This window comes from Phodopus roborovskii, unplaced genomic scaffold (genome assembly GCF_943737965.1).
Source record: "Phodopus roborovskii unplaced genomic scaffold, PHOROB, whole genome shotgun sequence".
Lineage (NCBI taxonomy): Eukaryota > Metazoa > Chordata > Mammalia > Rodentia > Cricetidae > Phodopus > Phodopus roborovskii.
Genome location: NW_026126416.1, coordinates 33,637,192 through 33,925,549, shown reverse-complemented (window position 1 = coordinate 33,925,549; position 288,358 = coordinate 33,637,192). Strand labels below are relative to the sequence as shown.

General features: G+C 44.4%; 6 protein-coding genes and 1 pseudogene across 8 annotated transcripts; 4 read left to right on the top strand and 3 right to left on the bottom strand.

Annotated features, from left to right (window-relative positions):
- Nucleotides 1–14,691: 14,691 nt before the first annotated feature.
- Nucleotides 14,692–22,625, bottom strand: Rhov (ras homolog family member V). Its single transcript, XM_051183678.1, has 4 exons — nt 22,570–22,625; nt 15,833–16,157; nt 15,595–15,653; nt 14,692–15,400 (listed from the first exon to the last, which is right to left on the bottom strand). The coding sequence occupies exons 1-4, from the start codon at nt 22,585–22,587 to the stop codon at nt 14,957–14,959; spliced, it is 846 nt and encodes a 281-aa protein (XP_051039635.1). The 5' UTR covers nt 22,588–22,625; the 3' UTR covers nt 14,692–14,956.
- A 14,007-nt stretch (nt 22,626–36,632) lies between these two features.
- Nucleotides 36,633–47,559, top strand: Vps18 (VPS18 core subunit of CORVET and HOPS complexes). The gene is made up of 5 exons (XM_051183666.1): nt 36,633–37,031; nt 37,957–38,098; nt 41,470–41,561; nt 41,679–43,555; nt 46,138–47,559. The coding sequence occupies exons 1-5, from the start codon at nt 36,941–36,943 to the stop codon at nt 46,861–46,863; spliced, it is 2,928 nt and encodes a 975-aa protein (XP_051039623.1). The 5' UTR covers nt 36,633–36,940; the 3' UTR covers nt 46,864–47,559.
- A 26,608-nt stretch (nt 47,560–74,167) lies between these two features.
- On the top strand, nt 74,168–83,742 carry Dll4 (delta like canonical Notch ligand 4). Its single transcript, XM_051183667.1, has 11 exons — nt 74,168–74,702; nt 74,811–75,083; nt 75,558–75,615; nt 76,406–76,669; nt 77,029–77,089; nt 77,179–77,309; nt 78,799–78,968; nt 79,141–79,360; nt 80,441–81,143; nt 82,153–82,261; nt 82,738–83,742. Exons 1-11 carry the CDS (start codon nt 74,616–74,618, stop codon nt 82,741–82,743), a joined length of 2,082 nt encoding a protein of 693 aa, XP_051039624.1. The 5' UTR covers nt 74,168–74,615; the 3' UTR covers nt 82,744–83,742.
- A 14,044-nt stretch (nt 83,743–97,786) lies between these two features.
- Chac1 (ChaC glutathione specific gamma-glutamylcyclotransferase 1) lies at nt 97,787–101,104 on the top strand. Its single transcript, XM_051183671.1, has 3 exons — nt 97,787–98,132; nt 98,753–98,788; nt 100,075–101,104. Exons 1-3 carry the CDS (start codon nt 97,902–97,904, stop codon nt 100,474–100,476), a joined length of 669 nt encoding a protein of 222 aa, XP_051039628.1. The 5' UTR covers nt 97,787–97,901; the 3' UTR covers nt 100,477–101,104.
- Nucleotides 101,105–119,135: 18,031 nt separating this feature from the next.
- Ino80 (INO80 complex ATPase subunit) lies at nt 119,136–221,283 on the bottom strand. Of its 3 annotated transcripts, none has more exons than XM_051183661.1 (36): nt 221,144–221,283; nt 208,224–208,409; nt 207,538–207,707; nt 207,366–207,433; nt 205,329–205,487; nt 204,106–204,226; nt 202,778–202,992; nt 199,166–199,219; nt 197,427–197,630; nt 196,385–196,580; nt 195,390–195,457; nt 193,497–193,706; nt 192,582–192,662; nt 191,568–191,663; nt 184,542–184,601; nt 183,034–183,176; nt 181,765–181,849; nt 180,812–180,929; nt 179,011–179,096; nt 177,629–177,796; nt 177,329–177,462; nt 176,281–176,348; nt 174,723–174,816; nt 173,440–173,611; nt 170,220–170,360; nt 164,309–164,534; nt 159,459–159,586; nt 145,191–145,285; nt 137,913–137,985; nt 128,196–128,354; nt 127,520–127,622; nt 126,636–126,724; nt 125,380–125,535; nt 124,992–125,151; nt 123,116–123,331; nt 119,136–120,660 (listed from the first exon to the last, which is right to left on the bottom strand). In XM_051183661.1, exons 2-36 carry the CDS (start codon nt 208,364–208,366, stop codon nt 120,443–120,445), a joined length of 4,677 nt encoding a protein of 1,558 aa, XP_051039618.1. In that variant the 5' UTR covers nt 208,367–208,409; nt 221,144–221,283; the 3' UTR covers nt 119,136–120,442. The 3 variants fall into 3 exon arrangements, with proteins under 3 accessions (XP_051039618.1, XP_051039619.1, XP_051039620.1); XM_051183662.1 differs by having other exon boundaries at nt 125,380–125,532; XM_051183663.1 differs by lacking the exons at nt 207,366–207,433; nt 208,224–208,409; nt 221,144–221,283 and having other exon boundaries at nt 207,538–207,694.
- LOC127221618 (prefoldin subunit 4-like) lies at nt 189,507–189,949 on the top strand (annotated as a pseudogene).
- Nucleotides 221,284–262,819: 41,536 nt separating the features above from the next.
- On the bottom strand, nt 262,820–286,336 carry Exd1 (exonuclease 3'-5' domain containing 1). The gene is given in 12 exon segments (XM_051183676.1): nt 262,820–263,590; nt 266,160–266,351; nt 267,720–267,863; nt 273,091–273,171; nt 273,251–273,355; nt 276,213–276,299; nt 278,596–278,654; nt 283,702–283,829; nt 284,094–284,148; nt 284,380–284,448; nt 285,979–286,117; nt 286,119–286,336. Coding segments are annotated over 12 exon segments (1,740 nt in total). The 5' UTR covers nt 286,158–286,336; the 3' UTR covers nt 262,820–262,948.
- Nucleotides 286,337–288,358: the final 2,022 nt, after the last annotated feature.

The following is a 288,358-nucleotide window of genomic DNA, read 5'->3' as shown; positions in this document are numbered from 1 at the left end:
CAAAAAAAAAAAAAAAAAAAAAAAAAAAAAAAAAAAGTGAAAGGCAGGGGTGCGAGGAGATTGTCACCAAGTCTGACAATCTGAGTTCAATACCTAGGAGCCACACAGTAAAAGGTGAGAACCAATTCCTGCAAGTTTTTCTCTGACACCCACATGTGTCACGGGACTTGCACTCCCCCCTAAATTAATGGAATATAAAATTTTTAATTTAAAAAATGAGAGAGGTTGGAGAGATAGCTCAGGAGTTAAAAGTACCCATTGCTCTTACAGAAGACTAGAGTTTGATTTTTAGCACTGAGCAATACTGGGCAGCTCACAACCTTTCGGTTTGTAATTCCTGTTTCAGGGAATCTGACACATCTGATCTCCACAGGCTCTTGCATGCACATGAATAGACATTCACTGAGCTGTACACACACACACACACAAACACACACACACACACACACACACACACACACACGAGAGATGGGGTGTGTGTGTGAAGAGAATTTCATACTCTTTTAAAGATTAGCCTGGAAGCCAGGCATGGTGCACCCACCTTCAATCCTAGCATTCAGAAGGCAGAGGCAGGTGGATGTCTGTGAGTTCAAGGCCAGCCTGATCTACAGAGCAAGTTCCAGGACAGCCAGGGCTACACAGAGAAATCATGCCTCAACAACATTTTTAAATAAATAAAGATACACCTGGACAAAATAATAAGATTCTGTCTCCAAAAAGGGAAATTCAATCAAGGAGGTTTTATGGAATAGGCATTAAGTAGAAGAGCAAAGATTCTAAAGAGATGTTTGGGTTATTTTGTGTGCTTTGAGAGGATTTCATTCTTCAGGTGCTGTCCACTCTTTTGAAACTGGCTCTCTCACTGGTCTGGAGCTCACCAATGACGCCATGTTGGCAGGCCAGTGAGCCCCACACTCTGCCTGCCTGTCTCCCAAGCACTAGGAATATAAGTATACACCACCGTGCCGATGTTTTCACATGGGTTCTGGGATCAAGTTCAGTTCTTCCAGCTTGCATGGCAAGCTCTTTATAGACTGAGCTATTTCTCCAACCCTGTTTTGTTTTTTTCTTAAGGCAGGGCTCTCATTCTGAAGTACCAGCTGGGGCAGGATGAGGTGGCTCACGCCTTTAATCCCAGTACTAGGAAGGCTGAGGGCTGAGACAGGAGGATTTCTGTGAGTTTGAGACCAGACTGGTTTACAGAGTGAGTTCCAGGACAGCCAAGGTTATCTAACAGAGAAAGCCTGACTTAAAAAAAAATAAGAATAAAAAATAACATGAACGTAAAATGCACATAGAATAAATTAAAAAATAAAACAAAGGAGAAGAGACCAGTTTAGACTACAGAGGGAGTTCAACTCCAGCCTGAATACCTAAGTGAGATCCTATCTCAAAGTAAAAGGTGATAGATATTGCCCAGTGGAAAGGCACTTGCCTAGCAAGACCCTAGAATCATGCCAGGCAGTGGTCAAGACCCTAGAATCATGCCTTCAATCCCAGCACTTGGGAGGCAGAGGCAGGTGGATCTCTGTGAGTTCAAGACCAGCCTGGTCTACAAGAGCTAGTTCCAGGACAGCCTCCAAAACTACAGAGAAACCCCGTCTCGAAAAACAAAACAAAACAAAAAGATCCTAGAATCAATCCCCAGTTCCATAATAAATAAATAAATATTAAATTATGTGCTGTTCTGTTTTTGTCAACTTGCCACATATCAGTCACCCCTAGAGTGGGAGCCTCAGTTGAGGAACTTTCTCCATCAGCATGCCCCCCTCAGACATGTCTGTAAGAACATTTCCTTAATTAATGATTGATGGGGGAGGGCTCCATCTACTGTGGGCAGTAACATCCCTGAGCAGGTGCCTGGGACACGTAAGAAAAGCAGCCAATCAAGCCAGTAAGTGGCTCCCTCCATGGCTCCTGCCTCTGCTCCTGCTTGAGTTCCTGACATCAGTGACAGACTATGATTGAGATGTGTCAGGCATTTTTGGTCATGGTGTTAGATCAGCACAGCAGAAAGCAAAATAGGACAAATGGCAATTGTGATGTGCTACAACACAAGTGAACTTTGAGATTAGGATAAGTGGGGGAAAGACTATTTTTTAAGGCATAGTATATGATTCCAGTCATATGAGGCATCTTAAGAGTATTCAGAACCATAGAAATGCAGAGCACAGTTGTGGTTGTGGGGGAAGGAAGGGGGATTTCATGGGTATTCTATTTCAGTTTGGAGAGGTGAAAAGAATTCTAGGAATGGACAGTGTCATTGCATAATGGTATGATTGTATTTAATACTATCCAGCTAGACCCCCCCCCAACAAAAATTAAAGCCAGGTGTGAAGGTGCACTCCTAAATTCCAGCACTCAAGAGAGAAAAGCAGAAAGATTAAGCTGCACATTAAGATCCTGTCTCAAAAAACAAAGTCTTATGCCTTTGACTTTTACCATACTAAAAGTAACTGGGGGCCGGGCAGTGGTGGCACATGCTTTAATCCCAGCATTCAGGAGGCAGAGGCAGGCGGATCTCTGTGAGTTTGAGGCCAGCCTGGTCTACAGAGTGAGTTCCAGGACTATTTCACAGAGAAACACTGTTTCAAAAACAACAACAACAATAATACTAATTGGAAAGGTGAGCAGGTGGGTTTGAATGTGTGTGTCTGGCTCGGGAGTTCCAAGCTTAACAAAATCGCAGGAGACTGGCAGACAGGGGATCCACTGCTGAGCACATGGGGATTGAGTAGGGGAAGGAGTGAGCCTGACGTTAAGGAGTGGACTGAAGCCACCTGACCGGAGGACACATCACAAGGAGAGGGAAGAGGCAAAACCAAGTTGGTCAAGACAACCTGTGTGAAGAGCAAGGCATCTATGCTATGGGGTTAGCCAAAGGTGGCACACTGCCAGCCTGCTGGTACTCTGTCCCCAAACAGTGACATGCTGTAAATGTCACTGAACACATATGACACACACTGCTGACTTCTTGGGGGACCTGGAAATCTAGAGCTGAAGCATTCAGCTTTAGCTTCCATCCCAATCTTCCCTCTTCTAACCTGCCCTGCCTGCTCCATTCTGAGGACTGATTGACAGAAGTTATTGGTCCTAGAAGTTCAAATAAACAATAACAAAATGGCATTACTGTCTGGTGTGGCAGAGCTTTCCTGTAATGCCAGGACTGGAGAGGTGGAGGCAGAGGGGTCAGGAATTCAAGGTCAGCTTCAACTACATATCAAGTTGAGGTCAACCTGGGCTACATGTGATCCTATCTGGAAAAAAAATAATCAATTAAATCAATTAGTGCTAGGGGCCGAGGAGGAATCGCCATTACAAGATGGCGCCCACTTCCGTAGGGCAAGTGGTAAACAACTCCATTTAAGGCTTGGAGCCATCTGGGTTCACGCCTGCAAGAGTGCGCATGCGCGTGAACGCCCTCCGTCTCAGGCCAATCCCGAGGCTTGGTGGCTCTGCAGACCGGCCTGGACCTATCAGGACTTTACCGTATCCCTGGTCCCTTTATAAGCAGCTCGCTTGGCTTGCTCCGAGCCCTTCAGCTCCCGCTCTCCCTCAACCAATGTGCTCCAATAAAGTGTGACTCAAGAAGGATCCTTGAGTGGTGGTGGTTCTTCCTCGATGGGCGAGCCAAATTAGAATTGAAAATCTGTCATCCCCCTCCCCCCATACCAGCCCTACCACTGGAGCAAACAGCCCTGAGGAAGGACTGATTTTTGCCCTGTTGCACAAGACCCCATGTCTGTTCTCAACCAAGCACTGAGACTAAGGCTGAAAAGATGTACTTCCCCAGGAAGGGTTGTCAGGAACCACTCTGGGAAGCCTTGAACCCAGAAGGTGTGACTTGAACCCAGTGAGGTGTCTAATCATCCACAAGTTCTGAGAGCTGCAGCCTCCCAAATTGCAGGAGCCATGGAGGGTTGTATCAGTAGAGCCTAAACCAAAAAGAAAAAAAAGAAAAAGAGAGAGAGAGAGAGAGAGAGAGAGAGAGAGAGAGAGAGAGAGAGAGAGAGAGAGAGAGAGAGAGAGCCAGGAAAGAAAGCAGCTCCTTATTATGGAGTTTAAAAAAAGAAAAAGCAAAAAACAAGAAAACCTGAAAAACTACTCAAATGTCCACAAATAACCTCTTGCTGATAAGATGATAGACGTGTCTGTTCCGTTTGCATTTTGTTGTTTTCCTTTTTTTTTAATGGTGTGCCTGTGTGCCTGTGTGTGTGTGTGTGTGTGTGTGTGTGTGTGTGTATCTGTATACCTCATGTATGCCCTGTGATCTCTTAAGGCCAGAAGAGTGCTTTGAATCCCCTGGGATTGGAGTTACAGACAGTTGTGAGCTACCAAGTGGGTGCTGGGAATTGTCCTCTAAATGAGAATCCAGTGCTTTTAACCATTGAGCCATCTCTCCAGTCCCTGTTGTTGCCTGAGACAGGATTTCAGTATGGTTGGCCTAAACAGATCAAGCTGTCCTCAAACTGAACTCAGAGACACCTGCCTGCCTCTGACTTCTGTGAGTGCTGAGATTAAAGGCACTTAACACCATACCCAGCTATAACTTGTTATTAAAAATAGAGTCCCCCTGGCCTTGAATTCCTGCACTCAAGCAGTCTTCCTGCTTAGCCTTAGCCTTCTGAGTGACTGGTCCTATAACATAGGTGCACATCACTATACCTGGATTCGGTTGGCATTTTCAAAATTTTCTATAATAAATAGCTATTACTTTTGTGGGATGAGAGGCATGAGACAGCCTAACTGAGATAGCTCAAGCTGGCCTAAATCTTACTATGTAACTGAGTCTGGGCCTGAACTCCGGATCCTCCTGCCTCTATCTTCCAAGCGCTTGGATTATATATATAGACTTATACCACTACACCAGGCTAAAACCGATCACTTTTGTAATAAGCAAAAGTTTTCAGGTAGATAAGAAACAAATCTGGGCAGACGGAGTGTGGATGAAAAAGAACCTGGAGCTGAGTCTAATGACAGGAGCCTGTTTTCCCAGCCACTCGGGAGGCTGAGGTAGTAGAGTAGCCTGAGCAGCAGAAGGAAAAAGCTGAGCTGTGGGAGGCCGGGGAAGGGAGCCACTCCAAGACTTGATTCTGGGTTGGACAGAGGGACAGCATAAGCCCGAAGAGTCGTCAGAGCTGCAGTCCTGGGAGCTTGGCTGTGTGGGGGCCGCCAGCAGAAATGGATGAGTAGGGGGAGGGGGAGAACCAGACAGAATGCTCAGGCACACCGTCTGCAAACAGAGATCTGTTTCTTTGATTTTACCCTCAGTTATTTACCTGGCCTTACAGGGAGTGGATGACTCAAGGATGCTCAACTGGGTCTGAATTATGAGATAGCACGGCTACGGAGTAGAAACAAGACAAAAGCAAATAAACAAAAGCCAAGAAGGAATGCAAAGCAGGGTCAGGACTGAGGCAAAAGCACCCACGTTTTTGGGTCTATGGGCACTCGGAGAAGCTGAGGAGCTCTGCAGTGGTACTGGGCCCACTCTGGAGATGAGGGGTCTGGGCTTGGCAGAGGCAGTGGAGGCCTTGGGGTTAGGATGTTGTCAGAGTGAAACCTAGGAATAGGAGAGATGATTGTGAGAAAAATCAGAGAGATGGGTAGGAGGCTGAGGGGGGAGAAACAAAGAGGAGGGCAGCATCTTGGGAGGAGGGAGATGATGGAGGAGGAGGGCAAGGAGGTCAGAGGGCAACAGGAAGCATGATTGGCAGGAGCAATAGCCAAATACTAAGGAATCACGGACTTCAAACCCTGCCAGGCTGGGGACAAGGCAGTCACTGTCCATCACAGATGGTTGGAAGAGGGACGGGAAAGAGTCCTGGCTGGAGGCCTTCCAAGCACTTGGAATATATATATATATCACCACACCAGGCTAAAATCGATCACTTTTGTAATAAGCAAAAGTTTTCAGGTAGATAAGAAACAAATCTGGGCAGACGGTACAGTAAGGAGACCATTGGGAAGAGGCCTGGAAGGCTGTGAGAGTGAGCATCAGGCTGAGGGCAGCGGTTAGAGGTCCAGCAAGAGGCTGCAGGCAGAAGGAAGAAGCAAACACTAGCAGAGAAGGCAACATGGTGTCCAGACTCGAGTGGGTTCTGTTCCCTGAGACTTCTCTCTTATCCATACACCTTCTTCCACACAATGGGGTTGGCCATGTGGACCATGTGGTTTGCCTGGGGCCCCAACAGTTAAAGAAACACAGGAAATAAAGAAGGTAGGTTTAGATGACAACATTTTCCTATCCCACATCAGTGACATTAGCATTCAATTACAGGCTCTAGGGTCTCTCCTATCTCAGTCCAGAACCAGGAGGCTGTCATCAATGAGAAGCTAAAGCCCAGAGAGGGGCAGTGACAGGTCCAAGTTCACACAGCAGTGTTTGGGATTATTGCTAGGCTGAAGGCCCCAAAGTCTGCACTGTGATAGTCTCATCTTTACACTCCTGGGCTCAGCTTTGGTTTCTGTCCGTCCTCTGGAAGTGGGACAAAGAAACCAAGAGCCAAGAAGCTGTCAGGGCTGGTCCCAAGCCCCAGGAGGCTGGGAACCAAAGCTCCACACCCATGTAAACACAGACCAGCTCTGATACCTCTTACTTGGCACTGAATAGCTTCCTCCAAATCAGTTCTCGGCTATTATCTTCCTTATCCTCACTGGTCCCCTGGGAGCCAGGGAGGGGCAGAAAGTATTAGCCCCACTTCATAACTGCTAGAAACTCAGACAACAGCGAAGGCAGTAATTTGCTCAAAGTCACCCAGCAAGTAAGGATGGGGCTGGAACTAGAGACCAAATCTCCTAGGCTGTGTGTGTGTGTGTGTGTGTGTGTGTGTGTGTGTGTGTGTGTGTGTGTTATTGGTGAGGGTAATGATCATCAAAGAATTTAACCTATTGCTTGGCAAAGGGATGAATGGGTTGGGCACACAGTCTCCAGAATAAAGGGCCTCCTGTTGTACAAAGATAACAAACTCACCACTGCTGGAGGAACAGCTCCTGGGAAAACTGTGTTAGCTGATTCAGGCTGAAGAGAAAAAAAGCAGGCAGAAACAGTGGAGTCTCATCAGGGAACACAGGCATGAAGGAGGAAATGGTAACGGACAGGTTTCCCTGTGTGGGGTCTACTCACCTGCTTTCCAGTTCCAACAGGCTCCTGGGAATCCCTAAGCACACAGGACCCAAACACGTTCCTGATGCCCCTCGATGCTGGGGTCTGGGGTCGGGGAGAGACATCTAGACAGCTGGGAAGATGGGCATCCTGTTGCAGGTAAGGATCAAAGAGGCATGGAGATGAAGATGATGGGGTCCATCTTCCAGAGGGGTTACTAGTAGGTTACTGTACACCCAAGGCCCTATAGTCTGAAAGTGAGTCCCACAGCCACCCTAGTTGTCGGCCCATCCTTCAGCCTGTTTGAAAAGACACCCCCAAAATGTTCCAGCAGCAGAGTAGATAGCTCAGCGACAGCATCTGCGTTCTCACCCCTCCCCAGCTCTGTCTCCTCTCCGTTTACTCCCCAGCCTAGCACTACCCAGGCTCTTAGAGCCCTGACCTGCTCAGCTTTGCCCTCTAAGAGACCCGTTTCTTTTTTCCTTCTCCTCTCCTCTGCTCTCTTCTCCCCCCCCCCCCCCGTTCTTTTTGAGACAGGGTCTTTCTATGTAGGTTGTCCTGGAACTAGCTATAAAGACCAAACTGGCCTCAAACTCATAGAGATTATCCTGCTCCTTCCTCCCAAGTGCTGGGATTAAAGTGTGTTTCACTCGGCTCAGCTTGAGACCCATTCTTAGAGCAGAACCTTCAGTTCCCCATGCAGAACTCTAAGAAGAGGCTTATATTCAAGATCAGGAGACCCAGAACAGGCACTTGATAGACATAAGGTTGCCTAAGTATTGCTGCATACAGGGACAGAAAGCAACAGTGCTTCGACCCAGGAAGTCACTCCCTACTGTTCCCACTGACTCATGAGGCCCCTCTACTATATTCTGCTCACCTCACCAGGGATCTGGCCCAAGCCCAAGGAGGGCACTGCTGGCGCAGCCTTGCTAAGAGCTGGGTTTCCTGGCAGCCAGGCACAGTGGGCAGGTCTGACCTGTGCAATATGATCTGTGGTTACAGCCTGGGGCCAGGGCTGGTTGCAAAAGGGGCCGGTGCTCCTGACGCAGTCTGCTCTCGGTCTCACGGTCTCACTTGTGAGCTGGTTCCCAGGAGAATGGAGAGACCAGGGAGGGTGCGTCACCTCTGCTCTGGGCACCACTCTGCTCTTATGCAGCAGCAAGGGCACAGCTCCTTCAGGTGCACTCACATTCACACTGGTCCAAGGTGAGCAAGCATACCCAGCTCAAAGATGCTCACAGAAGTCAACAAATAGAACTGAGCTCTGGCTCAGGGATACGGGCCCCAGGAAAGCAGACTGCACCTATGCTTAGACGCGAGCACAAAGACCCTCACACTTTCCCAGCTACAGATGCAAATCTTGAGGACAGACCTAATGCAAACACAGACATATGCACACTTCAGGTAATGATGGCCACCTTCGGTTGGAGAAGTGGTTTAGCTGGTAAGACCACTGGCTGATTTTTCAGAGGGTCCCAGTACCACAAGACAGCTCACAGCCACTATTAACTCCAGTTCTTGGGAATCTGGTATCTTCTTCTGGCCTTGGAGGGCACCAGGCACATCAGATAAGCATGCAGACAAAATACCCACACATATAAAATAATTTTAAAAATTTAAAAAGATGGTCATCCACATTTACATAGAAGTTGATATATGCAATTACTCAGACTTTTGCCCTAAAAAAAGTCTGCGAAAAAAGACAGCGAACTCAGCCATACAGAGTAAGGTACATTTGTGAAACTGTATACACACTTATTGAATACTCATGATCCATTACTCAACCTCCAACAGAGATAACCTCCTTCCCCCAGTCACACATGTATAAACTCAGGCTTTCTCAGGATTCACTTCAGATACACAGGGGTCCTATCACCAATTCAAAGATGGAGGACATGTTTTTATTCTGGCAATGACCTTTCCTCGAAAATAGAAAAAACAAAACAAACAAACAGCATAGCTGTATTATCTCTTATAGTAGTTGAAGAAGACAACCTAAACGTCCATAGATGGGGATCTAGCCAAGTATGCTGAAGTCAGGGTCATGTGGAGGTCAGAAAACAACTTGCTGGCTACAGTTGGTTCTTGACTACCATGTGGGTCCTGGAGATTGAACAAGAACCTGTCCTAAAAATGCAAAGTGAGGAGAAAAGGGAGTGATGTGTGGGCCGATAGGTGGCTCAATGGTAGATCACTTGTGTAGCACACACAAGATCCCAGGTTCAGTCCCAAGTACAGTCAAGGAAGGAAGGAAAGGTGGAGCTAATTACTCATGCTTTGGAGGCAGAAGCAAGAGGCCCTTTGTTTCAGGGCAGCCTGGGCTATGTAATAAGAATAAACAGGTAAATAATAAGTAGACGAGTAGAAAAATAGATAAATGGATGGAATGTAGCTCAGTAGACAGAATGCTTCCTTGGCACACACCAGGCAGTGGGTTTGAACCCCACTACTACACAAACTGGATGTGGCATTGAATCCCTGTAATCTTAGCATTTGAGAGGTGGAAGTAGAAGTATCAGAAGTTCAAGGTCAACCTCATCATCTACTATAGCAAGTTCAAGGATAGCCTGGACTATACAAGAACCTGTCTCAAAAATAAAATAAAATAAAATAAAAAGTTGGGAGCACTCTAGGCTGGGACTTAGCTCAATCCTTGCCAGCCATCATCAGAGAACTTCTTGCAGTAGATGAGAACTAACACAGAGACCCATAACAGGACAATGAACATGAGTGAGTGACCTGAAATCGATGTCTCCATTAAACCTTAGCCTCAGGGCTCAGAGAGCTATGAGGAAGAGGAGGCAGAAAGCTTGTAAGAGCAGTGGGGATGGATGACACCAGGGAAGCAGTGTCTTCCAGACACAACAGGCTGACACATAAGAACTCACAGACTGTAGTAGAACTCACAGCACCTGCATAAGTCCAAGCCAAATGACGTTCCAGTGCTGAGAGGGAGAACTGGACAAGAGTTCCCATCTCTAACCAAGAAGCTATCTCCAACTGACAAAGGAAAAATTAGCTTTCTCCAATGAAGTCGCATTGGGTATATTAACCACACTTTAGGGCAGGCCCCAGGTCACAAAACAAACTCAATGGTGTTTTGTAGACTTATTGTCTCATATTGCTTTGTCTGGGCATTTTTTGTCTTGCCAGTGTTTTGCTTATATATTATAGTTACTGATTTTGTGCTTTCATGGGTTTTGTTTTTGTGTATATATGTGTATCTTTTTTTGTTATTGTTGTTTATCTGTTTTTTAAAGAGAGAGAGAAAGGGCATGGAGTTGGGTGGGTGGGAAAGATCTTGGAGGCATTGGGGGAGAGGAAAAAGTGGTCAGAATATATTGAATGAAAAAAATTTTAATAAACAATAAAGATGGTCTGCCTTTCAACAACTCAATACTAACATTGGAATGATATAGTACAGAGATTAGCATGGCCCCTGTGCAATGTGCAAATCTGTGAAATATTTCTTGTTTTTTTAAAAAAATAGGGAGGTCAAGAGGTAGTGGCACACCTTTAATCCCAGTAATACAGGGGCGCAGGAAGAGACAAGCGAATCTCTGTGAATTCCGGCCAGCCTGGTCTACAAAGTGAGTTCCAGGACACAGAGAAACCCTGTCTAAAACAAAACAACAACAATAAAGAAAAAACAGGGGCTGGCTCTGTTAAAGTACAGAGATGGCTCAGCTATTACAGTTCCATAGGAATCAAATGCCTCTGGCCTCCGAGGGCACCTGCACTCATGTGTACACACCCACCACACACACACACACACACACACACACACACACACACACAGTTAAAATAATGAAAAAAACTTTAAAATAAACAAATACGGCGAGACTTTCTTTTCTTTTACAGGGCAGGGGTGGGGGTGTGATTTTTTGAGACAGGGTTTTCCTGTGCAGCCCCTGGTTGTCCTGGGAATCACTCTGTAGACCAGGCTGGCCTCAAACTCAAGAGATCCACCTGCCTCTGCCTCCCAAGTACTGGGGTTAAAGGTGTGTACCATAACTGTTTCAGACATTTTCTTCAGTGGCGTCTCCACTGCTCTTGTGTATGTAGTACACACCCTTGAAGACAACCCTGATGAGTTCCTTGGGACACACACACTCAGAGAGAGAGAGAAAGAGAGAGAGGGAGGGAGAGAGAGAGAGAAGAGACCAGTGGGAGTAGAAGGAGGACAGAAAGGGTAACTGTGCGTGTGTTAAATACAGTAAAAATCCATTGTGTACATGTATGAAAATGTCATGAAGAACTGGGCCGTGGTGGCACATACCCTTAATCCCAGCACTCGGGAGGAAGAGGCAGGCTAATCTTGAATTCAAGGCCAGCCTGATCTACAAAATGAGTTCCAGGACAGCCAAGGTTACAGAGAAAGACCCTGTCTTGAAAAACAAACAAACAACAAATAAAAACAAGACAAAGTCATAATGACATAACCAATTATTACTGGTTAGTAATATGTATAGTTAATATACATATATATTAACATATAGTTAATACTGCTATTGAAAACATTAAAAATTAAAATAAATAAGCAAATACAATGAAAAATAAAAAACCAATCTGTGAGACTGTATCTCAGAAAATCTATATTGATATGGACATCTGTTTACATAAACATTTACAAACATATATGTACATGTTTGTATGTAGTACAAGGTTGTATGCAAGTAATAATACATATTCCTAGAAGTGTGGATCCCTGTTGAGTGAGTGCTTGCCTTGATTTTTATCCTCAGGACTGAAAATTAAAAACAAAACAAAACAGCAACAACAAAAAACTGTCCCAGGAAGTAGAGAAAGGCCGTCTATCTACATGGAGACAGGATGAGACAGAGCTAGACGGATTTGGCACTGGAAATCCTTCTCCTGCCCCAGTCCCCAGTTGCTGGGTCTCAGTGACACAAACCTGGAGCTGAACATGATTCTGAGGAGACTAAACAGCTAAGGGACAAGAGTTCAGGCTGCCTGAGCCCACAGGGTCTAAGTGTGGGTCTCCCTGGCGAATCTGAGTACACTAAGACACCCCAACACTTTCTGGAGGAGGGAGGTATTGGAAGATGGCTAGAAGAGAAACAGGATACCTGGGAGGGGGCAGGGGACATTTTCTAACTAGACCTTGCAAATTGCAAGCCAAACCTTGGAGTCAAAATCAGGAGCTAGCAGGGTATAGGTAGTACTCACCTTTAATCCCAGAACCCTGGTGGATCTCTGTGAGTCTGAGGGCAGCCTGGGTCTACAGAGCCAGTTCAAGGACAACCTCTAAAGCAAAAGTGAGACCCTGTCTCAAAAACAAAACAAAATAAACAAACAAAAAACCCCAGGAGATAATTGGGCATATGGAGACAAATTGGTCTGTTTCAGAGTACTGTTAGATTGGGTTTAAAGGCCCAAGAGAAGAACTGTGAGTTCACTGAAAACAGTAAGAACTGATTTCAGTGTTGGGCCGGGAGGGAGCCAGTGGGAGGCTGTAGGTAGAAAGTCGACAGAGATCCTGACCAGGTTCAGTGACTGTATGAGAAGCTTGAGGACAGAGGCCAAGGCTTCAGTGACTCAGGGATGCTAGTGCCATGAGAGAAACCAAAAACCGTGTGTGTGGTGGTGGAGCCAAGGTCACTTCATCAGGCTTCTTTGCCCCACAGTTCCAAGGCCCCTTGGGATGGTTTGAAGGTCAGTCAAGAGTTCCGAGTATCTCATTTTGCAAATAAGAAACTAAGGAACAAGAGGGGGGAAATGAGTTGGGTGATTTTAATTCCAACACATGAAAAACAGAGGCAGGGGGATCTATTTTAGTTCCAGGCCAACCAGAGCTATGAAGTTCGGTCCTGACTTTAAAAAATTATTTGCCTGTGGTGATGGGTATCAGGTCTTGAACTTCTGAAGTTGAACCTGGGTCTGTCTCTGTCCTAGAAAGGAGTATGCCAAGTTAGGTTAGGGTAACAGCTGGTTCTGGATGTATCTGTGGTGCTTCGGCTTACCACCTCCACCTAAGGAAACAAAGGGGGGGGGCTGGTGCTCTGAGGGATGCTGAACAGTCTTGGCTAAAGCTAAACTTGGGACCACCTGAGGTTTCACTTGGCTAGTATTTCTGTCCTTCAGCACACAAGTGTGTGCACATACACACAGACAGACAGACACACACACAGACACACAGCTGTAACTTCCTGGAAAGGGACCTGAGGCCCAGTACATTGGGATGTGTGCTCACCTGACCCAGCAGGTGCCTAGGAGGCATTGTAGGTATACCTCAGAAAGACTTCTATAGAATGTCAACCATACACCTGACTCCACGGTGCTCCTCTAACCACTTGGTAATATCTCACTTGACATACTGCCTTTTTGTCTCCAGACCATGATTTCCTTAAGACAAAATATGTTTTGTTTTCACCCAAAATGTTTCTTAAAGTTCCTCTTAGTTCCAATCCTTGGATTCGTATTCCCCTCCAAGCCTTCTGTCAATGAATGACCTCTCATGGACAAAGGATTCCTGGGACCAAACTTTTATTTACATTGTCCAAAGCCAGCACCCTGATCTGCAATAAATCTTTATGTATGAAGACTAGTCGAACCAACCCCAGGCTACACGCTTTGGCCAATGGTCGAGGTCGAGGTTCAAAGCTGGATAGGTTATCCTTGGTACTTAAGCTGGGGTGACATTCCCTAGCTACACCGTGGGGTCCTAAAGACTGTTCAGAGGATGGGAGGATGGGCTAGAGCCTGTCCTAGAGCTCCAGTGCTGAGGAGCATCATACTCTAGAAAGGAGGGGAAGAGGGGAGGGCCCCACCTACCTGGTGAGGTCATGGGAAAGCAGCTCTGGCGCTGACACCTGGGGAAACCCGTTTCCAGGCTGCTTCCCACGCTAGTTCTCCTGGGAACCAACTAAGCCAAGCCCCAAGCAGGGAGCCCCACACCTGTTCCCCATAGTCCAGTTCCCATCACTGTCCCATCAGATCCAGCCCCCACCCTTCGACCAAGAGTCAGCTCCCCATCCATCTACCCAGGCTGTTGAGCCTTGAGAAAGGTTATGAAGGGCATCGGGTTGAGCGATCCAGGAAACCACCACAGAGACAGCAGCTTCAGAAACAGAAGGTTTATTTGCTGATTGTATTGTTCACCTTCTAAGCTATGACCTTGGGGAAAGGGATGATGCCTACCCCTTCCTCCTTCAGGCTCTTATTTGCAGCTCCTCCCCCTCCCTATGCTGGGCCTGGACTCTCACTTCCTGCCCCTCTGCTGGCCCAGCCAGTTTGGGCAGTGCCTAGGGAGCCCTGAGACCCAGTTCTTCCCAGGGAGCAGTCCCATCCTCCCTGGCCTTGGGGCTTGAGGGCAGCCCAGGTGTCAGCCTTCTCCACAGCTGTCCACTCCTGTTCTTTCTCCTTCCAGGCAGTCCTCTAATCTCCTCCATCTCAAACCTCTCCAAATCAAACCTCTGAACCTCCAAGATGCCTCAGCTTTCCCTGCTTTGTCCCACCTGTGCTGGGGGAAGGTGAGGACATCCACAATGGGCCTGCATTCAAGCAAGCTGACCTGTGGCCCCACGGTAAGAAACTGGGAATTACACACATCCCGAGCAGCTCAGACACACCAACATTGATGTGATGAAAGCAAAGCGCTGGGATTTTCCTTTGAGTCTTGACAAAAGAAATCCAAGTCAGAGCCTCCTTGCAAAGCCTGAGCTCTCACCCTGTCTTACCAGAGTGTGCAGCTAGAGGCCCATATCCCCTGTGTTCAATAAAGGACTGAATCCCCAGGGGCTGGCCAAAGCCCTGCTAGTAGTACCAGATGTCCCAGGGTCCAGAAGTCTCGGGCCACCTGCCTACCTCTTGCACAGTCATAACTGCTCAAACAAAGCAGAAGAACTTCTTCCAGCGGCAGCGAGAGAGTGTACGCACACCCTTTGCGTTCAGTTTCTTCTCCAGGCGGGCTTTGTGCTCGATGGCACTGAGAATGGCCGAGTCGAACACCTCCTTCAAGTTCTTCTGTGTCAAAGCTGAGCACTCAAGGTAGCAGCAGGCCCGGATCTTCTCGGCCAGACCCTGGGCTTGGGGTTGGGGTACTGGGCCCTCCCGGCCTCCCTGGTCCAGTTGAATTAGTACATTGACATCATCCCTCAGGTCAGCCTGAGTGCCCACCAGCAACACAGGTGCTTGGGGGTTGTGCGTGCGGATCTCAGGCAGCCATTTTTCTGTGATGTTTTGGAAGGAGCTGGGCTGCACCACGCTGAAGCAAGCCAGAAACACATCAGTATCCGGGTAGCAGAGGGAGCGAAGACGTTCAAAATCTTCCTGGGGTGGCAAGACCAGTCGTTAGCAAGATCATTCCCTTCACAATGGAAGGGGAGTCTACTTCTCACTTGAGGGGTGGAGACCTAAGACTCCTAAAGCCCAAGGCCTGCTCCATTCTTACTCCATGCAGGAATCCTCCCAGCCTCCAACCCTCTCCAACCCCTTACCCAAGAAGGCTACACCCAGCTTCTTACCTGCCCTGCGGTATCCCAGAGCTCAATTCGCACAGGGGATCCATCTACCAGCACTTGCACTGCAGGGGTGGGGAGGGGAAAGCATGAGTTAGGCACAGCATCCTCGTCCCTCTAGGCAGGCCTCATCAGCGCCGCCTCCGGGCCTGCTCCCGGGGTCTTCAGTGGCCCCCCGCCAGCACGCCCGCCCTAATCCACAACCCCACCTCGGCCTCAGGAGTCCCGAGGCAGTAGAACATACCGGAGAAGGTGTCCAGAGCCGTGGGCCGGTAACGCGCGGGGTACCCATTACAGGTGTAGCTGACGATGAGGCTGCTCTTGCCCACCGCGCCATCGCCCACTAGTACGCATTTGATGCCCAGCTCCGGAGGTGCGCTGCGCCGCCGTGGAGGAGGGGTCGAAGCTAGGAGAGGCGGTGGCTCGGCCTCGCTCAGCTCCCGCGGCGGCATGACCCGCTCCTGGGGTAGCAGAGGGGCCAGCCCGGACCAGGCTCCGCAGCGCTCAGGGAAGCAGGTTGCGCAGGAGGAGGCAGACAGTCTGTCCAAGCTGGGCACGCCCGCTAGAGGCTAGCAGAGGGTATATATGTTGGGCCCGCCCACTTCATCTGCATGTCCCAAGTGGCCCGGACCCCGCCCATCGACCTGGACTTCTCTCTGCATAACACTCAGAAAAAGCAAAGCATCCAGGAAAGAAAGGTTTTTCATATGAAAACCTGGCACCACGAAAGTCCAAGGACAAAGACTGGCGTTTGATATCTGGTAGATCCATGATTTAGTGTTAGTAGGAAGACACAAACTACAGAATCCATAATACAGCATGTTCAAATTAAACGCATCACATTAACCCTTTTATACACATTTAATACTGTGCATTAAACATCAGCACATTAAACATCTTATTAATAAAGTATTCTTTCAATCTACTGGAAGTGAGGCTGAGATTATAGTTCAGAGTGTCTGCTTAGAATGTATAAAGCCCTGGGTCTGATCCCCAGTACCACTGACCTGGTGGTGCATTCCTCTAATCCAAGAATCCTGGCGGTGAAGGTAGAAGGATCACAAGTTCAAGACCATCCCCTGTTGCACAAAGACAGCTAGAGACCAGCCTGGGCTACAATGTGAGACCCTGTCTCAAACAAATAACTAGGCTGGTAGCTCCCCCATGCTTTTTTCCCCAGCAGTGGGGAGGCAGAAGCAGAAGCAGAGGCAGAGGTAGAAGGACCTCTGTATGTCTGAGGCCAGCTTGGTCTACACATAGTTAAGTTCTAGACCAGTCAGGACTACACAGTGAAACTCTCAAAACAAACAAACAAAAACATAATACACATATATTATAGGTGATGTCATCTGTGATAGAGTACTTGCCTAGCATACATGAGGCCCTCTGTTTAATGTCTAGCACGTAAAAAAATTCACAGGGCTGGAGAGATGAACTTCTACAGAGAATAGCCATTCAGAACAGACGTGTAGATTTTCACATTTAATTTTATACTTTCACTATCAAATGTATTTTAAATACTTTTTAAAGATTTAATGTGTGTAAGCGTTTTGTCTGCATGTATGTCTATGTACTATGTATTGGATGCATACAGAAGAGGATGTCAGATCCTCTGGAAATGGAGGTCACATGGTTATTAGCAGCCATAGGGTGCTTAGAACCAAACTCACATTCTCTACAGTGCAAAGAGTGCTCTTAACTGCTTGGGCATTTCTTCAGCACCCTCCATGTGCATCTGGATATGTGTAAAGTTCCCAAAGTATCTAGTGTTATCCTTTTTAAATAGAGTCTTTATTTTTTAATTAAGTGTGTGTCTGTACATGGGTATGGATACGTGCATGTGAACAATGCCTGAGGAGACCAAAGAGGGCCTTGGAACCCCTGAAACTGGAGTCACACAATTATGAGGCTGCCTAAGTAGTTGATAGGAACTGAACTCGGGTCCTCTAAAAGGCAGCACGTGCCTTTAACTACTGAGCCATCTCTCCTGCTCAGTACCTAATATGATCATTATCATGAAAGCACGTCATAATTACCTATTTGCAGATGCTGTTTCTGGGCCACCTACAGTCCTCGCCCTGTAAAGAACTTACAGACTCAGACAGGACTTCCTAGGTAGCCATAGGAAGGTCACCTAGAGAGCAAGTGAGAGAATAGCCTGAGCCACAGCAAGTGACACTAGGCCCAGAATCCATCCTCTGATTCCCCAGGCAGTTTTCATCTCAGTCTGCACAAAGATCACCGAGACACTTTCACACAGCAGGCAGATATCCCTGAGTCTGGGGAAAGGACACGACTGCAAAGGGGAGAGGAGATGAATACTAAGGAGACGTCCAGTATACTAGGGCAGAGTTCTCTAAGTCTGGCCTGATACGGTGGCACTCCTCTAATCCCAGCACTTGGGAGGTGGAAGGAGCAGGATTGCCATAAAACAAGGCATGTTTAGTTTACATGATGAGGGACAGGGCACCCTAAGGCTACTCAAGACCCTATCACAAAATACAAGCAAACAAGCAAAAGCCTGGGTGTGAAATGGCTAAAAAGTTGCTGACTTGACCGCTCTTGAAAAATTGTAGGCTTCCCAGCACCCACATTTATATTCCAGTGTCTACCTCCCCCATTACCTTTATCTAAATGTCTAGAGATGCTAATGATCCTAACTGTCGTCTCAAAGGCCCCATATTCTCAGACATATCACCATAAGCTTATTTATTGAGTTACTGAAAGGTGTCTTAAGTGTTGTCTTTCCCTTATCCTGCCCTAGAAAGTCCGAAGGCTGTGCACTTGGTCTTCCTGGAAAGGGAGGGGATTTTAGACTCAGTCTTCCCTCTTCTTCAGCTCTTAACCTGAGTGACTCCAACAGCCAATCACCTCACCACTGCCAAATGAAAATCAAAGGATATTTGTCTCTGAAAGCCCTTCTGTTATCTTGGGGATGCTGCAAAAGTGGTCAGGACAAAACTACTCAACACACACACACAGACACATACACTCATGCACTTGCGCATGCGCTTTCTCTCTCCCTTTGGAATACTCTTGTCCTTTAACCTGGATTTTAACAGTAACTTTACTGGGCTGGTGATATAGCTGAGGTGATACAGTAGTATCACAATGAGGTCCTGGGTTCAATTCCCAGCATGACATAAATCTGGAGTGATTATAGCACACTCCTGTCTCAAAATAATAAAGATGTAGTGTCAGGAACATCAGAAGCTCAAGGTCTCCTTGGCTACATGGCAGGTTAAAGGCCAGCTTGGGATATATGAGGACCATTCTCAAAGGAAAACATAAAGGCCTACTAAAGGTATACATTTGAGGGCAGTATTTTTTAATCCTCTCTGAAGACATACAAATAACACACTAATGGAACAAACATGGGAGATGTCTGCCTTGGTCTGAGACTGGCCATTCTTCACTGGTCTCATGGGTGGAGACACATTCTGACCAAGGTCCCTCTGTCTAAGCTGGTTTAGGTACAGTCTTGTCAGCAAGAGGGGGAGGGAGGAGACAACCTGGGAGCTGGTGAGTCACCTATTTCTCAGCTAAGGACTTGCTATTCTGGCTGCTACTTCTGGGAAAGTCCTCTTAAAGGTGCTGCAGCCGGGGTTGCAACTTCTTCCTGCCGACCTGCCATATGTGCCCCAACTTCCAGACATTATCTGCTAGGAATACTACTTAGCACCAACATTGTTCTAGGATAAATGGTATATTCTAGGATGGGGGCAAGAAACAGACAGGAGGAGCCTGGAACATCTGTGAATAGCAAGTGCTAAACAAACAAACAGGACAGAGAAAATGTAGGTAGTTCATATGGACAAAAAGTCAACTGGGCCGGGCGTCGGTGGCACACACCTTTAGTCCCAGCACTCGGGAGGCAGAGGCAGGTGGAGCTCTGTAAATTTGAGGCCAGCTTGATCCACAGAGCAAGTTCAAGTTCCAGGACAACCTCCAAAGCTACACAGGGAAACCCTGCCTCAAAACACCAAAAAAAAAAAAAAAAGGAAAAGTCAACTGGAAGAGTTTGTGATGGTCCAAACTGCACTGTGAACAAGGCAAAGCAATAATAATAAATTCATACCCACAAATCATGTATATATAAATAAGTTAGGGTAAGAATTTCAAATAGCTGGGCAGTTGTGGCACACCACTTCAATTCTCTCACTCAGGAGGCAAGGGCAGGTGGATCTCTTTGAGGTCAAAGCCAGCCTGGCCTACAGAGTGAGTTCCAAGACAGCCAGGGCTACATAGAGAATCTATCTTTTTAAAAGATTTATTTATCATGTATACAACATTCTGACTCCATGAATTCCTGCCTGCCAGAAGAGGACACCAGATCGTGAGCCACCATGTGGTTGCTGGGAATTGGACTCAGGACCTCTAGAAGAGCAGTCAGTGCTCTTAACCACTGAGCCATCTCTCCAGCCCGAGAATCCATCTTGAAAAAAACATAATTTTTTTATATCCATGGCCTTGAAGGAGATACAAAATTAAAAAAAAATATTGAGACCTGTCATGTAGCCAAGGTTGGCCTTGAATATTCTGTGTATCAGAGGGTAGCCTTGAACTCTTGATTTTCCTGCCTCTGTCTCCTGAGTGCTAGGATTACAAACGTACTATTATACCCCCATCTAAATACCCATTTTTAAAAAATGCATGTGTGTTTGTGTGTAAGCACACACACATATGTACATGTGTGTGGAGACTGAAAGACATCAGCTGTTTCCCCAGGAACACTGTCCACCTCCTTAGGAACACATCTCTCATAGGCTTAGAGCTTACCAATTAGCCTGACTGGACAGCGATTCCCAGAGATTAATCACTATCTTCTCAGAACTGGCACCCCAACTGATACTTTTACAATGTTCTGGGGTTGGAATTTAAATCCTTGTGTTTGTAAGGCAAGAGCTTTAACAACTGATCCAGGAGGCAGGGGCTGGAGGATTGTAAATTCAATTCAGCATAGACTGCACAGCAGAGAGATGGCTCAGTAGGTAAGTGCTTGCTCTGCAAGCCTGAGGATCTAAGTTCAATACCCATGTTCTACAGTGAAAGGAAAAAACTCCTAAAAGTTATCTTCTGATATTCCACATATACAGTGTTCTCTCCCTGCCCCCCCCCACAAGCAGTAAGAGGTAAAAACAACAACAAAAAAAATGATCAATAAACCATACTAATATAAACTAGTCATAATTAAGGTAGCCTGGGTATGAGACACAGGAAAACACTTTGCACTGTCTCAGTATTTCTGTTACTCTAAACTCTTCTAAAATAAACAGCTTCTTTTGGTTTTTGTTTTGTTTTGAGACAGGGTTTCTCTGTGTAACAGGTCTGGCTGTTCTGGAACTCATTTTGTAGACCATGCTGGCCTTGAACTCAGAGATCTGTCTGCCTCTACCAGCCCCCACCCCCTCCTCAGTGCTAGGACTAAAGTTGGGCACCATCAATGCCTGGCCAACAAACATCTTCTTAAACAAACAAATCCACTATAGTCCTGACTTTGAGTTATAGAAACAACATCTTGATTCCAGAATGTTCGGTATAGTTGTATAGGGCTCTAGATTTGTAAAAATGCTTCTGTTTGTCCTGACTGATAACAATCATAAGAAATGAAGTGGTGTGTGTGTGTGTGTGTCACTGAATATATTGAAGTCCAGAAGATGAGTTGTAGAATTAGGACACTTCAAACTGACAGTGTGTCCCTAGACAAACCATGGGTCCATGCTAAAGTGTATATATAATGTTATCAGGCATTTTCATTCATTCCTTATCATATTTAAATGTATTTATTCATGCTTTAGATTTATTTATGTGGACCCAGGTTCCACTCCCAGCGTCTACATGGCAGCTCATGAGTCTCACCATAACTTCAGTTCCAGAAGATTTGGCACCTTCTTCTGACCTCTGGGGTACCAAGCATGAATATGGTGCACATATGCGCATTAAGAAAAACACTTATGGTGGGCAGTGGTGGTGCACATCTTTAATCACAGCAGTCTAGAGGCAAAGACATGGGGATCTCTGCGAGTTTGAGGCTAGCCTGGTCTAATGAGTGAGTGCCGGGACAGGCTCCAAAGGTATAGAGAAGCCCTGTCTCAAAAAAACAAGAACCAACCAACCAACCAAACAAAAAGTTGCTTATCCAGAGCTGGGCATGGCAGCTCACACCTTTGATCCCAGCCCTGGGTAGGCAGAGGCAGATGGATCTGTGAGTTAGAGGCCAGGGTGAGTTCTAGGATGTAACACAGAGAAAAAGTGTCTCGAAAAACAAAAAACAAAAACAAAACAAACCAAAAAAAAAAAAAAACCACAAAACAACAAAACGTGAATTGCTTATCAAGCCAGGGCTGGCTGACCACTCACTCCTGTGAGGCTGAGGAATGCTTGCCAATAGTTCTGGGCCAGCCTGAACTACAGAATGGGGTCCTGCCTCAAAAAACAAACACAAGGTCTCTGCAAGCCTGAGGCTAGCCAGGTCTACAGAGTAAGAACGAGTTCCAATACAGCCAAGGCTGCACAGAGAGACTGTCTCAAAAAAAAAAAAAGGACAAAGCAAACACACACACACAAAAAAAAGCCAAACCAAACAAAAACGAAATAAATAAAACAAGCACAACCCATTTTTCCTGGCCACCCCCCTATCCTCCATCTTTCCTGGGCGGCTGCTGATGAGGCGAAGGGTGGGTTCCAGTACCCTAGCAACAAGGCCATCCTATAGTGGCCCAGTGGTCATGCGCAGAGAAGCATCAACATTTCCAGAACCTTCTACAGAGATGACTGAACACAAACCCTGGCCAAGCAAGGTCCCTACCATTCCTCGGCCAAGCTGCATCTCCCCGTGGCCTGTACTGGACCGGGCGCGGGCGCGCTGCCTGGATGTCCCTTGGGGTTCCTCCCTCCTCTGAAAAGGAAGAAAAACAAACAAAACAAAACCCAGGAGTGGTCCCTGTTATGAGGCTGAAGCCTACCAAAAACGCCGCTTACCTGAGGCGTCGAGCTCATGGCACCGGAAATGTCCGAACAGGTGATGACCACCAACGTGAAGCAAAGCGGAAGGAAGAGGCCGTGAACCGGAAGCATCCTTCGCTCTCCTGAGGCGAGCGCGGGAAGAAACCCGCTGGTTCACAGAGGTCCTCAAGACCAACCCTGTGAGCCCAATAGAGACTGCATGTGCCTAAAGACAGCCTCATCCAGAAGGACTCCCTTTGACGAGGCCCCCATTATCCTTATTTCTAGCGATTGATAAAGCTATTCTCTCAATGAAACCCAGAATGGTCTGGACTTAACTATGTAACCCACCCAGGTCAACAGCAAATTGATCACACAGCTTCAGCCTCCAGAATGCGGGGCTTATACACATGGGCCACACATGGGCCAGGCTCTTAGCCTGTTCTTTCCAAGTGTGACTTCCTTCCCTTCAGTATTCTCTATCAGAATACTCACCTCCTACCTACCTTCTGGTCTTGCTTTTGTTCGTCTCTAGTGCACCCAAGCTTCCTGAGAAAACAGATCTACCACCCTCCCACTCAAAAGCCTACAGCAAAGAGTGTGTGCTGGTCTTTGCTTGACATCACAAACCCTTGGGATAGGGAAATGAACTGACTGAGAGAGATTTTATTTATTTATTTATTTATTTATTTATTTATTTATGAGACAGGGTTTCTCTGTGTAGTCGTGGCTGTCCTGGAACTCACTCTGTAGACCAGGCTACCCTCAAACTCAGAGATCAGCCTGCCTCTGCCTCCCAAATGCTGGGATTAAAGATATGCATCACCATGGATTGAGAGGAATTGTTGTACATTCCAATAATCCCAGAAATGGGAATGTGGAGGCAGGAGATCAGGAGTTCAAGTCCAGCTCCAGTTGCATATGTACTTCAAGGCCAGTCTTAGTTATATAGTGAGTTCTAGGCCATTGTAAATTCCTGTCTCCAAATAAAATGAAAGAAGGGAAGAAAAAAAGAGAGAAAGGATTGAAGGAAAGAAGGAAGGAAGAAAAGAAAGAAATGAAGGAAAGAGGAAAAGGAAGGAGAGGGGCTGGGGGATAGTTCAGTGGTTAAGAACATTGGCTTCTTTTCCAGACTTGGCTGCAATTCCCAGCACCCACATGACAGCTCACAACTGCCTGTAACTCCAGTTCCAGGGGATCTGACACCTCACACAGACATACATGCAGGCAAAACACCAATCAATGCTCATAAAATAAAAATAAATTATAAAAAAAAGAAAGAGAAGAGGACAATGATATGTCTCAGTGGTTAAGAGCACTGACTACTCTCAGAGAGGTCTAGGGTTCAGTTCCCAGCACCCAGATGTGAAAGGAAAAGTATTGGTACAGGACCCCCAAGACCAAGTTCTTGGACCAAGTTCTCAGCACAAAGGAGATTTTCTTTTGTCTCACAGGGACAGGGCTAAGGGACAAAAACAGGAGATAGAGGAAGAGGGAGAAGGGGAAAGGGACAAGGGAAGTGGCCCAGAGGGACAAAGGACTGCCTCTGGACAGAGAGGAGGCAGACATGGCACACAGGAAAATGGCAGTTTATAGCCAGGTGGTGGCGGCTCACACCTTTAATCCCAGCACTTGGGAGGCAGAGGCAGGTGGATGTTCAAGACTTACCTGGTCTACAAGAGCTAGTTCCAGGACAGCCTCCAAAGCCACAGAGAGAAAAAACAAACAAACAAACAAACAAACAAAGGCAATTTTTAAAGGTACAAGGGGAAACTCAGGATGAAGTGCCCACTTTAACTGGGCATATTAATTAGGTGGGCCAAAGATGGCTTTTGATTGCTGGATTTCAGTACTTTAACAGCTGGGCCTTGGTAGTCAGCCTCTGCAGGAGGGATTGGCCAAATAAGGGAATGGGCCTTGGTGGCTGGCTTTAGGGATGTAATCTAACCTTTTTTAGCAAGGCAGAGGCAAGGGGGGGGAGGGGTGGTTCAAGGCCTGCCAGAGCCACATGCCCACGTGGGCTACCATCTTTAACTCCACTTCCAGGGAATCTAATGCCCCCTTCTGGCCTCACTGGCATGGGACATGCATGTGGTATACACACATATGTGCAGGTAAGCACTCATACATATAAATAATGAAAAATATTGTCAGGTGGTGGTGGTGCACGCCTTTAGTCCCAGCACTCAGGAGGCAGAGGCAGGGGGATCTCTGTGAGTTTGAGGCCAGCCTGGTCTACAGAGCAAGTTCCAGGACAGGCTCCAAAGCTAGAGAATCCCTGTCTTGAAAAACCAAAACCAAGCAAACAAAAACCAAAGAAAGGCAGGCTGGCTCAGCGTGTAAAGGCACTTGACACAGAGATCTGATAACCAGACTTTGATGCCTGGAACTCACATAAAGGTGGAAGGAAAAAACTAACTGCACAAAATTGTTCTCTGACATCTATTGTATTGTGTATTGTGTGTGGTACACCTGTACCTGCATCTACACACTACATGTATTGTTGTACACCAGTACCTACACCCACAAACAAATCATGCACACCACAATAATAAATAAAAGTTAAAACTAAAAAGAAATAAAAGTTGAAAGACAGAAAGACAGGGAATGAGAGGAAGGGGTTGTTCATTGATATGGCTCAGAGGGTAAAGGCACTCGATCCAAAGCCTGAAAACCTGTGTTTGGTCCTCAGGACAGACATGGTAGAAGGAGAGACTTGACTCCCACAAATTGTCTTTTGATCTCTGTTTAGATACCATGGCACCTGTATGCCTACACATATTCACACAAAAATAAGTAAATAAATATGTAATTAAAAAATTAAATAAAATGTGCCAGGTATAGTAGTGCACGCCTTTAATCTCAGCACTCCAGACACAGAAACAGATGGATCTCTGTGAACTTCAGGGTACTCTGTCTAAATGAAAAAAAAAAAGCTGGGATTAGGAGTTCAAGATTATCTGCTGCTATCTAGAAAATCTGAGACCAGCCTGGTTGGTGGCTGCACATGCCTTCACTCCTAGCACTCAGAAGGCAGAGGCAGGTTGATCTTTGTGAGTTCTAGGCCAGCGTTGTCTACAGATCGAGTTCCAGGACAGCCAAGGTTACACAGAGAAACCTTGTGTCAATAATAACAATAACAAAATAAAATGAAAACAAATGTGGAACGTATTGAACTACATGGAGTACTTGTTTGCCTGACATATACAAGGAACACTGACCACACCTTTATGGAGTGCTATAATTGCAGGGGTGTGTCACTATAGCTGTCTCTGAACATTTTACTTTCAAAATAATTACACACATAGTGCACAGTGGCACACCCCCTTACTCACAACACTCAGAAGACAGAAGCAAGTCGATCTCCATTTGAGGAGACCTTGTCTCAAAAATGTTGCATTGTGTGTGTGAGGGGTATATGTAAGTATGTCTGTGGGTGAGTGAGGGGTATATATGTGTCATGGTGCAATATGAAGGTCAGAGGACAAATAAAAAGAGTGGGTTAGCTCCGTCTACCATGTGGTGCCTGGGGATTAGACTCAGGTTATCAGTTAGGTGGCAAACACCTTTATCTACTGAGCCATCTCACCTGTCCATTATTTTTAAAGAATGCCTTAGTCTGTATGTTTAGTTTGTATATCTGTCTACGTCTGGTTCTTCAGAGGTAGAAGAGAAAATTGGGTTCCTTGGAACTGCAGTTACAGATGGTTTTGAACCACCATGTAGGTTCTGGGACTTAAACACTGATCCTCTGCAAGAGCAAGTGCTCTTAACCAATGAGCCCTCCCTCTGGCTCTCACTTCAAAAAAAAAAAAGTCCTTATTGTTGTTTACTTGGATTTATTCTTATTTATGTGTTTGTGTGGATCCCCCGGAAGCTGGAGTTACAATCATTTGTGAGCCACTCTACGATTTTTTGTGGGTGTTGGGAACCAAACTTGGATCTTCTGCAAGATCAGGATGCACTTTTAACCACTGATCTGTCTCTCCCGCTCCTGGACTTTTACTTTTGGAGATAAAAACAATGACCTGAAATTATACTATATCAAAAAAAACAAAGGAAATGCACCATGTCAACAATGTTGATTTTTAGCCAGGTGTTGGTGGCACATGCCTTTAATCCCAGCATTCAGAAGGCAGAGGCAGGTGGATTTCTGTGAGTTCCAGGCCTGTCTGATCTACAGAGTGAGTTCCAGGACAGGGTCCAAAACATAAAGAAACCCTGTCTTGAAAAACCAACCAACCAACCAACCAACCACCCACAAAAACAATGGTGATTTTTTTAAATTGCTGAATGGCAGGATTATGAACAGTTCTCTGAACTTACTGTCTATTCACTGGTTTGGAGGTCACTCCATGTTCCTGTGAGCCCACCTCATGCCTCTATTAACCTGGAAGCAACTCAAGAGCAGGGAAGTTCTAGAGCAATTCCTTCACAGACCAGCTGCATCCCACGTGATAGGAGTTTACTACCTATGATGTAATAAAGGAATGGTGATGGCTTGCCAAATGGTGATAAGAGAGTCACAACTTTGATGCCACAGGCATTTGGCCAAACAGCCATGCATGGCACCGCCAGATTTGTAATCGCTTCTCCCCTAAAGACTGGCTCCACTGGCCTAACCCTCTTCTGAACCATGGCCTGGTACCACTGGAGTCCATTCAAATCTCCGGGGTTTACAATGAAACGTGTTCTCATTTGACGGTGATGGCGAGGAGGAAGCTAAGCAGTGTGTGTGTAATGTACATGAATTTATGTGGGTGGGTGCAGACATGCATGCAGGTGTGTGTGCACCTGTGTGGGGGCCAGAGGCAACCTTGTGTGTCTTCTTCTATTACTCTCAACCTTGCTTTTTTTGAAAAACAGATTCTCACTGAAGCTGGGGCTCACTGATTGGTCTAGGACACCTGCACAGTGAGCTCCAAGGATTTGCCTGTCTCTATCCCCGCCAGTGACACGAGTTACAGATGCACACCATGGGGTCCAGCTTGAGCTGTATCTCCAGCCTGAAAATCAGCAATTTCATAAAAAAGAGGGCCCATGTTCTAGTTTCTTCTTTATTTTGCTATGGTAAAGCAACATGGCCAAAAGCAACTTGAAGAGGAAAGGATTTATTTGGTTTACACTTCCATGTCACAGTTCATCATCATGAGAATCCAGGGCAAAATCTCAAGGCAGGAACCTGGAGCAATGACCTGCTTATTGGCTTATCCCCATGGCTTGTCCAGCTTGCTCTTGTTTTCTTTCTTCCTCAGACAAAACATCACTGTGTAGCGCTGGCTGGCTGGCCTAGAACTTGCTTTGTAGCCTGGCTGTCCTCAAACTCTCTCTGTAGGCCAGGGTGGCCTACAACTCATAGAGATCTGCCTGCCTCTTCCTCTTGGGGCCATCACTATCCAGCTTCAGCTTGCTTCTACAACCCTGGACTACCTGGCTGGTCTCTCCTGTATCAATCATTAATCAATAAAATGCCCCCATAAACTTGCCTACAGGCTAGCTTTTTGTTGTTGAGACAAAGTCTTAGTGTGTATCTCTGGCTGTACTGGAACTCACTATGTAGACCAGGCCTTGAAATCACATAAATCTGCCTGCCTCTGCCTCCCAAGTGCTGGGATTAAAAGCGTGTGTAGATGTATTTTTCATTGATCACCAGCTCACAGCAAACAACATAGAGACTTATTAATTATTAAAGCTTGGACTTAGCTTAGGCTTGTTTCTAACTAGCTCTTATAACTTAAACTAACCCATTTCTATTAATCTGTGTGCTGCCATGTGGCTTGTGACTTTTATCTCTCCTCCTGCATGTCTTGCTTCCTCTGTATCTGGCTGGTGGCTCCTCCTTTCTTCTTCCCAGAGCTCTCTGTCACTAGAAGTCCTTCCTATATCTCCTGCCTAGTTATTGGCCACTTAGGTTTTTATTAAATCAATCACAGTGACATAGTCAAATACCTTGCAATATTTACCCCTTTTTCTCTAAACAAAAAGGAAAGGGTTTTAACTCTAACATAGTAAAATTATATACATTAAGAACTGTAAAGTAAAAATTCCATTTACAGTACCCAGTCCATTTGTATTTGGCAAATCTATCTTCTCTTTATGAATTCAAAGTTTTATACCTAAACCATTTTTTATCATAATTTGTATTACCAACACAAAACTATCTTTTTAGACCTCAAAACATTTCTTACATAAATAATTAAAGCTTTTATGTCTCTTAATCTCATACACTTTATACCCCTTTTGTGAACTTCTTTTTTTTTTTTTAATTTGTTAACAAGGAATATTGTAACTATAATTACATCTTCAGTTCTATCAAAGACCTGAGAAGGATATAATATTACATTATCTCACCTTCAACTCTATCAGAGACCCAAGAAGGACATAATATTACCTGAGTAAACAGGAAGTGTAGTGAACTTCTATAACTATACAAATGACAGGAACATCTGGCTGCTTGGCAGTCACCTAAGTTTCCTCTGTAATGCTGGGGCATCCATCTTCAGCCTACAGGCCTAGAATATCTGACAGGCATTTTTGTGAAATGGAAATTTTGAAGGACTGTCATGCCTTGTTTTGGCAAAGTTTGGCAGTCACTTTCTTTTGTGTCCTGCTTGTCCAGTTTATCTAGTATGCTGTCAGCAGCCAAGGCAAGAGCACCTTCTTTGCCCAGTGCCTAACTTTGCTACAATAAAAGAAAACTTCTATACGGAGGTTCTTCGATGACCATCATCCTGTTTTTGAAGTTCCTGCCAGGAACAGACATGTCTCACTGTCACAAAAAGCCTTATGTTATTAAAACATTTTAAATGCTGTATTCTGTAGGACTTTTAAGAGTTTAAAGATCACCTACCTAAAATATATCTCTGTTTGACCTTGAAAACATACCTAGCATGACTACAAGTTTATTACAGATGAATAACTACTAACCTTTATTTCTTTATGGTGCATTGGTACAATACCTTAAACAAGAGTAGAAACATATATAACAAAATAACCTTAAATTTGTATCAATATGCAAAAATCCATACAATGTAAACTATTTGAGGCTATTGGCTGTTCAAAAGTAGACTCAACAATCCACCCTTTTATCCCATCATTTTATTATACCCAAGAGATCCCTGAATCTAGTCTCCTTTATTAGCTTTTTTCCTGACTATGACAGATAAAACTTGTAACCAATCCCCATAAATGATGACAAAAATCATAACCCACCAATGACCAAAAACCACTTAGCCTAGCTCTTGGGAATGTGGGCTGTGTTCTCTAGACTGCTTCCTGTTGTCTGACAGAGATACCATCTTTAGGGGACCCTGAGAAAATTGAGGTAATGATCAAGTCCTGGGAGAGCTAGCAGTATCACTTGTTGCCCAGTCTATGTGTGATGGGAAAGTGCAGAGCTTATCTGAAGTCCCGGCATGGACATGAGGCTGGACCATCACACCGAACAGCTGTTCTGGATGCAGAATTTTGAGAAAACTGCAACAGAGGCATTCTGAGATTCTGAGAGGTTGGATCACCTGGATTACTTGTCTTTTGTAGTATCTGGTCCCTTTTTCTGAAAACACATAAACTTTTAAAGGATATATATATATATATATATATATATATATATATATATATATTCTGCATTAACACAAGTATGGAATGTAAAGTGTGCACAAGTCAGTTAAAGGTGATTTATGTTTTATTTTTTATGTTTGAGCAAATAAAAGGCATGATATATAACGATAAGTCATGAGCACTCTGTAGAAACAGGATTTATCATGACTCAACAAGTCTCAGAGTTTATACATCACCTGTCTCATAGTTTTTATTTTGTTCCATTTTTTTTTTTGTTTGTAGTCTGTGGTGATGTTTTTTAGGATCTCACAAATAAAGTTTGCCTGCAGATCAGAGTGCAAAGCTAGCCACACTAGTTAGCCATAGAGGTCAGGCAGTGGTGGCACATACCTTTAATCCCAGTACTTGGGATACAGAGAAGGAGGATCTCTGATAGTTCAAGGCTACCGTGGCTACACAAAACTGATCCAGTTTAAAAAGAGAAACAGGGTTCACACAAAGGTGATCTCAGTACCTTTAATTCCAGCACTAAGGAGGTGAAGACAGGAGTGATATGACTGGGCTGAGAGAGGAATTAAGGCTGGAGGAGACAAGAGATGCAGTCTGAGGAACAAAGCAGTCTAAACAGTCTGAGGACAGGATCACCCCTTTGGTCTGAGCATTGGCAGAGGTAAGAACTCTCTAGTGGCTGGCTGCTTTGCTTCTCTGATCTTCAGCATTAATCCCAATATCTGCCTCTAGTTTTATTATTAAGAACAATTAGGGGCTGGAAAGATGGCTCAGAGGTTAAGAGCACTGGCTGCTCTTCCAGAGGGCCTGAGTTCAATTCCCAGCACCCACATGGTGGCTCACAACCCTCTGTAATGACGTCTGGTGCCCTCTTCTGGCCTGCAGGGATACATGTAGGAGGAACGATGTATACATCATAAATAATAAATAAATCTTAAAAATAGAGAACAATTAGATTAACTTTGATGGAGTCCACAGGAAACAAAAGCACAACCTCTCACCCAGCACAACACATTTTCTTAACTTCCATTCTGAAGCCAAGACATCCCTAAAACATATAGACTGGTTTAATTCAGCAGTCCCTTCCATAAGCGGTTTCTCTCAGCAGCTGTCATTTCCTCATCAGCATTCAAAAACTTCAAAATCAACAAAGCACCATATAGGATCCAGGCACCCTGAGTATTTTCATGCTTATGTCGCTTATTCTTTTTATTGCTTTTCTCTTTAAGATTTCACTTTATTATTTTTAACTGTTGTGTTTGTTTGTTTGTTTGTTTGTTTTTCGAGACAGGGTTTCTCTGTGTAGCTTTGGAGCCTGTCCTGGAACTAGCTCTGTAGACCAGGCTGGCCTTGAACTCACAGAGATCCGCCTGCCTCTGCCTCCCAAATGCTGGGATCAAAGGTGTGTCACCAACGCCAGCTATTTTTAACCATTTTTATGACTGTCTATACCCATTTTCTTTCTTCTTCTTCTTTTTTTTTTAAGCTACACACATTTTTAAAACACACTATAACAGGTTTAGGTTTTCTTTCCATCTGGATCTGTCTGTACTAAGCACCTGCAATGTCCTCTGATCACACAAGAGACAAATCTTAAATTGCCATGTCAGCTGTCACACAGCTCAGCTTGTCGAATGGCGCTGATTAGGAAGCCGTGTGTGGCTCTGTGTTTGCATGTTTGGAACTTTAAAAGCCTTCTCAGGTCCTATGTGGAAGTATGTGCCCCCATGTTGGATGTTATATGGAGTCAGATTGTTCTTTGGCTACCAGCTCACAAAAAAAACAAAATGGAGACTTATTATTAATTATGAAAGCTCGGCCTTAGCTTAGGTTTGTTTCTAACTAGCTCTTATAACTTAAATTAACCCATTTCTGTTAATCTATGTGTTGCCACATGGCTTGTGGCTTTTACCTCTCTTTCTGTACCTCCTGCTTCCTCTGTATCAGGCTGATGACTTCCCCCTTTCCACTTCCCAGAGCTCTCTCTGTCAGGAAGTCTTGTCTATACCTTCTGCCTAGTTATTGGCCATTCAGCACTTTATTAAGCCAGCCACGGTAGCATATCTTTAGACAGTGTAATCAAATATCTCATAACAGGCATGCTGCACTGTGCCTGGTTCCACAGACCAATCCAATCAAAGCAATTCCTCAGCTGAGGTTCCCTCTCCCCACACAAACTTCATCTGTCTGACTGGACCTCTAGTGGGTGTGCACTAAGAAGATGAAGGCTTGGTAACAGCCTGAAGAATCAGCAGAAACTGAAATAAGGGGACCGGTGACCTCAAGGAGCAAGACTCTACCCAGACAAGCTTGTAGCTTGTGAAATGTATACACCTAAAAAGCAACAGCAGACTAAGCCTACTGGAAATGTGACCCAAGGGGGACTGGGTTCCCTCCAAAGCCAGAAGCAGAACATAGGAGCGTTGCTCACATGGTTCTGGATTTCGAGTCAAGAGGGATAAAGGATAAATATCCCTCCACAGCTAAGGAGAGAAGGAGATATGCTAGCCCTGAGAGGCCATTGTATGAAGCTGTAAAAAGAGGGCCTGGGTTATACTGGAGGCTCCAAGAAGTTGGACATTCCAGAGCTGTAGGGGGTCTGCTAGGGGGAGCTGTGTACAGGGATTGGAGTCAGCCCAGGAGCGAGCAGCAAGGCCAGAAGGGTGGAGCCATCTAAGCCCTTTGACACTGGACATTGAGCTACAAAATGTGGAGTTTGTCATGCTGGGTTTCAGTCTTGCTTTGGTCCAGTGTCCCTCTACTTTCCCCCATTTCCTCCCGGTTTTGAACGGTGGTGCATATTCTCTGCCATTGTATGTTCAAATTATCTGTAAAAGGATCTTGAGATCCTTCGCTAGATATGGTTCATGACTATAATGCCAGCAGTCTGCGGAAGAAGCTAGAAATCAGGAGTTCAAGGTCATCCTGCACTACACAGTCAGTTTAAGGACAGGCCCATTTGTATGAGACCCAAACCTCTCCCTCTAACAAGAAAATAAAACAGTGCCTAGTTCCTTATGCACATGCTCTGCAATCCTGGAGTCTTACAGAAGCATCTTCTTGGTCAGGGCTGGCTTTCTCAGATGAAGACTTTGCCTGAGAATGAACAAGCAGATTAGTCAGGTAAAGCAACTTTCTGAGTTTTATAGTCTGTGATCCAGATAAAAAGGAAACATGAGCCCAAAGGATGGTTCAGCAGGTAAAGGGTGGGGGTAGGCACTTGCTGCTAAGCCAGATGACCTGAGCTGGATTCCTGGAATCCACATGGGGGAAAGGAGAGAGCCTGCTCCCACAAGGGTCCTCTTGAGCACACAGTGGCACACTCCCTGACCCCTCTCCCATCCCCCCCACACAAAGTAAATAAATGGCATTAATTTATTTCGATTTGTTTAATTCTAGTGTGTAGGGATATTTTGCCCAGATAAATTATGTGCCGAGGGCATCAAATCCCCTGGAACTGAAGTTAAAGATGATTGTGAACCATCATGGGGGTGCTAGGGTCTGAATCCAATTTCTCTGTAAGAGCAACAAATGCTGTTCACTGCTTAGCCATCTCAACCTGCCAATTTACAATGAAAACAAAACAAAATAAGAAAAAAGAAAAATCAAGTGATGAAGAAGGAGAAAGAAAATAAATTTAAGAAAATAATAATAAGGCCTAAGGATTGGTTGGCCTTGTGGCTCAGGCCTCTAGGAGCTCAAAGGAGAATTGTCATGAGTTTGAGGCTTGCTTGAGCTACAGAGTGAGACACGGTCTCAAACAACAGCAAAAACAAATAAACTGGACATGGCACGAGCTCATATCACAGCTCTTAGCTAGAAGTGGCAGAAGTTCAAGGTCATCCTCACTAAGTTCCAGGCCATCCTGGGCTACGTAGTGAGTTCTAAGTCATCCTGAGACACATGAGACCCTGTTCTAAAAAACAAAACTTACAAACTGTATATATTTAAAGTAAAAAGGAATTTCAGACCACACAAAGGTAATCAATGCATTGTTTTGCTTTGTTTTTCCCCTACTTGCTCATTGACACTCTGACATTTGGTTAGCGTTTTGCTATTGTCAGTTTCTGTTTGTTTTCAGGGTTAGGGATTGGTGCAGGACTTCACACAGGTACGAGCTCTACACTTCCAGGGGACTTTTCATTTGTTTGTTCTTTGAAACAGGGTCTCACATGTAGCCCTGACTGGCCTGGAACTTGCTATGTAGAGCAGGCTGGCCTTGAACTCACAGAAATCTGCCTGCCTCTGCCTTTTTTTCCCTTTGTGGCTTTGGAGGCTGTCCTAGAACTAGCTCTTGTAGACCAAGCTGGCCTTGAACTCACAGAGATCTGCCTGCCTCTGCCTCCTGAGTGCTGGGATTAATGTGCCATAAACACCTGGCTTCTGCCTTATTTTTAAGCTGAGATTTCTCACTTATCCTGGAGCTCACTCATTGCCTGATTGGCTGGCCAGAGAGTTCTGGGGTGCCACGTGTCTGGTCTTGAAGTGCTGGGATTTCAGATTTCACAGTGCTTGTTGTTCTAATCACTCTGCCCATGGTTAGAGTTAAAGTTTCAGCAGGGGGCAAGGAGGCATCTCAGAAAATCTGGGGACTGCAAGGAGAAAGAAGCAGACAGCAATGAGGATTATAAACAAAACTGTACTGAGCACCACAAAAGCACTGGGTGGTGGTACATGCCTTTAATTCCAGCACTCAGGAGGCAGAGGCAGGTGGATCTCTGAGTTTGAGGTCAGCCTGGTCTACAGAGTGAGTTGCAGGACAGCCTCCAAAGCAATACAGAGAACCCCTGTCTCGAAAAAACAAACAAACAAAACATTTTCTCTCTTTCGAATTTTGATCTTGAGCTTCTAACTCCTGTCTCCACCTCCTGACTTCCAGGACTACCACCACACCTAGTTTCCTACTGTGCCAGCAGTCTAGTCCTATGAAGCTGGACAAACCCTCCACCAAGTTAAGGCACACCCCCAGCCTTCATTTAAAACCCAAACTGTTTCAAATGGAAACTCTGAGGCTGACAATGTAGCTCATGATGCAGCACTCACATGGTGTTTGTGTATTTATTTGTTCAATCTTTTTGATCAGGATCTGAATTTAGTCAACAATCTGATATCAGATACTAATAACACCTAAACACAAACTCAGCACACAGTGACTTAAATGATATCTGATTGTACATACCACATGATTAAGAGATTTTTCTCATTTTATAAATGTCGGAACTGAGAAATGACAGAGTTCGACTACGCAATTGTTAGTGGACATCCACTAGGGACTTACTGGTGACTGCCCCGGACCAGGTTACTGGTGGTGTTGGGGCTTCCCCAGTAAATTCCCTACAAGTATCCTGAGCACCACTTAAGCTTAGTCACATGATCTCCACCCCCCTCTGTCCCTTACACACGTGCCACTATCTGCCAGGTCTCCAGCTGCCCCTACACACTTCCTTCATCTGCTACATCTAACTAAATGTGAGGCTTTCCTGATGTTTTCCCATCTTCCCAGCCCACTCTCTTTCTCATGGATACTTAGGCTGCTATTCTGCCTCAGGTCTCACGTCCTGTTCAAACACCCCTGTCTTTCTGGCATCCACACAGATGACCTTATCCCCAACTACAATCTTCAGTGGTCCACACAATAGCTTCTACAATCTGCCCAAGGCCAGCCCCTTTCTCCACTGCTCTCCTCAGTGTTCTTCTCTTTACCCCCAAGCATCACATCCTTTATAAAGGATTTAGCTCTTGATTTTCCTGATGACTATATAAAATGTCTTTCTCTTTTTCTGATACTGGGGCTTGAACCTAAGGCTTTCCAACATGCTAGACAAGTGTAGGCAACATCGTTCAATTGATCGAGAGTCTGGAAGCAGCCTGGCACCCTACAGCTCTGTTTCGCTTTTCCTGATGACTCTTGCTCCTCCCGGTACACCGAGAAGACAGTGTGAGACACCTGGCACATGGCTTTCCCATGAGCTCTGCTACTTTGTCAGCTTCTTTCTTCCTGCTTTGTTTTCTGAGGGTCTCTCTTGTAGGCCAGGTTATCCTACTTAGAATCCCTCCTGCCTCGGCCTTCCTAGTGCTGGAAATTAAATTCCATATGGTTTTCTTTTTGTGGTGACAGTAAGTCAGACTTCTGACCCATCCAACTACTTTCTGGAAGGTGGTGGGCCCCTAGGAGTGGAGGAAGGGAAGCTAAGACTGTTCTGCTTGTGCTTGTGAAAGTGTACAGATACAGCAATTCAATTTAGTCAGTCCAGAAAATGCAGCACAGATGGTCTTTAAGTGATAATCTGAGGGAGCTAGGCTTCACGGAAGCCTGTTGCTTGACGCCGCAGGAAAAAAAAAAAAAATCTCGGGCTGCCCTCTAGCGCCAAGATACGGAACTGCAGCAGGGCCGGCCGCGAGGACTGGAGTTGCTCCCGGCCCAGCTCTGGCTCCGCCCTGCCAACCCCCAGTCTCCGACACGCCTTGCATTGAAGGCTCCAATGCACTCGGCTCCAGTTAATACTCGCGTCTGAGAATCCGGAAGCACGTCATAAGCACGCGTCACGGGGGCGGGAGTCAGCTGAGCAGCCTGGGTGAGGTTGTGATCACCTGGAATCGGCTAAGGGGAGCCTATAATCTCTTGGGACTAGAGCCGGGGTTCAAAACTGCAACAGATTCTAGTGGGGGCTCCTCGATCTCCTGGTCCTATGCAGCGAAAGCGAAAAGGGCCTCAGAATTTTTAAAAGGTTGTCAGGATCTGTCAGACGCTGGGGAGTCCGAGCTTGCAAATCCAGAACGACGGGGGTCCCACTTGTGACCCCCAGACCCTAGACCAGAGGCCCAGAGCTCGAATACTATGGCGTCCATCCTGGATGAGTATGAGGACTCATTGTCCCGCTCGGCTGTCTTGCAGACTGGTTGCCCTAGCGTGGGCATCCCCCATTCTGGTAAGTAAGAGGCCACCACAGCCCCTTTCAGTTCCGCTAGCATGTACAGGGAAAGTCAGCTCAAGAACTTGGAGCGTGTATACAGAATCTAAGCCCCAGGCCTCTCTTGTCACTCTTCAAAGTTTGAAAGAGCCACAGGAGCAGCCGCGTGATCTAGGCCCTACCACTAAGGTCCTTCAAAAGAGGGAACTGGGCTCAGATAAGGAAGTACTTGCCTACCAGGCTGCAGTTTGGCTTTTGCGAGAACTGAAAGTAGGTTCCAGGCTTCCCTGGGTGTCTGGTTCCGTGTTTTGTTTTTCCCACCACAGCAGAGAGATCGGGAATGAGCATAGGACTTGGTGGAATGTGAATGTTTTAGAAGGAGATTCGCTCCTGAATGGCCTTTTGTCGCCAGACAGGAACGATGGGTAAAGCTGGCTGCAGTTTAGAGTGTAGGTGTCAGTTTTAAGGAGCGTGGTGCAGAGTTGGCATTAGTGAGAAAACAGCCGCCATTGGCAGAACTCTCCCCATGTCAGGGAAACTCACTGAGCCATGTTACTGTGGACGGGGAGGAAGGGACAGCTTTGCTTCTCTTGAGGTTGATGGGCTAAGAATCAATAAGGGAGAATTCCCAAACCATCTCCCCCATACCAAACTACCTCCCCCCATTACCACTGGGAACAAACACATCACGATAACAACCTCCTCTCAAGGTTCAGGGAACTAATTCCTCACTACTGTCACAGTGTTGAGAGGAGCCCAGGGCCCACACCAAAAACACAACCAGAAAATTAGTGTTGAGCTCTTCATGAACCAAGATCAGGCAGGAATATACTTGGGAAGTAGAAGAGTGTTGGGTAGCACTGTTGTTTCTTAAGGTTTTCTGGGCTGCTGAACCCCCCTTTCTGTGGATGCCACAACCTTTTTCTTCACTCCAAACCTACAGGGTATGTAAATGCCCAGCTGGAGAAGGAAGTGCCGATCTTCACAAAGCAGAGGATTGACTTCACTCCGCCAGAGCGAATTACCAGTCTTGTTGTTTGCTGTAATCAGCTCTGCATGAGCCTGGGCAAGGATACACTGCTCCGGTAATGCATAAGGGGACTTGTAGCTGACTGGGGTCCTTCTCTACACTTGGCAAGTAAAACAATAGATGCTCAGGAGATACCCTGTTGCTTCCCGAAGAGAACCAAGCTAGTGGTCGAAGACAGAGAGACCTACATTCAGATTCCAGCTGAATGTTCGGATTATCAGCTAATCTTTCTGGTCTTTCCACAGTTAAAGGTGGTCTCAGCCTCCAGAGTTAGCCACACAGATCATTGGAACTGTCTGGAATCCTGAAATATATCCACTAGCTGACAAGTGTTGACAGAATTGTTTATCACGTGGCTAAGCCATCTGGAATAAAACACTTAGACCTCTATCTCACAAAGACAAATTGCAGAATGAGTGATAGAGTACCCGGCATTCCTGAGGCTCAGGGTTTGATTCCTGGCACTGCAAAGTAAAATGCTGTAAATATGGAGGCCGGGGCTGGAGCTCGGTTGGGAAAGTGCTTATGGAGCATGCCGAGTCCTTGGTTAGACAGACACTCAGCATAGCTGAGACGGGGTGTCCTGATGCATACCTGTAATCAAAAGACTTGGGAGGTGGAGGCAGGAGGATCTGAAGTTCAAGGACAACCTTGTCGGCATAGTGAATTTGAGGCCAGCCTGGGCTATGTGAGACAAATAGACTTCAGTGTGTAGCACGTGCCTGTAATCTCAGCACTAGGGAGGCTGACAAAGAAGGATATTAGGAGCTTGTTCTGGGTTGCAGAGTGAGACCCTATCTCAAAAAACCAGAGAATAAACACACAACAAACCCCTTATACACCTATGACGATTTAGAATAAAGGGGAGGGTAAACAATCACCACAAGCAGTGCTCCCACAAAGAACTTCAGGGATGACGTCAGACAGCAGCCAGTAAAGTGCTTGCTTTGTAAATATGGGAACCCATGTACAAAGCTGCGCTTGGCAGTGTGTGCAAGTAAGTAAACCCAGCTCTGAAGTAGACTAGAGAGGTGAATGATGGGAGCTTGCAGGGCAGCCAGTGTGGCCAGATTAGTGAGCTCCAGATTCCGTGAGAGACCCTGCCTCAGGAAACAAAGAGGACTGGACTTTGGCTCCCAGCACCCACATTGAGAATCTCACAATTGCCTATAACTCCAGGTTGAGGGGATCCAGTGCCCACTTCTGACCCTGTGAAGTCAGACCCCCCCCCCCCCACACACACACACGCACGCACACGATTACATAAAGTGAATTTTATTTATTGCACTCTATATATTTATTGTACACTATTCTAGGTGTGGTGGCACATGCCTTTTATCCCAGCATTGGAATTAAGGACAGTTGTGAATTGAACCTGGATCTTCTGTAAGGTTAAGTGCTCTTAACCAATGAGCCATCTCTGCAGCCCCTTTTAACACACACACACACACAGTTTTGTTTTTGGTTTTTCAAGATAGGGTTTCTCTGTGAAATAGTCCTGGCTGTCCTGGAACTCGCTCTGGAGACCAGGCTGGCCTCGAACTTGGAGATCCACCTACTCTACCCTCAAGTGCTGGGATTAAAGATGTGTGCCACCACTGCCTGACTTAACATATATTTTTAAAATTTTAAGTTATAGTCATTTGTTTCCTTCTTTTAACATGTGGGACTCAGGGATCAAACTCAGGCATCAGGCAAGCACCTTTACCTGCTGAATCATCTCACCAGCCTCTGAAATTTCAAATACATATGTATATTTCCATGACATTTACTTATTTATCTACTGTGTGGTGGGGGTAGGGTATGTATGTGCCATAGTGAACATGGGGAGGTCAAAGAACAGCCTTCCACCATGTTGGTCCTAGGGTTCAAACTCACATAATCAGAACTGGCAGCAAATGCCCTTACCCATTGGGCTGTCTCTCCCATCCTTGAAAATAATTTTAACCTCTGAGCAAAAGAAGTTAAAATAGGCCAGGGACAGTGGCATATGCCTTTAATTTACACACTTGGAAGCCAGAGGCAGGTAAACCCCCAGAGTTCAAGCCCAGCCTGGTCTACAGAGTGAGTTCTTAGGACGGCCAAAACTTCAATAGAGAAACTCTTAAAAATGCAAAAAAAAAAGTAAAATAAAAATAAGTTAAAATAGTAATAAGATGGTTTAGTCATTTATTTGAACCAAGATCTTTGCTCACGATAGGAAAGCCCCATGCAGCTGTGTCTCCATTACAGATCTTTGTGTGGTTTTTTCGTTTTGGAGACAGGGTCTCATGTAGTTGAAGGCTGTGGCTTTCTAATCATCCATATCTACCTCTCAGGTACAGAATTACAGGTGTGTGCCGCCATGCCCAGCACCAAGAGGGGTTACTAAAACCCATCAGATTGGTAAATTCAAATCTAGTAATAAACAGTGCTGGCTAAGCTGCAGGGAAATGGACAGCCGTGCCTGACACGTTTTCAGTCCTAGCCTTTATTTCCAGCATCGCAAGTTCTTTTAAAACAACCACAAACAACTGCCAGGTGTGGTGACACAGTTGTCCTCATCTTTTGAAAAGGTAAGCTGGCAGTGTCTTAAAAGTTTAAATATCTGGACTAGTAAACTGACTTAACTGGGTAAAGAGGCCTGGCTACCTTAGACTCCTCATGGGAGAAAGGAGAGCACTGGCTCCTGAAGTTTCCCTCTACCCTCAACTCATATACCATGGCACATGTATGTGCACTTGCATGTGCTCGCACACACACATGAATGCACATGTGCACAATTCAATTAGTTTTTAAAAGATTTATTTATTATATATACAGTATTTTATCTATATGTATCCCTGCAGACTAGAAGAGGGCACCAGATCTCATTACAGATGGTTGTCAGCCACCATGTGGTTGCTGGGAATTGAACTCAGGACTTCTGAAGAGCCTCTGAGCCATCTCTCCAGCCCCAATTCAATTATTTTTATTAAAAAGGAAAAAAAAAAACTAGCCAGGCATCGGGCCTTTAATCATAGTACTCAGGAAGCAGAGGCAGGCAGATCTTTGAGTTTGAGGCCAACGTGGTCTACAGAGCAAATTCCAGGCAGCCTGGGTACACAGAGAAACCCTGTCTCAAAAAGCAAAGAATCTTTTGTGTCTACTAGTAGCCTTAGACTTTCAAATCTGTGATCTGAAAAGGAACTTCCCAGGTACTGGAGGATGGTTCAGTGGTTAAGAGTACTTACTGCTCATGCAGAGGACCTGGGTTAGATTTCCAGCACCCACCTGGCAGCTCACAACTGTCTGTAACTCCAATTCTAGGGGATCTCCTGACTCCATGGGTTCTGGCATACACTTTTACATACATTCTTGCACAACACATACACATTAAATATTGTAAGTACTGTAAGAAGGGGGCTTCCCTTCTTGAGAGTGACCCTTTGTCTCTTGCCCTTATAGCATTGACTTAGGCAAGGCAAGTGATCCCAACCGTGTGGAGCTGGGCCGCAAGGATGATGCCAAAGTTCACAAGATGTTCCTGGACCACACTGGTAAGTGTGTGGGAGAGCTGAGGAGGGCTCCTGTGAGATTTCATGCCTGCATGTGTGGGATCTGAACAGACAGGAAAACACAGTATCCACTCAGGTGCCATTTTCCATCCACTCCAGGCTCTCACCTGCTGATTGCTCTGAGCAGCACCGAGGTCCTCTATATGAACCGTAATGGACAGAAGGTCCGGCCACTGGCGCGCTGGAAGGGACAGCTGGTGGAGAGTGTAGGTTGGAACAAAGCATTGGGCAACGAGAGTAGCACTGGCCCCATCCTGGTCGGCACAGCTCAAGGACAGATCTTTGAAGCAGAGCTCTCAGCTAGCGAAGGTGGCCTCTTCGGCCCTGCCCCAGATCTCTACTTCCGTCCCCTGTATGTGTTAAATGAAGAAGGGGGTCCTGCACCTGTCTGCTCCCTTGAGGCTGAGCGTGGTCCTGATGGAAGAGGCTTTGTCATCGCCACCACTCGACAGCGCCTCTTCCAGTTCATAGGCCGGGCAGTAGAAGATGCTGAAGCCCAGGGCTTCTCAGGGCTCTTTGCCGCCTACACAGACCACCCGCCCCCATTCCGTGAGTTTCCTAGCAATTTGGGGTATAGTGAGTTGGCTTTCTATACCCCCAAATTACGTTCTGCGCCTCGTGCCTTCGCCTGGATGATGGGAGATGGTGTGCTGTATGGCTCACTGGACTGCGGGCGTCCCGACTCCCTGCTTAGTGAAGAGCGAGTGTGGGAGTATCCTGCGGGTGTTGGTCCTGGTCCTGGGGCCAATCCACCCCTAGCCATCGTGTTGACCCAGTTTCATTTCCTGCTGCTGCTGGCAGACCGGGTGGAGGCTGTGTGTACACTGACGGGGCAGGTGGTGCTAAGGGATCACTTCCTGGAGAAGTTTGGACCACTGAGGCACATGGTGAAGGACTCCTCCACTGGTCACCTGTGGGCCTACACTGAGCGTGCAGTCTTCCGGTACCATGTGCAGCGTGAGGCTCGCGATGTCTGGCGCACGTACCTGGACATGAACCGCTTTGACCTGGCCAAAGAGTATTGTCGAGAGCGGCCTGACTGCCTGGACACAGTCCTGGCCCGGGAGGCTGATTTCTGCTTTCGCCAGCATCGCTATCTGGAGAGCGCCCGCTGCTATGCTCTGACCCAGAGCTACTTTGAGGAGATTGCCCTGAAGTTTTTGGAAGCCCGGCAAGAGGAGGCACTGGCCGAGTTTCTACAGCGCAAACTGGCTGGCTTGAAGCCAACTGAGCGTACCCAGGCCACACTGCTAACCACTTGGCTGACAGAGCTCTACCTGAGCCGGCTTGGTGCCCTGCAGGGTGACCCAGATGCTCTGAATCTCTACCGGGATACACGGGAGTGCTTCCGTACCTTTCTCAGTAGCCCTCGGCACAAGGAGTGGCTCTTTGCCAGCCGAGCCTCGATCCATGAGCTGCTTGCCAGTCATGGGGACACAGAGCATATGGTGTACTTTGCCGTGATCATGCAGGACTACGAACGGGTGGTGGCATACCACTGTCAGCATGAGGCCTATGAGGAGGCCCTAGCTGTGCTCGCCCGCCACCGTGACCCCCAGCTCTTCTACAAATTCTCACCCATCCTCATCCGACATATCCCTCGCCAGCTTGTAGATGCCTGGATTGAGATGGGCAGCCGACTGGATGCTCGGCAGCTAATCCCTGCCCTGGTGAACTACAGCCAGGGTGGCGAGGCTCAACAGGTGAGCCAGGCCATCCGCTATATGGAATTCTGCGTGAATGTGCTTGGTGAGACCGAGCAGGCCATTCACAACTACCTGCTATCACTGTATGCCCGTGGACAGCCAGACTCGCTGCTGGCATACCTGGAGCAAGCTGGGGCCAGCCCTCACCGTGTGCATTACGACCTCAAATATGCGCTTCGACTCTGTGCTGAGCACGGTCACCACCGAGCTTGTGTCCATGTCTATAAGGTACTGGAGCTGTATGAGGAAGCTGTGGACCTGGCCCTGCAGGTAAATCTTGACCTTATCCGGGAGAGGGACCCGGAGAGTAGTGACCTTGAAAGGAAGAGAGGTTGGGGTGGTGAGGTTAGCGCTTGCTGACTTCTCTGGCAGAGAAGTGCTGTACTGTTGAGGTTGAAAGCTGAGTTTGAGGTGTGCTTGTTAACCTGTAATCTTGGGAGGTTAAGGCGGAAGGATCTTGAGTTTGAGGCCAGTTTAGGCTACACAGTGAACACCTGTTTGTTTTTTAAAATTATTTTTTAATTTGTTGTTGGGTTTTTGTTTTTTGTTTTGGTTTTTTTTTTTTTTGGTTTTTGGTTTTGTTTTATTTTTCTGAGACAGTGTTTCTCTATATTGTTTTTGGAGGCTGTCCTGGAACTCGGCTCTGTAGACCAGGCTGGCCTGGAACTCACAGTGATCGGACTGCCTCTGCCTCCTTTGCGCTGGGGTTAAAGGTGTGTGCCATCAACACCCAGCTTGTTTTTTGTTGTTTTGAGATAGGATTTAACTGTGTAGTCCTGACTGTCCTAGAATTCAATCTGTAACCCAGGCTGGCCTCAAACTCACAGAGATCCATCTGCCTCTGCCTCCCAAGAGCTGGGATTAAAGTCGTGCACCACCACCACCCAGCACACATTTGTGTTTTGCCTGCGTGTATGTCTTAGTGAGGATACCATATGCCCTGGAATTGAAATTCCAGTCTTGTGGGTGCTGGGAATTGAACCTTGGTCCTCTGGAAGAGCAGCCAGTGCTCTTAACCACTCTAAGATAATAGGGCTTGAATTCTGACTTTGTCATCTTGCTGTGTTTTTGAGGCTGGTTTCTGAACCGTTCTGTGCCTTAGATTATCCATTAGATGGTGGTAATGAGCCAGCAAGATGGTTCCACAAGGTGCAAGCTCTTGCTGTACAAACCTGATCACCTGAGTTCTACCCACATGGTGGAAGGAGAGAACTAACTGCCGAAAGTTGTCCTGTGACCTGCACACATGCACTGTTGTACACCTACCCTCCCTCCATAATTATAATAAAAGAGAAAATGACATAAGAATTTGTGAAGGGATGTTAAGAGTATTTTTGTTCTCTTTTCTTTTGTAGACAAACCTGTATCTACAAATCTGTGTAGCCCTGGCTGTTCTGTAACTTGCTTTGGAGATCAGGCTGGCCTTGAACTCAGATCTGCCTGCCTCTGCCTCTCAGTGCTGCAACTAAAGATGTGGGCCACCATTGCCAGGGTAAAAGTATTTTTTAACCTCATAATATGAATTAGTATTGTGTAAATAATGCATACAACAGCTGATGACAGTGGCTACACAGTGAGTCCTAGGCCAGCCTGGGCTATATAGTAAGCCACTGCTGTCTCAAAAAAAAAAAAAAAAAAAAAAAAAAAAAAAAAAACGGGCTGGAGAGATGGGTCAGAGGTTAAGAGTGGTTGCTGCTCTTCCAGATGACCTGGGTTTAGTTCCCAGCACTCATAGGGTGGTTCAATACCTGCTGTAATTCCAGTTCAAGGCATCTCCTGGATGCCACAGGCACCAATAAATAAATAAACTAAAGTAAGCACTCCTACGCACGTGGTGCCCGATATACACATTATCAGAAGGAGAAGATGCTAAGTTGCAGCTCTCAGAAAGCTGGCAGTGAACCAATCTTTGTTGGTGTGTGTGCAGCACACATGCACAGGCTGGAGGAGGGCATCTGCTGGCCTCAGCCACCATTCTCTGCCTTATTCCTTTGAGGCAGGGTCTCACTCTGAACCTGGAGGTTCGGGGGTTCTTGTTTGTTTTTTAGATTTATTTATTGTATGTACAATGTTGTACCTGCATATGTGCTTACAGTCTAGAAGAGGGCACCAGCTCTCATTACAGATGGCTGTGAGCCACCATGTGGCTCCTGGGAATTGAACACAGGACCTCTGGAAGAGCAGCCAGTGATCTTAACCTCTGAGCCATCTCTCCAGCCCATGAGGTTCTGGGTTTTGGCTACACTGATAGCCCTCAAACCCTGTCAACCCTCCTGTCTCTATTCCCCACAACCCTGGGGTTACAGGTCTGTGCAAGACCACACCCACTTTGTTATGTGGTTGCTGGAATCTGAACAGCCACCTTCCCAGAGTCTCACTCTATAGGTGTCGTTATGCACCCCAAACTAATGGAAATCACTGTGTAGTCCAGGCTGGCCTCAACCTGAGCCTTGACTCAGGATTTAGAACATTGCAGCAAGAGCTCAGATAGTTCCCTATGTGACTTGTTTTGCTTTTTGAGACAGGGTCTCTCATAGCGCAGGCTGACTTCTAACTTGGCAGCATTCCTGTTTCTACCTCCTGAGTGCTGGGGTATGGGTGTCAACACCATGCTTTGGCCATTACCAGCTGCTCCTTAAATTCACTAAAATTGGAAGCCTGCCACCAAAAATAGCCTCTTCATAGCTATGATAGGACAGACCAATATAGATTTCTGTTGTGCCTCTTGTTGCCTGGGGTGCAGAGAATCCTGCCTATACCCTGTCCTCAGTTTTCTGTGACCATCTGTCTTTCCAGTAATCTGATCCTAGGTGGAGAGCAGCTTGACCCTAACACCCATGGTTTCTCCACAGGTGGATGTGGACCTGGCCAAGCAGTGTGCAGACTTGCCTGAGGATGATGAGGAACTGCGCAAGAAACTATGGCTCAAGATTGCCCGGCACGTGGTGCAGGAGGAGGAGGATGTGCAGACAGCTATGGCCTGCTTGGCCAGCTGCCCCTTGCTCAAGATTGAGGATGTGCTGCCTTTCTTTCCTGACTTTGTCACAATCGACCACTTCAAGGAAGCGATCTGTAGTTCACTGAAGGCCTACAACCACCACATCCAGGAGCTGCAGCGGGAGATGGAAGAAGCCACAGCCAGTGCCCAGCGTATCCGTCGAGACCTGCAGGAGCTTCGGGGACGCTATGGCACTGTGGAACCTCAGGACAAATGCTCTACCTGTGACTTCCCTCTGCTCAACCGACCCTTTTATCTGTTCCTCTGTGGCCACATGTTTCATGCTGACTGTCTCCTGCAGGCCGTGAGGCCTGGCCTTCCTGCCTACAAGCAGGCCAGGCTTGAGGAGCTGCAACGCAAGCTTGGGGCTGCGCCTCCTCCCACCAAAGGCTCTGGGAAGGCCAAAGAGGCGGAGGCTGGGGCTTCGGCTGGGGGCCCCAGCCGGGAACAGCTCAAGGCTGACCTAGATGAACTGGTGGCTGCTGAGTGTGTGTACTGTGGGGAGCTAATGATTCGCTCTATTGACAGGCCCTTCATTGACCCCCAGCACTATGAGGAGGAACGCCACAGCTGGCTGTAGGAGGGCGTCCCCTAGAGGATGGGCAGGTGGAGATACAGCTACCAGACCCTCCTGAGAAGGCCACACTGTGGTTGGTGTTCAGTTCTTAAGGTTGCTGAGCCTGTGATTGTGGGGGTGTGGGACCCAAGTTGCCTGCCTTAGAGCAGCTTGTCCCCCAGCCCATGAGCCTGGAGAGGTCACATGATCCTTCTAACCTGCATCCATTAGCTCCTTTGTTCTTGCCATGCCCTAACATGTTCACTCCGACTGAGCAATCTTCCCTCCTGTGTCCCTGTAGCCTCTTGGCCTCCAGCTCTCTCTCCCTCCTCTGTCTGAGCTAGGCATCCTGGGGCACTTTTGGAGAGGGTGGCACTAAGGGTAGGCATACTCATGTTGGCATGTGGAGATACTAATGACTCTGGGGCTCCGCTGTGGCGTGTCCTAAGGGCAAACCAAGGACAAGTGGACATGGTGACAAATGGAGGACATTAAATTGTCTGCACTACAATATTGACTCTGGACTTGATGGCTTCCTGTTGATACTGAACCTGGCGGGGCATGATGCCAAGAAGGGCTGGGATGCCACAAGATGGCCTCTTGCACTGAGTGTGGCAGCTCGAACCTTTAATCCCAGCATTCAGGAGGCAGAAGCAGGCATTCGAGACCAGGCTGGTGTACATCATGAGTTCTGGGCCAGCCAAGTCTACAATAGTATGACTCTGTCTCAAAATTTAAAAAAATAAAAATAAAAAAGACCTCCCTTGCAAGCCTTCACACATGGTCCCTCACCTTGGTGTGAGACAGGACAATCTTTACAGTTTTATTTGCTTGCTGGTTTCCCTCTATCCTCTGACTCTAAGGCTCAGTTAGGTATTATCCTAAATCATAGAGCTATTCTCCCCTCTGTCTGGCAGGTGGCGCTGCTGCATACAGAATTCACCCAATTCTGGCACCTTGGGGCACTGATTTCTTACATTAGACATAATTACACCTCATTTACTATTCCCTTCTTGTTGCAAGAATTTTCTAGAAGCCTCACCACCTGACCATGATTCTAAGCCCTTAATTATTTTCCCCAGTGTTTCTATTAGCATGTTGCATATAATTTGGGTCCCAGTCACCTCCTCTGTGCTTTATCCTCCCCCCACACTAATACCCTGCCTCTTCCTCACTAGTCTGGCATGCATACGTGGGGGTGTAGCCCTATGCCTCTGTCCCACTGGATCCCATTAAGGATGGATGCAGGAGCACAGTCACCTTACCAGAACACTAAGGAAAATAAGAAACTGCCTCTTCCTCCCCCCATCAACCCTCTTAGTTGTTTTCAAGACAGGGTTTCACTGCATAGCCCTGGTTGTCCTGGAACTTACTCTGCAAACCAGGGTGGTCTCAAACTCACCTAGATCCCACCTGACTCTGCCTCCTGGGATTAAAGGTATGCTGGAATTGAAGGTGTACCACCATCTCCCAGCCCCCCATCAGCTGAGCATAAATCCTTGGGAAGGGGTGGGACTCCATGAGCCTGCCCTCCGCCATGACAGTGATAATGGACTGGCGGATCCTGGGCAGATCTTGTGTGGGTGTGAGATCAGCAGCCACAGCTGCTGTGAGTGCCCAGAGGCAGGCTTCCACCTCCACCACTCTTGCTTTTTCTTCTGCCCTCTTCTGCAGTGTTTCCTGGACCGTGGAGTGGGTGTAGCCTGTAGATGTCTCCTGTATGGCTTTAAGTCCAGAATTCTCTCCAGTGGCTCTTATACATTGTATATTATGCTTACTCTGACAGGTTGGATCTCTGCCAGCCCAGGCGTGGCTTTGCTGCAGTGGCTCTCAGGCTCTGTGGCATCAGATCTGTGTTCTCCTTATCTGGCTCCTCTGACTTTGCCTTACTCACCCCCAGACAGCACTTTCTTAGCTGGGGCCCGAAGCTATACCCTGGGACATCCTGGAGTCAAGCCTTCTGGAGACAGCCTTTGCCCTCTGGACAGGTGTTCACAGTGCATTGTCTGGCTTGATGGATGGTAAGAAATGAGTGTTTCTGTCTGGTGCAGGCGGCCAGCTGATCTGGCTTACAAACATTCCTTCTCTCCTCCAACCTAATGCTGTCTTGGAAATCTTACCTAGTCCGTACTGGATCTGGCCCTGCCAAGTTCCCTAACCCCTAGAATAACAGGACGTCTATGGTCTCTGCCAGCCCAGTGACTCCCAAGGATCCTGTCTTCCAGAAGCGAGAGAGGAGAGGTACCTGTGTGTCTAGTGGGCATCCTAATCCTATTGTCTTCCTATCCAAGGAGGATCTGGGAGAATTGCTATCACTTCTCCTTGTGGCTTAACGCCCTTCACACTTAGATAAGTCAAGAGGCACCAAAAAGCCTCCCTGTCCCACGTGGTCAGTAGGCATTGAGTATGGAACCTTGCTTTCCCCACCCCCAAACTGATTGCTTGCTTGTGGCTTAGATGAGACAGCTTGGAACTGCTGTTTTTGTACATAATGGGCGCCTAATACATGTTAGTTAAACAAACACTGCCCTATTGCTCCCTTCTCCCAGAGGGTTTGGCTAAAGCAGCCTGGGACGCCTCTACCCCTTCTGTCTTATCCTAAAGAGGCCCATCTGGTCCTAGGCTGCTTCCTCTTTCCTGGGAAAAGGCCCCAGTCTTCCCTGGCACTGACAAACGTGGTTCCGGTGAGTCAGGGCAACGGGAAGCCACTGCTTTTAGATCCCTGGAAACCAAGCAAGGCTTGGAATGGAGAGTAGAGAGAAGGTCCTCGGAGCTCTGGCCCTAAGCCTGGGGAGGGACCAAAGGGGGAGGGGAGGGAGCAGTTGTGTGGGCAGGGGCCAAGATGAATGAGCTGCTTCTGGAGCCATCACTGGAAATAGGAGGAGTGGCCACAGGCAGTGACGCTCTGGCCAGGACAGGAGGCCTGTAAACAAGGAAGCCACCTGGGGGTGATGCGGGGCGGCCGCTGGTCCTGGGGAGCAGGTGCTTCCTGGGGCCCGCCCTTGACAGGGCCCTAGAGGCCGCCTCGTCCAGTTGTTCTCAGGCACTAGGGGGCGCTGTGGACTGGCATCTGGACCGCACTGCTGTCGACCAAAGCTCCTTAAGGAGTGCGGCTACTGGAGGGTGTGCCCACCCAGATCCCTAGGTCCCCTGTTCAGCTGCTCTCCCTCCTATGCTCAAAACACACTGGCCAAGGGCACTAGCCCAGACACTGAGTGCGCAGGGCTCAAACTAACCAGCCTGGGTGTGAGCTCATTCCTCCGCAACTACCAATTCTCTGGTTCCTGCCCCTCCCCAATAAGGCTCAGGTCTCTGGCCAGGACCTGGCACCAACTGCATTGGTTGGGAGGGGGCTCCGAGGCCACCAAACTCCTGGCTGCCCTTGACGCTGCTCCCTCCCCCCCATCCCCTGGCGCCAGGGAAACAAAAGGTTAGGGGCCCGGAGGGACTTATCTGGCCCCACCACCACTGGGTGGGGGGAGGGGGCGAGAGGGGGCACACCTCCTCTCCACTCCCCCACCACAACTGATTCTTAGAGACACTTTCACAGGCGGAAATTCCCAGAGGTCAGAGGAGGGAAACGGTTAATTCCTTTTATTCAATGGGCCCCCCCTCCACACCACCCCCTAACTTCCTCCCTCCACTTCCCGCCCCCCCCTGTGTGAACAGGAAGTGGAGAGGAAAAGGCTCTGAGCAGAGCAGCTGGGAGCTGGAGGCAGGGAGTGGGCAGCAGGCTTGGTGCCAGCCCTGGCCCTCATGGTTGCTTGCAGAAGAAACAGAACTACTGTGGCTGGGTATAGAACTTGCAGCCTCGCTGCAACATGGCAACTGAACTGGGGCAAAGCACAGCCTCTATGCCCTCTTTCTCCGACCATTTGTCAGGCCAGGGGCTGGCTTGAGAGTACCAGCCATTCTTTTCCCAAACCCCAGCTGCCCTGGCCACTGTGGCCTCACCCATGCTGCTGGGCTAGGCATCCCAAGGCTGGAGGGCAGCAAGCAATCCATGCAGCCTCCAGTACTGGTATTGGCTCCACCACTCAGCCCCTTGGCCCTGCCAGTCCTTTGAAGCTCAGTCCCAGCTTCCTGTTTGGGGCAGACGATGCCAAGGCCCCTCCCCCACCATTGTTTTGTAGAGACCATAGGTCCATCTGTTGCCCCCATGGTAGGGCCCCTAGGCAGTACCACACGGGAGCAGAACCACAAAAGACCCTGCTGGCAGCTTTGCTCCTTGGGAGCAAGGCTGTCCCTGCAGCAGGTTGAGGATAAACAACCATCAGAGGCAGGCCTGGAGGGCATTGAGATAGGGGCATGCTGCTGAGGAGCTTGGGCATCTCCCCCGGCCCTCTGCTTCCTCCCACACCTGAGTGTGGAGATGATATGTAAGCCACCAGGGGAGGGGCAGCATTCTCCCACTCAGATTCCAAAAGGGAAGACTGGCAGAGGGGCAGCCTTTTGACGGAGGAGATTCCACTTTGTAGATGCCCACGACTCAGTGACTTCCTTTCCCAAATAAGCCTGCCTTTGCTGGGTGTTTGCCTTGAACTGAGCAGCCAGTACCCATACTTCAATATAACAGGATGTTGAATGGCCCCAGATCAGTGGCCAGCAACTGATGCCCATGGAGAACAAGCCAGAAAATACCTTTAGGAATAGGGTGCTAGTGTGAGTCCCAGGAATATGGTTGCTGATCCGGGCTCCCAGGCTGATATGGTCAAAGGTCCGTTTGTGTTTCCCAGGCACATAGCAGATGCCATATTGTCTCTGCAGCTCACTCTTGCCCCTAACTCCCTACCATGGGCCAATCTCACATGTCCAGGTTGTTTTCCTCACCTCTCCACAGGGATTAAAACCCAGAAATGGTCTGGCCCATTTCTCTTACCATATCCCCAACCCAGCCCTCATCCTGCTCCTGGCTCTCAGAGGACTAGAACTCTGAAACCTTAACTAGAGGCCATACAGTGTTATGGAAACTTTGCAACCACACAACACCTGAAGTTGGGGTGCCCATGCCTCCCATTCATCTGGTCTGGTCTCTCCTTCCCAACTCGGGTCTGTTTGGGACGCTAAGCTGCCATTTCTATTTCCTGATTTACAAAAGCTGAATCTAAGAAGAGAAATTGGTGATTGAAAGGAGGCTGCATCCAGGATCCTCTCCTTTCTCCATGAAATTTCATGTTTGTTATGGATTAGCTGTTGTCCTCAGCCTTCTATAATGCTCCTTTTCTTTCTTTTTGTTTGTTTTTGAGACAGGGTTTCTCTGTGTAGCCCTTGGCTGTCCTGGAACTCACTGTGTGGACCAGGCTGGCCTCAGAGATCCACATGCCTCTGCCTCCCAAGTCCTGGGATTAAAGGTATGCACCGCCACTGCCTTTTCTTAAATCTTTTAAAAATTACATGTATTTATTTATTTATTGTGTGTGCGTGCATGTGCATGTGTGTGCATGTGTGTGTGCATGTGTGTGTGTATGTGTGTGCATGTGTGTGTGCATGCACCTTGAAGCATGTGTGAAGATCAGAGGAAAGTTTTTAGGAGTCAGTTCTCTTCTTCCACCATGTGGGTCCTGGGAATCAAACTCAGGTCCTTAGGCTTGGTGACAAGTATCTTTCCCCCACTGAGCCATCAAAGCGGCCCTCATACTCATTTTCCATCACCAGACAAAAAGGCTTGAGCTGAAAGATAGGGAGTGAGGTATCGGGATGTGATCTGGAAAGAATGAGGATACACCTCTCCCTGGGTTTGTCAGCTATTAGCCTAGCCACACCCCTGGAACAGTCTCTTCACCTGCAAGAATATAATAGACCTTCAAGAGCCTATAAGAAGCTTCTCTGAGTACAGTGAGGCACATCTGGATAGGGATACACCTCTCCCTGGGTTTGTCAGCTATTAGCCTAGCCACACCCCTGGAACAGTCTCTTCACCTGCAAGAATATAATAGACCTTCAAGAGCCTATAAGAAGCTTCTCTGAGTACAGTGAGGCACATCTGGATAGTTAGTTCAGAGCCTGGCACCTTAGCAGCCCAGGTACCCTTCTTTCCAAGCTCCACAGCAGCTCTTGCTTCACAACCACTCTTATCTCAAAAGAGGCTTGCTTGGGAAGGCTTTCAAGGCTTCTCGTAAAATGGTCTAAGACCAGAATGAGGATTCTCTCAGAAATGTGGAATGCAGCCCCGAAATGGCATAGGAATGCTCCCTAGGGCAACAGGTCTTGGGTTCCTAGAGGAACACAGGGCACAACTCCAGACTCAGGGGGCTGGGCAAGCATCACTCTGGCCACTGACCAGGCTCAGTCCCTCTGCCAGCCTGTCCTTGTGGTCCAGCCCAGAGCTTGCACAATAGTCTGGCTGGCAGGCACTCCCCTGAGAGCTTCAGGAAGTCCCCCTTGTCCCCCTTTGATCTTTGACTCTTGGGTCTGCTGTAAGCCAAATTCCAGACAGATGTCCTCTCTTCTGCCTTCTGTTCTTGGCCATGTCGTTAAAGGCTGGAACTTGAGTTGTCCCCAAATCCCAGCTTAGGGTGCATCTTTTCCTGTGCTTTCCTGCATAGTCCAGCTAGAACCTTCAATGGTGAAGTCCATAGCAGCCAATGAGGCCTTTTGTCATAGACAGTTGGCACGTAACTTTCACTTGCTCGACATGGGTTCTCCTGACAGCAAGCATCTTCCTAAGTGTTCTGCCCACTTCTATCCCTGTCCCAACAGACAACACAGGAACAGCAGACAGAGCCCCCTCTCTCCCTGTATTCTCTGAAGTCTCAAGGTCCCTTGATACGTTCCACGTTAAACTGTGCTGAGCCTCTCCGCACTTGGTTTCACAATCGTATAATTCCCTTTTGGTTTCCGAGTGGAATTTTTGCTTTTATTTTTTAGGGTTTCTTGGCTTTTTCCTAAAAGCAATCAGTCTAAATTTGTCATCACACATCCCCCATTTCCGTGCCTCAGGGCCTCCTTTCATCCCCAGGAATCTGGAAACCATATGTGTGGGCAGAAACCCCCCAGCATCCCCCAGCGCCCTGGCCCAGCAAGGCCCCCACAGAGCCAGCATGTTCGCTGGGTAAGAGCTTACACTCTGGGCTGGGACTAGAAAGGGAGTTTCTCCTTGGACCTTCCCATCTTAAGCGGTGGATAATTCGTGTGGTCTAGTGGTTAGGGCTAGAACACATGGGGTCTGCCCCCAACAACCTCATTGACTAACGCCAGATGTCTGGGAAAGTCCAGGTGTCACCTAGGGGACTCAGTTTCCCTACTCATTCGGGAACCTAGATATCTCTTCATTTTGGATCTTACCTACTGAGGAGGCTGAAGCAGAAAGATCACAAACCTAAGGTTCACTTGGGCATGGAGGGAATTCAAGAACAACCTTGACATCTTAGGGAGAACCTGTGTTAAGAACTGGAAGTCGGAGTGGGGACACAGGCAAACAGTAACACGAATACCACCATGTGTGACACCAGAGGTGCAATCCTCACTGCCTCAAGAATAAATAAAGGAAATAAATAGGATTTATTAGCTTGTGGTGTGACAAGCTGCCCGACCTGGGACAAGACTAAATTGCTTAAACTTTTTAAAAGGAGTTAATTTACTTTGTTTTACTTACTTATTTATTTATTTATTTTTGGTTTTTCTAGACAGGATGTCTCTGTACCTTTGGAGTCTATCCTGGAACTCACTTTGTAGACCAGGCTGGCCTCAAACTCACAGAGATTTACCTGTCTCCACCTGGGATTCAAGGCTCGGCCATCATGCCTTTAATTTACTTTCAATATCCTACCTCCCACTGTAGGGATTGAACCCAAGGCACTATACCTGTGAGGTGAGGTAGGCACTATACCACTGAGCCCCACCCACAGCCCCACTTAATCTTTCTGAACCTCGGTTTCCTTCTCTATAAACAAGAGACTGTCATTGATTCAATAAGAAAAAAGATATTCAAAAGGGCCTAGAGCTAAGCATACTGTAAAAGCCCAACAAGTAAGTGTTGTTGGTGTTAGTGACAAGTCCAAACTTGACAGGCAGGAGGGTGCTCTCAATGCTGCCCTGCCCTGTCCAGATCTTCCCTGGGCCTTCCCCAGCTTTAGGGCCACAAAGATGCAGCTCTCTTCCCTTGTGAATCAGAGCTGAGGCCTGGCTGCTCTGTCCAGTCTCCATGACGACTGGAGCTCCTCCCCTCCTTCCTTCCTCCTGAGCTTTCTGTTTACTGTAAACAGCTGGCCTAGCTCAACCCCAGCTGATCCAACCAGGACCAGACAGACCCTCTCTGAACCAGGGCCTGGTTTAACTGATGAAAATCTAATGCCCAGTGTCCTCAAGCTCCACAGGCCTTAAGCAGGCCACAGCTAGTGTGTGTGGGGGGGGGGGGATGGAGTGGGGACCTGTCACCTCAGACCAAGCCTCAGAGACAAGAAACAGATGGGGTGTAACTGAAGAGGACCACTCCATTAGAGCTTGCTGGGAAGTCTCTGGTTTGGCCTTAGGTTGACCTGGGTGCAAATTCTGTTTATTGACTTGAATATTGCAGATAATAATATCTTCCTTGAGGGGGATGGCTGGCACAAGGGCAGATCCGTAACGATGCCTGCAGTCCTTGGTCAGGGTTTGGTTCACTATGATAACGACTGCATTTGTTATGTCACTGTTCATATTTTCTTCTACACAGGGCCCTTGCACAAGTCCTGGCCATTCCTTGACCTGGTATGCCTCAGTGACACAAGCCTACACACACACACACACACACACACACACACATGCACGCACACACACGAAAGAGACAGAGACTTGTGTCCACAGCAAGCATGCATTACACACTAGGTATGAAAGAAAGTTCATGATTGCCCAGGCATGGAAGACCCAAAGGGTCTCGCTGTTTCCTAAACCCACAGCTAGGCCTGAGCATGCTGTTACTGCAGCTGAGTTATGTGTGTGCCATGAGCCTCAGGGCTTTCCTGATGTCTGGGGTACCCACCTCCTAGCCCAGTGCAATGCTATTAGGATAGGAATCCCCCTTTCTGCAAGGTATGTCTTCAGGGCATGGTGGTCTGGAATGTGAGGCTACTGGCTCCCAACTCTGAATAGGCGCATGCTGCCCCTCGATTCTCCTGTAGCCTTGGAAGTACTGGCCAGTTAGGAGAGACTCTTGGCCTTAGATTTAGACTTGCCCTTCCTCTAACCACCAGTTCCACCAGCAGTCCTGGGGCAGAAGCTGGGGTTAGGCAGGGGCATTCATTGATTTGACTCACTCCCCACAGACCCATGAGTAAATCCCGCTCTGGATTTTCAGACCCACCCTTCTCCTGGACCTGCTTGTTGGGGGTCTTCCAGGGTTGGGTCCCTGTGGTTCCCATGTGTAACCCTGGTGTTCCCTCCAGAGCAGGCTTTAGGGGCCAGAGGCTTGTGGGTCTAGCTGGCCCTGCTGCTCCCACAACCCCCTTACCCACAGCTCTGCCTAATTGGAGTTTTTGCCTTATACCAGCCTGGACTATTGAGAAAGAAGATGAACCCCCAGTACTGAAGTCAGTCCTGCGGACTGGCCTGGAAATCCCCCACTTCTTACCTTGGCCACTTAGGGAAATGGCCTCCCAGCAGAGGGCCGCTCCCGCCAGGGACTTTTCTCCTGGGGATGACACAGAATGCAGAGCAGCCTCAGGGACCCCAGCCTCGACAAGCAGAACTTTAGACAAGGTACTATGCCAGAAATACGCCATTACTCTCTCTCTTACAGGAAGCATTGTACGCACGGAGAAGGTAGGCCGATGGGTCGAGTAGGGTGCTGCACTCAGAGCTCCCCAGCCTCCCCCTTCCTGGTACTCAGTCTGATAGGACAGAGATGTCGTTAGCTTTCCAGATTATCATTTCAGATTATTAGGTTATTTTTAAAGACTTATTTTTACTTTGTGTGAGTGTTTATGTATATGTGTATGTATATGTGTGTGCACTGTGTGTACCTGGCGACAGTGAGGTTAGGATGTTGGATCCCTCGGAACTGGAGTTATAGACAGTTGTGAGCTGCCATGTGGGTGCTGGGAATCTAAACCAGGCCCTCTGCAAGAACACAAAGTCTCTTAACAGCAAGCAAGGCCATCTCTCCAGCATCGATTAACCCAAAGTTTCTTCCATTTTTTCTTTTTCCCTCCTTTCAGTATTGGAGACTAAACCATCCCCAGTTCTTGTTTCTCTCTGTCTCTGGGTCTCTCTATGCCTCTCTCCCCTTTCTGCTCTCTCCTCCTGCTCCTCCTCCCCATGAGATAATCTCACTAAATTTCTCAGACTGGCATTTCACTTTCTATCCTTCTACCTCACCCACTCCAGCAGCTAGGAGTACAGGCCTATGGTAACAGGGCCAGCAAAGCCTCTTAATTTTTCCTTGTTTTGATTACTATATTTGTATGCATGTGCACGCCTGTGTTTATGGTATATGTGTGTGTTGGATGTGGTGTATGTGTCTGTGCCTGCCAGTCACCCTCCATTTCCCTCCCTGAGTAAAAATTAATACAGGGTCTCTTAATAAATCTGGAGTTTTTCCATTCAACTGCTTCCCAGCAAGCCCAGTGAACTTGGCTTTCTTTCCTTTTCAAAACAAGACTTCTCTATGTATCCCTGTCTGTCCTGGAGCTGGAGCTTGCTCTATAGACCAGGCTGGCCTCAAGAGATCTACCTGCCTCTGCCTCCCAAGTTCTGGTATTAAATTCACACATCACTACTGTCTGTCTGTCTGTCTGTCTGTCTGTCTCTCTCTCTCTCTCTCTCTCTCTCTCTCTCTCTCTCTCTCTCTCTGTCCCTCCTTTTGTATGAATGCTGGAATCTGAACTCAGGTCTTTATGCTTGTTACATCAATTTCCAAACTTCTTCTGGAAAGATGCAACACACACACCAACTCATCCTAGACAGGGAACCCAAGACAGACCAAAGTACAGATACAGTCAAAGTCCAGCTTGTGTTTTATTGGGGTTACTTACATGAATATAGGTGAGAGGTTACTTACAGGAGCAAAAATGACTCAAAGACAGCTCCATCACCAAAGCCCTCAGCATGGGTGACAACCCACAAAGCTGGGGACCTGGAGCTCACAAGTCAGACAGTGTCCTTTCCAGGTGAATCAGCTGGTCTAACCTTTTCTGGGCAGCACTGCTGGTTTCTGCCTCTTCCAGGCAGCTGGTCTGGCATCCTCTGCAGCTTGACTCTGCTCCTCTAGAGGGCCACTCCACTTTTATAGCTAACTTTGGCAGGGTGAGGCCGACTGAGTCTGGTCAGTTTCAGGGACTTCCTGAAGTTATTTTGAGTTATTTTGAGACAGGCTTTCATTATGTCCCCAAGATTGGCTTTGAACTCCTGGGCCCAAGCTTACTTGTCACATCAGCCTTTTGAGTGAGAGGGTCTATAAATGCAAGCCACCATATATGTGAAAACAGCAACTTGTATTTACTTTTAGCTTTATTTATTTACCTAATTATTTATGTTTGTGGTACAGTGAGTGGAATCCAGGGCCTCAAGCACACTGTATGAATATTTATAAACACAAAGGTTGAACAATGGATATGGTGCCTTAGGCCTGTAGCATTCAAGAGCTGAAATCCTGAAGCTCAGAAGTTGAAGGTCATCAACTGTATAGAGAGGTCAAACACAGCCTGAGCTAGGTAGGAACTTATCTAAAATAAAAGTAAAAAATTTTAGAAGGGCTAGTTTGGGCATGATGATACATTCCTGTAATCCCTAGGAAGTAGAGGAAGGACCATCAAGATTTGGATAGTTTGGGCTGTATGAGACCTTAGCATATATGAAGCCCAGTACCGCAAACAAAAAGAGAAAGAAGGAAGGAAAGTCATATGTTAAATGTTACTAGAATTCAAGAGGCTGGAGAGATGGCCTGGTGGTTAAGAGTACTTGCTGTTAGCAAGGCAAGGTGGTGCACTCCTTTAATCCCAACACTCAGAAGACAGAGGCAGGTGGATCTCTGTGAGTTTGAGGCCAGGCCAGTCTGGTCTACAAAGCAAGTTCCAGGATTGCCAAAGCTACACAAAAATCCTGTCTCAAAAATCCCCGCAAAAGAGTCCTTGCTGTTCTTCCAGAGGAACTAGGTTCCATTTCTAGCACTTACTGCTGTAACTCCAGTTCCAAAGAATCAGATGTCCTCTTCTGACCTCCCTGGGCATCTGGCATATATGTGGTGTACATACATACATGAAACCCATACACATAAAATAAATTTAAATTTAAAAAAAAATGGTATTAGGGCTGGGCAGTGATAGTGTATACTTTTAATCCCAGCACTCAGGAGGCAAAGGCAGGTGGATCTCTGTGAGTTCAATGACAGCCTGGTCTACAGTGTGAACTCCAGGACAGCCAAGACTGTTATATAGAGAAAACCTGTCTTGGGAAAAAAAAAAAAAAAAGGTTATTAGGATTCAGTTTTTATTATTTTATTTCCCTTGACCCTCAACCTTCATAGCTGCTTGCCAGGCCTGGTTCACAGGTCACTGTGTGGTACCCACCATGCTTATGGAGGAGGAGAGGCCTTCTCCTTGAAGGAGATTACAAGGTGGGCCAATTATTTCCTTTGTGAGTTGCAAACTGGGGCTTAGAAAGTCACAGCTGAAGTCCTTCTGTTTTTTGTCAGAGTTTCTTTTATATCTGTTTCTTTATTTTGTGCATGTGTGGGTACACAGGCAAATGCACACATCATGGTCCACCTGTGGAGGTCAAAGGACAGCTTATAGGAGCTGGTTCTCTTCTTCCATGTGAGTTCTAGGGATCAAACTCAGGTCATCAGGTTTGGTGGCAAACCCCCTTGACCTCTGAGCCATCTCTGTTGTTGAAAGGAATTTAATCACAATATGCAAAGTCTTATTGCTAGAATGCTGCAGGCTTAGCACCCCACAGACCAAGGCATCCTTACCCAGACACCACAGTACCAGAGTGAGTGGGAGTTTATTGATTGGGGATATAGCTCAGTTGACAGAGGGCTTGCCTAGGATGCACAAAGCCCTGAGTTAGGTCTCTAGCACTCCATAAACTGGATCAGAAATTCATAGTCAGTCCTGGCTACAAAACGAGTTTGGGTCCAGTCTGGAATACATGAAACCCCATCTCCAAAAAAAAAAAAAAAAAAAAAAAAGTGAGTTTATCAAGGAAGAACATACACACAGAACCTGTTTGTTGATGGCTTCTGCTTCTTCTTTCTGGTCTGCTATCTGTGGGGCCTTCCTGAGGGCCACAGAAAACTGAGACATTTGCCATTAGCAGCTTTGCTCAGTGTGTGTGTGTGTGTGTGTGTGTGTGTGTGTGTGTGTGTGTATGCGCGCGCGCGCGTGCGCGCACACATACCTTAGCGTCCTGAGCTCTGGAATTACAAACTTGAACCATTCACCCAGCTCATGTCCAGTCAGGAGAATCTCCTGACACCAAATCAGATCATTTTAATCTGTGTCCTTACAACATAAGCATCTGGGTAAGTGAGGCAGGAAATCAATATGGCCATGTTGGAGATGCACAGCCTAAAACATAGCAGGGTGCACTGAATGGTCCAAAGCCACACGGTTGCAGGGCTGAGGCCCCTGCATGTGCTAGCTCTTCCTCACAAGGCTGCCTTGGTGGTTCGGAATTCTGACAGAGAAGATACAGTTCCTAAGGCACAGGGGAGTCCAACTCACAAGTCCAGGGATGGGGAGACTACCTTCCTGCCACTCTAGAGAGAAGGCCAACCCAGGAACATGCAGCCTAGCTATGGGCAATATTTCTAGAAGAAAGTTAAGCAGAGGGCATGGGCTTTTTCCAATCCCAAGCTAAGTCAAACCTGCCCCTGGTGTCCAGCTAGCCTGACTGGCTTGAGGGCCAGAACTTCCTCCTTTATCCAAAAGCTCAGAGGTGGGAGGGTGGCTGAGGGACAGTGAAGGGCAGCCTCAACTTCTAGTCCCCTCCCCCCTCCCCTGACAGCTGTAATCTGCTTGGGAAAATCTCCTCCCCCCCCCCCTGCACAGGAAAAAATATTAGTTGTCCCGATAACAAGGAAAACAAAATCCAGTGCAGGGCATGCGAGACTTCCTGAGGCGGAAAACAATGTCCATGGAGAGCTCTGTGGAGAAGGGCTAAGTTGGAAGGCTGAGTGGGAGCCCTAGGACACTGGTCCAGTCCTATCCGGCCAGCGGGGGGAGGGGAATGACAGATCGAGGAACTTGGAAAAAAGATTTCCACCCCCAAAACCTTGAAGTCTGGGCTGTTGACTACATCCGGGAAATGATTCAGGACAAGGTCACGTCACCACACAGAACTCCAGACCCTTGCTCAGGTGTGCTCAGCCCACCACCCTTCCCTCCTGGACCCAGCCTGCTTTCTCAGGGGCTAGCTGCAGACTCTGAGCAATTGTAAGGCAGGAGAGTTACTTCCCTTGACCGAAGCCACTGGGACCCTATAAGCACTCCTTTCCATGCCCACAGCCACTTTCCTGGGTAATTTTCCACAGGGGCAAAAAGAGTTGGACACTTGTGCATGCCTTGTTCCTTGTCCCTGGGTCAGAGGACCCATTGCTCATGTTGTCCTCTGGGGCACTGGCTCCTGGGCCCGGAGGGTGTGTGTGTCTTGTGAAGCCTATAGGCTTTGGGGGGAACATCCCTCCCCCACACTTATACCAGCACGAGAGTCTTTAGAAACACCTGCCCCCTAGACCTCATCTCAGACCAGGCCTATCAGAATCTCCAGGGAATGGCTCCAATGACTTCTCTGTGTGGCCAGCACGGAGGATTCTTGCTCCTGTAACCCTTTAGTCACTTTCTCTCTTCTCCCCACCACCACCATCAGAATTAGACCCTTGTCTCCACGTGGGAGCCCCTCAGAAGTGGCCACCTAGGGTGGTGGTCTCTGGAGTGTCTGCAGAATTCCCTGCCCCAGCTGCAGGCCAGCTGCCCAGCCCAATAGCAGGTTCTGGGTTACTGCAGCCCCTCCTGCTGCTTCTCCTTCCCCCTGGGCAATGAAGCCTGGGGCCTTTGTTCTCAACCAACAGGAGTGTGACCAGAAACCCACCCACAGTTTAATTACAGCCCCATTCAGTGGCCACAGGCTGGCCACCATCCTTACTCAACCTGCTCTGCTTTGGCCCCATGGGGCCTCCAACCCAGCCCAGCCCAGTGCAGCCTCCCCCATGTTCAGGGTCATGCCAGCTTTGTTCTGAGGAGGACCTAGGTCTCCCTTGTCCCAGTACCTTCAGCCCTTGTTCTGCACAAAGCATAAAGGCTGTGACCTCCCCAAGCATCAGTGACCCTGATATATCGTGCTACTACTGTGACATACTGCTGTGCCAAATTCTGCGCTCTCTTGAACCCACAGTCAGATGTGATTTCCTGCTCATTTTTCAAAAACTACTCTTTATTTTATTTTATGTGAGGCACAGTTTGCCTGCATGTATGTATGTATACCACATGCGTGCCTGGTACTTGTAGAGGTCAGAAGAAGGCAATGGGTTCCCTGGAACTGAAATTATGAATGGTTATAAGCCTCAAAATGGGTGTTGGGAACTGAACCCAGGTCCTCTGCATGAGTAAAGAGTAGCCTGCTGAGCCATACCTCCAGGCCCCAACTCACAATTATTGTTTATAATTATGTGCAGTCAGTCACCTGCCAAACCCTACGAGGAATATGTACTCAGAAAGTCACCGCCCCTGCTCTGAATGACCTTGTCAGACAGAAAGAAGCATCGCCACAAAGTAGTGCCATTTATCGTCCCTGACACCTTCCCAAGGGCTCCTACAAGCATGGTAGGTAGAACGTTGCAATTTCTCCTTCTGTATGTGCTCCATCAATGTATATTTGGTTGTTAGGTGACTTTGCAGCCTAAGGTAGACATCTCCGGGGCAGAGCCAGCGTGAGTTTCCCCTTATAGCAAACACAGAAGGAGAGGGAAGACAGAATGAGGCATCACCTGAATCCTGACCGGAAAAAAAAGAAGTCACTGAGGTCCTCTTTGGCTCCTGCCTAAGCATCTGGCTTGTAAGGGACTTCTGAGTGAGAGCCCATAGGTCGCCATACCCTTTGCTCAAGTTTACCTAGAAGGCAATCTGAGGGGCTGGACCTCAGAGAAGCTTTTGTGTTCCCCCCTGAGGTGACTTTCTCTGGTCTCCTGTTTCCCTCTGGAGGAGGCAGACACGACGTGGTGGTCCCAGTGCCGGGTTCCCATCACAGTATTTTCCAAACAGGTGAGAGATGTGGAGGACAACTGGCCACCTGGTTGTGGGTAAGGGGAAGCCCCAGTGCATATCCCTAGGGGTACATCACTGGTGAAGGCCTGCTTCTCTTTCAGCTTCAGTGCTGACCCTTGGCCTGGGTAGTAAGGAACGGGCCTCAGAAGCTTGGAGTGAGGGGGCCTGGAAGGGAGGGGTACAGTCCCAGCTGCCTAGCTATGGGTACTAAACAGGCCTCGCCAGGGGCAGCCGAGATGAGGGCACTCCACCACCTGCTTTTCCTTGTTTTGTTTCCAGGGCACTAATTACTGTGCTGAGCTTGGAGCTGCCTAATGAGGCCGTTTGGATTTCCTGTTGTTCTGGCTTCCCAAGACCCTTAAAGGGCCAGCATCACACTGGGCTCATGCCTTGGGTGGGACAGCGTGGTCTGACAGGGAGAACACAGAGAGGCTGTCTCTGGGCTCAGCTTGGGTAAAGGGCTCAGGAAGAACCTGTTCAGTTCACTGCTCCACTAGCCCCCAGGAGCGCCCACCCAGAAGTGCCCTCGCCTAAGAACCTGGTGGTTTGGCCAGGGCTCAGGGTGGGGTGAGCAAGGCAGGGAGGCCAGAGCTGTGGAGGAAAGGCCGGTGATGTCACCAGTGCCCAGACGGTGAGAAACACTGGAGCACCAGCAGGAGGGAAATGCTGTGACGTCCTGTCGTGTTCCCCCCTCCTCCCACTGGAAAATAAACACTTGTTGTCTGAGAAGCCTGAGCCACTTCTGAAGGGCAGGCTGTAGATCAGGCTACCCCTTACTTAAGTCAGCCCCTCTGTACCACACCAGCAAGGCCTGCAGAATGCATACAATCCCTTTGCACTTTGGGGTTCTCCTTGGCTAGCCCCTACGGAGCTGAGCACTGGGGATGTCTGCGAGCCCATTCACATGCCACATGCCACAGGCTGCAGCTGGGCTGATAGGCAGGTGAACAGACACCATCTGTCTGCTTGAATCCCCTTCAGATCTCAGGCACATCTTGGTCCCAGGACCTATCCTAAATGCCACTTGTGCTGTAAAAGTCCAGGCTGCAGATCCCCTGGGTCCCTAGGAGGCCTGGCCTGCAGCACCCTCCCCTACAGACAGGGTGACGACATTGTTGTTCTTATACTACAGGGCCTTCCGCCTGAAGTTCCGGCTCCTAAATGGTGGGAATGAGGGTCCCCGGGACAAAGCCAGCCTGGTTCCCGCAGCCACCTCAGAATGGACGGAATCCCCATTGTGTATGGGCGCCCCATGCCCGCCCTCTCTTACCCTCACCGGACATGCCAACAAACAGCTCATTGAGCCTGGGGAGGGGCCGAGAGACAACAATGTCCCCCAGTAGGCCTTGGTAGTGAGCTCAGCCGGGGGTGGAGGCTACCATGGAGGCTTGAGAGCGATGATCTCAGCCTGGGGAGGGTTGGCCAATGTGACAAACTGACCTGACCCTGGCCTCCCCAGCTAGGAGGCTAGGAAGGGCTGACCTGCAGCCTTACTTAGACTTCCCTACCCCCACGCTGGGAACAGACCAGCACTTCCCATATTTAAATTACCCCTGCCCTACCTGGCACCATCCAGGAGCATCAGGCAGGTCCTTGGAACCCACCAGAGCGATCCCGGACCCCAAATCCTTGTGGATACCTCCTCTGGCCCTCATGGAGGTCCAGACCAAACCGCTCTCCCAAACCCCCACCCCACACTGATCACAGTAGAACTTTCATAACTTTCTATGACCAAATCTTCAAAAGACACCAGGACAGTCTCGACCTATGTTGAAAGTCCTGTATAGGAGGTACTCAAGCCCTTCAATGGCACAGAACTGGTGGTGTAAGTGCCCTTGAGAGCTCCCCTGACCTTGAGTTTATGTGTAGAACTTTCCAGACATAGGGCCTCAGGTCACTCCAGGCTTGACTAAACCCTGTCTCCTCTGCTGGCCAGTTTTCATCAGTCAACAGAGCATTCTTTGAGGGAACCAGTAAGCCACAAGAAAATGTGGTCAAGCTGCCTCCACTCTGCAGACACTGGACCAGCCAGGTGCAGGTTTGCAGAGGTTGGTGGAAATGAGGTGGGGATGTCTTTGGGGTAAGAGGATGGAACAATGCCTGGATTCTGGCATTCTAGAACACCCACACGTCCACCCATGGCATGCAATCTGTCCACTCAGGAGCAGACCCAGGCATTTTGGTACATTTGGTCTCCAGCCTCAAATGCAGGGAGGCTTTGTGCCTCTGGCCTCTCTGCACCTCCCCCAACACACTTCCCACACTTGTCTGCCCACCACTGCCCAGCGGTGGCTGTACTGGTACCTCTGCTCAAGAGCCCACAGCTGAGGCTGAATTCATATGCCTGGCGAGTTTCCATACCCCAGCCAGTATGTTCACATCCAAACTCATAATTCAAGACTCTGTCCCCTACCTGGCCCTGCCAGCAATACCTACCCCTTTCTTCCCTTATCCTGGGCCCCTCTGTGCCTATCAGGAATGGTCTCCTTCCCTCTTTCCAGCTTTGGGCAGGACAGATGGCTCTGTGATGGCTGCTTCTTCCAAAGGATCCAAGTTATGTCCCAAGCATCCAGGTCAGGGGTCACACCACCTCCACCTTCAGTTCTAGGGCCTCTGGCACCCCACAGGTACCTGCACACATGTGGGATATACTCATACGTATATACAAACACTTAAGTCACATAAACAAACAACAAAGATCTGGATTTTTGTTTGCTTGCCTCCATGAATCTTCCTCTGAGCCATGGTTCCACAGGCTAGCCACATTCTTTTTTTTTTTGAGACAGGATTTCTGTGTGAACCTAGGTGTCCTGGAGCTTGCTGTGAGACCAGAATGGCTTCAAACTCAGACAGCTGCCTGCCTCTGCCTTCTGAGGGTAGGGATTATAAAGGCATGAGCCACCACTACCCGGCTTCTTTTCCTTTATAAAATATATTGATCAGTTAGTTGTGTGCATGTGTAGACACACACGTGCATGTAGGGGTCACAGGACAACCTCAGGTATTAGTCCTCACCTTTCAGATTATTTTTTTCAGACATGGTCTCTCGCTGTTGTAGAAACTTCCTTTTCTGCCTCCATCTCCCTGTAGGAGCACAGGGATGGCAGACACACACAACTGCACTTGGCTTTTATGTGGGTTCTGGGAATTGAAACTCAGGTCTCCCTGCTTGTACAACAAGTACTTTACCATCTCTCCAACCCCCCACATACTTTTTCCTATGTCTTCATCTTATCTCCACATCCCCTGAGTCAAATAAGTTATCCCCTTGTGACCTCACACGGTTGATCTCCTCCACAATGAGGTGGCTCTGGCATCCAATCTTTTCTTTTCTAAAAGACATTATTTATTTTCATTTTATGTGCATTGGTGTTTTGCCTGCATTTGTGTCTGTGTGAGGATGCCAGATTCCCTGGAACTGGAGTTTCTGACAGCTGTGAGCTGCAGTGGGTACTGGGAATAGACCTGCCTCCTCTGGAAGAGCATCCAGTGCTCCCAACTGCTGAGTGGTCTCTCCAGGCTCTTGTACCCAATCTTTGTACATATATGTTTCAGCCATTCCATGTGCATATGAACTCCGTGAGGCCTCCTTCAGGAAAATGAACCAGGAACCTATAGCACCATGCTGTGTGAGTGTGTGAGAGTGTGCTACTGTGGATTGAACCCAGGCCTTTGTGCATGCTAAGTACATGCCTTACCACTGAACTCCAAAACCAAACTCTTGGAGGCACTGTTGATGGATTTGTCTCTGCTTCCCATAGCTTCCTCTAACCAGAGAGTTGCAGTGCTAAAAGGAGGTATCAAGGCCCATGAGAGGAGAGGAAGTTGTGCACAAAGCATCTTGAGGTCTCAGATGCCAAGATGACTCTAAACACAAGGTTCTCCTGGGACCTAAGAAAGATCCTGGAGAAGGGTGAGTGGGCACAGGAGTGTTGAGGCCTCTCTATTGCCGAGCTGTATATAACTGAGCCCCTGGTATTGGCCACCCTGACTTTTCACCATTGTTCAGGAATTCCCCATGAGTACCCAAACACTGAATTTCTTACACCTACAGGGCTGCAGGAAGGCACTTACAATGGTCCAAACACCGTGGGGCTGAGAGGAAGCCCAGTTCCTATGGCCTCTAGGCCTCTCTGGATATTTTCCTAGATGTTGGACTGGAGGTTCTCTGTAACTACAGGCAGGTCGAGTTATTCATTAGCAAACATCAGTATGTGATTCTCATTAACTCCAGGGGAGAGTTCAACCTGGATTAGCAACTGGGATACATAGTGTAGACACTGTCACAGGAAGTTCTCCCATATGTCTAACCTAAATCCTTCCTGCCACCACTGAAGTCCATTTCCTTTTGTTCTGCCTGTGCTGGGAGCAAGGGATAGCTGGACACAGTTCCCTGCTTTAGACCACAGCAGCCAGAGGCCTGCTGGCTTAAGCAGCTGTTCAGCGCTGGCACCTGTCCCCAGTCTCTGTCTCTCTGTGTGAGAAATGTGCACCCTACTTCCTCGTTCAGGCCTAACCCTTCCTTCCAGGAGACTGGGCACTAGAGCTGAGTAAGCCCCCACTCCTAGGCTCCTGCTGGTAGACAAAGCCAGGGGTGTGGTTCCACCCCTCCTCTTACTTGTCCTGGGTGGCAGCTGCAGCTAGAGATCAGAGTTCATGTCAGGAAATGAGAGGGCAGAGTTGCTTCTAAGGGATGAGCTGTAGGTTTGTAGGGCACAAAAGTACTCTCTGGGGGTCAGGTAAGGATGGGCCTGTAAGTTAAGCGAAGCTTGGAGCATCAAGGAGGGCTGAGAGGCAGCTGGCAGCTTTACCCTGGGAAAGGCCACGAGCAAAAGTAGACCAGTGGAGAGGACCATAGAGGTCAGCCTGGCGAGGGTGGAGGTCAGCCTGGTGAGGGTGGAGGCCAGCCTGGGGAGGATGGAGGCCAGCCTGGGGAGGGTGGGGGTCAGCCTGGGGAGGATGGAGGTCAGCCTGGGGAGGATGGAGGCCAGCCTGGTGAGGGTGGAGGTCAGCCTGGTGAGGGTGGAGGTCAGCCTGGGGAGGATGGAGGCCAGCCTGGGGAGGATGGGGGTCAGCCTGGTGAGGGTGGAGGCCAGCCTGGGGAGGGTGGAGGTCAGCCTGGGGAGGATGGAGGCCAGCCTGGGGAGGGTGGAGCTCAGACTGGTGAGGATGGAGGCCAGCCTGGTGAGGGTGGGGGTCAGCCTGGGGAGGATGGGGGTCAGCCTGGGGAGGATGGGGGTCAGCCTGGCGAGGGTGGAGGTCAGCCTGGTGAGGGTGGGGGTCAGCCTGGGGAGGGTGGAGGTCAGCCTGGGGAGGATGGAGGCCAGCCTGGTGAGGGTGGAGGTCAGCCTGGTGAGGGTGGAGGTCAGCCTGGTGAGGGTGGAGGTCAGCCTGGTGAGGGTGGAGCTCAGCCTGGTGAGGGTGGAGGTCAGCCTGGTGAGGGTGGAGGTCAGCCTGGTGAGAGTGGAGGTCAGCCTGGTGAGAGTGGAGGTCAGCCTGGCGAGGGTGGAGGTCAGCCTGGGGAGGATGGAGGTCAGCCTGGTGAGGGTGGAGGTCAGCCTGGGGAGGATGGAGGTCAGCCTGGGGAGGATGGAGGTCAGCCTGGGGAGGATGGAGGTCAGCCTGGTGAGAGTGGAGGTCAGCCTGGGGAGGATGGAGGCCAGCCTGGCGAGAGTGGGGGTCAGCCTGGGGAGGATGGAGGCCAGCCTGGGGAGGATGGAGGCCAGCCTGGCGAGGGTGGAGGCCAGCCTGGGGAGGGTTCAGGATGAGTAGATGAAGTAGCTTCTTTGGAAAAGCCTAACCCCAGGATGAGGAAGCCAGGCTATAAGGGGGTAACTACCCTCGCCGCACCACTGCCATACTCTTCAGACCAAGTTATCTTTTGGTTCAGTGATTGCTTGGACACTGAGGAACACAAGTCAGGAGGTCTCCAGCCTGACCTGTGATTTGGTTTGAGATTTCTAGACTTTTTCTTACAGGCAGGGTCTCATTTCATACCCTATGTGGTCTGGAACTTGCTATGTGCTTAGAGCAAGCTGGCCTCAAACTCAGAAATCTGCCTGACTCCAGACTTTATTTTCATTTCTAAAGTGTGTCTGTATGAGTGTGTGCTGTGTGCGGTGCCTGAGGAAGTTAGAAGAGGGAGTCAGATGTCCTGGATCTGGAGTCACAGATGGTTGTGGGCTGCCTAACATGGGTGCTGGCAACCAAGCTGGGGTCCTGCAGAAGACTATATATACTGGTATAATTAAGGATGGCCTTGAACTCCTGGGGTCTGTCTTCAAGGTTGTCCTGAGTCTCCCCTTCCCTCTCTTGTGCCTCTCTGCTCATTGGTAGAGTATGGACAGGAAGGAACTGGGGAAGGGGAAACCAGGGCTCTGGGCAAGTCGCCATGGGGGCTGCCTTAAGCCTCAGCCTCCTCTATGACTGGAAATACCCGATGTGTGGTTCCTGGCCTTAGCTTTCCAGGCATCTTCTGGGTTTGGCAGATGTAGCTAAAGCAGCTGCCCGGTCATCATCAAGTTGGCCCTGGCCACCAGGCTTATCTCAACTCTGCAGCTGCCAATCTTTACCCTGCCTCCTCTCTTCTGTCTGTTTTTGTCTTTTGGTTTTTTTTTTTTTTTTTTTTTTTTTTTTTTTTTGAGGCAGGGTTTCTCTGTGTAGCCCTGGCTGTCCTGGAACTTGCTCTGTAGACCAGGCTGGCCTCAGAGATCTGCCTGTCTCTGCCTTCTAAGAATTAAACACACCTTTAAAAAGGAGCTCAGCGCATCCTTAGCTTCTCCTCTTGGGTCTGCTGTCCCTGCTCTTATTGAGAAAGCACCAGTCTCAGTCCCAGGCCCCACCTGCTTTGAGCAAGTGCTCTGGGAAGGCCAAGGAGACAACATGAAATTACTCCAGGCCCTAGGTGCCTGGGACCACAGAGGAGATGTGGCCTTACGGTTCATCTCAGCAAGAGGGCTGCCTCAGTGGGAAGCCTCTGGGAGCCCAAAGTGTGGACAGCTATTCTCGAGGTTGTTCAGTCAGGACCTTTATCACAGTCTTCTCACAAAAGGCCCTGAACTCTTGACTTCTCACACTTTGCTCTCCCCCAACTCCTGCTGCTCATGCCTCCTCCCTTTGGAGTGTGTCTCTTTTTCCTTTACGTAACTCAACTCTGACACTCACTTGTGCCCTGCCCCTGGGGTGGCCTCTGGTTGTCTTCGTGATGCCTAGAGGGAAGGAAAGGAACTAAATTACTGTTTGAGTCTTGCAAATGCGTAGTTGAACGCAGCCCTTCACTCTCCCAGGGTCACTATTATTATCACATCATCACATCGCACAGATGAAAAAACAGGTGTAGAGTCATGGTTAAGTTTCAAGCCCAGGACCACATGGCCAGGTCCCAGTTATACTCATTCATCAGACCTCAGGCCACCTCAGTACTTGGCCTTGCTCGGTGCTCTTCAAATCAGAACCCACTGTGAGTTAGAATAGCATGCCCATCTTGTCTCCCAAGCCCTCGGGTTTTATCATCAGTTCCTGCATCCTGTTCCTTCCTTGAAGTCCCCCCCAGCCACTTCTCGAGGCCAATGCTAAATCATCATCTTCCTCTCTCCTCCCTTAGCTTCAGGCCTATTCTCACGGGAATCCACTATGACCCTGGGCAAAAACTCCAAGTACGCAGTTTCGCAGTTTCTCAATGGAGCAGTAGGGGAAAGTGCGCCGCGCTGCGGGGCGCTGCCTGCTAAGCGGGAATCCAGATCCTAACCGCTGGCGCCCCTCGAGGGGAGGGGAAAGGGCGGAGGTGCTTCTGCGGCGGCATCTGTCCGAGGCGGGCGGGAAGCTGCTGCATTAAATTGTAAAATCGATTTATTGACCGGCAGGTGCGAGCAGCGGCAGATGGAGAGCAGCGCTGCCCGGGCGCATCTGCGGGGAGCGGCGGCATCGATCCTGGCCCCCCTCTGAAACCGTTCGTCCTGGGCCTTTCTGTCGCGGTTCACTCCTAAATGCAGGGCCAAGGTCCGAGAAACCGTGGCGCCTGAGTGACTAGTGTAGTTCAATTTCCTTCCCTATCCCCTCCTATCCTCAGGGCCTGAGCTGCGCCCCCACGGCTGCCAGGCTCTGCCAGCCCCACTGCCCCAGTTGGCACGCGGCGAGCCAGCCTGACGCGTGGCAGCGCCCTGCGGCAGATGAGGCACGCGCCGGCCTCATTTCAATGTGAATGGATCGAATGAAGCAGCCATGTGGCAGCAACAGTTTGCAAATCTCCCGGCCTTCTGTGCAGCTCCCCGGCCGCGGCTCCCAGCACGTGGCCCCTTCTCCGCAGCGACCACAGCAGGGTCTCTCAAGGCTTAAGTGTCCCGCCCCAGACAGGCTTGCTTCCCCGCCCCCAGCCTGTCCTGCGGGCGCAGTAGCCCAGACCCCACCTCGCCTCTACCCGGGTGCAGTGTGCCGGGTCCAGAACGCTGTCCCTTGGGAAGGGTAGTGACCAAGTGGAGGGCTAACACAGCGCTGGAGGTCTCCGAGCTGCGCTGGTGGCCCTGGGGAGCGCTCTTAGGCTTCCAGCGGGGAAGGAGGCCGAAACCAGTAACCTGTGGGCAGTTTGGAGACACAGCTGAAAGAAAACTTCGGCTTTTTTTCCCCCCACTTCGGTTCCTGGGATTGGTTGTGCATAATTGGAGAAACTGTCAAGTGGCATGCTCAGTGGCCAAGAGGGGAGAACAGTAGAAGCAGAAACCTAGGGAGAAAGGCTTTGGCTGGCTTCACAATATTCAGTCTTCAGAGCTGGGAAATGTTGAGGGTGTCATTGAGTTGAGAAGCTGTGGACCCAAGAAGGGGCTTCAGTTTATGGGGACTCACGTCGGCCTGGCTTAGGGACCTATGGAGTGTCTGCATCAGGGTCGGAGTCAGCTGGCCCTGCCTTGAGCCTAAGTCCACAGTGACCTGCTATCCTCTGGCCTCCTACTGGCAGCCCCACAATCTTTCATTCCTTTGAGTAACTAGGATGTGTCACAGTCGGATCTTTTGCTCATAACTAAGGAGTGGGGGAGAAGGGCTCCAGCTGTGCAATCTGGAGAAACACTCCCTACACATTCACACCTAGTGATTGGTTCTAGCAGAGGGAACTCTAGCAGGGACCGGAGACTAAAAGAGGTGCCCTGGCCAGGAAGGGCGGCAGGAATATTGTAAGTAGGTGCTTTTGGTGAAGAGGAAAATGTAACACTTTCCTGTCTGGGTCAAAGCTTTTCTAGGTTGGATGGCTCACATTGTCCGTTTCTGAGGAAAACGGTGATCCCAACTTTTGTTTGGACCTTGACTATCTGCAAAATATCTTGGCACATTTAATGTGTATGAGTGGGTAGAACACTTCCAAGAGTAATAGATACCCTGTGTGGAAGTAGATGTCTCCCTTGAGTGTTAGTCAAGTGACAGCCATAGAAAGAGCGCATGTCAATGAACACCCAGGCTAGGATTCTGGTATGAGAACTAATAGAACCTGGTGGGGTTTGTTGCATGCCAGCTCTAAGGAGAGAATGGGAGGGAGCATCCTCTGACAACCTAAGCAGGTCTAGGAATACACAGAGGATGCAGAGAGAGGGGATTTGGAAGCTCAAGTGCCAGGACCGCCGGGAGGTACCTCCTGAGCGCCCCCTCCCTCGGGCCTGGGACTTGCCCATAACCTATATTAACTCGCTAGTGCAGCCTGGGCCCATCTGCCGGCCCCCGCCCCACCTCGGTTCCCCACGCCAACCCGCTCGAGCCAGATGGTGGCTGGGAGGGGTGGCCGTGCGTGGGGGACCCCGGAGCCTGTCTCCTCACCTCACCCCACCCCCACCCCACGCTCAGAACCTCATGTTCCTCACCCCCCCCCATCAACACCAACCAAGTCAAAAAATCAGACCATATTCGTCATTGGCAGCTGTTGGGCTCCTCTTCCCCTACCACGGCCTCCCTGGGGCTGGAGCCGCGTCCCCGCTCACCCGCCTCCCCGCCCCGCACTGATCTTATCGTCCGACGACAGCCAGCCATCACCACGCGGGCGGGCTGACAGATGAAGCCACATTGCCCCCACCGCCCTCAGTGTAGCCGAGAGAGAGAGTTCTCTAGCACCCCCGAGACTGGGAGAAGCCAGCCCTCCTTGGTCTGTGTCCTCCGGGGAGCACGACGGGTTCTGGGAAAGCAGCTGCACGGTTTGCGCTCAGAGGCCACCCGGGAGAGGCACGCGTGCGACGTGGGTGAAGCCGCCCGAAACTCAAACAACTTTGTGCGCCTCCAGTTCCACCCTAGGTCCTGCCCTAAGCAGAGAGAACTGGGCCTGCTCAGCCTCAGGCTCTTTCACCTTGCCTCTCTAGTGGCCCGTGGAAACTCCGAAGTTAGGAAAGTTAGTTCCTCCCTACCCAAGTGGAGCTAGAGGGACACGGGTCGGGGCCAGAATAGGCGACAGAGCCCAAGCGTGACCCAGGTGAGGTAAGCACTGAGGGCGAGGCCAGGACTTCATTACCATACAGCTGAGGGCGCACCCCCTCCCCTACTTCGAGAACCACGCCCCCTATCTCCCTTTCGGACCACTACCCCTGGCGCTAGCACGAGCCGGGGGGGGGGGCGTGGAGAATAGAAGAGAGAAGGCACGCGCTGGGCACGCCCGGCTGCTGGAGAGTGACACGCCTACCAGGTGCAGAGAAGACCAGAGTCTTAGACGCTTGGCCCCTTGCCTTGCTTGAAATGGCTACGGAAAGGTTAACGCGTCCGATGGCTTCCCTGCGGTGCTGGGGACGCGCGGTGGGTGGGTGTTCATAGGCTGGAGGCCAGCGAAGCACGAGCTACCTAAAGTCTGGGAAGGAAAGGGAGAGCCAAGTCTCCTGGCGCTGGTTTTCGCTTTCTCGGTTAAGTTCTTCCCACCTGCTGGAGGACTATAGGTAGCTATGCCTGGAGCATATGCACCGCCTACGGGTACCCCTTAGAGTTTCCATCCCCAGGACCATCCCGGAACCACCTCACCTCCCGCCGCTTCACTGAGCTACCCTCCTATCCTCTGGTGGCGAGGGTCTCAGCCTTTATTTAACCAGACGATCTCTGAGGACTGCTCCCTGGGCACGCGCAGAGCTGGGAGCCCAGAGGTTGGAAGAGGGGCGGGGACCTGCGCCCTACTGGCTAGTTGACAGGGGGAGCGGCGGGGGCGGAGGCCCCCTGCGGTGGGTGCTGGGACTGTAGCCACTAGAGGCCTGGAGGGGAGGGGAGAGTAACCATGAGCCTGTCTGAGTGACAGGCTGCGAAGAGGAGCCAATATATATAAGAAAGGCTCCGGAGCTAGCAGGTTTCAGTAGCGGCGCTGCTCGCCCGCAGGAACCCGAGGCCAAGAGCCTCAGCCAAAGCCGCTTGGGTGCAGTGTACCCCGGCACTAGACCGCTTGAGGCCCTAGGATTAGCTCCAGGACACATATTAGAGTGACCACCGCCCAGTCGCCTTCACCTGGATTACCTACAGAGGCATCGAGCCGCGGAGTTTTCGAGAAGGTAACAAGGGAGCAGAGTGCCGAGAGGAATCAGCTGTTCAGGAACTCGGCTGGCAGACGGACGTGCGGGAGAGCGACATCCCTAACAAGTAGATTCAGAGTCCCCAATGGAGAGGACACCCCAAAGAATGACGCCCGCGTCTCGGAGCGCCTTTCACTGGGCGCTACTGCTGCTGGCGGTACTGTGGCCGCAGGTAACGTCCCGCGCCCTCTCCGCCCCCTCCCGCAGCGCTCCCGGCTTGTGCCCCGGCGCCAGCTGAACCTGACCGCTCTCCTCCCTCCTTCTCTCCGTCCCTGTGCAGCAGCGCGCAGCGGGCTCCGGCATCTTCCAGCTGCGGCTGCAGGAGTTCGCCAACGAGCGCGGTGTGCTGGCCAATGGGCGGCCCTGCGAGCCGGGTTGCCGGACTTTCTTCCGCATCTGCCTTAAGCACTTCCAGGCAACCTTCTCGCCGGGACCCTGCACCTTCGGTAGCGTCTCCACACCGGTATTGGGCACCAACTCCTTCGTCGTCAGGGACGAGAATAGCGGCGGTGGTCGCAACCCTCTTCAACTGCCCTTCAATTTCACCTGGCCGGTAAGCACAACCTGAATGCACTGGGAGATCACCGAAGGCAAAAGAAGGGAGCTCCCAGAAACCAGAGGTTCTCTCCTAGGCGCCCCCTCCCCGCCCCGAGAGCCCCAGGGACTCTTTCCCTCTTCTCCCACTTCCATTCTCTTATAGGACCATCCCGAAGAGGGCTTTCGCTAGTCTTTCTTCCTAGTTTCTTGCCTTTTCTTCCACCCAGTTCTTGGGATACGAGTTTCATCACCAGTACCCCAACTCTACACCACCCGCCCATCCCTCAGCTCTCACTTACACTCCCGCATCCCACATCCCTCCTGTCTTAGCTCGCACGCTGCACTGCGCGAGCACCAGTTATGTTGACCCGAGCTCGGTAACTGTATCCTGCAATTAGATTAATTAAACAGGCTGCTGCGAAGCACCCCCTCCTTTCCCGCCCTGCTCATATCGCTATCTCTCTGTCCCCATCCCCCTTTTTCTTCCCAGGGTACCTTCTCACTCAACATCCAAGCTTGGCACGCTCCAGGAGACGACCTGCGGCCAGGTGAATATCTCATTTCTCAGCCACAGGGGGGCGACATTACACAGCGCCGAAAGAGTTAACCTGTTATAGGCGGGGGAAACGCGGGCTTGGGGGTGGGAGCCAGGACGCTTAGCTTGGCCGGAGCTGCGCCCCGCGCTGGACGCTCGGATTCCGCTTGCTGCCTGGACTCAGAGCACAATTGCGTTTCCTGCGGGTTATTTTTGGCGTGGGAACGCGGGGAGCACGGCGGTGAGAAAGGCCGAGGCTGCCAGCGCCGCTGACGGGCCCCTTCCTGTATTTTACACCTTTTGCGAATTCCGCTCCTTTGGAAAGGGAATAATGGCTTTGGGATGTTGTTCTGACACAGAGGAAAAGGATATTTCACCAGCACAACAATTCTCACTTTGAAAAGGAAAAAAGAAAAAAAAAACAAAAAACAAAAAACAACATTACCTACCTCTGGAGCAGAACCCCTGAAACCGCACCAAAGAACCCTTTGCTCCCAAATCTCAAATCAGAATTTTTTTTTCCATTTTGACCTCTTTTCCTCTTTACCCTCTGTATCTGCCTTCACAACCCTAGGATATCTTAACATCCGTCTATTGTACCCTTTTTGAATGCTATCAAGCCCCCTGCACATGCACACACCCAGGGAAGTAGCAAGGCTTTGGGACCCTCTGTCCTGAGCTTGCTGGCAGGTGGGGTTATCTGGGATAACTAGTCTGGTTGTTAACTGACTGCCATAGTCACAGAGAACGAAACAGTGGTGGGCAGCTTTCTCTGGCTCTCTGACCCAGTCCTCTCCCTGCAGAGGCTTTACCAGTCGATGCACTTATCAGTGAAATCACCATCCAAGGCTCCCTTGCTGTGGGTCAGAATTGGCTACTAGATGAGCAAAACAACACCCTCACAAGACTGCGCTATTCTTACCGGGTCATCTGCAGTGACAACTACTATGGAGATAACTGTTCCCGTCTGTGCAAGAAGCGCAATGACCTCTTCGGACACTACGTGTGCCAGCCAGATGGCAGCTTGTCCTGCCTGCCGGGTTGGACTGGGAAATACTGTGATCAGCGTAAGCAGCCAGGCTCCTACTGGAATGGAAGGGAGGGGATTTCCCCCAAGAAAGTATTATACAGTTGTCTCAGCTTTCCTCAGAGTGTTATCTACTAGCTGGGCCTCAAGGCCAGCTGGGGATGCTGTAACTTGGGACTCAGAGCCTTCTCCCCAGCGGGCATAGGCCCACATGGATCCCTATTCTTCATTCCATCCAGCATGGTTCTCTGTTCTCTCCCACCCCCTTGTCCCTGGCTCCCTTTAAGATAACCATGGCACCTCTTGGAGACTAATAGTAGGAAGTGAGTTCAGGAGAGCAGGGCAGGAGATTGAGGCTTTGGTACCCCAACCTCATTCAGCCTTATTTCCTTTCCTTAGCCATCTGTCTTTCTGGCTGTCATGAACAGAATGGTTACTGCAGCAAACCAGCGGAGTGCCTGTAAGTTGGGGACAGGAAACAGGGGCAGGGGGAGTCTTCCTTGTTACCAGGCCTCTCACCTTACACTCAGCGTCCCTTTTGTCCTATAGCTGCCGTCCAGGTTGGCAGGGCCGCTTATGCAATGAATGCATCCCCCACAATGGCTGTCGTCATGGCACCTGCAGCACCCCCTGGCAGTGTACCTGTGAAGAGGGCTGGGGAGGTCTATTCTGTGACCAAGGTGAGTGAGGGAAGGAGAGATGGGTTGGCAGAAGCTGAAACTGTTACTGTTCAAGGATCTTAGGACCAGTACATGTGCACATGTGTGGTGTTTGGGATAGAACTCAGGGCATCACATGTGCTAGGCAAGCACTCTACCTGCAAGCCACACCCCAGTTCAGTCTTGGTACTTTTAAAGGCTCTTTTCACCTGAATTAGAATGGATGGTGGGACATTCTTCCCTAGGTACAGAAGAGCCAGGTTGACTAAAGAGGCCCAAAGGGTAACAGCTTGTCAGCCTGGAGCTTATGCTCATAAATTCTAGAAAGACCAAAGAGAAAAGGAGGTCGAGCTCTGTTCCTCTTTCTGTTTTTAGTTACCTATTAACCCTCTGAGTGTTTGCTCACCTTCCAAGGCTGTTTGAGCAGCTCTCCCCTAAACAGCTGTCTGGTGGGGTGTGCCCACTGGCTGCCCTGGGCTGTGGCCAATCTGGGCCTCTGGGTGGAGAGAACATCTAACTGCCTTTTTTAGTGTGGGCACAGCCACCTGCCTTTCTCCAGTGACACTTGCCAGGCAGCTGTCTGAGCTCACACAGTATCTACCTGGTATTTGAGGGTTATTACTCCTCAGGAGTCTGTGAGCCCCAGCCTGGAGAGAAGAAACCTTTTCTTCTCCATCTCTGTACCCAGCTGCATCCTCCCATTTTCAGGGTCAAGCACTGTGCCTGCTGCCATGGAGATACTGCACAGGCCTGGAGAGGATGGGGAGGGGGGTTGCCATGCTGGAAAAAGCTTGCCTAGGCCCTGACTTGTTGCCAGCATTGAATTCAGTTCTTGCATACTCTCTCTCCCTCTCCCTCTCTCTCTTTCTCCACACAGAACTCCCCCCATTTTCTGTCCCCAACACACACACCTGGTCCCTTGCTCTCTCCCTTTCTGCCGTCCCTATTTGCTCCCAGGCGGTACAGTCATATACTCAGTGTATGCAAACACAACCCTTACAGCCCCTCTGTTTGCTTTGTCTGGCTCTCCCTCATTGTTCTTCTCCAATAAGAAAATAAATAGCTATCATTCAAAATACACTTTTATCGCCTCCTTTAGAAAATGCCTGATCCTGTCTGTGTTTGCTGTCAGCTCCCTGCTACTCTATTTCCACGTGTTGAAATTTTGCTACTTATTCTAGATCCTGCTAAGCTTGCACCTCCTCCATGAAGCCTTTCATGGCTTCCTCATTGGCTAGGGGCCTTAACTGCACCTCCTTCTCCTCTTCCTCCTGCTGTGGCCGGCAGTGTTTGTGAGCTTGCACAGCAGGACACTGACCAGTTGTGCTTGGTTTTCAGCTTTCCTATGTTTGTGCAGTTTATATGTGACTCAGGGTACTTCAACACTCATGACTTCACCGTCAGAGGAAAACTGAGTTGAAGCTTCTTTGGGCCGAGTCAGGGTGACTTGTTTGCAGGTAGGTGAGACAGTTTCTGGTCCCACTCAGCTGGTTGTTTCCTGTCTCCACAGATCTCAATTACTGCACTCACCACTCCCCATGCAAGAACGGAGCAACATGTTCCAACAGCGGACAGCGGAGCTATACCTGCACCTGTCGCCCAGGCTACACTGGTGTGGACTGCGAGCTGGAACTCAGCAAGTGTGACAGCAACCCCTGTCGAAATGGTGGCAGCTGTAAGGTGAGACCCAAGCCTGCTCAGGGAGGCAGGGGCCTAATTAAGCAGCATCCAGGCAGTCTTTGGATATGTATCCATGGATAGGCACTATGGGCAAGAAGAGGCTAGCCGCCAATCTCATATGTTCTTGCCCCATCCCCAGGGTCTAATTTTAGCCCGTTTGGTCTCTCTCCAGGACCAGGAGGATGGCTACCGCTGCCTGTGTCCCCCAGGCTACTATGGCCAGCACTGTGAACATAGTACCTTGACCTGTGCTGACTCACCCTGCTTCAATGGGGGCTCCTGTCGGGAGCGCAACCAGGGGGCTAGCTACGCCTGTGAATGCCCCCCTAATTTCACTGGCTCCAACTGTGAGAAGAAAGTAGACAGATGCACCAGCAACCCATGTGCGAATGGTAAGTCCTTTCCGTCACCTTACTAACCTGCTGAACTGACCCTGGGCCAGCGAGCCTAGGAGAGCTTCAAGGGAAGCGAGGGTCCTGTCTGCTACTCAGGGCAGACTGGCTGACATGGACTGTCCTTTGCTTTGGCGGGTGAAGAGCTTGCATAATTGGGGGTGGCACTTTGGAGGAGAATCAAGTCAGCAACAGGCCGTAGGTGAGGGGTAGTGCCCCATCGCGGATGACTTCCATTTTTATTCCCATGGATGAGCCCTGGTCTGATGAGGATAGCCAAGTGACCCTACTCAGGAAGCCATGAATCAGAAAGAAGGATGTTGGAGGCTTCACATCCCTTCTCAAGGGAGGCAGTGGTGGTTAGAGCTCTGTATCTTGAGGTCTCATCTTTCCCCACACTCACCTAGGATGAGTGTGGCACAAAGTATCTAGAATATCCAGCACTTTTTGAGACACAGAACAAGTTGGTAATTGTCGTGCACTTGGTCACCAGGTGACTGTCTATAAGGCAGGCAGGCTGACAGTTATTGGGAACTGTTGAGAGTCTGGAGGTGGCAATGTAATCTGTCCCATTCAGCTCCCTCAAGCTACAGTTTTATCCTCCCTGGGTGGGAAGGTGTAACTAAGTGTCTTTGGTGTGGTTTCAAAGATTAAATTAAATGATAGTCATGGGGTGCTTCCTGTATGTAGTCTGTAGTTGCCTTTTTTTTTTTTTTTTTTTTTTTTTTTTATCTTCTCTACCTGATTCTCAGAGGTACCTGTGAAGAAACTAAGGCCAAGGGATCAGTAAAGACACAGGTGTCAGATCCTCTACTAGAGAGAGCAAGCCAAGCCTATATGTCTTACCCTAAAGTTCTGTAAGATGCCAGTAACTGTTACGCAATAGTCCACGGGGGCATGGAGAACCAGGATCAGCCCAACTCCAGGACTTCGAGTCTGTGCAATCCTCTTTGTATAGGGCTCTGTCTATGCTGGCTGAACACATGGAGGTAGAAGGGTCTAAGCTCATGGATTAGGCCCCATGCCCTCCGCCTGGGAACTTGCAGGCCATTGCTGACTTGGGTCCTGTGTCCTTTACAGGGGGCCAGTGCCTAAACAGAGGTCCAAGCCGTACCTGCCGCTGCCGACCTGGATTCACAGGCGCCCACTGTGAACTCCACATCAGCGACTGTGCCCGAAGCCCCTGTGCCCATGGGGGCACTTGCCACGATCTGGAGAACGGGCCTGTGTGCACCTGCCCTGCTGGCTTTTCTGGCAGGCGCTGTGAGGTGCGGATAACCAACGATGCCTGTGCCTCAGGGCCCTGCTTCAACGGAGCCACCTGCTACAACGGCGTCTCCCTAGACAACTTCGTCTGCAACTGTCCTTACGGCTTTGTGGGCAGCCGCTGCGAGTTTCCCCTGGGCTTGCCACCCAGCTTTCCCTGGGTCGCTGTCTCCCTGGGTGTGGGGCTGGTGGTACTGCTGGTGTTGCTGGGCATGGTGGCCGTAGCTGTGCGGCAACTGCGCCTTCGGCGGCCGGATGACGGCAGCAGGGAGGCCATGAACAACTTGTCAGACTTCCAGAAGGACAACCTAATCCCTGCTGCCCAGCTCAAGAACACAAACCAGAAGAAGGAGTTAGAAGTGGACTGTGGCCTGGACAAGTCCAACTGTGGCAAACTGCAGAACCACACATTGGACTATAATCTGGCTCCAGGATCCCTGGGGCGGGGGACCATGTCTGGGAAATATCTTCACAGTGACAAGAGCTTAGGGGAGAAGGTGCCACTTCGGTTACACAGGTAAGCCATACTTGGAAGCCAGGGCTTGGCTATGGACCCTTACATAGTTTGACTGTGTCTCCCAGGCTGGGTTGGAGACTGGTGTCAGGCAGGCCCTGGCTGCTTTTAAACAAGTAGGGCTGTGCTACTAACACCAAGATATTCCAGTTGCATTTCTGTAGGGAGCCGGGTACAGTGGCACAAACTTGTAGTCCTAAATACTTAGGCTGAGGCAGGACTATGGCAAGTTTGATGCCAACCTAGGCAACATAGCAGATCAAGTCTCAAAAACAAAACGAAATGGCTCAGAAGGTAAATGTGCTTGCTACCAAGACTGATCCCCAGGACCCACGTGTTTGAAGAGGAGAACAGATTTCTGAAAGTTGTCCTCTGACCTCCACAATGGTGCAGGAGCAAGTACACATGTGTGCACATGTGTACACACACACACACACACACACACACGAAACAATTTCACAATTTTTAAGAATTCTTCTAGGGTTTTTTTTTTTTATTTTTTAAATGGGTTTGTCTGTAGAAACTCTGGGGCTGTCCTGGAACTATGTAGACCAGGCTGTCCTTAAACTCAGAGATCCACCTGTCTCGGCCTCCTGAGTGCTGGGATTATAAGTGTGTGCTGCGGCCATCACCACCCAGCTTCTTCTAGGGATTGATTACTAGGGAAGCCCCTCTTGCTCATTCATTCATTCTTCACTCCCAAATACCAACTGTCCACAGTGTATCTCTTGTGAATTCCATCTTTCTACAGTAGGGCTTATCTCTAGTGGGAATACTAGCTTTTTCTAGTTGCCATATGACTTTTCTGGTTTTGGTTGCGGCTCTCTTAAGGGCCTGTTCTAACTACCTGCCCTGGAAGGCAAGCCTTGAGCATCCCCAGCCTACATCACTCTGGCCCATTGCAGTACATACCCTTTAACTCTCTGGGATGTAGATTAGCGTCTCATTGCATCTCCAGGCTCCCCTCCTCCCTGCTCCCTCATTCTTACCTGGCTGTCTTGTGTTGCTTCAGTGAAAAGCCAGAGTGTCGAATATCAGCGATATGCTTCCCCAGGGACTCTATGTATCAGTCGGTGTGTTTGATATCAGAAGAGAGGAACGAATGTGTCATTGCCACAGAGGTGAGTTCTGGCAGCATGTCCCCTCTTGCCTTGTATGGATGGAAACATGTCCTGCTTACTAGCAACCTCATGCCTGAAGGGGTGGGCTCTTGGGTCCCCTGCTGGCCTCACTTGCCACAGAGGGTGTGAAACAGGAACCAGGTGGTATGCCTGACTTGGCAGCTGCACCAATGAAAGGGACAAAGTTAAGGAACTAGGGGAACCTCTGGTCGAGCTAGGAAGGACAGCTACCTTTCAGGAACTATTTCCCACTTGTCTTTGGCTGAAGACAGTTACCTATGCCTGCCTGTTCTGTACCACTGGCTTCCTCCATTGTACTCCTACATTAGAGCAAACGCCCAGACACTTGTTCTCAGGGCAGAAGACTAAGAGAACTGCCCCTCCCTCAGTGACTTCTCCCAGAGAGGCCCAGGTCATCCTGGAGACAGTGCCCATCCCCAAAATGACCATTTTCCCATTTCGTATGTGCTCCCCAGGTATAAGGCTCGAGCCTACCCAAACACCCAGCTTCAGCCCAGCCGCTGAGCCTTCCTTCTGCATTGTTTACATTGCATCCTGGATGGGACGTCTTTAGTATGCACAGTGCTGCTCTGAGGAGGAGGAGGAGGGAATGGCATGAACTGGACAGACTGTGAACCTGCCAAGAATTGCACCACCTCTGCATGCCTTCAGGAGTCTGCCTGGCCTCAAATGGGCAGCCCTACCAACAAGGGAGAGAGCTGAGGAACCAGTGGACATCAGTTGGACTTGCTCTGCCAACAGTGGCCATCATGGGGCTCTTGACTGTTCTTCAGAGAGAAGTGGTGGCCCCAGTAGGTCTTAGAGCTGCTGTGGCTCCCATGGGCATCTGTTTCCAAAGTGCCTTTGCCCAGGCTCCAACATGACAGCTGGGCCCAAATGAGGGAGGAGATGAGGCTTGCAAGGAATGGGCCTCCTGTAGGCAGGAAAGCTTTGGAGTTTGGCTTTTGGTAGGAGCTAGGCCTGTATGTGACGCAAGAGGAGTGGTCCCTGCCTCCAACCACAGCATTTGGGGTGCCAGCTAGCCTAGACCCTCTGGGCAAAAGCTGGTAGATCACCTCTCACTGGTCCTGGGGCCTCTGGGCTTGTGTGAACAAATGGGCTTAGGGCCTGCCCCTTTTGCCAGCTAGGGTTTCAGGCCTAACTGGGGAGCTCAGGGCCATCATGGAAAAATTCCAATGAGGGAGATAGTGGGTGCTGCTGTGGCCTAGGCCCTTCCCTCCCTCGTGCCTGTTTCTGTGCCCTTGAGCCTGGGCTCCATCAGTGCCCACTGCTGCCCCAGACCACCCTTGAAGCCGATCTTCAGAAATCAATAATATGAGGTTTTTTTTATTTTGTAGTTTATTTTGGAATCTAGTATTTTGATAATTTAAGAATCAGAAGCACTGACCTTTCTACATTTTATAACATTATTTTGTATATAACGTGTATTTATAATATGAACAGATGTGTACAGGAATTTATTACTTCTCGGGTCCTGTCTTTGTAATGGTGGAGTGGGAATCTTCTCCCTGCCTTCCTACTCTGAATAGTTGGAAGTTCTAGCTCTTAAACATCCTCCCAAAACCCCCTGGGCCTGTGCGTGCTTGGGTTTGGCATGCTGTGTGGAAGGCCCGTGTCTCAGTCTGGACTTTGGCGAGCCTATCCTCATCTGCCTCATTCCTAGCCTAGGCCAACCTTCCAAGCCCAGTGACTTTGAGACTGGCTGCCACCACCCCACTTTGTGCCCCAACCATTCCATGGGGCCATCTTTCCCACAACTGGAATCTCTCTCTATTTTTCCCAAGCCTGAGGAGAAGAATGGGGTCCTTGATTCTCTCCTATTGAGGGTTCTTCTTACTTATTCAAAAGGACTGTTATTAGATAACGCCCCGCCCGGGCACTTCCTCCTGCACTAGCACCTCCTGTTTTCTCAGGTCCTAGTGTGGAATGGTTCTGGAATGGGGATGGGTAGGAGATTTGCCCTGAGTTTGTCTTTCTCGAAGCTGGACAGAGCTGGAGGGGTGGATGAATGAGGCTACAAGGAATAGGGGGACCAGAGCTTTCTAGAGCCTGGGTTGTTCAGGCCGAGACACTAATGAGGGAGTTTCCAATTTACTCCATGCCCAGCTTCCTCTAAGACACAGGATAGTCCCTAGGGTGCCAATCCTCTCTCTGCAGCCACAGACATACCCCATGGTGAACAAAGGATGAAAAACCAAAACCAAAACAACAACCCCAAATGAAGGAGCTGCTCACATGCCCCCAGCTCTCAGCCTGTTCACAGAAAGCAAAGCAGACCCAACAGATGCTTTCCTGATGAAATCCCACTGCAGGAGGCAAACCTGCCTCCGCCCCCAACTCCAGCGTGGTGACCCAGGATCTGGGTGCTTATTAGAGTGCCAGCAGCACGCACGCACATGTTCCGTGGCTTGGTCATCATTCTCTGTTGCTCCGCTGCACACACAGGGTATCAAACAGGAAAACATTCAGGGAATGGTTCCCACAGCCTGAGCCCTGAGCCGACAGCAGGGGGAAGAACAACACGACCTCACTCTTCCTGCCCAAAATGAAACAGGAAAGCAGCTCCTAGGCTCTGTGGGGCGGGGGAAACTGGGCTGGGACTGAAGGCTAGATGACGAGGCTCCCATGTGGGGGACAGGTAGGACACCCGCAAGCCTGCACGTCCACACCACCAGGCTGTGCTACATTGCCAGATGGACAGAGAAGAGGCCTGGAGGGGTCCTGGTTGTTGGCTCAACCCTTTAACACCTCTGATATCCTAGCTAGGGAGCTGAGAGCACCCAACACTTCACCCTGGCTTCCTGGGGGCAAGTGGGAACACATGCAAAGACTTGGTGTGATATGCGTGGGTGCTCCAACCTGCAGCCCAAGCCAGGCCCTCTCTCTAGCAACTCAGAAGTAGGTTCCAGTTCTCACTTGGAGTGTGAACAAAGTCTAAGCTTTCTCTCCTAGGATTTCCTGAAGGTCTCTCCTTGGGGGCCAAGCCCCTCCCCAGAGGTAAGGTATTAAAGGCTCTCTTGATCACTCAAGGTCCGGGAGACTTGACATTCAAACATGATTAGACTATATATAGCTCTAGACTCGCTGTAAAGTGTTCTCAGTAGCCTAGCAAATGCTTGTCTTTGTTTATATACTTTTTTGAGAATTCAGAGTTTAGAAGTTCCTCAGCAGTCTGGAGTAACTGTCCTGTCTAAAGAATTAGTCTGACCTCCTGGTGACCTTTGGCCTTGAGGACAGCTGCTTTTCCAGAGCTTGTTGACTGGTGACCACCTGGAGATCCTTGTGCTCTGGGTTGGGAGGGGCCATGAAGAAGGCAGTGGTGCCTTTATTGGCTTGCTCAGGCAAAGCCACTGGGCAGATGAGGGTACAACGGTTCCTACCAACTTCTGCTCAGTCTAATTCAGGCAGCAGGACTCAACCAACATGTACAGTGTGACACCTCTGCCCTGGGTTCTACAGAGCCCTCCGTGAGCTCCCTCCTCTCGCTGTCTGTGTTGTCTCCCGGTGGGTCTGCACCATCTGTGAGCCCAGCCCTCCGCCCCGTGTGACCCGCTGCATTCCGGGAAGGAGATGGAAGTGATTCACTCTGGGAACTGTGACTGTCCCTTTCCAGGGAGGGGATGCTCCTGGGAGGTCCCAGTGGCCTTTCCCCAGGGGGCCCGCGCCCACTGCCCCTCGCGTCCCGGGGTGTCCCGGGGTGTCCCGGGGTGTCCCGGGCCGGGTCGGATTGGGCAGCGGAAGAGTCAGGTGCGCACGCCCGCCTGTCGGGGTCAGCCCTCCACCTGCCGCCACCGCAGGGCGCCCGGGAGCTCTGCGGCTCCCCGCCCTCTGCTCTTTGTTACAGCCCGACTTCCTGTTTGTGGTCGCAGACTCGGGCTCACTTCCCGGGCCGGGAAGCTGCCGAAGGCCGTGAGTTTCTCGGGGACACTCCCACTGGGTCCCGCCCCCTGGCTCCTCCGTACCCCCCCTTCCCGCTTCGTTCCCCCCCTCGCTCCTCCCTCCCGCGCGGGGTGTTAGCGGCGGGAAGCGGAGTCTCCAGCGGGCTTCACGGCGGGACGGCAGGACAGCTACCGGACACTAGAGGGCGCTGCGCGGCCGCCTAGGCTGCTGTCCCGCTGGAGGCTCCTGGGGACCAGTGCAGGAATCCTGAATTAGTTTGCGCCTCTGCTCCGCAGACCTGGGTCCTGGTTATGTACTGCTAAGCTGGAATAGTAACTGGAAGGAACCCAGTGCGATGCTTTCCACCAGCTATTGTCCTGGTGTTCAGAGGAGCAAGGGCACTTCACCAGCTAACGCCAACTCGGACACATCCCTACCATCTTCCAGCCGCCTCCTGACCTGAATTGAAGGGTGCAGTTGGAGCTAGTGATTAAAACTAAACTCCCTTCCAACGCAATCCCTCATTGCCAAGTGATCTGGGACATCCCTTTCTTCAACATTCTTTGAATTCCTCCTATATTATTTATACATATGCCAGACATTGATGGCAAAGCATAGTTGTTTATCTAAAGAAACTAGTCAGTCTGGAGAGGCTAACCATTCAGGTTCGTTTTGCTTTATTTTTGAGGCATGAGATTTAACTTAAGCTGACCTTGAACTCCTTAAGTAGCCAAAGATGACCTTGTCTTGAGGTCAGCATAAAGGGGTACATTCACTCCAAGCCACTTGTAATAGTGAGCTTGCAGTTGCAAGCTGCTGTGTCTCCAGGATTGGGCATAGTAATGTACATCTTTATCTCCAGCACTTGGAACAAAGTGATCGAGTTCTAGGCCAGCATGGTTTACATAGCAAGTTACAGTCTTGGCTATAGAGACCCTCTCTCAAACACTCAAACAACAAGAGAGCGAGAGAGAGAGAGAGAGAGAGAGAGAGAGAGAGAGAGAGAGAGAGAGAATTAGAGACAATCCTGAGAGGATACTGTTCAAGTAACAAGGGCTATGTGCTTCTAAATAGTTACAGAACCAAGAAAACAGTAGTGAATGACCTATATTCTGCTCATGCTCCTGGCATTAGAGCTCCACCATAAAATAGTATAGTTCCGGAACTGTCATCAATGTGGAGGGTCTTTGATTCATGAAGCACCTGTAGGCAAAGGGATTTGACCCATGGAGTGTCTGTGATGGTATCATTGTTTTTGGATGGTTGGTGCCAGAGTCTTACCTGGGCCCTAACTGTCTGACAAAAACTCTGTCCTGTCTCAATCCCTCCTTAGAACAGGTGACCCTAAATGACTTTGGGAGGACGTAAAACAAAGATCAATCAAAGTACTTCCTGTTGAGGAGGGGTGTTTAATGTTGACAGCAGTTAGGGCCCCCATGGTAGGAGTTAGGTGAAAGACCCACCTCAGATTGTATGGTTTTCAATTGAGAACACGCAAATAAGATACACTGTAAGATAAAGCAAGCAAATACAAATCAAAATCAATAATACAATGTGTGATAGGTGATAGAAAGGGCAAAATCCAATGTATTCTTTCTTCTAGGGTCTGATTGTGCCAAGAACCTTGAGCTATGTTATTATGCATAACTTTTTTTTAAACAATATTTCTCTGTGTAGCCCCTGCTGTTCCAGAACTCACTCTATAGACCAGGCTGGCCTTGAACTCACAGAGATCTGTTTGCCTCTGCCTCCCGAGTGCTGAGATTAAAGGCATGGGCTATCACTGCCCAGCCTAAACCTTTTTAACGTTGTCTTTGGTTGTTGATAGTTGTTTGCCCTCCCCCCCCCAGTCCAATATTGACAGGGTTCATTAGGAAGATTCCAAGTGTCACCTGCCTGAGCAATGAGAAAGTCAAAGGCTTTTGTTTGTTTTAATTTTCTGTGTATGGGTGTTTTACCTGCATGCAAGCCGGTGCACTATCTTTGTGCCTGGTACTTGTAGAGGCCAGAAGAGGGTGTCAGATCACTGGGGACTGGAGTTACAGATGTCTGTGAATAGCCATGTGGGTGCTGGGACTCAAATTCATGCTCTCTGAAAAAAAGCTCTTAGCCATTGAGCCATCTCTCTAGCCCAGGCCTCTAGTGTTGAAGGTCTGCATCAGCCAACAAATAAAAGCTCTGCTCTTGAGTTTCAGTGACCCAAAGGCCCAAGAAAACTGTAGGATTCGGGAAAGAGTATGACTACTTAATGGATTTTGAGTTTAGTGAAACCAGTAATGGTGAAGAGACTCTTGAAGACAGCCCCGACCGTCATGGGTGGATCGGCAGAAGATGTGGGGAAGCAGTGGTTTGATCACGTGTAGAGTAGCATCTCATAGTAGAGAATACCTGTTTTATGAAGGATCCCAAGTTAGAAAAGCCTTCTGATGGAGGAAAGTTTGAACCTTAAAGGTCTGTATTTGGGAAGGCATTTGCTGTGTTGTATCAACCCTGGCAGAGAATGGACAGCATTAGGCAAAGATCGGAGTCACACAAATAAACAGCCTGCCCTTTTTAAGCCAACACCAGTGGGAGGGCCATACCTGAGTCCAAATACATGTTTTGCTGGAAGATATCCCTGTCTGAATAGTCCAGAGGGATCCCAGGGCCCCACGGTATAAAATCGGAAGGTCTGTCCTGGGAAATAATGGTCTACATAGAGGGGTTGATCTCAGGTTGAGTGGTTGTGAGGTGTTTAGCATAACTGACACCTAGAGAAAAGCAGCAGGCATGGTAGATGAGGTAGCATACACTTAAGCACTAAGCAGAGAGTTAGAAACAGTGCAAGTCTTTACACTCACACCTCTCCTTCAGCGACATCGTTCTCCCAGCAGGCCACAACACTCAAACAGCACCACCAACTGGGGAGATGATGGGGGACATTTTTCACTCAAACCATGACAAGGACTGCCTCTGAATCCCTGGGGGCAGTAGAGTCTGGGTGAGCTGGATAATCTGGGAAGTTGGGTCATCAAAAGCAAACAGGCATGGGAATCAGGATACAGAGGGATGCAGGAAAAGGTGCCCATTAAGCCTCGGACAGTAAACTGTTTGGAGTTCTTTGGAATCTGGGCCAGGAGAGTTTGCAGCTTCATTTGTAAATCTGACGTCTTGGACTTGTCTCCATTCTCTGTAAGATTTATCTCTGAACAGGTGTGTTACAGGGCTTTTTACAGGGAGCCACTACTCCTGCTGTTTTAGATTGGGTATGATATTTACAAGTCTTGTGCCTCGGGTTGGTTTTCTTTAATAATAATAATAATAATAATAATAATAATAATAATGACATTATTATTATTATGTTGAAACAGTATTTCACTATGTAACTCTAACTGGCCTGAAATTTGCTATATGGACCAGGATGGTCCTGAACTCACAGAGATCACCTGCCTCTGCCTCCCAAGTGCTGGAGTTATTTTTGTTGTTGTTATTTCTTTTCATTTTTATCTTTCTCTGTGTAGCTCTGGCTGTCCTGGAACTCACACTGTAGATCAGGTTGGCCTTGGTCTCACACAGATCTACCTGCCTCTGTTCCCACCCCCACCCCCACTCCTGGGATTAAAGATATGCATGCACCACCATGCCCAGCTGCCTTATAATTATTATTAGTGTTGTTGTTGTTTTATGATGTAAATGCATGTGTGATGGACATTCCCAGGCTGTCACCCTTGGGAACTGCTTGGGTGTGTTGCATATAGTTAAAATCATTATTTTGAGTACTTATAAAGAATAAGATAATAACTGCCATCCATATAACAAAGGTGACATCCAAATTACTCAGAAACTGGTATACATCTGAAAATGATACTCTTGGCATCGCTATATATTCAGCTGACTTCATATTGTCAAGAATTAATCACAGGGCTCAAATCTCTTACTTTGTAACTGCATGTTTGCTGCCAGCTAGGGCACAGTCTGAATAAGATGTACCTAGCTAGACAGAAACATTTGGCTTGCTATATAATGATACGGGGTAAAGGCCGATGATGTCAAGGGAGTGGGATAAAAGAAGAGAAACTAAAATGTTAATGACTCTTGGAAAATGTTTAAGGAGAAATGATTTGAAACTGCTCATGCTTGAATACATTAGAACTTGTGTAAATAAAGACAGCCTGAGCTAGTCCTGGCCATCAGTTTGGAAGACAACTGGTGATCAGACTCCTCATTTTTTCAGTGACTTCACACCTCCTTCCTGCGACACAAGAACCCCGCTGGAACAGGACTCCAGCACAAGTGTATCTTGCAGGGTTATGTGCGTATGTCCCTGTTGGTGGAACTATTTGGGAAGGATTGGGAGGTGTGGCTTTGTTGGAGGAGGTGTGTCAGTAGGGTTGCTGTTTCAAAAAACTCACATCATTCCCAGTGCTTGCTGGCTGCTTCCTATTTGTGGATCAGGAAGTGAGTTCCAGTCTTTCCTGGCACTGTGCCCATGCTCCACTCTCATGGGCTCTAATCATCTAAATGAGAAGGCCAATTAAATTCTCTCTCTCCCCACCCCATCCCACCCCCAATGTTTCTCTGTGCAATAGTCCCGGATGTCCTAGAACTCACTCTGTAGACCAGGCTGGCCTTGAATTCACAGAGCCCTTCCTGCCTCTGCCTCCAGAGTGCTGGGACTAAATGTGTGCGCCACATTTATATGTTGCCTTGGTCATGGTGTTTTAGTCACAGCATATGAAAGAAACTAGTGTAATCCCCTGGAGCTGGAGTTACAGGTAGTTGTGAGCCTCTAAGTGTGGTTATTGGGAACATAGCTCAGATCCTCTGCAAAAATAGCAGACACTGCTACCCACCAAGCCATTTCTCCAGCCCTGTGCCTCCAGTCTTAAAAGGTATTGCTGTTGGGGAAATAAAGAGGAATCTTAGATGGATTTCAGTAGGGGAAGTTGTTTGCCCCTCCAGTTTGTCCCTTGATGGCCCATACACTCGGACCAGTTTCAGACTCTATTAGAAAAAAGGATGAGTCTTCATCCTGGGACCATGGAGACAGTGGTCCCCAAGTGAAGCATGTTTTGTTCCAAAAGGGCAAAGGACTTTCATGTTATCAGGGTGGGGCTATTAGGAAGGCAACGTGAAAAGAGGAAATCTGTTTTAGGTTCATTTCTGTTGCTGTGGTGAAGCAACCTATTCACAAAGCAACTCAGAAGAGGAAGAGTAGATTTGGCCCACAACTCTAGGTTGCTGTCCACTGTTCACAACTCCAAGTTACTGCCCACTATTTTGGGGAAGTCAAGGCAGGACCTCAAGCAGCTAGTCAAATTACATCTACAGTCAGGAGGAGAGGAAAATGAATGCACCCATGCTGCCTGTCTGCTTTCCAGCTAACTTCATCTAGCTTTCTACCATCAGGACCTTCTGCTTAGAGTATGGTCCTACCCTCTCTTGATAAAGGGCTGGGTTTCCCTTTATCAATTAACAACCAAGACAATTCCCTAGCCAGGTGCCTTTAATGTCAGCACTCTGGGGGCAGAGGCAGGAAGATCTCTGTGATCTCAAGGCCAGCCTGGTCTATGGAGTGAGTTCTAGGACAGCCAGAGCTGTTACACAGAGAAACCCTGTCTAGAAAAACCAAACTGACCCCCCCAAAAAAAGAGAGAAAAAGAGTGTGCTGGAAATAGACCTTGGTGGTAGAGTATTTTCCTAGCATATATAAGCCCTTCTGGAGCATTCTGTGAATTGCCTGGCCAGATAAGAGACTAAGAAGGCTAGAATCTAAGTATTTAGCCTGATCACATTTCTAAGCCACTCAATTCTTCAGAGCTGAGTCAGACAGACAGATAGACTATGACTCTACCCTGGGTACAATGGAAAGTGGTAAATCTTAAACGAAAACAATTAGTTAACCATGCATCAGACTTTGGCTAACGAGCTTCAGCTCTTCTTAAACCCACAAGGTGAATGCCAATCCTGTTGTTTCACACTTAAGGAGATTGATGACCAGAGACAACAAGGTTAGGGTGGCCCAGCTGATTGGGGGGTGTAGTGGGGCTCAAATCTGAACTTAGAGACCATGTCTGGACAGGCTAGGCATTCTACTGGAATTAGCAGTTTTATAAGGTAACTTTATCCTCAAGCATAATTAATTTATACAATCCTTTATCTCCCAGAACAAACACTTCCCCTGTGTCAGATAAACATGCTTGCTAGCAGCAGTTGCTGATCCAAGTGTCTGGAATGAGAAGCGAGAAGAAACAGATCACAAGGAAATGGGAAGTAGCTGCTCTTTTTAGAACAATTAAGGAAAGGTTCATGTGGGAAAGACCCAAAACAGGAAGCAACTAGGTGCATATCATGTGCTGGACACATGTGACCCTGCCAGGTGGAGGTGATGCTGGTACCCAGCAAGGTGGAGGTGATGCTGGTACCCAGCAAGGTGGAGGTGATGCTGGTACCCAGCAAAGAGGAGGTGATGCTGGTCCCAGCAAGGTGGAGGTGATGCTGGTACCCAGCAAGGTGGAGGTGATGCTGAGCCCAACAAGGTGGAGGTGATACTGGTACACAGAAAGGTGGAGGTGAGCTGGGCTCAGCAAGGTGGAGGTGTACCCAGAATCACCTCTCCTGGGCTGGTAACTCTGTGGGCATGACATTAGCAGCCCCTTCCTGGAGGTCCTGTAGCAGGAAAGCTAAGGTGTAGCACACAGCTAAGTGAGTGGTTTATTGCTTGAGAAAGAAATGTTGGCAAAGGGAAGCAAAGATGACGACAGGAAGGTGTTTAAGATCCCCTAGTCAATTTTTGTGGCGATTTCTAATTTTGAGAGTGTTGAACTAGTGTCAGGTAGTATGTGAGATATTGCTATGACCTTTTCAAGGTAAGAGTACATATTTTTGCCAGGTAGTGGTGGCACATGCCTTTAGTCCCAGCACTCGGGAGGCAGAAGCAGGTGGATCTCTGTGAGTTCAAGGCTAGGCTGGTCTACAGAACAAGTGCCAGGACAGGCTCCAAAGCTACACAGAGAAACCCTGTCTTAAAAAAAAAACAAAAACAGCGACAAGAAATTGAGACTGTTCAAAACAACAACAAAAAAAGTGCATTTTCTGTCTCCTCCTTCTTCTCCCCTGACCCTTTTTCTCCATTGTTCTTACTACATTCTGGATGACCTTCCTATGCTATTATGGTATCAACTCCACTGGGCCTTCAAAGATGAATACGTTTTGGGAGGAGTGCTTACCTCGATGGAAGGAGGGATACAAAATGATTGTCAGCAAGGAGGCTTGCAGCTAGGCCATCTGTGTTTATACTAAGGGTCTATAACTACAGTTATGTCATTATGAGCTGTATGCCCAACTTGCCTGTGTATTTATCTGTGAAATTATGTCTACCTTCCATCAGAGTGGAGAAATTTATATATTTAATATATATATATTATATATATATTTATTTATTTATCTTGAGACAAGGTCTTACTGTGTAGTCCTGGCTGGGCTAAAACTCACTATGTAGACCAGGCTGGCTTTGAAATTATAGAGACCCACCTGCATCTGCCTCCCAAGAGAAGTTTATAATTAGAATGGATGCAAAAGTATTTCACAAACTGCCTGGCACATAGGAAAATGACCACTAAATTATTGTTTCTGGTATGTAAACATGAGGTGCAGAGGATGGGTAACCAGATGTGACCCAAGGGGCTATAGGGAGGGTGGAGTGAGTGTCTAACTGTGTGTGGGTAAGATCAGGTTCTGGTTTGGTTGGATAGGAAGAGGTCTGAAAAGGAATATCATGGAATCGTTCCCCAGGTGGTTCAGACATATATGCTTTTTTATGTAACTATACATCAGAGCTGAGTTCCTTGTCAGTAAGTACAGGCACACCGAAATGTTTCCCATGAATTCGCAGATCTAATGGGCTGTATCAACTTTATGTTACCATCTATGGCTGGATGTTTAAGTTTTCCTGTGCACTTGTACCTGTGTGTGTATGTTCATTTCTGTCATGTGAATTGACCATAATTTACTTAAACATTTAGCTACTTTTGGATAGCTACATAGTAAGACTTTGTTTCAAAAAGAAAAAAGAAAAAAAGAAAGGAAGGAAGAAAGAAATTGCACTTCAGTTTGGAAGTGTAGCTCAGTGGCTAGCATGCTTGCCTAGCATACACAAAACCCTGGGTTTCATCCCCAGAATTGCACAAATCAAGAGTTGCTGACGCATGTCTGCAATCAGGCATTTAAGGTGTAGAAGCAGGAAGATGAGAAGTTCAAGGTCATCTTCAGCTACATAGCAAACTCAGGCCAGCTTCAGATACCTGAGACTTTGTTACAACAGACAAAAACAAACAAAAATGACATTTCGGGATCAGTGAGATGGATCAGTGCGTAAAAGGCCTTGCCACAATACCTTGATGACCTGAATTGGATCCCTGGGACTCCTAAAAGTTGTTCTGTGACCTTTACACACACTTGCATTCCTATACCTACTCACACACATATGGCATAAATAAATATAATAGAGAGTAAACATTTCATTAAACCTTACCATTTCTCAATTGCAACATTCACACTTCAACACTTGTATTTGGTGTTTCCACCGTTAATGAGGTGTTCTTTCACTTATTTATTTATTGCAAAAGGATCTCACATTGTAGCACAGGCTTACTTAGAATTCACTATGTAGCCAAGACTAATCTCAAATTTGTAGCAACCCTCCTGCCTTAGCTTCCATAGTGCTGGAACCAAAGTCATGATCCACCACACCCTGTTTATTGTTGTTTTTAATAGTTTTACTGTTCCTCATGTGACAGTCCATATCCTGCATTTTTGGTTTACTATGCAGTCATTGGCATTTTTACTAGAATGTCTTCATAATAGTTACTGATTTTAGATGAAGTCAAAATAGTCTCATTGTTTTGGGAAAGAATCTCACTATGTAGCCCAGACTGACCTTGAACTCATGATTCTCTGGTCTCAACTTCCCATGTGCTGGAATTACATGTGTGAACCATCCCCCGTGGCAGAAATAGACTTCTTTGAAAAAAGTCTTATCTTGTTTTTTGGTTTGTCTGATTTTTTGAGACAGGGTTTCTGTGTGTAGCGTAGCTTTCCTGAAACTATCTCTGTAGACCAGGCTGGCCTCAAACTCACAGAGATCCACTTGCCTCTGCCTCCCAAGTAGTGGGATTAAAGGTAGGCACCACCATTGTCCGGCTCATCTTTCTTTTTAAAATCTCAACCAGAATAAATATAAAAAGAAAGTCCAAGTTTGCTGTCCTGCTGTCAGGGCCATGTAAGGACTCCTGCCGCCACTTTGAACATTTTAATGAGCTTTCCCAGACTCCTCCTTACAGACAAGCAGACATAGACTGCTTATCGGGGTGAGGATGGACCCCAGGCCTTCACACATGCTAGGCAAGCTCCCTACCAGTTCCACCTCAGACTTTTTCAAGTTGAAAAAGTTATATGAGATTATTTTACAAGGCATTTTTTTCATAGTTAATGTTTCAAACCCAGTAAGCCCAGCCATATAGAACTGTGTCTAATGGCTTCACAGAGGTAGTTGGTGTAACAAGTTCATCACCATCTATGGAAGGATAATTGTTTTCTCTGCCTCTTTGTTCTCTCTCATGTGGACTGGCCACAATTTACTTGACTAGTTATTTTTTTTTTTTTTAGGTATTTAAGGATTTCTTCCTTTGCTTTTGCTACCACATATACCATTAAAATTTCAGGTATATGGCTTTTTTCATATTGTGAAGAATTCCCTGGAGGGGAAAGAGTGGGTTGCAGGGTTATTCGTCTTGACTCAGATAATTTCAGATATTTTCAGTTTCCCAGCTCCCACCGAAGGTGGTGAGGAAAGCCTCTCAGAGGCTATTTTCTATAAGCAGCAGCAACAGCAGCAGCAAAGGGGTTACTAAGAGAAACTAATAGAGAAGGGAGGGGTAAAGGGGGAAAATAAACACAGAGAGTGGCAGCAAAGAGGAAAATTACCAGATATCATGGCTTTTCTAAACTATTTTCTATTTAGAAAAGTAATGTGTGATCCTCATAGATAACCCAGACCTGGGGCAGGCATAGATCAGAGGCAGAGAGCACATGAATGTAAGGACCTATGTTCTATTCCCACCACTATGAAAGCAAACAAAATGTCCTCCAACTTTTAAGAATATTTGCACTTTGTTCGTCTATACATTTATTCTTTTCTCTTTTGGCTTTTCAAGACAGGGTTTCTCTGTGTAACAATCCTAACTGTCCTGGAACTCACTTCATAGACCAGGTTGGCCTACAAACTCACTGAGATCCACCTGTCTCTGCCTCCCAAGTGATTAAAGGCGTGCACCACCATTGTCCCGCCACATTTATCTTTTTTAGAAACAATCTTGCTTTGTAGCCCATGCTGGCCTGAATCTCCAGATCTCTGTCCTCAGCCTTCTGAATGCTGGGGTTAACGCTCAGACACTTTTGGGATAAACCTATCCGGTTTATATAATTTTGGGGTTAAATAATTAAGACAGTTTCCACTGCCGGGGAACTCACTCTAGTTCCTCCAAGTGGGAAGGCCTTCTGCTTGTTGTTGCCCTTTCCTAATGAGAGATGCCCAGAGGGGCTCTGTCTCCCCTCCGGTCTACAGTTTGGGGTGGCAGTGAAGACCTGCCTGCGGTGGCTCCTGCAGGGTTCGGGACAGGGAGGAACTGCCAGAGAAACAGCCGGCGCCCATGTTGGTACCTGGGGCCCATACACACTGCCCGGCAAGAGAAGAGACCAGAAGGCTGCAGCTGCCCTCAATCCTCTGTGTTCTCTTTAATCCACATTCCTCCAAACCTCAGCAAGATCCCAAGCCCAGAAAAATGAGAGCCACAGTCTTGGGATAAATCTGGCCTGGTCTTCTGTTTAAGGCCTTGCACCCTCAAAGTGACTGCTCTGCCCAAGGCTGTTTAGTTTGGGGCCCCTCATTTGGCCCGGGGGCGTAGCCCTCACGTGAGTCCTTTGAGCTTGCACCACCTAGTCTGACTCAACTGCATCCTTGGCAAAAACCCTTACCGCCCCGTGACTCAGTTTCTCCAACTGCTCACATGGGCAATAACATGAGGCACCAGAGTGGAATGCGGAGGGTGCCAGAGACAGCTTCTCTGCAGTGCGTGTTTTCAGGCAAGGGCCCAGAGGCTAGAGTTTGTGCCGCCCAGAGCATTCTTCCTGACCGTGCCCTGCACTGGCCACAGCTTTGGGTGGCAAGGATTCCGCAAAGGGCACCGACTAGACTGCGGGGAGACACCGCCGGGGTCATTGAGGGACTCCCGGGGAGACGGCGGGTGCCCGTGCCCGTTCCAGGCCCGTTCCCAGTACCCGCAGCCTGACGCAATCCGACGCGCCCTTGCTGCATGCCAGTGCTGGGGAAACCTTCTCCGCCGTTGCATCACTCCAGCCAGGTCTGCCACGGGAGGAGGAGTCGAACCAATCAGCACGCTCGCTGGGCCGGGGGGCAGGCTGCTCTGGTACCCACTTGGAGGGCGGCGCGGTTAACCGAGAAGCAAAATCCAAACACGATTGGTCAAAGGGAGATTTGCCCCGCCCCAATCACCGAGACAGCTGGAGGCAGTAGGAGGGCCCTCCCGGACGAAGGGTTTAAAGAGCGCCTGTGGGGGGGGGGGGGGGTACCACTCAGCTGGAGCGACGGATCGGTGCCAGGCCAGGTGTACGCGTCCGTCGGTCTTTCCGTGCCGGAGACCAGTCCCGGAGGCCGCCTGGGCCCGTCCCTGCGCCCGGCACCATGAAGCAGGAGTCCGCAGCCCAGAGCACCCCGCCTCCCTCACTGTCCCCTGCACCATCCGCGCAGCCTTCCTGCGAGGATGGCGACCCCCAAGCCCTGTGGATTTTCGGGTACGGCTCCCTAGTGTGGAAGCCGGACTTTGCCTACAGCGACAGCCGCGTGGGCTTCGTACGTGGCTATAGCCGCCGGTTTTGGCAGGGAGACACCTTCCATAGGGGCAGCGACAAGATGGTGAGCATCCTACTGTATTCGGAGGAGTGAGGTGGGGTCGTCAGGATGTCCTGGAATGTCAGGGACTTCGGGCTAACTGAAGGCAATGTGTAAACCTGGCTTGTGGTTTAAATTTGTGTGCCTGGGGATCCGGTTGTAAGCACCTGTGGAGTCGTGCATTGATTACCAGTTTGGGCCATGCGCTGCTTCTTCTGCATCTGCCCATCACTACTTATCCTTGACACTGGATGAATGGCACGCTCTGAGAGGTTTGGGGCTTGGGTCAGCACTTTTGGCTGTTGACAGATATAATAATTATTTCTTCCTCTTTGTCCTCTTCCTCCTCCTCCTCTGCCTCTTCTTCCTCCTCCTCTTCCTCCTCTTCTTTCTTGCCTACTTCTTGCTATGTGGCCTCAAACTTACACTGCAAACTCCCTCTCATGGCTCTGGAGCGCTAGGGTCACAGGTTTAAGTCACAACAGGATTAAAGCTCAGGTGTATGTGTGGGTGGGTGGGAGGGGATTGGACCTAAGGCTTTGTGCATGATAGGCAAACAACCTGCCACTGAAGTACATACACAGCCCTTTCGGAAGTGCTAATACCTACTTTGTCTTTTTTCAAACTCTTTCTTCGCTCTCTAGCCTGGCCGAGTGGTGACCCTCCTGGAAGATCATGAGGTGAGTGTGCAGTCGAGAGGGGGACCTTGGGCTCCACTGTAAGGGTGGGTGGAAGTGTAGCCCAACTCATTGCTTCTTGGGGAATCAGTTGAGTATCTTATTAAGATGCAGGCCTGAGTTTAGGTGTAGAGTTGAGTGTGAGAGTGCAGTATTATGAGTAATAAGTTCATTAGTTCCTGGGGTGAACCATATACATAGGCCTGCTGGTCTTCTGGGGCAACTTCACTTATGTCAGCCCTTAAGAAAGGTGAAATGGGGGTTGGAGAGAGGGCTCAGCAGCTAAAAGCACTGGCTGCTCTTCCAGAGGCCAATCAAATCCCAGCACCCATGTATGCCTCACAGCCATCTGTAGTGCGGTCTGATGCCCTCCTCTGGCATAAAGTTGTACACTCAGATAGAGCACTCACGTACATACAATAGTAAATAAATCTTACAAATAAAGGAAAAAGGTGAAATGTCCAGGCACAGTGGCTCTCGCCTTTAAACCCAGCGCCAGGAAGCAGAACCATGCGGATGTCTGTGAGTTCAAGGCCAGTCTGTGTACTATAGGAGATTTTGTCTCAAAATAAACAAACAAATAAAATAAAGGGAGGAATATTGCTTCTGAGTACCACAGCCAGCCTACCACTTTATTTCATGAAGAAATGGCTCACTAGGTAGAAGTATTTCCTGCTTTTCCAAATGGCCTGGGTTTGGTTCCCAGCTCCCACACAGTGGCAAACAATCTGTAACTCCAATTCCAGGGAATCCGACTCTTCTGGCCTCCGAGGACAACGGGTCTGCATGTACAAATATGGCACAAACATACATGAAGGCAAAATACTCATACACATAAATCTTTTTTGTTTTGTTTTGTTTTTCAAGACAGGGTTTCTGTGTAGCTTTGGAACCTGTTCTGGAACTCACTCTGTAGACCAGGCTGGCCTTGAACTCACAGAGACCTGCCTGCCTCTGTTAGGATTAAAGGCATGTACCACCAATGCCCAGCAGATTTTTAAAATTTTGTTTATTTGTACGTGTGCTCATGTGCACATGCTTAGTTTACATGTGGAGGCAAGAGACAACATGTGGAAGTGAATTCTTTCCTTCCACCATGTATGTCCCAGGGATTGAATTTAGGTTGTTTGGTCATCAGGCATGGTAGCAAGCACCCCACCCCTTGAGCCATCTCCCCATCTCCCCCCCATAGAGCACAGTTGCGGAGTGTGTCTAGGGTAGCATGCTAGAATGAAGGAGGGACCAGCAGCAGGCAATATGACTGACTGCAGAGGTCTGTCTTCTCCTAGGGCTGCACTTGGGGTGTGGCATACCAGGTGCGAGGGGAGCAGGTGACCGAGGCCTTGAAGTACCTGGACGTGCGGGAAGCAGTGCTTGGTGGCTATGACACTAAGGAAGTCACCTTCTACCCTCAAGACACCCCTGACCAACCCCTCACAGCCCTGGCCTATGTGGCCACTCCACAGAACCCTGGCTACCTGGGCCCCGCTCCAGAGGAGGTTATTGCCACACAGATCCTTGCCTGCCGAGGCTTCTCTGGCCACAACCTTGAGTACTTGCTGCGACTGGCAGACTTCATGCAGCTCTGTGGGCCTCAGGCACAGGACGAGCACCTGGAAGCCATTGTGGATGCTGTAGGAACAATGCTGCCCTGCTCTTACCTCACTGAGCAGGCTCTGGCACTGGTTTGAGGAGCCAAGCCCCTGCAGGGAGTGTCCGTGTGGATGTTGACAAACAGCAATATGTAGTACTTGACGATGGAGCTGGAAAAGCTTGGGAAGTCATGGTGGGTGACCGGGCACTTTTTGTCGCTGCCCCTGCCTGTCTCGCTCACTTTTGATTGACGCTGACTTACTACTTGAAACTTTATTTATTGCACCATGTTGGTGTGGTGGGCAGGGCAGGTGGGGGACCTGCCCTGCACGTGGGCCCTGCTGTGCGGTGGCTCTGCCCTAGTCTTCTGGTGCCTGACAAGAATCCCCCCAGTGCTGCTGCTAATTCCATACCACCCAGGCCTCCACACCCCTAGGGAGCCTCCAAGAGCCTTGATCCTCTGTTCACCCAGAGTAACAATCCCAGCCCTGGAAATATCACCTGCCGTGTTCCCACCCTGCTGGGTGAGGGGCAGCAGAAAATGAAGAGTGGTAGCCCTTCAGGGACAAAGGTCCCCTTTCAGTTTCAATCCCTATCCCTCTGTCTGTCTGGATCACCCCTGAAGACCTGTTGGTCTATTCCTGGGAAGCATCACTACGGGTCCTAGTCTCTCCTCAGTATGTCCCACACTATTACCATAAACATCTTTAATTACCTTTGTCAGAATATGTTTTGTCTTTGTATGGGGCTTGGGTAAGTGAGGGCTAAACCTTGAAAGGCTCCCAGGAAGGGACAAGGCTCACTCTCCTCTGCCTTCTCCCAGCAGCTAGGCAGGGTGAGCAGATGCCATTGTTTCCAGGGCTTTGTGTATACAAATAACACCCAAGACCACCTGCAAGCCTATGATTGAGCAAGCTTGCCTCTGCCCTGCAACCTTATGCTTCACCCTCCGGAGCTGTCCCAAGAAGGCTGGGGAGCTAGAGCTAGACTTTGCTCCATCTTTAGGGCCAGGCACTGTCTCTTTCTGAAAGCCAGTTCAGATCACAGCTTCAGATCACAGGGGCGCCTGGGGTTCAGTATGATGATGACAGCCTCCTAGGCAATGCCAATAGAAGGGTCCCGTGGCCTGGAATTGATGTTCCTTTATTCCCAGATTCTCTTAGGGATGTAGGGTTGGCTGGCCCTTCTGGTCTGACCTGTCAAAGCTCACCTGCAATGGCCCCCCTGCCCTTCCTTGTTTACCCTCTGTATGTCCCAAGATGTTGCTTCTTATACCTTGGCTCCCAGGGACAAGTCACAGCTCCCAGATCTTAGCCTGAATAGGAGTTTCTCCACAGGGAGTGAGTAACACCCTAGAGCCACACTCCTAGCTGATTGGCCTTAGCAGCAAGAATCAGAGTCCAATCTAGCTCCTCCTCTGTCCCTACTGCCAGTGTCGGGGGGGGGCATTGTTCAGAGAGGGGTGCTCTCTCTCTCTGAGACAGGGTTTCTCTGTGTAGCCCCAGCTGTCCTGGAACTTGATTTGAAGACAAGGCTGTTCTAGAACTCACATCCACCTAGGTCTGCCTCCCACCTGGCTCTGTCTCTTTAGGGATGCTATCTATGAATAGTGGATGGGACAAGTTGGATGGTATGTGTTGCTACTGCTTTTGTGGCCAGTGCCCGTATTGGTCTGGGTGTCACCAGCAGGGTCAGCTCTGACCAGCTGGGCAGGCAGTGTGCCTGGGAAGAATGCCTTGCTGTGTTGTGTGCCTATGTTTTGACGGCCTCGTGTCTTGGCCATTGATGGGAAAAGTGTGGACTATGGCCAGGTTCTTCTGGGAACCTGGTCAGGACAACACAACAGGAGGGAGTTGGTAACGAGGAGCTCTTGGCATCCATGCCCTGGGCTCTCTGGGGCAAAGCAGGACGCAGCTCTGCCCGCTCTGTAGTGGACTGCAGTGACGGTGAGAAGGGGTGGAGAAGGCTGTGTGATAGAGCACGTGGACCACCATTCTTTTCCTTGTTGTTTTGGTGGGTCACTGGAGAGCGAACCCAGACTACTACACACTAGACAAGTGCTCTACTGCTGAACCACATTCTCAGGCCCATTTACCTTTTGCTTTGAAACAGGATCTTAGTAAGCAGTCCAAGCTGGTCTTGAACTCACCTGTAGCTCAGGCAGGGCCTTGAACTTGCAAAACCCCTGCCTCAGACTCCAGAGTGACGGGGATTGTCTCGTACTCCTTACTACTTACACTTAAGCTACCATTCTTCAAGCCATGTGTCATGCACAGTTCTAGACATGTTGGGGATGCAGCATGAAGGAATTCCCCTCAAAGAATATGGAGTCTAGAATTGGTGGTGACAATTCTGCTCGAAATGTGACCACCTAAACGGGTCCCCTGACTCAAGTGAGTGGACAGTGAGGGAAGCCTGACTGGGTGAAGAGCTCCAGAAGGCATCTCTGCGGATAGTGAATCAGGGGACACTGTGTGCCTAAGGGGGAGACAAGGTCAGATGGGCTAGTACACAGGGGAAACATGGGGCCAGGCAGGTGGCAGCCCAGGCGCTGGCCATTGAGGTGAACTGTGGCTACGCATTCCTCCAGAGTCAGCGGAGGGCCCTGGCAGATCAAGAGCAGGAAAGGAATGTGCACAAAAGAAACCCTGACTGGCTGGTCAGATTGCAGGGAGAGGGGCTTGCTGGAGGTAAAGGGGGCATGAGCTAAGGCCACCACATGGACAAAAATGGGTCTGAGAGCAGTTTAGGGGTGAGACCAAGAGGGTTTGGTGCTAGGCTGGAGAAGACAAGAAGAGAAAGCAGATTAAATGCAGACTCCACTTCCTCTCTGAAACTCTCCCACTGCACTAAAAAGCAAAGTAAGCCAAGAGAATAAAAAAATAAAATCAACAGCAACAACAAAAAGGCCCAGGTTTACAGTTAAGTGGTGGAGCATATGCTTAGACGTCTAAGGCTCTGGTATTATAATTTGGCATCAAAATTAAGAAAACAATGAACCTGTATATACACACAAGCATCAGAAAGGGGGGGGGGGTAAAGGGAGAAGGCAAAAGAAGGGAGGCCAAAGAACTGGGAGAGAAAAAACCTATACTCTCAGAATCAATTTAGGGGAAGAGTGCTGTCATTATATTTTAATAACTGACAGCACATCTCACTGGCTTCTGACCTGTCTCTGCATCGACTCTGTTGCAAATACATTGCTGTGTAGCCTGTGGAGAGCTCCACTACATCCCTGAGGAGATGGAGGAAAATACTTCATAGATTCCCCGAGAAGCTGTGAGTAACCCTGGAGACTCCTGGTCCATATGCTGAAAATTCCTGATGGAGGAACATTTCTTTTTTATGAAAAATTATTTTATTATACAATATTAGCCAGATGTGCTGGCACATGTCTTTAATCACAGCACTTGGGAGGCTGTGAGTTCAAGGCCAGCCTGATCTACAGAGATTCTGGCACAGCCAGAGAGCTACACAGAGAAACCTTGGCTTAAAAAAAAAAAAAAAAGGTGTGGGGGTGTTTGTGTCATATCTGTGCATCGCATGCATGCGGTACAGGAGGGTACCAGACCTCTAGAGCTGGAGTTACAGCTCACTGTGAACTGGGAGTTGAACCCAGGTTCTCAGGAAGAGCTGTCACTCCGGCCCCTCCCCCTTTCTAAAGACAGGTCACACTAAGTAGCTCTGACTGGCCTGGAACGCCCAAAGATCCACCTGCCTCTGTTTCCTGAGTGACTGAAAGTGTGGCCTCAATAACAAATTCCTTTCTTGGTTGGAAGAGATGGGACGTGGGAAGAAGGGATGTTAACCTTGCAATTAATTTCAGTTTTCAGAACTCTCCTAAATCATCGTGCCCATCCCTACAGTCTTCGCCAGTCATTTCAGGGTGACTTACTGAGCCTTCAGGCGTTGAGAGGGCCCTTGACCTCACCCGTTGGGGGACAAACAGCCCATCCTCATCCTTGAAGAGTGGGGCAAAAGGACTTGGTTCTGGTGGGGCCCTGGAGAAATAACAATGCTCACAGGTGGAGGAGACTTCAGCAAAGGAGGGAGTGTGACATAATTGCTCCATGGCATGGTTAAGGGGAAGGTTTTTGTTGTAGAGAGAGAGAATAGCCCAAGGTATCTGGTCCAGAGCAGAGAGAGAAAGAGTAGATGGAACATGGCCAGGGCTATCTTTGGGGGGGGCAGGGAAACAGCAGGGGGTAGGAGAGAGAGAGAGAGAGAGAGAGAGAGAGAAAGAGGGAGGGAGGGAGGGAGAGAGAGGGAGAGAGGAAGGGAAGGAGAGAGGGAGAGAGGGAGGGAGAGGGGGGAAAGAGAGAGGGAGGGAGAAAGGGAGGGAGGGAGAGAGAGGGAGAGAGGGAGAGAGAGGAAGGGAGAGAGGGAGGGAAGGAGAAAGACGGAGGGAAGGAGGGAGGGAGAGGCCATGAGAATAGCAGGGTTATAAGGAGAATGAGTGGCTGGGGGAGGGAGGCCTAAGGGCTGGAGGGCGTTTAGGGGAGCAGATGAGAAAGGCTAGGATGCTGGCATGGACTCTGAAATCTATAACAGGTACTTGAGATATTGAGGGAGCCTGGTAATAGGCACCGCAGACAACCATTTGTCCCTTCTGCCAATAAGGGACATCACTCCTTTTGGTAGGTGGGAACTAGTTTTGCCAGTTCCTGAGGGATTCTGACTTCCATCTAACTGCCAGAAATCCTCCCACAGTCCAGCTTGAGTCCATTTGTGGATTTTTGGACTGCCTTTTGGGGTTTGGGGGACTGGAGTTTCCTTTGGACCTGACAGGGAGTTACAATGCTCCACCAGCTGAGGATTCACTGGCTACCTTAGGGTGACATAAAGGAGGAAGTGTGTTTTGTTTTTTTAAACAGGGAAGTTGTGTTCTCTGGTGATGTTGTTGTTTTAGCCTGTTTTTCCTCCCACAGAAGGATCTTTGTTTTTGTTCTTTTTGTTGGTTTCTGTCTTCCGTAAAGGCACTTGTGTTTATAGTGTGGGAAAAGGCACTGGGGACAAGAGTTGCCAGGAACCTATTGTGACCAGGCAAAGGCCGGTGTGAACTACAGGAGAGCGGGTGCCCAGAAGGCGGTGGAGACCCCTGCCTCTTGGCAGTTGGCTATGAAGCTGAGGCAAGCAGAAGAGAGGAGACTTAAGACTTCAGATTTGCTTGTGGAGGGGCACTGCCCCACAGGGCCATGGCGGGATCTTGGTGACCACTGCCACCATTCGGTAGTTATCAGTCTCTGGGCAGCGTCCCACACTGAGACACAGGCAGGATTCCATTCCTTTGGGTGCTGTGTTCTCCTGGAGCGTGGAGGTGTCTGTGCTAGATGAGCAGAAGTTGTGAAGAGAAGCCCACAGGCGGGAGTACTTTCCCTAGTCCAAGCCTGGTTCTAAAGAGGGTCCTGGTATGCTGAAGCCTGAATCCCGCTTTAGTGCCTAAGACTGAACTAGGGGTGGCAGGACCGTAGGAGAATGTCCCCGAAGGCCAGAGTGCGAGCTCCAGGCACAGCCTCCTGCCAGTGGTTAGTTGACCACGTACCCCAGTGTGCCTAGAACAGGCCTAGTTGTCTTGCAGGAAATTATTAATTTGTCCTCAAAAGCATCCCAGTTTAGACAGTTAAAAACATGGTGGCCTAGACTGCTGGACCCAGACAGGGTAGCTTCACTTAGCAGAGTCAGCCGAGGGGCAGAGGCCCGGCTCCAGACAGAGTCTGGGTGGGGCCAGGGAAGGCCCTACTCCTCTGCCCTTCCTCAGTTTGTGCTTTCTCCTCAGGCCCACTCACTCCTGGCATCACCTTGCCCCAGGCATTTCCTGAGTTATGAGGAGGAACACACCCTGCAGATTCAAGCAGTGCAGAGCCTCCTGTCCTGGAACTCACTCTGTAGACAAAGCTGGTCTCAAACTCACAGAGATCCTCCTGCCTCTGCCTCCTGAGTGCTGGGATTAAAGGTGTGCACGGCCAATGCCTGGCTCCATCTTGTATTCTTGTTAAGGCCATTTTATGTTTAACTAGAACTTAATCTCCTTGATGTAGAATCCCACAGAAAATTACCAAAACTCTGTTCTAGGAACCAAAGGTCAGGATGTCCAAGCTAACTTGGAACCTGAGGTCAAGATACCCCAGCCACCTTAGCTTCCGTTAAGCTGCCTGTTTGTACAGAATCCCCACCAGCTGCTGAGTGAGATATCACGAAGCAGTTTTTGCTCAGCGCCTGGAGCTGCACTACACTTGGTCCTGAGTACCTGTGTGTAGTCCCAGCCAGCTTGAATAAAGACTTTCAGTTGACTATAAACTGTGTCTGGTGGGCTCCTGGTAACAGCCAGCCCTTCCTAGTGGCACCATCTTTACCCATGCACGCTTCCCTCCCCCACACCTCTGGAGAGGGACTGCACTGCACTTCCTGTCTATCCGCTGCCTGGCACTGTGGGCTTTGTTCTTGACTTTGCTTTGGTTCTCTCTGGAGACTACTGCCCCACTGCTTCGGACCTGGCTGCCCATCTGCCCCCAGCATGAGCCGGGGCAGATCTCTAGCCCTACCCAGTAAAAAAGCGCAGCATATCTCCATCTCCGTATCAGTTCCTACCCTTGCTGTTCTCATCTTTGCCCGTGCCCCCAGACTGCTGCTGAGACCTTTGGACTCATCCACCTTCACAGCTCTTGTATGAAGTGAGGGCAGGACTGCTCCGAGGTATGGTTGAGGGAAAGGTTTTATTGTAGATATGACGGAGTGTTCAGCCAGAGGCATGTGGAAGGGTCCAGAGCAAAGAGAGAAAGGAACAGACTAAGCATGGCCAGCAGCCTGAACCTGGCCATGATAGGAGGGGGGAGGGGGAGAACAGGAGAAGGGCCAGAGAGGAAGACAAAAAAGAGCCAAGAGAGTGCATGGCCAAAATGTCAGGGCTATCTATATAGGAATGAAAATCTGGGGGGAGTGAGCTGGAGAAGTTTAGGGTGGGGGTGGGGGTGAGAGGAGCCACAGGTACTGAGTGAGCCAGAACTGCTTCCATTTGCTAATAGGCACCCAGATAGCCAATTGCCCCCAGTTTCTTTTGCTGAGGTTGGTGTATTTAGTTTATTATTCTACCTGCAAATCTACCCACTCCCACTGTCAGGGTTCCAGTCCCTGGGGCCTGGTCCTTGCTCCCCCTGTGGCTTCAGCCTCTTTGGCCCCCACTCCACAATCCAAACTTCCTGACGTCACTTCTGCTACCTCTAACCCTCCGGCTCCTCCCAGCCCAGATGCCCTCTGATCACCCCTCACCCACTTCTGTCCCCTTCAGCACCCAGCCTGGTGTCACACGGCTGCTGTGCCAGGCTGGCTGGTGCCCTCCTCTGTGATTCTGCTATCACCCCTGTCCACTTCAGACTCTGCCCAGCAGCTTGTGTTAACATGATCTGCTTAGTAAATAGACCACTCCGGAGAGTAGGGGCTGTGCACCCTCACTTGAGCCACAGCACTGAACCACACAGAGGATGTGTGGGAAATGAACGCAGGGCCATTTATTACTTTGGAGGGAAGGAGCTCATGGAAGTCTCACTCAGAGGCAAGGGCTCCGAGCTGCCTCTCCAGGGTCATATTTAGTCTGAATATCATGACAAGCCCAGGAATGTGGCCTGGGAGACATGGCAAGGGCAGATCAGCCAGGCATGGGCAGTGCCTGATTCTCTCCTTCAGTCTGTGTGAGACCATGGCCTTGGGATTACCCTAGGAGAAAAGGAGCACATCTTCCTGTCAGGTCCAAGGGGTACCCATTTCCCCTGAAGATGGCAGACTCATTGACTAGGTCCAAAATTGGTTCAATTCAAGCTGGACTGTAGAAGGATTTCTGGCAGGTAGATAAAAGCCAGCATTCCTTGAGAACTTGAGAAACAGGCTTCTGTCAGCCCAAAGGGAGTCATTTTTCTTACCTCTGGAAGAAGGGACATAGGGCTCTCCATTGACATATGCCCATAGTTGCATATTAAACTGCGCTCTAGCCTTCAGGCTCCTCAATTCCTCCTCACACATGCATGTTATATATCTCAGAGCCCATCTAGTCTCCTGGCCCTTCTCGTCCCCTCCATTACGCTAGCCCCCCAGGTTGCCCCAGACCCTCCACGCCCCCATTTATAATGACAAGGCTTCCCCTGTCCTGCAAGTCTCTACTATTCCCTTTTCCGCTATTTTCTGTTATTCACCACCACCCCAGCCCTGGTCATGTCCAGGCTACTTTTCTCTCTGTTCTGGACTCTTCCAGATGCCTCTGGATGTTCTTTCCTATCCACAATAACCCCCCCCCCCCCAATCATGGAGAGGCCATGTTGGTGGTTTCTTAGTTGTGCCTCTCACATATACTTACTAGTCTCAAAAGTTGGAGTGCTGAGCTGGGGCAGCGCCCATGGCTGACTGAGTCCATCTCCCAGCATGCCCAGAGGGGCCTGTCCTGTGTAGCCTGCTGGTTAGGGGTGCAGAAGACTTGGGTCACTACTATATCCAGCCTGTGACTCCTTCCTTCCCAGAGTCCACAGCCAGCACCAGTCTTGTCCCCAGCCTGGAGAGGACAGGAGAGGGACACTGAGTCAGGGTGAAGGGAGCTAGTGCTGAGCTGGTATAGAATACTATGCCATTCTTTCCTGGCACAGGGATCCCAAAGGGGCGGAGATGCAGGCCACTCAGAGTCTAGGAGGCGTGTGGGGTGCTGGGGCTCCTTCCATTCAGGATCATGCACCTCTGCTCTCATCATGAGTGACTCTTCCTTGTCAGTGTGGGCCTGGGTGACCTGTCACTTAGATGTCACCTCCCTTGGGAAGTTGTCCTTCAATCTCAATTCCCCACAACCACCAAGGTCTGGTCTTGGCTCTGATACGTCTCTGACACTTGTCCCTTCTCTTTGTACAGTATTCACACCCTGTCTTGTTGCATCTTACCTATTTGGTACTGTGGATGAAATTTAGGGTCTTGAGGCTACCAGGCAAAACATCTACCACTGAGCTATGCCTGGGCATCTGTCTCCTTCCTGTTCTTGTCCTCAGCAGACTGTGAACCCTTGATGGGGAGACTAGGTCTGCCTTGAAAGGTTCCAGAGGAGCCTGCACATAGTAGGGGTTCATGTCTTATCATTGGTGAATGAAAGACCCCTTTCCCAGCAAGAGGCAGTTACTATTTGGAGTAGGGTGAGGCTGGAGAGGCATTCTAGGCTGCCACTCAAGGAGGGACTATGTAGCAGAGGAAGGCTGGGTAGGGTTTTGAGGAGGAGAAGAGGCAGATTTACCTAGGAGACTCACCCAGGACCCTGGACCTGGGCCTGACTACTGATCAAATGCAGAGGAAAGGTATGTGCTGAGAGTCTAGAGGTTCCTGTTTGAAGTTGTGGTTTTGGGTTTGTTTGTTTGTGAGTTGGTTTGTTTGGTTTTTCGAGATAAAGTTTCTCTGTGTAGCCCTGGCTGTCCTAGAACTAGTTCTGTAGATCAGGCTGGCCTTGAACTCATAGAGATCCACCTGCCTCTGCCTCCCAACTGCTGGGATTAAAGGTGTGTACCACCACTGTCCAGCTAAGCTGTGTGTCTTTGACAAGCACCTTTTCTCTCTGGGCATTTCAAAGGCAAACTGAAAACCTGGACCAAAATTAGTCCCTTTAAAATTTCAGTGCCATTATTACCCCCACCCCCAGGAAAGACAAGGGCTCTCATTGGGTGCATTGGACTGTGCCTTTAGTTCTTGCTATTAATGAGACTGAGGTAAGAACATAAAGCAGTCTGGGCAATATAGAGAGATCCTATCTCAACAGAAGGAGAAGGAGGGCTGGAGGGGAGGGGGAAGAGGAAGTGGCCCATGCATGTGACCCCTGCACTTAAGAGGCTAAGGATGGAGGATAATGAGTTTGAGGCCAGCCTGGGCTATGAAGTGAAACTCTGTTTTCAAAAACAACCAATAAACTCCCATAAGAAAACAACTTACCAGCTGTAGGTCTTGGTTGTGTATAGTGGTGCACACCTGCTATTCCAGCAGTCAGGATGCAGAGGCAGGAGGTTTGCCACAACTCCAAGGCCAGTCTAGGCTACATGACAAGTTCTAGATCAGCCCCACCTCTTACAAAACAATGTTTCAAAAAAGCAAACAAACTGAGAGGTGGTGGCACACACCTTTAATCCTAGCAAGACAAGCAGATTTCTGTGAGTTCGAGGCCAGCCTGGTATACAGAGCTAGTTCCAGGACAGCCAGAGCTACACAGAGAAATCCTGTCTTGAAAAACACCAAAGAAAGAAAGAAAGGAAAGAAAGAAAGAAAGAAGGCAAACAAAATGAAATAAAGAAATAAAGAAATAAAACAAGACAAAACCAAAACCAGCTTTTAGTCCTTGGCGGGGTTATTCTGGGCTGTGATGTCCTCACCGGCAACACAAGATTGCTAACCAGGACAGGATTGCTCCAGGTTCTTGGAAGGAGATACCCCGTGAGGGGAAAGCACTCCCTGCACTTCTAACTGCTGTACGGATGCCGAGTACTTTCATGCCAGTGAGATCCATGATTCATCTCACCAGAGTGACACTGCATGAGGGCAAGGACTGGTGTTTCCTTATTTGTTACTGCTTCCTTGGTGTCCAGCTCAGAGCCAGGGTTATCTCATGTTCTCAAAGGCTGTGCCGAATAAATCGATGAATAAATGAATCAATTCACTCAGCAGGGCAGCTAGTTTTGACTTGACTGGTGAGAGGCAGCAGAGTGGGAGGTGGCAGGAAACAGGGTTGGGGTGCTCCTGGGCTTCCCTTTGCTACTCATTCCCAAGCCCAGGCAAAGGGGAGAGCTGGCTGCAGCCTGAGGTTTCTGGCTTGTTTATCAACAGGGCAGTCACCAGCATCTGATGCAGCTAAATATATCTTCCTGGACCACACAGCCAGCTCTAAAGGCCACATGGGCCAGGGACCACACCGTTCACTCTTCTGGCTTGGGCCCTGACCCCAGAACCTTGTTGTCCCCAGGGAGTAAATAGCCAATCCAGATCCCACTTAAACTGGAGTGGCTGGCTGAGTCCATGTGGATAGTTTCATCTTGGACATTAGATGAGAGAGCAGGAACTCTTAACTGTCCAGCTGTGGGAGAGCAGAGTGGTTCATCTCCCTTTGCCCAAGTGTTTATGAAGAATATTTATTAATTTTGAGATGACATTTTACTTTCAAAAATATTTATTTTATGTGCGAGTGGATTATTTAAAGATCTATTTGTTATTATCTTTATTTGTGCATATGGTATTCTGCCTGCAGGTTAAGTCTGTATATCATGTGTTGTGGTGTCCATGGAGACCACAAGATGTCAGGTCCTCTGCACCTGGAATCACAGTTATCAGCCACAACGTGGGTGCTGGGAATTGAACCCAAGTCCTCTGTAAGAACAACCACTACTTTTAATCGCTGAGCCACCTCTCTGGCCCTGTTAGTTCATTTTTGAGGAAGGGTCTCATGAACCACAGCTTGGTCTTGATTTTCCAGTTTACCTAGGGTGATCCTGAACTTCTGATCCTTCTGCCTCCACTCCCAAAGTACTGGAATTACAGGTTGTTGCACACATACCTACTTTCATGTGGTGCTAGGGATGAACTCCAGGGCTCCATGCATGCTGGGAACTGAACCATATCCTAGGCCCTTGGCTAATGTCACTACTGTATCCTGTTAAGTAGAGATTAAGAGCACTGGCTGCTCTTCCAGAAGACCCTGGTTTGGTTCCCAGCACCCATGTGGCAAATCACAACTGTCAAAGACTCAAGTTCCAGGGGATCTGGCACCCTCTTCTGGCCTATGAAGACACTAGGCAAATTCTATGCACTTAGGTACATTTAGGTAAAACACCCATACATATAAAATTATAAGAAAAAAAATCCTCTTTTTTTAAAACGTGTGTGCGCGCGCGCGCGTGCGGCGTGTGTGTGTGTGTGTGTGTGTGTGTGTGTAGAAAAGCCAGCCAGCACACTTCTGCTATCCTGGAAACGGGAAGGTGGAGACTGTTAGCCATGGCCATGCCACTTTGTGATGTCCCTCCATTTTGACTGATTGTTCCTAAAGCTAAATGTCTTCCCAATTAGTGTCTCTTCACAGCAATAGAAACCCTAACTAACACAAGGCCAATATGAGACCTCAAGCCAGCCTCCAGTGACACACTTCTCCCAGCAAGGAAAGGCCACATCTCCTAACAGTACCACTGCCTATGGACCAAGCATTCAAATCCACGATCTATGGGAGCCATTCCTATTCATACACCACACTGAAGCTGTTTGGCTTCCAGAACTGGGTTCTTGTTCTCCTTGCTATACTGAACGAGACAGTTGTCACCTTATTTCCTCAGCTACACCTAGCAATGGTCAATCATGGCCCAAAAATGAAAAGTCAGTGCCCTTCCCTTCTCTGCCCTGTATCTACCCTCCCTGATCTGTAATGGCCCCAGCCTGCGAGCTGCTGTGCCTGCCTTCTTCCTCAAATGTCCATCCAACAGCCCTCTTCCTTCTGCTGCTTTCCTCCCTAAACTGCCCCCAACATTTCCCCCACCTTCTTGCCAAAGCCAAACCTTTACTGACTCTCCCTCCAGACCTGCCCACCTGTCTTTCAACTGCTCCTGTTAGTCAACCCCACTCCATTCTTCTTCTCCAAGAGGTTGCCATCCCTGACCATCCCTTGCCTGTCCACATTCCATAAATGGAATCCTCTGTGTTTAACCCCAACTCCCACTACTAAGCATCTCAGTCTCTTACTCAGTCCTTTGACCTGACCTTGTGTGACAGTCACTTATGTCACTCTGGCCCCCACCTTTTCTCCTGGAGTTAGCAAGCATGTGCCAACACGCCCCATGCCAGTTCTCTGCATGATCACCATTGGAATTACCACCCCAATTCAGATGCTCTCCAACAAGGGTCTATGACTGCATGCCTCCTGGCAGGAGTGAGAAAAGCTGCCCTTTAATTATGGTAAAATCAAAGCAATTACTCAGAGAGCTGATGAGAATCTGGCCTTAGTTTTTCATTCGCTGATCTGAAACTGATTAAACACACAGACTAACCCTTGACAGGGAAGAGTGGAGATAGTGGCACCAATTGTTAGAACATAGCCGGAAGGTTAGAGGTTGGCAGCATACTCTTCAAAGATATTTATTTTATTTTGTTTTTCAAGACAGGGTTTCTCTGTGGCTTTGGAGACTATCCTGGAACTCAATCTGTAGACCAGGCTGGTCTGGAATTCACGGAGATCCGTCTGCCTCTGCCTCCCGAGTGCTGTGATTAAAGCCGTGAGTCACCAACACCTGGCTCTTCAGAGATCTTATAAAAACAGGTTTTAAGTCTTTAATAACAGAGAGGAGGACCTTAAACCTTGAGTCTCAATGAAGTCAGGCTAAATATCAAATATTGGAGGCAAACACACCAGGGTCCATTGCAGATAACTCAAAGGAATGATGTCCTTCACACTTCAGTGTGGCCTATGCAGGGCCTGCTTTCAACATGGCCAAATGGGACACAGAGCAAGAGCCTCCCGCATCTCATGGCCACTGCCTCAGCCCTGCCTGTGTGGTAAACAAGGACACTGGAGATGAGGCTCTGCTCAGAGAGGTACCAGTTCCCCTCAAGAATATTCTGTTCTTGCCAGGTGTCCCAGTCGCTAGACTCAGGCTTTGTGAACTTGCTGGAACTAATTACTGACAAATGATGAGGCTCAGAAGTCGAAGCTCCTATCGCCATTATTCTCACCAAACCCAGGGCAACACTGTAGTATCTTGTAAAGTTTTTTTTTATTATTCAAGCATTTTAATGTGTAAGGTATGTTCTGCTGGCATACTGTACATCTGTGCAGTATATGCATACTTGGTGCCTTTGGAGGTCAGGAGAGGGAGTCAGGTCCCCTGGAACTGGACTTACACATGGTTGTGAGCTGCTGTGTGGATGCTGGGAACTGAATACAGATCCTATGGAGCTCTTGGACACAGTCAACTGTCTAGGGCAGATTATTCCTTTGTTAATCCACATGAGTGAATTATTCAGTTTTGACTGAATTTGCTGGACCTTACCTTGTCATAGGTAGAAGGCACTCCTACCTAATCTAAGCAGGCTGCTCTGTTGCTGTTTGACCCAGACATTTTGGGCAACCCTTTCCCATTCCTTCCTGGTCATTCTCCATTGTCCCCTACCTCTCATGAGATGGAACATTCTGGAAGAATTCCATGCCTCTATTATCTTCTATCACAAAGGAAGTAACTTCTTATCTATTCTACTTCATCCTTTCCTAGGAAGATCTTATGCCTTTTGTTAATTGTTAATACTTGTTCATTGCTTAGTTATTTTAATTTTTAGGTTTTTTGAGACAGTGCTCACTGTGTAGACCAGGCTGGCCTTGAACTCAGAGATCTGCTTGCTTCTGCCTCTCTGCTGTGATTAAAGACATGCACCACCACTGCCCAGCATTATTTTTATTTTAAAATTAAAATGTAATTCCATCATGTTCTCCCTTCCCTTTCTTACTGCAATTCTCCATGTTCTCTTTCTTGCTCTTTTGGCAATCATGGTCTTGTCATTGTTACATATGCAAATATATAAATGTGACCTACTCAGTTCATTTAGTGTTATCTGTATAGATACGATACTCAACCATTGTTAATCTTTGGGTTTGGGATACCTTCTCCTGAACTTTACCATACCCTTAAACTACAGGACTCCGCCAATTTTGTGTCCCTGCCTGACCAATACTCCCTTATCCGCCTCCTCAAGCCTTAAGGGACTTGAACCTATAAATTATTAGATCTCAAAGTCCTACTAACTACCAACTACTACCAAAGATCCACAAGCACTCCCCACAATACTATTTTAGCAGTCCAAAAGCCTAAAGGTTTCTACCCTAGTCCAAGTTCCCATTCACCTGGATGGTCCCCTACAGCCTTTTATCCCAAGTTTCTTCCACCCCTCACTTATCAGTCCTAGATCTCAAGATTTTTTTAAAAACCATTTCCCTTGACCCTTCTTGTCAAGACCTTGTCATACTGTCCTGGACACTTTTGCATAATAGCAGCTTCAGGCTGTTTCACACACTTGAGATTCTCCAGACTGTTCATCCAGAACCTGCTGTCTCTTCTCAACAACCCCCCCCCCCCTGCCCCCAGACTCCTGGTATGTTCTCAATAACCACCTTAATTGTCCATCTGCAATGGAAAAAGGGCTCCTTTCCACCCTATACAATGCATTCTACGTGGGACATCAGCCCCTGCTTAACTAAGATATCTCTCTACTTGTCACAGACTCCACACCATCACCTCCCATTGTACTGTTGGATCCTGAGTCTTCTAGCAAAGGGTGCTCAGACTGCCTCCCTTCCAATCCGCCAAGCCTAAGGATATAATCCAGGACAGACCTGGCAAATGGATCTTCCCCACATGCCACCATCTGGGTGACTCAGCTGTGTCTTCACATTGGTGGCCATTGCTCAGGCTGTAAAGAAGCTCTCTCCACTTAAAGGGCACAGAAGTCCATTCTATCTCAAATCTTCTTCATTCTGTCTGGCCTTCCTCTCTGCAACTAGGAATGGACCCTACTTTCCTCTCTGAGCTTAACCTGCCCTACTCCAGATTGTTTTGCCTGCTGTCTTTATTTCGACAAGCAAGAAACCCTTTTGCAGTGTGGCAACACAGGTTTATAATCCCTAGGTACTTGGGATGCTGAAGCAGCAGGACCATGAGTTTGTAGGTGGCTTGGACCATTAACGACCCACCCAAATCTAGCAGTTAGATACTCACTGTGGCCGCAGCCAGAAGCAGGAGTACACCCAAGTTGCCACAGGGTAAGGGAAATGGGAGCAGGTGGGTGGTGTCAGCTTCTACGAACAGAAGCCAGCTAAAGCAAGGATGAACGACAGGAAGGGGCAGAGAGCTTGGTGCTAGGTGAGTTACCCTGCATCCTCAAGGCTCCTTAACCACAAGTGGGCCCCTACCATGTCCCTCTTTCCTTCTCTTTCCTTTCACCTCTCCTGACACTCAGTTCTGGGGACTGTCATTTGGGTTGTTGTCTCTAAAGTCTGGTCCTGAGGCTGTTTGTCTGACACATCCTTCTGGCAATGGTTGGGCCATCGTTCTCACAAGGGCTGAAAGAGCACCAAGTTTCTACTACTACATCTTTCAAGACCTTTCCCAGGCAGATACCATCATTTCCTCACAGCAGGAAACGGCACAGCCAGAGGCCCTGCTTTTTCTACCTGCCCTCTCCTAAGTGACGTGAATGTGCACCCTGATGATGGCTCAACTGGGAAGCCAGCGCTAACCACACTGCTATTTGCACTGTGGGGTTGCATCATCCTGGAGCTGTCTCTGAGAAGCATGGGGGGGGGACAGAAATCAGCTAAGAAAGCTAACCCTGAAGGAGTTTGGTGGTCACGGTAACAGGCTTCACCATGCCCGGAGTACAGGGATGGTCCTGTAAATAAATGACAGCAATCAGACAGATTACATTTGGGGACAGGCCACGGATACTCAATAATGCAGGGCATAGGTAGAACCCAGAGGACTGTAGCAGTTAAACAACAAAGCCAGATGTGGTGACACACACCAACATTTAGGGTCTTGTTGGAAATTGATTTAGTCTGCTTTCCTGAAGCAGAGTCTACATTTTAAGATCCCAAGGTAGGCTGGCATGGTGGTATGCTTGGAAGTTGGAGACAGGAAGCCCAGGAGTTCAAGGCCAGTCTCCTCTATATCATGTGCTTGAGGTGGGTCTGAGTTAACTAAGGCCCAGTTTCAAAAAACCAAATCCAAAAACCAGGAAAAAAACAAAACAAAACCCCCAAATGATTCATAGTGTAATTAAGAACTATCTTTTGCCAAGATAGTTTCAATTGCCTTTTCTTACTCAATGGCTGAACTCTCAGGCAGAAACCCTGGCATTAGAAGCAGAGTGGTTATATACAGTCTGAGTAGGACCAGCTGATCTGACACTTGTAAAACTCCCCATATCATAACTCTAGTCTAAGTTTCCAATTGTACATTTAAGGGGGCCAAGGTGACTGCTTCTAAGGGCCAGATGGCATGGTACATGGAGTGCCGTGTGAAGCAATACCTGCAAACACCAAGGCTTGTACACAAGATACAGTTTATTGCTCAGGCTGCATGGCCACATACTGTGCCCAGGCCAACCTCCCAGGCACAAGCCACTCCAGGAAGCTTCAGTTAAGTCCTAGGCATGGAGCCTGTTAAAACAGGTGCAGCACAGACCCTGTTTCCAAGGCTCTACATTCAGACCCATGATCTTAAAACCCGTTTCCGTGGGCCTTCGCGGCTGACTGCCATGGTGAGGCAACAGTGTCAATGGGACAGCTATACAGATCCAGCTCACCCCTTTTATCTTGGATTGGGACCCCAGGTTTGCTGAGGCACGCACCTTTATCCCATCTGTAATTCTCTAGTCATTTTTATTTTTTTAAAGGGAAAAAACTGCCCTAGAGAGCTGGGATTTTTTCCTCCTCCCGAGACAGGGATGAAAGGTTACTACCGCCAAGCTAGCTGGGATGTTTTTACATGGAAAACAGACATGTTCTGAAAATGGGTAGATGGGGTAGGAGACACTTGTGTTCAATTTCCAATCCTTCTAACCTGGCAAAGGAGAACAGGTGTGTGAGGATCAAAGCTACGAGGTAGCCTCAACATGGCACATTAGGTCTGCCTTCAGAAACTGCATTAGTGGATAAAGAACACTGTAGTATGTCTGCAGTCCCAAGACTGACCCAAAACGTGAGTGAAGCCGCTCAAGGATCTCAGCTGTCAGATCCCCAGAGACAGCCACTGTGGATCTTGGCAAGCAAGACCAGGCAGCTAGCTCTGCTGAAATGAAAACTGGAGAGGCCTCGGTCTGATGGGTGAGTTGACTAGCTAGGTCACAATCGTCACAGCAGGGATGGAGCAGGGAATAGTTAACTGGGAAAATCCTGCCTGTGTATTCCCTATGAGGCCTTGGTCACGTTTACCACCAAGAAAAACAGGACCCAGGTTATCAACAGTGCTATTTGAAAATGAAGGTCCCTTTCTTAGGACTGGAACAACAGCTGTCCAGCAGCTAGTCTTTCTGTCTCCATCAAAGTGTACAGGGTGAGCCAAGGCTAGGGAGGCCACGATGGAGTCACTGGGAATAGTATGAGCCTTGCTCAGAGGTGATGCAAGAACAAGTCAGTGTTATAAACTCAATCACAAAAACAGCAACTGCCAATCTAGACAGGCAGCTAGTGTCCCTTTCTTAACTGACCAGTCAGCTGTCAAAAACATAGATGCCTGAAATCCCCAGGAACTCACTGAACTGTTTCCTTTCACAGTTCTTATGAGCACTCTGGGACACCGTTAGTATTCAAAGTACTATTATCTAACCCTGCTATGTCACACTGTCCACATCTTGATCCAGAATCATAAGGAACCCCACCTCCAGGGCAGACACTGCATGCCAGGTACTTCTTTGATGGGTGGAGGCAAAGCCCTGAGTTCAATTAACACTGCTCCTGAGCAAACGCCCACAGCACTATTTTTTTATTTTTTTTTATTTTTTTTTATTTTTCGAGCCAGGGTTTCTCTGTATTGATTTGGATTCTGTCCTGGAACTTGCTCTGTAGACCAGGATGGCCCGGAACTCACAAAGATCCACCTGCCTCTACCTTCTGAGTGCTGTACCCTACCCTTTTTGATCAGAGTAAAAGATCTACATTCTTTTGATCCTGTCAAATCTCTGAGGGCGATATCTGGTATACTAGAAAGGGAGCTGTAAAGACCACAGACACTTTAATTTACATAAAATTATCTCACTCCATTTTATTTAAGATTTTTTTTATCCAGTTAGTAAAAGAAAGATGTGTCTCTCTTTATACATATGTACAAGTTCAGCTATAAAAATAGACAGCACATTCAAAGAGAAAAAGGCTTGGCATTTTTCTGATCCCCTCTAAAGAGCATCTGTACACAGGAGTCAGGGTTTGGGTAGGGGAATCTTTATGATTTAAATTAAATGATTTCCCCTACACCTACTCCAAAAAAAAAAAAAAAAAGTTAAAAAAAAAAAATCAATCTATCTAAACTCAATTCCGCGATTTTCAGGTGTGCAAATTAGAGGCTGGCCTGCCCAGAAGCACCTGTTCCACCAGGGACATCAGGTGGAAAGCCCCCGCAGCCGCCCCTTTCCCCTCTCAGAGGGTAGCAAGCTCAGGCGAGTGGGGCCAGGGCTGGGAGGGGTGGTGCTGAGCTTGCTCCCTCCCCATCTCACTCCTGCTGTCCCTTCTTTCTCAGTGCAAAACAGACAGTGCATACAGCCAAGCAGGGGGCTGGTGGGCAAAGCCAGGGAGACTGTGCGTTCAGGACAAAAGGGGCGTCTGCAAGAGGGTGGTGAGGGTGTCCTGCTGATTGAGGTGGTTCCTGGTCTCTTTACTGGCTTCTGGGAAGTCCCTTGAGTGGAGGCTGCTGCTACTGTTGCTGGTGGGACTAATGCTTCCCTGATGTGAACGCACTGGACAGTGGAGGAATGCGTGTGGGTCTGCTTCCTCCAGCCTGTTATCCTACAGCCACCATCTTCTCTAGCATCCACTGCACACTTCAGTAATGACACTGTGGCAAATGGGGTGTAGAGACCCAGACGCACTCCAGACTGTGGGTAACAGGGAACCATAGTCTCTCTTTCTAGCCCTATAGGAAATCATAGCCTTTAGAGAGGCCTCCACTATGGAAGGCTCTTCACAGCACCAGTGGAGCCTTCATGAGGGACATGGTCAGAGCTGAAGAGTGGGATGTGGAGGGAGACTGTGCCTGAGCATCTAAAAGGGGTCTGTGTCAGGCCCTTCCCCGGAAAGAGGTTAAGACTCAGCTGCAGAGTTCATCTGGGATGCTGTGGGGCCAAACCCAGGACACTGCTTTGGAAACAGGTGATAAAAGTGCTCACACTGACCGACCACCTGCCTGTCCTCTTCTGCAGCACCTGGTCTTCTCCACTCTCCAAATAGGATGCAAGATGCCACACTGGGTAAGCCATCCCAAGACCACCTGTGGCCTGGGACTGTAGCCCCTGGTTTGGTTGAAGGAAGTTGGAGGGCAGAGATGGTTACCGTCCTCCAGCAGGGTTGGTGCCTTTGCCCTGTTTCCGGATCAAGGAGTCTGAGGCTAGGCTGCTGGTCATGTGGAGGCTCTTAGGAGTCCCAGGAATATTATTTCCTTTGTTCAAAGGGGAACTTAAGGGAGAAGAGGCGCTTGAAGGTCCAAAGTCTGCAAGGCCAGCAGGTCGGACAATGGATGTCTGCAGAGGACTGCTTGCGGAGATTCCTGTGGGGATGAGGAAAATCACAATGACCCTTAGTGGCAGTTGTATGTGAGCTGCGCTGGTAGTCCAAAGTACTGGTCTAAGTGTGGGATGGAGGAAACGGATGGGAACCCCTCTCTGCTGTTTGCTGCCAACATCTTTGAGGTGCTTTTGCTGGGTTGCTTTCCTGTTAATGGGCTTTCTGTAAAATGGCTGGGTTGTTAGGCAATGGTGACATACTCAGCCTTACCTGCATTACCTTACCCAGAGAGGAAGACACTCGGCTCTGGAGACGGCAAGTGTCCAGTGTAGGAGGCCTGGCTGCAGGATGAGAGAGCTAACTCACTAGGCACTAATGATTTTCTTGTCTTCTACTGGAAAGCACTTGAGTTTAGCTGCTTTTTGTTTGTTTTTCTGTGTAAGAGTCCTGGTTGTCCTACAACTCACTATGTAGACCAGGCTGGCCTTGAACTCAGAGATCTGCCTGTTTCTGTCTCTCAAGTGCTGATATTAAAAGCTTGTGTCACCATGCCCGGGTGCTGCTTCCTTCTTTATTTCAGAAGCCTCTACTCTTTAGCAAGTCTGGCCAAGGGATACAAGGTGACCCAGCCTAACATGTATCTTTTCTAGCACCAGCCAAGGCTACCTCTTTCTCCAAGCTGTGTCATGTCAAGAACTTGGGTTAACCTCTCATCCTTGCATCTGATGGTTCCTTGGACAACAATGAACTTTCCCTTCCCCAGATTGAGACAAATGTACCTATTTCTCCTAACTCCACACTGTCTAGTATGCTTGTTTTGTTTATCTGCTTTACTTTTTTTTTCAGTAGCCCAAGCTGGTCTCGTTAAACTTACTATGTAGCAGAGGATAACCCCAAACTCTTGATTCAAACTACCTGTACCTCCCAAGTACTGGAACTATATATGTGCACCACTATGCCTGGTTCTGTCTCTTCTGTATTACTTGGTGGGCAGATAGATATGTTTCACCCACAGTGGTATTCTAGAGCAGTCCTTCTCATTTTTCATTCCCAGCTGCACTCCCTGTTGCCTATTCTTGGGTCAGTCTGTCTCCTTACCCCATCTCCAGTAACCCCCTGCCTGCTTCTCTGACATGCATCACATTGTCCCATCCATAGATGGGACAATCTATGGGCATCCAAAGCTGCCATGGCAGCTTTCAATTACCAGAGTGACTGCTGCTTATCAAGGGTACAAATGAGTTAGCAAAGGGCCAAGAAACACCAGGGTAGGCTACTGTACTTATTTCCTTAATAAGCCAATAAATAAATCAATGTTGAGGTTCCTGCAGTAGGGGAAAGAAGGTGAACCCAGTTTTACTGAGCACTCACAACAAGTCAAGTACTTTCTATACAAGTATGTCTTTCTTTGCTGTAACAATACTATGAACCATAAGAAGTTCAAGGTCACCACTGTCTGTATCATGAGAACAAGGCCAGCCTCAGATACATGCGACTCTATCTTAAAATTTAACAAGTCCCCCACAAAAACCTATGAACCATGCTAAGCCCACATGAGATTTTTGTTTATAGCATGGTATCACTGTGTAGCTCTGGCTGGTCTAGAACTTGCATCTGGGTGCTGAGACTGGATGTGTGCCACCCTATCTAGCTGAGGCTAGGCTTTCTATAGGGACAGAAAGGCTCACTGCATTTGCATGGCTTGCATTGTGACTCCAATCAACCTTTCTATGTCTCTCTAAACGTCAACAGTCTGTTCTCATACACCTGTTAGGCTCTTACCCATCAGGTCTGGCTGTGTCTTTCCAACCTTGACTTCCATTGCTCCTCTTCAGTATCTTAACTTGGCAGATATGCTCAGTGGTATCCATGCCATGGTGAATATCAACTCTTATGTTTGCCTGAATCCTTTTTCACTCACATTCTCCTCCATTCTGAATGCTATCCCATAATCCTAATAGCAGGTCCACAGTTCCTCCCCCTTTAACCTATAACCACAAGCAAGCTGACCTCTTTGTACTTATCTGTATACTGCCATGTGTAGTTTACAAACATATGCATGAAATGCTTCATTTTCCGCTTGTTACACTCAAGGGCAGTGGAGCTTTATTACTCTCCTCCTATGTGCACCAGGTGTTCACTGCCTAAAGTGATGGCTCAGGTAGCTGGAAGAATGTTAACTATCCTCATTTGGATTACTAAAAATAAACGTCTCAGAAAATAACAAACAAACCTAGAGTTAAGAAAAAGAAAGGGCAGGAAGAGTGGATGCTTCAAGTGCAGCCTCCGATTCAGCTCGCTCTGGCCATAGCTACTTCTATTCTAAAGACAGGCATGTATTCATGCAGAGAGGGCAAGGGGTGAGTCACAACTGCTCAGGTTGAAGCTGGGCTCTGGGGTTTTGGCCTGGAGTATCCTGTACACTCCACCTTGTAAGACACTAAACAGATTCTCAGACAGTTCTTGGCCACAGTCTGCAGCCACCCTGGCCTCCGCACCTTTAGACACATTGTACCCGTATGCGGCGTAAGCAGCTGCAGAAGCTGCTGCGGCCCCTGCTTTGGCCCCTGCCATGGCGGCTGCACTGCCTGCTGTGGACTTGCGGCTCCTGCCTTTCCCTGCTCCTTTGGCTGTGCTTCCTGAACCCTTGGGGCGGCCTCGGCTTCGAGCTGAGTGACCACGTCCTGCAGCTGGCACTTCCTGAATGGAAATTCCTGTGGAAACAAATAGCCAAGAGGGAAAAAAATAAATCTCTTCAAATGTTAACAAGTATTCCCTTGACAGCCAGGGAATGCTGGCTCTCAAGGTATTCTGTTCAGTTTGAGACAGGGTTTTCCAATGCTCAGGCTGAACCCAAACTCCTTGTCAGGGAATCCTCTAGTCTCAGTCTCCTGAGTCATGGGCTATAGGCACAGGACACGGTGCCTGCCTCGCTGAGTGTCCGAGGACATGTGGGGCTGTCATTTAGCATAGCTATGCTCTTCATACTAAGGAGTGGTTCCCACCATGGTTATTGTTTTATTTTTGCTGTGGGAAATTAAAGTGTTTCTGTCTTGGATTTCTATCTTTCTTTTCCTTTTCTTTTTGGTTTTTTTTGAGACAGGGTTTCTCTGTGTAGCTCTGTAGATCAGGCTGGCCTCGAACTCAAAGAGATCTTCCTGTCTCTGCCTCCTGAGTGCTGGGATTAAAAGTGTGTGTCACCACTGCCCAGCTTTGATTCCTATTTCTTTAAAAAAGAAAAAAATTCAGGGACTTGATTCTAGGCCTTGGGTATGCTGCTATACACACACTCTACCACCAAACATATCCAATCTTACTTCTAGGTTTGTTTTTGTCTTGTTTTTAATTTAAATTTTGAGACAGGGTCTCACTATGTAGCCCAGGCTGGCTTTAACATCAAGACCTTCCTACCTTCTCCTCCTTACACCACTGTGCTCAGTTTTGTTTTTAGGCTTTAAAATTAAGGTGCCAACTGAGTGGTGGCGGCGCATGACTTTACTCCCAGCAGACAGGTACATCTCTGTGAAGTTTGAGGCCAGCCTGGTCTACTGAGCGAGTTACAGGACAGGCTCCAAAGCTACAGAGAAACCCTGTCTCAAAACACCAAACCAAGTAAATAAATAAATAAAATAAAAATAAGGTTCCTTAAGAAACACTGGTAACATTAGGCTTCCTACAATAAAAGAAATGCCCCCAAAGCTAACTTTAACTTAAAGACTAGCAAAAACAGGGGTTGGGAAGATGGCTCCACTGGTAAAAGTGCTTGTCATGCTAGCATTGAGACCCAAGTTTGGATTCCCAGTACCTATAAAAGTGTGGCAGCATGTGTATTGGGGATGGGGGAAGGGGAGAGCCAAACACAGGTGGATCCAACCAATGGCCTCCACATGCATATACACCTATGTGTACTCTCTCCCTCTCTCTCTCTCTCTCTCTCACACACACACACACCAGTTAAATAACTCTTAGAAGGAGGATAAAACTCCTGTGTCCGGGTTTGTGAGATAGATGCCCTGATTTGATCCCTAAGATCAGGGTGGTAGGACAGAGCCACTCTTATAACCTGTCCTTTGACCTGCACATGTGTGCACACACAATAAATAACAATGTGTCCAATGTGGTGGTGCATGCCTTTAATCCCAGGGTTTGTGATTAAGGGCATGCAGATCTCTTACGAGTTTAAGGTCAGCCTGCACTATATAGTGAATGCCAGAGTTACATGAGAGACCTTGTCTCAAAAAACCAAACCAAACCAAACCAAAATCAATAGAAAAGTCCCTTAGGAAAAGAACTGGACCTCACCCCCCACCAATGAATGCTTCCTAGGAAGTATCGGAGCAGGTTAGGGCTGTAGGGGACAGTAGCATTACTTACCATTCACAGTGTCTGAGACAGAGCCTGTTATGGAAGCGGGAGAATTAGTGGCTCGAGACTGAGGAGCTGAGGAGGCTGGGTCATCCACAATAACCAGCATGTCACTGCTGCTCTCATCAGGGGGAATGGAGCCAGTGTGCAGCTCACTGCTGATGGAGATCTAGGAGCAGAAAGGCTGAGATAGTATCCTCATGTTCAAGTGAGAATAGCCTCAGGGGACATGCATGTATGTCTCTCCTGCCTGCCTTCAGTGATGAGCCTGCCTGTCCTATGTATTCCTTTCCCACAAGACTGAAATCGAACACTGCCCAGCAGTCCAGCATCATGTCCCTGCCACAGGGTCAGGGTGCAGCCCCACTGCTGTGATGAAGACATTCGGGGGCCTTACCTCACTGAAAGGGCTGGGCATAGCGGAATCGACACTGATGAAGGAGTCATCGCCATCAGCAGAGAGGTTGGAGTTATCAGCAGAAGGAACAAATGGGATCACGAGGTTTGTGCCCTCTTTTCTCCTTTTCCCATCCAATTCATCTTCCTTTTTCTTCTGGGAAGAAAAAAGGTCAAAAATACATAAAGGACATGAGCATTTTTCCCAAAGAGAAAACTGAGAGTAGGAAATAAACTGATTACAGGCAGAGTCTTGCTATATGGCTCCAGATAGCCTGGTACTTGTTATGTTTCCTAGTTTGGTCTCATCACCCTGCCTCAGCTACCCAAGGGCTGGGACCCTTGCACCACTGCAATTGCTTTGACCATCAAAGGTCTATGACCAAAGGGATCCAGCCCCAGCCTTTTATTTTGGAGACAATCTCATTGTGTAGTCATGGCTGGCTTGGAACTCAGAGACATCTGCCTACCCCTGCCTCCCAAGTGCTAGGATTAAGGGTGGGTGCCACCATGCTCAGCTAGTACTTTCCAAAGATTCTATGAAGTCAAGCATGCCTGAGTGGTGGTGGTGCATGCTTTTAATCTCAGAACTCTGTGGATCTCTGTGAGTTCAAGGTCATCCTGGTCTATAGGGCAAGTTCCAGGACAGGCTCCAAAGCTATACAAGAGTAACCCTGTCTAAAAACATTCAAAAAAGTCAAGAGTAGCAGCATACTCCTGAGGCTGGGGCAGGAGGATTTTTGGAGTTCCAGGCTAGCCTGATCTACACAGTGAGTTCCAATTCACCCAGGGCTATGTAGGCAAACAGTCTCAAAAAAACCCAAAATGTTTTATAAAAGCTAGTTATGTAAGTAACATCGCCTTAGCCATCAGTTATCACTGACAGACAGATCCTAGTCCAACTGTGACCTAACTAGGGTCTGTGAAAAGGAACAGCTCTACAATTGATGTGTTTGACCTCATTAAATGTGTATCATCACAGAACTGTTTCAAATCATACAGATGGGATTAGTAACATAGTTCAGCAAATAAAAGCACCTGCTTGCCAATCTGGAAGACCTGACATTAATCCTCAGAACCCACACGATGGAGGGAGAAACTCAACTTTCACAGTTGTTCTCCGATCTCTACACGCAGGCCACAGTTTACCACGTATATACAAATATGTGTGCACACACATGACCCAAAGCCTTTTTCGTACTTCTGAAACTCATCCCAAGCCTCGCCAGGCCCTGTCCAATCCCAGTCTGGAGATACCTTCTCTGCATATTTTTCCCGCTTGCGTTTTCGTTCTTTCACTCGGTTGGTCTCCTCCTGCTGCCGTTTCTCCTCCTGCCGTAGTCTCACTACCAAGAAAGTACAAAAACGCTTAACCTTTTATCCTCTGAAATTTTGGGCTGTATCCTCTAGTGGTCCCTAAGGTGTAATTTTGTGTTGTTTAAGAAACATATTAATGTTGTTTCATAACTTTAATCCAGTACTTGAGAGGCAGAGATGGGATTCCTGGGGCAAGTAGATCTCTGTGAGTTCGAGGCCAGCCCGGTCTGCAGAGCAAGTTCCAGGACAGCCAGGGCTACACAGAGAAACTGTCTTGAAATGGAAAGAAAAATACTGGTGTTTTCCTAACTTCAGAAACAGTAATTATTGGTGTCATAACAGCTTTTAGGTTTAAACCAGGATTCCATTTAATTATTGTGGCTTTCCTTTTCTTTCCTACTTGAAAAGAGCTTATTCTTAGATGTGGGGCTGTGGACATGCTCACAGGAACTCATAGGGTAATCCAAAACTCAGTACAAATCTAGGTGGAAGGTCTTTATGGCTATAGCAGCTTGCTGTTGAAATTCTGCATAAAATATTTCTCTGTTTCAGTGGGAGGGCTCACCAGATAAAGGTACTTGGTGACAAACCCGACAACCTGAATTTGAACTTAGAACCCACAGAGTGGGAAGTAACCACAATACTCTGCAGGTTATCTTCTACCACACACGTGCATGCTTGTGTGCATGCACACACATACATATTTAAGTACACAAATAAACACACATACAAAATTTAAAATAAAAATAAATTCTGGCCTTGGCATACACAGCGCTCATCTGTGAGTCTGAGGAGGACAGAGTGCTAGCTGCCAGAGTACGTACATTTCTTTTCCAGTTCTTCATCATCTAGAAGAAGGCTAACCACCTCTTTGGGTTTCAAGGTATCTGGTTTGAAGTTTCCACCAGAAATCACCATTCGCTGAATCTGCACAAAGTGAATTAAGATGTCATCACCAGGTATCCATTCCCATGCAGCAAACATCCAGAACTTTCCCTCTGAACCAGTTCCAAAGGGAGGCTTTGGCTTTACTACCTTGTTCACATGGCTGACTCCTCCACAATACGAGTCCCAAGGAAAGGACAATTTGGGTTCTTTTGTTCAGGACTATTAATAGCAATAGTTAGTCTGGCACTAACTAAGGCAAGACGTGGGCAAACTAAGGCAGACTGAAACATTAGCCTTCCTCCTCTAAGACTAACACTGCCACACACAGGCCCTCCAGTGTCAGTGTGGATATGAGCATACTGCCTAAAGGCTCTGATGTTTACCACGACTAATGAAAGACAAGAATCTTAAAATGGGGGCTTAAGAGACGGCTCAGAGGTTAAGAGCACTGACTGATCTTCCAGAAGATGTGAGTTCAATCCCTGCACCTATGTGGCAGCTCCCAACTGTCTGTGACTCCAGTTCTAGAGGATTCAACACCCTTACCCAGAAGGCAAATTATCAATTCATATCCATTTATTGCAGCACGATTCTGTCCTTCCCCTTGCTTACCTCACTCTTTTCCTTAGCTCTCTGCAGAATGCGTTCCTCAATTGTGCCTTTACAGATGAGTCGGTACACAGTGACCTGCTTTGTTTGCCCTAAGCGGTGGGCCCTATCCATGGCCTGCTGGTCTACAGTGGGGTTCCAGTCACTATCGTAGAAAATCACCTGCATAGGCAAGAAGAGAATACAACAAAGACTGATGTACTCTGAGTGCAGGATAGAAATTCTGTGTGCAGTACAGCCATCCACCCATCTGTAAACACTGGTAGTAGCCAGGCCAGACTTCTTTTCTGTTGTTTATGTGGTGATGAGAAAGTAGGTCCTTAGAGGACCAGCATGCTTGTGGTCTCTCCACAGTTTTCATTGAAAAGATGGAAGTATGGACTGAAGAGAAGGCTCAGTGATTAAGAGGATGAGGACTGGGGTTTTATTCCCAGTACACAACAGGAGGCTGATAACCTCCTACAACCCCAGTTCCAGAGGATCTGACAAGCGTAGCCTTCAGGGGTATGCATGCAAACACATACATACATACATATATACATACATACACACACACACACACACACACACACACTTAAAATTAAAATGGAGGGGAGAGATAAAATAGACCCCATCTCATGGAACTAAAGCTGGCCTTGAATTTGCTATGTAGCTAAGGATGACCCTGAATACTGATCCTTAAGTCTCTACTTCCTGAGCGCTAAATATTACTCATAAACAATTTACTTCTGTACAGAGCGTTGGATCTCCAGGGACCAATGTTACAGATGGCTATGAGCAGCCATGTAGGTGCTGGGAATAGAACCAACGTCCTCTAGAAGAACAGTAGCTTCTAGAAAAACCACTGAGCCATCTCTCCAGCTTCCTGCTTTTATTTTTTGATATAGGATGTCATTATGCAGATCAGGCTACCCTTGAGCTTATGGTGATCATTTTGCCTCTGTCTCATGAGTGGTAGAATTATAGGTACGCACTACTATGCCTGGCTATGGCACCAGCATCTTAATGCTTTTGGATGTATTACTTGAAACACTTCACTGGCTTTTTTTAAATGATGTCCTTTTTGTTTTGATATTTCTCTCTCTCTCTCTCTCTCTTTTTTTTTTTTTCTTCAGACAAGGTCTTTTTCTATGTAATACAGGCTAGCCTTGAGTCCACTGAGTAGTCTTGTGATCCTCCTGTCTCCATCTTTCAAGTTCTGGGATTAAAGATGTATGTCACCACACCTGCCTGGTTTTGCTTCCCTCTTCTGCTCCCCCTTAGCCCCCCAAGACATTTTCTCTATGTAATAGCACTGGCTATCCTGGAACTCATTTTGTAGACCAGGCTGGCCTGGAATTCACAGAAATTCACCTGCCTCTGCCTCCCGAGCGCTGGGATTAAAGGTATGAGCTACTAATGCCTAGACATGGTCTTTGTTGCCATTCTTTTTGTTAATTGAACTATACATTTCTCTCCCCCCCACACTTCCTTCCTCCCCCCTCCCCAATTTATTCAAGAGATATTGTCTTTTTCCCTTTCCTAGGTGGATCTCTGTCTGTTTCTCTTAGGGGTCCTGTTTGTTAACTAGGTTCTTTGGAGTTGTGGCCTGTAGGCTGGTCAACTTTTGCTTTATGTCTAATATCCACTTATGAGTGAGTACATATTATATTTGTCTTTCTGGGTTTGGGTTACCTCACTCAGGATGGCTTTTTCTAGTTCTGTCCATTTGAGGCAAATTAAAAAAAAAATGTCATTGTTTTTACTGCTGAGTACTCAACTGGATAAATGTACTACATTTTCCTCATCCATTCTTTGGTTGAAGGGCATCTAGGTTGATTCCAGGTTCTGGCTATTATGAATAATGCTGCTATGAACATAGATGAGCAAATATCCTTGTGGTATGAGTGTGCATCCTTTGAGTATATGACCAAAAGTAGTATTGGTAGGTCTTGAGGTAGATGATTCCCAGTTTTCTGAGAAACCACCATACTGATTTCCAAAGGGGCTGCACAAGTTTGCACTTCTACCAGCAGTGGAGGAGTGTTTCCCATTCTCCAGCTTAAACTGTCATCAATTTTTTTATCTTGGCCATTCTGACAGGTGTAAGATAGATAGTATCTCAGAGTTTTGATTTATATTTCTGTGATGTCTAAGGATGTTCCTTAAATGTCTTTCAGCCCTTTGACATTCCTCTCTTGGACGTTCTCTTTTTAGATCTGTTACCCCCCCCCCTTTTTTTTTAAATTGGATTATTTGGTCTTTTGATGTCTAGTTTCTTGAGTTCCTTGTAAATTTTAGAGATCAGTCCTCTGTCAGATGTGGGGTTGGTGAATATCTTTTCCCATTCTGTAGGCTGCTGTTCTGTCTTGTTGATTTTGTCCTTTGCTTTACAGAAGCTTTTCAGTTTTAGGAGGACCCATTTATTCAATGTTACTCAGTGTCTGTGCTACTAGTGTTCTATTTAGGAAGTTGTCTCTTATGCCAATGTGTTCAAGGCTACTTCCTATTTTCTCTTCTATGAGGTTCAGTGTGGTTGGTTTTATGTTGAGGTCTTTGATCCATTTAGACTTGAGTTTTGTGTATGGCATTAGATATGGATCTATTTGCATTCTTCTAACATGTTGACATCCAGTTATGCCAGCACCATTTGAAGATGCTTTCTTTTTTCCATTTTATAATTTTAGCTTCTTTGTCAAAAATCAGGTGTTCATAGGTGTGTGGCTTGATATAAAGTTGATTAGATTCTATTGACTCCCCTGTCTGTTTGAGAATAAATACCACAGTTTTCATTACTGTAGCTCTATAGTAGAGTTTAAGTCAGGTATGGTGATGCCTCCAAAAGTTCCTTTATTGTACAGGATTGTTTTGGCTATCCTGGGTTTTTGTTTTTCCATATGATGTTGAGTATTGTCCTTTCGAGGTCTGTGCCAGGTATTGCATTGAACCTGTAGACTGCTTTTGGTAAGATTGCCTTTACTATGTTAATCCTACATATCCAAGAGCATGGAAGATCTTTCCATTTTCTGATGTCTTCTTCAAAGATTTAAAGTTTTTGTTATATTGGTCTTTCACTTGTTTGGTTAGAGTTACCACAAGATATTTTATATTGTTTGTGGCTATTGTGAAACGTGCTGTTTCTCTTGATTTCTTCCTCAGCCTGTTTATCATCTGTATATAGGAGGGCTACTGATTTTTCTTGAGTTAATCCTGTATCCTGCTACATTACTGAAGGTGTTTATCAGATGTAGGAGTTCCCTGGTAGAATTTTTGAAGTCACTTATGTAAACTACCATTATCATCAGCAAAAAGTGAAAAGTTTAACTTCTTCTTTTCCAATTTGTATCCTCTTGGTCTCCTTTTGTTGTCTTATTGCTCTAGTTAGAACTTGAGAGTACTATATTGAATAGACATGGAGAGAGTGGACAGATAGCTTTGTCTTGTTCCTGGTTTCAGTGGGATCACTTTGAGTTTCGCAACATTTAGTTTGACGTTGGCTGTTGCTTGCTGTATATTGTCTTTATTATGTTTAGGTATGTTCCTTGTATTTCTGCTCTCTCCAAGACCTTTATCATGAAGGGGTATTGAATTTTGTGGAAGGTTTTATCAGCGTCTAGTAAGATGACCATTATTAGGCTTTTTTCTTTCAGTTTGTTTATACGGTAGATTACATTGATGGATTTTCCTATGTTGAACCACCCCTGCATCTTAGGGATGAAGCCTACTTGATCATGGCATGCGCCACCACTGCTGTCCTGGTCTGGCTTTTATATGAAGCATGATTCCTTAATTTTGGCATGGGTTAAATCCTTAGGGAAAGAAAATACAAGATCCTGGCCAATGCAATTGACGTTTATAGACTTGATGTGGAAATAAACAATGTCTGCCACTTGTAGAGGAACACAAACTATCAGAAGACATACAGGAATTTTAAATTGAGCCTGCAGAGTTTTAGAAAATCTACCTATCTATACATCCACCCACCCACCTTCCCACCCCTCCTTTCCATCATGATACGGGGGTCAAACCTTGTTTCATGCTAGCAGCTGGGCAAATATTCTACCAGTGACCTACATCCTCAGTCCCTTTATTTCTTTATTTTGAGGCAGGGTCTTCCTATACAGCCTGGTAGGCCTAGAATTCACTATGTAGACAAGGCTGGCTTTGAACTTAAAAAGATCCCTTGACTCTGCCTCCACAATACACACCACCATACCTATCTTTCAAAATCTGTTTAAAATTCTCAGGAAGGGTAAAGTAAGGAAATACAGATTTAGGGAAAAAAAGAGATTTGGATGGGGCAAGAAAGATGGCTTAGCTGCAAAAGATGCTCTTCCAGAGGACCTGGATTCAATTCCCAGAGCCCATAGCAAACAACAGCACACAACCATCCTTGGGATCTGACACCCCCTTCTGGCCTCTTCTGACACCAATGCAAGTGGTACATGAACATACAACAGGCAAAACACCCATAGACAAAATAAAATATTTCAACATTAGGATCATCTAACATGTAAAAATGATACACACGTGATAAAATCAAAGCCAAAAAGAGTTTCTTGAAATGTTGAAGCCTGGGACAGTGGTTTTGCACGACTTCACAATAGACACCACTACACCATGAATCATAAGACTGCCTTAATAACTGCATTTTTCCCCTAGATATCTCTGATTCAACTTAGGCTCTTCTGAGCTCATAAACAGAAGACTAACACCTAAGAAAATTAACTTAAAAGATGTATTTAGGAAGAGAACAGAATAAAACAGGATACTGTTTAGAAAAAGAAAAAAATTCACAGGAAAAATAGCAAAATATATATAAATTAACAGGTGAAAGCAATAAGAGTGAAAAGAATAAAATACAAACAAGATAGATGAACACTGGGATCACCATGACATGACCTGTGAGTTTGCTGGGGAGGGGGGGCACAATAATTGAGTGCTCAACTGAGACACAGACGACGCCCGTACTTCAGGTGCTCAGTGAGACAGTCTAGAGACAAACAAGTAACAATTATAGGACTAGAGCTGATTTAGCTAGGCATGATGAAAGACTGTCATGTAGAATGTGCTGCCAAGCAATGACTAAGATGAAATCTATGAACAGTACCTTCATGAAGCAGTAAACACCATGCCAGGCAGGCATGTGGGGAGGCATGGTGTTCTGGGATTGAACTACATAGGTCAAGGAATGAGGGAATGAAATGGAAAACTCTACAGGAAACAACCAGAGAATTTAGGCTAATAACTGGAAGCAGGATTGGGGTGGGGGGAGTTTCTTCCAAGAGAACACATTAGTCCAGTCCCTTGGGAGATCTAAAAGCTAACTCAATTGGACATAGGACATATGTTGCTACTAATCGATAAAAAGCTCCTCTCTCTACCCGTAAGCATGTGAAACAACCAGAAAGAAAAATATATCTGGGCAGTTTAGTATAACAACATCTCCCTGATGGGAAATGTCATTCTGTAAATATGTTTCTTGTATTGGTTAATGAATAAAGCACTGTTGGCCAATAGGAAAGCAAGATAGGCGGGACTAGGAGACTAGGAGGAGAGAGGAATAAGTAGGGAGGTTTTTCAAGATGTAGGACCAACAGGGTAGAATGCCAGGCCCTCTCCCCGGTAAGATGAGACCACGTGGAAATACTTAGATAGATAGAAATGGGTTAATATTTAAGACAGAGCTAGCCAATAAGAAATACTAGCAACTGGCCAACAGCTTTATATCTAATACAGTGTCTCTGAGTGTTATTTGGGGCTGGCGCAGCTGAAGGACCAGGACGGCGGAAAACCAACTCTTAACACCTCCCTAAAAAAAGAATCAACATAAGGATATCCTTACTCCATAGAGATATACAAAGAACATGGTACAAATCACCTCTCATTCATCACTGCTAAAATCATGTTTTTAGTAACCAAGTGGACTAGATAGTTCCCAGTGTTTACAAACACATGCTTACAATCACTTCCTCAATCATTAAGACATCAAGTCTTTTCCCAATGAAGCACACATGTGCAAATGAATTAGAAATGAAACATTCGATGAGCAGCCCAGGAACTCATCCAATTTCCTCATCAAACCAGAAGAGAAGCACTGGTTTTTTTAAATAGTGTCAAATGGCTCATTCGTTTTATGTTGCTCTATTTACTTTTACTTTACTTTTAAAAGTTCATTATGTATTTATATTCTATACTTTTTATAATGACTACAAACTTGGTGCCAACTTAATAATTTAAAAAGCCTTTTCAAATGAGATACTTGGTGTTTACAAGTCCTATATGTAGACCTTTTGTTGCTTTGTGGTGGCAGATAAAGTGAATGTTACTGATAAGACTTTGTTCTGTTTGTGTGTTTAATGCATTGATAAAGATAATTCCTTGTCCAATGTGGCCCAGAGAAGCCAAAGGGTTAGGTAGTCCCCTCACAGACCAAACCAAAGACAGTTAAGCTAAGAACATTTGTTCTTAAAAAATTTTTTTAGACTTATTTATGTACATGAATGTTCTGCACACATGTATTTCTGTGTATCACATGCATGCATGCCTGGTGCCTGCCCAGGTCAGAAGAGGGCATCAGATCCCCTGGAACTGGACTTACAGGCAGACATATGTATGCTGCTATGTGGGGGCTGGGAATCAAATCCAAATCTTCTCGACTGCTGAGTCATCTCTCCAGCCCAGGAATACATTTTTACAAAGTTAATTATGCTGAACTTCTGCAGGGGTCTCATCTAGCTTCACACTCTTAGATATGATCTAGACTCTGATGATTCCAAATTATGTCTCCAGGTGTAGCCTTTCTTCCAAGCACTTTCACTTCAAGTCTGAGACTCTTGTTTGCCCCACGTACATCTTTCCCACTATGGTGTTCTGCATGTCCCCTCCCCACCCATTCTAGAAGCCAGAGGGACATGTTTCTCTATCCCCCCCTAATATTTATTTTAAATAATTTATACTTTATTTGCATTGGTGTTTTGCCTACATGTATGTCTCTGTGAGGGTGTCAGTTGTGAATTGCCAATGTGGGTGCTTGGAATTGAACACAGGTCCTCTAGGAAGAGCAGTCAGTGCTACTAACTGCTGTACCATCTCTCCACCCCCCTTATTTATTTGTGTGTGTGTGTGCTTTGAGTACATATCTGTGTACCATGAACATGCCTAGTGCCCAAAGATGTCAGAAGGAGGAGTTGGCTCCCATGGAACTGGAATTACAGAAGGCTATGAGCAACCATGTGGGTGCTGGGAATGCTTGAGTAAGAGCCTCTAACTACTGAGCCATCTCTTAAGCCCCCAGAGGGACATGTTTAAAACCCAGGTTGAGTCAGGCATTTGACTTTGGGGAGGCTGAGGCAGAGGGGAATCATTTGAGCCCCTTAGTGTGATGACAGCCTGAACAATATAGTGAAATTCTGTCCTAAACAAAATAAAATCCCCAAGCTAGCCCAAGGTAATCCTTTGTCCAAATTCTTGTACTCTCCTATCTCAGAGTCTTGGCATCACCTGTCAAGTCTTGCACGATGTGCTTGTGTGGCACACTGCACTCCTTCACTAATTCTGTTCTACCAACTCTCTACTCCTTGCTGTTGCTTGATTGTGCCAACCAAGTTCTTAGTCCAGGACCCTAGACTTACCTCCTCTGCCTGAAGTGTTTTCTTTCTGCCAGACTAACTCATGGCTTGCTTTCTCACTCTCTAGATCTTGGTGTAAATGTCATCCATTAGAGAGGCTTTAACATCCCATATGAAATAGCAACTTGGGTCCTTCTACCAACTTTCACTGTTGTATTTTTTATTATAACATTTAAATTAGTTCTTCTGTTTACACTGTATAAACTACCACAACTAGCAATGTAATTACTAGGAGAAAAAGAGAACTTCATTTTATTGAACGTTGAATTCTTAGTGCCTTTGCCTGATACACACTAAGAATTTGTTCAATGAGTAAATGACCAAATAAAAGAACTGGTCCAGGCATTAGAAAGTGCTTCCTCTCTCCTGATGAGGAAGGTCAAAGCCTGGCATATACACTAATTACTTACAATTGAACATGATTGAATAGAGGGAAGGGACTAGGAAGGAGTGATACTGGACTAGGATTTTGAAATACAAGCAGAAGTTTATTTACTAGGTGGAAAAGGTAGCTCAGAACATGCTGATCTAGTCTCAGGTAACGAATAACACAGTGTAATATATGTAATGGTATACTCTAAAATTTTCAAGTCAGTTATTTACTTCTAGAAGGAGAAGGATCTGGCAAGTCAGAAACAGGCTGTAGTGAAAAGGCTCATAAGCCATGGACAGGAGTTTTAAGAAGCACTTTCAGTAAAAAAGGTTACAAACAAGCTGCACTACATTGTCATCAGAGCCAAGAATGGATTTGGATCAAGAGGTATATGTGCTCAAAGATCAACTAGTTGAAAAACTGACAAATGTGTAACTGTTGGTTCTATATGACATCTAAAAAAAAGGACGGAAGGAAGGAAGGAAGGAAGGAAGGACAGAAGGAAGGAAGGAAGGAAGAAAGGAAGGAAGGAAAAACATGGTCAAGGGTGAATTTCTGTCATGTAAAGGACACATTAGAGCAACCACATCAGAGTAACCACATGAACAGCTCACAGTCAGCCTTCCACTATATGGCAGGCTGGTATACTTTCTATCCAGCTATGGCAACAGTCCTCAGGCCCTTACATTCTATCCCACTTGGTAGTAAGCAAGGCAATTTTGAATCTTATGGTTGATAACTAGCACTCCCATAGTATTTGATTTTCATTCTTCAAGGCACCCAGCTTGAGGATACTAAGGTTAATAGAGAAAAGTTGGGCCTAACTTAGTGGAGACTGAGACACGGGATTGAATTCCAACTCCGGCACTCAGTTTCCTGAGGCCTTTTCATCACCCTGACCCTCATTTCTCCATGATCTCAAGAACCTGAACCTTCCACACACTTGTGTGGATTTTGACACACAATAGCCACACTGAGTGTCATTTTTAGAATCATGCCTTTTATAAAACATTTTCTACTTACACAGTTTTCAATTTAAATATGACTACAATTGACACATTTGAATCCACGGAATAATGCTGAGATTCACACCAAAAGCTCTTTCCTTTCCCCTCAGAGGCTTAAGCTTTCTTACCAGGAGACTGGGAGTGAAAGGTTGGAAAATTTCGCTAAAATATTATTTTTTTTTGGGGGGGGAGGTGTATATTCGAGACAGGGTTTCTCTGTGCAGCCTTGGCTGTCCTGGAACTAACGCTGTAAATGAAGCTGGCCTCGAACTAGATATCTACCTGTATTTGCCTCCCAAGCACTGGGGTTATGGGGTTAAAGGTGTGCACCACCACCACCCGGTTTATTTCTTTTAAATTATCAAGGTCATTGATATCAAAACAGTTCCTGAAGTTCAGAACACAAAAACATTACCTTTCCCAGTAATAAAACCACATATTTTCAACATAAAACAATTTTTCTCATTTGTTTAGTTAGTGCTCCTCAAACAAATCTGACTGGATTGCTTGGCCACCCCCACCTCATTTATTTTCATTGATTTATCCAGCAACTGTCAGGAAAAGTACTTGACACATAGTAAGCAATTCCTTAACTTTCTATTGAATTAATGTGTAAAGAAATCCAGAGAAATGGACAGGAAAACAAAGAGAAAAAGTAAAATGCTCAATGAGTGAAATATTTATGAGAGCCCTGTATAGCCAATGCATCATGCTGTCTCAAATCACTTACTGTATCTGCAGCCGTGAGATTGATACCCAGTCCTCCAGCTCGTGTGCTTAACAGAAACACAAAGATGTCATTCCTAAAGAAAAGGGGGAAGAACATGTTAGGAAGAAAAGGAATAATGCAATGTGGGAATAGAGAGAAACTTCTAAAAACAGAATCTAGTGCTAGAAAGAGCACTGGAGATAACAGCACCTGACTGATGCTTTCTTGAGACACTGCAAAGGTGTTTTGTCTTTAAAATTCAAATGATGAGTCATCTTCCAGTCTGCACATAAGCTTTTTTTTGCTGCCACACAAATACCTGACTGATATTTGTGCAATAAAGTACAAACATGAAGCTGATATAATAGAAAAATGTCACTATAGAAACAGACCTCTGTTATATCACATACACTGGCTTCTCTTTCTTGTGGTGCTCCTGGGCATCGAACCTAGGAATCTGTCCGTACATGCTCGGCAATCATGCTACCTCTGAGTTACACTTTCAGTCCAATAGCTTTCTTCTGAGATCCTTTCTTGTATCTGTGGCTAGACTAGTACTTGCTATGTAGCTGACCCTGGAGTTTTGGTCCTCTGACTTCCATCATCCAAGTGCTCAGATTACAGGGTTGCACTGAGCCTAAAATTTCCATTAGTACACTTTCCCCCCTTGAGACAAGGTTTTAACTATGTACTCATGCCTGGCCTGGAACTTGAGATGTAAACCACGCTGGCGTTGAATTCAGAAACCCCTGCCTCTGAGTGCTGGAAGATATGTGACACTATTCCCAGCCTGTTTTCTGGAGGTCAGAGATCACACCGGGTGTTTCTACTTTTTTTTTTTTTTTCTATTATTTTGTGAAACAGGCTTTCTCAGTGAACTTAAAGCCCATGGACTGGCTAGGCTAGCTGGCTAGCAAGCAGCAGGGTTTCCCAGCACTGGGATTATCATCAAGTGCTTTCATACCAGGATCTGAACTCAAGTTTTCATGCTTGAGTAGAAAGCACTTTACCAACTGAACAATCTCTCAGTCTCCCAATAGCCCCCCCCCCTTTTTTTTTTTAAATCTTTTCTCTCTCTGTATAGCCCTGGCTGTCCTGGGACTATGCAGATCAAGCTAACCTCAAGCTATCTACAGAGATCTGTTTGCTTCTGTCTCCTGAGTGCTGGGAGTGACAGCCCTATTTTTAAAGTAATTTATTATTATTAGAGAGAGTGTGTGTGTATGACGTGTGCATGTGGCACATGCATGTATGTGTGTAGGTCAGAGAATGACTTTCAGAAGTCAATTGCCTCATTCCACCCTAGGTTCCAGGGAACAGAACAAACTCAGGTGACCAGGCCTGCTTGGCAGGAGCTATTTTACCACCAAGCCATCTCATTAGCCCCCAATTTTAACTAGTCAAAGTATTCCTGGATCACACAGAGGCAGCAAATCAGAACAGAATTCTAACAGTTTTAAAGATTTTGTGTGTGTGTGTGTGTGTGTGTGTGTGTGTGTAAGAGAGAGTGAATGAATGCTCACATGTGCCACATCAAGAGAGTGGAGGTGTGGAGGTCAGAGGACAGTTTCTGGGATCGGGATCCTGGCTGTTACATTAGGCTTGGCGAATGAATGCTGGTATCCACTGGCTTTAAAGCATCGACTTTAAGATGATGCAACTTAGAAAAATAAGCACACATCGGGAATCCAGGTCTGGTCATGACTTCTGTGCCACTAAGCTGTGCCACATTTAGAATGGATGTACTTTTAGATAAGGCCAAGTCAGTCCTTACAAAGAAACAAGAAGATACAACTTTGATTCCTTTTACATTCTAAGTCCTTTTAAAGAAAGAATTACAAAGCAGCAGATGCTATGTCACTTATTAGGCAAAAAATTACCTGCCAAATTAAAAAAGGCCCAAGCCAGATCACAAGAGCTTTTCACTGTAGTGTTTATAAACAAACAGGTGCTCAACTACAGCCTAGTTCCTGCAGATATCCTAAGCATAGCCCAAGATAATCTTTTATTTTCATGTTCTCGAATTCCAAAGCAATTCTAACAATCCATTAAAAGATTACTAGTGAAAATTTGAGGGTCTGTTAAATCAAGCTGTTAATTTTTTTGTGCGCAGTGAGAACCACAACTGGAAGTTCAGTCTGCATGGCTTTCTTCAAACTGCAGCCTACACTCTCACTTTAAGACTTCTGTTTTGTTTTTCAAGACAGTTTCTCTGTGTAGCTTTGTAGCCTTTCCTGGAACTTGCTCTAAAGAGACTAGACTGGCCTTGAACTCACACAGATCTGCCTGCCTCCACCACCTGGCAAGACTTTATTTTTTATTTTATGTATATGGGTATTTTGTCTGCATATATGCCTACAAACCAGAAAAGAGCATCTGATCCATGGAACTTAAGTTATAAATGGTTGTGAGTTGCCAAGTGGGTCCTGGGAAGAGTAGCCACTGCTCTTAACTGCTGAGGTTATTATGAAGAAATATACTTGCTGGGTGGTGGTGGTGCATGACTTTAATCAGAGCACTCAGGAGGCAGAGGTAGGTAGATCTCTGTGAGTTCCAGGTGAGCCTGGTCTAGAAAGCTAGTTCCAGGCCAGCCCCCGAGTACACAAAGAAACCCTGTTTTAAAACAAACAAACAAACAAACCAAAAAAAAAAAAAAAAAAAAAAAAAAAAAGGAAAGCAAAAGAAGGAAGAATTACACTTCTAAAATATGTGATTCAGAGATGGAAGTTAATATAAGAAGCTGATGACTCATTTAACTTACTAGATATAGGTTCTTTCTTACTCTGTAGCACAGGCTGGCCTTTGACTCATAGTAATACTCTTGCCTCAGAGTTCTGGGATTATAGGTGTGGTCACCATACCAGGCTTTCTGTTTTCCTTTTTAATCTTTAAATTTGTTCATTATAATATTTCAGAAGTTTAATTTATAACATCAATTTTATGATTAAAACACATAGCAAACAACAACTGCAGGGTTATTTGCCAGTTTACAAGTGCATTTTCCCAGGGACACAGGCTAATGTAAATAGAAATGTGGATGCCACAAGAGATGTGATTCTAGGAAGAACAACAATAAGGTTTCAAATAAAAATCAACTAAGCATTTAGGGACCAACTAGTGTCTCAAGAATGCCCTATTATTTCACTTGAGCACTGAGACTGCTCTGACTCCATATAATATCCTCTCCTGCTCTAACACCTGTGTGATATCCACCGATGGATGCCAAGGGCTTTCAGCAGGTAATTCCCAAGAAGCCTCGCATAAGAACACCAGGTAGACTGCAGAGAAAGTAACTAGGTATGTGACAGAAGAGCAGAAGGCAGCTGCGAAGACAAAGAACAGGGAGCAGTGGGGAGATCACACACTCCAGTCCTAGTGATCTGGAGGGCAGAAGGAATCAGACCCAGATACAGTAAGCGCACTGTAAACAGGGCAGGGGACACGCCACGCCACGCCACTCAGTGAAATAAATTAACACAAAAACTTAGAACTACAGTCGTGGAAAAAAACTGTCTTGCCCACATTGTGCTGTGGAACCCTGGCTGGCCTCAGACTTGCCATGGACTGCCTCTGCCCCCAGAACACTAGAACTGTAAGTGATCACTACCAATGACAGGGAGAAAATGCTTCTTTCATGTGTACTGAAATGTGTACTGAAAAGACAGCTTCTGGCCATACATACTTAGTATAGCCAAAATCAATCAATGTGATTTAATCATCCTGAGTTCGTTTCCATTCTGTATTGTAAGATTATCATAAATAAAATATCTACAACTGCTGAGAAATTCTGTTTTACTTAATATACTTCGGTTTTTAAAAGTTCTGATTAGACAAGACAAACTCCAAGAAGGCAACAGTGTAGTCTGACTGCCCTCTAGGGGCTGAGAGGAGTGATGCTCAAGGCTTGCTGAACAGCAAGCTCCAAGGGGGTGGAGTAAAGAGTCTATGAAAACCCACATTGCACAGGTACACCTTGGCCTCAATTGCACCTTTTTTAAACATTTCACTAAGTCCCCTTTGCACCAAAATGCCCAAGCAGTGCTAGGCATGAATGGATGGGAGTGAAGCTTCTTGAAATGACTGAAAATGCGGCAGAATGTAAGAAGACACTGAAGTAATCACAATACTCACTCTGAAGAAAAAAAGCAACAAAACCCACGCTACAGTCATTTTCCCCCATGTCTTCCAAAGAGTTGCCCTTGCTGGCCAGACATCTGGGGTGCAGGGAGAGGAGGAAATCTATCTGGTAAGGCCAAGGGGCAGAAAGAAGGGGGGCAAAGGCCAACTAACTCATCACAGAGCAAAGACCTTGTGAATGGCTCCTGGGATCACATACTGGTCACATGTTCTAGACGCTGCCAGGACATCCTGGCCAAACAGTCTTTAGTCTCAGCCAGACTTTTTCCTGGAAGGATCCCTCATAAATAAGTCTTGTATGAAGGGAATGTAAATCGCTTTTTATAGGAGCTCTTGTTTACTCTGGCTGACCTTTGAGCCACAGGGCTTTTGAGTTGAAACTGCAATTTTTTTTTCTTTTGATGTCTTTTCACTAATAATAATGAAAATATTTGGCAAAGCATGCCTTTTTGTTTTGAAAAACACCTGTCTTTTTCTCTATTTTAAGATGCCACTCTGACTTACAAGCTGAAAACATCTTATGTGGGAAACTTGCTAACGCAGTATATGTATTTCTACTGCCTTTAGAGGCCACAAGAGAGCACTGGAACCTCCTGGAATTGGAGTTAAGGAGAGTTGTGAGTGCTGGATCCTCTGCAAGAACACCAAGTGCTCTTAACAGGCCAAGCCTTCTCCAGCCCCTCCAAGAAAGTTTTCAAAGTGACTGGCGCTACTGGGCCTGCTCAATGAACTCTTCTTACTAAATTAGTTAGGAAATTAGATGAGTATGAGCCTTCATGCCTATAATTTCAGCACCAAGGAGGCTGAGGATTACTTTGAATTCTGGGTCAGTTTGGGCTGCATATCAAGACCCCCCAAAACAAAGTACAACAATAAATAAAACAAAACAAACAAAACCTCAACACTGAAAGAAATGGCTAGAGAGATAGCTCAATGTGTAAGTGGCTGCTGAGTTAGTATGAGGACAAGGATCTGAGTTTGAATTCCCTAAAATCCACACAAAGAGCAGGGTGCAGTGACACCTCTGTATTCCCAGAACCAGTACTGGTACACAGAGACAGGTAGATCCCAGGGCTTGCTGGACAGCTGACAAGTACCAAGAGTAAGTTCCAGGCTCAATGAGAGACCTTTGGGGGGGGGGTGAAGAGTGACAGAGGAAGACACTTGACATTGACCTATGGCCTCCAAGTACATGTTCTCTCTCTCTGGCCCCCCCCCTTCTATCCCTTCCCACTTCTGGAATTTGGTCAGCTAGAATAGCTGACATGACCAGATGGTCAACATGTCACAAATCTCAGGCAAATTTAGGCTATATCGAGAGACCCTGCCTCAAATGAAACAAGACTATCAGCCATTCAAAGATACGGGCTCTAAGAGATCTGTTCAAGAAAGCAAACAAACAAGTAGGACAATAAACAAATAAAACTGAAATTAATAAACATGAATAGCTAGAATTAAAAAGGTAAATACTAACTGGAGATGTAACTAAAGTTCAGAAATTCAGAACCATTCTTATTCACACTGTAAGGTCTAAATTATTTTTAAGATTTTAGCTGGATGGGGTGGTGCACATCTTTAATCCAGCACTCAGGAGGCAAAAGCAGGTAGATGTCTGTGAGTTTGAGGCCAGCCTGATCTACAGAGTAGGTTCTAGGACACAGGGCTGTTATACACAGAAACTGTCTTGGAAAATAAAAACGAAAAAAAAAAAAATGTGCTTAGCCTGTATGTAAGTCAGTGTACCAAGTATATGCATTACCCTAAGAAGCCACAAGAGGGTGTCAGATTCTTTGAGCCTGGAGTTATAGGCTGTAGCAAGCCACCACTTGGGGGACAGGAATCGAACTCAGGTCCTCTGGAAGAGCAGTCAACACTCTTAATCACTATGTCATCTCTCCAGCCCTTCTACTACATATCTCAATTCCCTGAATATAAAAAAGGGGTATAACAGATCTGCAGAAGAATGGGGCTTTCTCTTTGAGGACAGCAGTCACTAGACTCTGCTTAGCACAATTAGAAGCAAGTAGCATGCAAGGCAGTAATGGCTTTTGTAAACCCCCAAATTTAACATGCTGTAGTTGAAATTTCATAGTCTCATTAGCAGCTCGTAGAGGTACTGTGACTGAGAACTCCGAATAGGACAGATTGAACTCTACTGCAATTTGTCACATTGTTCTGTATCTATAATACCAGAAAGTGCATAGGAAATGAAATGCAACAACAAATTAAAATAAACTCTAAGCAAATTCTGAGGTAGCTACTGCTGGCACTTGTCTTGCACATGCTACACGAGCACTCTATCACTGAGCTGTGTCTTTTAGCCTAACATGTAGCCTTGCAAACATTTTTTTCCATAGACACCAATATTCTCTTCTTTGGGAGTCCTCACTCATATGCATCAATCCTTATATTGCTGTAAGTAGCAATGCCTGTAGTCCTAGAACTCCAGAGGTGGAGGCAGGTGTATCAAGAGATAAAGTCAGCATACATTACCTGTGACCTTGTCTCTATCCTCACCTCAAAAAAGAAATACCTTCCCTTTCCAAAATAGTAGGCACTGATGTTGTGAGGGGGGAAAAAAAAAATGGCTGTGTGTGTTTAACTTATGCCTGTATTTCCATCATTCAAGAAGAGGCAAAGGATCACTGCAAACTCAAGGCCATTCTGGTCTACAGAGCCAGTTCTAGGACAGTCAAGGATACCTAGCCATATCATATTTCATATTAGTATTAGTATTCTCTTTCTTTGATCTGAATCACTCTAAGCAGACTTGGCAAACTCTGAGAATAGTAGGTACTAGCTGCTGTGGTGGTGCACACCTGTAACCCTGGAGCAGGGGAGGCAGAGAAAGGATACCTAGATCTTGATATCTAGCTACTCGTGTCCAATCGTAATCTCCAAGTTTAGTGAGTCAGTGGAGAGCAAACTGGTGAGGAAGACATGTAATGTTGACTTCCACAAACACATAGGAACATATATATCAACACACACACACACACACACACACACACACACACACACACATACGTGCGTGCACGGCAGGGATGCTATCATGATTGCTTAGTAATCTAAGATGCAATGGCTTAAAACAAACAAAATAACTCATTACTTAAAGCACTACAGGAAATTCAAAAGAATTTTTGTAATTCCCATTAATGTTACCTGGTCTGAAAATCAGCAACCATGTCCCGTCTCTCTGAGATCTTGGATGAACCATCCAGCCTCATGTAGGTATGCTTCCTGTAAACCATATATTCCTGTCAACCAGGATAAAAGAACACATAGTAAGTCAGATGCCAATCACTGCATTCTAATACTCAAGCTTTTGCCCACCTTACCCATACCAGGTTCAAGTCATTGTATATAGAATGGGGAGGAAATGATTGTAAAAGGGCAGCAAGTGAGTTTATTGCTCCTGTATGAAATTCAAAGTCAACCTGTAATCTCAACCTCAACTTGTAAACTTATCTAATACAGATTTCTGTAGGCTTGATAAAAAACTTCCCCACTTGGGCTGGAAAGATGGCTCAGAGGTTAAGAGAACTGGATGCTCTTCCAGAGGACCTAAGCTCAATTCCCAGCAACCACATGGTGGCTCACCACCATCTATAATGAGATCTGGTGCCATCTTCTGGTGTGCAGGCATACACACAGGCAGAGAACACTATTATTTAATAAGTAAATAAATCTTTTAAAAACAAACAAAACACAAAAATCCCACAACTTCCCCGAAATAAAAACTAAATCCCCAAACTAAAATGGCTTTTCAGTCACTAATCATATATTTTTCATAGCTGTGAATAGTTTCCTTTCAGTAATTAACATTTATACCAGTGTCCCTAGGACTCCACTCTTGGCAAATTCCTTTGGATTAAAGTTCTTGAATTTATAGTCTCAGTATCAAAGTGAAACACATGGCAAAGTAATTTTCCTAAGCAGAGTATGGTCTTCACATCACCTTTGAGAGGAATCACGATTTTAAGACTGGAGAAACAATTTTTAAGAGATTCACCTGGAAGAATGTTTCTCTTGTCCCAAAAGTTGTGGTTCCTCAAAGATCAAATCTTTTGTTAACCAAGATCATACTACAAAAAGTTCACAGCAGAAAAGTTCACATCCAAACCTAAACAGGGCAGCCTATTTGCAAATAGACATGTGGCCAGGTGAGGCAGTACAGGCTTGTTTTTGAGATCAGGTCATACTATATAGCCATGAAACTCTTTGTAGACCAGGTTGCCCTTTAACTTCAAGAGATGTGCCTGCCTATGCCTCTGAGTGCTAGGATTAAAGACTTGCAGCATATCAGGCCAATTAGTAATTTTTAAATAACTTTGATATAGTGTATTACATTTTATTTTATTATTAGCTACTGGCAAATTCTTACTTGATACACCCTATTAGGAATATACAGAAAAAACAGTGTATTTGTCTCAGGTTCTGGGAAGCCTTAGAATAAACATATTTATTAATAATCACAGCTAAGGCACAACTATATACAGATTCTAACATAACTTTTCCCTACTGAGAAGACAAATCAGCCTAGCCTTGCGGAACAGCTCTATAAAGCTCTTGGAAAGCTAAAGCAGCAGGGTAAGTTCAAAGCCTGCATGGGCCAGGATAAGTACAAGACCAGTCTGGGCTGCTCAATGAGACTGTTTTATAGTAAAAAACTGAAAGAGAAGCAAGCAGGCTATAGTTAAGTGACTACTTCAGTACCTAGTACTATAAAAACAACCAACCAAAAACCGAAATGAAAGGCCAGTAAATTCTACATAATGGATATATTTATACTGATTTCCTGTGGTGGTAATGACTTTTTCCCATGATACAATTTTCTCCAAAAATAGATCATATATTAGGACAAAGTAAGCCTCAAGAAAGGAAAGCAAAAGTAATGGCTTGTATATAGTATGTGATTACAATGAAATAAGACTACAAGTCAACAGTAAATAAAATCCTAGTAAATATAAAAATTCAAGGAGATTAAACATACACTAATGAAGAATGAGTGAGGTCTTTGAAGAAACCTAAAGGCGATGGAGAGATGGCTTAGTGGTTAAGAGAACTGACTGCTTTTGCAGGGGACATGAGTTTGTTTCCCAGCTCCTTAAGAGGAGGCACACAAAAAGGGCCTGTCCTAAGGGATCTGACACTTTCTTCTGGCAACTAGGCACCTTCACTCAGTGCACATATGGCTACCATATACACATAAAAATGAAAATATTTACAAGCCAATTTGAAAATGAGACATCAGTTATTCCCTTTTACAAAGGAAATGAAAGGTTCTCAGAATCAAATGGAAGTGAAGGACATACCAAAACACAGATTTAATACAAGTAGTCCTAAGAGGAAAGTTTATAGCTTTAAGTGCCTCCACTAAGAAATCAGTGAGCTCTCAGAATGATAACTTAATGACGCACCTTAGGGCCCTAGAAATAGAAGAGTAAGTCAAACCCCAAGTCATTAGACAGGAAGAAATCATTAAGACCAGAAATTAATGAAATGGAAAAAAGTTATAAGGAATCAATGCAACAAACAGTTGGTCCTTTGAAAAAAGACACCAGACAAACCCTGAGCTAAACTACCCAAAGGAAGAAGCCCAGCAGTGGGGGCGCACACCTTTAATCCCACACTTGGGAAGCAGAGGCAGGAAGAAATTTGTGAGTTTGGTCCAGCCTGCTCTTCAGAATTAAGTCCAAGACAGCCAGGGATACACAAACTCTGTCTATAAAACCTCAAAACAAAAACACAAAACAAAACCTTCTATAATAAGCAATACAATTGAAGCAGTAATTAAGTAAGTATTTCTGGTCCAGATGGATTTACTAAACCTCCAAAGAACTAAACCAATGCTTCTCAAACTCTTTCATAAAACAGGAAAGGGACATTATGAAACTAATATTACTCTGATACCTAAAGTAGATATATACAATGAAAAGAATTATAGATCAATTTCCTTGAACTTAGATTAAAATGTCCTTAACATAATACAAGCAGACTGAATTCAAGAACACATTAAAAAAAAAAAAAATCATTCACCATGACCAAGTTGGGTTTATTCCGGAGATATGGGCATGGTTCGATACTTGAAAATCAATAAATATGAGAATTAATGAACTCAAGGGACAGGAATCACACTGTTATCTTGGAAGGTGTAGAAAAGGCTCTTAGGAGGCTGGAGGAATGGCTCAGCAGGTAAGAACACTTGTTGCTCTCAGAAAGGACTAGGCTTGATTCCCTACTTTCACATGATGGCTCACAACCATTCTTAACTCCAGATTCAGAGGGAACCAAAGTCCTCTTTGACATCTGTGTGCACCAGACATGCCCATGGTGCACATACATACATGTAGACAAAACATTCTGTTTTATTATTTATTTATTTTTGGATTTTTTGAGTCAGGGTTTCTCTGAAGCTTTGTAGACCAGGCTGGCCTTGAAATCACAGATTTCTACCTACCTCTGCCACCGGAGTGCTGGGGATAAAGGCATGTGCCATACCCTTTCCAGGCAAAACAGTCTTATACATAAAATATAAATACATGTAAAAGGCTTTTGACATAATCTAACATCACTTCATGTGAAACTAGGAGAAGAAACTAGGAATAGAAGAAACATAACACAATAAATGCTATGTACAACAAAACTACTGTTAACCTTAAATAGCGAGGGAAACTCAAATAATTCCATTAAAATCAGGAATAAGCTAAGAGGGCCCACTTTCTACACATGTATTTAATATAGTATTAGAACTGAAAAAGAAGGCAAAGTACCCCTGTTTGCAGATGACAAAATTCTAACTAAAAGAGATCCTAAAGACTGCATCAGAAAACTTTTAGATCAGGTAAGTATTTTTAGCAAAGTGGCAGGATACCACATTAACCAAGATACCAGGGAGGGCCTAGAGAGAGATGGCACAGCAGTTAAGAGCACTCAACAGCTCTTCCAATGGACCTAGGTTTGATTCCTAGCACCTACAAGGCAACCCACAACCACTTGCTTTAACACCAGTTCCAGGGAGAACTAATGCACTCTGGCCTCCTCAGGAACTATATCCACATATTGTGTAAAAATGTAGGCAAAACAACCCATACAATTAAAAAAAAAAAAAAAAAAAAAAAAAAAAAGGGTGGGGTGGGGGATAGGGAAACCTTATTGTAGAAGATTTTGTTTTGAAGTTTTATAGACAGAGTTTGTGTATCTCTGGCTGTCCTGGAACTAACTCTGAAGAGCAGGCTGGACCAAACGCACAATAACCTAAAACAAACAAACAACAGCTCCGAAAAAAATTAATGTGGGAACATCTCTGCAACGAACATTAACTTAGTGTGTATGTGTGGTGTTGGGGGGGGGGGGCTGTGCATGTGGTGCCCTCAGAGGCAGGAGGGCATCAGCCCGAGCCCCGCCCCCTCACCAAACTGAAGTTATAGGTAGCTGTAAGCTGCCTGATATGGGTGCTGGGAACTGAACTTGAGTTCTCCATAACAGTGATGTGTGTTCTTAACTATCTTTCGAACCCATTCAATGAAGCATTTAAAATACTGAAGAAAAAAATCAGGAAGACCCCAGAAGATGGAAAGACCCTCCATGCTCATGGATGGGAAAAAAAAATCAATACTGTGAAAAAATGCTGCCATACCAAAAGCAGTCTGCAGATTTAATGCAATTTCCTTCAAAATTCTAGTGGCATTCTTCACAGGAAGAAAAAGTTAAATTTCATATGTTAGCACAAGAGGTCCTAGACAGCCAAAGCATGTTGAACAAACTGGAGCTATCATCAAACCTAATGTCAAGTCACAGTATGGAATCACAGAACTGCAAGCAGCACCGACATACAAGCTGACTCACAGATCAAGGGAGTAGAAGATCCAGTTATGAGGCATAACTACAGATGCCTGATTTCTGACAAAAGTGCAAAAAATACACATTGGAGAAAGTACAACATCTTCAACATATATTGCTAAGCAAATTGGAGATCTACATGTAGAAGAATGAAATTAAATTCTTTTCATTCTCGCAAACCTCAACTTCTAATAGATCAAGTGCCTCAATATTATACTTGAAATTCTGAAACTGCTAGAAGAAAACACAGGTGACACACTTTGAGATAAAGGCACAATCTAGGCCATTCCTAAATAGGCCTATAAGCACTCTGAACATAAAGCTGATAATCAACAAACAGAATTACATGAAATTAAAAAGCTGCTGTATAGCAGAAGAAAATGTTATTTGAGTTAAGAGACAGCTTACAGAATAGAAAAAACAAAACAAAAAAATTCTGCCAGTACGTACCTAACATAGGATTAGTATGTAGAATATAGAAAACTCAAAAAACAAAACACTAATAAAAGGAATAACAATTCTACTAAAAAAAAAAGGGGAGAGAAACAGAACTAGAATTTTCAAAATAAGAACTATAGCCAGTGGTGGCAGAGAGTGCCTTTAATACCAGCACTTGTGAGTCCCAGGCAGGGGGATATCTGTGAGTTAGCTCCCAGTAAGGACAGCCAGGGCTACATAGAAACCGTCTTGAGGAAAAACAAAAACAAACTATAAATGGCCAGTAAACAATTTAAAAATTGTTCAACATCATTAGCCACTAAGGAAATAAAAATTAAAATGACTTTGAAACTCCATCTCACCCCAGTAAGAATAGCTATTAACAAAAATACAAATAACACCTGCTTGGTGGCATATATCTTTAATCCCAGCAATAAGGAAGCAGAGGCAACTAGATTTCTTTGAGTTTGAGGCCAGCCAGGACTGTATTTGAAGCCAGCCAAAACTACATAGAGAATTCCATGACATTCAAGGATACACAGAGACAGCCTTTCTCAAAACAAAACCAAACCACAAATATCAGCATTTATCAAGAGAAAAGGGAACACTTATCAATTGTTGGTACTGGTGTAAACTGGTACATCAATTATGGAAACTACTTGCATATCCATGTTCAATGCTGCTTTATTCACAATAGCTAGTAAATGGAATTAGTTGAGATGTACAGCAACTGATAAACAGAAAATGAAAATGTGGCACAATGGAATTTTTCTGTGCAGTAAAGAAAATGAGTATTTTTTTGTTTATTGGAGACAGGCTTTCTACGTAACAACAGCTCTGGCTACCTTGGAACTTGCGTTGTAGACCAGGCTGGTCTTGAACTCACAGAAATCTGCCTCCTCTGCCTCCACAGTGCTGGGATTAAAGGTGTGTGCCACCACTGCCCAGTTAGAAAAATGATTTTTTGTTTTTTTTCAAGATAGGGTTTCTCTGTGTAGCCCTAGATGTTCAGGAAATCACTCTGTAGACCAGGCTTTATGTTCTCACTGACGTGTGCCCCCTAGCTTCACACTTTTAAATGTGTGTTTAATTCCGAAAGCTTGTAGAGGACAGTAAGCTAGAAAAGCCTGCAAGAGTAGTGGTGGGACAGTAGACACATATGCTATACAAGTATAAGGAGAGGGTCAAATGGTTAAGTGGGGAAAAAATAGGGAAGAGTAAATAAGAGGGGAGGAAGGAAGTAGGTTAACCCAAAAATGAAAACCCCTTATGGAAACCTATTATTTTGTAAGCTAATTATTAAAATCTCAGTGCCATGTGTGGGCTACCTCCCTGTGAAGTTAAGTGTTCAGGGAAGATCCAGAAGTCACCCAAACAAGGCAGGCAATTTGCCATTGCACACTGTAACTACACAGTGAGACCCTGCTGTGAAGAAAGACAGCACACTTCTATTGCAGGACATAGAGAAATTAAGTTGGGACTGATCTGAAAACCTCTTCCTTGTTGGCTAATTTTTCACAGTGCCAGAAAGTGCTATATAAACGACTAGGAAGAAAAGTCATCAATTGTACTACCCAGCCTCGTATGAACCCTAAATGCTGCAATATTGGCCTGCTAGACAGGAGGCTCACTGGTGCAAAAACAGTATAAAGATAATCAAGACTCTGATTGGATATGAAGACTGATTCACAGGAGGGAATCCATGCCCAGTATTATAGACCCAGACAAAAACCCATTACTCTGCAGGTAAGATGCCCCAGTGAGGAACCTACTGCTGTTGTGTTGATAAAGGATGTGTCAAACTGTCTTCTAAATACTTAGGTTTATAATTATAGACTAATACCACTCTCAACCTTGGCCAGAGAAGCTTCTTTTTGTAATGGTCAACAGTTAATGTAGCAGTTCACAGCTGATAAAATGATGACAGTGACTACAGTATGCTTGATCCTAAATGGGACACCTGTCAATCTACCTCCACCCCACCAAGGTTCAGAGATCATCATAGAAAAGGAGGCAGAAGGAAGGTAAGAGTAGAGGATGGGATGGAGGGCAGCAATGCTGCCTTCTGGGCTTGACATAGCCAGTGTACTCATTACTCACTGCAGCTATGGCTACCTGCACACAATCAAGCCAACCAGGTATGTCAGCATCCCAGTAGGCAGCACTAGACTCCACGGGTTATCATAAAAAGAGGGGTGTATGCAGGAGCAGGACATGCTGGAGAGAGGAAGAGGGAGTTGAGGGTGTATACGATCAAGATCCATTGATGGCATACACCTTAACCCAGAACTTGGGAGGCAGAGGCCGGAGGATCTCTGTGAGTTCAAGGCCAGTCTGTCTACAGAGCTAGTTCTAGGACAGCTTTCAAGGCAATACAGAGAAACCCTGTCTCGAAAAACCAAATCAAACCAAGCCCCCCGACCCCCACACACACACACACACAAAAGATCCATCATATACATGTACAGGATTGTCAAATATATTACACATTAAAGAAATTTGCTTGCTCGCTAACAAATACATATATGTTATATATATATATTATAGACTATATATGAGAATATATAAGTATGTGTTATAGATAATATATAAATGTGTGAATATATACACACATATATACACACACACAAAAGTAGAAAAAATAATAAAAAACATACTACCTTAAATATGATTTGTTTTGTTCAGACTGGGTTTCTCCATGTGACAGTCCTGGCTGTCCTGGAACTGGCTTCGAACTGAGATCCGTCTGTCTCTGCCTCCCAAATGCTGGGTCTGAAGGCATGCATCACCACAGCCAGGCCTATTTTTATTTGCTAACTGTACCTTAAGTTTCAAAAATGAAACTAATATATACAACTCAAATCCACAGGTGAGAATACAACCAAAGAACAGAAAGAAAGGCAGGGTCGCTTTGAGCCCTGGAATTGGACATGATCCTAAAATGATATTCATCACTAGGGACACCTGGAGTTTGTCAGAAATGCAGGATTGAAGGTAGAATCAGAATCTACATTTGATAATGTATAGCTTGTAAGCATCAAGTTTAAGAAACACTGCTGTAGCAAGTGGCAGACTTTGGGATGTCTTCATCAACCAACCCTCAAAGGCTCAGGGATCTATGTGGAAGAGGCAGAAAGATTGTAAGTAAGAGCCAGAGGTGGTGATGACTCTGAGGAAACAATGTCTACCAGACACAAAAGGACTGATGCACACGTGAACTCAGAGACTGTGGCAGCATGCTTTAGGCTTGCATAGGTTCAAGCTAGATGGGGTCCTAGCACTGAAGGGAAAGTGGACATATGGACTCCCTCCTCTAATCAAGAAGCTGGCAAGGAAAAATTAGTTTTCTCCAAAGGAGTCACACTGGTTGGACCAAACTGCATTTCAGGCTAGGTCCCATGCCCAGATATATTTCACCAACTCAAAATGAGCTCAATGGTATTTTTGTACACTTTCTGACTCATTTTGATTTGTTTGGGTTTTTTTTTTTTTTTGGGGGGGTCTAATAAGACTAATAAATCTAGTAAGGCTAATAAGTCTTTTGCTTATATATCTTGGTTTCTCCTTTGTGGGGGTTTTCTGTATTTCTTTTATTTGATTTTTTTTTTTTTTTTAAAGAATAAATTTGGGTGGGTAGGGAGATGGGAAGGATCTGGGAGTAATGGGGGGGGCATGAACAAAATATATTTTATGAAAAACATTTAAAAAAAAAGAATACTGCTGTAAAACATAATGTTTTGAAAACACTGGCACTTTTGGGGTCCTTCATATTTGTAGCACAGGATAGCCTAGAACTAAGGACAATCGTCCTTCTTCAGCATCTCGAGTCCTGGGATTGCAGGACTATGCTTTCACATCTGATGAATACTACAACCTTTTTCCAAATTAAAGGTTAAAGGACTCCCTCTAATATGTAAAACAGATAAAAGTATTATTATTCTGGTTAGTGAAGACAGGTAGAGGGATCAGGGTCCTATATGCCCATATTCTATCTAGCCTGTCCTCAACATACAATACTCCTCCATTTTGAAAGCTCCTACTTCAGAACACAAGTTCATACCAGTTCTGGGTTATATCCATAAATCCCACTTATTATTTCTCAGGGTCTTACCTCATAATTCAAGGACTAGCCAAAAACTTTTCTATGTAGTGAGGGGCTGATTACAAACTTGTGGCAATCCTCCTGATTCAGATCTAAATACTAGTAGTATTAAAGGCATGAACTACCAGGCTAGGCTCTACATCCTACCTGTTTAACCACTGACATGCACACAAAGGCATCAGAATGATGAAATAGCTTTAGCAAATGCTTTCTCAACCACTTGAGGAGATACACACTAGCATAATACAAAGGAACTAGGTGAACCTTGCAGTAGCCATGAGGTGTTGTTGATGACTAGGATTTCCTGAGCATTCTCTAAGCATACCCAGTGAACTAGATAAATATATATAAAACAAATTCCCTCTAGCCATCCTTACTTTTACTAATACTTGATTCTGGCACTAGTATCAGGGTTCATTTGGCAGTTATTTATATATGTAAAGTCTATTCTACTAAGTACATTGCTGATTAGCATAATGCCTCACTCACAAGCGCCATGAAAATAAGTGTATTTATATATAGATTTTAATTTTGTTTCTTTTTTTAGGTATTTCCAATGTATGTACATATGTGTGTGCATGTGTACTCATTTGTATGTAGTGGGCAATGAAGAATGTCAGGTGTCCTGCCCTATTACTACCCACTTTATTCCCTTAACAGAGTCTCTTACTGAACCCAGAGATCCTGCTGTCTCAGCTGCCTGTCTCCCAACAGAGTACTGGTAGTAAAGATGTGGGTGGGTGCACACAAAAGTGTGCCCATGCCTATCTGTCCAGAGCTGGCTTTTTATATGGTGCTAGGGATTTAAACTCAGGTGCTCACACCTGCACAGCATGCACAGCAGGGCCATGTTCCTAACCCTACACAGATTTTAAATAGTATATCTGTAAGCTAAAACAATTGAGCTGATGGTAACACAACTTACTTTTCATTCTATGGGGACAGTTAAAAACATGCTATCTTTTCAGAATATCTAAAACCATAAATATTTCCCAAAGGTAATGTGGAGTTCTAAAGAAGCCAGTACTCAGATGACAGAGTGTCTGTTTAGGATGAATCCTTCTCTAGTACTTGGATGGCTTGCCTGGGCAAGTTAGACAACCCAGTGGTCTCAAATGTCACAATTAGCTCTGGGTTATCTGGATTTAATTCTATATTCTACTTTTTTTTTTTTGAGACAGGGTTTCTCTGTGTAACAACAGTTCTGGCTGTCCAGGAACTCGCCTTGTAGAAAAGGCTGGCCTCAAACTCACTGAACTCCACTTGTCTCTGCCTCCTAAGGACTGGGATATAGTCTACTATTTTAAAAGATTAGTTTAGGCAAAGATCTGGATCTGTCTGGATTTTCAGTACTTATTAACCATGCCATATAAGCATGGTTGACTATATTGCATGGGAAATCAAGTAGTATATTTCTTTTAAATTCAGACTCAGCTGCTTATGCAACATCAGTGAATCTCCAAAGAGGAAACCCAGACATAATGTAAGTTGTCTGTAATAAATTAAAAGCTCTCTGTAACTATGAAAATATCAAAGAGGGCATCCTTCCCCCCACAACAAAGGTGGCAGTAGAAGTGTTCTGTCTGACATATAGCTGCACAAAATCATCCCAACTGCTTAGGGCTACATCTTATTTCTACAGTACCCTCAACAGGTAGGACACACAGGTGACTCCAGGAATATGTAATAAACCAGAATATAATTAGTCATATACTATATCCTCTACTTCTGCCTGTGGAAACTATAAACGTCCTAGTTCTGTAAAGAAAATTTCTCCTTTTCTTTAATCCCCTTACTCAGAAATATTTGGATACTATATAATAAACGAAAACATTTCTGAGTACAGTTATATTTGGAGGGTCAGACATTTAGATATTTAAGTGAGATTTTTTTTTAATCAAAAGAAAAAAGAAAGCTACCAGTCATTATTTATGTATTTATTTGAGATGGGGTTTCACTGTATCATACTGGCTGACCTGGAACTCCATGTAGATCAGGTTATTCTTAAACTCAAAAAGATTCCCCGGCCTCTGTCCCCCACCCCCACCCCAGTGCTGCAATTGAAGGTGTGCATCATCATGCCCAGCTGTCAATTGTTTTTGAAAACATCAAAGGCCAGGTGCCCAGAACTAGTGCTGCTCACGGAATGGAGACCTACCCCACTGACAAAAGGCTCTTTATCGCCATTTGCTGAATCCAGAAATACTGAAACACACAGCAGAGCTAAGGCAGAAGACAACAATAACAGGGAGGAAAAAAGGCTACTGAATGAATGAGAAATGTCATGCCCCCAGCTATGCCATGAGTGTCCTACTCTATTGGGAACTTTTCTTGCCCTCTTTGTACAACTGTAAGAGGACAGTGGGGGTGGGACAAGGGGTGGGGAGAATCTTGAAAACAACACAGCAAGTATTATGCCAGAGAAGTCAAGTACACTGAAGCATACTCTTTCTATAAACGCCCATCTTTTGACACAGGGACTCAGATTTCACCAATGTGTACTTAAAGAGCCCATTAGGAAAGTGACTGGAAATATTCTGACAGATACAGGAATACAGACCTAATGCTGCACTATCCTGAGATTCACGAGACATTTACAGTAAATCATCAGTCAGAACAGTATATTACAGTCACTGTCACTTGCTGCTCAGAAGCTCTGTGAGAACCAACTACTTGGAATACAGAAAATGGCTCAGCTGTGGAATTCAGCTTGTGAGTCTGCTCTCTCTTAATTTATAATTCTCCATAGAGAGGAATCTGTATTTTAAATTCTCAGCCACCTTGTTCATAAATACAACCCACTCAGTCCACTCCAAAACCTAGGGCTGTATCAGACTTAAACCAACGAACCATACTCATCTTCATCTGACACAGCTAGCTTACAGGTTACTTTGAGGTCACTCTCTCATGATCCCTGGAACTTCTTTGAAAATGAATCAACTTTTAAGACTGTACAATTCTGGTATAGCCCTAGAAAAAGAAAGATTTCTGCCACATTTACTAAGCCCATTGTGTTTTGCTGTTTATGTAATTAAACAAAATTTATGTGTATGAGTGTTTGCCTGCATATACATCTGTATGAACCACATTTGTGGGGTGCTGGCGTAGGCCAAAGAGGGTATTGGATTCTCTGGGGCTAGAGTCAGAGACGGTTGTGAGCTGCCATGTGTGTGCTTAGAAATGAAGCTGTGTTTTCTGGAGGAGATGTCAGTGCTCTTCAGTAGATCCATCTCTCCAACACTTCTCTTTGCAATTCTTTTTTAAAAATGATTCATTTTTATTATATATAATGTTATTATGCCTTTGGGTCAGAAAAGGATACCGGATTTCTTATAGGAGGTTGTGAGCCACCATGTCAGTGCTGAGAATTGAACTCAGGACCTCTGCAGGAACAGCCAGTACTCTTAACCCCTGAGCCATCTCTCCAGCCCCTCTTTGTGAGTCTTAACAGCTGACAATCACTACTTCACTTGTACATCCCCAACTCTTCAGGACGAGGCAAGTACACAAGAACTAAGAAGAGCCTCACTGTAGGACTGATACTTACATTGTTCTGGCTATGGTATCACTTGGTCTGAGCAGAGTATGAGAGGTACAACAGTTGTTTTAGTTGAACTGCAATTAAAGTCTTACTGTAATTAAAATTCATACCACCAAACATGTCTGAGGATATCACTTACCTAATATACATAAAGCTCTAGGTCCTATTTTCTGGCTATATGTGGGGAATTAGGAAACTGGGGAAAACACCAACTAATGAAAAGATATTTACAACAGTGGTTTAATCACCTCTCTTATGATTCAACTTGTTAGGACTTTTCCATAATTTATAAATAGGTGATGTCATGAAACAAATCATAGTTTGTTATGTTAAAAGTACCCAAAATCTAAGCACTGCATGGAATCTAAGACTTAAAGATAAAATTGACCCCAGATGTTGCTTATTACACCCCTTGCTAAAAGAAGTTGCCAAATTATTAAAAGGAGACTGCCCACAAAATGGATAAACACCCTGAAAAATCTACCAAGCTAATTTTGGCATTCAAAGAACCCAAACTGTTCCCACTCCTTTTTAAAATAGTGTTTCACTATTTGTGTTTATGTGTATATGAATATGACTGCATGTGTGGATGTACATGTGGAGGTCAGAGGACAATCTGTGGTAACTGAATCCCTTAACCATGTGGGTTCTGGATACAGAATGAGGTCATCAGGCTTGGAGGCAAACCCCCTTGGGTGTTGAGTCATCTCACTGGCACAACCTTCCCTTTTGCTATCTTCATTCACTTTGTATGGCTATGGTCCTGATTCCCTTATTTTTTAACAGAGATCATCACAGCAGTTTCTACTTAATATTACTCCTTGAAGTAGCAGGCTAGAATATAGAGCTTGTCATATATTAAACCCAAGGAAAACCATGAGCCATTTACACAGTTCTGATCATCAGATACTTTAGCCTCTCCCAACTCTCCTGTAAGAGACTTAATTCTGGTGGTTTGTTATTGAATTTGTTCGTGTTCTTTTGTTCTCTATGACCTCCACTTCCACAAGTAAGTCATCATTAGAAAACAACAGAACCTATCCATGTAAGTAACGAAACAAACAAGAACTGCTTCCTTCACAGAGTTGTCTATGATGGCTAAACCAGTGGGGAAACATGGCTGTCCATGAACATTATCTCAGATTTTAAATATCCCAATGCTCAGGCCTCATTCCAATGTCTGCAACATAGAGTTAACATGAGAACCATTAAATTTAATCTGCTTGCATAGCCCTTTAACCAGATTAACATAAACAACAACAAAAAACCCAAAACCAGAATCCCCAATCTTGACTTCTATACAGAATTCAGAAACTTCCCAGACTGGGATCTGCTTCTAATTGTGCAGCATGTTCTCTCTGATTACTGAGGGATAGGGCACTTTCCTCCTTCTACAGAATGTAAAACCACAAAGAAGAATTTGAGTGTTCCCAATAATTATGTCTGACACTACAGGGACATCGGATTCCTATCAAGGACTCCTAGGTCCCCAAGATCCTTCTCTTACCTCCAGCAGGTCTATCATCCTGGTCATCTGAGAGTAGATAAGGACCCTATGTCCTTGAGACTTGAGTCGAGTCAACAGGACATCAAGGGCATACAGCTTTCCACTGTCTGTGATGAGGCTCTCCTTGCCTGGGGAGAAAAAAAGGGGTGGGGAAGAAACTTTAATTGCAGCATCAAATCACCCACTGCAAAGCTGTATGCGGCTGAAAATTTCTGTAATCAGGATGCTTGTCTTCCTGAGAACAGGAAAGTGCTCGAGAGAGACTGGAAAGCCATGTCAAACCCTGACTCCAGGAGTGCTTGCTAAGGCCTATTCTGAAGAGCCAGAGACAGCCTCTCAGCTGACAGTGCCGGTTAGGTGTTTGGTCCACATTCTTACTGAGGAGACACCAAACACACAACGCTCTCTACCTAACAAGTATAACAAGTGCTGTAAGTAATACCTCAAGACTCTACTCTAGAAACTTGCTGCTTCTAATTCTGTGCTCATGCTGGTTTGAGACTCACAGGAATGCTTGGTCCCCAGTTAGTGAACTGTTTGGAAAAGATTAGCATGTGTGGCCTTGTTAAAGGAGGTGTCACTGGGGGTGGGGTTTGAGGTTTCCAAAGGCCAAGTGAGGCCATCCCTTTCCCTCTCTACTTCCAACTTGCAGGAAAGACATGTTCTCAGCTACTGCACCAGCACCATGTTTGTCTGCCTGCTGCCATGCTCCCTGCCAGGTGGCTCATAGATTCACCTGCTAGAACTTTAAGCCCCTACCTAATTGCTTTCTTTTATAAGTTGCATTAATCATGGTATCTCTTCACAGCAATAGAATAGCTATGACACAGGTTATGTCTTGAATGTATGAGAACAGACAGTGGCAAGGGAATCTGTCTGGAGATAATGTAAACACAAAGAAATGCAAATAAATGTGTCCACCCTCAACACCCTCCAATAACTGGCTATCAATTCCAGGGCCATCTGTCCACCATGTACTCTTTCAATGAGCCCTACTCCCAGTTTCTCAGAAAGAACAGACTTTAAGCTTCTGTGAAACAAAACTGCTTTCGCTCACTATTTTGTGTTTTTTTTTTTTTCCTTTCCTCTTCCCATATGAAACACATTTCAGTCAGAGATCTTTTAAGAACACAACTCCCAAGTTTCATCTTATCCATTCAGTACCATTCACTCACATCATATTCCAGGAAGGAGAGTTTCCTGTTTGCAGACCGTTCATAAACATGTCCTGAACAATTGCTGCATCAAGAGGGGAAGAAAGGAGGCTTGAAGGGTTGCATAAGAGCCTATATGAAAGTGGCTGGGGACATACACACAAATAATACAGAGAACTATATACTGGCAACTACCTCACAAAAGTAAAAGAAAAAAACTATTAAGTCAAACTGTCCATCCTTAGTTTTCGGGACTGAACTGCAAAGGCCAAATACTGACAACAGTCCAAGAATTCTCAACTGTCATTCTTGCCACTATTTGCCAAGTACATAATTATTGTCTACATTGAACAAGAACGGATGTGCTGACAGCACTATAACAAATCACCAGCTGCTCTGTTTTTGCTACAAAGCTACGGGTCCTGGATGTTTACTCCTCTGCACTGAAGCCTTTCCCACCTTCGGAATGCTGCCAGGACACGCTGCCCCCCCTCCCCGCTGCTGCTCCACACCTTTGTTCAGCTTCTTTGTTTGCTCCTGTTTAGATTACTGAAATGCTCTTCTCTCTGCTGTCTCCTTACAAGCACAATCAAATGACTGCAGCCGGGCAAGAGCAAGTGCTAAACTTTCTCCCTGGCACCAGACAAGGAGGCCAGTGGAAATCAGGCAGCAATGCTTTTGGAACAATTCAAGAAGTTCCCTTCTCCCCCTAATTCCTTCTCTACTTGATTGTCAGGAGAGCCAGTCATTTTTTTTTTTTTTTTTTCCTTTTTTCTTGTTTTTAAATTTTCAGTCACTGAATGGGAGTGGGCAAGCTAAGCTCTTCATGTTTTTACAGCATTCTTGTGTCTTCTCTCCCTTCAGTACAAATCACCAGCAGAACATACACAAATCGGTATGGTGTCTAGAGTCTGAAAAGCATCAACTGACTTTGTAATAAAAGATTTATTTTTATGTGTATATGTCCTGGCTAATTTTATGTCAACTTGACCCAAGCTAGAGTTATAGGAAAGCACAGAATATCTGGCCATAAGGCATTTTCATAATTAGTGATAGCCAGCCCATTGTGGGTAGTGGGTGACTATTTAAAAAAAAAAGCAGACTGAGCAAGCCAGTAAGCATCACCCCTCCATAGGCTCTGCATCAGCTCCTGCCTCCAGGTCGCTGCCCTGCTTCAGTTCCCGTTCTGACTTCTTCCACTGATGAACAGTGACGTGTAAGCACAAGCCAATAAACCCTGTCCTCTCAAGTTGCTTTGATCATGGTGTTTCATCACAGCAACAGCAACCCCAAGACAGTAAGTATATTTGCCTACATGTATATATGTATACCATGTATATGCCTGGTATCTATGGAGTCAAAGGAGAGCATCAGACTTTGTAAGCCACCGTGTGAATGCTGGGAACAAAACCTAGGTCCTTTGCAGGAGCAGTGAATTCCCTTAAGATGGGAGCTCTCTAGCCCCTGACTTAAAACCATGTAACAGTCTTCATACCCCCCTGCTTCCCAGAGTATTTTTAGTTTGAGAAATAGAATGGACCAATGCTAGGATTCTAAAAGTACAGAGGTAAAGACACAAACACACATGAAGATGAACTCAAATACACAAAAGCAGCAAGCATTGGCAGCTTATCACTGTGTAGCTGAGGGAAGTGGAGGCAAGCAGACTAGATCTGGCTTTTTGTTTGTTTGTTTGTTTTGTTTTTTTGTGGTTCTGGGGATCAAACACAGGGTTCATACATGCAAAGTATGTGAGCCTTAGACCAAAAGGACCGGTCTGGACTGTTTTAAAATCAAAGGCTCCAAAGAAACTGACTTGAACCAAGAGGATAAACCACTTATGCAAACAAACATATTTCTGAGTTCTCCAGTGAGTGTGCTAAACAGATCAAATCAGTGTCTAGCATTTGTTCTTACATATGCAGAAAAACAGGCTTCTTTCACCATCCACACTGTTGTCTTTAGGACCTGGTATATACATCATCCAATTTTTAAGAGCTGCCAAGGTGTGCTATACGAAAGCATTACCTGTGGCTAAGCGGGGCACAAAGCCAGGAGAAGCATAATTCCCAAGAGATCAAGCAGTTTTGCCCAGTCAAACCCAGGCCAAGCCTATTCTTTAAAATAGGACCTCAAATGATACCAAAACAACCAGATCTATCCTCTCTTATAATCTTTCCAGCAATTATATGGTATTCATATACTGTCCACAGCTTAGGACTCTGTTCAGGGACAAGACAAAAAGACTAAACATTGCTCTTCTCCAAGCAAAGAAGCCCTCTGAAAGGCTGAAGCCTGCAGAAGCAATCAACGTATGAAACTCAGGAATTTTTGGTCAATCTTTCGAAGACTACACCTTTCCCAGGGAAACAAAAAAAAATGTAAAAGTATAGAAGAAAGAGATAAAACACAGACAGGTTCAAGTGATACCCTCCCTGGCCCTACCCCACCCCTGCTAGTCCACAGAGCACAATGGGGTCAGTGAGGAGCTTGTCGGTTCTCACAGTAAACAGCCAGTGAGGCTGGTGCTTTTTATCGATGCAAAAAGAACTCAGACACTTCCTGCTATTTAAACAAGGTCCATTTTTCTTTCAAAGAACAGGAAAAGCCACAAGAGATTCCCACAGCGCCAGCAATAAGCCTTCTACTCCTATACTGGGAACTAAAGAATCAGAATGAAGGAAGAAGAAATAAATAGGGTATACTTGCTTCTTTTGGCACCCATGCTTCTTTCCTACCTGCATGTCTGTGGTGACCATTCTGTCCTGCTTTATGCTTGGGCTTTCCCCTTAACTTTCAAACACTTTTACCCACTACTTTCATGTATTGTAAGTCACTCCCGAGGCCATGTGCAATATAGATTTTACATACCCAAACAGACATCTTATAGTCAAAGTACTCTAAAGGACAGTCAACAGGAATAGAAAACCTTCAGAAAAGTTAGCCTCCGCATAGGAATCCAGCTGTCACTTATAGCAGATGCTCCCTGTGAAAGCATAGTTCAGCATGTTTCCATTAAATTTCAGTAGTCTGGACAATCAAGCTAGCACTGTAGCTCTAAGCTACACTTTGCAGCAGGTGTAAAGTGCATCAGGCTGTGAACCCTCTGTGTTCAACTTCCTTAAGTGCAGTCTCACTGAAGCAAAGATGAAAACCTAGTTTCCTTTCAACCCTGGACCTTGACCCCAGGGGGTCTGGGAATCTGCTAGTGTTTTGGCACAAAACATAATGTTTTTCCTCTTGTTATCATTTAGATCTTTAGGCCTTGTGCAGGACACTGTTTGTGCTACTTAAACTAGCTCTCTGGGAGTGACGACATTCTCATTCACCCACCAACAATGGCACAAGACAACTACACTCATTCGACCTGAGGCCTTTCCTAAACTTTGCAATTTTTTTTTTGGGGGGGGGAGAGTCTCTGAGGTGGGTGGAACATGGGTCTTGTGCTTAAAAAGTGGCATTATTTTCTTATCAAAGGAGAGAACTCAAGAACAAATCTAGAAATATTTCTCTTCTCAACTTTCCACTCAAGACACAAGTTACCTGTATAAATTTTACTTATAAATTAAAGGTGGGAAGAGAGACAGAAACCTCATGAACTCTGAATACCAAACACTGGAAACTATCACATTGGCTTTCTCTATGTTCTTCTCTTACCAAAGCTGGGAACATGCTCCCAGGGGGCAGAAAACTTACCTGGAATTCTGATGAAAGACCAGCCATTCTGGGGCCTGATGCTCCAAAGACCTCCAGCTGGCTCTGGGAAGAACTGTGACCTACGATTTAGCCAATCCGTAGCCAGCTCAGGAGCCCCATTCAACAAACACTGCTTGGCAGCAAGACTCCCTCCCTCCTTCAGAACTCTTCTCTCATACTCTGCACTTCTGTCATTACAGTAAGAATCCAATGGCACTGCGGTGACCTGCAGGACAAAAATCACATTTTTTTCACACACACACACCAAGCCTTCAGGGGACTTCAACTTTTTTTTCCTTGCTTCTAAGGATCTCATGCAGCCTAGGATGGCCTCCAAATTCTCAAGAAGTCAATGGCAACCTTCAACAACTAGCTGATCCTATTACCTTCACTATCCAGTGTGGGATTATAGGCAAATTTCAGGCTTCTGAATGCTAAGCAAGCACTCTACTAACAACTGAGCTTTATCCCTAGGCCCAGAACTCTGGACCAATATGGATAATCTCAGGAAGCTGGCTTTAAATTTCCTCATTTAACAAAATAAGATGATGCCTATGACTGACTCTGGGTAAAATGGAAATCTCTAATAAATGAACCTACAATCACAAGATAAAAAAAGAAACTGAAACATGTGGATGGATTGGGGTGCTAGTGGGATAGTATTTTAATCTCAATAAACATTTATGACTCACACTCATTACTAGATGTCCTTGACAAAGTAGTATTGGTCACACACAATGGTGATGCTAGAAAGGGAGCTGATGGACAGACATCATTAAGGGATTACATCAATAAGGGACTACAATATTGGTCTGAAACACATGAAGTTTTTTTTTTTTTTTTTTTTTTTTGGGGGGGGGGGGGGGACAGGGTCTTAACTATGTAGCTCTGGCTGTCCTAGAACTCACTCTGTATACCAGGCTAGCCTCAAACTCACACAGATACTTCTGCCTCTACCTCCCAAGTGCTGGGATTAAAGGCATCTGCCATTATCACCTGGCTATGCCTGAAGCTATCTTTAATGTTTTCTGGCAAGAACTCTTTGTTTACCGATACTTTTTGTGGACAGCTCTAAAAAAAGGGAAGACTTCTTTCAAGCCATGCTGGAGAAGAAATATGGGACACAGAGAGTAGAGATTACCAGCAAGCAGTGTATTCATTTCCTGGCTAAGGCAGAGACTGCACAAAATTCTTATGTCATTATATAGTACAACCTAATAAAACTAAAATGTGGCCTTCCCAATGAAGAAAGGGCTCTTTGCCAACTTAGAAACACAGGCTCATCCTTTCTCAGCTCTCTGTGAAATCATCTGATAAGAAGCCTGTTGAACGTAACTTCTTGTTAAAATGTAAAGGCTATGGTTGGTGATCTACCATGCCCATTCACTGTAAGCAGTAAATTACTCAGGCAAAGCTTAAAAATAAAGGGATGGGGGCGAAAATGGGTGTATAATCAGCTGAGTGTATAGAGAGACAAGGTGTGGGAGAGATCAGAACAGAGCATGTGCTGTACCTAGTTAGGTAATTCTATTACTTCTTGAAAGACAGGTACTTAGGAAATCTGTTTTGCTATTAACTGCTCTATTTTCATGAGAATCAACCTTTAGAGCAGCGATCCTGAAGTTTGGATATGCTGAAGAACCTTGATGGGAACAGTTGGCAGATGTGAATCTAGAAGGGGGGGGGGTCCAAATTTGATCTAGGTTAACAAACACTCAGGTTATGAAGCCAGACCTAGACAATGCTGCTAGCTGAACATGGGGTTGCAGGTGCTTCTTCTAAGAGCTACAGGATACTAAGAACTGATAAACAGTCTCATTTATCAATAGCCAGAAAATAAACAGCACTAACTGGCAGATGGAGAGGAACTGAATTTCTTAGTGAGCAGTGCCATCTACAGTTCAGTTGCAAAACTACCTAAGGCCACAGCAAAGAGCCTAGAGCTCAGGGTTAAACAAGTTTATGCATACAAGTACTAGGAAGTCTTACTACTTTTGTTTCCTCCTGAATGTTTTTGTTATTGTTTTTCCTTTTTGTTCACTTTACTTTTCCATGGATACTTATAAAGATGGAAATACAGAGCAGGATTATAAAAACACACACTCTCTCTCTTCCTCTGATAGTTTACCTACTTGGCAATCCAGCAGACTTAGAGCCAGAGCAGACCTCTCTCATGTAGGATGGAAGTCACATTGCCTCAAAATTTCTAACAACTGTACTTCCATAAAAATAATTAAATCAGCGGCTCAACCTTAGGGGAAGGTTCTACAAATGTTCGAACAGCATGAACTCCTGAATGTGTAAAACACTCCATTTTCCCTCCTGACTACATCACTATCCTTGAATGGGGATTGAACCTAGGAACTTGCTCATGTTAGGTAAGAACTCTTCTACAAAGCTACCCCCACTACCCCTTTTTGTTGTGAGGCAGGTCTCTCGTGTAGTTCAACTATCCTGGAACTCATAATCCTCCTCTCTTAGCTTCCTGAATTATGGGATTACAGGCTTGAGCCACCCATACTGGACAGTGGTGAGTAATACTGGAATATTCTACTTGTAAAGACAATCCCTTTAGCTTCACCTTATTTTCTAGTTACAAAACAGAAACACAATCAAACTCAAAACAAACTGGAATCACTGGGCCACAATTTCAAAATGGAAAGTCAGAAACTAGATACTCAGAATGAAGGACAATGCAAGATCAGTGACACAGGCAGAATGCTCTCCTGCTAAGGACTTGTTGTATATAGGAACTCCTAATCGTTTTAAAAGCAAACTGTTTTCAGTTATAAACTTTCAATGCTGCTGACATCCTTCCAAGTCTAGTGCTAAATATCCATTACATGTGTGCCTGATACCCATGGAGATCAAAGAGGGGTCAGATCCCTTGGAACTAGAGTGATTAGTAATGACCAATTTACCATGAATTGAACCCAAGACACGATTCTCTCTCTCTCTCTCCTCTCTCTCTCTCTCTCTCTCTCCTCTCTCTCTCTCTCTCTCTCATAGTTTTTGATAAGCTTCGGAGATGATTCCTGGCTCAAGATATATACATGGAATATTATAGAATATCATAGTCTAAATGTGTGAGCTGTATACTTTGAAGGTCCAAAAGAGCAAAAAGGTTCATTTCTACTTAGAATAAATCCTGCTTGTAAGTTAGCTCCATCCTAGATAGCTTGCACTCATTCTGCAAATCCTGATGGTGTAGAAAGCGCAGCAATGAGGCATAACATACCATCCTTCCCTCCCTACAAATGAAAAAGCATCCTGCATCTAGGCCAGGCATATCCAACCTGTGCTTGCAGGCCAGGTGCATTCAGATAGCTAATAAACCAATCTGTTGTACATGACAGCATCGTATCACAATGTCAAAAGGTTGTACCACTTGCAACTCTCATATGCCAATCCCATGCTTTGCTTCACTGACCTAAATTACTGTAGTTGGAGGAGTTGCTTCATCAGGCATTTAGGGCGTCCTTCCTGACAAGTGTATTCCTGCCCTGGCTATGGGAGCATGACTGCTCCAAACATTTCTGGGTTTTGGTGAGATGACTGCCCAGGATCTTTCTTACTGCTAACCTTGTAGAACTATTTCTCAGCTATTGATAAACAGCTCCTTCCTCAATGGAAGTCACCCCAGAACACACACCAATGAAATGACTTCTATCAATGGCAGGCCAGTCAAGGTTCCAAGGAAATCAATTTCTCTTTCCTCACCAAATGTTTACGATCAGCAGAATGAAAGGTACCTCATGAAATACCAGTCCCTAGGACTGATATGAAAGGTGAAGCCTAGTTATGTGTGAATTAAATATTCAGACACGATTAAAATTCTCACATCCTCAATTACTCCTATTTTCATGTTCAGCACATGCTACACGAGAAAAACTACAAATATGAGGAACGAGACTTGCATAGGAAAAGAGGGTGGTGAGTTTTCTACTATTCCCTGAAGATCACCACACATTTACAGTAATCACAACTCCCTCCAAGTGACACTTATTATTCTCTAGAGAAAGTGTACCAACAGCCATGGCAGTTCAGACTTCTGTCTAGCCTCTGTAAAAAAAAAAAAACACTTGAGTTTTCTTTTCTCTCCTCCTTCCCTTGTGAGACAAGGCTTGACTTGAACTTACAACTAACTTGCCTTAACCAACCAATGCTAGAATGATAGAGATGTAAGCCACTATGCTTCAGCCCAGGTCTGATGTTCATATTTTTGTTGGTTTAAATTTCTAATTTTGGGAAGAATGTTTTAGAGTACAGTAGGTCATAGAGATTTAGGAAGTCTTGAGAGGTAACAAATATATCTTATGTGTATAAAGACAATTTTACATACATAATGATTTAGTGGCTTTTATTTGCTCTATGGCATACTAGGAATAAAGTTTTGGCATTCCTCTCCCAGAAACCTAAGCCTCCTCACTTAAGAGCTTAGTACAGAGATCAGGTTAAAAGAGAATGAAATCAACCATGCAATAGTGAAGCCTGAAGACTGCTTTCTACACAGTACCTGGCTTTAGTTACTTTTTTTATAACGTCAGTCCTAAGAATGCTCTGGAGGAACAGGATACATACAGATTCAAAATACTTTTCCATAAATATATAGCAAAGCCAAAAGTGGCATGGAAATTACACTCAAACAGCACAGGACCAGTAGACAGAAATCTAGGTGGGCAGTAGTCCATGGGACTCAGTACTTCATTTCTATTCTTCATCTTTCTTTAGGCCCTTTGTCAGATTCTGTTTTAGTATGGTTAATAAAGTACGCAAACTGATAAAAATAATGGCAAACAAATGTGTGCAATGAAGACTTTAGAGTTCCTTTTTTGGACAGAACTGTGAAATAGAGAGTGGAGGAACAAGGTAACACAAAAGGGAAAGGGCTCCTTAGCTAACGCTATTGTCGCAGGAGCAGAAGAAAACAGCTAGTTGGGAAAACAGAAACGTGTTCTTTGTTTTGTCACATCACTACTCTGCCTTTCTCCTTTCACATACTTCTTTATGGAGTAGGGAGAATTCTTGTCTGGCTGTGACCAATGAGGAAAAGAAAGGAAGTAGAAGAGGGAGGCAGAGTACTCTATCTAGTGAACCAAAGGAAGCCTCTCAGAGCTGTTTGTCAGCAATCTTGGAGAACTGTTTGGACAAACAGGGTATGGGAAGATACAGACAGATACTCAAAGTTGAAACCACAATAAAAACATCACAACTACCACCATACCCCTAGAAAAAAAAGAGTAACTACTGAATGGTAAGATGTAGCAGCCACTGTTTAGATGGAGCACATCTGGGCACCACAGTCCAGGCAAGACTGTTGAAGGAGTGAGGAAACACCAGACTGGGGAACTGCCTGACCCTGGAGTGACTGTCCTCAGATAAGGAAGGCCAGATGAACTCTTCTACTAACTGAGCCACCATCCTATGACAATCTTAAAAAACAAAAGACAACAACAACAACAAAAACCCTCAAAGCAGGTCACAAATGGCTTCCTTTTTTCCTGGGCCTACTGCTGGAAACTGATCTTCTGACAGATGGTTTGTCCCATATTACAGTTTATAGCCTCTGATTTAATCAAAAGTAGCAATCACCCAACATATATTAATTCTCAAATCTATACATTTCAAGGTGAGGAAGTACTGTCTTGGGAAGGACAGGATCATGGAATTTTCTTGCTTTTAAATTTTTTTGGAAGTATGTCTTACTATGTAATTCAGTCTTATCTTGAACTTACAAGCCTCCCATGTCCTGGGCCCATGCCCAGCTCTTTTCTTTTTACAAACTATAATTGGTAAGTTTTCAAGATCTAAATAGCTTAGAAACTACCCCTTAAGTACTGTGTCTTTTTTTTTTTTTTTTTTTTTTTAAACAGTATTATCTGTTTTATTTCTTTCCTCCTGTGGCACTTACTCGTGGACTGGCCACACACAAAAAAGATGGCAGCTCAGTGAGCAGGCAGCAACGAAGTGAGGAGGTAGCTGATCTCCGTTGATGGACGACCTGGTCTGAGTAACCACTGACTGCTTTACAATGGCTGCTAAAAACAAGAGACTAAAAAGAAAAATACATATATAGGGTTAATAAAGAAAACCAGAAAAAGTCTCATACTGAACATTCAACTTTTTTCCTGGCCAATACTATTAATTCTAAATAATCATTAATCAGAACGAAATATGTAATACATAGTTGAGGCCCATGTGATCTTAGCATACAAAATCAAGTGTCATTTCTAATTCCACTTCCAGAAGATATTTCAGACAAAATACTATGTGTGCTAGGTGGATAGTTGGTTTGTTATGACTAGGGATGCAAACTCAAACCATAACAATAAAAACTAGCTTCTTCTAATTTTCCCTTAAGACAATATAGATAGAATCGGGTGCCCACAATGTCGTGTTCTAGAAAAGTTGGTTCTCTTTGAGATAGTGTCATATTATGTAGCCTTTGATGGCTCAGAATTCTCTACAAAGATCTTCAATTCACCGAGATCCTCTCCTGCCTCTGCTTCCTGAACACTGAAATTAAAGACATGCCAACACTTTTTTTTTTTTTTTTTTTTTTGAGACAAAGTTGCACTATGCAAACTATCTGGCCTACATAACTCACTAGGTAGATCAGGCTGGCAATTAAGCTTGTGGCAACCCTCCTGTTACTGTCTTAAGTGGTGAAGATTACAGAAATGCACCACCATTCTGCCCCCCCCCATTCACACAGAGACAGGAATACAAATGTTCATGAACAGGAAACAATCTCTCTTTAGCCTCCATCAGACAATCAACTAAAAATGTTAATTAAGGCTGGGTAGTGCTGTCAAATGCCTTTAACCAATCCCAGCACTTGGGAGGCAGAGGCAGGAGGATCTCTGTGAATTTGAAGCTAGCCTGGTCTACAGAGCAAAGTTCCAGGAAGCCAGGACTACACAGAGAAACACTGTGACTTTGAAGTTAAAAAAAAAAAAAAAAAAAAAAAAAAAAGTTAATTGAGGCCTAAGGGATGGCTAACAGCACTTGTTGGTATTCTAGAAGATCTAGGTTAGATTCCTAATACCCACACAATAGCTCATACTATCTCTAACTCCAAATCCAGGGGATCCAACACTTTCTCCTGGCCTCCTCAGGTACCATAGACACATTTGGTGCATAGACAAATAAATATGCAGGCAAAATACCCAGCACTAGCACTAGGGAGGCAGAGGCAGGGGGGATCTCTGTTAGAGGCCAGACTAGTCTAAAGAGTGACTAGACAGACTCCACAGCTACACAGAGAAACCCTGTCTCAAAAAAAAAAAAAAAAAAAAAAAGGCTAAGGAAATGATTACCATGACATCTGTTGCCAAAGACAGTAAGTATTAATGTACTAGTGACATTCAATAACAATACTTGCTTTCTGACAATTACCATTTCTGCCAAGGTCTTTAATGGGATATAGCTCAAAAAAAGGTTTTTGCCTCAAAATATATTTCTTGTAATTCTAGGTTTAGTCTTTAAGTAAAAGATTTTTTTTTTAAATCCATATTTACAAGATTTATATGCTCTTCAATACACATTACCACCTAACAAAACAATCCTTGGGAAGCACTCTCAGGATACACACTAATAGAGCTACATTGATAATTGAAGCAACCTTTACTTTCCCTGGGTTTCCCATGGGCATGACCAAATACAAACAGTGGGAAGTTTCTTCCTCTGCCTTTCCCTAATAGATCTAACAATAAAAGTAAAACTTACTTTTATCCTACACTGAATATGTATCTGAATTCATTAAGAGGCCAAGAAAGTGCTATTCTATCATATCTACCTACTTACCTATCACACAATCAGTCTATCTGTATGTCTGATAAATATATGTGTGGCTAGGTATATGCCAGAGCCTGAAACTCCTCAACTATTCTCTATATTGCTGTTTTTGCAATTAAATATTATTTATCTTTGTGTGTGAGTGACGGACAACTTGTTAGATTTAGTTCTTCCCTTCTATCATGTGGGTCCTGGGGATTATACTCAGGTTCTTTGGATTAAACTCTGGTTCTCAGTCTGGGTGGAAAGAACCTTTTCCCCTGAGCCAATGTCTCCCACTGAATCTGGACTTGCCTTAAACATACACCCACCAGGAAGAAAAGGAAGAGAAAGAGGGTGCGGAGGTGGGGGAAGAGGATGAGAAAGAAATAAAGGCGAACTGTATATAGAGATATAACCAATATTTTCTCCTACAAGTTTATACATTCAAATTTTGCTATATATGTACATATTTATCAGACACTTGTATAACTTTTTTTTCTTTGTTGAGACAGGGTCTCAAGTAGCATAGGCTGGCCTCATTCACTATATAAAAGTGGACACACTGAACTCCTGTCTCTACCTGCAAAGTATTGAAATTATTGACATCTGCCCATCAGGAACAGCTAGCACATTATTGCCAGTCATGATCAAATTTTAAAACCCTCAGATACAAAGTGCTTCATACATTTTTATTATCTGGATATTACCTGGATATCAACAAAGTAATTCCTAAGCAAAACCAAAACTGGGCAAATGGTATGCCATAACAACAGCAAAAAAAAAAAAAAAAAAAAAAAAAAAAGGGGGGGCGCTTCTTTTTATTATTTGGAGACAGGATCTCACTATGTTACCCAAGCTGGCTCTGAACTTTCCGTTTGCCTCAGCCTCCCAAGCTGCAAAGATATACAGGCTGGCAAAATTCCCATATACATAATATAAAGGATAAAGGGAAAAGTAAAAGAGACCAAGCCAAGCAGTTCTTCACTGTAACAAAGTTATATAAGAAACATTTACACAGGAAAATACACACACAATATATATGTAATTCAATACATGATACATCCCCTCAGAACACTAGGATTGCTTGCTTTTGTTTTTTGAGAGATGGTTTCTCTGTATAACAATTCTGGCTGTCCTGGAACTCACTCTGGAGACTAGGCTGGCCTCAAACCCACAGAGACTCACCTGCCTCTGCCTCCTCAGTACCCAGTACTGGGATTAAAGGCATGTGCCACCTCCGCCCAGCTGAACACTGGGGTTCTTGAGGATACCATTTAACATTTCTTTTACCAATGCAAAGAAAAGGGAAGTTAAGGCACTAAGTAGACAATTATGCACAGATAATGGCTTACCTTTAACAAAGGGCAGCTACAAAGGTTAGGGAAGGAAAGTGGAAAATCAACTCCAAGAAGAAAATCCTTATTTCTCAGATATCTCTGATGGCATTCCCTGTCTGACTCTCCCCAAAAGCGTAGCTGATGAAGCCTGTAGGAGGCTTTCAGAGACAGGAAAAGAGCTAACCACCTGAAACAAACCACAGACAAATATATGCTTACTCAGTGCTCACAGGCAATTTGGTGGTTCACAACAAGGACCTAACCCACATTATCACACACCATTTGTAAATCTTGAGCATTTTGGAAACAATTCTTTCTTACTTTCAAACAAAGCCATTACATACTTTTGTTCTATATATTCCTTGATATGATTGATGTTTTTAACATAAAATGCTCTATACAGCTATAATAAAAAGCAAATAAATATGAAAAATATTAAGAAAAATTTATCTCAACTTCAAAAATTCTTACTGAAGCCAGTGCTGGGAGGCAAAGGCAGACAGATCTCTGTGAGTTTGAGACCAGCCTGGTCTACAGATCAAGTTCCGGGACAGGCTCCAAAGCAACACAGAGAAACCCTTCTCAAGAAACCAAACCAAACCAAACAAACAAATAAAACCAAACACACAAAAAACTTTTACCATAATAACCATCCTATCAGGAAGACAGTCATTCCTAATGAGTTACCTATTACATTAAAACAATATAATAGGGGCTGGAGAGATGTCTCATAAGTTAAGAACATAGGCTCTTCCAAAGGACCCAGGTTCAATTCCCAGCATCCACATGAAAGCTTACAACTATCTGTAACTCCAGACTCAGGGATATGACACCCTAACACAGACATACACGCAGGCAAAACGCCAATGAACATTAAAAATATATATATTAAACACATTGTAAAAAAAAAAAAAAAACATAATAAAGTCAGTGAAAGCCATTTTGTAAAGAATAAAAATACACAGTTAAATTTCCCAGAATGCTTGAGGTAGTAGCAAGCATATCTATATGCACCTACATGCACACACACATGCACGCGGAAAAGAGATTATAATAATTCTTTTTTATTAGGGAGTGGGTCAAGGTTTCTAGGCTGCTTCCAACACCAGAACCCCTTGCCTCAGCCTGCAAAAAGGCTGAGATTATAGGCATGCACCACCACCATTCTTAGCTCACAAAAAACTACTATGGGGGGGGGGCTTGAAAGGTGTAATATTAAATATTTAATCTCATATTATTTCATTTTTGTCCCTATTTCCAGTTCTTCTATCCTATCAAACAGTAAGCAAACTACTCACCTGGCCAAAAGTCCCTGAAGCATGAGATTTGCCATTTCTGCTGGCGAGACATCAATAAATCGAAGGAAAGAAAAACAGCTTCCTTCATTAATACCTGGAAAATCAAAGAACAATGCTGAGCCTGCCAGCAAATCAACTCAACTAAGCCTGCTGACCTGTTTAATCGTACAAATTGTAAAGATTCTGATCTAGCCAGAATATCATATTTGTATACTAACTATAGCCACAGACAGAAGCCGTACCTGTTATAGCACATACAGGATGGAGTGGAGATAGCTCATCAGTTTGGGGCTTTTGGCCTTTGGTTAGTTTCTATGATTTGAAAAAAATGGAAAGGACAGAACAGAAGAGAAAGGTTCTGAACTTTCGCCTAAATATTTTGGACAATGCTCAAGGTCAAGCAGCTTAGAACAAGGAAGAAGGAATTCTGACTAATAAAAAGCATTAATGGCAACAAATTTCAAGTCAAAAAAAATTCTCTATTTTGAGACAAGTTCTCATATAGCTAGGGTAGTCTCAAATTTGTTGTTATGTTCAAGGATGACTTTGAACTTCTGACCTTCCTAACTCCTGAACAAAGGGATTACAGGTATGTGCCACCAAGCCTGGTTTATTTGGTGCTAGGGACTGAACCAAGAACTTTGTGCATGTTAGGCAAGCACTTTACCATGCCCAGCCTTAAAGAAGTTCTCATGCTATGCCAGACTGGCCTCAAATCCATGGCTTCTATCTCCTGTGTACTGAGACCACTGGACCTGGCTTTAAGGATGAGAAATTTCTAAAAGACAGGGAGGTATAAAATGAAGATAGAAACTCACTATGACTATTTTGTACTGTTTCCTGTTATATCTATAAATGACAGAAACTAGATCTGCATAGTGAAACATGCCTTTGATCCCAGAACATGGGAGGCAGAGGCAGGAAGATCACTCAGTTAAAGGCCAACCTCTTGTACACAGGGAGTTTCAGGACAGCCAGGGCTATGTAGATAAACCCAGTCTTGAAAAAACAAATAAAATAAAATAAAAATTACAGAAATTATAGATGAAGATGACTAACTTGTAAATTTTTGCCTTTCATTTGTTTGTGAGTGGTATGGTATGCAAGCATGTATATATACAAGTTCACAGAGTGTAGGCAAGTACATGTGCAAAGGTCAGAAGTTAATCTCAGGCATCTTCCTTGGTCCCTTTCTATTTACTGAGGCAAAGTCTCTGGCTGAACATGGTACTACTCACTGATTTGACTAATTAGCCAGTTGCTTTCGGGTTCTTGTCTCTCCAACTTATGTGCTAGGGTTACAGGAGGACTAAAACACCCATCCAGCATTTACCTGGGTTCTAGGGATCTAAACACTAGCCCTCACACTAGTGTGAGAAAGGCTAATGTTCCATAGTCTAAGCTACCTCCCTAGCCACTAACTTATTAGTTTATCAAGACATTAGAAAATAAAAGTCAAAACCACACTACAGTCACACACAAAAAGACTAAACAGTCACAGGCAAAACAAAGAACATCCTGGTAAATCCCAAACACTTCTAAAGATCAAAACTCCTACCTTTTCTGTGGAAGAGAGACTGCTGGATATAGTCTGGTGCAAATGGAGAAAGAAGAACCTTTAACCACCTATAAAGCAAGTAATTAAAATAAATTTGAAGAAGGGAGTACAAACACTGGAAAGTTAACTAAACTGGGAGCTCCAAATTAAGGAAAACCTTTTAATACTATTTCTATATGTAAGAAGTTTCTTGCCATATTACTATGCAAATCATGACACAAATATCAGAAAATACAAAACTGTTATGACAATGAAATCTCTCCTGATAATGTAAATCTCTCCTCATGTCACAGACTCTCAATTCTAGCCTAAACAAAAAGTACAACTCTGATCTGTTTCTCTTGCTCAAACCTGTTAAATGAGCTTCAATTTTAGTTTCATTAGGTCATGTTCATGAAGATTTTTATAACAAAGCTTTGAACTTTCAAAATCCACCACTTTCAAATTCTGGCATACATATATCCATTTAAGAGCACAATAAAATGTCTGGAATCCTGAACTATCCTAACTTAGAGAGGTATAAAATAGATCACACACTAAATATTAGTTTAACGACTAATTCAACTTTACCAAATTTATTATTGCAGACTGTTATCAAGAGAGTAAATATACTAAAAAAACAAAAAAATTCAGTTCTACAGTTAAGTGTGACTCTAAGTCACTTTAACATAACAAATATACCAGGGTGATTTTAGTAAATTTGCTGTTTGCTTTTGGTGCAAATACACATTTGTACACAGATACACATTCCTGATTCAGAAAGTTAATAGACATAGTTAGGACATTTACGGCCATCTAATGGAAGCCTTAAAAGTTAGTGCTCCAACTCCTATCACAACAGCTCTCAATAACTGTTCGCTATTTGTTTAAATATCTCTTTATTAGAAACTCACACATTCAGCACTGAATTTATCTACTCCAGTAAGGCTATAGCTCTATAATAGGTCATCTTCTTAAGCATAAGGCCTAGCACTACTAAATAATAACCATGCCCATTGAGCCAAATTATAAAAGCACTCAGCATCAACAGATATCAGTATTTGCTCACCTATCTCGTGAATGGTTGAAGACCCTGATCTGTCCATGACGATAGATAAACTTTGAAATTTCATATGGCTTTAGGGAAATATGAAATGGAGACCAAGTTTCTTGCCGTTCAAATAACTCTGGATGATTACACACCTAAGATGAAGGGAAATGTCATTTACAAACATCATTGCTGGATGTTAAATTTCATGAATATTTACCTTCCCATTTTCATCTCTAGTGGTCTACCTGGCATCGAGCCTTGAGCCCTCTTCACGAAGTCGGTTAATAAAAACATCAAAACAGACAACCTAAGCCTTACCTTCCTGAACTGCATGACAAGATTCATGAGGCTGCTGGTGGTAGTCTGTGCTTGCTGAGTAGAGCCCATAGAAGACTGAAGTAAGTCCTCAATTGAAATTTTATTTTTTAGTGCCTGATATAAGAGCTTTTGTCGGCTGGTCAATTGGCAGTACATTAGAATCTCAATCTTAAAAGAAAAGAAAAAGATCAACAAAAATATTCCTATTGGTAAAAAATCAGTATACACTTAAATGAAACGATGTTTTCGTGACCCACTTCTCTTATTACACACACAGGTGTCCTCTCTGAATCCTTTTTCCATTTTTAATAACACCAACTATCACCCTTCACATTAATTTACAAAAACTTATTTCCAGATATCCCACGTTGATATTTTCAAGTACCAACTGTAAAAGGACTACTCAGTCTACAACAAGCACATATGTGGTGCATCAAAGGGAAATAGACCTCATCTACAACTTACTAAATTGGTTAATAGTATTACTATTCATTCACTTGATCAAAGATAATAATACTGATTTTAAAAGACCAAATCTACAGGGCATAATGGTGCATGATCAGGCCCAGTACCTGGGAGGCAGAAGCAAGAGAATCTCTGTGCTCTGGGGCTGGCCTCAGCCTGGGCTACAGTGAGACCTTATCTCAAAGGAAAATAAAATCATTGAGATATATGCAAGGAACCTTTAAAAAAGATTTATTTATTTAATGTGCACTAGTGTTTCACCTGTATACATTCTGTAAGGGTGTTGGATCCTCTGGAACTAGAGTTACAGATAGTTGTAAACTGCCATGTGGTTTCTGGGAATGGAACCCAGGACCTCCTAAAGAGTAGCCAGTGGTCTTACCCATACACAGAACCATCTCTCCAACCCACAAAAAACTATTTTTAAATAAAATAATTTTAAGATTTATTTTACAATATACCAAAGGTTAGGAAGGGCCATGAGCTGATCACTGCTAATTCTGTATCATGGGTTCAACTGGAGTCAATTCTATTTTTGTAATGTTTCAAATTCTCCATTAATAAAAGCATAGCCAGGCATGATAGCTCATACATATAATCTCAACAGGTAGTCAACAGGATAAGGCAGGAGGATTTTTCAGAGTTTGCAGTTACGTTATACTACATGAGTTCCAGACAACCCTAGCTTACAGTGTAAGACGTGTACAAAAACGTGGGGGACAGGTGGGGGGTTTAAAAAAAAAGGTATTACTTGTCTTGCTCAGGTCCCCTATGACCACTCAAGTTCAAAGATTTCAATCTTCAATCAAACTGAGTATCTTTCAACTAAATATATACCAGGAAAATTTCCTGACAAGAACCCTAAGTGGGTACCACCTGAAGTCCAAACGCATTAACAATAAGATTTTATTTCTTACCTTGTCAGACAATTCATTTTCTACATCTTTTTTAATTCTTCTCAGCATAAATGGCTTCAATATCATGTGTAATCGGGAGAGTTGATCTGAAACAGGAAGTCCACAAATAATACAGTGTACACTGATTTAAGACAGTCAAAACAAACATCATGTTCCTCCCTAACAAACCCTCTAAATGCTCAATGATTTTCTGAATGAATGAAACTTCCAAGGTAGAAAAACAAGCATCTTGTATAGACTCTATTACATTAGAAAATACTTTCAGAGTATATCTGGAATACTATATCAATGAGGTTTTCACAAAGCTATAATGAAAGCCAGAAGAAACTCCCCATGTGAACTAATTATTTTTTGTCAACTTGACACAATGTAAAGTCACCTGGGAAGAGAAAACTTCAACTGAAGAATTCTTTCCTATCAGACTTGACTATGGGGAAGCCTGTAGGGGTTTTTCTTTTCTTTTCTCCCTCCCTCCCTCCCTCCCTCCCTCCCTCCCTCCCTCCCTCCCTCCCTCCTTCCCTCCCTCCCTCCCGTGTGTGTGTGTGTGTGTGTGTGTGTGTGTGTGTGTGTGTGCGCGCGCGCGCGCCTCCCTCTCCCCCCTCCCCCAGACAGGGTTTCATATGCAGCCCTGCCTGTCCTGGAACTCATTCATTAGACCAGCCTGGCCCCAAACTCAGAAATCTGCCTGCCTCTGCTTCCCAAATGATGAAATTAAATGTGTTCACCACTATACCTGGCTGCGTTTTCTGGATTAATAATTGATTATTTAGGGGGAGCCAGCCAACTGTGGGAGGTGCCACCCCTGGGCAGGTGGTCCTACATAATACAATAAAGAGGACAAATAACTCATGGAAGCAAGCCAGAAGGCAGTCTTCTTCCATGGTCTCTGCTTCAGTTCCTGCTTTAAGTTCTCTGCTTCTACTCCTGTTCTAACTTCTATAATGGTGCTGGGATATATAGCCCAAATAAATCCTTCCTCCCCAAACTACAACAGAAGGCAATCTAGCACACAGCATTTCCCCAAAACTAACTTTAAAGAAATGTCAAAAACAAACAGCACTTAAAATCACTGAAAGAATTTATTTTACTACATGCAAATCTGAGCACCCTGTGTACATGCAGTCATAACCCAAATGACTAAAGTTACATACAGCTTGGAGTTGCCATGTGGATACTGAGAATCAAACTCCTCTGGAGTATTAGCCAGTGCTCTTGATTACTGAGACATCTCTCCAGACCCTACTTAATTTTTCTTACAATTAGTAGATGTCAAGTTGTGTCTACATAATAAGCAACTTGGCATGTTCTTAATATTAGGCAAATAGTACAAAACTATTGACAAACAAGGTTAAAAATGTTTGCAACAGAAACAAATACTAGGGCTCATAAAATGGCTCAGTGCGTGAAGATGCTTGACAAGCAAGCCTAGTGACCTGAGTTTGATCCCCACAACACATACAAAGGCAAAACAAAGAAGAGAATGACTCCAAAGTTGCCCTCTGACCTTCACAGGTTCATTATAGCATGCACCTTCCCACCCAATAATAAGTAAAATTAAAAGAAAAAAACAAAGAAATCCTAAGTACACAGTTGCCCACGCTAAAGGCTGAAAACAAAGTTCAGAGCCAGGTGTGGTGGCTCACACCTGTAATCCTAGCACTTGGGAAATTGAAACTGTAAATATCTAAGTTTGAGGCCAGACTACATAGCAAATTTCAGACTAGTCTAGACTGTAGTGTGAAATCTGGTTTAATCTCAGAATTCCACACACAATAAGAAAAGCCATGATAGTAGTACTTACTCTCATCAATAGCAGATTTGTTTTCAGCATGACTTTCAATGTCCTTTGAAAACCATTCATTAAATTCTTCATGTGAATCAAATAATGTTGGCATAATAAAATGTAGCAGAGCCCAGAGCTTGAAACAAAGGTAAAATATTAAATAGATACAGTGTCATAAAATGATGCTATGTGGCTATGTATTAAAGTTTGAAGAATGAAGTAACAAATGAATACATGTATGTGAAACAGACAGAATAAAGGAATCCATCCAAAGGCTTGCTCAATGAACTCTATACCATTAGGTGCTGTAATGAAAAATTGTGACTCTTCAATTAATCGAAAACTAAAAGCTTAATAATACAAACACTGCTTAGCTTTTGTAGTAGTAGTACAGATGACAGTTTTAAAGATGACAGTCAAACAGCTGATACCACAAATGAACAGTTTTGTGGTAGCATAACTATCTACCACAAAAACCCTAGAGAAAGAGCCAGACAATTACAGCCTGTGAGGTTATCTGGTTGACTATGTGTTTTCAAGAATAAAGTTTTGTGTGAACAAAGCCAGATTCATTTATTTCTACCCTATTTATGACTGTTTCCATACTGCATAAGAAAAAACAAGCAGCTGTTAAAAGTGGATGTATTGTATACAAAATGTAAAGTATGATCAATTCTAAAGAAAGAATGGAGTCCCTCAGAGTTAGAGAATATTACCTTCCAATTCTAGAGTGAAAACTTATCCATATTGGATGGGCAACACTTCCTAATGTGCTCAATATTTATTAAAGAAACAAGAAGGGATACTGTAATTAATAAGTAGTAAGGAAATAAGAATGTTGCCTACAAGATACTTAGGAAGCTACAATTCAATTCTACAGTGGTGAATAAAATTTATACAGAATTGCAGGAGTACAGCATGGGTACAGTTGTCTTAAGAAGATATAAACTGTGACCTTGACTAGTGCCTACCTCTGCCATGGTATTCTGAATGGGGGTTCCAGTTAACAAAAGCCGATTACGACACTGGAATTGTAAGAGAATCTTCCAACGGACACTGTTCAAAAAAATGAGTTACAAATTCAGAGTTGGCGATAAACATTTTTACAATTATCCTAAGATCCAATATTACTAATAATGCTTTTGAAACAACATTTAAGAATCCACATACTGTATCATGAACACTATAAAAATATATTTTAATGAGGATGAATACAAAAATCCAAGCAGAACTGAGACTCATCAATACCAACGTTATCAATACTTAGAAAAAATAAATCCCTCAAATAGGTAACATGGGTGACCTTTGACCTTCTAGCTTTATAGTCTCCTGCTATTCTTGCCTTTAAGAAAAAGAAAGAAAATATAAGGCATCTACTTAGAAACCATTTATTTGAAACAAAAAGTGTCAAAACTATTAATCTGTGCCTTCCCAGCTCATCTGGTAGAGCAACAGAAGAAGGGATGGACATAACTCAAATCTTTATTCCTCTTAGCCAGGCAGGTCTTCCCTCAATGAGTACATGAACAATCCTCCATAAGTTAGGACTTTCCATTTGCCTATTACATGGACCTCTAAAAGGAAGTCTTGCAGATTCATCGAGAGAAACACAGCAAATCCAATGCTGAATAGCACCAAGTAAAATTATATAGCTCTAAGTACTATTCTATTTCAGTTTGGGAATCACATTACACATGTAACTTACAATAAAAAAGACTGGGGGAAAGTGATTTAAAAAAAAGATAATCTTGACGGGCGGTGGTGGTTTGCACCTTTAATCACAGCATTCGGGAGGCAGAGGCAGGTGGATCTCTGTGAGATCAAGGCCAGCCTAGTCTACAGATGGAGTTCCAGGACAGGCTCCAAAGCTACAGAGAAACCCTGCCTGGAAAAACGAAGAGATAATAATCTCTCTAGTCCCCCTGGAGTAATATTCTACTTGCTGCTTGGAGCTCTTGTATAAAATAATCCCTTAGAGGAAAGGCCAAGATTCTTTCTCCTATAGAATTTTCCTTAACAAAATTCACAACTGAGATTAAGATTGATGGGGGAAAAAAACCTACATACTCTAAGCATATTTGGGTCTCAAAGAAAAATACACAAAGGAGAATTTCTACATTCTGGTCAGGCAAACTACTGAGGCATAGACCATGCTATGTTACATTCTGAAATTTCTGGCCTTTGCTGATTCTGTATGTAGACTCCCACCCATGAAAGCTAGTTTTCAATATGCATGTTACCTGGAACTACTTTTCAGTGCCTGAGCTTCATCCAGTACCATGTATTGCCACTTGACCCGCTGGAAATACTTGACATCCTGTACTACCAGCTGGTAGCTAGTGATGACCACATGGAAGGGGGCATCCTGAGTGTACAAGGTCTTCTACAATTGTAAGAGGGAAAATATGGAAGATGATATGTAGAAAAGTCAAACATTTTTAGTGTGTGTGTGTGTGTGTGTGTGTGTGCACGCACAAATATGAGTAAGCACATAAGATGTGGAAATCAAAGGACAATTTTCCAGACTTGCCTCTTTCCTTCCACTGTTGGCTCCAGGGACTAAACATACATCATCAAATTTGCTTAGTACTCAGTAAGCCATCTCTCCAGTCCAAATAACAATTCAATATAAGCCAGGCAGTGGTGGTGCATGCCTTTAATCCCAGCACTCAGGAGGCAGAGACAAGTTTATCTCTGTGAATTCATGGCCAGCCTGGACTACAGAGCAAGTTCCAGGATAGGATCCAAAGCTACAGAGAAACCCTGTTTTGAAAAACCAAGCAACTATTCTCCATAAGGTAATGAAGGAAGCCTAGTGTAGTAGTGCAACCTTTAATCCCAGCATTGGTGAGGCAGAGGTAGAAGGATCTCTGATTCTGAGGCCAGCATGGCCTACATCATGTTTAATTCCAGCTAGGGCTACATAGTGAGATCTTGTTTTAAAAAAGGAAATAAGCATGGCCTACATCATGTTTAATTCCAGCTAGGGCTACATAGTGAGATCTTGTCTTAAAAAAGGAAATAAAGTATGAATTAAAAGATCAAGAGTAAACGTTCTCCCATCTATGTGCAGTGAGGTAAACTGCCAATGTCCAAGGTCTTTAAAGCATCTCGTTTTATAAACAGAGTAACAACTACTACCCAGTGAATGAAAGAAAAGAGAAGATGAGACTGAAGAGATGGCTCAGTGGTTAAAACCTTTGCTGATCACGCTCCAGAGTATCTAACGGCTTCTCCTCTGGTCTCTTCAGGATCTTGCATGTTTGTGGTACACATATACTCATGCAAACTCGCACACATACACATAATTTTTTTTTAAAAGTAAATCTTAAAGAAAAAAGGTCACTTCATACTAGACTGTAAGAACAATTGCCTATACAGGAAAAACAATGTATCTAAAGAAAATACATTTGCCCCATCTCCAGAAATGTACTATAGATTTTATATACATTAGTCCCCAGCACTCGGGAGGCAGAGGCAGGTGGATCTCTGTGAATTTGAGGCCAGCCTGGCCTACAGAGCGAGTTCCAGGACAGCCAGGACTGTTACACAAAGAAACGCAGTCTTAAACACACACACACACACACACACACACACACACACACACACACACGAAGACTTATTCAAATCAAAGAGAATTGAAAGAGTGGAGAGAAAGGAAGAGGGAGAGGAGGTGGAGGGAGGGAGGGAGAGGGGGAGGGAGGTAGAGAGAGAAAGAGACAAGGACAGAGACAAAGACTGAAGTTACCTGACTCCAGAATCTCCGTATGACTTTTCTATCATGAGGATTTCCCCAATATGGTAGCACCTGGAAAATGGATCAATATATACATTACTTTATTTGAGAATAAATAATGTTATTCTGAATGATTTTTAAAAAACTAATAAAAAGGGCATTTTTTTTTTAAGACAAAAATTGTGTATGGCTGTGTAACAGCCATAGCTGTCCTGGAACTTGTTCTGTAGACCAGGCTGGCCTCAAACTCACAGAGATCCAACTGTCTCTGCCTCCAAAGTGCTGGGATTAAAGGTGTGCTCAACCATCACCTGGCAAAGGGAATTGTTTGATTCATTTTCCTACTGAACAAACAGAAAGGACCAGAAAGAATGGTAAAACCTAATAGCATGTGGTACTTTCTCTATGCAGCACTGATACATTCCAAAAGTTCCAGCTGAGAAAATAAGAGGCTTAGCAGATATATATATCTGCTATATATATATATATATATTTTTTTTTTTTTTTTTTTAAAGAAGGGAGAGAGAGATGTAGGGAAGCTAGAGAGACAATTCCATGGTTAAGAGCACTTCTTACTATTTCGGAGGAATTACATTCGATTCCCAGCACCCACAGGTGGCTCACAACCATCTACAACTCCCAATTCCAAGGAATCCAATGATCTCTTCTGACCTCTGAGGCTACACATATACACTCAGGTAAAACACATATAAAATAATAATAATAACCGGGTAGTTGTGGGACACACCTTTAATCCTAGCACTCAGGAGGCAGAGGCAGGAGGATCTCTTGAGTTTGAGACCAGCCTGGTTAACAGTTAGTTCCAGGACAGCCATACAAACAAACCCTATCTCAAAAAGCTAAAACTAAACCAAAACAAAGTAAAATGAAATTAATAAATCTAAAAATAAAAAAAAATTTAAAAAAGAGATACAGGGCTAAGGATAAAAAAAAGAGATGTAAGGATAAGAATAAAAAAAATCCAACAACTATAACTAAAACAACTAAACTATAACTCAAGATTATGCATGACTAGTAAAATCCTTGAATAATCTCATGCCCTAATTAAGTAAAGACTGAATTACTTATGTGCCAGAGGGACGACAACACTAGTAGAGAAAAACTAATAAGTAAGTCATTAAATAAATAAATAAGAAATGAGTATACAGCTCAGGTGGTAGACTGCTTGAGGCCAGGCCATGGTCTCAATTATAGAATGAATCTGAGGCCAGCCTGGGCTAAAATGATAGTATTTTAAAAACAAATCAACTTTCCCTGCCCTCAAATACATATATAAATCCCATGTGGAAGAAAAGAGTACAACATCTACAATTATCTGTAGAAATTTGTACTATATAATCTGACACAGGATTAAGCAATAATAACCAAACATAGGAAAAGATAACAATGAAAAACAACATGAAAAATTATAGAAACAAACCCAAAGACTGAGAAAATGAGAAGGATTAGGCTTTTACTAATGGTAAAATGTCCAGGTGTGTGATAATGAATGCCTGTAATCCCAAGACTGAGCAGGCTGAGGCAGAAGAAAGAGTTTGAGGTCATCAAATAGATATCATTAGAATATATAGTAAGTACTTCCTGGAATCCAGTTGCAGAGAGAGAGGAGTGATGAGCAAAGGGGTCAAGACCAGGCTGGAGAAATCCACAGAATCAGCTGATCTGAACAAGAGGAAGCTCATGAACTCCAGACTGACAGCTGGGAAACAAGCATAGGACCAAATCTGAACTGCACAGGTCCCCTGAACGTGGGTGTCAGTTAGGAGGCCTGTGCAGTCTATGGGACATCTGGTAGTGGATCAGTATTTATCCCTAGTGTACAAATGGACTTTGGGAGCCCATTCCCCATAGAGGGACATTCTCTCAGCCTAGACATATGGGGGAGGGCTTAGGCCCTGCTCTAAATGATATGACAGACTTTGAGGATGCCCCTTGGAAGGCCTCACCCTCCCTGGGGAGCAGAAAGGGGATGGGATGGGGGATGGGTGGGGGAGCATGGAAAGGAGAGGGAACTGAGAAAGATATGTAAAATAAGTTTTTTTTTCTAATTAAAAAAAAAGCATGAACAGTGCTTTCTCTAGGTTTTCTACTAAAAAATAAACTGGCAGCCAGTGAGATGGCTCAGTAGATAAAAGTGCTTGCCCCTCAAATCTCACCACATGAATTCAAAGCCAAAGTGTAAGGAGAAAAGCAATTCCTTAACCTCTCACCCTCCCTCCCTCCCACACTCTCTCTCAGACACACACTGAAGTCCTATGCATGCAAAACTACACGCCTGTAATCCTAATACTCATGAAGCCAAGGCTTGTCTAGGCTACAGAGCCTTGCATAGGGCACTTGTTGTTCTTGATCCATTTTCAGTTCCTAGCACCCACATGGTGGTTCACAACCACCTGCAACTCTCATTTCAAGGAATTCAATATCCTCTTCTAACCTCTACTTGATTTCCTGACCTATCAATAAACAGAATACTAAACTGAACAACTGTAGAACACCTACAATTCTCAAACACAAAGAACTTCAATGGAAGTTAGATATAATTTTAACATGTGACACATCAATGCTCTAGATGCCAGGCATGGTGGCACACTCTCTTGATCCCATACTTGGAAAGTAGAGGCAAGTGGATCTCTGTGAGTTCTAGGGCAACCAGAGCTACACTGTGAGACTCTGTCTCAAACAAACAAACAACAGAACACTCTGGATAACTAAAGCCATAGATAGTTAGAAACCAGTGATAGCCTCAAACTGGAATATTCATAAAGATGAAGATTACCAACACCCAAAAGAAGTTTAGAAGCAGAGAATAGAAACAATAAAGCAGGGGAAGACAAAAAAATGAAAGAATGAAGATGCAAATAACTACTTAAGAATGCAAATCACATTTTATGAGAAAAATAAAGAAACTGGGGAAGAGATCATGCTCAGAACCATACACATTTTCCAGACAAACCAAATATACTGAGTTTCCAGATGTCACAGATCTATGGATCTCATATACTCTAACTATAAACCTGAGTAGAACATCTATCTAATAGAGAAGTAAATATGTTTTCAACAATCTAAGAGAAATGACAATAAAAACAATGATTGAAGGGCGGTGATAGTGGTGGAGTTCCAGGATAGCCTCCAAAGCTACACAGAGAAACCCGGCCACGGGGAGAAAAAAGAGAAAAAAAAAAATAATGACACTAGCCAGAGTCAGCAAATCTTTTGTAAATTCTAAGTTTTATAGTCCATATGGTCTCTGTCAAAACAACTATGCTGTTTGAGAGTATAAATGAATCCATAAATATATAAAAGTGTGGTTGGATTAAAAGATACATATCTGAATGCATATCCTATATTATGAAGTATTTTCTAATCAATAATTTAAAACTGTTCAATCTATGGCTCACAGACCACATAAAAATAGTGGGCTTCTCAATAACCAGGTCTATAGTATAACCCAGCAAATCAATTCAGGCATATGCCCTAACATAATGAAAATAGGACACAAGTTCAAACAAAAGTGTACAAAAAGTGTTTATAGCACTGGGGCTGAGTGCAGCTAAAAGGTGAAAACCACCCTTAAAAAATCCATCAATAGATGAGCAGGAGCCAAAATGAAACACACAAAGGAATCCTCAGCTACCAAAATAAAATGAAGCATTGATATTGATATGTTACAAAATGGATGAACCTGAAGACGGTTTATGCCATATGAAAGAAACAAAAATGTAAGGCCACATACTATATATAGTTTCCAGTTATAGAAGTATTTAGCAAATAAAATTATCTATAGAAAGCAGATTTGGGGGCTGGAGAGAAGGCTAGCAGTTAAGAGCACTGACTACTATTTCAGAGGACCCAGGTTCAATTCCCAGCACCCATTTAACTCTCATCTGTCTGTAATTCCAGTCCCCAAACACCAAAGCAGATTAAAAAACAAACAAATAAACAAAGGAGATTTGTGTTTTCCAGAGGCTGAAGGCAAAGGAGAATAGAGAATTACTGCTTAATGGACATATGGTGGGTTTTTTGTTTTTTTTTGTTTTTTTTTTTTTTTTTTAAGACAGGGTTTCTCTGTGTAGCCCTGGCTGTCCACTCTAAACTAAGCTGACCTCAAACTCACAAATCCACCTGTCTTTGCCTCCTGGCACGGACAGGGCGTCTAGGGTATGGTGAAGACAGTAGGGATGAGAGCAGTAAAGGTCACACCCCACTGTGAATGTACTTAAACCGCTAAACCATACACTTCATGGTTACACAAGAAGGTTTATTACACTTATTTTACATGTATGTGAATGTGCATATATGCATGTGTACAAACTCATGTGCCACAGAGCACAGGCAGAAATCAAAGAACATGCAGAATTTGGATCTGTCCTCTACCATCTGGTGATGAGGGCTGAATCCAGGTCCCCAGGCCTGGTGGCAAGGTCTCCACTCCTTGGGCCATCCGACCTACCCTGAATAAGGTAGTTTTTATAAGACTATTTTCACTTTTTGAGACAGAGTCTTGCTATGTAGTCCAGCCTGGCCAGAAATGTGCAACTTAGATTGGGGTGTCCTTGAATTAGTGGCAATCCTTCTGCTTTAACCTCCTGAGTACTAAGAGGGCTAGTATATACACATACACTCTCTTAGTAAAATGGTAATTTTTGTGGTATAAGTATTTTATAATATATACAGACTACAGCCAGGATATCTGAATCTTCTTCGAATCCCCCAAGACAGCGCCCCTTACCAGCAGGAAGTAGTTTGGAAAGAACGACGCCCAAATTCCCAAATATTGTGTATAAATGTTTGTTTTCATTTAATTGGACTCTTATATAAAATTAAATTTAAAAAAGTATTTTATAATATAAAAAAATTAGAATAGAAAATCTAACAGGGAACACTTAAGACATGGCCCACAGATTCTATTTTACCACCCATACACTACTGCTAAAATTAAGTTCAATTGAGTCCAAGATGGCGGCCATCATAAAGAAGGCGGCTGCAGAAGATGTCAATGTTATTTTCAAAGACCAACAAAAGATAAACAAGTCGGATCACGGAACTGAGGGAGGAGATAGAAGTGAAGAAGAAACACCTCCAGAATTTAGAAGATGCTTGTGATGACATTATGCTGATAGATGACAACTCCTTCATGATCCCGTACCAGATCAGAGATGTTTTCATTAGCCACTCTCAAGAAGAAACCCAGGAAATGTTAGAAGAAGCAAAGAAAAATTTGCAAGAAGAGATCGATGCCCTAGAGTCCAGAGTGGCATCCATCCAGCGGGTTTTAGCCGACCTGAAAGTGCGGTTATATGCAAAATTTGGCAGCAACATAAACCTTGAGGTGGATGAGAGCTGAACATTTTATAATATTTTTTTTAACCTTGTTTAATAAACTTGAATATTGTCTTAAATGATAATCCCCCTTCTTCAAATGAAACGAAAGGAAAACTTTCTTTTTAAAAAAATTTTCATTTAATTAATGGAAATGTGCCTATTTTCACATGTCTTGCTTATTTATTTTATATTTTTAAAAGAAGACAGTATTCATTTATGTATTTTGCATAATGATTTTATCAACTTTAGGGGCTTTATGTCATGTTATTAAAACCAGTTAAACGGTCAAAAAAAAATTAAGTTCAATTAACAAATAAGATAGAAATTGAATATTACACACCTGAAAGCTCACTTCTAGGCATTAAAGCAAAGACAAGAAGATTTAAAGTCATACCACACTGCCATCTTTTGAACAGTGGAGGAGCTGCACAAAACTCCAGTAGCTGGGTAGAAATTAAGGACTTTTTGACATTGTATTCAACATGTATCTAGCAATAATTTGAAAAGAAAAGCCAAAAAGAAATAAACCATTTCCATTTTTCATATGCCCAATAATGATAAAAAACCTCAATCAAGCCAATCTCATATTCTTAAGGAGCTAAAGTGAGTAGTGCGCAAATTAAGAGGCAGTCCAAGTTACACCAGACCGTATCTCAACAAAACCACATGAAAAAGCCAGATGTCAAGGTTCACCTATAATCCCACCAATTAGGACCTGAAGCAGGCTAATTTCCTACAAGTTCAAAGCCAGCCTGGACTACATAGTGGGGCTTTGAGACAGCCTGACATAATGGGGGTAGAGTATGACTCTGTCTCTAAAAAACAAAAGCAAACCAACAAAATAAATACAGATATAAAGGACTGGGCAGGTATTTCAGTTCAGAGTAATTGTCTAGCACGAATGAAACCCTGTGATTGACTCCCAACACTACATGAACCTTCTATGGTGGCATACACTTACACTGGCTACTTAACAAGTCTGAGGACAGCCTGTGACTCATAAGACTGTATCAAAACAAACATATGGGGGCTAAAGAGATGGCTCAGTTGAGTTTGATTTCCAGCACCCACATGAGGCAGCTCACAAGCACCTGTAGCTCTAGCTTTAGGAGATGCAACACATTTCTTTGCACATACCCACACACAGCTGTGACAATTTAAAAATAAAAAATGAAGAGCCAGGAGCCCTAGCACACACCTTTAAAGCTAATCATCAGAAGGCAGAGAACAGTAGATCTATGTAAGTTCAAGGCCAACCTGATCTACATAGAAAGCTCCAAGACTGCCAAGGCTACATATAGAAACGAGAGAGAGAGAGAGAGAGAGAGAGAGAGAGAGAGAGAGAGGAGAGAGAGAGAGAGAGAGAGAGAGAGAGAGAGAGAGAGAGAGAGAGAGAGAGAGAGAGAGAGAGAGAGAGAGAGAGAGAGAGATTTGGCCTATAGCATTGGGAGCAAGCCAATTACCAGCACTCTCCAAGGCCTGTTTCAGCTCCTGACTTCAGGTTTTTGCCCACTTGAGTTCCTGTTCAGAATCCCTTGGATGATGGAATACAAGCCTTGAGGTAAAATAAAGCCATTCCTCCCCCATGTTGCTTCCAGTCACAGTGTTTATTACAACAGGAACAGAAAACAATTAGTAACGCAGCAAAAGAAGGGTCAGAAGAAATCTTATCTTAAAGAACAAGAGCTTCTTTACCTTAAATTTAGGAACAAATCTTGTAAACTCCTGGTGCCAATTATTAAGTGTAGAAGCAGGTGAAATTATTAAGAAAGGTCCCCAAATGTTTTCTCTCTGCAACATAAAACTGGGTCAGTCAGCTTTTGGAAAACAGAAGATATTCAATTCTAAATAATCAGTGACGAGAAAGTTTTATTTAAAAAAAAGGGGGAACTCAGTAACAATAGAAATTGTGCATATATCCCAATTGTCCACACACATGCATTCAATCAGAAGCAATGTCAGTTGAGGCAACCCTGGTCTACAGGGCCAGTTCCAAGATAGCCAGGACTACAGAGTAACCCTGTCCTGAAAAACCAAAATAAATAACTAAATATGAAAATAGAAAAGAAGCAGTATTAGCATAATAAACATACCAAAGAGGTAAAGTATTAAGCAATGACTCCCTTGTGACTTTTAGGCTTTAATTTTCTTCATAAAACATAAATAATACTGATTAGTTTTTATTATTTTCTACTATGTTGTCATAATTTCACTGTTATGTAATTGGAAGAACATTAATTTTTTTTCGATGTATGTTATATACATTTTTCCAATTTAATTTTTATAAGACTTCTGTAAGATATATATTACCTCTGACTTGAAAAAGGTAGAAAACTAGGCCTCAGAAATTTAAGTGAAATCACTTCAAAAGAGGTTAAGTGGCATGGCTGGAAAAAGCAGTGTTGAGATAGGAATCTAGTACCAGTTCCTGAAATCTAATAATAAAGTCCTTGTCACTAAACAGATAGCTCTTAGGATGAAGTAAAAGACAAGAATTCTAGTTATACTTGTTCAAACATTGTTCTGGCCCCTTAAGAACTAATTGTTATACTATTCTGTCCACTATGAAAGGCCTTCAGATATAGCAACAAGTTCTATTACTGTGATATGGTACCAAGTATGACATTGCTTTTAAGTGGCTCACTGCAAATAGAAAATGAGCCTAAATTCAGGGGAGAGGAAGACAGACTGACAACTCCATCTACTCACCTCAGCCAGATGGGCCAGCAGGGCAATGCTCTGTACAGTTTTACCAAGACCCATTTCATCAGCAAGAATTCCATTAATACCCTGGGAGACATGGACAGTGAGAAACAGATGGTCAATACCTGAACACACAGGATTCTTCTTTCTATCCAGTGCCAAAAGAGCTAACAAAAATTGTGGATCAGATCAACCAAGACTGACTGGAGATACTTAGTACCAAGACTACTACCCACTATTGCAACAGTTTCTTTTGTCAATATATAGTTATATTTTGTAACTCATGATATACTAGACCAAGACTAAGGCCAGTTCTTTACCTAATCTGGCCCACATCAAGCAAACAATGATGTTTACATAAGACCAAAACCACCTAAGGTATACTATATACAGGATACAAACAGAATGTCCAAGTTAGAAACACAGAGATACCTTTCAGACTCATGCTTAAGAGCACTTGCTGCTCTTGAAGAGGACTAAAGTTCAGTTTCTTTTCTTTCTTTCTTTTTTTTTTTTTTTTGGGGGGGGGGGGTTTAGAGATGGTTTCTCTGTGTAGCTTTGTAGACCAGGATGGCCTTGAATTCAGAGATCCACCTGCCTCTGCCTCTGCCTCCCAAGTGCTGGGATTAAAGGAGTGTGCCACCACGCCTGGCTTCAAGTTCAGTTTCTATCATCGATATGGCTCACATCAGGCTCTAAAAGCTCTAACGGTTCTAGGGGATCTGATCCCCTTTTGACCTCCAAAGGCACTGTTTGCCTGTGGTATACTTACATACAATAAAGCTAAACATTTATATACACAAAATAAAAATAAGTATATCTAGAAAGAAAAAAGCTAAAGGTGAAGTCACTTCCTAATTAATCAAAAGAAAAATAATAGTAAAATAAAAAGAATAGATTTGACATATTTCTAAAACTTACCTGTTCATAGAGATTGGCTAACCAGTTCATGCCTTTCAGCTGGTAACCTTTCAATTTGCCATTGAAAATAGTGGGTTGTGGAATATCCTCACCAGCCCGGATGGATGGATTCGCAAGGCTGTAACTCTCCCCAAACCCAGAGCCAGACTTGTCTGCTGCCCTAAGGGCAGCTGCCCGACTTTCTTTTGCATCTTCATCAAATGACCTTGTCTGGAAAATAAAGACAAGAAACACGTAAGAATAAAAAAATTTAAACATAAAATTCATTAACTTATTTTACACTATGCTAAAATTTTGAAATAAATTAACTAAGTTAATTAACATATTAAAATGCATTCTAAGCTATATTATGTTACTTACTAAATCAAAGATTTTGTTACAAGTTTTTATTTTTTTCAAGACAGGGTATTCTGTGTAGCCCTGGCTGTCCTGGAACTCCCATTGTAGACCAGGCTAGTCTCAAACACAGAGAGAGCAGATTGCCTCTGACTCCTGAGTGCTGTAACTAAAGCCATGCACCACTACCACCTGGCTAGTTTTGATACAGGGAGTTGAGTGCATAGAGCATGCTGCTGATGATTAAAGAACATGATATACTTGAATAAAAATGTCATTATGAAATTCATTACTTTGCACAATGAACTTATCTAATAAACATTAAATCAGCATAGTGCTGGCTCTCCTGGCACTCGATAGACCAGGCTGGCCTCAAACTAGATCCTCACACCCCTGCCAGAGTAATGGGATTAAAGGTGGGTACTACCACACCCAGAACTCATACCTGTTTTTAATCCTGACAAAATAACAGAAAGGCTCCCTGCTACATACTAAACTGCATTTTTCACTTATTTCAACCCAAATGCAGTTTCTACTAATTTTTTTAAAGATTACTAGCTCCTCAAGGACTGGAGAAATGACTCAGAAGAGCTCTGGCTGTTTCGTAGAGGACCTGGGTTCAGCTACCAGCACCCACATAGAGGCTCACAATCATCCTTCCTCCAGTTCCAGGGGACCCGGCATTCTCTTTCGGGTTCTGTGGACACCAATTATGAACACAGTGCAAGCAAACAGTCATACACATAGAACAAAAACAAATCTTTAAAAAAAATACTAGCTCAGGAATAATAGAACATATTAGTGCTTGAGTGAAAGAAACTAGTGACTTAGTTTTCTCAAGGCATAAAACTACTCAAGAGAATACAAAACAACAAAACAGTTTGTAGCTTAACTATAACCTTTTCAACTTTAACAATAAAAATTCTACACAACTAAATATTTGTTATTCCGCCATATTAGCACTATGCTGAAGCAGAGATGGGACTGAAGGATGGCTCAGTAGTTAAAAGCACTAGCTTTTCTTCCAAAGAACCTACCTAGTACAATTACCAGTACCCACATGATAACCATCAGTTTTTGAAGTAAGGAAAGACTTCACCCTACATATGGTCAGAGTCACACAGACATAGACACACCAGGCCCAAGAATAAAATAAGGAAAGTAAGAACATGCAAATGAAAAACTGTAAGGCACTTCCTGGACCTATTACAATATGCCCTTTCTTTCATTTTTTGTTCTGACACAGGATCTCACGTAGAACTGATCTTTTTCTTTCTTTCTTTTCTTTTCTTTCCCCATGGAGTTTCAACCAAAGATGTATTTTATTCATGTTGAGTTTAGGAAGGGAAAGTACACAATGCAGTGAGGTCTTCCAAAGACAGTCAAAGCTACAGGAGAGGATACAGTCATCAAATGAGATGGGGAGACCTTCTGGAACTGATCTTATACACCAACGCAGCCTCAAACTCATAGAGATTCACAGGATTCTGCCACCTAAGTGCTGGGATCAAAGGCGTGACTATCACACCTAGTCTGCTTTTTCATTTAAAGACTTACTCGAGCTTGGTGAATATGATAAGCATTTTCAGCATTCTTCAGGGCCTGGGCTTTAAAATGGTTACTATCTGAAAAGAGAAAATGTAGATTATCACACTTTACCTCCTTCAAAGACACAATTTATCCCACACATAAGTGGATCCCCAGTTCTCCACTGTATTTATCCCATGTCTAACAAAGGACAGGGAGGAGGAAAAGCTAAGGTCTTTGCCAGAGATAGATAAGAATCTTGAAGCAAGTGGGATGCACCTTCAATCCCAGCACTCAGGAGGCAGCGGCAGGCAATCTCAGTGGGTTCCAGGCCAGCCTGGTCTACACAGTGAGTTCAAGGACAGTTACAGAGCTATATGAGATCCTGTCTTGAAAAAGCAAAAACAAAAACAAGCAATCAAAAGAACCTAGAAGTATAAAGTAGTTGTGGATGTCCCTGATCTCTAACAGTGAAAGCCAGCACACTAAACCCATAATAATTAAGATCTACGATCTCTCAGGCCTAGGGTTTCTTTCATAAATTGATACCAATTGCCAGCACGAGCAAAATCATGTAGATTCAAATGAAACAACTTAAGCAGATGAAATCTATCTATACATGTGTTAACACTCAAGGTACTCTAAAATACTTCCATTCTCCTGCATTTCTAGGGCAACATAATCTTGATTACTGTGAAAACAGTCTTACTGTGAAACTGATCCTCCTGCCTCCAAAGAGTTGAGATCACATGACTACACTGCCATGTGTGGTTTATGTGGTACCCAGTATCAAACCCATGGATTTGTGAAGGCTAGGGAAATTCTCCCTGTCAAAGCCTCTACTGAAAATTATTTCATAAGTTATTTTATAAGCTTCCTTTGCAAAAACACATATACTTCCTTCTACAATATAATAAATCTCCCTTTTCTGTTCAAGAATAAACTTTTAAGAATTGTAACACATGCAACCTAGATATGAAAAATGGAGGCTACCTGCTCCTTCTACCTCCTGGCTCAGAACTCACCATAGTCTTCCTGGGTGATGTTAACCACTACTCCACCTCCAATGTCAATTTGTCTCTGGGTAGAACTATCTTCCAGTTTCCTTAGGATTTCTTCCTGGATTCCATCATGACCCATGTCACGTTTTCGACTCATGAAATGAGCATACAACTCTGTCTGAGTGATTAAGAAGTTGAGTTTTCGCTGCTGCCTCTTGGCCTAAAGTGGGGGGAAAATTGAAGGTAAAAAATATCCAAGTCATAAATTACAGTCAACAGAATTTATGAAATCTTTATATAAGCCTGCGTATAATTCTTTTAAATAAAAGTTTTTTTATTTTCAAAAAGGCAAATATTGCTGAACAACACAAGCACACAAAAATACTCAGAGCTTATAAATCTTTGGCCTTTCCCCTCCCTTCCTCCCTCCCTCTCTCTCTCTCATACACACACACACACACACACACACACACACACACACACACACATTTTTTTTTTTTTTTTTTTTTAAAGAAATTAAAACAAGGCTCAGAGATTAAGAGCACTGGCTGCTCTTCTAGAGATCTTGAGTTCAATTTCCAGCAACCACAACTAGCTACAATGAGATTTTGTGTCCTCTTCTGGCACGAAGACGTACATGCAGGCAGGACACTGTATACATAATAAATAAATCTTGAGGGAAAAAAAGTTAAAACAAGCAGGGTGTTGCTGTTGCATGCCTTTAGTTCCAACACTAGGGAGGCAGAGGCAAGTGGATCTCTGAGTTCACGGCTAGCCTGGTCTGTAGAGTGAGTTCCGGGACAAACAGCACTACACAGAGAAACCTTTTCTTGAAAAACCAAGACGATGATGATGATGAAATTAAACCAAACAAATGAAAAACAGAAAAGGGCAGGACATTCAGGATGCAGAGGCAAGTATATCTGTGAGAGTTTTGCGGACAGCCTGGTTTATATTACCAGTTCCAGGAAAGGCAGAGTACTATCTCAAAGGTATAAAGCAACAAACCCAATTCGTAGTGCTTTGGTACTAAAAAGGCTTTTAAATTTGTTTGCTTTTGCCTCACCTCCCGCATTTCCTCATCCAACTTCCTCTGCTCTAAAGCTTCCTTCTCTGCTCGCTTGCGGTGCTCTTTCTCCACCTTCTCATACTTTTTCCAGTACAGAAGCATCTCCTTAGTTAGGCGTCGAGCACGAGGCAAAGTCTCCTTACAGTTCTTCTGTGCTTGCAAGGCAGCTCGACGCACCTCCTTCATGCACTGGTGGGCGAGCTGCAAACAGCATCATTATCATAACAGGGAAGGACCTACTTTCAGCAAAGGTTCTGCCTGGACTTTAAACCAGTGTTCCACATGTTTTTTAGTATCTACAGTCCCGCTAAATAGACAATGCCCCAGAATTAATCTCTCATGAATTATATATGGTCAACAGAACTTATCTAATCTTTATATAAGGCTGCATATAATTCTTTTAAAATACTTTTATTTTTAAAAAGGCAAATATTGTTGATGAACAACACATAAACACACAATAAAATATAAATGGAAAAGAAGAAAAAGGGAGAAGAAGAAGGGGGGAGTAAAACATGAAGAGAAAAAAAAAAGGATGGTCAATCACAACTAAGGTCCAGACAGACCCCCCAAGGTCAAATCTCCTAATTAAGAAACCTATGCACATCTACTACTTTAAATGAAACAAAATATACATACTCTGTACTTTAACCATGAAATTGCCCTTGATGTATTTATTGGCTTGAGACCCTCACAAAAGTGGACCTGCTAATATTCCCTTGTGAAAGTGGGAAGAAATTACAGGATAGCATATGCATGAGGCAAGAAGCAGCTACTGAGGAAGCCACCTAGGCATTGTTCAGTAGGCCCCACTTTCCTGTAAGGACTAGGGGTAGAACAGGGTGTGGCTTTTTATTGTGTCTTTGTGTAAGCTGTCCATGTACCTGAAAGTAACTCCAATTAAACTGAATGATTCACCTGTCCTTGGTGCCCTAACCAGGATGAACTTTTTCACTTTTTCCCAGGAAAAGAAATGCAACAGTAAAGACCTGAAATTTACTGAAAAGGTACAAAGTATTAAATACCACCCTACTACTAATAACAATAGCCATCAATGCTTTTTTACATGAGGCGTATTTTAACATGTATTAATGTAGCCTTTGTTCACAAAAACCCTATGTAAGCAGAGTCGTCATCACCATTATCATCTCTATTTTATAGATGAGGAAATACAGGGGCTGAGAGCCTAGAAATGGAGAAATCACACTAAAAATGTTACCTCATCTGATCCTTACAACAAGCTGCTATTTTCCTCTCAGAGAAGTTTATTCACATCAACATTTTTATTTATTTTTTCAGTTACTATTATTGTGTGTGATAGTTGTGTATAGTGCACATGTACCATGGCACATGTGTGGATATTCCAGGACAACTGTGTGTCAGCTCTTTCCATCCAGTTCCAGGAACTGAACTCATGCTGCCAGGCTTAGCAACAAGTTCCTTTCCCCACTGAGTCATCTCTCTCTGACCCCCTTCATTGCTTAAATGGAAAGACTGAGCACAGATCTTAAAGATCCTATGATCTGCCCAAGAACCAGAGATGAATTAATTGGTTTGGCACAAAAAGTTCAAAGTCTGAGAAATATGATGAAGAACAATTTTATTTATTAAACAGAACGATAACACCTAGACGTTCCCTTCTATACTATCTGATTCATGATTAACAGAGAACACATAAGAATAGGCCCAGATGAGAACACACACTAGGCAAAATAGAAAATGTAAAAGTATATTACCTTTCGGCTATTGGTGAGAAATAGGTTTCGAGCTGAAGACTTCTGCTTGTTGGCCTAAAACATTTAAATATAAGACTTAAAATTCATCTCAAATAGGACTATGTAGTATTATTTAATTCCTGAAGGAATGAAAAATAAACTGTCAAGTACACACAAGAAAAATTACTTCCAAAAGCAGAGACTGCCTGGCATAACATAAAACTACCAAAACAGCGAGAAGAAGCTACTGTTACAGTCGCCTTGCCTTTACTTTAGTTTTGTGTTTGTATGAGCACATGTCTGCACATATATGTAGAGAACAGCAGCAGATGTTGGGTGCTTTCCTCTATCATTCTGTTACTTATTTTTTGAGACAGGGTCTCTCAGTGAACCTGGAACTCACAGACTCTACTAGCCTGAGTGGCAAACAGCTACCGGTCTCAGCTGCCCATGAACTAGGATTGTAGGCTCAGGCTCTTTTGATTTGGGCACTGGATACTAGATCTCAGGTCCTTACACTACCTGAGTGTAAGCAAGCAGTTTGCCAACCAAGATATTTTTCTAGCCCTTTAAATAATCTGTGTACTTTTAGAAAGGATTTATAAGGCTGCAATGAACTAGGACACTGTAATAAAATGAAAACTTGAACTCTACCCTGATTTAAACATGTTGCTTTCTAGGGCCAATGTGAAAAGCTGAGGCAGCAGGACACTGATATAGAAGAATCATTATAAGCAACATACTAGCTCTACCTTCAACAAGAGCAAACTGCTTCTATTATTACTCATATTTTTGGCAACACCCAAACCTCATCTTCAATAAAAAACAAATAAAAATATTAAGGCAAACCTGACTCCACCTCAGAGTCTTCCTCTTCCATTTAAAAACAACCCTTCAATAAAGTAACCTATCTTTAATCTCATCACTTAGGAGGCAGAGGCAAATAGATCCTGTGACTTCAAGGCCATCTTGGTCTACATGGCAAGTTCCAGGCCAGCACAGATTGTACAGTAAAACTATGTCTCAAAATAAACAAAGACAACCTGACTTCCTGTCACGTCCATTTAATTATGGAAAACACAAAAGAGGCAGCTCTCTGCCTACTGCATCTTCCCCCATGCTGAATAAGAGTTTGAAGTTACAGAGAATGTCTGAAAGCCAATTATATTTCAGGCGGGGGGTGGGTGAAGGGTGCCTGGACAGGTTTTCTGTATGTAGTCCTGGCTTTCCTAGAACTCACTCTAAAGACCAGGCTGGCCTGCAAATAGAGATCAGCCTACCTCTGCCTCCAGAGTGCTAGGATTAAAGGCATGCAGCATCACCACCCAGGCTCTAAAGTGGCCCTACCCCATGCATTTTTTGTTTTTAGTCTTTTATCAGTAACTTCCTTTTACTAATTCATATGTTGCATTTTTTTTTCATCAAAGCCAAAACTTTCCCTACTGAAAAGTTATTTATCATCAGAAGGGCATCATCAGAAACTTCCTCAGACACTAAAGTGTATTTTCCCTATCCAGAATAGCTCATACAGAAATCATCTCTCAAGAAAAACTTAGAAATTGCTACATAAAAAACAGCTAAATTAGCTGGGCAGTGGTGGCACATGCCTTTAATCCCAGAGTCAGGCAGATCTTGGAGTTCAAGACCAGCTACAAAGAGTTCCAGGACTGCCAGGGCTATATGGAGAAACCAAGACTTGAAAAACCAAAATAAGCAAATGAATAAATAAAAATAAGTAGTTAGGACAAAATCAAAACTAATATTATCAGCAGTGGACAGAAATGTGTATGTCACCTGAATGCTAGACAGAGGAGAACACATCACTTTTGTGACAATCGTGTGCAAATGCATAACCCAAATCTACCCATGTACACCAGGTACAGGCCGATGCTCTTCAAAAGTAAGAATGACACAAAAGACAAAGGGTGAAAAACTCAGATGAAAGACATTTAACAATTAAATGCAACATGTAGTCTCAACATTGGATCCCAGCTTGAATCAGGAGATAACGATAAAATGTTATAGACTACAAAGCACACAATACTCGGTCAGCCTGCTAAATTTAGCTCCTGATGTTTGACTGCACTGTGCTTACACACAGGGAATCTGCCAAACCAACTAGGAAGGGAAGTCAGGAATCCAAGGACATCCTAGGTTTTCTACTGACAGCTAGCCTGGAACACAAGATACCCCATTTCAAAACAAAACCCAGAAACCATGTGGTGGTGGCACATGCTATTAATCCCAGCACTCAGAGGCGGAGGCAGGTGACCTCTGAGTTTGAGGCCAGCCTGGTCTACAGATTGAGTTCCAGGATAGCTGTGGCTACACAGAAATGCGGTCTTCAAAACAAAGAAAGAAAAGAAACAAGTGAACCAAAAAAGCTTTGGCATATAGTTCAGTGATAGAGGAACTTCACTTATGCTTCTGTATGCTATGTGAGTCTCCATGAATTCATACTAAGATCTCTAATTCTACTTAGATTTCACAGTTTTCCCTTTTCCTTATATACCATTCCTTGACAGTGAGAAAAGCAGTTCTCATCTGTAATATATTTTCTGACTATTGAAGTGTAGTATACACATGTAATTTCAAAATTGCTAATCTGCTCACTATCCACATTTAGTATCAACACTACTCTTTGTGTACTTTTTAAAACTTTCTCTAGTGTGTGTGTGTGTGTGTGTGTGTGTGTGTGAGAGAGAGAGAGAGAGAGAGAGAGAGAGAGAGAGAGAGAGAACACAAGCCAAGTTGTGGAGATCAGAGGACAACTTGCAGGAATTGGTCCTCTTTCTTCTACCACATACATAGGCTCCACATATCAAACTGAAGTTAATAGACTTGGGAAGTGAGAGCCTTTACTCACTGAACAACTCACCAGTCAGCCCTATAGAGTTCTTTTAGTCATTAGCTTTACATAATACATTATTTTCTTTTACTACATACTCCATAAGCATAAAATCATGGAGACACACACTTAGCCTCTACCCCTAGAAATGTGATTGCTATTTATTTACTTATTTATTTGTGTGTTTATTTAGGTTTCTCAAGACAAGAGTTTCTCTGTGTATTCAAACTCATTCTGTAGACTCACAGAGATTGGTCTGCCTCTGTCTCCCAAGTGCTGGGGTTAAAGGCATGCACCACCACTGCCTGGCTGTGCTGTTATTTATGTCACAAGTAATACATCTATTTGACTTATTCCTGTTACATTTGGCCCTCTTCCTCTTATCAATAATATCTCCATTCACCCACATATTGGTCAGCTGTGAGTTTTTAAATTTTTTTAATGATTTATTTATTTTTATTTCATTTGTAGACAAGTATGTCTGTATAAAAATGTCGGATTCCCTGAAACTGGAGCTTTAGACAGTTGTGAGCTGCTGTGTGGATGCTGGGTGCAGGTCCTCTAGAAGCAGCCGGTACTCTTAAACCACTGAGCCATGTCTTCAGCCCCCCCATATTGGTCAGTTTTATTTACTTTGCTTACTTTTGAAGGTTCTAAGAAGTATCACAAAAAAAAAAAAAAAAAAAAAAAAAATCACTGAATATCTAAAAGTTGGTCCTACACCAATCAAAACTCCCTCCGGCTCCTGCTACCTTGTTGCCATCCCACCCTGTCCCTTTATTTACCTTTGGTAGTTCCTTCTTCACGATGCTGAGCCAGACTTTCCTGCGGCGAGCATTAAGCTGCTCAATGGATAAGTGCTTCTTCTTGGTGCCAGGGGGAGGTGCATCATGAGAAAACTTAGCAAAGACTTTGGTCTGGTGGTGGTGGTGACGTGGGGATTCTTCAGAGGAGAGCTCTTCATCTCGCCGTCTCTTCTTCTTCACCTTTTTCAACTTAGCTGCAAAGGAGAGAGATGCTTAGAAGGCTACACTTCCCTCCTTCCAGAGGCAGGCGATGTTTCCTTCTCTTATCAAACCAATAAATATCTCAAGAGGAAGAACTCACTAATTTGAAAAGAGCATTGGACATTCCTTCTGTTCACATGAAAAAAAAAAAAAAAAACAGACTAAAACTCAAACCCAATGACTTCTGAACTCTGCACTGGGATAGGTTTATAGCATCTCAGGCCTCAAGTAACAGTCACAGCATGAAAACCTACTTCTATTTGGTGGAAATGCAAGACAACTAATGAAAATAACAGGAAAAAAAAATGCATCAATTGATAGGGACAATAAATTTTTGAGGAAAAATCATAAATGGCACAAATGCAGTTTACATTGGGAAGGAGAGTAGAAGATAAGCAAAGGAGGATGTGAAAAAGAAGGGAAGACTAAAACAGCCTTTTTTTGAGCAGAATTTGTTTCTGTAGAGAAATAAAGCTGCCTTACAGATGCTTTCAACCTCTCTTCCTGTGTTTTTGCAGGGTCTCCAAATGCTTAGCTATCAGGAGATGAAGACATTTTCCAGCAAACACATACATCAGGAGGTGATCCACTTTTCTGTTATTCCTGACAATCCCCTATGCACAACCAACTTTTTCTTACCCCAACAATGGCACAGTTTGTAGAAGAAAAAAGGAAGGAAACTATTTTGCCTAAACCTTTGGCTAAAAACCCATAGCTGTGGTTTTCTTGCTTTCTTGGGTTGGAAGGGAAGGAGGAAGTTGTAAGACAAAGTCTCCTGTAGCCCAAGCTGGACCCAGACTCCATGCAGCCACCAATGACCTTGATCTCTAGTATTTCCTGATTCCACCCACCCAGTGCTGGGATTACTGGCATGTGTTTACAAACTACAGTTCTTAAGTCTTTATATTTCTAAAAAAAAAAAAAAAAAAAAAAAAAAACAAAAAACCACAGAACAAATATGAAATAAGATCAATAATGCTACCTGTCAGAAAAAAAAGACTAGTTTTTCAGATAAAGTAATTTTCTACTACACTTAAAGTCCAAATGCACCACAGAATTTCCTAATTCTGAAATTAAGGAAGAATAAATGTGAAATAAATGCGTACCTTTAAGTTTCTTGTCTTCCTTGAATTTCTTTTTTTTGGGTCCAAGTAAATGACGCTGCTGCTCATAGAAAGGGTCGTGTGTTGAGAGCAGGCCTGCACTGTAGTACTGGTATTGCTGCAACTGAAGCAGGCAAACAGTGTGATGGGCCTGCCTGCATTCCACAGCACAGCCTACAATCATCTTAATTAACAAAAGCTAAGCCAGAGAAAACCAGAGCTCCTAAATAGTTTCCCACGGGGACCAATAAGAAATTAGTACCTCAAAGAGAACTTCTTAAACTTAGAAGCAAAACAGGTTTAACCGCTATTCTACCTTCTTCAACAGGAGTTCATGTAGCCCAGGCTCATTTTGAACTCCTTACTCAAAATACTAGGTCAGCTAATGTGCACTACTATGCACACAGAATACATATTAGGTATGAAATTAATTATTTACAACAGGCATTTCCCCTTTAAGCTACTAATTCCAACACTGGCTTAAAGGGAAAAGTGGAGGCAAGGAGATCAGGCCAGAATTCTAGGCCAGCCTGAGATACATAAATGCTGAAGTCTTCTTCTCCACCCCCCCCCCCTTTCTGTTCCAGGTGCCTCTGTGTCTCTTCCCTTCTCCCCCACTGCCCTTTTCTAAATAAACTCCTCATTTAAGCTCTATGTGCCTGATGTGTTACTCCCTCCCACCTCAGTCACCCTCACCGGCTATGGAACCTGCTATGCTCTCTCCCAAGTGGTCCCTGATCTGGGACCCTCACTCGGGACCACCGCCACCCCCCCCCCTTTCTCCAACTTTTATTCTTATAACTCTAATGAAAGAACAACCACAGCTGAATGTATAAAGAACATGCATGCATGAGACCCTGAAGTCAATCTCTAACAACACCCAAAAATAAAAACCCAGCACTTGGAAGGTAAAGATGGAAATCAAGGTCACCCTACTAAGCAAGACTCAATACAAAAATATAAATAAGTAGCATCAAAAAAAGAAGAACAGAATGAGAACAGAAGCTAAGGGGTAAAGGGTTCTTTCTAAAGTGATAAAAGTGGCCTAGAACTGAGATAGTGATGATGGAGACACAACGCTGTAAGCATATTGGAAAGACATTCAATTACCTACTTTTAAAAGCTGGATTTTTGTTATGTGAATCCTACCACAACAAAGCTACTAACAATTATTCTGTCATATACATTAAAATAATGTGGTGTGAGTGTTCTCTTAAAACTCTCACCTCCTTATCTTTACTATATTTATTTTGGTGAAGTTTCTTATATTTATGTAATCGGAGCATGTTGTGAAGTTCTTCTCTGCTGAGATTGAGTTCTTCTTCTTCCTCATCATCTTCACTCTGAGAATCTGCCTCACTGGACTCATCACTTAAAAGAATGCTCTAGAAAAAGGGTGAAAATTGAATATAACTTTTGCTATGAAGCAATATCTCTTACAATCCAATCACTTATTTTCCAAGATGCTACAACAATGGCCAAAACAGCCAGAGTATAGTCTTTTCAGATTCTTACACTCTTCATCAATTTAACTAACAAAAACAAACAAACAAGCAAACAAAGAAGTTTAGGGTATAGGAGTAAAAAAAAAGAAACATAGCATATAAGGGAGCAAGGATAAAGCTAGAAGGGGAGACACAAAAATTCAAATATCCAGTAGTTCATGAAAGGATAAACAAAATGCAGTACATTCAGATGATTAGGCCCTAAGAGGAAACAAAATATTAAAATATACAAAAAAGTACTAATTTATACCACCATGTAATAAACCTTCAAGTATTACACCAAGTAAGAAAATCCAGCCACCAAAGTCCCCATACTATGATTCAATTTCTATGACATGTCCAGAATGGGCAAATCAACAAAAAGAGAAACAAATTAGTAGCCAGCATGGACTGTGAGACTCTCAGGATGGGACTGGCTGCTAATGAGCAAAGGGTTTCTTCATATAATGATGAAATGTTCTCAAATTAAATAGTAGTAATTGGCAAGAACTATAAACATATTCAAAGCTACCAAGTCTCACCGTTTAAAAGCTTAGATTTTATAGTGTCTTCTACCCTTTTTTTGAAGATTTATTTATTTTATGTGTGTTTTGTCTGCATGCACTTCTATGAACTTTGTGCATACTTGGTGCCTGCAGAGGTGAGAAAGTACCAGATCCCCTAGAACTTGAGTTATAGATGGTTGTGAGACATAATATATGTGTCGGGAACAGATTGTGGCTCCTCACACCAGCAACAAGCTTTCTAATCCACCTCTACAGAGCCACATCTCAATTCTTTAAAAAATGTGATAGTTAAGCATAAAGGTTTCTCTATTTCTAACTTCCTAAAATCTTTCAGATAGAAAGCAAGTTAGACTTTAAACACCTGAATTTTAAATAAAGGACATGGTGGTAATATTAAAGGATTTTGAGCTCATAGCAAAAGTACGAAATAGTAAGTCAACTAGTTTTCTTTTTAATTAAACATTTGCACATGCTAAATAAGAAACATTTTTTAAAAAAAGAAACATCACCCTCTGTTCACTCTGGCCATTCACAGTAGTAGTATAAATACTATGTGACTCTAACTATTTATGGCTGTGAGCTGAATAAGAGCATCCCTAACAATGAAATGCAGTTCACAACACCAGGTTCTAATCTCACTTCTACTACCCCATTCAATGTGGGCCAGCCACACTAGCCTCTCCTTCTCCCCAGACACACCAAGTTGCTTGCTTCTTTGTAAATGATCTTGTGCATGTCTCATATGATCAATGGCTCTTACCTTAAGACATTCACATGGCTCACTCACTCTGATCATTCAGAAATCTGTTGAAATGCTCTTTTAAAGAAGTTGTAGTTATTTACTTGTTTATACTCTTGCTCTCTCCCTTATGTAGAATGTAAATGAAACAGAGTAGACTTGTCTATCTATAATAGTACTTGGCACATGGATGCACTTGGGATATTTGATGAACTACTCAAAAATTCACAAAAAAGTAAATTGACATTCCTAACTATGAGGTAAGTCACTGAAATAAGTATCTTATCTGATCAATTTCTACTCTTTCCTCAGTGTCTCATATTTAATAAAAGTCTACTAAAATTACTTCACTAAGTTCTCTTCACTAAATAAGCTCCAACAATTAAAAACAAAAAAAGAAAAAAACCCTGTCTTTGAAAACATCTGTCAATATGGACTGGTGACTTCCCTTCTAATTGTAATCTTAGATTATTTGAACTGGAAATGTTCTGAATGTTCTGTCTTATTTCTTACCTTTAGCCACTTTCTGCTTTTCTTCAACTTAGAGAAGTTATATAAATTCCCCTTGTCAGATTTTGATTCTGGATAAAGAAACATAAAGAATAAAAAAAAAAAAAAAAAAAAATGAAAGGGTGACTGCCCCCAAGAGAACTCAAGGTCCAGAGGAATCCCACTCCACACTGACCTGACTGTAGAACTCCATTCAGTGAGTATGGGTTCAATAATCCAGAATTGCTTGCTCCTGAAGTTTCACCAAGCAATGAATTTGGAGGTTCTTCTTTTACTTGTATTAAGGGATCCCCAGACTCCGGCAATAAGGGATTATTGTCATCCAGTCCATCTTCACTGTCATCACTATGAATTGAATAATAATAAGTCCATAATTAAAGATTATCCACCAAAGCATATGGTGGCACATGCCTATAAGCCTAGCACCTGGTGGAAGCAGGAGGATCAGGAGTTTAAGATCATTTGAGACCAGTATGGACTACATGGAACTCTATGAAACTGTTTCTCAAATATATAAATACATACACGAGTGTGTGTGGTCAGGGAACCTATACACAGACTTTTAAAGCTGGTGCTGCCAGGGTAGAGGCAGAGAAATCTGTGAGTTCTAGGCCAACCTGGGCTACATAGTGAGACCATGTCTCAAAAAAAAAAAAAAAAAAAAAAAAAAAAAAGAAAAGAGATTTATTGACTGATTAAGGTTATTATAAATCAACACTTAAAGAACAAATAGAGTCTTTGAAAAAATTGACTGTTTTATTTAAAAGAGAAATAGCAAAAATAAGAACTATACAATAGTTTAAATCTTAGAAATAGTAATCAGAAATATAATGAAACACTGTTAGAGATAAAATAACAAACCTAGAAATATTCCTGTTGAAGATGGCCGACGTTTGTCGCAGAAAATGGTCCAACCGCAAGGCCCTCTCCAGGTACTGAAGATAGAGGGGCTTTGCCAGCTCACTGCAGCTGCCATCGTCCCCGGCACCCAACTCCGAGGCCATAGAACAAATCTGTCTTCATGCACGAGGACCTCCGACTGCACAGCTGCAGAATAAAGATAAGTTAAAAAGAAAAAAAAAAAAAAAAAAAAAAAAAAAAAGGCTATTCCTTTCCCCTTCTGCCTGCTTTTGCCTTCCCTATAAACAGAAATCAGGTTTTTTTTTTTTTAAACACAAGACACTGAGACAATAGATTATAGAAAGTTCATTCTAGTGCAAAGGCAAAGTGTAGAAAACTATCAACTGCAACACAATTTATAAAACATTTTCTACAACAATCCTTAAGATATATACTCACTTCCTGTTTTCTCCATTAATAATTACAAGAGTAACAACTCTCCAAAATGAGGTGCTGATTGTGTGCACCTTGCCAGAATACAGTATTTGTTTTCAGCATCACCTTTTTATACTTATAATTTGTTCACATGCATGAGGTATCGTATTTGCCACGGGAATGCATACATTGTCAGTTTTCTAAAAAAAAAACTCTCCTCACTCAAACTCTAGTAGCTTCACTTGCCTCTACCTCCCAAGAGCTGTAATTAAAGGTGTGCCCCACCATGCCCAGCCATCTTACTTTTTAAGCAGGGGGCTCATAGATTAAAGAAATTCATAAACTTCCCAGGTACAGAAAGACTCCAAGAAGGAATATCTTCTTCTAAAATCCTGTCAAATTCATTCCAATCTCAAAGTGAAGAGCTCTTCAAACTTTATATTGACTTACACTACCATTTCTAAGGATGAAAAACTACTGATATGTTGACAGAGCAATTCACCAATGACTGTCCTGTAATCATCCTGGTTACACTGACTATACTTCAGCTCCTCCTAACAGTCCCGGGTCCATGTTAAGTCTATATACGTGCACATGCACACAAACATACTTAGACAAACCAACTAGTGTGAGGATTTTAATATTGCAGGTCCATCACTAGTTTTCTTGGCCTGTGAGAAGCCCTACCTAGGTGGGATACCCAGTATCAAAAAACTTGAAAATTAAGGCAGGTGGTAGTAATGCATGCCTTAAATACCAGCACTTGGGAGGCAGAGGCAGGCAGATGTGAGTTGGAGGTCATCCTGGTCTACAGAGCAAGTTCTAGGACAGTCAGAGCTGTTATACTGAGAAACCATGTGTGTGTGTTTGGGGGCGGGGGAGGCTTGAAAGATAATTCAGCACTTAGAGCAGTGGCTGCTCTTGCAGAGGATTCCAGTTCAGTTTCCAGCACCCATATGGTAGCTCACAACTGTCTGTAACTCCAGTTCCAGAGGACCTGACACTCCCTTCTGGCACCTGTGTGTACTATATATACATGGTATACGTACGTACGTGTACACACACACACACACACACACACACACACACACACACACAATTTCTTAATCTAAAATAAGCAAAACAAACTAGCTCATTTAATCTGTACAATAATAGAAATTCTGCCATAACACAGTAGTACACACCTATAATCCCAGCACATGAAGGGAGGTACAGGAAGGAGGTACACGGCTCAGGTACATAGCTAATTTGATGTCACAGTGGGAACTACATGAAACTGTCTTGGTCTCATACTCAAACATTCCAACAAGAAAATGTTATTTATTCCTAGCCAGGTGGTGGTGGTGTATAGAGTCAGGGGCAGATAGACCTCTGTGAGTTCAAGGCCAGTCTAGTATATAGATCAAGTTCCAGGACAGCCAAGACTACAGAGAAACCCTGTCTCCAAAAACAAAACAAAGTTACTCATTTTTGTTTAAACAACTAAGTAATGAAATAGAATTTGAATCTCCTGTCAGTCCCAAACCTTTGCTATGAGCTGCTGCTACAAAATAGCAACAAGGAAGTCCCACTAATGTGATTGGTGCCTTCTGCCTTCACTTTCCAAAGCATCCACTTCTGAACTGTAAATTGGTTACCAGGTAAATAAAGTCACAAAGCTCTTGATTAGGAAGAGCTAACTATGTACCACACACCAAACTAAGGAGTAAATACAAGGATAAAAACTGGCTTGGCCTCAAAAGCAAAAGTAGAGCACTCAACCATGTGGGCCAGAAACACTACTGGCCTAAGGGGTCACTATGACATGGAAATAGTCTAGCAATTTAAGAAGCCAGTTCACTCAAAGCATGTTACTGAGATAAACAAATATGTAAAACCTGCATTTTAAAAGTGAACTGAAGAAGTTCTGGCTTAAAGAGGCTGCCCCTTCCACTGCCGCCCTGTAAGTGTACTGTGATTGTGTACTCTTAATCCTACTTTTTCTTCCTTAATGAAACCTGCATGTTATTTCTCAAAATGAAATATAGTCTCATTCCTAAGTACACACAGGATATTGATTTTAGAATCCCTGCAAAACCCAATAGCTATGAATGCTCTCACATTAAAATGGAACATAATCTATTTATGACCCTCATCTATCATTTACTGTGAATCTCAGTTACTTATCTAATGCACTGCAAATGCTACAAATATTTGCACACTGTATTGTTTAGAAAGTATATAACAAGAAAAAAAGTTAGCATATGACCTGACTTTTCCAAGTATTTTTTTTTTTTAATTTGGGTGAATCTTTTTTTTTTTTTTTTTTTCTAAACCACCCATGAGCATCAGGCAAGCCTGAAAGGAAAAGCACTAAAAACAGCAGCATCTCAGCTGAGCTGTAACTCAGGTGGGACCCTGCTTGCCTTGTACACACAAACTTTGTTCAATCTGCAGCACTGCATAAAACCAAGTACAGTACAGTACCATATGCCTGCAATCCCAGAACCAGAAAAGTCTAAGGATGGCTCAGCAGTCATGAGCACTGGCTGTTCTTCCAAAGGACCCAGGTTCAATTCCCAGCACCCACTGCAGCTCACAACTGTCTGTTACTCCCTCCCATTCCAGGGGATCTGACACTTTCACATAGACAGGCATGCAGGTAAAACATCAATGTACATTAAAAAAAAAAAAAAAAAAGTGCAAGGCTATAATGAGTTACACAGTGAGTTCAAGGCCAGCCTAGAATACATGGAAACCTGTCTCAAAACTTGCCACAAGCCTGATGACATGAGTTCAATCCACAGGATACACATGGCAGACAAGAACAGACTCCCAAAAGTTGCCTTCTGTCCTCCACATATACACTGTAAAGGACACACACACACACACACTATTTTTTTAATTGAAGATTTTTTTTTAAATTAAAGAATGCCATTATTGAAAAAACAAAACAAAAAAGGGCAGTAGCAACAAGTCCAAATTGAACATCAAAGAAGCACTGTAATCAATGGGAGGTCCCAATAGCCAAATCAGAAACAACTTGTTTTTTATCACAATCACCTTATCTATAGGTATCTTATCTTAATCAGATATATTTCCTGCATCAACTCTATAATTGGCCATTTCTCCAACAGTCATAGGGACTGTTGCATTGTTATACAATGACCAAGGTAACTTATAAAAGAAAGCATTTAGTTGGGGGTTTACATCATGGCAGGGAGCATGGAGGAAAGCAGGCATACTGCTAGAGCAATAGCATATACCCTGACCCACAAGCCCTGCCCAGTGATGATGTAAGTCCCCCCATAGGTTACATCTTCTAATCCTTCCTAAACAGTCCACCAAATGGGAACTAAATATTCAAATATATGAAACTATGGAGTCTAGTCCCATTCAAACACCACACAGACCTTTCTCATTTATAAAAGACCTAGTTGGCACTAGCTGGGTAGCAGTAGCGCACAATTTTAATTCCAGCACTGAAGAAGCAGAGGCAGACAGATCTCTGAGTTCCAGGCCAGCCCCTACAGGGTAAGTTCTAGGACAGCCAGATACAGAGAAACCCTTCCTTTAAAAAAAAAAAAAAAAATCTAGGCATTAAGTATACTACATGATGTCATATAACTTTCTCGATTAATAATCATGGATGTGTTATATATGTTTATATTAACCAAGAGTACATATTTTTTTTTTTTTTTTTTTTTTTTTTGTGAGACAGGGTTTCACTGTCTAACAGCCTTGAATGTCCTATAACTAGCTCTATAGACCAGGCTGGTCTCAAACTCACAAAGATCTGCTTGCCTCTGCCTCCTGGGTGCTGAGAGAAAGTCAAGTGCCACCACCAGCTGGCAAAAGTATGTATATTAACATTTCAGTTAGTATTAACGGATATCCCACTTCAACAGTGAGAAATCTATCTCCAATCACCCATTTAGTTAATTGTCCAACTGAAGGTATGCATGTACATCAGTAGCAGAACTATTAACCTGTAGCCATATGGAATATGACTTTATCAGTTATGAGTGCCCCAGAATAGCCAGCAAGATGGCTCAATGGGTAAAGGCACTTGCTGCCACATCTGACAACCTTAGTTCAATCCCAAGGACCCAAATAGGGAAAGGAGAGAATCAACTCTTAAAGTTGTTCTCTGATGGCCCCCACAAAAAACCTCTGCGGCACATATGTATGCACAAACACAAAGATAAACCAAAATGTAATTTTAAGAAAGTTTGAGTACAGGCTAATGTCCACTTGTTTCAGATTTCATTCCTTTTAAGGTTATTTAGGTGAGCACATTTCTCCCCTCACACGTGTGTAGACTATAGAGGCCAGAGTCTGAGTGCCGCCTTGCTTTGTATAAATTTGTGCATGACGTGTATGACAGTGGGACTGCCAGTGCCATGGGTATGTGGAGATCAGTTTCATGGGTTTATGGATCAAAGCTGGATCGACTGTTTGTTTGGTAAGTGCATCTATCTACCCAGCTACCTCAATGGCCCTTCCATCTTATTTTATAGAGTTCTCACTGAACCTGAAACTTGCCAATTTAGTAGCCTGGTGGACCAGCAAGGCTTTGGAATCCAGCACTGGGACTCCAAAAGCATGCCTTTAGACCCAAACACACACACACACACACACACACACACACACACAGAGAGAGAGAGAGAGAGAGAGAGAGAGAGAGAGAGAGAGAGAGAGAGAGAGAGAGAGAGGGTTTCTTTGTGCAGCCTTGGCTGTCTTGGAACTCACTCTGTAGACCAGGTTGGCCTTGAACTCAAACAGATCCTCATGTCTCTGCCTCCTGAGTGCTGGGATCAAAGGTGTGTGCCACAATATCTGGCTTACTTTTTAATCTAAGTGCTGGAGATCCAAACTCAGGTCCTCATGACTGCACAGCAAGCACTTTATCCAGTGAGTCACCTTTCCAGCCCTCTCTTCTTTTAGTTTCAAAGATTTATAATACAATTAAGAGTCTCGTCAATCTGCATTCCTTCCCAGGAGCCTAAAAGGATTTTTTACTTTAATTTGCCACATTCACTGGTCACAGTGGCTCATGCTTGTCATACCAGCACTATGGAGGCATAGGTATGTAACTAGACTAACTCACTTGCATTATCCACAGATTATTGGTGTCCCTTGAGTATGGCACAGCTCAACAAACTACTGCTGGGAAGAGCAAAAGGTACTCGTAGGCAAACAGTAAATGGGTGACTGGAATACACTTTCATAAACCATTAAATACAAGATATCAATAAGTAGTTTATTGACCAGATCTGAAATAGGTTTGCATCATAATCACTGACTTTATTTTTTTTTTCTTATTTTACATATCAATCCCAGTTCCCTCTCCCTCCCTCCCCAAATCACTGACTTTATAATCCTTAAACTGTATCAGGACTATTTTTAAACCTAAACAACTTCCTACTCTAGTAAATTGAAAGGGTTATCAGCTCTTCTTGTTTTATGTCATCTACTCAGTGTATGTGCGTGTACATTCCTATGTGTCACGGCATGAGCATGAAGGCCAGGAGACAACTTCCAGAGTTGGCTCTCTCTTTCCACCATGTGAGTCCCGAACTCAGATCCCAGAGCCTTTACCTACTAAGCTAACTCTCCAGCCACAAATTATTATTGAAGCCCATCAAGCATTATTCATCTTTCAAGCAGTTTTAATTTCCCAAGTTCTTTTTTTAAACAAATTTACAATTAACATTCGATTTTGGTCTGAAGATAGAACCTAAGGCTTCATACATGGTAGCTGAGTGTTTTATCACTCAGCCACAGGAGTCAAATTTCTTCATCTTTATATGAAAACCTCACCACTGCCTTCATCATTTTCTGGAAATTTCTTTTCTACTCAATCTGTTCTTTTTTGAAGTATAATCACTGCAAATCACCCAAAAGTCTAAAAGTAAAACCAGGAATGTGCTGGGCAGTGGTGGTGCATGCCTTTAATTCCAGCATTCAGGAGGCAGAGGCAGGTGGGTGCCTGTGAGTTCAAGGCCAACCTGGCCTACAGAGTGACCTCCAAAACAACCAAAGCTGAACATAGAAACCCTGTCTCACTGGGTAGTGATGGCACATGCCTTTAATTCCAACACTCCGAAGGGGAAGTAGGAAGATCTCAGAGTTTGAGGCCAGCATGGTCTACAGAGCTAATTCCAGGACAACCAAGGCTGTAACACAGTGAAACCCTGATTTAGAAAGAAGGAAGGGAGGGGGAAAAGGGGAGAAGGGAAGGGAAGGTAAGAAGGAGGGAGGGAGGGACAGAGAGACACAGAGAGAAAAAGAACAGAAAAGAAACCCTGGGTGTGTATTTATAGCAGCATTTTTCTAAATAAAGGTACATTCTAAACCTAAGTGTCTCAGAAAATCCAGACTGTACCAGTTGTTCCCTCTTAGTACACAAGCAAAGGCGCCTTTCTACAGCAAAACTGAAATGTTTCAGCCATTGATGTACTTATTTCCTAAAATAAAGACAAGAAATAACTATCGTTCGATGATGTACTCAGAACTTAACACGTGATTTAGTTTCAGAGATAGAAACTGTAACTTCCATTTTACAGATCAGAAGCTCAAATGTTCACAATGTCTGGGCTTGGTGGTGTACACTTATAATCTTAGTTTAGAATCCCAAGAAGCACTCATGACACACACGTGAGACACTCAGATTACAAGTCAGGATAGGCTACAACATCAGACTTGGTCATACATACACAAAAGCAGTTAAATAACTTGTTTTTGAGAGTTTCTCTGCCTATGCTGCCTCTGCCTCCTCAGTCCTAGGATAAAGCTCGCCATCATATGCAACAGGTTTTGTTACTGAGTTTGGGTTTTACTTTGTGTGAGTTTTTTTGTTGTTGTGGAGGGTAGAAATTTAATGGTAAACATCACTCTCACATGTAATCATCTATCCCAGAGTTTCCACGCAGTTGGAAGTGGTGTCCACTGCTGCTACATAGGAGCCCTTTCAGGATATCTTTATATAAAACTTGCACAGTGATTTTAATCAAGATGATTCTTGACACCTTCATTTTAAAGGTCTCCACAATCTGAATCCAAGCAAGCCATCAAAATGAAACCATGCAACTAACAGTAAAAACTGACCTTGAACAGAGAAGCCTCCTATTACATCCCAAGTAATGAGATTAATATTGTGGTTTCTTTTAAGATTTTTGGGGCTGGAGACGTGACTCAGAGTTTAAGAGCACTGGCTCCTCTTCCAGTGGTCCTGAGTTCAATTCCCAGCAACCACATGGTGGCTCACAACCATCTGTAATGAGATTTTTGGTGCCCTCTTCTGGCCAGCAGGCATATATTCCAATAATAAATAAATAAATCTTTAAAAATTTTATTTTTATGTGTATGTGATTGCCTACATGTATGTCTCTGCACCACATGCCTGCCTGGTGCCTGTGGAGGGTGTCAGATTCCCCTGGGACTGTGGGTGCAAGAATCTGAACCTGAAACCTCTGCAAGTACAGCAAGTGCTCCTAACAGCTGATCCAGCCCCATACCATAGATCTTAAAAAAACATGGTTTCACTATGCAGCCCTGGCTGGTCTTGAACTCATTTTGTATTTCAAGGTGGCCTCCAACTCCAAGCAAACACCAATCCCCCTACCTCCCATCCCCCCTCAGCTTCCCAACAATTTGAATTACAAGCACTTACTGCTACACCCAGCTGTCAAACCCAAGTCTTTCAAGTGAAAAACTTTTTATTTATTTTGAGGCATATTAGCCTTGAACTCATTATGACCTTAAAATTTTGGTTTCCCTGCTACTCTGCTGCTATCTCCCAAGGGCTGGGATTATGGGTGTGTGACACCACACCCAGTTTATGTTGCTATGGATGAAATCCAGGACTTTATGGGTGCTAGATAAGCACTCTATCAACTGAGATACATCACCAGACCCTACATATACTCTACTACCAAGTTCTCTCTAAACAATTACTGGCTCTCAGTAGAGGATGACCTTGAATTCCTGTTATTCCTGCCTCCACCTGCCAAGAGCTGGGATTATAGCAGTGTGCCACCAAGCCAGTTTATGGAAATGTATTTTATAAAGAAACCTAAACTTTTCAGTGAGATTCTTAGTGCTTTTTTGTTTTGAGGGTGGTGGCACATGTCTGTAATCCTACCTCTTCGTAGGTGGTAACAGGACCAAGAAGTCAAAGTTAGCTTCCAATGACAACCTGGCCTACCAGAGAACTTATTTAAATAAAAATGTTCTTTAGAGTATTTCTGGGAATAAAAGAAGAAAACATTCCCACTTACTGGCTACCTGATTCTACTGAGTTTTATTATACCATCTATAAAACAGGGATAAAAACCAACCAATCTTAACTAGCTTATATGTTTGTTTATTCATTTACTTAAATTTTTTCTTTTCTCTTTCTCTGTCTGTCTGTCTGTCTGTCTCTCCCTGCCCCCCTCCTTGGAGACAGGGTTTCTCTGTGTAGTTTGGCTGTCCTGGAACTAGTTCTTGTAGACCCGGCTGGCCTCAAACTCAGATATTGACCTGCCTCTGTCTCCACCAGCTCATTTACTTAATTTTAGAGACAGGGTTGGAAATAACACAAGCTGGCCACCTTATAGCAAGTAGTACCATGCCCATAACAGGGATTGCTGGGGATCAAACCCAGGGCTTTGTGCACCCTTCCAAACTACATCCCCAGCACTGACTAGTTCCTAACATGTTTTTTAATAGCAGTGCCTAAGCTTTTCTCATCCTCTGAATTCTAGCATCAAAATTCTGAGACTGACTAATCAACTTTAAAACTTGACTTCGGAATACCAGATGGCTCAGTGGGTAGATGTGCTTACTGAATTCCCTAAGTAGCCCAGGCTGACTTCAAGCTTAAAACTTTTGATTCTCAGGGCTGAGAGATGGTTCAGCCACTAAGAGCACTGGCTACTCTTCCAGAGGACCCACATTCAATTCCCACCACCCACATGGCAGCCCACATCTGTCTGTAACTCCAGTTCCAGGGGATCTGACACCTTCACATAGACATACATGCAGGTAAAACACCAATGCACAGGAAATAAGAATAGATAATCATTAAAAAAATATATTTTTTTATTGGTGGGCAGATGGTGATGCTTTTAATCCCAGCTCTCAGGAGGCAGAGGCAGGCAGATCTCTATGAGTTCAAGACCAGCCTGGTCTACAAAGTAAATTCTAGGACAGCCAGGGCTGTTACACAGAGAAACCCTGTCTCAAAAAAAAAAAAAAATTTGGATTTTCTTGGCTGTAGGTTCCTATATAAGGCTCCTATATATTGTGAATGTAAGCATGCACCACCAGTGTTTTTTGGGTTGTTTTCATTATTATTACTACTGCTATGGATCAACTCCAAGGTCCTGAGCATACACTCTACTACTGACATACACCTAGCCCAGTCAGAGAATTTTTTCTGGCTACATTCCCTATTTAAAAATATTTAAAAACTAGTTTTGAGAACTGGCAAGATGGTTAGTTAAATGGGTGAAGACAATTGCCTAGAAACTGGATGACCTGAGTTTGACCTCTGGAACTCATATGGCAGTGAGGATGACACACACAAGTTGTGCAAATTGTCCTTTGACTTCCACATATGAGATATGGCATGTGCAAACAAACACAAAGTTAAATTATATATATATATATATATATATATATATATATATATATATACACATACACACACACACATTTTAAATTTGGTTTGAATTATTCTCAAGATGTAGAACAGTGGTTCTCAACCTGTGGGTCACAACCCCTTCAGGACAATCTAAGACCACTGGAAAACACAGATATTTACATTATGATTCATAACAGCAGTAAAATTAGTTATGAAAATGATTTAATGGTTGGGGGTCACCACAACATGAGGAACATGAGGGTGGCAGGCTTAAGAAGGTTAAGAACCACTGATGTAGAGGAAAGAACACAGTAAATTAAAATCAAAATTCACTTTGGAATATAGACAGAAGTGAGGCATGGGGACTCACACCTGGGACTGCTGAAAACTCAGTGGTAAGCATCATACAGTGGGCTTGTGTAAATCCAGTTGTATAAACTACTACACTCCTGGGCTATGCGGCAAAGGCACGGTCCTATATGTAGTTCCCAAATCACTCATGATTGCACTGTACAATACAGTATCCTGGGGGGCTGGTTCCAGTGCTCTCACACCAAAATCCAAAATCCATAGATGCTCAAAATGACATAACCCATACACATCTTCATATACTTTATGTCACCATTAGGTTATAATAAATGTAACATATAATTATGATGTGAATAGTCGTTTAGGGGATAGTAACAAGGGAAAAAAAAAAATAATCAGGTTTTGCTCAGGATAGCCCCAACCACACAGCACAGGAGACAGATCAAAGTGAACAATGCTCAGATCAGAGTGAAGGGCCTGTGAGAGAGGGTAAGGCAGCCCCCAACACAGTATGCCAACACCATACTTCATTAGCCTGGGTTCACCATAATGCTGGGCTCAAAGAAAATCCAAGTTCTGCTTTCTGAAAATTTTTGATGCAGAAGCCAATGCCAAGAAAAACCAACTTAACAATTTCAAATTGTTGTTTTATAGGAAGATGGAGCTTGTGAATTTCCAGCATAAAAAAAAAATAAACAAAAAAAACAAAACAAAACAGACAGCCCATGTCTTTATTAGGAGGCAGAGGCAAGAGGATTGTGAGTTCAAAACTACCTTGGGCTAGTGAGACCCTGACAACTGGGACATGGAGAGGAGGGCTCAGGAGGCAAGAGTACTGACTGCTCTTGCACAGGTTTGGTCCCCAGCATTCAATGGTGGCACCCAACCACCTGTAACTCCAGTTCCAAAGCATCTGACACTTTCTTCTAACTGAACTCCATGGGTTCCTGCACACACATGTGTACTTAAATACACTCAGGCTCACATACATATACATAAAATAAATCTTAAAAAAAAAGAGTAACAGTAACAAAAAAGCAGCAAAGTGTACACGCTATACCATATATGAACCTTGAAAATGTTACATGAAAGCAGCTGGTAAAAAGTGGGTACATGTATTAGCATCCCCTTATATAAAATGGAAATGTCAAGATTAGGCAAATCTGCTGGGAACAGTGTTGCATATCTTTAATCTCAGCACTCAGAAGGCTTAGGTGGGCAGATATCTGTAAGTTGTGGAGGGCTAGAGGCCAGCTTTGTCTACACAGAGAGTTGCAGGACAGCCAGAGATCCTGTCTAGGAGACCCAGTCTCAAATAAAAAAAGAAAAGAAAAAGCAAATCTAAGACAGAAATAGATTGTTGTGCTGTGGAAAGAGAAAACAAGGAATGAGACTTAAGAGGCTTCTAGACCTTCTTTTGAAGTGACTGGATTGAATAGTAGTGATAGTTATACAATTCTGTATATACTGAAAATTTCTTAACTGTGTCTATGCATCTAATTCACCTGAACTGCGATCATATCTGAAAAATGTTGGGGGAGGGGGGATGAAAATTTACGATCTCAGCACGGTGATGGCTGAAGCAGGAGGATCTCAAGTTGCGGGCAACACTGGCCAAAGGCAAAAACAAATACAAAAACCAAGAAGGACAAGACCGGAAGGAAGGGAAGGCGACGGGAAAGGGGGAGGCAAGGGACCGGCATCACTGAGCCACAATGAAAATTAGAAACGTAAATCAACTTTAAAAACTAAGCTCATCACCAGCGATGTTTTAAAGTTCAAACTCCAAATTCCTTCCCCTATTCCTAACAAATACAAAAACGTAAATCAAGGAATCCTGAGAGTAGTTGGCTTTTAACTAAAATAGTTAAATGCCTTCTTCGGCTCTATCCAACTTCTAGACTGTAGGGGGCTTCCACCCTCCGGGATTACGGAAGTAGTACTTTTCATCAGCAAGATCAAGAAGGAATTGTCAAAATAAGATGACACTTGCTTAGCCGCGCTGCAAACGCCTCAAAAATCCCAGAAGGGATGTCACAGACACATTTCTAAGTCTGTGCACGTGTTAGCTTGTCCCTATCTAACACTAACCAGCAACTTGCACCATTCGCCCGCATCGCGGCTCGCTCCCCACAAACTGATACTATCGAGTCCGGAGATCTCATTCGTTTAAATTGACAGGTAGAACCCTCTCCCGGTTCCCAGCCCAGCCCTACAAGCCTCCGCCCTGCCCCTCCCCGCCACCAAACCCACACACGTGTTAGCACGACACCGCCCCACCGGGTCCCACGTGCACCTGGTCTAACACTCCCCACGTGTGGGTGCTCCGCGGCCTTCCTCGGGTAGCTGAGGTCACCCATGACCCCAAGTCTCCAGAGGTAGGAGAGAAAAGCCGAGGCCCAGGTCTCTGAGGTCCCAACCGTGTGGGGAGCGTCCACACCCATCCTCTCTACTAACCCCAACAAATCCAAGGGCCGGGGGCGACGGCCCCTTTAAGACGCGGCCCAGTCGTAGCCCGCAGAGAGGGGCGCACAGGGGCCTACACTACACCCCCTCCGTTCACCCGCCCACGTCTACTCAACCTCACCTCGGGCCGAGGGGCCCCGCCGCCGCGGCGGCGGCGGAGGGGGGGCGGGGTGCGGGCGGGGTCCGGAGGGGGGGGTCGCCCCGCCGACTGTGTAGCCGCGGTTGGCTCTCTGAGGCCGAGGGACGGTGACTGCGTTGGACGGGAACGCTCCTAGCTCGCTCCCTCGGCGGCTCCTGGGACCCCAAGATGGCGGCGGCGCTGAGGCGGCTGCGGGCGCTGGGCCGGCGGCGGCGGCGGCCACTTTCACTCACTGAGAGGAGCGGAGCAGGGACACGGGGAGCCATGGCGGGGGGGAGGAGAGGCGCCATAGCCAGGCCAGAACAATCGAGCAGCTACTCGGCTGGCTTACCCCCGCCCCGCCCACGCTCACTGCTAGTCGCCAGCTCGTGTCCACCCACAGTGCCGCTACGGTGGGCCTCGTGCAGCTTGTACCCCGCCGCTGCCGCCTGACGCCCCTCGCGGACCGAAGTTCTGGGGGAGACCCTCATCTATACTATCTGAGTGCAGATTGGTCGGGGCTGGGACTGGCGAAGATTGCCGAAAGGCGACGGGGAGGAGGAGGATGTCATCGCTGGAGTGAGCAAGCACATCTCGCGGGAGCAAATGTCGCGAGAGCTCAGCGGCCCTGCAACCGCCGAAGAAAGGTTACTTTTCCCGGAAGTAACGTCAATGGAACCCGCCCAAGATCCTGGGAATAATTTTGTACTTGCGGGCAGCCGGTAGGAGGGGCCACCTGACGTTCCCTCGGGAAGTTTTCCCAGATAGTGGGCGGACCTTGCAATAGGCTTGGGCGTGTCCTTGTAGTTGCCAAGACAATTGTTCGCCTTGGGGACGTCCCCAAGTCGCCTTCAGGAAGGCATCGCCGCCCCTCGGCTCCAGACTGTTGGCACAGAGGCGCTTGAGCCTTCCCTGCACTTTTCATTTCCCTAGTGGGGTGAGAATTTGGGGGTTTTGTGTGTGTGTGTGTGTGTGTGTGTGTGTGTGTGTGTGTGTGTGTGTGTTGTTGCGTTGTTATTAGTCTGTCTGGGTTTGTTTTTACAGAGTCTCGCTCTCATTTCCCTAGTAGGGTGAGAATTTGGGTGTGTGTGTGTGTGTGTTTTGTTGCATTGTTATTAGTCTCTCTGGGTTTGTTTTTACAGAGTCTCGCTCCGTGTGTGTGTGTGTGTGTGTGTGTGTGTGTGTGTGTGTGTGTGTGTGTGTGTATTTTGTTGCGTTGTTATTAGTCTATCTGGGTTTGTTTTTACAGAGTCTCGCTCCGTAGCCCGGGCTAGCATCAAACTCAAGAAGAGTCTCCTGTCTCGGCCTCCCAAGTGCTGAGATTACAGTGTGCACCACCATGACCAGCTCTTTTCCCATCTATATTTGATAGGTACTCGGTTTGGAGAAGTATATATAATTGTTGGACTCCACCCTTTCGTGCTCTGCAAGAATTGGTTGTTGAACTAATATTGTCTGTACTAGGCACTGAGTGACTCCAATTTGATTCAGGTCTCATCATTTGGAACTGAACTGTTTATAAAATGAAAACCTAGAAAAAAGAAAATACCCTTCCTATTATTATTATTATTATTATTATTATTATTATTATTATTTTGAGACAGGGTTTTTCTGTGTAGCCCAGATTAAACTGGAATTCACTCTGTAGACCAGGGTAGCCTCGAACTCCAGAGATCCACCTGCCTCTGCCTCCCAAGTGCCGGGATGTTTCTTGGCCTCGGTTTGCCTTAAATTCAGGAGAAAAAATGACCTGTAAATGAGACTTTAAATTACACAGTTAACAGTAATAATTATTTTATAACAGAGTCCATCGAGACAGTGAAGTGGATAAAAGCACTTGGTGCCAATTTTGACAATCTGTGTTCAACTCCCATATGGTACAAGAAGAGAGCTGATTCCTCCTTATTGTTCTCTGACCTCCACATGCATGCTGAAACGTGCTTGTGTTATACACACACACACACACACACACACACACGTAATTTGTAAAAATTACAAGAATGATTCTGCAAAAGTCAAAGTGAGTACAAAGGGAAGCCCATATGTCATCTTTGAAAGAGAGAAGACAAGTGGAAAGAAGACCTCCAAGAAGCCTTGTTTTGCAAAAAAAAAAAAAAAAAAAAAAAAAAAAAAAATAGCTTGCTAGGTACAGATGCAAAAGTCATGTTTCTAGAGGCAAAAAGCCTAAACTTGCCCCAGTTGGTACCAAATGGGAAATAACTGCAAATGCTCAAAGTCAGCTAGGGGCTTCCCCACCACAAGTTCAACTGCAGGGAGAACAGATCAGAAAAACTTTTGGGAGAGAATGGTCTCTCCCACCTATCATGGTGCTCAATTGGTCACAAAGGGAAAAATGGAGGTTTCATTTGAATGTGTTTTCTCTCTCTCATATTATTTTCTATTTCTGGCCAATATAATTCTACAAGTAATATCCATGTCACAATAATCCATCCCACGTAAAAACTGTTTGCCTCTGTTTCAGCTGCCTAGCTCCTCAGGCTAATCGGGCAGTCCCTGAACACTGTTAATAGCTGAAGCCCAAGAGCTCTGCCCAGTGTGTCCACTGAATCTTGCCAGACAAGAAACAAATGAGTCTGCCCCTACAGTATGTAGTGTATGATACATAACTGACTGTGGATTGGCTCTTGAAATGTATCCATAATACTTAACTACAGAGTCTTGACAAAGCATTGCAGGTTAAACAAAAACTTCTGATGACCTTTCCAAAGGGGGGGAAAATGGAGTATTATCTGTCAGACCTACTGGTGCTGTCTAAATGCCAAACCTGAGAATCCATCCTTACCCCCCCCCAAAAAAAAAGATAAACATTAGTTTTATCATCTAAATCATTCCTGGTGTTAAAAGGAAAACTACAAAAGGTGGGTGTTACTTTAACAATGTGGTTATGGGCTAGAGAGATGGCTCATCAGTAAAAAAGCACTGGCTGCTCTTGAAGATGGCCTGGGTATGGTTCACAGCATCCACAGGGTGGCTCACAATCGTCAGTAACTCCAGTTCCAGGGGATATTCTGGCTTCCAGGGTCTAGACATGCCTATAATATGCATACATGTGTCCATACTGTCATACACACCACATTTTGGGGAGTTTTGTTTTTGTAATGCCAAGTAAAGAATGGCTTTTGAAGTTCACTATGACAGAGATTAAGTGCAGGATTTGAAAGAGCACTGGAAAATAAAGAGACAGGCCTAGCTTACAGGAGCATTCATGTTTTAGAGTGGAAACAGGATTACTAGAACCTGGAGGATGGAAGCAGTGGTGAGCCCCTCTAATAAGAAATCAGTGCAATACTATAAGGGAGAAAGATGCAGAATTAAAGATTGCCAAAGATGAAATAGATGGCTCAGGGGCAAGAGCACTTGCTCTGCAAACATGAAGCCATAAATTCAGATTCCTAGAGCCCATGTGAAGGCTGGGTTTAAATGAGTTTACCAGACCCAAGATAAATGGTAAATAGGTGTTTTATTAGAGAAGAACTTACACAGATAGAGTAAATAACTGCTGCAAACTTCCTGCTCCAGAAGATGCAGTCTCTGCCCTCCCAAAGTTCTCCTATACCCAAGAGAGCAAGAGCTGCAACTCACCTTAAAAGGAGTCATAGCTACACAAGAAACCACGCCCAAAGGGTGTGGTCACTACTACAAGTTCACAGGCAAGGCAAGATTCCACTACAACCATGTGAAAATAAAGCCCTATATGGCGGTACATATTTGTAACCCTAGTGCTGGCGGACGGATAAGCACATCCTAAGAGCTCACTGGTCAGCCAGCCTACCCAAAAGCTTCCCATTCTTTGAATAAGAAACCCTGTCTCAAATTATAAAATGTAAGGTAATAGAGAAAAATATCTGTTGTCTTTTCTCCACTCCATGTGATTAAAACAGGCCAGCACATCCATGTGCATACAATACACACTATACAAACACAAAAATAAAGTCAAGCTGAACAATCTAAGAGAATGGGAAAAACAAGGTTAAAACTCTGCTATTCAAATCACCTAATTAGGAGGAGGAATTTCTGGTGAAAAATAGAAAACCCAACAGTTCTCCTAGGTTTTACATGCCCTCTTTTGGGCTGGAAAGGTGACTCAGTGGTCAAGAATACTTGTTGCTTTTATAAGAGGACAGGAATTCCTTCCCTAGCACCAGTATCAGATAACACAAAACTATCCATTACCCCACCTCTATCTTATACATGCCTGCATATACATTTTTTTAAAAAGGTAATTAGATGTGGTGGTGCATGCATTTAATTCTAGCACTCAGAAGGCTTTCTGAGTTCCAGAACAGTTAGGGCTATATAGTGAGGCCCTGAATTTAAAAAGAAAAAAAAAAAACTTGAATTTGTGGTGCACACCTCTAATCCCAGCACCAGCAAAGGCAGAGGCAGATGAATCTATGTGAGTTTGAGGCCAGCAGGGTCTACAAAATAAGTTCCAGAACAGTCAGGGCTACAACAGAAACCCTGTTTGGAAACGCCAAAAAATAAAATTTTAGATATTTTAAATGGCTTCCCACATCCCACACAGGAGCTTGGGCAGTCAGTGGGGAGCAAGTTAATATGAGAACTATTCTGTCATGACCACCTATCTCTTAATGTTAAAAGTGAAATTCAGTGGGAAGAACACTTGGCATGCAAGCCTGACAAATTAATGTAAATTCCCAGAATGTGTAATGGAAGAAGAGATCAGACTTCTGAAAGTTGCCTTCTGACCTCCACATGTGTGCTGTGACATGCACACATGCACTCATACACAATAGTAATAATAAACTATATGATATGAGGGTCGGGGTGGGGGGGAGTCCTTAAGCTAGCCTTTCTGTAGTGTTTGGAATGCTATCTTGGTGATGTGAGATGTAAGCATGACTTTCTATACATGCCTGAACATTCAATTCCTTTACTTGACTTGCTCATAAAATAATTGGGTAACTTTTCACCAGTCTGAGTAGGGGTAGGAGTATGACGTCAACATGCCTGTACCCTGCAGATTCTACAGAAAATTGAATCTTTAGGGAGGGTTAAGAGGCAGCTTGGACCAGTTAAGAGAGGTCATAAAGCAGATGGAAACTAGGACATACCCAAACAGCTGTGACTAGTTGAGTAATTTTAAAGGAAGGCCATAAAATATATAACCTCATGATACCTTTAAGAGGAATGTAGTCACTCCTGGTGGTCTTTAATTTTAAAATAAGTCATCATAAGACCAAGCCATTCTTCAGGTAACATTACCATCTTTTTTGTTCTTTGTTTTTCGAGACAGGGTTTCTCTATGTAACAGCCCTGGTCGGCCTGAAACTCATTCTGTAGACCAGGTTGTCCTTGAACTCACAGACATCGCCTACCTCTACCTCCCAAAAGCTGGAATTAAAGGCATGTGCCACCACTGCCCAGCCATTCCCATGTTTCTAGTCCAGACGCTAAATTACAAAAAAACAGTTTGTGTCCCCAGGCATCTTGGTGGAAAGTTTTCTCTATTTCCCACGAAAGTTGTGTCTGCCTGTTTTGTTGGAAAGTTTTGCCTGTCTATGTTCTGTAGTGTGTCTGTAAATTTTGTTGCAATATTTTTGCTGTCTCCGTGTGCCAGCCACCAGTCAACCTCAACTGTCATGGCTGCTTTTATCTCTGAGCTCTCTGGTCACTGGATTTGGGTTGCCAGTAGTTAAGGTGTCTTTTTGGTGTGAATAACATTAAAGTTGTTTTATGCTGTTCTGTTTTATTGAAAGCCAGCTCTAGAATTGTTACGGCTCTCCCTTCCCTAGACTCAGGCATGCTTATTTAAAAGTTCCTTTATGTCCTTTGTCAGTCTGAGCCACCTGACTTGACACTGACAGGGAGAAGAAAGTGAGGCAGAACAACCAGAAAATTAGACTTGGTCTGTACTTCAAGATTTATGGTTTTTTGTTTGATGTGATTAAAATCTGTAAAATCTGTGACAAGGGTTAACCAAAAACTACTAACAATGAGAGTTGATAATTAAAAATCTATACATAGGTAATCTGAAAGGTACCATGTGTCATGATTCCATTTTGTAATATAAGCAACATGTGGCTTGCCACCATCAAAATGACAGAATTAGTGTTAAATTATATTTGCCTAGGGGATATGAAGTCACAGGAAATAAGATTTAGTTAAGGGAGCAGGGAGTTGTGTCCAAAATACCCCACAGATGAGTAGCACACTAACCAGGGCTGTTAGAGATTAGTGAAATTTAGGGTGTTAGGGTGGATGCTAATGTCTGACTTCCAGTTGGACTACATTCCCAACAAAAAGAGACTGCTCTCACAACTGGCTTTTAGGGTCCTCCCTGAAGCACAAAACAGAATGTCTGAAGGACACTCAAAGGAAAGACAGCACAGAGTCACAGCAATGTTAAGTCCTGGTCTGCCATTAAGTCCCCTGTTCCCTTATCAAGAAAGACATAATTCTGCCACATGGCAGAAATGAACCTGAGAAACAGCAATTTAAAAAGAACAATTCTTGTGTAGTTAAGAAATAATTTAGGCAGGTGTAGTGGAAAACCTAGAGAGAAATAGAATCTCCAACATTGTTGCTGTGTAAATTTCCCATCTGTCCATGTGGCCAGACTTGTAATTTCTTGTCTTTGGTTGAATTGTTCAGAGTGAAGCCAGGCATGGTGGTGCACACCTTTAATCCCACGACTCAGGAAGCATAGGCAGGCATATCTCTGTGAGTTCCAGGCCAACCTGGTCTACAAAGAGACTTCCTAGACAACCAGGTGGGACAACCAGGGGTGTTACACAGAGAAACCCTGCCTTTAAAAACAAAAAATTGTTTGAAGTGTAATCTGGTGCTGGGACATGAAATAGATTTAAGGATGAGAGTATTTATGGAGTGCCTAAACCTAAGATGTATAATCTTGAAGTAAAGTCTTGAAGGCACACTATACATTAAAGAGTATTTTTCCCTTATTAATCTCTAAGAGTGAATTCCCATTGGGAAGGCATATTAATAGTAATTCTAGAATAAATACACCCCACTAGTCTCTAACCAAAGACTAAAAGATATGAGAACCGAATACAGATTTTAAATTTCTCTTTAAAAAGGCAATAGAGATGATATAGCTCAGTCAGTAGGGAACCTTCCTAGCAAGCACATGTCCTTGAGTTTGGTATCTTAACACCACTTTAAATTAGGCATGGTAGTACATTCTTGCAATTCCATTACTGGAGAGGTGGAGGCAGGAGGATCAGAATCAGTCATCCTCAGTGATATAGCCAGCTCCAGATTAGCCTAGGCTACAAGATACTCTGTTGTGGGATATTTTGTTTGCATTCTGACAAATAAAGCTTGCCTGGAGGTCTGAGGGTGGAGCTAGCCACTAGTTAACCATAGAAACTGCTCGGTGGTGGCTTATGCCTTTAATCCCAGCAATCTGGAGGTGGAGACATGAAGTGATAAGGTGGGGTATAGATGTGATCTCGGCCCCTTTTGGATGGAGGAAGGAGACAGGAAGCAACTGATGGCTGCTTCTGGTTCTTTAATCTTCCAAGCTTTTACCCCAATATCTGACTCCTGGTTTATATTAATTAAAATTAATTAGATTATACTCTAATACCTTAACCCAACCCCCAGAGGAAAACAAAGAAGGTAATCCCACCACTCAGAAGACTGAAACCGGACAATCTTGTCCTAAATTTCATATGAGAACCTGTTCAAAAAAAAAAAAAAAAAAAAAAGTTAACAGCCAGGCATCCATGCCTTTAATCCCAGCACTCAGGTAGAGACAGAAGGAGTTCCAGGCTGGCCTGATCTACATATTGAGCTCTAACACAGCTAGAACAACATAGAGAGACCTTGTCTCAAAAGAGAAAAGAAAAAAGTTAGCTTATGGGCCTGGAGAGACAATTCAGAGTTAGGAAGAGCTTGCTGCTCGTGCAGAGAACCGGAGTTAGGTTACTACCACCTATGTCAGGCAGTCCTGTTCATCCCATTGATCAAAAATAAGACCACTACCACAGTTTAAGTCAAATTTAAAGCAAACTTGGTTTTTATTGGGGTACACCCAAAAGCTGGCCAGCAACTGCCTCCTTAGTCTACAGAGTGAGTTCCAGGACAGCCAGGGCTGTTAAACAGGGAAACCCTGTCTCAAACAAAACAAAACAAAACAAAACAAAACAAAGCAGGAAAACCCAACAACAAAAACAAGTAAAGGTCATGGGTTGCTGTCTTCTTTGGTAGTTTTTTCTGTTGCTGTGAAGAGACACCATGGCCACAGCAACTCTTAAAAAGAAAATATTTAATTGGGGTGGCTTATGTAACAGTTTCAGAAATTCAGATCATTATCATGATAACAGGTCAGAGTGGTGCTAGAACTGAGTGCTACATCTTGCTGGCAATAGGAAGCTGACTGACACACTGAGTGGTTTCCTGTGCATAAGAAACCTCAAAGCCCGCCCCTACAGTGAAACACTTCCTCCAACAAAAGCCATATCCACTCCAACAAAGCCACACCTCCTAATATTGCTACTCCCTATGAGATTATGGGAACCAGTTACATTCAAACTAATACATTCCACTCCCTGGCCCCCAAAGGCTTGTAGCCATATCCTAATACAAAATGCATTTAGTGCAACTTCAAAAATCTCCATAGTATATAACAGTCTCAACAGTGTTTTAAAGTTCAAAGTCTCTTCTAAGATTCATGCAATCTATTAATTGTAATCATTTATAAAAATAAAAATGAAGATCACAAATTTCCAACATGTAATGGCACAGAATATGAATATATATATATATATTCACACTGAGGCAGTACCCTGGTCAGCCCAGGGTTCTTTGGCTACATAGCCTGCATGCAGGTGCAAAGGGCCCTTTAAAAGAAAAACCCCAACCCACTTATGGTCTCTTTCCCCCTATTCCCCTGGGACAGACAGGACTTTTCCTGTCTCCCTCTTCTCTTCTGTCCTCTCTCTGTCTCTGTGTCTCTATGACTCTTTAGTTCTTTTCTCTGCCTCCGATCCCTTTCTAATAAAACTTCTCACTTAACCTCTGTCTGCTTGGCATGTTTGTCCCTCACCTGCCATGGAATCTGCCAAGGTCCCCCACGTGTTTTACCATAACAGTCCCCTCTTTCAATTACATCTTCACCAGCTCTCTGTCTTTCACTGCCTGAGCCTGGCTGCCAGCCTCTGCCTTCCAGTGCTGGAATTGAAAGTGTGCCCCACCACTCCCAGCTCTAAGCTTTCCTTCAGTTCCTTTTAAGAAGCTGGAAATTTAGCCGGGTGGGAACTTGCCCTGAGGTTTACCACTCCCTTTACTCCATTTCTTAATCCATTTATGTTCTTGAACACAGGATTTTGCTCCATTCCACTTCCTGGTGCTCTTTTCCCCTCAAAATTTACTTTTTGTAATTTACCCTGCTCAGCTTGCTCCTTTGTATTATAAATCATTAGAACTACCACTAATATCAACACTGCAGAGTCTATACTAGGCTGTTTCTTCTGCCGATTGAATTAATCTAAAGCTTTTCACTTTAGCCTCAGACAGACTTTTCAGAGAAGGGCAAAAGGCAGCCACTTTCTTCATCAAAATATCATAAGAATGATCTAGGCAATGTAGTAATATTTTTTCTTCTGAAATCTCTTGAGTGAGCCCCCAGAAGTTTGAATCACTCTTAGCACCTCTTTCTTCCATGCCTCTGCTAGTACGGCCCATCAAGCAGTACTTGAAGCTTTCACTGCTTTCCCAACCTAAACTCCCAAAGTCCAAATTCCTCAAAAAACACATGGTCAGGCCTGTCATAGCAATACCCCAGTCCCTGGTGCCAACTTTTGCCTTTGCCTCAGTTGTGGGTTTTCTATTGCTATGAAGAAACACCATGACCACAGCGACGCTTACAAAGAAAATGTTTAACTGGGTGGCGGCTCACTTACAATTTCAGGGGTTCAGTACATTATCATCTTGACAGGGAGCATGGCAGTGTGAAGGCAAACAGTATGATGAAGCTGAGAGGGCAACATCTTGCACACAACAGGAAGTCAACTGACATAGTGGGTGGTATTCTGACCATAGGAAACCTCAAAGCCCACCCCTACAACGACACACTTCCTCCAACAAAGCCATATATATTCACTCCACAAAAGCCACACCTCCTAATAGTGCCACTCCCTATGATATTATGGGTCCAATTACATTCAAACTACCACAGTTGGGGAAGATCGGGTTCCAGGACTTAAAAATGGCAACATAGTGTGGGGGATATTTGATCACACTTGACGCTTTGAGACTGTTAATAAAGTTACCCTTGAATCGGAACAAAGCCAGCAACTAACTCACCAGAATTAGCCATAGAGAAACCAGGGAGACATGGAGGGAATCAGATACACAGACTGGAGGAGAGGTAAAGAGCCATGTAGCAGAACATAGATTAATAGAAATAGGTTAATTTAAGTTATAAGAGCTAGTTGGGAGCAAGCTTAAACTAAAGGCCAAGCTTTCACAATAATGTCTCCATGTCATTACTGGGGACTGACAGTCCAAAGAAAGTCTAACCATAACTAAGCTCTTACTGTAAAACAGAGAGTTATTTTTTAACAATACTATATAATGGCTCCTGCCTTCAAAACGGAGTTAGGCAGGTTCCTCATTTCCCCCTTGTCTTATGTTTCCCTGTCAAGTCTTTGAGAGGGAGATGTCTTAATAAAATCATCAAGCAGCAGTGATTCTAAAATTGTTTATATGATGGGTGATCAAGTTAGTAATACATTGAAGGGCACTAGGCCCAATTAGGATAACTAATAGAAATATTATTAGAGGGCCAACAAAGGGGGGAAACCATCTTAGCCATATTGGCCAGTCAAAATTTGTCTGAAAGAATTTGTCTCTTTATGTAGATCATCAATTTGGTTGTCAATAGTATGAGAGAAATCAGAGATATTGAAACAGTACATTCCAGAAAATTGCTGACAACCAAGAGTATGTTTAAGGAACAGATAATCTATAGTAGCTCTATGTTGTAGAACAGTTTCAGTTCTCCCATTTCTTGATTAACTTCTGCTAATATTTTTGCTGTAATATTAGTAGCTTTTTGAAATTAGACAGGCTATTTCAGAAACCTCATTGTACTCTAACAAGTCCTGGGACAGGTAACAAAAAGGCTGTGGTAGCAGCAAATGATGGAGGACGTCCTGTATATATGTTTCTCTTATTGGTTGATGAATAAAACACTGATTGGCCAGTAGAGGCAGGAAGATAGGTGGGACTAGGAGACGAGGAGAATGCTGGGGAGAGAGGCAGAGAGAGGTCGCCAGAGACGCCATGTAGAGACCAAGAAAATATGAGACGCCAAGCATTCTCTGGTAAGATGAGGCCATGTAGAAATACATAGATTAGTATTTATGGGATAATAATTAAGAGAGAGTTAGAAAGTAAGAAGCCCTAGCCATCGGCCAACAGTTTAATAATTAATATGTCTCTGTGTGTTTATTTGGGACAAAGTGGCTGTGGGACCAGGCGGGAGAAAAACCTCCATCTTCAAGCAAGTGCGGTGGGATCCAACAGATGGAAGGAATTGTCACAATTTTCAGGAAGAGCTCTTATAATTCCATTAACAGATTGTAAAGATTTGCTGAGTAAAATAGTTGTAACATGTCCTATCCCACATAAACCCTCATATCCTGCTGGAGTGCAGAATAAGGATTTTTCACAGAAGAAAGTCTACCCTAAGAGCAATTGTTTACCAAAGGGGAGGGAGTGATAAGAGGTGGAATTACAGTTAGGCAATGGAGGAAAAAGACATTATCAATGGGAACACCAGCCACAGCTTTTAAAACAATAGTGGGGGTATGTTCCATTTTGTCTCTCATTATCCTTGTGCAATTTCATAAGAAACCCCTATTCCATACAAATTTCTTTTTAAGAGCTCAGGAAGAGAGGGATCTCTTCTGACACAGAAGTTTTCTTGTTGTCTTTTAGTGCTGCGTGCACCCAGAGATTACATTCTACATTACTAATTATAGACAGGGTTACTCTGGGCATGTTAAGTTCAATTGAAGTGATTAATGAAGCTTCCCTTCCCCTTCTTATTTTGACATACCTGTAATTTCCATTACCAGCACCTTTTAAAGGATATTTGATTATGCTGACATCTATATTATTACTTTGGGATTGGTCAGTTAGATTAGTCCATCCTAAGTATCCTACAGGCATCTAGTTAAAGACTTTTTGTTCACCTTTTTAAAAAATTTAAAACAATCTTATTTTACATACCAATCCCAGTTCCCTCTCCCACCTCCTCCTGCTACCCCCATCATCTCCATACCCCGCCATCCATCCACTCCTCAGAGAGAGTAAGGCTTTCCATGGGGAATCATCAAAGACTGCCACATCATTTGGGGCAGGACCAAGCCCCCCTCCCCATCTAGGTTGAGGAAGGCATCTGTCCATAGGGAATGGGCTTCAAAAAGCCAGTTTATGCTCTATGGATAAATCCTGGTCCCACTGCCAGTGGCCCCATAAACTGCCTAAACCCCCTCAACTGTCACCCACATTCAGGTTCCCCAGTTATCAGACTGGAGTCAGTGAGCTCTCACTTGCTCAGGTCAGCTGTTTCTATGGGTTTCCCCAGTATGGTCCTGGCTCCTTTGCTCATATTTTTGCTCTTCCCTCTCTGCAACTGGACTCTAGGAGTTTGGCCCAGTGCTTAGGTGTGGATCTCTGTATCTGCTTCCATCAGTTGCTGGATGAAGACAAGTAAAGTAGTCATCAATCTGCTTATAGGAGAAGGTTGTTCCCTTTATTTTCACCAGTCTATGGGCCCTAGTGGGTAAAGGCAATCTTTTGCATATTAAGGTGTTTCTTTATGATAGGGATGCCCCAGTCAAAATGCATTCAGGTTCTGTTTGGATAGGTTGAAAACAAAATAATAAAATTGTTAGCCATAGGAAATCATGATACAAATTTCAACAGGTGTTGGTGATGATACCTGCCTTGGGAGGCAGAGGCAGGCAGATTTTTGTGAGTTCAAGCCCAGCCTGGTCTACAGACTGAGTTCCAAGACAGTCAGGACTGTCACACAAAGAAATTTTGTCTCTAAAAACCAAAGAAAAAAGGGGGAGGTTGATAGAGAGATGGCTCAGAGATTAAGAGCACTGGCTGCTCTTCTGGAGGTCCTGAGTTCAATTCCCAGCAACTACATAGTGGCTCACAATTATCTATAATGAGATCTGGTGCCCTCTTCTGGTGTGCAGGAATACATGCAGACAGAACACTGTATACAAAATAAATAAATAAATAAATAAATGAAATCTTTTAAAAACCACAAAGTTATGTAAGACCATCAAACTTTAAAATATTTTATTTTTAACAGTTCATTTTCAGTCAACCTCCAACTCTGGAGATTGGGCTTCTTGTCTGTGGGTTTCTCGGGTGTGAGTGATGAACCCAGGCAGAACTACCAGCATCTCCAGGCTGACACGGGCAATCAGGTGGGTGGGACCCAACAGGATGAGCAGCCTGGACTTGAGGGAGAGTCTTATCCAAAGTTAACTGCAATCCTTTGAAGTACTCAGAGATTGGAGTGGGGCAATCTGATAACAGGGCGGCATGTTCACAAGGAATCAGGGGAGGTGGTTGCCCACACACTGTTTCATATGGGGTGAACTTTTCTCAGTAGGAAGTGCATTGAACTCTGGGAAGAGAATAAGCAAGAGGTCAATCCAGTTACCACCAGTTTCAAGAATGTATTTAATTAAGGTCTCCTTTAAAATTCTGTTTATCTTCTCTACTTTTTCTGAGTTCTGATGATGATACATCCAATGAAGTTTCCAATTTATGTTAAGAGTCATAGAGACCAATTGAGATAACTTGGATGGGAAGGCCAGGCCACTATCAGACCCTAGAGATATGGAGAAGCCAAATCTGGGAGTAATTTCCACTATTAATTTCTTAGCTACCACTTGGGGCATTTTTCTTCAGAATGGAAAGGCCTCTACCCAGTCTGTGACAGAATCAACAAAGACCAGCAGGTATTTTTAACCAAACACTTCTGGCTTGACTTCAGCGAAGTCCAGTTCCCAGAACTGACCAGGTACTGTACTGACTCCGTTGTCCTGGGGGAAGTATGTCCTTCTTTGCATTTACCTGGACATCAGTCAGGCAGAGGTTTGAAATGCTCTGAAGTTTTTCCTCGGTGTCCAGGTAGCCAAACATGAGGGGAAATGAGTTCTGAGATCTTAGGTGTGCATGGTGTGATGCAAAGCAGTTAGCTACCTTCAGCACGCAGATTCTTCCATCAGGCAAGATCCACCATTCATTGAGGCTCTCCTGAGCCCGCAAGTTAGAATATGACTTTATCTCTTCTGGGTCATACTCAGGAACATCAAGGCAGATGTTAGTTGTACAATGATGGGTGGCACATTTTTTGCCAAGCCATGAAGGTTGTCCTCTGCCCCAACTGTAGGAATTTTCTAGGTCAGCAACTTTTTCAGTTCTCCTTCCAGGGAATGGGTTGAACTTTGGAGGAGCAGATAGCCCTCACTTATTTGGCAGGTTATAGTTAAAGCCTTAACAGGGCCTCCCAACTCCAACCTAAGAGAGTCTCCTGAGAACAACATTGCTGCCTGGAACTTGCTCAAGAGGTTCCACCCTAGTAAAGGGTAGGGACATTCAAAAATAATAAATGAATGAGTTCTTTGTTCTAGGTTAACAGTTTGGTCGGTGATCTATTTATATTTTTTGGCATCCTCTGTTGCCCCCTGTACTTCCATTGTTTGGTTGGTAAAGGGTTCTGGGGTTCCTGTAATACTGAAGGAGTAGCCCCTATGCCCACCAGAAACTTTACATGTCCCCCACCACACACACCCCTTGGTGAAGATTACCATAGGCTCCTGGGGGCCTACTTTGAAGACACCTTGGCCTTATTAATCCTCCATAGCTAGATTGGCTTGGGTTTGGGGGGGGGGTGGCTGCCTGTTTCCAGCATGAACATTTGTTTTTCCATTGACACATTTCTTTGCAGTACCTGCATTGGTCCTTTTGTAAAGGTCTCCTCTTTTCTATCATGGTGTGCATGGGTGCTGGATCTTCTGGCAGGTAGGGCTGGGAAAGGGGCCAGTCCAGCCAGTCTCCTCCCCACTCCTAGTTATCAGGGAGAAACACACACTGAGCCCAGAGACTGTTGAAGCAGGATCTCGTTTTTATTATATCAAGCAGGGACTTATATGGGGTAGAGGTGGGGGTAGGAATCTTAGGATGGGGCAAGGTAATGTGACGAGTAAGGGCCAATAATATTCCTCTAAGCTAGCAGTTAACTAGACAGGGGGCAGTCTTACATTAGGCCTTGATGAGTCACTCTCGTGGAGGTTACAGGCCGAAGACAGGTCACCAACCTTTAGCCAGGCTCAGGAAGTTCCACTAGGCCTTGCGTTCTGGCATTTTTAGGCCCAACACATGGATAAAGTTTAAAGTGGCTGGGGCTTATAGTGAAACCACAGTGACATGTCCCATCTTTATCAAAAGAATTGCTTTGCTATCTCTGCCATCAAACACTTCCTGGGCTATTTCTAATAGTTCTGACCTGTTCGTTCCTGCAAACTCACCATCTTTTGTATCTTTTTATATATGTAACCAAGGCCAGGTTAATTGTCTTGAGATTTGCCATATCCTCTGAGACTATAGGGATATATAACTGATAGGCATCCAGGAGGTGCTCCAGAAAAGCTGAAGGCGATTCATCTGGGCCCAGTTTCATATCTGTTACCTTAAAGGCTAGTGGGCTAGAGCTCCTGCTCCAGAGTCCAACCCTAGGTATTATGGAATATTATAAGGTGTGTAACATTTGTTCATGCTGTAGGACATTTGTCGTAATGATGCAAAGATGTGTTGCATTCTGTTATGTTGCATTTGTTTAACTCTGTGAAGCTGTGTTCTTTGCCTGTCTAAAACACCTGATGGTGTAATAAAGAACTGAACAGCAAATATCAAGGTAGGAGCAAGGATAGGTAGGTGGGGCTGGCAGGCAGATAGAACAAACACAAAGAGAATTTTGGTAAAAAAGAGGGAGGAGCAAGATAGAACAAGGAGAGGAGGATGATAGAAGCCAGTCACCCAGCCACCTAGCCACCCAGTCACCCAGCCAGTTGCGGAGTAAGAGTGAAAATGAAATATACAGAAGTAAGAAACGGAAAAAGCCCAGAGGCAAAAGGTAAACAGCAATAAGCCAAGCTAAGCCTGGGCATTTATAATAATAATTAGTCTCTACATGATGTATTTGGGTGCTGGGTGGTGGGCCCCTCCAAAAAGCCCAAAAAAGTAAAGGGTAAAATACCAACAACACTTAGGGTCAGGGTTGAGCTTAGCCTCTGGTTCAAGTGGAGCAACACAAGGAAGATGTGGAACTATGGAGGGTATAGAGGCAATAGACAGGACTGGGCCAGGCAGAGGATGCACAGAGAGCTGGCCCAGATAGACTATCAGTTGAGTAGATGTTTGGTGGTTGAGGGAGACAGCCTGGCTGAGGTGCCTGAGAAAGTCTGGAGTTCTCCGTGAGTTCCTTGTCACTCACTGGGTGATCAGATAAAAGGCTGCAACTTTACTATCTTCTTTACAGGTCCCAGGTGAGGGGCACCACCCTTAAGACTCGTGTGTTCAGTAGACCCACAGGTCTGTTTTTGCATGTTTGTAGGTTTAAGGGACCTGTGTACAGGTACATGTGATTGTATGTGTGGAAGCCAAAGGGCAACCTCAGACATCTGCTAGGTTTGTTTATTTATTTATTTACTTCTTACTTATCTATTATGTATACAGTTTTCTGCCTACATGTATATGTTTACAGATCAGATGAGAGCCACAATGTGGTTGCTAGGAATTGAACTCAGAACCTCTGAGGAGCAAACAGTGAGTGCTCTTAACCTCTGAACCATCTCTCTAGCCCCTCTGCTAGGTTTTTGTTTTGTTTTGTTTTGTTTTTTTGTTTGTTTTTTTTTTTAAGGTAGAATCTCTCATTGGCCTGAACTCATCAAGTCTAAACTGGCTGGCCAGTAAGCACAGGGATCTATCTGCCTAACTCTACTTTTCTAGCAATGGGATTGCAAGTGCCTGCCCCATGCTTAGCTTCTGGGGTTCAAATTCAGGTCTTCCTGCTTGCTCTTCAAGCCCTTTACTGACTGAGCTGTCTCTCCAGCCCTCACTCCTGGCTGTTATAGGATTGTAAATGTACTGATACACACTCAGTTGATTTTGAAAAATTAGTAGGGTTGCATTTGTCCTACTTTTAGGGACAAGTTATTTATCTGTGTTGCAGATAATAGCAAACAAATGCTAGTGTTTATATGCCCAACAAGGTACAGAGCCATCTCATCTCTATGTTTGCAATCAAAAGAGAGTTCAAAGCTACTTGTAAAATGGAGTCTTTAAGTGCAAGACACTATTGCGGTTTAATAAGGATCAGGATAAATAAATAGGCCAAATAGATGTTTATTCAGGGAGAAATAACTTACAACCTAGACAGATAAACACCAGGAAATTCCACCCGATGCTCTCCTGTCCAAGTCACACCAGCAAGAGCTTTTCCTGGCTCTTCCTCCGACCTCCTTCCACAGGTCATTTCCGCCCATGGCTCCACCCCCCAATGGGCGATGGGCGTGGTCAGTGCCACAGAAGGACTATCTCACTACAATTCTCCTTTTAGTCTAAAGAAAAGATTTAGGATTAATACAAAACTATATACAAAACAGTGAATAACAAGTGTGCTCTAAGAAAAGGAAAATCGAGAACAAAATGACCTACAAGACACTGTCTGAAAAACCACACAGTATGGAATAATGTAAAACAGGGCACAGTCTAATCACCACCTCTTGATTTCTAAGAGCAATTGTAGTGTAATTTTGGAGACAAGGTCTCACAAGTAGTCCTGGCTGGTCTGGAAATCACAAAGATCTGCCTGCCTCTGCCTTCCAAATGCTGGGATTATGCATATGCATAATGTGGTGTGAGCAGCATCACACCTGACCACACACTGGCTTTTTGTACAAACCTTATCACTGAGGCTGCCAGTACAGGTTGCAATCAGACTGATTTGCTGATGTGAGATTTTTTTTAACCTCTACTTTTATAATTTTTATTAGTGCATCTGATATTGTTATATTTAGTTGTTTCTAAATCATTTTTCTGATGTGCCTGTGTGTGTGTGTGTGTGTGTGTGTGTGTGTGTGTGAGAGAGAGAGAGAGAGAGAGAGAGAGAGAGAGAGAGAGAGATCCTCCTTCACTTGTAAGAATGTTTCCTTTGCTGTTCAGAAGCTTTTAAGTATCAAGACATCTCATTTGTTGGGCAGTGGATAGGCGGGGCTGGCAGACAGAGAGTATAAATAAAAGGAAAAAAAAATGAGAAAGAGGGAAGAGCAGAACAAGGAGAGGAGGACAATAGGGACCAGCCAGGCAGCCAGCCACGGAGTAAGAAGGAAAGTAAGGTATACAGAAATAGAAAAAGGAAAATTCCCAGAGGCTAAAGGTTGGAATAATTAAAGATAAGAAAAGCTGACTAAAAACAAGCCAAGCTAAGTGTGGGCATTCATAACTAAAAATAAACACTTGTGTGTGATTTACTTGGGAGCTGGGTAGCAGTCCCCTCAAAGAGCCAAAAAGTTAAAAGGTCAAAAACATCCATTACAGTTTTTTCCTTGCTAATTCTCCAACTCCTGTGTCTAAGTTCCTCTATTAGTTGTTCCTTTTACGTGTGTGTAGTATGTATATGCAGTTTATATGTGTGCACATGTGCATGGGGGTACATATGATGTAGGCCAGAGATTAACATAGCATGGTCTACTCTCACTCTCCACCTTTTCTTTTGAGACAGATCTCTCTGTCAGCCCTGGCTGTCCTGGAGCTCACTCTGTAGACCAGGCTGCCCTCAAACTCACACAGATCCTCCTGCCTCTGCCTCCTGAGTGTTGGGATTAAAAGTGTTCACCATCCCTCCCAGATTCCACTTTGTCTCTTGAGACAGGATGTCTAGTGAACCCAGAGTGGCCAACTGGCTAGACTAGCTGACTGATGAACTTCATGGATCTGCCCATGTGGCAGGATCTAGGATTAACCATGAGACAAGGCTCTTGAGCACACCTGGGGGGGGGGGAGTTATCTAGGTAGATTACCTTCTTGTGGGGTCTAGGGATGGGACTCATTGAGAGGGTTGTTCATCAAGTGGGGCGGCCCTCTGACCCATCTTGATTACATAAACTGGCATGGGACGATCCACCCTGAATGAGGTCATCACCTTGTCAGGAGAGGGCCAAAGGGAAAGCCTTTGCTTTATGGCTGCTACCCCTTTAGCCTCACTAGTGTATCTGGCTAGTGTATCTACCTTGCTCCTGGGTTTATCTAGCCTATTGCTGCTACCACCATATTTTGCTGGCATCGGAACCCAGCCTCTTCAGCCTTCCAACATAGACTGAAGGCAATCCTAGAAGCCTCTGACTCTTCTGAACTAGACTGAGACTGTGGAGGCATCCAGCCTCATGGACTGAGTAGTTATAGGTTCTTAGCCTCTCCAAGGTGAAGACAGCCATTGTTGGACCACCCAACCCATATGGTGTAAATGATCTAATAAATCAATCCCCTTTTAATATTGTATATATATATATATATTTTTTTTTTCTCTATAGATTCTGTTCCAATTGAAACCTAATACCCATCCTCAGTGGCCAGCTTATAGATGTTTGTGACCATACCTGGCTTTAACTGGGAGCCAAGGATATGAACTCAGGTCCTCATCTTTACATGGCTTTACTGACTGAGCCATCTTCTCATCCCCTCTGTTAATTGTTTTCTATTCCTATTTATTACTTGTCATTATTATATAATCTACATATGGCAGAATTAAAGTCATAATTTGCCTAATTAATCTGGGAGTATAGTATCAAAGCTGCTCTCATTAGACTATTTAAAGAGCCTTGTGGGAGTCTCACAAGCTTACATTGTTTGCTGTCCCATATAAAGGGGATGTATTCTTGGTTTTCATTACCCATGCATATTGCAAAGAGGATATCAACCCTATCTATTGTTATTGGGGTTTTTCTTTTCTTTCTTTTTCTTTTTCTTTTTTTTTGGTTTTTCAAGACAGGGTTTCTCTGTATTGTTTTGGAGCATGTCCTGGAACTAGTTTTGTAGACCAGGCTGGCCTTGAACTCACAGAGATCCAACTGTCTCTGCCTCCCAAGAGCTGGGACTAAAGGCGTGCGCCATCAATGCCCGGCAACCCTATCTATTGTTACACAGTACTCCCCATTATATTGATATTTAGTTACTTTATGAATAATTTTTATAACTAGTAATGCACCTGGGAGTTTAGGATATGGCCTCTAGGAGTTCTGTAAGCTACATTTGATCATTATAAGCCATTAGGGTATTTTTTGTACATGTATGAGTGCATGTGGGTGGGTATCATATGAGCTACAAAATGCATATGGAGGTCAGGAGTTGGTTCTTTCCCCTGAGGTTGAGGCAGGGTTGAGTTATAGCCTGTTGTTGACTGTCACGTGGGTCCTCTGTAAGAATAGCAGGAGCTCTTGACCACTGAGCCAAGAGGATCTTTCTATGTCGCACTAGTCATAGTGAGACATTTTCTTTAATAACAATAACAAAAAAATCCATTCAGTTGTGGTAGCTCACACTTTTAATACCAGCACTTAGGAAGTAGAGGCAGGTGGGTCTCTATGAGTTTGAGGCTAGACTGACCTACATATCAAATTCCAGGCCAAAAGCTACATGGTAAGGCCATCTCTCTCTCTCTCTCTCTCTCTCTATATATATATATATATATATATATATATATATATTATAAATAAATATAATATAAATAAATAAAAGAAAATATTGGAAAATTCATTGACACAAATGGCACATACTCAAGATTTTCTTTTAAAGCTTGACTGCATACAGATATGAAAATATTTAATTCTGCCAATAGGCCAACATTTTGAGAAATCCTTACATAATTTCTAACCATAAGAATTCCAGAAGTGACCTTGTTGACTCAGACTAGTAAGTTTAATTTTCCTTTTACAGCACTAATTGTGAAAACTCTTTTCAAATTCCCACTCTGCGACCCCCACCCCCACCCCCTCTTTCCGGCTAATGCCAGCGGTCCTGGATCTGCATCTTTCCTTTACAGAAGTTACGTCCTGGTATGAAATGCTTCCTGTTTGCTCTGCTGTGCCACATTTCTGAGCATCGGTTGCCTGCTGTCTGTTGGATGTCCTACTGATGAGGACCTCACCGGACTCCATTTCTGCTCGTTTCCCTCTACTGAGGGTGTAATCTCTTGCCTTGGCCTTGGGACTGTTTATCCTTGCAGCCTGTGTGGGTCAGTCTTGACAGGCCTCACTCAGCCTGGCTTCCCGGCTTCAGTCTTATCTTTCAAGGTTGCATCCTGACTCTGCAACCTGTTCAGTGGAAGCACGGCCCCTTACATCGTACTAATCATTATTTTAAAAAAAAATAATGTGTTTTGTATATGCATTGGTATTTTGCCAGCATGTATGTCTGAGTGAGGGTGTCAAGCCCCCTAGAACTGAAGTTATAGACACTTGTAAGCTGCCATGTGGGTACTGGGAATTGAACCCAGGAAGAGCAGCCAGTGCTCTTAACCACTGACGCATCTTTCCAGCCCCTACACTGACTCTTATGACCCTCTTTCTTTTGCTTCCTGGCTAGTATCTGGGCTGAGACACCCTGGGACCATAGTCTTACCTCTCACTCTGATAAATAACTTGACAGACCCTCAAGTCCCCACACAGGGCTTCATTCTAAGTCCCTTTTGTTTATTTGTTATGGACATAGGGTCAAGTCCAAACCAACCTCAAACTTACTATCTTGCCTACCAAGTATGGGATTCTAAGCACTACATCCACCCTGGCCTGGAATTCTGTGTGGCTGAGGATGACTTTAAACTTCTGTTCCTCCTACAAGTTGCCACTGCACCTGGATTAGTGTGTTAGGAATCCCAGTCCAGGATTCTGGCATACCAGGCAAGCAATCTGTTGCTGAACTGCATCCTTACTCTCTCATTTACTTTAATGTAGCTTTAAGAAACTTACATATACATTGTAAAATTCAGTTTGTAGCTGGGTGGTGGTGGCAGGACACACCTTTAATCCTAGCACTGGGGAGACAGAGGCAGGCAAATCTCTGTGAGTTCGAGGTCAGCATGGTCTACAGAGCGAGTTCCAGGACAGCCAGGACTACACAAAGAACCCTATCTAAAAAAAAAAAAAAAAAAATCAACTTGTTTTGAATGCACATAACATGTCAAAAGCTGTCTTTGTGGGGCTGTAATCGGAACCAGCCAAGCGGCCCCAAGTTTGAGTGGGGGTGTGTGGATGAGGGAAAGGCCAGCTATAGATGATAAAGAAAAGACAGAGACACAGAATAAATGTCAGGAGGGCAGATCAATCAATACTGAAATGCCAGAATGTATTTTTCACTACTCTTATATACGTTATCCAAAAGGGGAACACAACATCATGCATACGGAACAAACAGACTTTTCTTCCTCTCTTATTCTAAGGGTTCGGTAACCACAACTTAACTTCAACTTCTTGTTCCCTAGCCTTGAGGATCAGAAGTCACACCTCAGATTCAACTCTGTTGTTATTTAGAATACAGCCGAACATCCTTATGTAGCCACACCTTTGACCTTTAGGTCTTATGACTTGCTGAGGATAGTTTTGAACTCTCTGTCCTTGTGCCAAGATGGGGTAGTCATCTTTATGGGCACTGACATTTTTTTTTTTCCTTTTGGTTTTTCAAGACAGGGTTTCAGGGTTTCTTTGTATAATGGCTTTGGCTGTCCTAGAACTCTCTCTATAGACCAGGCTAGCCTCAAACTCACAATGATCCCCCTGCCTCTGCCTCCAGATTGCTGGGACTAAAGACATGTGCCACCACCACCAGTCAAACTCATGTAACATTAAATGTTGCACGGTAGGCCAGGCAAGATTGGACACTCCTGTGATCTTAGTCACAGGAGGGCTAGGAGTTCAAGATCATTCTTGACCATGGAGTAAATTCAAAGACAGCCTAGTCAGCCTGTCTCAAAAAGAAAAAAAGAAAAGAAAGAAAGAAAGGGGAAAAAAAAAAGCATACAGGGCCAGAGAGAAGACTTAGAGGATAAAGTGCTTGCCACATAATATACAAGTGTGAGGACAATGCTGGGTGGTGGTGGCACATGCCTTTGATCCCAGAACTCAGGAGGCACAGGCAGGTGGATCTTTGTGAGTTCCAGGCCAGCCTGGGCTACAGAGTAAGTGCCAGGATAGTCTCCAAAGCTACACAGAGAAACCCTGTCTCAAAAAACAAAAACAAAAACAAAAAACCAACAAAACAAAACAAACAAACAAAAACAAAACAAGAACAAGTGTGGGGACAAGAGTCCAGAGCCACAGAACCCTGTACAAATGGAGCAGATGTGGTAAGCCACTTGTAAATCCCAGCACTTGGGGGCCAGAGGGTCTGTGGAAGAAGCTGCCTAATTACACTAACTAAACAAATGGGCAAGTTCCAGGTTCAGTTGCCTCAACAAATAGTGTACAGTGATCAAGGAACGCATCTGATGTCAACCTTGGGCCTCCACATAATGTGCACACATGTACATATACACCACACAAACACACATGCATACCTGCACACATACCAACACCAACAATAGCTACCAAATTTTCACAAAGAAAACTCATACCTCACTCACTGATTTTGTCAGTAAATTCTAGTAAATATTCAAAGAAGAATTAATTTCAGATGGGCATGGTGGCCCTTTCCTTTAATCTCCGCACTTTAGAGGCAGACACAGGAGGATCTCTGTGAATCAAAGTCCAGCCTGTTCTACGAATGGAGTTCTAGACCAGCTACATAGTGAGATGCTGACATCCTCATCAGAAGAAGAAAGAGGAGGAAGGAGAAGGAGGAGGAAGAGAAGAAGGAAGAAGATGAGGAGAAATTAATAATATAAACAATCACAGTTCTTTTAGGGACACAGTCTATTGTGTGTATTTATGGTATGTAATGTGTCAGGCATGCTCTTCTGTCCTTGCAAAATTGGAAACTGGAGGTTGACTTTGGATATCTTCCTCGAGCATTCTCCACTCTATTTTTTCAGATAGGCTTTCACAGAACTGAGGCTTGCATGTTTGGCTAACCAGGCTGATTAATGAGCCCCAAGATCCACCTCTTCTGAGCCTCCAAAGGGGAGGTTTGAGGCACATGTCCCCACACCCGGCTTTTATGTGAGTTCTGGGAATCTAGACTCAGGTCCTCAGCCCACCATCCCCAGAATCCTGCCACAGAACTGTTTTGAGATGAGGTTTTACTATCTAACCTTGCTTAGATAGTAAATCTTGACCCTCCAACCTTGTGAATCCTGGAATTACAAGTTTCTGTCTACAAGAGAACTTATAAAGTTAACATAGTCTTGTTTCTCTTATCTTTTTTCCATGTTTTTTTGCTTTATTGAGACAAGTCTTGTGTAGATCACATTGGAGTCACACATGCTATGTAGTTAATGCTGTCCTCAAACTTCTAATTCTTCTGTCTTCTTCTCCAAAGGGCTGGAGTTGCGGGGGGCAGCAATGTGCCTGGCTAAAGTTAATCCTTATTTATTTATTTATTTATTTGTGTCAAGACCAGGGTTTTTATGTGTAGCCCCGGCTGTCCTGGAACTCACTCTATAGCCCAGGCTGGCCTAGAACTTAGAGATCCACCCGCCTCTGCCTCTCTAGTGCTAGGATTAAAGGTGTACACCATCAGTGCCCAGCCTCAAGTAAACATAATCTTATTTACAAAACAGAAAAATATGCTAAAGAAAAATTTGTAACAATGTCACTCATAAACATAATTAACAAACTTAATTGAGTAATACATATAGTGCACCATTGTGTTTCCTCAGGAATCCATTCTTAGTTTAAATAGTTGTAAAAATTAGTTTCATACCCCAACACAGAGGGAAATTATAAAATAATCATACCAGTAGATACGTAAAATAAGTTTATACATTTTAATCTCAGCACTCAGGAGACAAAAGACACACAGATCTTTGTGAATTCAAGGGCAGCCTGGTCAATAGAGCTAGTTCCAGGACAGCCAGAACTACACAAAGAATCTCTGTCTGAAAAACAAATAAAAAGATTAGGCATCCACTTATGGTCTTTCTTAAATCTCTTGGCAAACTGGAAGAAAGGTTTCTTTTGATAAGGTTGTTAAATAAAATGAAACAACACACACACACACACACACACACAATTGTGAAAGTTCTCCCACCCTGTGGGTTTTGAAGACTTGGTCTCACTCTAGCTCAGGCTGAAGTGGAACTTACTATGCATTTCAGAACAACCTCCAATGCACACCAACACTTCCACCTCATTCCTAACCTCAAACAAAATTTTTCTTTTTCTTTTTTTGGTGTTTTGAGACAGGGTTTCTCTGTGTAAGAGTCCTGGCTGCTCAGGAACTAGCCTCTAGACCATGCTGGCTTCGAACTCACAGAGATCAGATTGTCTCCACCTCCTTCATGCTGGGATTAAAGGCATGAGCTATCACTGCCCAGCCCAGAAAATTTTCTTAATTAAAAAAGAAGGTTTATTTATTTATTTATTTACTTACTTACTTATTTATTTATGTGTATGAGACCGTGTGCTTGTCTGATGCCATCAGGAGACAGAAGATGACACTGGATGCTGGGGTAAGAGTTATGGGTGGTTGTGAGGCACAGTGTGGGAATAATAGGAACTGAACCTGGTTCTTTGCATGGGTAACACGTGCTCTTAACTCGAGAGCCATCTCTTCACACAGCTCAGAATGTTTTCTTACTTAAATAAAGAACAAGGCAAGGATACCTTCAATTCCTAGTTTTCTTCTGTATTATACTAGAAGCCTCAGTCAGCAAGAATCCAAGAAAAAGGAATGAAAGTCCTACAGTTTTATGTTTGAATTTTGAAACACCATGTAGTCCAAGTTGGCCTCAAACTTTTTTCTTTTCTTTTCTTTTTCTTTCTTTCTTTCTTTCTTTTTAAGACAGGGTTTATCTGTGTTAACAGCTCTGGCTGTCCTGGCACTTCCTCCGTAGACCAGGATGACCTCCAACTCACAGAGATCTGCCTGCCTCTGCATCCTTGGTGCTGGGACTAAAGGAGTGTACCACCCCTGCCCAGCTACAAAATTATAATTCTTGTCTTCTAAGTGCTATGATTAATAGGCTTGTGATGCTACACCAAAGGAAAAATTATATAGTTAGAAAGAAATAAAAGTTATTATTCAAAAGTGATATGCATGTGTAGGAAATATGGAGTAATTATTAAAATTGGTAGATTAAAAAAAGTATCTGTACAGTGTTCTGTCTGCATGAATCCCTGTAGGCCAGAAGAGGGCACCAGATCTCATTTCAGATGGTTGTGAGCCACCATGTGGTTGCTGGGAATTGAACTCAGGACTTCTGGAAGAGCAGTCAGTGCTCTTAACTGCTGAGCCATCTCTACAGTGCCAAGTACTGATCAGGAAGTCAATCAGCCTTCTGTGTGTCTGTCTGTATGCTTTTCTTTCATTTTTTAAAAATTGATTTATTTGTTTTCATGTGCATTGCTGGTTTTGCCTGAATATATGTCTGGGTGAGGGTGTCAGATCCCTTGGAACTAGAGATAAAGACAGTTGTGAGCTGCTATGTGGGCACTGGGGATTGAACCTGGCTCCTCTGGAAGAATAGCAGTGCCCTTAAGTAACTGCTGAGCATCTCCCCGGCCCCTACATTTTTTTAAATGATAAAACACAAAATTAATGTGTAGGACAGTGGAATATAGTAATAAGCAAGTAGGACATACAATTTTAACAAATTTTATTTAAAGTAACACCAAACAAAATGCAATGCAGTATCTTGGATTGGATAATGAGGATGAAAAATATATTACTGGAAAAACAGGTGGACTCTAAATCAGCTGTGTAATTCAGCTCATCATAGTTTATAAATATTAATTCCACAGATGACCCTGATGTTGTAAGATACTAGGAGAACCTGAGTGAACAGAGTTCCAGGAATTTCTGTTCTTTGTATCTCTTCTGTAAATCTAAAATTATTTCAAAATAAAAAAGTACCTAGAAATTATCCTAACAGAAGCTTATGGGAAAAACTTTGTCAAGATGTATTAAGGAAAACTCCAAGAGTGGAGATTGAAACCCAGCTCATGCTTGGAATCTGTGATTTCCTCGGTGTTGATTATCCCTAGTCATTTGTAGACCCAGTACAAGCCCATCCAGCACCCCAAAATTTTATGGATTTATGAGCTTAACATTTTTTCAAAGCTACTTCAGGCCAGCTAGGCACAGAGGCACACAAGAATTCTCACATTTCTAGTACTTCCTAGGTAGAGGCAGGAGGATCAAGAGTTAAGTTTATTATTCACTGTATACCTAGGTCAACTGGGACTATATGGGACCCAAGTTCACCAGCAATGCTGAGGATCAAACCCAGGGTTTTGTTGCTGTTAGGCAAGCACTCTGTCTCTGAAATGTATCCCCAGCTCCTGGGCTGCTTTTCTGTGTTTGGCCTTGTTTAAGCGGCTTGTTTTGAAAGTAAGGCTTTAGAGGACTAGAGAGTTAACTCCATGGTTGTGAGCACTGGCTGCTCTCCTGAAGGGTCCCAACACCCTTGTGGCTCAGGGTCATCTGTGGCTTTGGTTACACTCTTCTGGCCTCCTTAGGTACCAGACACACACATGGAGGCAAAACATGCATCACATAACACAGAAATAAAAGATTTTAATTTTGAAAAAAGAAAGAAAGAAATAGCTAACTTTAACCTCATGATTTTCTAGCCTCAGTCTCCAGAGTGACCTCCTGGCTTGTTCGTTTTTCATTCTTTTTTTTTTTCCTCTTCCTTTTCTTTTTTTAAATTTCATTTTACAGTCCAACCACGGTTCTCCCTTCCACTCATCCTCCTGCCTCCTCCGCCTCCTGGCTTGTTCCTCATAGTCCCAGATACTCATGGGTACCACCAGTGTCTCAAAACAAAAGAAAACAAAACAAAATGGCATACTCCCATGTAGAATTTGCTTCTTCAGGGCTGGTGAGATTGCTCAGTGGGTAAAGCATTTATCATGCAAGCCCAACAACTTGAGTTCAATCCCTATAACCCACAGGAAGGAAAAAACGAACACCTGAAAACTGTTCTCTATCCTCCACATGAGTGCTTTGGGGAGCTTGAGTGCATGTGTGCGTACACACACACACACACACTCATAATAGTAATGAATCTAAAATTAAAATTTTATATTTTTAAGTGTCTGAGTGTTGTACTGGCGTATGTGTCTATCTTCTCATCCCATTTGTACCTGGTGTCCAAGGAGGTCAGAAGAAGGTATTAGACTCCCTGGAACTAGAAATGCAGATGGTTGTGAGCTGCCATGTGGGTGCTGGGAATCAAAGCTGGGTCCTCTGGAAGAGCAGCCAGTGCACCAGTGCTTTAGACTGATGAGCCCTCTCTCCAGCCTAAAATTTTAAACACTTTTTTTTTTTTTTGGTCTGTTGAGATAGGTTTTTCTGTGTATCTCCCTGACTGTCCTAGAACTCAATCCGTAGATCAGGCTGGCTCCAAACTCAGAGATCTGCCTGCCTCTGCCTCCTGAGTGCTGGGAAAATTAAATTTTTTAAAAAGAATTTGCTCCCTCAGACTGTTTCCTAAAGTGAGAAAACACAGAAAAAATCCAGCTGACTGTGTCTACAGGTTTCAAGAGCAAGAAACAGATAGTTGAGTTTCTGTTTATTTAGTTTGGCATGTACACATGGGTGTGTGTGTGTGTGTGTGTGTGTGTGATTCATGTAGGCGTCAAAGGACAACTTGCAGGAATTGGTTCTCTCCTTCCATCATGTGGATTCTGGGGTTGAACAAAGGTCATCAGGCTGGGTGGCAAGCCCCTTTATCTACTGAGCCATATCTCTGATTCCAGTTTCTTTGTTTTAAAACAGGGTCACATGTAGCCTAGGCTATCCTCAAACTTACTATGTAGCTGAGGATGGCCTTGAACTTCTCACCCTCCTGCTTCCATCTCATGAGTGCTGGGGTGACAGTCACAGACACTATGTCCAGTTTTATGTAGTGCTGGGGATTGAATTCAGGACTTTGTTCATGCTAGGCAAGCACTCTACTAACTAAACCACATTTCCAACCCCAGAAATGTGAAAGCTGTTCACTGCCTCAAAACTAATACATGCAACAGAATGGACAGTGGTAGTCATGTGTGGCATAATATTTACTTTGTGTGTGTGTGTGTGGTGCATACGCCTGTGGAGGCCCAGGTTGATGTTGGGAGTCTTTTTGATTGCTCTTCACCTTATTGGCCTTGAGGCAGGGTCTCTCGGTTGAATACAGAGCTTGCCTAGTCTGGCTAAGCAGCTTGCTCCAGGGGTTTCCCATTTCCCCATTCTGATAGAGGGGTAGGATTACAAACAGGTTACCAGGCCCATCAGACTTTTCTTTTTAAAATAATTTATTTAATTTTATGTGCATTGGTGTTTTGCCTGCATGTATGTAAGGGAACTGGAGTTACAGGCAGTTCTGAGCTGCTATGTTGGTGCTGAGAATTGAACCCAGGTCCTCTGGAAAAGCAGTCAGTGCTCTTAACTGCTGATCCATCTCTCCAGCCCCCAAGCCTGCTCTTTAATCCCAGCACTTGAAAGGCAGAAGCAGGCAGATCTCCAAGTTCCAAGTCAGATTGGTCTACAGAGTGAATTCCAGGACAGCCAGGGTTACAAAAAACTAAGAGGAAGGAGAGATAGAGAGGCAGCCTTGCTGGAGGAAGTATGTTCCCTGGGGTGGGCTTTGAGATATTTCATAGCCTCATTCAACAGTTTGCTTTTTCTGTTCCCAGACTGATAGCTCAGCTTCCTGGTCCTGCTGCTAAGATTACCATGCTTTACTGCTGTGATGATTCTTAACTTCCTGGATCTGCTAGTCACAATAAACTCTGTCTCCCCCAAGTGGGTCATGGTGCTTTACCACAGAACAGAAAAGTCACGAATACAATGTTTCTATGTAGGCCTAGTTGACCAGGGACTTGGAGATCTGTCTGCCTCTGCCTCCCAAGTGCTGGGATTAAAGGCGTGTGCCACCATTGCTTGGCAAGGCTGCATCTCTTAAACCTCCCTCTTAAACCTCTCCAAACAACACCAACAACTATGTTGAAATATACTAGCCTACAGGGAACATTTCTCATATAAGCCACTGAAGAGCCCCTGTCTCAAAATAACTAAAATAAAAAACAAAAAACAAAAGCCAGATTTGGTGGAACACACCTTTAATTCTAGCACTTATGAGGCAGAGGAGGGTGAATCTATGAATTTGAGGTTAGCCTGGTCTACATAGTGAATTCTAAGACAGCTAGGGCTATGAATATAGACCCTCTCTAAAAATATATGTAAAAATAAACAATTCAAAAACCAAAACAAGCTAAACCAGAACAAAATCCGTCTTTGCTATAACAGTATGTCAGTCCCTGGGAGGAGTAATTGCTCTGTCTTTGGTCTGGAGACAACGGACTTGTAATCCTCCTGCACAGTCTTCACACGGTGGTGAAACCATCTCATAATATATTTGTCAGAACATACCTCCCACCTGTAGACTTTACATATTACTATACAGCAAAGGAAATCAACTAGACAGAGACACACAACATACAGCAAAATAATATTGGATAAAGGAGCCACACACAAAAGTATACATACAATGTGATATCATACATATGACTTTCAAAAATAGGCAAGACTGCTTTGCTTGGCTGTGTGTGTGTGTGTGTGTGTGTGTGTGTGTGTGTGTGTGTGTGTGTGCATGCGTGTATCTGTAGCTATAAAAGACAGGCATACAGGTAAAGATGAAGATGATGGCCATCACTGGGATGGAGATGTGGAAGGAAGCAAGGTTAGGGGCTGGAGACTGCTCAGCAGTTCATAGTGTCTACCCAGAGGACCTGAGTACAATTTCCAGCACCCACATCAGGCAGCTTACTTACAACTGTCTGTAACTTCCTCTCTACATGATCTGATGCCATCTTCTGGCATCTTCTGTAACTGCACTCACCTGCACATACCCCATCCCCCACACAGACACATATTTTAAAATTTACAAAAAAAAAAAAAAAAAAAAAGCTGTAAGGGAGCAAAGAGAGATTCTATTTCTTGAACTGTGTGTTCACTTCAGGTTTGTTTTTCTCCAAACAAGCGTTTTCACTGTATCAACTTCTGTGTTATTTCACAATGAAAGGTCTCTGAGTCGTTCCCTAGCATTGCTCATTTGTGCCTCTCTACATCTCCCTCGAGTTTCCAGTCATTACTCTCACCTGGAAATCACTACATGTGAGCTTCCAGTGGAGTTTTCACAGGACGATAGGTCACACCGCGTTGCTCGTGACTCAACAGAGTATAGAACACTTTCCTTCTCCTCTTGTTCCTGGAATTCTTAATCCAAAAACCCCCCAGAAAACCACTCACACCAATCTGGCAAAGCCTACTATTTACATTTCAGCCTAATGTTGGTAAGTCCATTTCTCCATTCTTTGCAGGCTTATTAGTTTTTTGACTTTCAAGTCTCTATTTTGTTTTTTTGTTTAATGTTAAGATCATAGTTGTGGTGATTTCCAAAAGCTGCCATCCCTCCCTCCCTCCCTTCCTTCGTTTCTTTCTTTTTGAAAGGACTGTGTGCAGTCCTAGGTGTCCCTGGAATTCACACATATCTGCCCACCTCTGCCACCTGAGTCCTGGGGTCAAAGTCATGGGCCTGATGCTTTTTTTGTTTTAAAGAGAGTTTGAGTGTGGTTCAGGTCTGCTGTAAACTCATGATCCTGCAGCCCCAGTGCTGGTCACAAGAGTGCATCACCTTGCCTAGATTCAGAAATATGTTTTTGAACTTCTAGTGTTATTTTCCCCCCTTTCCCTGACATGTTCTTTGTTCAATACCGGAAACACAAATAGAAATAGATGGCGACTGCAAGACTTTTTTTTTTTCCTTTTTCAGTCGGGTTCTCACCTGGCCCGGGCTAGCCTCCAGCTAACAGAGGGGGACCCTGAACTGCTGTCCTCCTTGCTCTTACCTCTGGGGTGGATTGCAGGAGTCACCTCTGTACTCAGCTTCACTCAGCTGGGGACAGAGCCAGAGGTTCACATGTGCTATCTAGGACTGTCCATCCCAAGCACTTGCACAGGGCCCTGCACTGTTTACATTTCAGGAAAATAATACAAAGCATAAGAGAAACAGGACTAATAAATATTGTCATTTTCCTGGGTTTTTTTCCTTTTTTATAATTTATTTTTATTTTACGCGTATTGGTGTTTTGCCAGCATCTATGCCTATGTGAGGGTGTCAGATGGCCTGGAACTGGGGTTACAGACAGGTGTGAGCTGCAATGTGGGTGCAGGGAGTTGAACCTGGGAAGAACAGTCAGGGCTCTTCACCACTCAGCCATCTCTCCAGCCCCCTCCTGTTGTTTGGATTTCATCATGACTAGACCTTTTAATACACAGCTTTTCGGTTGTCTGACTTTGATTTCGCAATTCTCCCTCTGTTGTCGTTTTTCTTCTAATTACATTTCTAGGATATCACTCCCAAGACCACTTCCTTTTTTCCACACACAGCTCATTAACACATCCTCCAAACCATTATTGTAAGTTCTCCTCATCACATTGCAATGTGCCTCTGATAACAGTTTCTCTTATCCCTCTCAGCAAACTGAGAAGCAATGGTTGGATGTGGTGAGCACGTCAGGTGCCGCCTGATGTGTGCCCTTCAAAATTTATGTGGGGATAACCAGATGAAGTGACACTCACCTTTAATTACAGCCCCTGGGAGGCAGAGGCAGATGGATCTCTGTGTCTACATAGTGAGTTCCAGGACATCCAGGGCTGTGTGTAGAGATCCTGTCTCAGAAAGAGAGAAAGTAGGAGTCAGGAGGGAAAGAGTCAGAGAGACTCTGGTCTCCCAACAGTCACAGAGCTACTCAAGGGAGAAGAAATATTATGTTTCACAGATCTCGGGAGTGCCAGTCGATGGAACATTCAGACAAACAAAATCCAACTCAAATTTGGAAGACTGTTTAAGACCTGTCTAAATTGGGGCTTAATTGGACATGCTGTCTCATACCTCTAATCCCAGCTCTCTGGAGGCTGAGGCAAACAGGATCAGAGTATAAGGACAGTCTGGGCCAGAAAATAAATTCCAGAGTAGCTGGCAAGACACTACTTTTTTGTTGTTGTTGTTGTTGTTTTTGTTTGTTTGTTTGTTTGTTTGTTTTTCGGGACAGGGTTTCTCTGTGTAGCTTTGGAGCCTATCCTGGCACTCACTCTGTAGCCCAGGCTGTCCTAGAACTCACAAAGATTTGCCTGCCTCTGTCTCCCGAGTACTGGGATTAAAGGCAAACACCATCAATGCCTGGCTTTTTTAACTTTTTTTTTTAAAGACACTACTTTTAAAAAGAAAGTAATAGGGATGGAGAGGTAGCTCAGTAGTTACGAGCAGCTCTTCCAGAGGACCTCTGATTCGATTCCCATCACCCACATGGTTGCTCGCAACTGTCTGTGACTCCCATCCCAGGGTGGGGGTGGGGGATCCCATGCCCTCTCCTGGCCTCCTGGGCATACATGATACACCTGTAAAAATACCCATACACATTCAAAAAGACTGTAACAACAAAGCCAAAGCACCATGGCACCACTGTTTCCAGCACTTGGAGTCCGAAGCAGAAACAGTGAACTTCAAGGCTGCCCAGAGCTACATAGTGAGACCCTGTCTCAACAACTGCAAGTATTCCTCGGTGTAGACACTGCTAAGGTGCCCAGGCTTCTGCACTAAACTTAAACTGTAAATAAATCTCTCACACCCAGACACACACCCAGACACACACACACACCCAGACACACACACACACACATATATATACACATGGCAGGGGGTGGGGAGAGGTGTTCTTACAATTTATAGTTATGTAAGTATTGTTGAAATATTGCAATGGTACTTTTTTTTAAATAAATTAACATATCCCTAAAAGCCATAGCAAATAACTAAAGGCAAAATCAGGGTAGTGACTGTTGCAATCCAGGCAAATTTGGCCCCGTCCCTTGGGAACTTGCTACCTCTCTGCCCATGGTAGGCTTACTTACCCTGGCTTTTTAAGAGAAAAACTCCACCCACTTCCCCCTCTTTCTTCTGTCCTGTCTCTGAGGAGGCATCTCTGTTCTGTCCCCCTCTGTATCTGTGTCTCTTTATCTCTTCTCTCTGTCCTCCCCTTGTTTTCTGACCTCCCCCTCAATAAAACTTTCCACATAAGTCACACCTGCAGGTCTGTTTCCCATCTGCCCCCGGACAGGACTGTGTGACCTTGCTGTGCGGTGCCACCACCCGCTGCATTCACCTTGCTCCGTATTATTTCTATCACTGACTATGTGGATACTCACTTTAAGTAAAATCATTTGATAAGTAAGATTCTAGGAAAATATCCCAGCATCAACAATACTATCGTATCTACACAGCAGGAAGGATTTTCTGTTCTTAGGAGTATTTGTTATGCATTATCTATACATAATTGGCAAAAGAGAGAACACAGTATGAGATAGCTATATAACCAACCATCTAAATATGATAATTGTTAAGAAATGTGAAAACAAACAGGCACAGTCTGTAATTAGAGCACTCGTGAGGTTGACAGTTCAAGGTCAGCCTCTGATACACAGTGAGCTACATGAAACCCTTTCCCCTGACTAAAAGCGCTGGCAGCATTTCTGGGCATGGTGCTATATATCCATCACTCAGGAAGATAGAGGCAGAAGGATCTGTCACTTCCAAGCCAGTCTGGTCTCCACAGTTCCAGACTAGACAGGACTACACAGTGAGACCCCGTCTCAAAAGAAAAAAAGGGGGGGGGGGCTGGGCATGTCACTCATGCCTTGAATTCTAGCACTTGGGAGGCAGAGGCAGGGGATCTCTGTGAATGTGAGGCCAGCCTGGTCTAAAAAGTGAGTTCAGGATAGTCAGTTACAGTGGTTACAGAGAAAACCTGCTTTAAAAAAAGAAGGGGGGGGGTGTCTTAGGTTTCCTATTGCTGTGAAGAGACATTATAACCACAGCAACACTTATAAAAAAAATTATTTTGGGATGGCTTCCTTACAGTTCAAGGATCCGTCCATTATCAGCATGAGCAGAAGGCAACAACAGGAAGTGCACTGGGATGCTGGGAGTAGCTTGAGCATGGGATACTCAAAGCCTACCCCACAGTAACACACTTCCTCCAACAAGGCCACACCTCCCAATAGTGTCACTCCCTGATCTTATGGGGATCAGTTACATTCAAACTCCTGCAGGGGGATAAGGACATGATATACAAACTTCTATTTTTTTTCAAGATTTATTTTCATCTTTAATTGTGTGAGAGGCAATGCCCTAGAGTTATAGCTTCTTAATAGGGTGGCTTACAGTTTCAGAGGTTTAGTGCATTATCACATGGTGCGACATGGAGGTGTGTAGGCAGACATGGTGCTGGGAGGGAGCTGAGAAATCCTGTATCTTGATCCACAATCAACAGAAAGTAAACTGCCTCACTGGGCATGGCTTGAACATATATGAAACTTCAAAGTCTGCTTCCACAGTGACACACTTCCTCCAACAAGGCCACACCTATTCCAACAAAGCCACCCCCCCCCAATAGTGCTTTTCCCTTTGGGTACCATTTTCTCTCAAACCATCACAAGGATACTACTCTGATTTTCTTCTTATCTAATTTTCATTTTCTTGGTTTCCCTTCCTTCTTTCCTTCCTTCCATCCTTTCTTCCTTCCTTACTTCCTCCCTTTTCTTCCTCTTTTCTCTTTCTTTTTGAGTGTATGTACATGCAAGTGTATGGGTGCATGTTTATGTGTATGCACACACTTGTATTGAGACTGACACTTTCCAGTGTGTGTGTGTGTGTGTGTGTGTGTGTGTGTGTGTGTGCATGTGCAGGGGCAAGTGTGCCTGTGGGTTTTGTTTTTTGAGTCAGGGCTTCTCTGTGTAACAGTCCTGGCTGTCCTAGAACTAACTCTGTAGACCAGGCTGGCATTGAACTAACAGAGATCAGCCTGTCTCTGCCTCCTGAGTTCTGGTATTAAAGGCATGTACCACTACTGCCCAGCTCTGTGTTATGCATTTTTTAAAAAATAAATGTTTTATTTATTTGGGTTTTTTGGTTTTATGAGACAGGGTTTCTCTGTATGTTTGGAGACTGTCCTGGAAGTCTCTTTGAAGCCCAGACTGGCTCAAACTTACACAAATCCATGTGCCTCTGCCTCTCAAGTGCTGGGACTAAAGGCATGTGTCACTACCACCTGGCTTCTGTGTATGTATTTTTAAGCAAAGTTTCTTTGATGAAACTTGAGCTCACCAACTGATTAGACTGGCTGACCAGTGAGCCCCAGGGAACCACCTTGTCCAGCTTTTTACATGGGTCCTGGGATTCAAAATTCAGGTCCTCGCGTGTGTACTTTGTCCACTGAGCCATGACCTCAGGTCCAGGAATTTGGCTTTGTTTGTTTGTTTGTTTTTATTTTTATTTTTCCTCCTGGCAACAGTGTCTACCCTATGTAGTCCAGACTCTTTGTATTCTCACTCTATGAGTTGTGCTGATACTTTGTCTGTGCTTTAACAAATAAAGCTTGCCTGAAGATCAGAGTGCAGAGCTAGCCACTAGTTAGCCATTGAGGCCAGGCAGAGGTGACACACACCGTCAATCCCAGCACTAGGGAGGCGAAGACAGGAGTGATATGGCTGAGAGGAGAGAGGAAAATAAGGTGGGAGGAGACAGGAGCACATTGCAGCAGTCAGTCAGAGGTTTTGTAGAGACAGCATTCAGTCTGAGCATTCATAGGGACAGGATCACCCGTTTGGTCTGAGGATTCGGTAGAGGTAAAGGTCTCTCCTGTGGCTGGTTCCTTTACTTTTCTGACCTTCATCATATGCCCTGACATCTGACTCTGGGTTTTTATTATTAAGACCTACCAGAACTCAGGTTACAATGAATATTTTGCCTACAAAATATGCACCACAAGTGTGCCTGGTGCTGGAAGAGGCCAGAGGAGGGTGCCAGCCATCCTGGGATTGGAGTTACAGATGGTTCTGAGCTCCATGTGGATCCTGGGAATTGAACCTGGGCCTTCTGGAAGAGCAGCACGTGCTCCTAACCCCCGAGCCATCTGTGCAGCCCCTAGACTTTTTGTATTCTCAATCCTCCTGCCTCCATCCCCCAAGTGCTGGAATTTTAAGGGCAAAATCTTAGTATTTGCCTATAGCTTTTTATAATCTGAACAAAATTATGTCATCCACTCACCCACTGTGTAATACCACAATCTAACTATAACTAACTAATGCTCCCACTTCCCATCTCCACTCCCTTGCCTGCCTGCAGATTTTGAATCCCAGGTCAGATTATTCAATGACAGAAACATTCATGCTGGCACTCACCCCAACAGATGAGTTGGGTGTTCCTGTTACCTCCAGTTCTGCAGTATCCTTGATTCTATTTCCAAGTTTAATTCTCTAAATTTCCCATCATTTCTGAGAGCCACTCATCTTTCCAATAAATTCTCTCTCTCTCTTTTTTTTTTTTTTTTTTTTTTTGCTTACATTAGCTGAATCAGTTCTTTGGCTTGGAATCAAAAAAAAAAAAAAAAAAAAGCCCTACCCCAGGGTAGTCACATGGACACTATCTAAGTCCCTGATGATCAGACCCTGTGTTCCCTCTCAACAGTGAAACCCTTCTGCTGCGGTACATCCCTCCCACCTCTCAGGAAGCATGCCCACACACTTCAGCTCCAGAACAAGTGTGGTCTTCTCTCTACGGCTTCTATGTCACCATCATCATGGACACATCGAACGTTAACTGTTATTTTAGTTTAACATTTGCACTCATGTCTCCCACAAAATCCTAAGGGTGTTGTTTGTTTTGAGGAACTTGAAGCACCTATTACTGCTGTGCTGAACTCAGGTCATCAGACTTGGTGGTAAGCACCTTTACCTGCTGAGCCATCTGTTCCTCCCTCCCTCCCTGTCTCCCTCCCTCCCTCCCTCCCTCCCTCCCTCCCTCCCTCCCTCCCTTCCTCCCTCTCTCTGTCTCTGTCTCTCTCTCTCCAGCATACAGCAAGAAAACAGTGGGCGGGGGTGGGAGAGAGGGAGCAGCATTTAAGAGCACTGGCTGCTCTTCCAGAGGACCTGAGTTTGATTGCCAGAACCCACAGTGGCTCCCAACCATCTGTAACTCCAGTCCTAAGAGATAGGGTGCCCTCTGCTGGCCTCTGTGTGTGGTGCGCTGACATACAGGTAAAATACCCCTACATATAAAAATGCATAATTTAAAAAGAGAACAGTAGGCTGCAGCCCAGTTCTCTCTTTTAGCAACATACAATTTTAATTTTTCACCCCCCTTCCTTTTCTTAATGAACTCGTGACAGCTGTTAGATGAAACAGTTGATGAGACTCATCTGACTACAATGTAAACTAGAGGCCTAGAGCTTTGATGCCTCTATATTGCATCAGAAGCCTCAGTGATTACTTCTGCATTCTGGAGTCCTCAAATTCCCCCAAGTGCATTACTGTTTACAACTTGAAAGCCACCTGACAACTAAATGCTAAGTACTGTAAATAAAAACCTTGTAATAAAAACAAACCAAGGCAAACAGTCACTAGGAACAAGGTCCAGGAAGGAAGGAAAGGGTTCTCCTTTTTGTGTAACTTGTTGGGATGCTATCCACACATTCTTTATTAATTTTGTTCTTTGACAATTTCACGCATGTATATGAATATTGATTAATCTCTGCCCCCCACACGCTCATCTCTCTCCCCTCCTTATCAAGCACTCCCTTCTCTCTACTGGTTCCTATCACAGGTTCATGACTTTGGTCTTTTTTTTTTTGAGACCCATTTAGTTTTGTTGGACCCCAATTCTGGGGTCCTGATGGGCCAGTGGGAGAGCCCCACGACACAAACACCAAAACCAGGAGATGCAACAAGCAAGAGGTGCTTATTGAACAAGTGCACTCGGGTGACAGCAATCTCGGGGAAAGCTGCACACCCCCCAAAGGGTTTAGGCTCTCTTTTTATAGAGAAAGACCGTAATCAGCATACATGCATGGGGCACAAGGTGATTGATTACAAAGTATGATCTCATGTTTGAGAGATCACCCAGGTATGACCTGTTCTTATTCAAAGGAAAAACCATAGAATGACTTGGAAAGTCCCCAGACTGTCTGTTGGCCAGGAGTGACCCAAGCAGGGTTGTTCATCTGGGACCATTTGTTCCAGGGTTGGGGGCCTATTTCCTTGTTGTGGGCCAAGACCTGTGAGAAACTTTTTTCATACTCTGGCTTTCTCTTGGCTGTAACTAGCCCTATTTAACAAGATCAGTCTAGCATATAACCACTAGCCTCATCACCACAGTAACCTTTCTTGTTCTCATAATTTTTGTCTTTTCCTCCCATGTCAACATCCATTCTTTATGATTTTCTATATTCCGCTTGCAAGAATTATTCTCTTGTCCCTTTCCCACATCCTTGCTCTGCAAACTAAAATCTTTCGGTTAAACTAGCGCCAGCTTTATGACCACTGAATTGGAACTACCCACCAGAGCCTGGTGGGGTCACTAGTAGGTATGCAACTAAAGACAATGATTCCCTGCTTCGTGAATCTGTAAGTAGGGAATAGTACAGTAGTGAGAGATAGGCCCTGAGGCCCTCTTCCACCCAGGCTTGACTGACAGGCCCACTCCTGAGCAGTCATGTCATCTAACTACAGATGTTAGTTTGTGCTGAATGACTGTCTTGCCCAGAAGATGATATTTGTAGCCCTTCTGTCTCTGGCTCTTTTTTTGTTGCTTGTGTGTGTGTGTGTGTGTGTGTGTGTGTGTGTGTGTGTGTGTGTGTGTGTAATATCTCTGGCTCTCCTGCAACCCACTCTGTAGACTAGGCTGGCCTCAAACTCACAGAGACCCACCTGCCTCTGCCTCCCGAGTTAAGATTAAAGGTGTGTGCCACCGCTGCCCAGCCTGCCTCTGGTTCTTGATCTTTTTCTACCTCCTGCTCTGCAAAGTTCTCTGAGCCTTAGAGGAAGTGGTAGAAATGTCTTGTTTGGGGCTGGGGTCCAATGCCCTCCTCTGGCTTCTGAGCATATGTGGACAGATATATGTGTAGGCAAAACACTCATGCACATAAAATAAAAATAAATAAAAGGTTTAAAACTTTCATTTAAAAGTCCTTTTCCTTTTCTCATTTTTGAAAATTTTATCCATTTATATTTTATGTATGAATGCTCTGCATGTATACCTGCATGTTGAAGAAGGTATCAGATCCTAGTATAGATGTGAGCCACCATGTGGTTGTTAGGAATTGAACTCAGAACCCCTAATGGAGCAGCCAGTGCTCTTAACCACTGAGCCATCTCTCCAGCCCTAAAAGTTCTTTTTCATTTAAGGGCATGTTACTAGTTTGTTTTGTTTCTGAGATGGGTTTCCTGTTCTCAGGCAGGCTTTGAACTCATTACAGAGCTGAGAATGACCTAAGTGCTGGGATTTCAGTGGTGGGCCACTGTACCCTGCTTTGGGTTTGGAATCTGAGAGGGAACACCAACTCCTTCAGTGACACAGAACTACTGGCTGTCCAGTGCTGTTGCTGACCCTGGACTTCCCCACATGCCCAAGTTGCAGCAACAGTCCTGTAACAGGTGGCAGACAGATTTAAAAATCAGTGAAGCAGGGTATTCACATAAAGTGTAAACTGGCCTCAAACTGCTACTCTCCTGCCTCAGCTCCCCAGGGCTGGGATCAGAGGTGTGTACCAGCGTGTCCAGCTAGAACACAGATTTCTAAACAAGACCCCAGACCTAGGAACTCAGATATTACTCTAAAATTTCCACACTCTCACACCAAAAGGGAAACAGAGAGACAATCTTACGCCAAAGCAGGTTTATTGATTGTTTTACACAAAAAACTAAGAGTGGCTTCTGAGCACTCAATCCAAATTGCCCTCCTTTGAGTTGTTTTTCATTCTCTCTATGAAAATGCAACAGCTCTATGCAAACACAAGGAACTCAGATTTTACATTTACACCAGGGAATAACAACAAAGAAACCAGCACCCCTGCTTTGCTAGGAAAATGGACAAAACCTTAACGTTAATGAAGTATAAAGAAAATTGAGAGACTGAACCCTATAATTACTCACTCCCTGCCTAGAATACAAGACACACAAAAAATAAAAAAATAAAAAATCACGATTCAAGTAATATTTCAAGGAGAAAAGTGCTGGTGAAATTGGATGATATATATTTTTTAACCTATAAGTAAGGGTTTTAAGATTTATTTCACTCTAAAGGCCAAAAAAGCAAACCAAACCCAAACAGATAAAAAAAATACAACTTTTGTTTCTGGTGATGCTGCAGACTGAAGCCGTGGCCTGTTCAGGCTGTTATCAGCGCTGCCATCAACAGGAGCTGCCCACAGCATTGGACACTGGACCCTCCGGGCACTGACCCCAAGAATTTTCACTTCTTTAAATCACCTAACCTAAACTATGAGAATTAACATCTCAGGGAATATTTCTGCATATACTGACAGAATCAGAAGTTTGACTTGGTCTGTTATTTTACTTATTTCAGTCACCAGGACAAAGCAGCAAAACAAAGGCTATCATTTTCCCAGAAGCCAGTGGCTGATACCTAACCACCCTACCCCAGGAGGAACTCACATGGACTCTGATGGCAGGGCAGATGAGTCCCCTTCATGGACTCAGCAAACCTAAAATCTAAAACAGATTGGGAGAGGGACTTATCCACGACTCTGTCTTCTCCAGGGCTGGGCAGGGTGGAAGGGGGGAAACGATGGTTTTTTCCGGAAGATGGAAGGTGTTACTTGGAGAGAGAGGAGACACCCAAGTGTCTTGACTTGGGCTCCGTACAGCGCCCTTGTCTTCTACCATCAGCAACTGCTCTATCTCCTCTTTCAAAGAAAACTGTGACTGCAGCTCATGCTTGGGAGTCAGGGAGCAAGCTTTCTGGGTTCTCGGGTCTTCTGGCCCTGTTGACTCCCAACACTCTGGTTTGTTTTCAGAATCCTCGCTGGCTTTGCCTTCTTCCTTCATGGGTGGCAGAATATGAGACTCATCTGTGGTTTGCTTAGACACTTTATCCAAAAAACTCTCATCTTTATAAGATTCGTGACCTAGAGGGCGTGGAGCTTTGTCCACGCCAGAATTTTTACAAAATAAAACGCCGTGGACTCGGTCCTCTTTCACTGCTGTGCGGGTCCCTGGCTTCTTTGGGTGCAGCACTGGCCTTATGAGGAGGCCCTGCGCATTCACTCTGTACTCCTTGGCAGCTCTCTCTCGCCGCTGCTTCTGGAAGTCCTGGAGCTGAAGCAGCTCCTCTGGCAGCTCCATACACTCAGGCTGGGGAAGCAAACAGGCAGGCACAGGTTTACCGAGACCAGACATGGTCCCTAAAATCCCTTCTATTACCCCTGAGGAGACTAGGCAAGTGAGCTTATACAAATGTGCTCCTATAGTGCCCTCTAGTGATTCCTATGTAACATTAGTTTTACATTTTAATTGTATTGAGTAATTTAAATATTTAAGTATTTGAGAAAATTCAATATTTAAGTGTGTGTGTGTGAATATAGAAAATGTAGGTTCCCAGCCTGGCTTAATTGGCTTAGAAGGTGCACTCTGTGGCTGGGCAGTGCTGGTACACGCCTTTAATTCCAGAACTCAGGAGGCAGAGGCAGGCGGATCTCTGTGAGTTTGAGGCCAGCATGTTCTACAGATCGAGTTCCAGGACAGCCAGAGCTGTTAAACAGAGAAACTATGCCTTGGAAAACAAATCAACAAAAGAAAGTGCACCCTCTGAAAAGCTGTACTATCCAGGGACAGTCAGTGTACACGTGATCTCAGGTGTGTGTGTGTATGTGCAAATGCACATGTGTGTACACAATTTAGTAAATGTTTGTCTACACTGGATGACTTCTCATATGTGTGGTAACTGGGATCCCACCTGCTTTGTACAAGGTAGACAAGTACTCTACCAACATCCCAAATCCTAGAGTACATGTCAGCACCCTCTGTCCAAATGGTAACACAGTTTTACATATTTTCAGTATCTTTTTTGAGGGCAGGGTCTCACCATGTAGCCCAAAATAATATTAAACTTACTATGTAACCCATACTTGCCTGGAACTCAACATACTCGGAAGGTGAGCCACTGAAGGTCTAGAACTGCAAGTGTGCATTGCTATGGTATATTAATGAATTTTGGCAGATTTTTGTTGTTGCTGCTGTATGTTTAACACAGGGTCTCATATAGCTTAGGCTGGCATGGAATTCACTATGTGGTTCCAGATGACCTTGACATTCTGACCTTCCAGTGTACTAGGATTACAGGTGTAAACCAACATGCCCCGTGTCTGTGCTCATGGGGATCAAACTCAGGACTTTATACACAGGAGGCAAGCACTCTACCAAATGAGCTACATGCTCTACTATCTTACTTTGTGTTTGGTTTTTGTTTTTGTTTTTTTTGTTGTTGTTGTTGTTTTTTTTTGTTTTGTTTTGTTTTTTTGAGACAGGGTTTTTCTGTAGCTCTGGAGCCTGTCCTGGAACTCACTCTGTAGACCAGGCTGGCCTCAAACTCACAGAGATCCACCTGCCTCTGCCTCCAGAGTGCTGGGATTAAAGATGTGTGCCACCACGGATCGTCCAGTTCTATCTTACTATTATTAATTAAAAAAAAATCTGTGTTAGCCTGGCACACCTTTAATCCCAGCACTCTTGGGAGGTAGAAGCAGGAGTATCTCTGTGAGTTCAAGGTCAGCCTGGTCTACAAAGTGAGTTCCAGGCTAGTCAGGGCTACACAGAGAAACCCTGTCTGGAAAAACCCAAGTTGGGGGTGTGGGGGAAGTAAAGAGAAGAATAGCACGAGATTATGGGCTCCATAATCTCAAGCACAGGCTAGCACTCCACATGTACAGACATGAATATACCACACAGACATGCATGCACAGGACACACACAGACACACACGTATTAATCTCAACATGGTGGTACATGCTTGTAATCCTAGCACTTGAGAAATGGAGGCAGGAGGATCAGGCATTCAAGATCATATATATATATATATCTCAAGGTCAGTCCTGGGTATATAAGACTTTGTTGGAAAAACAAAATGCGGAGATGGAGAAAAGGCTCACTGGTTAAGAGAAATTGCTGCTCTTCTGAAGGACCCAGGGTTTGGCTCCCAGCACCTACACAATGGCTAGTAAATAACCATAAGTCTACTTTCTAGGGATCTGGTACCCTCTGCTGGTTTCCATCCATACCCCCTCAAGCATGCATATACACATTTGGATACACACACATAAAATGTAATACACACACACACACACACACACATATGCAAAAAAGAGGGGGATATTGGTTGTAATTCAGTTGGCACCAAGTTTGATACGTAACATTATAAAAGCAGGACACGGTGGCACAGGTCGACAAGCCAGCATTGGGCAGATGAAGGCAGAATGATCAGGAACTCAAGGTCATTCTCAGTTATATAGCAAGTTTGAGAGACATAGGAGAAACATCACTCCCTACTGAAGAAAAAAAAATCACCACAAGGCTACCCCATGAAAGTTGCTGCATTTATGATGAGTAGGTATCACAGCCAAATCTGGTGTCCTAAGATTTTAATCCCAGCTGCTCAGGAAGGAGGCAGAACAGAGATCAAGGCTACCCTAGACAAGTCAGTCAGACTTTTTCTTAAAACAAAACAAAATTAGAAAGGCCTGTGCATGTAGTTCATTAGTGGAGGGTTTGCTGAGAACATATAATGTCCTGTGTTTGATCCTCAGCACTGCAAACCAACAGTGGTTACTACTATGTGAGGAAGAGACACTCACAGGAACACTCACAGGACACACTCACTGGACACACAGAACACACTCACAGAACACTCATGGAAAGCTGCACCTACCTCTGTACCTGCAAGCCGGTCTGCAGAACCTTCTCGATAGGTGTTTAGGTACCCGTCCACCAGTGTGGTTAAGTCTGACATCATCTCATCTAAAAGTACCAAGCGGAGTGGAAGCAAATAGGTTGTTTCCAAGGCCAAGATTTTCAATAAAGGGGGTGGAAGAGGTCTTGTCAGCCATACTTCTGGATTTTCCTAAAGAAAGCAAAACCATTTTTTTCCCCAAGACAAGTTAGGGTTTCTTTGTGTAACAGCTCTGGCTGTCCTGGAACTCTCTATGTAGACCAAGCTGGCCTCAAACTTACAAGGATCTGCCTGCCTCTGTCTCCCAGGTGCTGAGATTAAAGACATGCACCACCATTGCCCAGCCATTTTTAATTAATATAATAAGCAAAATTCAGCTAGGTGGAAGTGGCACATGCCTTTAATCCCAGCACTCAGGAGGCAGAGGTAAGTGGATCTCTGTAAGTTTGAGGTCAGCATGGTCTACAAAGTGAGTTCCAGGACAGCCAGGGAAAACAAACTAACTTAATTTAAAACAGTGCCATTGCTGTCTACTACTTTCTACTTTTCTATTATCAGTAAACCCTGAGCAGGTACATATACCCACATATACAGTGTTTGTGAGTCAGAGAAAAGTAGGGTTGGGAAGGAGGCTGGTATATTAGGATTTCCCCCTCAAAGTTGCAGGCCAGTCAGAAGCTTGTGTACTATGTCTAGGAGCCTATGATTCATTGCCAGTACCTCAAAAGCCCACAAAGTTGGAGGGAGAGTTTGGGGCATAGTGTAGCTCGGTGGTAGAGCACCTGCGTACTGTATATAAAGTCTTGAGTCACTCCCCAGCACCACTGGAAGGAAAAAGTGCTCCAGTGAAGATTTTAGCAATGACCAATTATGTAGGTAATATACTCACAACCCAGGTTTGTGTGTAAGGATATTATGCGCATGGTGATTTGAAAGAAAATGGCCCCCAAAGGGGATGGCACTATTAAGAGGTTCGGAGGTGTGTCACAGTGGGGGTGGGCTTTGAAGTCTCATATATGCTCAAGCCTTAACCAGTGTCTCAGTTCACTTCCTGCTGCTTGCAAGCTGGAGCACTCCCAGCTCCTTCTCCAGCACCACGCCTGCTTGCACACCGCCATATCCTCCATGATGATAATGTACTAAACCTCTGAAACTGTAAGCCACCCCACTAAATATTTTCCTTTATAAGAGTTGCTGTGGACATGTGTTCATAGTGTCTCTTCACAGCATGCATTAAAGAAAATTTATATAGCTTTGGGAAAAGCAACTAAAAAGACTTTGGTTCCAATGTCTTAATTCAAATTTCCATAAAAAAGTTTCCCCCATTCCAACTTGAAAATTTAGTTCAGAGTACTTTTTAATTTATAATCAACAAATCTGGCTTCTATCTACTTGAAAGCACAAATGGTTCCTCACTGGCACAGCTAAGGTTCTGGAATACCCATGCTTATAAGGCAGCTATCAGTTCTCTATTGAATAGGCTAACAGTCCTGTACAGAGCCCATCTGGAAGCTTAAATGACACATTTTCATTACTCACCTGAATAAGTTTTTGTCTCTCTTCTAAAAAGGAGAGATATTTAGGTGCAACTTTAAGGTGTCTGATTAAACTCTCCTGCAAGGTACTGATACAGTTAGGAAGGAAACCACCTGTTTCCATGGAAAACTGAAGGACATCTGCTACCTGAGGTATGAAACAGGAAACAATCAATCCCACAACAACAAATGAAAATTAAGCAACACACAGAAATACCAGAAATACCCCTCATGTCAGAAATACCCTGAAAGACGTTACCTGTGAGGGCTAGGATGTAGCTCTGCTGGTACCATGCCTACCTAGCATGCCCCAGGCCCTGGGCTCCACCCAAGCAAAAACTAGACTTTCTGGTACAAGTCTGCAATCCCAGACTTGGGAGGCAGAGGCAGGAGGATTGTCATCTAAGACATGGGGAATTGGAGGCCAGCCTGAACTATGTAAGATGAGAAAGACAGAAACATACAGACAAACACATAAAGAGAGAAGGATCTTTAAGTGCCATTTTCCTTGAGGCTATGCCATGGATGCCAAAGATAAATTTATTATTTATTTATTTATTTATTTATTTTAATGACAGGGTTTCTCTGTGGCTTTGGAAGCTATCCTGGAACTAGCTCTTGTAGACCATGCTGGACTTGAACTCACAGAGATCCACCTGCCTCTGCCCCTCCCGAGTGCTGGGACTAAAGGCATGTTGCTATAGGTAAATTTAAAGCAGGTCAGTCAACTGGTTTTGAAATGAAAATAATAAAGCTAAGAGATATCATAGCTCTACATTGTCTATTTTCTTTTCTTTTCTTTTTTTTTTTTTTTTTTTTTTTTTTTTTTTTTTTTTTTTGTTATTACACCTTAGTGCCTTTAGAGATTGAGAAAACAAAGAATTTAAGATTTTTAAGTAGGCAGGACAAAGGCAGCAGATCTGGCTGCTCAAAAACTAACAGCCAGGCACTCTGGCAACATTTTGGTAAAGAACATGAATAAAACACGAATAAAAGGAAGAATTGCTACACTGGTCTGGGGAGATGGCTCTAGAATCCACATAAAGCAAGATATGGCAGGTAGGATTCCCATCTGTAATCCCAGTGCCCCCAGGGCAAGAGAGGAGGATTCCCAGATGCTCACAGGCCAGCTGGCCTGCCTTATGCAGTGCTGGGCAGCAAGAGACTGTTGCAAAGCGGAAGGCAAGGGCCCATACCCAAGGCTGTCTCCTGACTTCCACAGGTGCACAGCCCCTTTGTGCCTGCGCCCACATGCATACCTATCAGAAATACAGAGATTAAAGAAAAAGAAACTGCCACAGGCTGAATGACTCAAGCTATCTATGTCTGTGCAGGTAAGGTGGAATGTGCCAGTATTCCAGTATTTGGGAGGTAGAGGCAGGAGAATCAGGATTGCAAGGTCTTCCTTAGTTTGAGGTCAGTCTGGGTGGCAAGAGACCATGTCTTTAAACAGACAAAACCAAACCAAGGAGATTAATTTCTTAATCCCTGGATCTGATTAAGGTTCTTAAAATGAATTATCCTAAATCATTAGAGTAGGTCCTAAATAAAGTCAAATGTTTTGTTCTGAGACAGGGTCTCAAAATGTAGCACAAGCTGGTTTAGAACCATGTAACAGGGCGGCCCCCTTATCTCAGTTTCCCCATTGTGCCATCACATCCAGTTTACACATGCTCTTTTAAAGACATGGAGATTTCACTGTAGCCAGAGGTGAAGGTGACAGCAGTGGGTGACAATGTACTTTTACCTTCTGTCTGGGTGGGGCACATGCATGCCATCCTGCACTTGCAAAGGCTACAGGACAAATTGTGGGAGTTGTTTCTCTCCTTTTTTCATGTGAGCCACAGGAACTGTGTTCAGGATTGGCAGCAAATACCATTACTTGGTGAAGATATCTTGTCAGCCCTACTTTTTCCTCTTTCTTTTTATTTATTTTTGAGGCAGGGTTTCTCTGTGCAACAGCCCCAGCTCCTACTTTTTCTTTTACCTTTATTTTCTAAAAATTATTTATTTAGAGATGGTATCTTACTTAGGAACCCTGACTATCCTGACTGGCCTCAAACTCACAGAGATCCACCTGCCTCCACTTCCCAAGAACTGGGATTGAGCAGGGCAGTGATGGCGCACACCTCTAATTCCAGTACTTGGGAGGCAGAGGCAGGTGGATCTCTATGAGTTTGAGGTCAGCCTGGTCTACAGTATTGATGAGAGATGTCATTCTGTATATGTTTCTCATACTGGTTAATAATAAAGCACTGTTGGCCAATAGGAAAGGAAGATAGGAGGGACTAGGAGACAAGGAGGAAATAGGAAGTAGTAAGGAGGAGTCAAGATGGAGAGTCTGGAGAGAGCTGGACGCCAGCCGCCTCCCGGTAAGAGAAGGCCATGTGAAGATACATAGAAATGGGTTAATAATTAAAGGCAGAGCTAGCCGATAAGTAACAAGTAACCGGGCCAACAGTATTGTATCAAATACAGAGTCTCTGTGTGTTATTTGGGGCTGGTGGCGTGGTAGCAGGACAAGACCGGGCAGCAGGCGGAAAAACCGTACTCGTTACACAGTATGAGTTCCAAGACAATCAGAACTACATAGAGAAACCCCACCTCAAAAACAAAACAATACAAAAAAAAATCTGGGATTAAAATTTCCTGGCCTGAAATTTTTTTGTTTTTATTTTACTTACGAGACAGGGTTTCGTCCTGGCTGTCCTGGAACTCAATTTGTAGACCAGGCTGGCATGGAACTCACAAAGATCCACCTGCCTCTGCCTCCCAAGTACTGGTATTAAAGGAGTACACCACCAATGCCGGCCCTGAGATTTATTTTTAAAATTTTAAATCTGTATTTATTTTTATTTCATATGTATGAGCATTTTTCCTGCACATATGTATGTGCACTAAGCATATGCCTGCTGCCTGAGGAGGCCAGAAGAAGATACTAGATCCTCTGGAACTGGAGTTAAGAAGAGCTGTAAGCCACCATGTGGTTGCTGAGAACCAATTTCGTGTCCTCTGCAAGAGAAGCAAGTGCTCTTAACCACTGAGCTGCCTTTCACATGATTTATGTATATGTATGTGTCTACATTAGTGTATGCATATGTATGTATAGATGTTTGCATCTATGTGTGTACATGAAGGCCAGAAGAGGACACTGGCAGTTACCCTCTATCATGCTGCCTATTCTCCTGAGGCAGGGTCTCTTTCTGAACCTGGGGCTTATGGTTTCTCAGCTAGGCCAGAAGTCAGCAAGCCTCAGTGAGCTTGCTGTCTCTGCCTCCCTCAGAGCTGGGGTTACAGATGTTGAAGGGAGCACTCAGCTTGTTATGTGGCTGCTGGGATCCAAACTCCAATCCTCATCATTATACTGCAAGCATTTTTAACTAATGAACCATTTATCCAGTATTGCACACTCCTCCATCCTTTCCTCCTTCCTTCCCTTCTTCCTTCCCTCCCTCTCTCTCTCATTTCTGAGACAGGGTCTTATGTAGTCAGGCTGGCCTTGTACTCACTGGCTACGAAATCCTGAATCCTCCTGCTTCCTTCCTACAGAATGACATACTTTGAAGAGGGAGAAAGGAGACATAAACCAATGAATGAAAGCAGCTACTAGATACTAAAAATGCAATGGAGCCAGGAGGTGAAAAATTAGTAGTTCAAGATCATCCTGGGCTACATACAGAGTTTAAGGGCTACATGAACCCCATCTCAAAAACAATCAAAACCTCACTAAACATGGTGGGTTTGGTAGAGCAAGCCCATAATCCCAGCACTGGGGATGCAGAAGAAGGTGAGGCCAGAATAGGCTCCAGAGGGAGTATCCAGACCTATACAGAGAAACCCAGTCTTTTTTAGCAAGGGAGCAGCCACTCTCAGATAACCTCTAAAACAATCTGCTGACACCCTGACTCTTACTCAGGAAAAGTGATGTGAACCTTCTCATCTTTAGAACTATAAGAGAATAAAGTAAGCCTGTCATGATATATTTGTGGTAGTTACAGCAACAATGCTTGCCTTCTATGCAAGGCCCTGAGCTTATTCCATAGCAAGGAAAAAAAATATACCAAAAAAAAAAAAAAAAAAAAAAAATCGGGTGGTGGCAGAAGCAGGGAATCTTCGAGGTCAGCCTGGTATACAGATTGAGTTCCAGGACAGGCTCCAATGCCACAAAGAAACTCTGCCTAGACAAAAAATAATTATCAAGATGGCTTCATGGGAACTATGGCACAAAGGCAGGGTCAATACTGTGGACTGAAAGACTCAAAGCAACTGCACACATAAGAAATGGTACAGACTCTGTAAGCACACACGTGAAGAGTAAAATCTAGCCACATAGTTAAACAAGAAATTGAACTGAGGAATTAATACTCAAAAAATAGTAGTCAATCCCTGGCACCAAAGGGAAAAAGCAAAGACCAAGGAAAGGGAAGGAAGGAAAGAAGCAAAAATAGAGGGTGAGAGAGAACCATATGGGAGCAGTGGTTTTAGCACTTTCAGAGTCAAATCAGAAACAGATGAGTTCTAAGAGCAGGGCTAGGCAAGGTATTTCTCATTTCTTTCAGGGCCCTTGCCCAGGCAAGTCAGATCTCATCAAGTAAGGATTTTGAGTGAGATAGGTTTTTTTTTTTTTTTTTCATTTTTAAGAAATAATTTATTCACTTTGTTTTATATGTATGTTTTTATATGTGTTTATATGCATATATGTGTATGATATGTGTGCCTGCATAAGTCAGAAGAGGCCATCAGTTCTTGGAACCAGTTGCTGATGGATATGTGGGTCCTGGGAACAAAACTCAGGTTCTCTGCAGTAGCACAAAGTGCTCTATCCACTAATCATCTCAATAGCCCCATAAATAGGTATTTACTTTTTTAAGGGATATAATAACCTGAACAACTATACCCCTGGGGTAAAAACATGATAAAGGAGAGATGTGCTTATTCACTTCATATTGTCTCCACATCAGACCTTTAACTTTCTTAAGTTTCTGAATATCGTGACATACCCAGCTTCCTTCTTACTATTACAGTTGTAGAACAAAAAGAGAAGACTTCCTTCTAAATGACTCTAAGTAACTTACAATTTTTATAGTTCTTACATGTTCTATACATAGTTCATCCAAGAAACAGGCAGTAATGGGCACCAGTAAAAGTGGGCTCAGTTATTTCTTTAGGGTCACCCTGTGGAGCACTGGATGATGTGGAACTCTCTCTGTATGCCAGGCTGGCCTTCAGCTCACAGAGATCCACCTGCCTCTGCTTCTCAAATCCTCGGAGTAAAGACATGTGCCACTGTACTTGGCACAATTACTTTTTAGATGAGAAATCTTTTCTACTAGGATCTATGTGCACTGGCTTGACTCCAGTGTTACCCTTCATACCTGCGTGTCAAAGACATTGTTCAGCATAATTCCATACTGATGAGACAGGCAATCAGAAAGCCATCGACAATCATGGATGACCTAAGGAGTCAGAAGGTGGAGACAGGTGTTAGAACCTGGCCACTGCCTCATTACCAAGGTAATCAGCTTCTATACCCACCTTTAAGATTCTCTTGTCTTCGAAGATCATCTGGAGTCCATTGTTGAAAGCACGACTTCCCAGAAGGAAAATATCAAACAAGTAAACTCGGCTGTTTGTGGCCACCTATAACAAACAATACCATCGAATGAGGAAAGGTCAGAGGAGGGATCTGAGGACCAAAAGCACAGGACATGGATGAAAATGGTGAGCATCTTCACAGCAGCATGGCAGCAGTCATTCAAGTGGTACTTAGGAAAAACAGCTTTAAATTGATCCTACGTTTTTAAAGAAAAAGACATAATGAAGTTTAGGGTGTGCCTCTGTAGTAGAGCTTGCTTAATATGAGTGAAGTTCTGGGATCTCTGATTTGCTATTGATATCTGATACTGATACTGCAATAAATATGATTAAAGAAACAATTATTAGGATTTTCAGAAGGACAGGAAATTGTTAACAGGTAAACTTGCTATATTGATTAGGAAAGCTTGGTGGGTTTTCTTTTTTTTTTTTTTTTCTTTTTTCTTTTCTTTTTTGGTTTTTCAAGACTTGGTTTCTTTGTGGCTTTGGAGGCTGTCCTGGAACTAGCTCTTGTAGACCAGGCTGACCTTGAACTCATAGAGACTTGCCTGCCCCTGCCTCTGCCTCTCAAGTGCTGGGACTAAAGGCATGCGCCACCACTGCCTGGCTTTTCTTTTTCATTTAAGATAGAGTAAACATGATGAATATATGTATTCATTTCCATCACTTACGATATTTTTTTATTCTTTCAAAATTTCATACATATATGCAATGTATCTTGATAATATTTACCCCTTACTCCTCCCCTCCAACTTCCTTCAGGACCCATCACATCCCCTCACAACTTTATGTCTTCCATCAATTCAAATCAGTGCTGCCCATATACACTAGAACACGGACAGAGTCATCTACTGGGGAAGGGTCAACTTTTCAGCGGCCCCACTCCTAAAGAAAAGTCACTCTCCCTCCCAGAAGTTATCAACTGCCAATAAACACAGGTAGGCCTTGGGAACCCTTTCCCTGAACATCAAATAGTATGAGTGCATGCATCTCTTCATGTGAGTGCATGCATGTGAAGTCTGCCAACCCTGGGAACCTAATTCAATCTGCAAGACACAGAGGACAGAAGGAAAGACTGACACCTACGAGTTGTCCGCTGACCTCCACACATGCTGTGACATATTCATATACTGCTCCAACCCCCACCACCAATAGATAACTTGTAAATTAAAACAGTTTTGCTTGTTTGTTTTTACAAGATAGGGTTTCTCTATGTAACAGTCCTGGCTGTCCTGGAACTCACTCTGTAGACCAGGCTGGCCTTGAATTCAGATATTCATCTGTCTCTGCCTCTCAAATGCTGGGATTAAAGGTGTGCACCACCACTGCCCAACTATTTTTAATTTTTAAAATATTATGTGTATGGATGTTCTGCCTCATGTATGACTGTGCACCACATACATGTATGCCTGGTATCCTCCCAGGTCAGAAGTGGGCACTGGATCCCATGGAACTGGAGTTACACGCAGTTGTGAGCTACCATTGGGGTGCTGAGAATTAACCATGTTCCTCTGCAAGGACAGTAAAAGCTCTTAACCCTTAATTCATCTCTACAATACCCACTGGCCTTCTTTTTGAAAAGAATAAATGAGTAATAGAAGAATGGATATTCCAAGAGCTTGGGCTGTAGTTTGGTGAAAGATAGCTTATCTAAAATATAGGAGGATCTAGGTTCAACCCCAGTATTTACAGGGGGAAAAAAAGGAAAAGTAATAACGGACATTCTAAATGAGTTCTTGAGTGACAGAAAGACTTAAAAGTATATATACATGGTCATGGATGGTAGTGGCAAAACATTTAATCCAGTACTTAGGAGTTAAGAGGCAGGTAGATCTGTGAGTTCAAGACCAGCCTTGAGTAAGTTTCAGGACAACCAATGTACACGTATGTATTTATGTATGCATGCATGCATGTGTGTGTGTGCAGTTTAGAAAAGATCTTTCCTCATAGCACTGCTTTCAAAGTGTCCCATAAGTTTGGGTATGTTGTGTCTTCTTTCTCATTGAATTCTAGGAAGTCTTTAATTTCTTTCTTTATTTCTTCCTTGACCCAGGAATGGTGCAATTGCACATTGTTCGATTTCCATGAGTTTGTAGGGTTTCTGTAATTTGTGTTGTTGTTGAATTCTAACTTTAAAGCATGGTAGTCTGATAAGATACAGTGGGTTATTCCTATTTTTTTTTTTGTATCTGTTGAGGTTTGCTATGTTGCTGAGTATGTGGTCAATTTTAGAGAAGGTTCCATGTGGTGCTGAGAAGAAGGCATATTCTTTTGTGTTTGGATGGAATGTTCTATAAATGTCTGTTAAATCCAATTGGTCCATAACTTCTGTTAGTTCCTTTGTTTCTTTGTTAAGTTTCTGTCTGGTGGTTCTGTCTAGTGGTGAGAATGGTGTGTTGAAGAATGTGTGGGGTTTTATGTGTGATTTAAGTTTTAGTAATGTTTCTTTTATGAATGTGGGTGCCTTTGTATTTGGGGCATAGATGTTCAGAATTGAGGCTTCATCTTGATGGACTTTTTCTTCTTCATCTCTTTTGATTGATTTTAGTTTGAAGTCTAATTTGTTAAGATATTAGGATTGCTAAACCAGCTTGTTTCTTGGGTCCATTTGATTGGAAAGTCTTTTCCCAATCCTTTACTCTGAAGTAATGTCTGTCTTTGAAGTTGAGGTGTGTTTCCTGCATGCAGCAGAAGGACAGATACATAGAGGAGGGCCTAGGACTTCCCTCAAATGATGTAACAGACTTTAATGACCCCCCCCATAGAAGGCCTCACCATCCTTGGTTGGGGGATGGTTTGGGGGGGGGGGTAGGGAGCATGGGAGGATGGAAGGAAGAGGTAATGGGAGGGGGGATTGATATGTAAAATGGTTGTTTCTAAATTAAAAAAGAAAATCTTTCACCTGAAGCCAACAGAGTTTCCCATGGCGACACACATTAGTTCCTTCTGCAGCCACACTCAGGACACTCTGCTTCTTGATGTGGAGCATCTGATAAAAAAAAGGAGGACACCTTTAATCCCAGCACTTGAGAGGCAGAGGCAGGCAGAGTTCTGAGTTCAAGGCTAGCCTGGTCTGCATAGTTCCAGGACAACTAGGTCTACACAGACAAACCCTGTCTCAAAGGGAGAGGTTTGGGGGAACAGATGTTGATGTGGGAGGTCCTTCTGTATGCTATGAATATATGTTGCTTTTATTGGTTGATGAATAAAGCTGTTTTGGCCAATGGCCAAGCAGAATAGAGCCATATGGAAAGAAGGCAGAATGATGGAGATGCCATGTGGCCACTGGGGAAACAGGATGTCAGGTAAGAAACTACAAGCTTCATGGTAAAATATAGACTAATAGAAATGGGTTAATTTGTAAGACCTAGCCAGTAATAAGCCTGAGCCATTGGCCAATCAACTATATTTAATATTAGTCTCTGAGTGATTATTTCATAAGTGATTGCAAGGACCAGCAAGTGGAAGAGAAACCAGTCCAATGGGACTAGGCAAGATAGAGAAAAGCTTCCAACCACATGTGGCACCCAAACATTTGGCAAGAATTTCAACATAAAACCTGACAAAAGCTTTCAAAGGTATTCTAAACATAAAACAACAGAGTCAATCAGGGCTTCTTGGTAGCAACATTTTCTTGAGTGGACTCTGTTTGCTAGAGGCAGCAGAGGCATAACTCCTTTAAGAGATAGCTTCCTGACTCAGAGCTACCAACAAAAACCACGTGGCTCTTTTAAGATTCCCTGCTACCAAACCCTTATGAGTTTATGAGCAGCCAGCAGCATGGACCTAAAATGTCTGAAGAGGTGGGATGATACAAGTGGCTCCTGCTAGTACCTCCACCATGAAGCTAGACTCTCAGGAAGCCAAGGAATGGGGTGGAGCCAGCTGCTTTAGTCCTAGCCAAGCCTGCTTAGCATTTTAAAATACTCTCCTGGTCACAAAGGGAGAACAGATACACAATAGGACAGATTCAGACAAAAAGAAGGCCCCTAAATGGGTTACAGTGTGTTTGATAAATGTGCATGGGCTTGGGAGAAAGAGGATAGAGGACAGTCATAGATTAAAAACAATTTAAGGATAATAAACTGAGGTCCTTAAAGGAGACATAAAGCAAAAAGAGATTATAATAGGCCATGTAAAGATGGAAAATACACACAGAGTCTGGATTATGTATACTATTGTGTTTTCTTTGAATTTTTTTTGACTGTTAATGACTAACTAGAGAGACGCATTTGACTGTGGGGATTGCTAAGCTAAACCAACATATATATTTTAAAGGTATCTTGACTTCAAAATTTGGGTCTAAGGATATGTTGCTTTGGAAAAGAGGTTCTGTTTTTGTTTCCACAGATGAGAAGATGAGAAGCTGTGGATTCCTTTCAGGCTAATATGGTTTAATCAAACAAGACCCCTTGAAACAGTGGCCCAGGTGATCCAACATCCATGGCAACTTCAGGACTACTGACTGAGATGGACCGAGCACACAGGATACCCCAATCAGGACTTGACCATAATTCAAATTTCATGATATTTTGAGGCTAACAACTTCAAAACTTAACCTGAGTGATAAATACTGGGTTTGAGAGGTGGGTTAAGAAAGGGCACGGTGGTAGTATACACCTTTAACTCCAGCACTTGAGAGACAGAGGCAGAGGCAGGCAGATCTGAGTTTAAGGCCAAGGTGGTCTACAGGGAAGCTCCAAGATAGCTGGAGCTGCACAGAGAAACCATAACTCAAAAAAAAAAAAAAAAAAGAGGGTTTTATATATCTTCAGGCTGCATCCTAATAAGCCACATAGCCTAAGGTAGTCTTATCCTCTCCATTGTTCTGTTTCTACTCCCCAAGTACACTTCCCATCTTACATGGTACTCATTGATTTGGTTAGACTAAATTGTCACCAGCCCCAGGAGTCTGCCTGTCTCTGCCCCCTCAGCAGTGAGGGTACAGGCATGTGTGCATGCTCCCTGCTTTTATCTCCGTGCTGGGGATTCAAACTCAGGCCTTCATGCTTGCAGAGCAAGCAGTTTGCTGATTAAGGCATCTTCCCAGCTTCTGGATTATGGTTTTGTTGTTGTTTTACCTTCCCCTGAGACAGGTTTTCTGTGTAGCCCTGGTTGTTCTGGAACTCACTCTGTAGACCAGGCTGGCTTCAAAACTAAGAGACCAACCTGCCTCTGCCTCCTGAAAACTGGGATTAAAGGGGTGGCTCTGTGTGAAGGGATGTACATACATATGTAAATGAAACATCCATTCACACTAATAGTAAATGACTGACACTACTTACTGCAGCACCAAACTTCTGCTGGAACTGATCAATGACTGTGTATGTCACCTCCTCTTCCTCTACAAGAGAAGGAAGGCATTGAATGTGTCTTTCTTCCTTAACAAGAGAATGTCTGTGTCTCTTTTTAATTTTAGACGTATTCCTTATCACCTGTTTAGCCCTCACACATAACACATGGTGAGTACTAATTACTACCCTGTTTTGTCAACTGAGAATAAACCAGAGTCCCACCAAGGATATTACAAACTGAATGAATGGTCTAGTGTTTTCTGTCATAATCCAGTACCGCTTCTCTCTTCCTAGGTTTATATACTGAATACCTTGAGGCCTTTCTGAAAGGATTAGTTTATTATTACATATGCATGTGTATGGTGTGTTGGGTGTGTGTACATACGCACACATGGATGCGGAGGTCAGATGACAACTTCTACCTTTTATGTGGATACTGGGGATTGGACTCAAACCACCCAGCAAGCACCTTTACCCATTGACCCATCTTGCCTGCCCAAGACAATTCATAACAAAAAGTAATCGTTTAAAATAAATGAGTCCTGGAAAAGGAATAATATCCCCACTGTTGGAGATTTATTTCTTGCCAATTATTACTATTGTTGTTCTTTGAGCTAGGGTCTCATGTAGTTGAGGCTAGCCTTTAACTCATTAAGTAGCTGAGAATGCCCTTGAACTTCTGATCTTCCTGCCTCTATTTCCCCAGTATACCCATCTGATGATAATGGGGATGGAACCCAGGTCATCATTAACACGAGGAAAGAATCCTACCAACTGAGCTACATCCCTAGATTGTTGTGGGATTTCAATCTGTTTAGCCAATGGCTCTTGGGGCAGCAAGCTCTTGGGCGTGGTCTTGTCTGCATACATGACGGCTTAAGAGCTGAGGGGGAGGTGTTGCTCTCCCCTCCTCCAATTTTCTGTCTCTCTCTCTCTCTCTCTCTCTCTCTCTCTCTCTCTCTCTCTCTCTTTCTGGTGGTCTGAACCAGAGCAAGGAGCAGTTGGTCCTCATCTCCCCTGGGCAGAACAGCAGGACACAGCAGCTGAATCTCAGTGGCATCTAATCTGTTCTGTAACAGTGAATATTTACCCCTATATTATACCTAAATAAATTCTTGAGACCCTTTAACAGAGTCTTGTGGGTTCACATAACAAGTGGTATCCAACATGGAAAACCCTAACTTAAGAGTTAGTTTTTGATGGCTGTCTTATTTATGGTTTCTAGTCTACTCCTATGAAGAGACACCATGACCAACCAAACTCTTATAAAAGAAAACATTTAAATGGAGGCTTGTTTACAGTTTCAGACGGGAAGGCTATTATCATCATGGCAGGGAGCGATGCAGTATGCATGGAGCTGAGCAGTAGCTGAGTGTTCTACACTCTGATCCATGAGCAGCAGGCAGAGAGGCAGTGGGCCTGGTGTGGGCTTCTGGAATATCAGAGCTTACTCCTACAGACAGGCCTCCTCAAACAAGACCACACCTCCCAATCCTTCCAAACAGTTCATCAGCTGGGACTAAGCATGCAGATATATGAAGCTACTGGGGCCATTCTCATTCAAACCGGGCAGTGACTTGACGGTTAGAAATTTTTGCTGCTTTTCCAGAGGACTTGAGTTACTCCTGGTGACCCAGTCCACTTCCGGTTGTCTTCTGATTAAAATGTAGCCAACACCATGTCTGCCTGCTATGATGATATTGGACTGAACCTCTGAACTGTGTGTAAGCAAGCAACCTCAATTAAATGTTTCCCTTTGTAAGGGTTGCCATTGTCATGGTGCCTCTTCACAGCAATAGCAATCCAATATAGTTCAGTTAGATTAAAGGCTTGGCAGAAGGTAACTGTTCAATCCCCAGGGCCTACATGGTGGAGGGCAAGAGCCAACTTTTGAAGTTGTTCTCTGACTTCCACAAGGTCCAGGGTGTGCCTACTGCATTCACAGGGGTGTGTGCGTGCGTGTGCGCGCACGCGCACACACACATACACACACATCCTTTATTTCCCAATCTCTGTAGTGCCAGGACAACAATCATTCTCCTCTTCTTTTGCATCTATACATGCGCTTGGGGGACTTCAGCTGGTCTCAAGATTTTAAAAACTGCTTATTGTTGATTCCTGAAGTTTTCTGTCTGTATCAGACTTCTTATCTCTAGGCTACATTTTTTTTTTTTTTTAAATTTCAGAGACAGGACTTCACTATGTAGCCCATGCTGTCTTACAATCTTCCCAGCCATATATCACCTTTTGTTCCCTAGCCTTTTGTTCAAACTTAAATGGACACAAACTGAACGTTACAGTTGATTTTAATGTCAACTTGCCACAAGTTAGAATCACCTGAGTAGGGCGCCTCACCAAACAACTGTCCTTATTGCCTTGACTGACATGGAAAGACCCATCCAATTGTGGGTGGGATCTTCAGGTAACAGTCCAGATAAAAAGCCTATGTCAGAAGGGATATTATTTGGTCTTTTGCTGGTTTGGTCTTTCCTCCTGCTGCTGAGTTCATCTACTCTCTTGCTGCTGCTGATTCCTTCAATGACATCAGAACCAGCATTTCCAAGCTTGCATCATGAACTAGGGAACCAGAGGCTCTCCAGGAAATTTCTGGGCTTCCAGAACCAGATGGGGACTGCTGAGGCACCCAGACTTGTAGACTGTATAATTAGCAGCTGTTGCCCCCAACCAGTGAGACAAGCTATTGTGGTACTACTCCAACTGTGGAGGCATTTAGTCTCAAGGAAGGAGTAACTAAGGGGTTTGCAACTTCTCAGATGTTACTTAGCTGTTGCTACTGACTTAACAAGTCTCTCTCTCCCTCTCTCATTCCCTCTCCCTCTCCTTCTTCTTCGAACCCTGACTAATTCATTGAACTCCTATTCAGGTCTCCAAAACCTTTTCTACATTAAGCTTCTCTCATCTTATTTTACACAACTGCCTCCATACTTGCAGATGTTCAGGTTCAAACCCATCTTTGATTCCTCTTTATGCTCTCACACACCTATCTATCTAATTTGTCAGCATGTCCCATGGGTTCCACCTTTAACACACATCTAGAAGTACAGCATTACCTACCTGCTCTATTGCTACCACTGGAGTCTAGGGCATTGTCCTTATTTCAAGGCCAGTGAGATGGCTCCTTGTGTAAAGGCACTTATACTCCAGAGTCTGACAGCCTGAGTTCAGTATAGAGCCACATGGAGGGAAGACAGAAACACTTCCTTCAAGTTGGCTCTTTTATCACCACATGCATGTCATGATGCACATACATCCCCATCCCCCCACACAAATAAATGTAATTGAACATCTAAAAACATAAGCCAGCAATGGTGGCACATGCTTTTGATCCTAGCACTCAATAGGCAGAGGCAAGCTGATCTATGTGAGTTTGAGATCAGCCTGACATATAGAGTTCCTGAACATTCAGGGCTATACAAAGAAACCCTGTTTCTCTCTCTCTCTCTCTCTCTCTCTCTCTCTCTCTCTCTCTCTCTCTCTGTGTGTGTGTGTGTGTACATAGACACACAGACACAGACACACACACACACACACCATTGAGAAGGAAGATCAGGCACGGTGGCGATTGCCTTGCATGCCAGGTTATCATGGACTACAGTGTGGACAGAAAAATGAAAACCAAAACATTGTAATTTCTTCACAAAGCTGTGTAGACTTCTGTGCTTGTGTTGTAGGTTGGTTGGCTTTTGAACAATGGTCTCTTAGCCTAGGCTAACCTCAGCCTCTTAGTAATGGGATTAAAGGTGTACATCACAAAAACAACTTTTTTAAAATGAAAAACCAGAATCACAAAAGCCCTTTGATGCTTTCTTCCTTTCTCCCTCAGAGTCTACACCCTTTGAGGGCCTACAAACTTCTCAGTGACCCACCAACCCCACCCCATCACCTATTCCTCCTTTTTCTCTCCATGTGTAATGATTTCCTTGCTGATGCTTGGCATGTTGTACCTCTAGAGCCTTTATATTTTTCTTTTCTCAGTTTTAGATACATTTCTCAGCAGGTGCTGTGTCTCATGCCTATAATCTCAGACTCTAAGGGCCCAAGGCAAGATTGTTGAGAGTTTGAGGCTAGCTTCGGTTACAGAATGAACCCTGGGTTAGAGGAGCGAGACCCTATCACAAAACAAACACTAACCAATTTAAAATTTGGGCATGGTGGCAGGTGGAGCTCTGTAAGTTCAAGGCTAGCCTGGTCTACATAGTGTGTTCCATGACAGCCAGAGCTATATACTGAAACCCTATGGGGGGGGGGGCGGGAAGAGAGCACCTGGAGTGGTGGTATTTATTGAGACAGGTTTTTGAGACAGGTGTCTCTGTAGCTTTCAACCCTGTCCTGGAACTCAACTCTGTAGACCAGGAGGCTGGCCTCAAGCTCACAGAGCTCTACCTGCCTCTGCCTCTTAAGTGATGCGATTAAAGATGTACATCACCAATGCCTGGTTGTGGCACTTGTTTTTTAATATTACCACTTGGGAAACTGATGCCAACCTGGACTACATAAGGGATATCACAGTAGCCAGAACTATCTATGACTCAAAACAAAACAACAAAAAGCATTTCTCATGATATCCAAGTAGCTCAATGCCTCCCCTCCTTTAGGCCTTTATGTAAATGTTACTACTTTAACAAGACCTGCTCTAGACACTCAAAAACTTTGAAAGCATGTAGTCCACATGCTTACTATCCTGCTATTCCTCTTTCTTGGAATTTGGTAATAAAGTACTAGCATTATATATATTTTGCTCATTTTTTTACCTTTTTTGAGACAGGGTCTCCTATACCCTAAGCTGTCATCAAACTTGCTATGCAGCCAATTCTGTCTCTGAACTCTTGATCCTCTTTTACCCCTTAATGATGAGATTAGAGGTGCAGCACCACACATATTTCCTATTCCCTCATCTTACCTAGCATCTTTTTTTTATCAGAGTTCACTGAGGGCAGCGTTCCCAATCCTTGCACACAGTATGATTCCCACATCATAAACACATAATTTATGACACTTACCTTAATTCACAATTTTTATTATTTATTATGCTTCACAAAACAAACAGCCTAGCAAATTCAGAGTTGCAGTACTCACCTGATGGGCAGTACTTGAGGTCACTGAGTAGAGAGCTGCTTGGTGCCTCTATAGCAGGTGAAGCAGACTCACATACAGTTAGGTCTTCGTCTTTCATTTTCTCCATCCCAGCTCGTTCTGTACTTAAGCTATCCTTACAAAAAATCATATTCAGATGAACTTATCCTTTGTCACTGATGCCATGTACAGATCTCCCTACTCACTAACAGTGAAGACTGTAGCCCATTTCTACACTGCTCCCATCCACACCGAAGTGCCATTTAGAGGCAGCCACACTGGCCTGCTTGTTTAGACCATCTGAGAAGTAAGCAGCTAGTGGGTTATAGTTAAGTCCTTCTCCTCTACTGAGCTCACTTAGAAAATCCCACAGTGAAGAAACTATGTGGTAATACCTAACAGAAGACGCCCTTTCTCCCGATGCACCTTGCTCTTCATCCATTAACTCCACTGAAAAACAAACAACATTTTCAACAGTTTCCGGTTGGAAAGCCACTAGCCACTCCACCCCAAACAGAGTCCCCATACCATAAACAGGGGTTGAAAGGAGAAAAAAACAAGTTCATATATACTGTACTGAAGACAAGATAAATTGTATTTTCTTTCAAATGCCTGAATAAGGCAGAGAAGTGAGTTTTCCATAGCAAATTCCAATTAGTGATCAGGGAATACAAAACTTACCATTCAAAATCTCATGCCCAAAAAACATTTTTACTCCTGGAACACTGCGGCCTGTCTCTACATTCTTCACTGTGATAAAAAAAAAAAAAATAACCCTCTGGTTAATAATGCATTTTATCTTCCCCCAAACTGCAAGAAACTGTGAAGTCTCTTAAAATTACTGAGTTTTATATTAAAAAAAATCCTTTCTTTATGGGCTGGAGAGATGGCTCAGCAGTTAAAACCACTGGCTGCTCTTCCTGAGGTCCTGAGTTCAATTTCCAGCAACCACATGGTGGCTCACAACCATCTATAATGAGATCTGGTGCTCTCTTCTGGTGTGCAGGCAAATATGCATACAGAACACTGTATACATAATAAATCTTTTTTAAAAATCCTTTCTTCCCCCAAGTAAATGTAGAATCAGTTAAATTACAGAGCTACACCCTACAGATGAGTAATAAAGAGTAAACCTCAGAATGTTCTAAAACCAACAACAACAAAAAACTTCTAAAGAGCCAGTGTAATGGTTAACAGGCCTTTAAACCCTGAACTTGGGAGGCAGAACCAGGCAGATCATTTGAGTTCCAGGCCAGCCTAGTCTAAATAGTAAGTTCTAGTCAGCCAAGGCTGCATAATGAGACCCTGAAAAAAAAAAAAAAAAGAAACTAAAAGGAAAAAAAAAATCCCCATTTCTGGGGTTAAAGACATGGGCCAGTCGGGTAGTGGTGACACCCACCTTTAATCCCAGGACTCCAAAGGCAGAGGCAGACAGATTTCCACGAGTTTTAGGACAGCCTGGTCTACAGAGTGAGTTCTAGGACAGCCAGAGCTTTTACACAGAGAAACCCTGTCTTGAAAAAAAAAAAAAAAAAAAAAAAAGACATCATGTGCCACTACACCTGTCCTATGTGGGTGAACCTCAGGCTTTCTGTGTGTTAGGCAAGAACTCTACCAACTGAGCTAGAAGCCCAGCCCTGGTTTGGGTTTTTGACATAGGCCTCAGGTATTCCAGGCTGGCTTCAAACTTATTGAGTAGTTGCGACTGGCCCTGAACTCCTGACTTCTGATCTTCTTTTTGTTTGAGACAAATTAATCCTGTACATCTGTGATATTCTTTCCCTCTGTTGAAGCCAAAGTAATTTCAATAACAAGATTTCAATATTCACATAAACAATAATTAACGGAAGTCCCCAATTTTTAAAACTATATATTGAAAATTACCTCCATTAGAACAGAGAGATGGCTCAGCAAGTCAGAGCACTGGCTGCTCTTCCAGACAACCAGGCTTTGATTCCCAGCACCCATACAACTCACAACCATCTGTAATTCCAGGGGTCCTGTCTTCTCTGGCCTCTGTGGGCACCAGGCATGTATATATCACACAGACATACATGCACGCAAAACACTCACACATTAAATTATAAGAAATTTTCTACTACAGTGTCAGTGAGTACACAAGTGAGGACCAATCAACATGGGTAGCCATGTTGCTCTGCTACAGAATAGTATTCTAATATTTTTCTCAAATCTTGTTAAAAATAGGAACAACACTACTTTCCCTGCCACTAAAGCTGCCCACAACCGTCACCCACACACATATGACTAATAGACTCAAACCGTTTTTCAGGACAACGATCTTGTTAGGATCCACATGTTGGAGCACGCCCTCAAAGATGCCAGAAACCAATGTGAGTTTCACTCTTCTCCACAAAATGTGGTTGAGGAAATGGTAGTCACTGCTGGGATCCATGCTCTTTGATTCCAAAAGCAGACTTCAAAGAATCTTCATTAAGCATCTAAACACTTGAAAATTTACAAAGAGATTATTTTGAAAATCTATTTTGATTTGGGTATGGTGATGTAGTTCTTCAATCCCAGAAGACTGAGGTCAAGGTGATTTCTGACTTCAACAGCTTGGTCTACATAGCAAGTTTTAGGCCAGCCAGGGAGATCCTGTCTCAAAAACAGTCTTGGAAGTTCGCTTATTTAGCATTTCTCCAATTTTTTTTTTGGTTGTTTTTTAAAGGATTTTATTTAGTATACAATGTTCTGCCTGCATGTATGCCTGCACACCAGAAGAGGGTACTAGATGTTATTATACATGATTGTGAGCCACCATGTAGTTGCTGGGAATTGAACTCAGAACCTCAGGAAGAGAAGTCAGTGCTCTTAACCTCTAAGCCATCTCTTCAGCTCTGATGGCTTTTTTATTGTTGTTTGAGATAGCTTTTCTCTGTGTAACAGCCCTGGCTATATTGGAATTCACTCTAGATGAGGCTGGCCTTGAACTCATAGAGATCCACCTTGCCTCTGCCCGGAGTACTGAGATTAAAGGTGTGCAACCCACTGCCCAATGGTGCATCTCCCCAAATTTCAAAGGCAGTGGTTCTCAACCTATGAGTTTCAACTCCTGTGGGTGGGTGTGGGGAGGCCAAATGACCCTTTCACAGGGGTTGCATATCAGATATTGTACAATATCAGATATTTACATTATGATTCATGACAGTAGCAAAATTAGTTATGAAGTACCAACAAAAATAATTTTATGGTTGGGGTCATCACAACATGAGGAACTGTATTAAAGGAATATGGCATTGGGAATGTTGAAAACCATTGTTCTAAGGGATAAGAATAGTTTGGTTTTGTTCATTGTTTTAGAATGCTAAGAAGAACCACAGAAAGTACAATTTTATTTATTTTTATTTTATGTATAAAGGTGATTTGCCTCTATAGAGTCTATACACCTTAGTATCTGAGGAAGCCAGAAGAGAGCACCAGATCCGCTGGAACTGGAGTTATTGGTGGTTGCTGGGAAATAAAGTTGGGTCCTCTGCAAGAGATCTTAAGCACTGATCTCTCCAGGCCCACAATTTTAATTCGTATGTGGGAAACTCAAAATTGTAGGGCTATAGGCAAGATAAGACTAGCTTTTTTGTTGATAAAATGAGCATGATCAGTGAATTATGTGGAAGAGAGGAAGCTGGAAGATTTTAAGAGCCAGAAGGGATGGATGACATCAAAGAAAGTTCCTTCTAGACACAAGAGGACTGGGGAACATATAAACTCACAGACTATGGCAGCATTCACAGGGCCTTCACGGGTCCAGGCTGGATGGGATCCCAGTGCTGAGCAGGGAAATGGACATGAGCTCCCATCTCTAACTACCAATCTATCTCCAACTGACAACTGCTCACAAAGGAAAAATTAGCTTCTTCAGTGGACCCATTGGGTATACAAACCACATTTGAGGGTGGACTGTGTCAGCAGTACATGGCCTACAAAAAATGAAAGTATTTTGTAAATACTTTCTTATAAATGCTTTCTCTGGGAATTTTTTTTAAGCTTACTTGACTTTTTTTTTTGGGGGGGGGGTTCGAGACATAGTTTCTCTGTGTAGCTTTAGAGCCTGCCCTGGAATTCTCTTTGTAGACCAGGCTGACCTCTAACTCACAGAGATCAGCCTGTCTCTGATTCCTGAATGCTGGGATTAAAGGCACGTGCCACCACTGCCAGACTTCCTTACTGGACTTTTGCTTGTCTATTATGGTTTCCAATTTTGTGTTTTTACGGACTTTCCATGTTTCTTGTGCTTTTTATTTGTTTTATTCTGGTTTGTTTATTTACCTGTTTTTTGTTGTTTTGTATTTGTATTTTTGAGATGGGGTTTCACTATGTAGCTCTGGCTGTCCTGTAACTCACCATGTAGACCAGGCTAGCCTGGATCTTACTGAGATCTACCTGCCTCTGCCTACCAAATGCTGAGACTAAAGATGTGTTTGTTTTCTAAAGAGAGGGAAAGAAGGGGTGGAATTGGAAGTGTGGAAATGTGGGGAAGATCTAGGAGATGAGGGAGGGGAACCATGATCAGAATATATTGTATGAAAAATATTTTCAATTTAAAAAATGGGCATGGTACCCCTTTCTCATCATAGCTAACTATCAGCTTTTTACTTATTGAGATAAAGTTTTAATGTGTAGCCCTAGCAGGCATATAATT

Bases quoted from the DNA above. Each gene is read 5' to 3' on its own strand.
- Rhov (XM_051183678.1), bottom strand. The intron at 15,654-15,832 runs GTATGTTCTACT...CCACCCCTGCAG, and splicing joins GGCTCTGGACACCTTCTCCG to TGCAAGTGCTGGTAGATGGA. The intron at 15,401-15,594 runs GTAAGAAGCTGG...TTGCCACCCCAG, and splicing joins TCTGGGATACCGCAGGGCAG to GAAGATTTTGAACGTCTTCG.
- Vps18 (XM_051183666.1), top strand. From the start codon at position 36,941: ATGGCGTCCATCCTGGATGAGTATGAGGACTCATTGTCCCGCTCGGCT. The intron at 38,099-41,469 runs GTAATGCATAAG...TTGCCCTTATAG, and splicing joins GGCAAGGATACACTGCTCCG to CATTGACTTAGGCAAGGCAA. The intron at 43,556-46,137 runs GTAAATCTTGAC...GTTTCTCCACAG, and splicing joins CTGTGGACCTGGCCCTGCAG to GTGGATGTGGACCTGGCCAA.
- Dll4 (XM_051183667.1), top strand. From the start codon at position 74,616: ATGGAGAGGACACCCCAAAGAATGACGCCCGCGTCTCGGAGCGCCTTT. The intron at 79,361-80,440 runs GTAAGTCCTTTC...TGTCCTTTACAG, and splicing joins CAGCAACCCATGTGCGAATG to GGGGCCAGTGCCTAAACAGA. The intron at 81,144-82,152 runs GTAAGCCATACT...GTGTTGCTTCAG, and splicing joins GTGCCACTTCGGTTACACAG to TGAAAAGCCAGAGTGTCGAA.
- Chac1 (XM_051183671.1), top strand. From the start codon at position 97,902: ATGAAGCAGGAGTCCGCAGCCCAGAGCACCCCGCCTCCCTCACTGTCC. The intron at 98,133-98,752 runs GTGAGCATCCTA...TTCGCTCTCTAG, and splicing joins ATAGGGGCAGCGACAAGATG to CCTGGCCGAGTGGTGACCCT. The intron at 98,789-100,074 runs GTGAGTGTGCAG...GTCTTCTCCTAG, and splicing joins CCCTCCTGGAAGATCATGAG to GGCTGCACTTGGGGTGTGGC.
- Ino80 (XM_051183661.1), bottom strand. From the start codon at position 208,366: ATGGCCTCGGAGTTGGGTGCCGGGGACGATGGCAGCTGCAGTGAGCTG. The intron at 192,663-193,496 runs GTAAGTTTTAGA...CATGTCTCCCAG, and splicing joins TAGCCAATCTCTATGAACAG to GGTATTAATGGAATTCTTGC. The intron at 191,664-192,581 runs GTGAGTAGATGG...TTTATGTTGCAG, and splicing joins TGCTGGCCCATCTGGCTGAG to AGAGAAAACATTTGGGGACC.